The 286,397-nt window shown below is 46.9% G+C and overlaps 3 protein-coding genes across 3 annotated transcripts; 2 read left to right on the top strand and 1 right to left on the bottom strand.

Annotated features, from left to right (window-relative positions):
* Positions 1–33,773: 33,773 nt before the first annotated feature.
* On the top strand, positions 33,774–48,078 carry LOC104251852 (1-aminocyclopropane-1-carboxylate synthase-like protein 1). Its single transcript, XM_009810249.2, has 15 exons — positions 33,774–34,361; positions 35,498–36,111; positions 37,638–37,697; positions 40,099–40,169; positions 40,712–40,781; positions 41,445–41,511; positions 41,971–42,068; positions 42,652–42,729; positions 43,704–43,804; positions 44,523–44,612; positions 45,651–45,696; positions 45,846–45,987; positions 46,590–46,732; positions 47,114–47,267; positions 47,492–48,078. Exons 1-15 carry the CDS (start codon positions 33,821–33,823, stop codon positions 47,788–47,790), a joined length of 2,574 nt encoding a protein of 857 aa, XP_009808551.2. The 5' UTR covers positions 33,774–33,820; the 3' UTR covers positions 47,791–48,078.
* A 10,298-nt stretch (positions 48,079–58,376) lies between these two features.
* On the top strand, positions 58,377–138,906 carry EXT2 (exostosin glycosyltransferase 2). Its single transcript, XM_059819244.1, has 13 exons — positions 58,377–58,912; positions 59,088–59,177; positions 64,196–64,312; positions 67,508–67,703; positions 71,069–71,208; positions 72,029–72,122; positions 94,249–94,380; positions 105,978–106,167; positions 121,446–121,612; positions 128,499–128,642; positions 129,190–129,318; positions 130,531–130,613; positions 136,910–138,906. Exons 1-13 carry the CDS (start codon positions 58,377–58,379, stop codon positions 137,046–137,048), a joined length of 2,157 nt encoding a protein of 718 aa, XP_059675227.1. The 3' UTR covers positions 137,049–138,906.
* Positions 138,907–150,067: 11,161 nt separating this feature from the next.
* Positions 150,068–189,420, bottom strand: ALX4 (ALX homeobox 4). The gene is made up of 4 exons (XM_059819878.1): positions 189,024–189,420; positions 160,561–160,871; positions 152,469–152,597; positions 150,068–150,391 (listed from the first exon to the last, which is right to left on the bottom strand). Exons 1-4 carry the CDS (start codon positions 189,418–189,420, stop codon positions 150,068–150,070), a joined length of 1,161 nt encoding a protein of 386 aa, XP_059675861.1.
* Positions 189,421–286,397: the final 96,977 nt, after the last annotated feature.

Below are 286,397 nucleotides of genomic sequence, written 5' to 3'. Positions count from 1 at the left end.
ATTGCTAAAAGACACAAAATGCCTGAAATAGCTGCTCTCTGGGACTGTCCTTTGTGGCTGGGAAGGTGTGCATGGGTTTTATCCGAGGGATATAGGCTACGCTCAAACCCGTAAACACGAGCACGTGCTGACTTATTTATAAAGTCGGTCTCCTGCCAACAGTACAAATAGCATATATCTTTCCAGACTCCTAAGTGGAGGCTCGTACCTTTATTCTGCTCCCATTTACGCTTCTATTTCAGCACTGCAAAGAGTCACGTCAGTAAAAGGGCAGGCTCAAGCCCAAGGTTGCTCATCAGTTTGTTTCGTTTGGACCCAGTCAGCAGTTTGTAGGCAGGGTGCACAGGGACGACTGGGAGAGCGGAGGTCTGTCTCGTCTATGACTTTCAGGATCAGGCCTTAGCAAATCCCAGCAGCTAACAAGAGGGGAGCAGGAGAGTACGCCTCGGACTTGCACAGTTATATTGCATTAGCTTGAGCTTAAAACAGCAAAGGGTGAGGAGCAGTGGCTGGTGGTGGTTGCAGCGGTGTGTAACGTGTCCGTGTTGGCTGGAGCTGGGGGCTGGAGACAGCAGTCAGCGGGGAAAAGGGCTTTGCTGTGTTCACGAGAGAGGAGCAGGGAGAGCCTTAGCCGTGAGATGGAGAGAGCTTGGCTGAGGTGTAACTGGTCCCTACGTTTCGAAAGTCCATGTGGTGAGTTGGAATAGATACAGGCTGTGAAAAGGGAGGAGGACGGCGGGGAGCAGCAGAATATGAGGGGAGTGAAATTGGGGTGGGAAAGTAGGAAGGGAAAAGCTGGAGCGGTACGGACCCCCTGCAAAGGGAAAGGTCAGGTCAGGGAAAGATTCCCCATGTCGCATGTTGAAACTTGTGGCAACATCCAAGTTCTTCTAAATATTAGTTGTGCATTCAGACACAAGGGGACATGCGAGGAACCTCAGGTTTGAGAGTGTTTCCTTGTCCACTCTCCTTGTCTCTTCTACTTCCCCTTCCCTTGTCTGTCAGCCTCCTGCTCTGGCTGCACAAAGCTTGAGGTGTCCAAACCGCTGCACACGAGTCCCGTGTAGAGTAGAGAGCAGAGGCAGAGCCATGCTACTGGCAGCCACTTTGCCTGCTGCCTCCCCTCCTTGTTCCCGTGAAAGGACCCGTCATTGCCGTGAGGCACGTGAGAGGGCAGGCACGCTGGAGCACGCCAGGCATTCTCTGATCCAGGCAGCAGCGCATCGGTTATGTGCGGGAGAAACTCAGTGACTGAGAAAGGGTGGGAGAGTTGTGGGGAATGGTATCAGGAATAGGGGGAGGGAGGGGTGCACTGAGTGGTTCTTGGTGGCTTGAGGTAGCCATGGAAGTGCTCAGCAAGGTGCTACCTCCCCTGCCTTGCCGACATCCACAACAGATGCCAGAGTTGCCTGGGAATCGGAGGCATGGCCATTCCTCTGTCAACCTTTGGCATCCCTTACAGGACTATGTATGGGAGGGAATAAGAGCCGAAGGTGTATGTCTTCTCTTGCAGTGGATGTGAAGCCATGGATAAATGTTCTGTTGTCTCATACGAAGGTTACCTGGCAGCTGTCTGACAGCATTTTGTCCCTGTAGAGGCAGGTGTTGGGTTCAAACTCCAGAAGCAGAGTAATGCTCTGTTAAGCACCTCCCCATGGAGCTGCCTTGCATGTCCTGGAGGTCCTGGGTATGCCACGCTCTGCTGAGCCCAGGCACGGGGAGTCCAGCATGTCATGACTGGACTGAACCCTTTCACGGAAAGGGTTGTCAGGCACTGGAACAGGCTGCCCAGAGAGGTGGTGGAGTTACCATCCTTGGAGGTATTTAAAAGACATGTGGATGAGGCGCTTAGGGACATGGTTTAGTGGTGGACTTGGCAGTGTTAGGTTAACTATTGGACTTGATGATCTTAAAGGTCTTTTCCAACCTAAACGGATTCTATTCTATGTCTCGTGTCCCTCCGGAGCCTGACAGAGAGCCCAGTGTTGGGCCCTGGGTGTAGTGGCAACTATCTAGTAGGGGGTCCTTTAAAGGGTCACCCCTGCTCCCTTGGGCCCACCATCAAAGAGCACTGCCTTCCTGTAACGCCCAGGTGAATCTCTCACGGGCTTTTTTCTTTCTGTGCATGAAGAGACACCTTCCTGGTGCAGACTCACAGCCGGTTGCAGCTCGCGGCATGCATCAGCCTGTTATTGTTGTGACACTGCTCATGTATTTCCTCCGCTCACCCACCGCCTTTCCAAGGGGAAGCTGTGATAATGACAGGACTTCTCGTTCTTTGTCACAGAAATTGGGTATAATTGCTCCATTTCAGCGGCTTTAAGAAGTGCAGCAAGGGAACAGGCTGGATTCTTTCTTAAGACATCAGTCATCCGCAGCATTTGGTAGATGGCACATCAGGGCTGGGAAATGACTCAACTGTCTTTGTTAAAAGCAATCTTTGGGCTCTGGGAATAAAATTAGAGGGAGAGAGCTGAGGGGGGTGCGGGAGAGGAAAGCAGACTCGAGCAGCAAACAGAGACGCTGTGTTCTGTGCCGCTGTCGTAGCATGAGAGTTTCCTCTCTCCAGAGCTGTAGCTGAATCATCTCTTCAGTCAAGAAGCTATTCATCAGCCAGCCTCCCCGCAGCGGAAAGGCCAAGGTGTCCCCGAGGGGAGAGGTGGCTGGTGGGTGCAGCCGGGCTCAGCCCAGCCACGCTGCCGCTGTCAGCAGCACAAGGCTGCCAGGCTGCAGCTTCTCCACCCGGGGCTGCGAATGGTGTCGGTTCCGCGAGGGCGCTGGGGAGAGCGCAGAGCTCTGTCCTCGACCTCTGGGATGCCTTAGAGAGGTGTGGGGAGGTGAGCGCTCTGGCATCTAGGTCCCATAAACCTCTTGCTTTCAGCTTAGTGTTGAGATCTCAGCAGGAGAACCCAAGCTTCCCACCACCGCCTGAGCCCAAGATGGGCTGGTATTAGAGGAAAGCCTCTTGGAGGGGAGTGAGGATTGCCATGAACTTGCATGGTCTGATTAAACTACCTCCCTGTTCTCAGCTGGCACGGTGCACAGGAACCAGGGTGGCCTTCAGGTGAGCCTTCAGCCCGGGGCCGGGAACATCTCCCCGCTGGCGCGCTGCTGAGCTGCCCGGACCGGCTGCAGCCTTGCCTTCCCGTCACGTCACTGGGAACATCCAGCTCGAGGTAATCCTAACCAGGAGCCATTTCTCCTCCTGGCTGGGCTCACAGAAACCTTGTTGAGTCGGTCTTGCCTGCCTGTGAGTCTTTGCAGGTCTTGTGTGACAAACTGCTGATGGCAAAACAAGCTGCGCCTCAGTGGGTGCTGCAGGGACTGGGTTTGTTTGTTTTTCCTGCTGCCAAGGCCTTGCTTATCTAACCTCCATTTCAGTCCTGTTCTGCGTGGAAATATTCTTATTTATGCAGCTGGGGAAGAGGCCCTTTTTGTTTTAACTCTTCTAAGTTTGAACTTGTGGAAGAGAAAAATCTCTCACGGCAGCTGTCTTCCTTCTGCTGCACGATATGTGGTGCCCGGTACGGGGATTGTACCGACAAGCGCAGGTAAAGCCGGCTGGTCTCTGTTCGGTAACGAGCCACGGTAATGTCTTCAGTGCATTCACGCATCTACTCAAATGCATCTAGTAGAGCTAACCCAGGCCCTCCTGGTCCAAGAATCACCCCCACGACAGTAACATCCAGAGGCTTCAAGCCTGATATAAGCCAAGAGCAAGAAACAATCCCCGCTCCGAAGAGCGCTCAGGGGTGTAAGTGCCACCGCATCTGGAGGAGCCTTTCAAGAGCACCCCTGTGTGACCTCAGAGTGGGTCTGGAGGCCATCTCCTGGGATGTCACGTGCTTGGGCACGCTTTTTAGGCTGCTCTGCACTCAGGCTGGGGGCTGTCCGTGAGGGGGCAGGTCATCGAGCAGGCTGTGCTCGTAGTGGCTCTCATACCGTATGCGAAGATGTAGCCAGGTACCTAGGAGACCCTATCACTTTGTGCCGCCGCTTCTGCCTTTACTCTGGGTACCAGCATCCCTGGTTGCCAGCAATGACTTGGCAATGAGTACTGTGACAGTGGGGACCTGATGGTCTTCACGCACTGTTGTGACCTCTTTGATGTGGGAACCAAGGGGACTGTTTTTTCTGTTTTAAGTTAATAGAGAATTCAGTCATTTGCAGAGTATCTTATGCCTCTGAGGATGTCTACTGCAGTGTGAGAGCTCAACGGCCCCGATACCGGGCCTGTACCAAGTACTGTGCATTCCTAGCTGGTACTGTAAAAGGATGCGGAAATGAGATTTCTTTTCTGTTGCTTCCTTTTATAGTCTCTCAATGCACTGCTTCGTGTTTTTGTTTAAATACTCCAGGCTCTAGGTTTGCTTTCTTCAGCACAGTCTGTCCAACACAAAGGACAGTCAGTCATTAGCAGTTAATTGGAATGTGGTTTTCCTTCTTAGCTGCCCTGTGCTTTTCTGGACTGTCCAGGTGTCTGTTTCCAAAACAAAGTTGATCTCTGTGGCTCCCCTCGGAAAAGCATCTACCTATGCTGGGTTACGACTCCGCAGTGATAAATGAAGAGTTGCAGAGCTAGCCAATGCTGTCTATTTAGCGTGGCCCAGTGTGTTTCTAAGTACCGCGGCAAATTGGTTAAGGGAGCACGTGTGCATGATTTGCTACAGCTCATGCTACCGGTGACAGAATTAGACTGTCCATCTGCATGCTCAAAGGATCTGCATTGATAAGGTCCTAATGACAGCTCTTGTGTAGCCTCTGTGAGGAGAAATTGTAATTTTGGGAGCGAGCAGAACTGAATAGAGTTTGTTAGGAACGTTTCAACACAGACGATGTGGTTAGAAAACGTGTATGTGCTGAAGCAGAAATGTTTCACGGAAACATATGTGGTTTGACAAACTTGAATTGTCAGTCTTCCGTTGGATAACTTGCCTGTTGTAGCACACATTCGGCCTCGGCGCTGCACAGAAACAGAGCTTCCAAGGTTTGCCCCTGAATTACTGCCCTGTAGTCCCCGTCCTGGCATCCTCTGGCTGGCCAAGGTGGGACTTCTCTTGTCCCGTAGAACCTGGAAACTTGGCTCTTGAGTGAAGTTGATGTGACTCTTCAGTTTTGGTGTTGCTCACTCGCAAATAGATTTGCTGTCCCTAATCAGCGTTGAGCAGCAGTGATATTGGGGAAAAAAGACCCTATAGTAATTTTATTCAACAGCTACTGAAGTCCTGGGCTACATCTAATATTTTTGGAAACACCATGTACCAGTGGTTCTGAAATTAAATTTTCTGTTTCATAGGAAACCTGCAAACCTTTTTTATGACTATTTGAAATTACATTTCAAGCTATTGAAAATTTCTACAGAAGGGGAATCCTGTTACTCAGCTAGCCTGAGATCAGACTTCCACCTTATTGTAACTGAGATTTTGAGTGGATGTTGCTGGAGACATGACAACCACTATACTCCTAGATAGCAATTGCTTTTATTGCTGTAGAAAATACAACGTATACTGATGTTTACTTGCACACGGGCTCTGGAGGCTCGTTCAACGGAGACTAAGTGCAGAACGTGTTTGGCCATTTCTAAAACTCTTTGCAAGAACAAAAATTGTTTTACAGGCTCTGATAAGATATTGCTGTGTTCTGTCTTTACAGAATGAGTTTGAAGCTCAACAGCAACAAAAAAAATGTTAGTATTTTCTACATTCAGGAGATGTTGCTTTCTTGGGAATTTGGTCACAGGTACAAGTACTTAAAAAAACCCCACCCCAGAGAAGTTTGACTATTGCCTGAAGAGATCCTATGACCCAATTCTATGCTGTTTTATCCTATTACAGACTGAAATCAAAGACGAACTATTATGACTCTAAAGCCATGGCATGCCTACCACCTTTGTTTCCAAGTGGCTTCACAGGATATTGAGATTACACTGGCTGCGGGATGCTTAGTTTCTCTGTGCAGCTATTTTGCTGCCCATAAGTAAACAGAGACTGAGATCTTAAATGAGGTGAATTCCAAGAACTGCAATCCTGCAAGATAAATGAAAAACTCACCCACATCCATCAGTATTTACCTTCTAGATCAAATCTCAGGTCAAGCTGGGAGGAGAGTGTTAAAGTCCTGACCTAGGGACAGGCCAGCTGGGTTGGACTCAGCCGCTCTGCCACCGGTTTTATGGGCGAATTTGGGAAAACAGTTTTATTTCACCTATTATTGGCTCCTCGTTTTCAAAGCAGGGGCAGTAGTACCTTTCTGTCTCTCAGGGGTGGGAATACAGTACAGCTTGAGGCACTCGGTCATTACTGGTTTGGAAGTACAATAAATCCACCTGTTTTCCTGATTATACAGCTAGCAAAGGCAACATGGGGAGTCAGCTTTGTCTGAGGCTGAGCTAGAATTGATGGGCCAGTCGATCTCGTCTGGGAATAACACGTTCTGATGCCAGATCCCTGCTTTGGCTATCCCGTTGCTGTCTGTGCTATGGTTGGCTTTGTATCTGGGGTGCTGAGGAGTTCCACCTAGGGGCGTGACCGGAGGTAAAAACCTCTAGTTTCTCTCCTTTACCAGCCGCAGTTTCTTCTGGAAGGCTTTCAGATTAGCTCAGTCATTAGACTCTCTAATTCCTTTAAAAAAGGCTTGTTTTTGTTTTCATATACTGACAACATGCTGGCGCTTGTCACTTGACTTGGCTGCATAGCACTTCCCATGACCTCGGTAAGATATTTTGGAAAGAATATTAAAACAAGCATAAATTGGCCCTGAAGGAGAGCGTGTTCAGTAAGCGTGTGTTGCAAGCACTTACGTCAAGAAAGCTAGAAAGCTGTGTAGAACTATTCTCTCCCCGAAAACCTTGTCATGAGGTAATTTTCTGAGGTGCTGACTGCTGACACAAAAGGACCTTGATGCTGTTTATGCAAGATCTGGTTGGCCTTCCCTCTAGTATTTACAGCACCCTTGTTGATCCCACGTATCAGCGGAGCAGAGGAGGCTTTGCCATCTCTTTGGGAGCATTGCCTGCACAACTTAGGGTTCTGCCAGACAGTTAATTTGCCGTGTTCAAAGGTTACTGACAAAGTTGCATGTGGTCAACAAAATGTGTGTCCATCTTGGTCACTGACCAAAGGCAAGAATAGTTAATGCAAAGCTATGAGAGAAAGAAAAACCAGAAATATGTGCATGTTCCTTTTTTGCTTCATCTTAACAGATTTTGTTTTCTTTTTTCGCCAAAGATCGCAGTACCTGATTGCTCAAAAGGATTGTTTAGTTTAGGTAAAAATAAGCAGATTGTTTCAGCTATCTGTGGCTAAAACGTAGACCGACCTATGTTTTGATGTTTCTGTAACAGGATGGTTCAGATCGGTCAGGCTGGGGTCCTAAGTGGAACTGGCTACCAGTTACTGTCGGGGTTTCCCATCCATTCACTGGGGCAGAAGACCCTTTGGTGTGAGAGACCCAAGTCCAAGCCTTCTTCTGCAAAGACTGATCCCGAGGTTCTTCAGTCACCTGGCTGTAGTGCTATGCTCTCTCCATCACGTTTTGTTGTAGAAATGGTGGGATGGTTTCAAAAGAGAAGCCTGAAAGACGTATGTAGCATATCTGATGGTTTGGTGATTGGGACCCTCTAATGGGAAGGGTAACGGGGGCAGGTAAAGGCACACATGTGAGGTTTGAACTCGGGATTCTCTCGTACGTGACAGACAACCAGTACCGGGGCTACTCTGCCCTGCGTAATAGGGCCCTCTAACCGTCTCCGCTGAAGCTGCTCTACTTCATTTCCAGTAACTCCTGAGGTCAGAGTAAGCGTGGTTCCACGGCCAGCTGCTTAGTGCAGCCCACGCGGTACCACCTCTCTTCTGCAGCCCCGGGAACAGTCTCCGCTCCCTTGGGAATCCAGCCATTTTGTCTGATTCTTTTGGCTTTTGTAGAAGATGCCCCCCAAGGGAAACTATTTGTTTTCCACCTAATATAACACTTCACTTAATCTGAAGCCAAATGTTTTCAATTTGCCAGATATTCCAAAATATGTCAGTCTCAGGGGGACCTGCAACAACACTTCCTTTTTTTTTTTTTTTCCTGTTCCATGATAGAACAAAATTAATTAATTGATGCCTCAGCCCACCTCCTCTCATGCTAAAGGCAAGGCGGAGAAAGTATGGCAGCACCATCTCCCCTTCTTGGCGCAGAGAGCTGTGCAAAAGGCGCTCAGGCTGCGGGAAGCACCGTGTCTGGGGGGGAGCGATACAGGGGCACCCACCGACCCGAAGGCTAGCTCGTGTTTGAGAGGGTGAGTCACGCCTGCCTGTTTGCTTCTTGGTGGAAAAGAGTCGCCCTGCAAAAGGAGAGGCGAGCGGTTCATCGGTTCAGGGCTGTCCTCAGGCAAAGGGGAGAATTTCGCAGTATCGTGTGTCCTTGGGGCACCTTCCTCTTTACGCAGCGGCAGCCAAACCGCTCGGTTCACGTGCCCTGGGGCCGCTGAGGTGTTGCTTCTTGCGAGTGACCTGTCTTGCTTGAATGGTATTGCGGATCGCAGTTCCTGCTGTCATGACAGCCACCTTCCTCCAGGCACCAAAGAAAGTGTCCGAGGAAGGATGTGGTGGCACTGTGGCCTCAGTTACTTTCCTTCCCCTGCAGCCACTGCCTCCGGCTCTCTTCTTTCCCAGCAACTCAGCCTGCAGGCGTGATGCCCGTGTGTTACAGGGATACCTTCACCTCCGCTTCCAATGTCAGATTGTGCTTTTACTCATCGCTCTTTTCTCTAACGCTCCTATCCTCCTCACGAAGGCTAGACGGGGGGAAGGAGGAACAAGCTGTCTTCCAGCAACGCAGGAACATAAAGCTGCAGCCGCAACTGCAGTTACCAAGCACATAAAAGCCGTCATTTCTGTGCCAGTGCACAGTCCCCATCCAGAGACAAAAGCCTCTGCAAAACCCTGCTGGCAACCGCCCCAGCCAGAGACATCTGCGTGGCACATCCCTACAGGGGCGTAGAGCGGAGGGGATGATACAGCTCTACTCTGCAATTAAGGCTCTCATTCTGTCATTTTTATTCCCTTCTTGTGGAAACCGGCAAAGCGCTTTGCTTCTTCCCATCTCCCCCCTCCACTGCAGTGCTTTACGATGCTTGGGTGCTCCCTCCCCGCCCTGCGGAGCGGCTGCCACCGCGTCCCCCTGTCCCCAGCTGCTCTAGCAGGGCTGGGTGACCTGCCACCCTGCCTGCCCGCAGACGAATGACGCGCTTCTGGCTTTCCCAACCACTGCTGGGAGGCACCGTTCGGCGCAGGACCCTGCTGCCGGCAACCCCGTGCGTGCAGCCCTCCTCTGAGGCTTAAGTATGTTTGTTTGCTTCGTGGGTTTGGAATTTTTTTTTTTTTTGACGAATCCTCTCTTTCCATGTCTGTGATTTAAAGTACTCCACTGCAGGTCCCACACCGCATTCGCTTGCCTGCCCAGCTCTTGTCTTCCACCTCACGCCGTGCTGCCAGGGCGCTCCGAAGTGCTAAACCCTGAGCAGATGGACGGAAGCGCTCAGCTATCCGGAGACACGCACAGGCACCTTTCGGGGTGTTACTCATCTGGTGTGATTCACAGATTCCACAGAGACCGAAATCTGGACAGACCCTGGGAAGAAGTCAGATCTGCTGCGCTTCGCTCTCCCGTTACACCGCCGCGCGTTGCAGGTCTTCTCTCTTCTCATTCGAGAGACGGTGTTGTACGTCCTTCATCCTAGTGCACTCACATACAAAGATCATCTCCAAGCAGAGCTGTATTTCTCAGCGTCCTAACCGAGGAGTCACCAGGCAGAATGAGTCACTAGTGCAATTTTCCATAGTTTAATCTAAACTTTTAGGGCCTGATTTCATTATTGTTGCTTACATTGAGTGGTTTCTTCCTGCGTGCTGAAATCAGCAGGATTACTCGTGTCACTTGGGTGGAAGGTTTTTTAAAAGCAGAGGTTGTTTTAGGTCAGGATTCAATTAGGGGAGTGAAGTACAGGAGGAAGTGCTGGACAGGTAAACAGAGCTGGTGATGAAAGATGCCTTCACGCAACCTTTCCTCTGTCACATGTACTTTTATGTTACTTAAGCACTTGAGGGGTTTAATAACTCCTGTGAGCTTCAGGCTGGAGCAGGCAGGTTGGCGTGGAGTGGGGTGGAGAGGGGGGATTCAGTGGGCAACTAAGAAGTGCCATGTCTCTTGTGGAAACATGCCGTTTTTTGGAGAGCAGGCAGTTGGATGCAGTGCTGGTCTTTACATTTTCTTTCCCAATAAATCCTCACTCAAGAAACGGAACAACTTCCCCAGACCATCAGAGCTGAGTACTGCAGAAAAAGCATTTAGGTCTTTGAAATTACCCGAGAACCTGATGCCCTTACCTCACATGCAACGAAACAGATCCCTGCTATTTCCCAGAATCACGGGTCATTCCTCTTCCATCCTGTCCCTTCTTCTGCTAAAACAAACCCAGTTCCTCTGCAGGACTTCTCACTATCTTGGCCAGTCTAACTTGAAAAATACTCTTGTACTGAAGCTTTCAGACCTACTGTACTACGTGATTTTTCTTTAGTCACGTCTGTCTTTTTTTCTTTCTAGTTAAGTCCTTTTCACAAGCATTAAAAAAAAAATCTTCTGCTTATTTTTGCCATATTTGCAGACTTAGTAGCGTATCTGTTTTGTCTCTCAGCCAAATGGCAGAGACAGCTCAGTTCTGACAGCCTAGCTCGGTGTTCTCTCTCCCGTTTGTTTCTCTTCTCTGAATTCCCACTTCGACAATGTCTTACTGGTAACGTGCTACCCATAACTGAGCGAGAGTGTCCCAGAGGACATCACCCGCAGATCTTAACCAGGATTGTCCCTTCTCTCCTTCAGGACATGATGTATTTTCTCGGATCCTGTCAAAAAATTCGTTTGTAGAATAGCATCCCTTCCCCCACTACCGCAGACTTGACTTTTTCAGGAATAGCTGAGGAAGGTTTTCACCCTGCCACATCTAGGGCAAGAGACGCCCGGGGACAGCGAGTCGGGTCCTGGACCCCCGCTGCACTTGCGCCAGAGTACTGGCAAGTCAGGCTGGCTGCTGTGCTTCCCAGTGAGCTCTGTCCTACTTCCTCTCCTTCCTTTATCCCTTTTTCTCTGTTCCTTTTCTCATGGCAAAAGCAGTTCAGCCCCTTTTTCTTGAGTCAGTAACTTCTTTTTTTTTTTTTTTTTTTTTTAAATTCAGTTCAATCTTCCCACGCTGCAGAGATTTTTTTCCATGCTGGCTGTGATACCACACTGTATGGAGACCTTTCTTCTCCTGTAACCCCTGAAAGTGTGGGTGAAAAATACAGCATCTATTAAAATATATTGAGAAAGCATATAATAATAAAAAAACCTAACAAATTATTACCAGAGGCTTCAATGCTCTAATTAGGAAAGCAATTAGATAATAGAGTAGGTCAAGAATATGCCTGCCCCACTTTTTCATTTTCCGCTTGCCTGATGTCCTGCTTCTGGGGCTTTGAATCCTCATAATAGCTAATCCTTTGGGAGTAAGGATGAATCCCTTGAAACTAGTGTACTTGGAAGGCCTGGAGTAGCTTTTCCCTTTGCAAACACTAGCTTTACCGAACTGCGTAATCTGTGTGAATATTCTCTCTGGCAGCCTACGTAACTCATAGGACCTCTCAGATTGTTATTTGCAGTAGAAATTGTTGAGTTTAAAGCCTGCGTTTCAGATCGAATGAGCCCTGGTTGTTAAGCTGAGGCCCGTGGGTGATGAATAAGAATTGCTCTTGCACATTATCCCAGCTACTTCAAAGCTGACTGGTATTTTCCGTGAGGCGGTAACAACACAGAGGTGAAATCCAGAGCGGAGGAGAAGGGAAGGAGGGCAGAAGTTGAGCGGAGGACAGGCTGGGTCATGAAGAATAGGCTAGAAAGGAGAAAACTTTCCCCACCCGGTTTAGCACAAGGCGACCGGGGGATGACGAGGGGGGTGAGCACAGCCGGCCGAGCTCCTCTTCCCCGGTCCACGGGTGCTGCCTGGGGCTTTGGCAGGTCCCCTTGGCTCTCTGTAGACTCACAGCTGGAAAAGTCTCATGGGCTCCTCGGGCTCCATCTGCGCTCTGTTTATACTGCGATATGCTCCGCAGGGCCATACATGCGATGCAGCCATCGAAACGCTGCAGAACCGCTGCGGAGCAACCGTCCCCGGTGACCCGGCGTGCTGCGCTACACGGGACGGGCATAAATCTGCCGCCTCCTGCCAGAACCTCCGCTGGCTCAGACCCCCCTGGAAAATGCCAAAAGCTCCGGTCAGGGGTTTTGTTGTTGCCGTAGGTTTGAAAAACGTTTGTTCTGCTCAGTGTCTGGTGTCTTTGGGGACCTGACACAGAGCTGTGAAACTATACATGGGGCACCACCTTCTCCAATATTTACCAAGCTCTAGAAAGCTGAAAGTCTTAGAGGAAAGGTTGCCCTCACAGAGTGAGTGCCCCAGGCCAGGCAGGTCCCAGAGGTGGGGCTGAGCTTGCCAAGTTCAAACCCTCATCCAGGGCTTCGTTTGGCTTCGTTATCCCTCTGACGCAGTTGCATCTGGAAGGGGGCTTTGGGCAGGTCCCCCTTGCTCGTTCTTAGCGAGGTCAAGACTTTTCAGCTGCCTGTCCAAACTGTGACCTGAAATTCCAGGTCAGGGCCTGCCTCGCGACCCGGCCCACCCGTGGAAATGGGAGCGAAATTCCCGACACCTCTGGCTGCCTGGATATTTACTGAGTTCTCCCACACAAAGTCCTCTGAGAAAAAAATGCGGCTCCGGATCTCTCCGCTCTGCACATTTTCTTCCTCTCAAAAGATTCAGACTTGATCAAAGCATAACCCAGTTTGACAAAGCGTTTCTGAACTTGAGCAGACCTGACCTTCAGTGCAGTTTGTCATAAAACCCCAAACCAGCGGCGCTTGCCTGGTTCCAGGCTGGGTTTCGCTCAGCCGCTGGGTTCAAAGCAGCCTAAGCCAGTTGGGTTTAATTGCTACGGACGCCGTACTCCGTGCGGTGGGACGCAAAGTGGAAAACAGCCTTTCACCCCCCTCCTACTCTCAGCAGGCAAACACGAGATGGGTCCAGTCTCTCCAAAGGGTAGAGGGTTTGGATGGGAGTCTCAGGGAATTTGCAGGGGGAATTCTGGTGGAGCTGGGCTTGCACAGGGGCCAAGCGCATTCCTGGTGCAACGCTGTTGACGTCAGCGCCTCATTCAGCGTCGGATCCTCATTCGTATTTTCTCCTGAGCTCATATGGCCTGGCATCTGGTTTGTGCTTTTGTTACTGCAGCTGTTTGCTGGTCTGGCCGCTTCAATAATTCCCCCGGTCCCTGGAAAACCCACCCGCAAGCCCGTCTCTAGAGCTGTGTGATTGCTCTGTTAAACACACACTTCCCAGCTTGGCTCCCTCTCCCCAGATTAATTCATCTGACTAATTATCCCCTTCGTTGGTGCTAGTTTGTCGTGAATGCAGAAATTTGGTCATTACAATTTGTTCTATTCTTGAAAATTCCAAAGTCGTTGAATAACGATGAATAGAGAAAGCCTTTTGTTAATTCAAATTCAGCAGTGAATAGTAGCAGCCCCTCTGATGGACCTGGCATGTGAGGCTGTCTCTCCCAAAAATGTGAGGCTGCGGCAGCAGAAATTCGGCTGCTTTGGGGAGGTCGGGTTGGAGGCTGCCCCATTGTCCACTGCAGCAGCAGGTACTGCTCAACAGGCGCTTTCCTGAGCAAAATACTGATGAATTCTTGGGAGATTTTTCCAGTGGGAAGGATGAAGGAAAACCGCTGGGATCTAAAAAGGAAAAAAAGATTCCTCTTAGCGGAACTGGTGTAGAAAATGAAATGTCTACCAGGGTGTACCACACCTTCTCGGTGCAGTGTCCGTCTAGCAGGACTCAACGGCAGGAATTGCAATGCTGGCTTAGACTAAGAGCTCATCACTGAGCCCAGCCTCCATTGCTTCAGAGGACAGCATAAAATGCTATTAAAATGGACACCGGGTAGCACCATGTTAACACACATGTTTAACTACGGAGATGACTTCTGCTGCTTGCGTAAATCTCCACTGGATTTTTTGCATTCCCGCGAGCACTTTGTCTCAAGCAAGTTCTCAAGACAAGGGCCGTGTCTTTCAAATTCCTGTGGAGCCATCTGTGCAACTGTGCTCTGCACATCATAATTCAAAATACTTTGCTTCAGCCCACTAGTGAGTGGCAACTCTGTGGGTGGGTGGGTCGGTTTTGTACTTGGAGCTTCTTTAACTGGGTGCTCTCTGGGTCTGCCATTTTCAAGTGAGGTCATCAGGTATGCCTAAAGGATCTCTTCCACAGTCGTGCATGTCTGCCCTCTCATATCCCTGCTCGCCTGCTTTCTTTCTCTTCTAAAAGAACCGTTTCTTTGCATCCCTCTATGTTTTTATATAGACAATTTTCCAGTCTTCCTAGTGCCTCCTTCACCCTTTTCTGTTTTTATTTGGCTTGAAAAAGAAAACTGAACGCAGTTATTTCAGAGGACAGACTACTATCATTCCTATAATTCTATTATATTTTTGGTATTATTTTTGTGATCTTTTCAGCATGCCTTAAGACTGACTGGTTTTGCCCACTGCTGAAACTTGAGCAATATTTTTAGTGAATAATTTGTAAGTAAGTGGTTTAATTTCATTCTTAAATCACCAGTAAAGGCAGTTTGCCTAGTCTGCCGTTGCCTGGTTCTCTCTGCAGGTTAGGACCTTCTGAGACGGGTTCATGAAAGGCAGGTCCTGCTTGACCAACCTGATCTCCTTCTATGCCCAGGTGACCTGCCTGGTGAATGAGGGAAAGGCTGTGGATGTTGTCTGCCTGGACTTTAGTAAAGCCTTCGACACTGTCTCCCACAGCATTCTCCTGGAGAAGCTGGCGGCTCGTGGCTCAGACATGTGCACTCTTTGCTGGGTAGAAAACTGGCTGGATGGCCGAGCCCAGAGAGTCATGGTGAATGGAGTGAAATCCAGTTGGCGGCCGGTCACAAGCGGAGTCCCCCAGGGCTCAGTTTTGGGGCCAGTCTTGTTTACTGTATTTATCTGTGATCTGGATGAGGGGATTGAGTGCTCCCTCAGCAGGTTTGCAGATGACACCAAGTTGGGTGGGAGTGTTGAACTGCTGGAGGGCAGGAAGGCTCTGCAGAGGGATCTGGACAGGCTGGATCCATGGGCCGAGGCCAATTGTGTGAGGTTCAACAAGGCCAAGTGCTGGGTCCTGCACTTGGGTCACAACAACCCCATGCAACGCTACAGGCTTGGGGAATGGAAAGCTGCCCGGCAGAAAAGGACCTGGGGGTGTTGGTCGACAGCCGGCTGAAGATGAGCCGGCAGTGTGCCCAGGTGGCCAAGAAGGCCACCGGCATCCTGGCCTGTATCAGAAATGGTGTGGCCAGCAGGAGTAGGGAGGGGATCGTGCCCCTGTACTCGGCGCTGGTGAGGCCGCACCTCGAATGCTGTGTTCAGTTTTGGGCCCCTCACTCCAAGAAGGACATTGAGGTGCTGGAGCGTGTCCAGAGAAGGGCGACGGAGCTGGTGAGGGGTCTGGAGCACAAGTCTGATGAGGAGCGGCTGAGGGAGCTGGGGTTGTTCAGTCTGGAGAAGAGGAGGCTGAGGGGAGACCTCATCGCTCTCTACAACTACCTGAAAGGGGGTTGTGGTGAGGTGGGTGTTGGTCTCTTCTCCCAAGTGACTAGCAATAGAACGAGAGGAAATGGCCTCAAGTTGCACCAGGGGAAGTTTAGGCTGGATATTAGGAAAAATGTCTTTCCTGAGAGAGTGGTGAAGCATTGGAAGAGGCTGCCCAGGGAGGTGGTGGAGTCACCATCACTGGAGGTGCTGCAGGACATGGTTTAGTGGGCATGGTGGTGTTGGGTTGGTGGTTGGGCTTGATGATCATACAGGTCTTTTCCAACCTTAATGATTCAGTGATTCTGTGAGACTCTTACAGTTGTCTTTTCTTGATGTCAGGGGTAAGTAATGCCAACCCTACTTCCATGCCAAAAATAACTGCTTGTGCCAGATTTCCACCTGCTGCCTTTTTGCTGAAATGGGTATTTTGAATTTATCTGGATTAGCATTCCTATCCCAGTATCACTTAATTATGGGGAAACTGAAAAAAAAAAAAAAAAATCATGCATCTCTGAGAGCCACCCCTACAGCAACTCATAGACATTCCTGCTTTCTAGAAGGAATATGGCTACAATAAGGTTTTGGTTTCATGGAAAGTAAGTTAAAGGTATAATTCCCTAAAAGAACATAACGCATGGACTCCAAGTCCATGAAAGCAGTCTTATCTTAGGACATCTCTGGAATGACGGAAGTTCCTTTTGCTTCTGCTATCTCCTTGACTCTTTCTCAAAGCCACAGTGATCAAGTTCTCACGTGCTCTTTAGGGGCAGATCTTAATCATGTTCTTAGGGGGCAGTTCTGCTCCACCCAGAAACCACCACTGCAGCTGCCATATCATTGACCACATCAGAAAGAAAAATGTAATTTGAAAGAGAGGTGGAGTTAATTCCCTTCTGATTCGTAGATGAAAGGTTGCATCCTCCTCCACTTGCCTTAAACATGCTGGATTAAAAGAGATCATTTTATTATTAAAGTAAAGTTTTTCACTCTGGGGCTTCTCTTGATAGGTCTCTGTTAGGTTTCTTCTCCAATATTGTGTGAGATGCAAAGTGACTTTTGCTGAAAATATTTGCTGTGGTTGATCGTAGGCAACATCTGTGAATCCAGAATCAGCCAATGGTGGGAAAAAAGACCAGTGAGACATGGGCATGCAGAAATGAAGAGAATTCCTGCGAATGGAAGATTTCCCATAAAAGGCCGCACACGGTTACCTGCTTATTCCCATTTGTCTCCCTGGCAGGTTTGAGATTGTGCTGGAATGTACAGCTTTTTCACATTCTTTTCTGTGTATCGTTTTCTCCTCTTCCTCCGCCCCTTTCCCCCCATCTCTAATATTTGTGTTTGAGTTAAAGCTGGACACAGCGGGAGAGAGATTTGGGTTCCCCCCTCGTCTTCCCCTCTGATCTCTCATCTCTTATTTATGTCTGTAAATGTTTTGTTTTATTTGATGTACATTTGCCAGAGAAATGCTGGGCCCAGCTCCAGGCAGTCTCATTTCCCTCTTCCATCTTGAGACATTCCAGACCTGAACAGCGTGAGCTTGCACAGCTAAATATTTAGGAGAAAGCAATGAAGCTGTGTCACCAAAAAGCTCTGAATATCCCTCAGAATAAAATTAGATTATTCAGTATGTGCAGAAAAAGACATATCACACCTTTTCTACGACGTCTTGGAGCAGAATGGGAAAGGCCTATACTTAAACCATCAGCCATTGTGATCAACACAGCATCTCGCTTGAGTCTCCTATCAGAGGTAAGGTACCACCATACTCAACTCACTTCCAACCCTAGACCACTGAAAGATCACAGCGTGGTACTGATTTCTCAAGCCAGTAGCATCCCAGACCCCTCCCAGCACAGATCAACTTCTTGCACTGAAGATGAATGTGGGTGCTGGTCTCTTCTGTGGGTGTTGGTCTCTCCTCCCAAGCGACAAGGGATAGGACAAGAGGAAATGGCCTCAAGTTGCACCAGGGGAGGTTCAGGCTGGATATTAGGAAAAATTTCTTTGCTGAGAGAGTGGTGAAGCATTGGAAGAGGCTGCCCAGGGAGGTGGTGGAGTCACCATCCCTGGAGGGGTTCAACGAACGTGTGGACGTGGCACTGTGGGACATGGTTTAGTGGGCATGGTGGGGTTGGGTTGGTGGTTGGACTTGATGATCTTACAGGTCTTTTCCAACCTTAATGATTCTGTGATTCTGCGACTGTGTGATCAGCATCTTTGTGTTTCTTCAGCACGTTCTTCTCTTAATCTTTCAGTACTTTCTACGAACCTGGAGAGAAATTGTGGCAAAGCACACTTCACTTGGAGCACAGGCACTGTACAGCTCATCTTTGTTGAGACATATGTCACCTACTGCTATGAGTTCTGAATTGGGCACCAGTGACTTTATCTGCAAAGGTTTCAGAAATTTCTAAGCCTCTCTTAGAAGCTAACCCAGAAGTTTGCCAGAGGTAACCACAACCCGTAGGAGTAATGACCTTCAGCAAAGAAGACAGCTAGGACTGTCTGCCTTACACTGTTGCAGGTAATTTTGACAGAGGCTGTGAACCAGGGTACAAAGTCTGAAAAAAGTACCAGAGGTTTGGAGTAGCTTCTGGACACGAGCGCTTGTATGAATCAAGCTCCAAGCCTTCAGATGGGACATGTCCATGAAAGCAGCTCTTTCTCCTCCACTGTCACACGCCCTGGACATGATGGAAGTAGAGGAAATTGAAAGCGAGTGGGATTCTGGAGAAAGAGGTCCTATTTATTCTCAGTGATGCTGGAGTAACTCCATGTGGAGGTTCCTTCATGTCCAGATGAGCGAGACAAGACAAAGACCATCTGCTTGCATGCGCTTCCCCTGCCTCAAATAAGGACAACACTATTTGATGCCTGTCATCTGGCACAAGGTCTTGAAATGGTTTGGGAGAGGGAGGACAAACACTGCACACCTGCTTCCAGCCTCTGCCCAAGGCACATGATCGGCAACATGAAGCGCTCCCGCTCTGTTTGCTTCTGAGTTACAAGCGAGTATTAAACCAGGGCTACTAGTTACACAGACGTACAACACCTTTGCACCAGCCTAGGCGCAACATTTTACTCGTTAGCTCATCAGTCTTACGGGAAATATCTGCAGCCTGGTCATACGTGAATAAATATTCCCAGTGGATGAGAGGGAGGGAAAGGGAGAGAGGGAGAGCTAAGCCAACAGCTTGACTGAATGCAAACGGGAAAGAAAGCCAACCAGCTCTACATTGCCAAAGTCTGGATTTTTATGTCAATTTTCTGATTGTTTTTGCTTTTCTTAATGCCACAGCTCCATGGAAATCAGTGTTTATTTATTCATATTTCAATTATGCATTCCTAGCTCCTGTGTTTGTAGTATGAAGCTAGAAGTGGAGTGAGTCTAAATTCACTAACATCTCGAAAAACCACCAAATTTATTATTATTTCTCAAAAATTGGAGCTTTAAGGCAAGTCTCCTGGAAAAGGGGAAGTCAGGATAACTGTTTTTCAATGTTTGGTAACTCAATATATTGACACTAAAATCTTTGGTGAAAAACAGATGCTGGTTTTAATTTCTGGTTTTATTAATTGGAATGGAGGATACACAGACCTCAGGGGATGACATATTTTTATGTATATTCATATACACATTTTTCTTTTAACTGAGCAGCTGACGGAGAAAAATGTATGAAAGCTGTAAATAAAACTTTTCTTCCTCCCTTCTTGCAAATTGTCCTGTAAATAACTACAATTGGTTTCGGACCAGAGGCCAGACCTTGACCACTTAATCAGTGGATCACCTGTGCTTTTTCCCCAGCATCACTCGGGAGCATCTGGCGCGTTCTCCACGTGGGGCAGGCACGTGGCTCGTACCTGAGTTTGGAAGGGAGATAGTGATGATCTCTCACTCTTCCCCCAACGGTTTGGAGCACAAGAGAGAACCTGGTGAGACAACACGCCTCAGAGGTGACTCCTGCTACGGAGCAGGAGGTCTTCCACGCCAGTGCCTTCCGCTCTTGGAGACATGTAAGTGATAGATGACGCTGCATCCTGGGCGCCGAGCAACCACTGCCATTTAGCAAAGCCCCTGCCGCAAAGGTTGGTAATGCAAATGAGATGTGGAATGGTTTAGAACTAGCTACTACTATTAAAGCAGATTAATATTAGCTTAAACAGAATCTGGTGCTTTCTGAAAGAGGTATCCTTCGGTCCGCAGATGAGAGGTTCAAAGTATGCTAACAAGGAGAGCTGGTCTGGAAATCCGTGCTGTCTCTCCGAACATAACTGCGCTCTGATTTCTCTCTTTTTGTATGTTTAAGTCTAGTGAAGTTTAAGGAGTTTCGTGGAGCTAGAGTGAATGAAATCCTGTCTGTCAGACTGGAAGCAGCCCGGGCACAGGCAGACCGCACTTCCATGTATGCTGCCTCTGCCTGCCAAAATATTTCTTGCTTCCAATTGGAAAGAGGCAGGTTTCCTTGTGGGACAAACAGCCCGCTTCAGTCATGACCTCTGGGCCAGCAACAGTCTTAATGGTTTTTCTGTGAGGTATTATTCATTTCTAAATAACTGGCTTGAAATGTAACTACTTCCCTTCATAAAAGTTACTGTAATTTGGGTCACTTCTGACCCAAAGCAGTTTCAGCCAAACTGAAAAATGGGAAAGCAAAGGGAAAAGAGATGGTGATAACGCACACGTCGCAAAGGGAAGGTTTATGTGTGTCCTCCTTAATAATTACCCTGTTCAGTTGCAATGAATCCAAAACTGCAGAGGAGAAGGGGTGAGGGGACATGAACTAAATCTGGCCAGTAAGATAACTTTTGAAGGGTAGACTCAAATTTGGGTTCAATTAAAGCAAAGTCTCTTAACGGTGGGGAAGATACTCCTGGAGTGTACAGTCAGATGCTAACAGGACAGCCTGAAAGGCTGAGAAATTGGGAATGGGATATGAAGGCTTCTCTCTGTAAGTCTTTGATAGTACTGCGGGTGAGATTGTGTTTCCTCTCTCCCACCTGTCTTTGGTTTACAAAGGATGGAGGCTGCCACCACAGTCTTGGTTATAGACACCCAACTCAAGTTCAAGGCAAGCAGCTCACGTCTTTAATACTGGTGGATCTCCGTTTCCTTTCCTGTGTCAGCTAGGGTGGCGATGAGCCTGGACACGTTCCAGTAGCCTGGACGGGAGGTTTGGGTGGAAGTGGCCCCTGCTCCGTTTCTGCTGCACAACTCCCATGGCACACAAGCAGTTCCCTTTCTGAAGTCTTGCCAGATGCACTGACGACTAAAATAGAGACTGAAAAAATTTCTTTCATCTCTTGCGGTCACCCACCAGTTTCAAGCTGTGCAACGATGGCAGGGCGGCATGGGGAAAGTTTCCTTTGTCAACTGAGCATGACACGCTCCTTCTAGGATGTACTCAGGGCGTGAGTACGCTGGTTCAGCTCACTGGCACTACACTTACCTACTATTTTTAAAAATTACTTACAAAACCAGAGCAGCTTCTTTTGCTCCCACCGTGCCTCATGTTTGGAAAATGATGTCAACGTGTCAGCAGCGGAGACTGGCTTTCGGCAGGCTTGAGAGTCCCTGCAAAGGGTGCCGGGCCTCAACTTGCAGGAGAATTATTAGCATTGGAAAGAGGGGTCTCGGGTATTCCCTCCGGCTCTGGGATGGGAATTTGCTGTGACGGTCTCAGGTTAGGAGGTGATCTCTGCAGAAGCCCTCTAGCCTTTACAAATCTGAACGTAGGGGCTGGCAAACATCGTTACCATTGGCATTCTTCACGGCTCTGATCGTTATTGACATCTGGACCAGTGAGTAGCTGAACAGCCTGTCACTTGAAGATCTAGAAATATTTTCTTAAATGTTTTTAGAACCTTTTGTGAAGTTCCCTAGAATGAATCACTGTTTAACAACAGCTCAGTAAACATCATAGTTAAAATGACTGAACACAGTGCAGTTTGAACTGAGATTGAGTTCTCAAAGAAAAGATTTGCCAAAAACTGCAAAACAAACTCTGTTCTTTTCCTTAATGCAATAAAACCCCTGTCAGCCTCCGAGGAATCAGATTTTCAGAAATTTCTAGCAATAGCTGTGATTTCTGAATGTCCTCGTCCACCCCAGAAGGCTCGCGCCCGATGATTGATAACCAGCGCACATGCTGCTCTTTAAATACCGGGAGGCAGGCACGTGACCCCAGCCAAGGGCGCAAGGACACGGCCTCTGATTGGGAAAACCTTGCGAGGGGGGGTGTGATCCTCACACATGCTTTTCTGGGAGCTCCTTGATGCAATCTGAGTCTAATGAACACACCTGACAAAGTAAACAAACACAAAAGAGAGCACTTCCTCAGCCTTTTTGCCAGAGTTATAACTGCAGCTGTGCCCAGGATCGTAGGGCACAATCTGACCGACTGTCCGCCAGCCCATTTCTATTTCTGCCAGCAAAGTCCGCAGGTAAGAGCAAAATATTACTATCTCACTCCAACTGTGTTTTGCTCCAGCTGTAAGGTATGGGGAAACATTTTTGTTTGCTTTAGACAATGGGTATAGTTCATTTCTGGGGTATCCTAGTTCCGGATAAATGATGCCGCTGTCGTGGTGGGGTACTGAACTCGGAGAAGACAGCCAGCATCTCTTGTTGGCACTTCTCCGCACATGTGTTTTTTGACCTGTGACAAGTCACTGAATCGCTCTGTGCCTCTCTTTCTTACATGTAACGTGGGAGAGAGCTGTATGACTGTGTTGTAAGGTCACAGTCATAAACACACGTGAGGCATTTGCCTCTTCTACAATAGAAAACAAGATTGGGATGAGCAACAACTATATTTTTAAGAGTAATTTTTTTCCCTCTGCCAACTTTTTTGGAACTGGACCAGCGTAGTGGGATGACTGTTAGTCAACTCACCGTTATTTAGCTGGTGGGGGAGAATACACTGGATACTGTGATGGAGGAGCTGCACGTTGGACCAAACCAGCTCAGGACCAGCAGATTTAATTAGCTTTGCGGCAGCCTCCTGGGTGCGTCGGCACTACTGTAATGCAGGGAGCGAGAAGAAACAGTGGGGTCTGGCAGAGATAATGAGGTCAGACCCGGCATTGCATTGACGTGGCTGTTCTGCTTTGAGGACTGGGTTGGTTCAGGACCAGTGTCGGAGGGAACGGACCTCTGACGGACTGGAGCTGGCTTTGCGTAGCCCCGCTCGGCACCCGGCGCAATCCTAGGATTGCTCAGGCACTGCTTAGGTAGATGTCTTGATGTTCACTTGATGAAGTCCAGCGTTGAGGGAGCTGGCTGGGACAGCTGCAGAAGTGTTAGGAATTATTTCTGAGATATCACGGGAAATGGATGAAATCCTAAAATGTAGGAAAAGAGCGCATGTAATGATGGTCTTTGAAGAAAGGAGATAAAGAGGTGAAAAGAACTGGGTAGTAGTCACCCCACTTCCAATTCCTGGAAAAAGTGGAACAAATGAGCCGTGAGTAAGCATACAGAAGATAACAAGGTGATAAGTCGCAGGCACACAGGCCTGTCAAGAAGAAATCCTATCAGAGCAGTCTGTCCTCTTTTTTCTGACAGAGTAACCAACCAGGGATGAAAAAGGAGATGTCCTACATTCTGAGTTGGGTAAGGTTTTCCATGCTCCCTCGCATGATACTCGTAAGCCAGCTACAGACGTGCACCCTAGGTGAAACTCGTGGAATAGGGGTGAAGAGCCCCATGAAAAAGCCTGTTCGCTGAAAAGCCCTCGGAGCTTCGCATCGAACGGGGAGGGAGCAACGAGGGGGCTGCAGGGTGTTTCCCCGGTCGGTCAGTCTTGTCGCTACTGGCTTCGTAGGTGCAACAGAGATAACGCTTATCAAACGCGATGGGAGTGTCATGCCGGGGGGCATGCAAGCACATGGGAGAACAGGGTCAGAATTCAAAGGGATCTTCAGGCGCTGGAGGACCAAATGGAAAAATATTCGATATGGGAAGGCACAAAATAGAAACGAATAATCCACTGCACAAATACAACGTAAGCAACGGCTTGCAGGACAGCAGGGAGGGAAAGTTTTAGCTGGTTATAAGGGATCACAAAATGAATGTGTTTCAAATGCTTTGCTACTGTTAAGAGACCAACATTATCCTAGGACAAACAGACACGAGTATTGTCTCTGAAACAGTCCTTTCTCTGCTTAGCACTGGTGGGGTTTTGGCTTGAGTGTCATGCCTCATTGTGGCTGCCAGGTTTCCCCACAGCTGTAGCTCGGTTTAAGAGAGTTGAGAGAAGAAAAACAAAAATAATCAGAGTCTCGAGAAGACATTCTCTACATTTTTTGAGTTTGTTGAGAAGAGAAGGCTGTACGCTTGCTGCGAAAGAAAGAAGACAAACAGTTTTCTGTCTCAGTGGTAGATAGGACAAGAAATCTCCCTTACAACTTCTATTGTAGCAGGGGAGATAAGGGTTAGGTGTTAGGAAGCCCTTCTCACGCCAAATGTAGCGAAGCACTGAATAGGTTGCTTAGGGAGGCTGGGAGTCTTTCATGGGAGTTTTCAAAAACTTTGCATCTTCCAGGAATTATGTCACGGAAGTGCTGCCACAGGTAGAGACGGAAATAACAGCAGAGAACAACAGAGAACCCAGACGGTATAGCTGGGAAAGCCAGGCAAACCTTTGGGCAAAGAAGTTTCTTTTCCAGGCTCAAGCTATTGCTAATCGTGCTGTGGAACAGAGCGGTGTCCATGCCAGAGAAGTGGCACGGGCAGGAGAAACCGCTCAGTGAGAAAAGAAGAGAAGAGGTGCTTGGCAGCCCTTTTAGAAGCAAAGGTAGCAGCAGCACCGGCACACTTCTGTTGACTGTTTCTGCCTTATTTTATTCTCCAAATACTAATGGCAGGTCGCACAACTGTCGGAACAAGAGGATCCTCTCCCCGGCTTCAATTTTAGTGTCTGGGGGTCACTGGCTTTAAAGGGATTTTGGGTTCTGGTTCTGGGTCCATGTGGGAAATGGGAAGGATTTCCAGTCTTGGGAGAACTGACTTCCACCCTGACCACTTCCATGTTTCGTTCCCTGACCAATTTTTTTTCATCTATACGCTACTCTGAAGGGAAGATAGACTCTTAGCACTGACAAATATCTACGTACAGGTATCAGATCCGTGTGCTAGTCTAACTCCTGGCTACGCCTCCTTTCCAGACAGCAATCGATCCAATGTGGTTATTTGAATATATATATTTTAGCATAAAATTTCTGCTAGCCTTACTGAAAAACTTACTTCAGGCAGCTCAGAAACCTCCCTGTCATTCACTCCCTTGCACAGCCAGACAGCGATGATTTCCCCAGCCTGTTCTCAGGAAGTTTGCATTAAAATAGTATTTAAAAATTTCTTTTCTGGGCCACATCCAGGTCAGATAAACATAGGGTAGCTGGATGAGGCCCCAAAGCATTGTACAGCTCAGGCAGCTGGCGTTGCGCAGTTCAGCAGGACCGATGCTGTCGCACAGTGTCTCGGGCTGTTTCCTGAGCGCGCTGGTAGTTACACAAGGACAATCAATGTTCCTGGGAGCAATTACTGACTTTTTAAGGGCAACATCATCACTGAAACTCTTGCACAAGATGGGGAGAGAAAAGTCTCCGGCTCTCATGAACTGACTGCAAAGGAAAGCTTAAAAGAAAACAAAAACAACCCCAAAAACCCCTATTTATTAGCAGTTACTAAGAAAGGATAAACAGCACTGACGATACATAAGGGGAACATTCTCTTTTGAGGATTCTACGTGGTTCAGGAAAGGGGAAGCTGAGCACAGCTGAGCGGGGTGGGTACACCGATGCTGCCTTTGCAGCTCCCTGTTCAAGGCAAGCAGTGATAGGAGTTTTGTGGCCTCAGCCACAGGGCTACCCGTAAACGTTAGCATCATTTGTTATTCTCAGGCCTGGCAGAGCAGAAAAGAAGGTCAGGATGAGGACGATGATCTGCCAGCAGTGCAGCGAGGCTGGAGCAGAATAGCTGCGGGGCTCCGGCACGTCAGGATTGAGCTGCGCTGGCAGAGCCCTGTGAAAACCAAGGACACCCGTAGCGGTGGGTGCTGCAGGCCAGCACTACAGCTCTGTGGGAAAGTCTTCGTCACGTACGTGGTTTCCCACCGTACTTAATTTCTCCTGTAATTGCAAAAACTACACTGACACGCGCACCACCCCCCCCGGGTTAGAAAAGACTCAGTGTGAATGAACAGGTCTTGCTGGGGGCACGTTAGATGTATCCTGCTTGGCTTTTAGTCACGCTACAGGAAACAAGATCCCAATTTCAGCTTGTGTAATTATTTCGGGCAGAAGCGGTGTAAACTCCCTGCTATTATAAATGAAAATACAGAAGATTTCTCACGCATGGGTTTATCTAGAAAATTAATCCCGCCTGTTTTCTGTATCAGACCAAACGCGGAGGTCTCCGTGTCTATCTTTAGCATCAGGTAAGGGCCAGTTAGCCTGCTCCTTTCCTTGCCTTTGGCTTTTCTCTTTTAAGGCTAATGGTGACAGATCCGGAATACGCCTTACTTAAAGCCAGAGGGACAAAAAAACTTACGGCAACTGAAGGGCACAGTCCAGCCAGCCACGGAGTGGGAAATGGGTCGATACCCGGTTTTGTTGTGTCATTACTTGGGGAATTTTATCTCTTGTATTTACCTCAGTGATGCAGTTTTGGTGTTGGCAATTTTGGTGTCAGCGTGTCCTGATTTTATAGAGCAATATGGCAACACATGTATCCTGGAAGGTTGTTGCTGTGCTCCCAAGCATATTAGCTCCTGTCTTAATATCTCTCAGGATAAAGGGTAATACCATCAAAACACATAACTTTCTGTGATAAACCCAGTAACCTTATCTTATCAAGCTGAGATTTTTGTGATCTGCAGATGTGCGTTTGGAGGCCACAAAAGGGGCTGAGGGGTTCTTGGCTCGGTGTCTGTGGGTTCTGAAATGACCCACATTGTTTTCTGGCAGCAGAGAGGGAGAAAACATTTGCATGTCTCCTTGCAAAGAACTCACAGTACAGACCAGAGCCAGCCCAAGAAGCAGCAATGGCCAAAAAAGAAAGAAACCAGACAAATAAAAATGCATGACTGGCTAATATAAACAGCATGTCAAGAGGGAAGCAATTTCGAGTGCTCCTTTTCCAGCTACAGCCAGTACCTCTTTTCCTCTACTCTCTTCAACGCATTTTTTCCCTGCAGTCCTCTTCCAGTATCAGTGACCATGAAGAAGCTGCAGACAGAGGTCACTTTGTCAGCTGCCGCACCATGTGTCCTTCGTGGTGAAGCCTCTCAGGGTTTCTTTCTCTAGCGCAATGCAAAATCTCTGTGTTTAGAAAGGGAAAGTTTCAACCAGCCCAGCAAGGAAATTAAATGTACGTGTGAATCTGCAAGTGATGAGTGCCTTTGCTTGCCTTGGCCACGAGGCGCCTGGCAAGCCTTAGCGGAGGGATGCGCAGGACGTGAGGCACTGCAAGAACTTTCTCTACATATGGTATGACAAGTGTCGGTGTCATATGGAAAGTTTAATTTATTTGCCCTAGTAGACACGTTGGGTTTGATTTCTTGCCCAGGGCATCAGCCACTGTTACTTCACCCTGAAGAAGAAAACACAGACCCTGTCGCTCCCTAGTTAATTGTGGTGCACTCATCAGTTTAGCAGAAGTGCAATCCGCTCCTGCCCTGAAATTTGTCACCGTTTCATCTGTAGCATAGACACCTATTCAGTCACGACTTACAGAAATTGTATTATGGCAGCTGAATCTACAGGAATTTAAGTATCTTTGAAGAAGAGAATTGACCTCTCTTCATTTTAGTCCTCTCCAGGCCTGAAATTGCAGAAGTAGACTTGGTCATAGGAATCCGGGATCCATTCTCTTTGTTGAATCCCTCTAACATATCAATTTAGACACTCGGATTCACTTTATCTATGTTTGTTATTAGCCACAGGGTTAACCAGTACTTAGAACACCCTCAACCCGATCACCGCTTCCTGCTCCAGGGAATGCCATTAACTAATTGTGTGGGATGAGTAAGAAGGCCTGGCTCTTACCAAAGTAATTTGCATGGAAAGTAGGAAAAACACAGTTTCTCTGTCGTTTGTGTGGATGTGAGACTGACTGTGAGGGTGGAAAACACTCAGCGCTTCCGAGAGCTCCCTCTGCCCGCAATGGGACAGGCCCTGGGGGTCTGCCCAGAGTTTCACGGAAAACGCAACGTGCTGTTTAATCAGACACAAAATTGACACTTGGGGGGAAAAAAAAAATCGGTCCCAGAAAATCTAGGTGCTTAATAACGAAATTCTTCTTTTCTTCTGCAGTTTTCCTTCTCCAGCTCTGCTTTACAGAAGTTTTTTGAAGACTGTCCTACTGCCCTCTGTGAGCTTTACTGTAAAGTACCTTAAATAACCTTTTGGGCATGTGTTGGGAGCACGAGTCCCTCAGGAACTTTTGCTTCTCTCATGTCCATGTGCTGAAGCTGCTTATTAAAATGATGTCTTAATTTAACAAGGCCAACTGTACCCCCGCTGTGCCTGCCAATGCAGTAAGAAGCCTAAGAGAAGGCGCTGTAATGGTTGTTGGGGCTTGCTTGCTCTGAAAGCCAGTGAGATATAAACTCATCTCCAGAGAGATGGAAGAATTAGTAATGAGTTAGGAAGGACGACCCTGCCTTAGTTTTGGTTTGGGTGCTTTATTTCAGTCATCATTTTGTGGTTTTCAGGGGCTGGGCTGAGAGGTTTTGCAGGAGGATTGAGTGGATAATCAATATTACTAATAAGATTTATACATCAAAAAGTCTTTGTGAAGCAGCAAGAGTGTTGTTGAGCACTTTTCTACGACGGTCAGTTTTTAAATCACGGAAAAAATGAATGCTGCTTGATGGCTTCAGCTGCTCAGTGCCCCTTGGCAATCTGGGGAATGAGGTGCAGAACAGACAGCGCCTGGGGGTGGTCTTCCTCGCCATCGCTGGCCAGGGCATTGCCTCAGATCCGGAAGAACTAAGAGAATTAAGAGTTTTGATTTGTTGTGGTTTGTCCAATAACATGGCAAAATCTCATATTTATTTTTACTATCTACCAAAGTAGGGAGAGGTAAGAACGTTCTTGTCTCAACGGTCTATTTGGACTTTAATTTCTAAGCTGCAATTATTGCCAAGAATTTTTAGCAGTGTCATCTCTTAGGAGCCAGACCTGAGCCTGCTCAACTCCCCTGCCTCCAACTCAGTATGGAAATGGGCAGCAGATGGTTGTGGTTTCGGTCACGGTGCTGCTGGTCTTTAAGTAAAGTGCCGCCAGCAACCGCTACGCATCCCAGGGCAGTAACCATCCCCTGCGTTGTAAGAGTCAAACCAGCATCCTTTTCCATGTTGAAAAGAGTTGTGCTTTACTCAACTGCAGCAGAATCTTCCTTTTATACTGAACCGTGGAGAGCCATTCTGGAAAATAGGCCTGCTGGGCAACTGACCCTCCGGTTAAATCTCTCGCTGATGCATTCCCTGCGTTGTAAGAGTCAAACCAGCATCCTTTTCTGTGTTGAAAAGAGTTGTGCTTTACTCAACTGCAGCAGCATCTTCCCTTTATATCGAACCATGGAGAGCCATTCTGGAAAATAGGCCTGCCGGGCAACGGACCTTCCGGTTAAATCTCTTGCTGATGCATTCCCGGCCTGCCGGGGAATTGTATCTGCTTGCATCTGCTCCTTCCCACCCGTGGGTTTCCACCAAAACCCGAAGTAGGTTGCAGACCCAGCGTGGAGGAAGGTAGCCGGGGCTGGAGCACCCTCTGCAGGGACCTTCCTCCCATCACCGCCCCGGCCGGCGAGCTGCCTGCCGGGGCAGCAGACCTTCCAGAACCCCCTCCATCCTGCCAGAACCCCCTCCATCCTGCCAGAAACCCCTCCAGCCCACCACGTCTCCTCCCGCCGAGGCCGGGCGGGCGTAAGCCAAGAGGCCGGAGGGGTTTTGCTTTGGAAAGCTTCATCTCGGAGGGGTGTCAGCAGTGGGAACTGCTAAATGCCCTCTCCGCTGGGCAGGGGTGCGAATGACGCTCATCTGGAGAGGGGTAGAGAGCAGGGTGGTTGTGGAGACGCTAACCCAAAGTGCCGCTCGTTGTTAGCCACCCTCTTTGCAGCATGAAGGCCTCTCTAATTTTAAGGCTTTTCTTTTAATTATTAAAAAAAAAAAGCTGCTGTCGTTACAACAAAAGAATTTATCGTTACCATCTGACATTTAACTGAGTTGCACGCCTCCGTTCACTTTTGTGAAAGTTTTCCCTACCCAAACCGCCGTGGTGGTTGCCACATTTCCCAGCCGAAGGTCTGACGTTCGGCTTCCGCTCAGCTTGCGAACGTGCTGTAAAGAAACAGAAATTCCGGCTGCCAGGGCTTTCATTCCAGTGCCGTCTGTGACCACACCGTTAAGCGAGACTCCAAATTTAATGAATATTTTGAATATCCTTGCTTACGGGCATCGGCAGGAGAGCACAGCCCTGCTCTGATGGCTGCAATGTGTGGGGCAGACACTTTGTCTAAGATTTAGCTGATCGTTGACTACTTGCATCAATGACTTGGAGACCTAGAATAAACTTAAGGGAATAGTGAAGCTTACCACTATTTTTAAAGGGGGTATTTTCAGGATCACGTGCCACGGCTTGTTAGAAAAGGAGTTGTGGTACGCACTTCGTTCAGGGAAGGAGCGCCCCGTAACTGCGACGCTCGGCTGTCATCTGCCGAGATGAAACCGAGGCGTGAAATTCTCTGAGAATAAGGCAAGTACTCTATGACAGCATCCCGTTTGCATTCCTGAGCTTGCTGCGGGAAAAGGAAAGGTAGAGAAGGGGTTTTGCCAAACGAGCGTTAAAAGAACTAGCCTGTCTTTGTTAAAAGAATTAGCCTGCCTTATATACATCAAATTAGGTGGCACCTACACTTTTGTGACTGAAAATAGGTGTACAATCCAGTTTCAGAAAATAAAGCCAGTCTTTCCGGTTTTGCAGTTCTCAGCGGCTTGCAGTGTGCACATACCAACACCATCGCTTCTCGCACTTTGGGAACGCAGCCCCTGTTAGCCCTCTTTTCCACCCCAATTGGAAGAGCAGCTCAAAGGACTGGCAGCTCCAACAGTTATCTCAGCAACGTAACAGCACGTGGTACGATTGTTCCCAATGCCACACGAGCCTGGCGCACGATCGCAAGGGAAGCACTTAATTTCATTTAAAAAATCAAGTTGCCACTTCACGTGGCATAAAAAGGTGGAAACAACTGAACCATGAACAGTAGTTCAAGATTTATTGTTTTATCTCATGACTCTGGGTTCCATCCCTTTTAACGCTTGCATTTTGAAATACTGGCGCTTTCTGACGCGAGGGCAGATGTTGAGTCACTTTGGAGAATGCTCTGCTGCTGCCTGGCTAAGTTATGGCCCTCAGGTATAACAGGCTGCAGCCAGGCTCCCCGGTTTCTCTGAAAAGCTTTTTAAGATGACTGTTCCATGCTGCCTTTAATCTATTTATATTTACTTTTAAACTTCTGTCATCAATGGCTCTATTCATTGTTGCCCTGGTCTTTGTGTACTCCAGGACACAGCCAATGTAAATGTCCTTATATAATTGAGCCTGTATTTGTGGAACATAGAGTGCCGTTCCCGTGAAAAAACCCCAGGGAAGTAAAAGGACATCTTTCTTATGGGGGTGTGGAAGTAGAAACTTCAGTGAAGCAGAGCGCTGGAAAAAATCCAAACTACTACCTGACCATTAGGAAAAGTAGCATCATTTTTAAAGCTAAGTCTTGTTTCTTTTTTTTTTCCCCCCATACAGACAGTATTCAAAGTATTTCACAACATATAACGAAGATCCAGATTTTTATTTCCATTTTACAGGCTGAGAAATGCAATCATAGAGGCCGGGAATGATTTAAGATCCAGATAAGAGTTGGATAAAAACCCCACGGTGCCGCGATGAAGCAGGTTTTTGATCCAGCACGTGCTTCCCAACCCGTACACTAGCCGTAAGAACTGCGACGCAGGATACGGACACACTGCGTTTTCATTTTTCTCATAAATTACCCGGTTTATGTTCACAGTTGCTGCCTTACGGCTCAGTCCTTATCCCGCCAGGCTCAGGTCCGGACTGAGATTGCCAAACCGCTGGGCCATGGTGCGACACGCTCCGTCTCGCGGTGTGGCTTCAGGCTGACACATTCTGTCCCGCGGCGTGGCTTCAGGCTGACACGCTCCGTCCTGCGGTGTGGCTTCAGGCCGACACGCTCCGTCCCGTGGCGTGGCTTCAGGCTGACACGCTCCGTCCCACGGTGTGGCTTCAGGCCAACATGCTCCGTCCCGCGGTGTGGCTTCAGGCTGACACGCTCCGTCCCACGGTGTGGCTTCAGGCCAACATGCTCCGTCCCGCGGTGTGGCTTCAGGCCGACACGCTCTGTCCCACGGTGTGGCTTCAGGCTGACACGCTCCGTCCCGCGGTGTGGCTTCAGGCTGACACGCTCTGTCCTGCGGTGTGGCTTCAGGCTGACACGCTCCGTCCCGCGGCATGGCTTCAGGCCGACACGCTCTGTCCCACAGCGTGGCTTCAGGCTGACACGCTCCGTCCCGCGGCGTGGCTTCAGGCCAACATGCTCCGTCCCGCGGCGTGGCTTCAGGCCGACACGCTCCGTCCCGCGGCACGGCTTCAGGCTGACACGCTCTGTCCCGTGGCGCGGCTTCACGCCGTCCTCGCGGCCGAGGCGGCGGGACAGCTTGGTGAAGACCCAAGTTCCGCTGTTCCCTGGAGGGAATTTCACCTGGTAGAGGGAAAGCAAGGAACCCCGCACTCGCTCTCCGCAGTCTTCCGCCCCGTTCGGGGACGTGGCAGAGGACGGGGGGTACTCGGAAGGATTTGAACTGTGTGACTAACTGATGGGGGGTGGTAAATAGAGGCGTGAAGTGATGTCGTGTCTGGTCCCTCCGCACCCACTGCTCGCTACGCTGCGGGTGCAGGAGAGGAGATGGCCAAGCTGGACGCCCAAGGCCTTCGCCGGTGCCCGGGGACGGCTGGCAGCGACAGGTCCCCGTCCCTGTCCCCAAGCCCTGCCCGAGGGACGCGGGGGCAGCCGCTAAGCCGGGCTGGTGCTGCACACCCACACCACGCGGCTCCAGCCGGGCCCTGCCCGCGGACCCCCCCACGGCAGACCCCCCACGGCGGACCCCCCCCGGCTCCGCGGGAGCAGCTCTGCGGGGGCAGCGTGAGCGGGGTCGGCCTCTCCACCGGCGGCTGTGGACGCGGGGAAGGGCCCCGCCCCGCCCGCACAGCTCCCCAGCAGCCCGGGGGTGCGGGCCAGGCCGTGCCGAGCCGTGCCTGGCAGCGCCAGCGGCGCCCAGGGGCAGCGGGGCGCCTCCCCCGGGCGGGGCGGCCGCGGCGCGGCCCGGCATGGCCCGGCCCGGCGCTGCCCGAGGGCGGGGCGGGCGGAGGGAGGCAGGGACCCCGCGGCGCTGCGCGGAGCCTAGCGCGGCGAGCGCCTGGCACGGACTAAAGTTATCCCGGAATAAAGCTGCACGCATGTGCGTCACCCCGGATGTGAACATGCCGGCCCGGCTCCCCGCTAGCTCGCTCCGCCCGGCTCTAGCGGATGGGCTAAGGCGAGCCGCGCCGAGCCGAGCCGTGCCCGGCCCTGCCCAGCCCAGCCGTGCCGGCGGCCGTGCAGCCCGCTAGGGGCTGGGGGCAGGCGGGGCCGCCCGGGCGCCCTCGAGGGCCGAGGTGCGAGAGCCCCGTCCCGGCGGGGGGCCCGGCCCCCCGGGCGGGGCCGGGGCCGGGGCCGGGGCCGGGGCCGGGGCCGGGGCAGGTGCGCCGCCCGGGCGGGGCCGGGCCGGGCCGAGCGGCGGGCGGGACCCCCGGCGCAGCCCGCCCCGGGCGCCCCCGCCGTGCCGCCGCCGCCTCGCCCTCCCCGGCCCCCCTCGGCGCCCCTTCCCGCCGCTGGCCCGGCGGGGCTCGGCCCGGGGGCGGCGGGCAGCCCCGGGGCCGAGCCCCCGGCCCGCCGGCACCCCCCCGGCCCGGCCCGCCCCGCCGCCGGGGCCCGGGAGCGATGGATTTTCGGGGGAAGAAGTACGAGCGCGGCAGCAACTGGTCGGACCCCGAGGTGGTGGAGCTGCTGCAGCTCTGGGCCGACGAGTCGGTGCAGATGGAGCTGGAGAGCTGCTTGCGCAACCAGCACGTCTTCAACCGCATCGCCGAGGTGCTGCGGGAGAAGGGCATCCACCGGACGGGGGACCAGTGCCGGGAGAAGATCAAGAAGATGAAGCTGGAGTACCGGCGGATCAAGGACAACAGCAAGGCCCCGCGGGGCGGGCGGACGTGGAAGTTCTACGAGGTGATGGACCGGGTGCTGACCAGCCGGCCCGCTTTGGCCTACGGCTCGCTGAGCGGCAGCATGATGGCTCAGCAGGTGCTGCAGGGCAGCATGGTGGAGAGCTACCACCACCAGTTCGCCTCCTCCGCCCTGCCCTTCGGACACTCCCAGCACCCTGAACTGATGGAAATCAAATGTGAGGAGGTGAACTCTGACGAGCACTGCTTGACCCCAGAGCCCCCACCATCCATGTCTTACCAGCAGGGCTCCCCTGAAGAACGTGAGATGGAGAGAGCCTTCTTGGAGAGGGCCCAGAACGACTCTCCCATCTCCAGGGTGGAGATTCCCATTGAAACCAGTGTTTCACCTTCAGGTAGGGATAGCCTTTTACATTCCAGCATAAGGTTTCTGCCCCGTTTCCCAGAAAGAGAGATTTTTTTTTTTTTCTGGTGCAGAGATAGACACCTGGTTTTCGCACTGACGTTTGGATCCTTATTTTTCCACGTCCCAAAAAGCTTTAAAGTAGAAGGCTGGTATCTGCATTCATAGTCTTCTGGCCATTCCCGAAACGTATCTTGCTGCAGGTAAATAAAACCTGAAATTACTGCGCTAGGCTAAATATTGTCTATCAAATCCAGAGGGCTGGCACGTCTGCCATGAGCCAGGCTAGGCATTTGTGCTGGATTTCTGCATACAATGCTGACACTACTCACCTTATTGGCAAAAAAAAAAAAAAAATTGCATGCTTTTTGGTATCATTTGAACATCACCAGGGCTGTCTGTGGTCCTCATGCTGAATTGTATCAGGAGACCCTCTTCTGCCGTGGCTACGCTATAAACCTGCAGGTGAAACTTTGCTTGCGTTCTTTTAAAATATTTTCCGGATCTAATCTTTTAGGACACTCAGCAACGAAGAATACTTGGTAATAATCGTTGCCTGGCTTTCTAAGCTATTCGTTAGGACTTGGAGAGAAGACGTTTTTGGAAGTCGCTGGCAGAAACAGCGTATTTGTGTACAGGAGATGCGCTGCAAGTGCGGTTGGCCGTTGCTTGGCTGTCAGGAAGGGTACCGTCTGGAAACCCTGGGGATTTCAAACCCGTCTAGGACAGGCTGCTGGAAGAGCACGGCGTGATGGGGAGGAAGAGAGAGACGATAACCAGTGTGGGGTTAATGTCTGAGATCAGGAAGAAATGCAATGTCCTCTCTGCCGTGGTGGTTGCGTAGTTAGTCCAGTGGAGGGAACTGCCGATCGTTCAGGTTAATTCAGAGGCCGAGTATGGGGCTGGCAGCATCATGGGGCGCCCGATGTGCGAAGCTAAAAACAAGCTTTGAAAAAGCTCGCAAACTTCAAGACGTTCCGGACAGGTTTTACTTTGGCTTTCCTGTAAAACCCTACAGTAGATCGAAGGGTGCTTCCTAGGAAGGGCAGGGGAAGGCAGCAAAGCGTGTCCACGCCACTTTGCTTGCGGCGCGTTTAATTTCTCTTCCTTGCTTTTACGTATTCACAGGTTTCAGTGAGCCCAACATGGCAAACTCATCACGGATCCAGAACGTGGTTCCCCGGCCCGGCTTCTCCGCCTTGCATCGGCTGAGAAAAAAGCGGAAAGGCCAGCGCATGAAGGACCCGCTGGATGATCTCTTGCTGAAGACCCTGACATCTCAGCGGGCCATGGAAGAGCGCTTTTTGCAGATGGAAGAACGCCGATTTCAGCGAGATTTGGACGTGGAGGAGCGTCGGATGCAACTGGAGCAGCGCCGGTTTGAACTGGAGCGGGAGCATGAGTTCCGCATGTTCAATGTCTTCGCTCAGATGCTCAGCATCCTCAAGCAGAGCCATAGCGGCTCCTCCTCCTCCGTTGCCATGCCTCGGGGCTTGGACTTCAGCCAGGCACTCTCTGAAATTGCGGGAATGGGAGGAGGAGGGGGTGACCTGCAAGAGATGAGGGCTCGGCCGCTTAGCGAGAGGAGGGTTGACATGCACGGCTTCTGTAACCCCAGCGACTTCCAGAGAAGCCCCTACCTCTCTGCTCGCGGCAACATTGCCAACATTTTTCGCGGCTCCACCGAGGAAGGGTACAAAGCTTATCATGCTGACAAGTATGACGAAGACAAGAACCCCAACGTGAGTGAGAACCTCAAAGAGTTTTCCTGGCTTTCTTGCTAGGAAAAAAACCGCTGACAGATATGCTAGAAGTGTGGGGGGTTTTTTGAGCTCACTAATACATGGCAGGTCAAGCCGTTTGTTTGAGGAAGAGAAATTAAAAGTGGCTTTGCAGATCATCTGTATACCAAGGATGAACGCCGTGTTCAGCTCAGGTTTGCGCGCTCCGATTTCCGTGTCGGGGAAGTAATAGCAGTAGCAGACCTTGCAAGATGCAAGAAATCTGCAGGAACACACAGAGCTCTTGTTCCTCCTTTCACCTCATCCCCTCTGTTGCCCACCATCTCTGATTATACCTGATTATTGCAGGTGGTGGGTGCAGGAGAGACATCTATTATTTTTAAATTACTTTAAATAATTTTTAAATGAGACATAGTAGACATCTATTATTTTTAAATTACTTTTAACTAACACTCAGCACTTTTCCTGCCCGTTTACGCGCGGCTGCTCGGTTGTACGTAGCTCATCATACCCCCCTTGTGGCACAAAGGCTGAGTGTTACTACTTCACAGCAAATTATTACTGAGTAACAAGTATAGTATATATAAATAATGATTTGTATGTGGATTACTTTTACATAGCTCCCACATTCAGATACTGAACCACTCGTAACTTTAAAAATGTTTTATTGTTAGCCCTGATGTCCGTCACGCTGTGTTGGGAGGTGAAAACTAGATTTTTAAGATAGAAAAACTCAGTGAAGTTTTCGATACCAGGTGTGTTATAAGGCGCAAAGTGCCTCTTCTACCATCCGTTGTCTATGTAGGAGGTAGCTTTTTAAACAGATACCTAAAACTGGACTTGTACTTTAGTAACATCATAAACATACAGTTGCTTTGATTTCCTTTCGCATTTTTAGAAATTTATTTACCCAACCTCTTCCAATAATGCAAATGTGCTGGTGGATTTGAACTCTTCAAGATCTAACGTAGTGCTCAATGAGCAGGGCCAAATCCTAAACCTGGAACTGTAGGGTCATCTCTCCAGAGGGGAAAACTTAGTGGTTTAACCACTTTTCACGCCTACGTGTTTTATGTGGTTTCTGAGCACATCAGTGGAGGGGAATGGTAATGACTGATAAACAAATGCTTGTAGGTAAAGAAATGTATGCAAAACCTTCTTTAAAACTGCTGCAGAAGGGTAAACCTCGGTTTTCTCAGAATTGTTTTAGGATTTCTTTTGTAGTTAGATACATGCCAGTCAATGAATTCAAGATGCAGTTAAACATAATCTGTAAAGAAGTATAACTGTTAGTACATATTCATTTACAGAGAGTTTATTGACTAAGAAGCTGAGTGCCTGGGATATATATGTAAACACACACGCATAGATACGTGTCTCGAGTTATATATGGTGAAGTCTACGTGAACTGTGTTTTGACTTTCCCTTGGTAAGCTTTTAGGAGGCAATTTAGTGAAGTGATAGCTAAGGTGATGGATGCCCAGGTGTTTTTCTGTCTAAAAATAATAAATTATTTCTTTTTCTAGGGTATAATAAACTTCGGCACCAGTGAGAATAAACTCTGCTTTGACCTGATGTCTAAGCGGGTAAGTCCTATTCCAAAAAGAAATACTGAATTTGCTGTGTAGTTCCTCCTCAGTGCTTGCACTTTCCCAGAGTTACTGCTGTTGCTCAGGTTTCTCTGGCAGAGTTTTTCGTCGTGAATTTTTTATTTGTTGGAAGTCACTTTTGAATCCAGCTATGTGTACGTTTATTTCTGTTATTCTTCCAGGAGGATAGGAACAAGGGTGTTTTTCCGTTCCTTTTCATGACGGGTTTCCCTTTGGGGAGGTGCTTGGCTCAGAAAACCAATGAAAATAAGAAAAACCATGAAAATAAGATGCATTTTAATTTCTCAGCCTGCGAGGCGGGCAGGTGGCAGTTTCTCCTACCTGAAGTTGTCTGTGGGGAGGGAAGGCGGCTCAGGGTCGGACAGCCAACCTCTGCGGTTTGAAGTTCATGGTTGCTCCCGTTCCACCAATTCCCACCCTCAAAATGTTCCTTGTTTTATTTCTGCCTGCCACTCCACTGACTCGGGGGGGACGCTACCCCACCACTCCGCCTTCCAGCTAAAAGAAGAGGTAAGGCAGAGCTGCTGCCTGCACGAAAAAGGTGCCTTCTAGGCTGCGTAGGTGGCACCTTCCTTCCTTCGCTGTCCTTTCCCCTTACAACTAACGCCAAGCCTGCAGTAAGTAGTGCAGAGGGAGACGGTAGTCAGCGGCATCTTAATTAGCCTTATTATGAAAATGAGTTAAGACTGCGTTGGCCATAGTGAGACGAGCCATCACGCTTGTGGCAACAAGCTGACCAAAGATATCGTTGTCAGCTTCTCAGTCATCGCAGCCTGGAAGTTACAGTATGGATTCACTGAATGCAGCACCGGCTGGGATTGTAGGCAAATAATGTGTTGCTATTTGGGACAATAAATACTTACTGTTTCCCCTGAATAAAGTAATGTATCAGATTTCTGTCTTCAACTTTTGACCCTTGAATTAGAGAATATGTTGTGGCCTGAGATCTCAGATGGTCTTCCTTTCAGTTGGCCCATCTGGTTTCTTTAGCCCTTAATGCATTACCTTTAAGGGTTCTCCTCTTTATTATTGCACAGTCATTGTTGGCCAAGTCTGCTGATATGTTTTGTGTTGCGTTCTCTAGATAAGTTTAGGAGAGAGATCTAAGGAGGCACAGTTCTGTGCTACATAGGCTTCAAGAGCATCTACAGCTGAATAAAGGAACTTTAATCCTATAATATCAGGTTGTAGCTCTGCATGGGATAAGGACAGTGTCTTTAAACTCCAGAGCTTGGCACCAGTTATTAAAACACCAAGACAGAATGTTGTGGGTTTGTTATTGCATGAGAAACTTTCACACTGCATGTTGAATTTCCCTCCTCCCTTGCACTATCACCTACTTGTCGTGTCCCCCCCCCCTCACCTTTTTTAATATTAACTCATAGATTTGGTTGCCATTAAATATTTGGAAGGCACGTCGTACATAATACTTGTTTATTCCCTTTTTGTTTATGTAAAATGTCCTCTTCTCTCTGCCCCTATCACTGCTGTGCTTTCCCTTGCAACTTCATCGAACTGGATTACGTGAAACCCTGATATTTACAACCTTGAAAATATTTAGATAAAAGCAGTGTGCATACTTTATCTAAATATAAACATTAAAAAGGGCTCCACAGTTCAGTTGAATCTGTCTTTGAGATCAGAATGAACTCCTAATAAGGAACAAAGTGCCTGCCCGGGGAAGAATTATCCAGAAGATAATCTCATTTTTCTCCTGTCTTTTGAAAGCTCCTGTTACGCTTTAGCATTTACCAAAACTTATCAGAATTATAGATCTGAAGGAGCTGCAGTAACTTGGAACTGAGACATAAATGAAAGCTAGAGTTCCTTAGAAAAAAAGTATATTGGAAGTTTATTAAAGAAAATACGTATCTGACTGTGATTCAAAATCCTTTCTATCTCTTTCTGACAGTTGCGACCTGAGCTTTCGCAACTGGAACTTACTTTTCAGCTGAAAGCCGTTGTCCTCAGAGCCTGGGTGAAACACTCTTTGGGACTCTTTGGGTTGCTTCATTTGCTGAGAAAGGCTTCTGCAGGCATCTCGGTTACGGGCATCGTGCGTATTGCCCGTTCTGCGTCCTTTTTGTAGATTTCTGTGCAGCGAAGTTTTGGCTGCCATAACTTAGCAGAAGCCCGTGCTTCACATAACCTGAAGTTATCACTGATCAGTTTGCTGGTCCTTGCTTCTCCAAGCTGCATTAATTTTGATGGTCAGTGGCTTTCTCAATCCAGTTTTACAGTTGTTGAAGTTGCACCTCTCTGTGTGCGCGCGCGTGTGTGTGTGTATGCAGGTTTGTGCCTGTACACGGATCCCATTTATCTCCGTGTTTCCGATATTGGTGATTGTGCTTTTAACGGTTCTTCTCGTTGCTCCCAGCTGACACAGACCGATATGAATCTGATGGAGCCTCCGCTGCTTCAGTATCCCGACTGGAAGGGACATATGTTGTAAGTCTTCTCTTTTCTGTAGCGCTTCTCTTTTTGACTGCTTGTCTGATAAGCAGAATGGATGAATACAAACCGCTTCCACTACACTCACTAGTTAAGACTTTTCTAGGTCATTTAATCATCTTTTTCTTTGCCAAACTGTAAATTAGCTGCCCTACCAGTTCATCCAGTTAAAAATCCTTTTATGTGAGAGAAGGTGCGAGTTTTCTAAAGCAAACACATTTTTAAAAGCACTGTATACATTAACAAGTTAGGTAACTCCAAACAGTTCTTTGAAACATAGTGAACCCTTGGGGACTTCAGTCCTTCTCTTCTGTGCCTCGCTTAAAGCCCATCAGGAATGTATGCACCATTATAGACATTATCTGTGACGCCTTTGCCCTGTGTAAAAGTCATGTCTGTGGGACAGGCTCTCCTGTTTTCTAGCTGTTTTCACCAGACTTTACTGTGCCCTGGCTTTATTTTCCTGAGATGTGGACCTGGGGAAGCCCAGCCTCGTGGAGAATAAGCTGAATCAATATTTGCTTTTGTGTCTTTCTCAGTTTACGGGAGGAAGTGGCTCGATTTTTGACCTATTACTGCAAGGCCCCTGCACCTCTTAAGGCAGAAAATGTGGGTAACCCACTTTCCATTGGTGTCTATTCTAATGTATTGCCAGTTGTTGTCAAACAGTTTCATCATCTTTTTTTTAAACAAATTATTTGGTAAGATGACAGCCTTTTATCATGTAAATGAGATTGATTCGTAGCCATTTCAGTAGCTTTTGATGCACACTTCAGCCAAAACTCTTCGGGTCTACTGTATATTTGCCTCATGCTTTACTTTTGTGTGCCAGCTCCTCATGCCAGTGCTCTCAGTGGGGCTTTATGTTTTCATCTCCTTATTCAGCTCTGGGACCTCCCGTGCCTGTATCCCTCAGCCTTGACAAAGAGCGCCCATTGTTTCAGTCGAGTTTAATTTCGTTCCATTCTGCTGTGACATCTCAGGACAAAAATCTGTAATTGAGCCAAGAGTAGTTTTAGCCTGTAAAAACAGACCTTTTGGAACTCTTTTTCTAAATTGCTTATTAGAATCAAGAACGGCACTGGGACAAAGTGTCTCTGAAGCAAAGAAAAGGGTTCAAGTTATTTCTGGTAGAAGTGGGGTTTCAGCAGGAAAATTGTGCTAGAGAATTGGGGAGAAAATACATTTCAGTGATATGGTCAGAAATGATTATTTTATAGTGTTGTCTTTCTATGGACAGACTTATCACTAGCCCCTCTCTTTCTTCTGTAGGTGATTGTTTTAAATGGTTGTGGCTCTTTATTTTCTGCGTTAGCTACAGTCCTTTGTGATCCAGGGGGTAAGTGGATGGTTGGGAGATGTTTTTAATGTTTATTTTTGCTGGGAAATAATGTGTTACTCTGTTTAAATATTGTTTGACAGAAGTGAAGTAGTGGAATTGGCATTGGCCTACTGCAAAGTTCTTGTGTCCTGCAAGACTGTGCTGTGAAATTCATCATCTCCGTGGTCTGCAGATGTCATGCACCCACACTTGGTGTCTTGCCCTGTCTGCCTTCACTGTTTTCGTGGTGCCCCGTTTTAGTTTGTTAGACTAAATGTGGGCTACACTCGAGTTTACCCGAGTTCCTGCAGAAGATTAAAGAATTAATGTGAAAATGAAATGGAGGAAAAGGCAGTAACCTCACAGTGTTTCCAGAGGGCACAGCTGGAAAAAAGCTTTCATGTTTAGCCGAAGTACATTAGAAGAGAGAGAAAGACCGTGACCTGTTGATAACCAATTTTGTTTTCTCGGTTCCAGAAGCTGTTCTGATTGCTACCCCCTTTTACGGTGGTATTACCCAGAGTGTCTTCCTCTATGGTAACGTCAAGCTGGTGTATGCCTATTTAGACAGTAAGGTAAGATCTGAGGGAAGGGCATACCAACCCCTGTAGTTAAAAAATAATTGATACGGGAAGGTGCCGAGCTTTGGGAACCTCTGAAAGCAGTCCTCAGAGCAAGGATAGGCTGCAGCCCGTGGACATTTTCCCAATTTATTGCTGGGTAACTGGGCATGTAATTTGCAAGAAAGTTGTTCGAGACCACAAATCTGGATTCCAGTCTTGTCCTTTTCTTGTATCTTACTCTCAATAATGGCTCTTGAGAGCTAAAAAATGGCCATTTTGAGCCTTGGAGACAGAAGTACATACTGTCCTACTAAAGATGGTCCCAGGGGTGGAAAAGCAGATGGAGATCTTGCATTGTTTTAGTTATTCAAGGATAACTAGAGAATTCTCTGTGTGTGGCCAGCCTATGATGAACATTTCTTTGATTTTATTTATTTATTTATTCTCACTGTAGTATAAAAGGATAAGAAGATGGTTGCTACGTCATTATTGTTGGGTTTTTATTTTCTTTTGGGGAACATTTCTCAAGGGATTGGCTCGAGGCAGACTCTATTGAAATAACCTGGCCTTTTTATATGTCTGTGATGTCTTTCAGATTACTGGAACAAGCACTCGGCCTTTCCAGCTTACAGTGGAAAAACTGGAAAAAGCCTTGCAGGATGCCCGGGCAGAGGTGAGTTTAGCTGAGCTTCACATTACCAGTTAAGCTTACGATATGTTTGAGACAGCACGTCCCAGAAGTGGCCTGAAGATCAAAACATTTTCAAAAGCTAGCACCTGGCTTCCCGGTTGTCCTTGTAGACCACCTGAGATGAGGCTGTTTGCAGCCTCAGGGGCAGTCTTAGCCGGGGGGATCCTCTGGTGTCGTGTCTGTCCAATTTTGATCACGGCAGAAAGGATAAACCAGGAGTACCAGGCCATTCACAAAGCACTGGAACCCATTCGTATCACACAAAAAAATGTACTTGGGCATGCACTAAAAAGTAGGGACTACCCAGGGTTTCTCCTTTGGGAAGGCCAGCTGAGTTACCCCAAAAGTGACTGCTCTACACAGTAGTGCAGATGAATCCACTAAGAACACTGAGAGTTTCTGCAGGAGGGAGAGAGCTGCAAATGTAGAGTATAAATGCAGATGAGTATCACCTTTCTCAAGAGTTAGTCTGTAAGTTTTGACATTGTCCTAAGCCCTATATTTGTTTAGCTGCATCTTTAGATCATTACCGGCTCTGACATCTCCAGCCAAGTGTGCTCTGAATGAGAACAGTTTGCATCCATGTAGCTCAAATTCCAATCTTTCTTGCCTCATTCATGGGCAATCTTCAGTAATTTGTTACTTCCCAATTACTGATACAGCTCAGAGGAAGTTCTCTTCCACGCTGAGAACGTGTGAGAGCATCTTTCTCATGAATTGGTTGACCAGATGGCAGACTCCCTCTTCTCCTCAGTTCACTTTGCAAATGATGTAATTGTAAAAAAAGTCTTAATTTGTGGTTAAAAGGTTTCTCATACAAATCTAACCTTTGAGGTGAAAAGTCGTGGTGGAAACTTAAGGGGAATCTTGTGTCACACTCACTGCTCAAGCAGAGGGACTGAAAATTTATCCCATGATGGGCGCTCCCTTAATACTGCGTTATTTGTGTTCTGCAGGGTGTCGCTGTAAGGGCCTTAATTCTTCTGAATCCCCAAAATCCCCTTGGGGACATCTACTCCTTGTCAGAGCTACGGGATTACCTGGAATTTGCTAAAAGGTATGTCAGTTTGGAAGGCTGAGGCATCCTGAGTCAGATCCTGCTTCCAGAATCTGGTGCGCTACTCGTTGTCCCTGAATTTATCTGTGAATATCTTTTAAGTCAGGCAAACACTCCATTCGTCACACGCAGCAGTGGGCTTAAGAGAGGAGAGGGGAGTGCTGGGAACAAGGGAACATGGACCGTGCAGTCACCTGGAGTGGCAAAGCAACTTGCATCAAGGAATGCAAGTTTTATTTGTTAGTAGTCCTAGCAAACACTATGGTGCTGTGCTGCTTTGGTAGGAAGCTGAGTTCCTTTCCTCTCAGTTTCTCTGTTATGTGCAAAGACAAAGAAATCTATGAATCTGGGTTCCCAGCTTCATCATGGATCACGGATACTCTCTGAGATTCAGAATCTGTGAGATTCTGAGTGGATGATGATACAACTTACTCTAGACGAGTAGTACATACAGGAATTAATTTTCACTAGTGCGTTGCAAATGACTGAATTTTTATCTTGTTATGCGGTTGCAGTGGGTGACAGTTAAGTGGGTATATCTCAAATCACTTCAGTGTACACATAATCAACCTTCTGAGTTGTGAAAAAAATGCTTTACTTCTGCAAAATCTGGTGTCCCTCTTCTTTGTATAAAGCGAGCCTTTGCAGGCCTGAATTTATTTCTGCTTCTAAACCAGAAGCAGCCTTCTTTTGTAATCTCCATTTTGTCCTTTTGCAGACATGAATTGCATGTGATAGTAGATGAGATCTACATGCTGTCAGTTTTTGATGAATCAGCCACGTTTCACAGTGTCCTAGGCATGGACAGGTAAAATCAGCTCCTACTTCCCTGGCCATCTTCCAGTGACAGTTCAACATGATGCCTTGCTGAGAACTTGTGACTGGAAGTTAAGTCATGAGCTAGCAAATTCTGAATCTGCCTTACGCTGATTTCTTTTTTTTTGTTGTAATTTCTGAACGGCAAATGCATTTTGTCAAGTGCAATCTAGCAAGGAAAAAAAGGTAGTTAGTTTTCTGTTGTGGTACACTTTTTAATGTGTGCTTCGGTATTTGCTTGTGACAGTCCCCAAAACTGGAAACAGATGTTTCGTTTCTTGAGAGTGAGGCTTTTCTTCCTACCTAAACATTGTTACCTCTTTCCCATGTTTCTGTTGATGCCTGTAAAGACTTTCTGTTGCTGTTTACTTTCTTTTTATTTCATACAGTAGTCACGGGTCACGGATCACAGTGTTATTACAGACTGGAGAATGGGTTGTATTAGGTATTGATTTAATGAGACGAAAAACTTTTCAAATCTCACCTTTTAAAAATATGGTGTGGGTTTTTTGTTTGTTTTTTAAAAATTCCTAGTTTTCACCAGTGGTGCATCTTTCTTCTTGTGCTCAATTGCAAGGAAATAAAATACCCGTGGTTAAGTGTTAGCTCAGTGTTGCTGGGCTTGGATGTACAACTTTGCAAAAGAAGAACTTTATCTCCTTCTGCAAAATATTGGGGTTTGAAAGAAAGAAAATTACTTTTAGTTCTTGGCAAATACATTGGCACAGGCCTGATTTCTAGCATTCTATGTACAAGCTTCATATGTGCAGGAAATCTGTGCATGAAATATAGAACTTGGAAGTATCTGTATATCTGAAATATTTAAAAATCATGTCTAAAACTAGTTCCAGAGAGTTCCTAGCTTCTAAAGTTAGGTCGGATTTGAATTTTCCCTACTTGACTGATGTTCCGTGCTGCACTGTCTGTCATTGTGTAATGCTGCCTCTCTGTTTCTGCAATGCTGCACTGGTGATCCAAAAGCTTCAGCACCTATGACACTAACTGCCCATCTGCATCCTTCTACATACAGATTGCCTGATCCACAGCGGACTCATGTGATGTGGGGAATAAGCAAGGTGAGTGCTGGTTGCCATCGTGCCGTGGCTTCCCGGCTGGTAGGGTTGGTCTGGTGTCCTCAGGCTCCTCATGCTGGACAGAGTAAGGCAGTAGTAATAGGATCCCGCTCTTCCTGTGTAATAAAGTAGTCTCTCTGTGTCTTCTGCAGGATTTTGCTGTCTCTGGGATTCGTTTTGGTACTTTATATACAGAGAACCAAGATGTTGCTAACGCAGTGGCTTCTTTGTGTTATTTCCACGGGGTTTGTGGACCTGTCCAGCACAAGGTTGCACAGCTGCTTAGAGACAGAGGTGAGCCAGTAGGTCCATGCATGATCTTCCGCCGTTCTATGTGTCTTGGTACCCAGGGGATCCCCTCCCCTTACTTCCCCAAGTGGCCTCCTCTTTGTACAGCTTAATTGACAGTCTTCTGTAATCCTGAAGCTGCCTGTGTAATACACGGCTGACAGTTCTCCAGAAAAGGACCATTTCTCCAGAGCTCCTGATCAGCAGAATTAGAGGAGCACACTTTGAAGAAGTGTGAGAGCTATTTGCATAGCAATAGCCAGTGTTGTGCAGAACCAGCTGAGCAGAAACGAAGAATACAGGCTGGTGGGACAAGGGAAATGGAACTGGGTTTCTAGCTTTGCCCCAGGTGGAGTGCTAACAGTCCACAGCAACTAAGAGCTATGAATGTAGGGGAACTTCCACAGGAAGGTCAAGAAGATATTCTTCTGCACAGACATGAAACCGCTAAATAGTTCTTGCCCCTCTTTTTGCTATTTGAAAACAAAAAAAGGAGGTGAAGGTTGAAATGGAAAGAGGCTCTCTGAGGGTTTTGGAAACGTGAACAGATCTGAATTCTTTCTCGGTTTGTGATTTATTTTTTTTCTTTATCTTCTCCTTCTGGTCAGACTGGATCAACCAGGTGTACCTGAGGGCCAACCATGCCCGCCTAAAAGCTGCCCATACATATGTGACAGATGAGCTGAAGACCCTTGGGGTTCCTTTTCTCAACCGCAATGCAGGCTTCTTTGTCTGGATTGATTTCCGGAAGGTTGGTAGTCCTAGGAAGGGAGGCTTCTCCTGGGCTGAGGGCAGCACCTGGTGCAACTGCACCTAGAGAAAAGTTAAATATCGTGATAAGCATTTTGTTTTAACAAAACTGTTGTCTGATGAGCAGAGGGAAGGGCTGCCTGGTATTTCTGTCCGTTCTTTTCCTTTCGTCTGTCTGTGCATTTCCCTCCTTGCAGGAATCTTACTGCTCTCAAGCCACTTCCCTCCCCATTTCTTCCTTTATATCACAACTGCTGTACTTCAGAGGTAAAAGGTGTCTCCCCTGGCCTTTGCAGACCTCATGGGAATCACAAATTCATGAGGATCTCAGTGATTTAGCCTATATGTTACTAACCTATGGCCCTTCTGCTGATTCTCCTAGTACCTTAGGACAGGCACATTTGAGGAGGAGATGCTGCTCTGGAGGCGTTTTCTGGATAACAAGGTCCTCCTGTCCTGCGGTAAAGCCTTTGAATGCAGTGAACCCGGATGGTTCCGCATCATCTTTGCTGACAAGACCCACCGGCTGCAGTTAGGTGTGTAATGTTTTCTTTTCCTTTTCCTCCCACCAGAATTTCTGCAGCGCTGTTTCCTCCTCTCATTAATCCTAAGGTTACCCTATTATTATTGTTATCCTCTTGTCTTCTCCGGTTTTCCTCCCTTTCCTTCCATCCTCCAAATTTTCCTGGATCTGATGGATCTGGGGACACCTGTGGCTTAAACTAATCCACTAGTGTTTCTCCTCCTTATACCACTGCAGGTATGCAACGAATTCGCAAAGTTTTGGAAGAGCGGGAGCAGGAGATACTGGCTGAAGAGAAGGAGCAGCCTTGTCAGTCAGATCAGGATGGCAAAGCAGATAGCACAGATGAAGTCATTTTTGTGTCCCGCCACCAGGAGCCTGCCTGTGCCGGTAGCTCCAACCTCGGTGACCTCATTGGCCTCCTGCAGCAACAGATGCGTTCATCTGACTGGCTACAGAAAAATACAGCCGAGCAGTTTGCACAGGAAAAGCCAGAGATCTACGATGTGTTCAGCAAACTGGTGGGGAAGCAGTAGCGGTCAGTGTGCCTTCAGGGGCTTTCCTGAGCAGTGACTGACCCTGGGCCGCTAACAGCTCAGCAGTGACTTCCAGCAAATAATATATTTTCTGTATAGCAAGAAAATCACTTTGTAAAACCCCTCCTCTCCCCCCTGTTTGAGATCTCTAATTTGTATGATATAGGTGCGTTCCTTGGATTGGGGTGAGGGTTGGGAATGGTGGGGGTCTTGTTCGCCTGCTGCCCCCTGTCCTGCGGCATCGTTGTATTTTGTATTTCATTTCTAATGAATATGCTCTTAACTCTCTTACAAGGTCCTGTGGTGTCATTTTTTACGCTTCTTATTTCACTCTTTCCAGGAAGACAGAGACTTGAGATTGTTAAAATGCGTAAAGTTTCCCTGTTCCCGAATGATGATCAGATGTAACTAACTATTTCGGGGCCAGAAGACGACTGCTTTCGCAAAGAGGTGTTTTTGGGAGGTAGAACCCAGTGCCAGCCTTATAAGGGTAAAGAAGCCTGGGTACGGGTTCATCTGCATGGATGAGGCTCTTAGGACCGTGGTCATCTAGTCTGAGTTCTGTAAAGCTTTTCGTTTTGAGTTGGTTTCCAGTCTAACCTCAGATCAGACAGTGTCCCAACACCTTTCGTTGGCGAAATGCCCTTTTTTGTTTCTATCCTCCATTTTTGTATTCATGTAAATAAACAGCATCTGTTGGCCTCTTGGCACAGGGTCCACGAAAGAGCTAAGAATGGAGAGGTGTTTGAAAGTAGATGTTCTTTCTGCAGCCTTCCTATTCCTGGAAGTCCATCCCTTCTGGTTAGCAGTGAGGTATATTGGCAGGACAATACAGAGAATGCTGCTTCTGCCACCCTGCTAGGTGTACCTACTTTAAGCCCACAGGCTTCCAAGGTGGCACCTTCCACCATTACCAGGGTAATGAAGGCAATTTTTTAGCTATGTTTGTCAATTTGCAGGGTAATTTTTTGACTAAACAGTATTCTTCAGTCTCTCCTCCTTCCTCGCTTTTCCATTTTAAAAGACACTTTCCTGTATGATGGTGATAAAGTATTGCAGTTGGAAGGCTTCTTTCACAGATACAAAGCTCTTTAATTTCTAGTACTATAAAATTTTAGGTATCTTAAAAGAATGTAAGCTGGTTTTTTTCTGCATACATATTAATCCAGAGTTCAAGGAAATTGAAAATGGAATGGAAGTGTGCCTTTCTCCTCCTGTACTTTGTTCTAATAGTAACCAAGTTTCACTCTGGTGGCATTATGGAATCTGTTTATATAATGAGTTAGAGAGGTGAAAGATAAAATTTAGGCTAAATTCTGTGCTGTCAAAGCAGTTGGAATTTGCTGATCACAAGTGAAGAACCATCTTCTACTCTCCTGATCAAGCCTCCAATATGAAATGGGAAAGGCAGGGAAAAAATCCTTGGTCCCATAACATACATGCATCTTGCTTAGATTTCTTCTCTGGAGATCATTTAGGAGAAGGGTGGTATTGAGAGTTAACAGAGAATTCAGATTATTCTTTGGTTCAATCTTCAAGTAAAACAGCTTTCATTTTACAGTTACTTTCGTGAGGTGGGACGCCAGCTATGGATGGCTCACAGCGGTACTGTTGCGGCTCTGCTGGTTTTGTTCACGGGCATCGTAGATTCGGGCAGATGGGCATGTCATAGTGAGTGACAAAAGCATATGTCTGTATCATAAACCAAATTACAAAGGTATATGTAGCAAATAATTAATGCGACTGCACTTTGGTGAGGTGACGGTGGAGAATTGCCTGGACAGTGAGACAGTCTGACCAGTGGCTGAGGAGAAGATGGTGCTGCATGTGGCGGCTGGTAGAAGCAACCGGTCCCTCTCTCAGATGCCAGCGATGAGGCAAGGTTGGTGAGGTGGTTGGTAAGATGAGTATAAGGGATAGTTAGAAGCATCATATTTATCAGTTTGGCCATGTACAATAGTTTTAAGTACATTCTTTGATTATTGCAATTTATTTTCCGTTTGCTCTTGGGCGTCCACAAAGAAAGCTATAGCACAAGACAGGTCTCCGTAATGGAGTGGGAGGTGAGATGTACAGCCAAAACCCAAATGGTCTTACTGGTTTGCCCCCTCTTATTTATGTACCCCAAGGAGGGTCCGAGCAACAAAAATTGAGGGAGAAAGCTCTTTGAAATGAAGAACCAGGTAAGACTGTATAGGCATTAGTTGAAGTGGTATTCACGGGATTCCTGTAACAAACTCAACCCATTAATTACTCCTAATTTTCTTTTCTTTTGGTGTTCTGGTCGCTCCCATGGTTGGAGTATGTTAATATACAATAGTAACAATGAATATAATATGCTTCTCACCCATAGACGTTCACTGCTCAGAAAGTGGGTTTATTGTACTGTCTCTGTGCCAGTACCTAGTGAAGCACACCTCTCGTTAGGAAAGAGGGTGTAATACACTACCAAAATCCTCACCACTAATATAATATGGCCCACGGTCACTTCCATCTGAGCTTGCTGTAACTCAAAATAAGAGGACAAGAGACACACTTTGTTGCATGGACTATTTTCCACGTTTTTTTCAGGTTTAACACGCGCCTGAGGAGCTCTCCGCTGAGCAATGTTAGCTTGGTCACAGAAACTCAAAATATAACTGGGAATGAGGCTAGAGAGAAATGTGCTGTTATGAGTCTGCTGTTGGAATAAGCATTTGTTTTGACTCTACAAAGCCTATAAATTTTGAAAATGGCTTTTACTGGTTGAAAAGAATTGATCAACATTTAGAAAGTCCCATGTATGTGTGTATAGAAGTTAAATCGACTCTTATTTGCTGTAAGAATACCCTGACAGAAAAAACACAGGCTCTGCCTGTACAAATTGCTTGTTCCTTCTGCTACCTCCATGTTAGATGTTCTCTCTGCTCACTATTTCTCATCATTATTATTAATGACCTTTTTTTTTTTCCTGTGCGGCAAATCTCTACAGAAAAAAAAAAAAGATAGAGAAACAATTAAGGACTGTCTCCCCTGCATTTCTTTCTTTCACCAGTTTGTCAAGCAATAGGCAAACAGAGCAGTACCTGAAATGATGAACCCAGTCAGATCTATATTTTTAAAAATGGCTGCATTTCACCTAAAATAAGAAATGCCATCAAGGTAACACTGTGCCTTCGTTGCTTGTGTCCATCGTGATTAAATAAGATGATAAAATCCACTTTGCATACCATCTGTGTGTTCAGGTTATCATTCGAGCACAGGGAGGATCCCAGATGGTTTCATGGTCCTTGCCATGTTCCAGTCTCTCTCTCTTTTTTTTTTCCCCCTTCTCTCTCTATTTGAGAGAAATGTTCAGCGTTTTTAGGCTAGAGGTGGGAATTTCCCGTACAGCACTGCTCTCTGTCATAGAAATTTCCCTAATACACATTTCAGGTCTACCCTTGATGTATCTGTGTTTGTGAGAGGGGAGAATCTGTGAATCTCCAAATTACTAACCTGTGTTATGTTGCAGTTAAGCAAACAGCATAGGTGGGGCCTATTCTAGAGAAATATTCATGAAGGATCACGCCTGCTTAAGGAACAAAATCTGTGAAGAAAAAAAGAAGAAATTGAATAGATCCCAAGGAAAATATCTGTAAGGGAAAATATTCACTAACAACTTAATAGTTCCCTACCTTAACTAGAGAAGGGCAGCTGCTCAAATGTAGTGTATGATAGATTTTTTTTCTAAATAAATGCTAATACCTTAATTGTTGTCTTTCTCTATTAAAATGCATCCAACAGAGCGTACAGCTGGGCTGGCTTCTGTGTGCTCCCCCCGTCCCCATAACCACCCAGGCTCTTAAAACCTGCCTTGGGGTCAAATTATCATTTATATTGATGATTTCTCTGCAGTCCTCCTCCAGTTACTTGGTTACAGAATCCCTCTGTCACTCTCGTGCTGCTGGCAGAGCGGTGATTTCATTTCATCAGAGAGATGGTGGCACGCAAGGGCTGGAGAAAAAAACCTTCTCGTGGAGGAAGCTACGTGAATCACACCACACCCCCCAAAAATTTCTGCATCTAAAGTATCAGGCGTGCAAAAGGGTAAAGCTGCTTTTGCACTTTTAATGAAGTATGCAGCTATTTTTATAAGATTGGCTGACCTAGCAGGGGATCGTTTGGGTTCTTTCTGAAGCAACTGAGACCGCATCATGAAGAACAGGGCAAGGTAACCTCCAGGGATATATATACAAAAAGATGTGTATTCCACCTGAGAAAATCAGAGTGGCAAGATACACTTGTTCTTCATTCCAATTAATGCTTTATTTATTACTGACTTACATAAAACCCGGGCAACTGCCCGATGACAACATCCCAGATTATCTGCTGCTGACAAATGTATTGAAGAGTCTGAGACGGTTATAAATACTCTACTTTTTGTCCTCAGTTTGCTGGGATTGGTTATTTTTAGCAAATAGCCAGTCGACCTTATCAAAATGAAGAATCTAAAATAGTCTGGAAAAACACTGCAAGGAAAGGCTATTTTTAGCTCTCTGTCTATTCCCTGCTGCTACCCAGCAAGGTCTGATGGCACAGCTTGTGCACGAGCGCTTAGTTATTCTAGGCGAACACTTGTCATGACCTGTTCTTTCCCTGAATACCTCACTGCAGAAAGCATTCAATTGATTAAAGATTAATGCATCTGCAAGCCTTGACAGCTGAAAGCTTTAGGGAAGGGGGGACGTCCACCGAGAGAGCGTTTCTATCTGCATGATTCTGCCACATTATAGTTTCTTTGAAGGGAACACTTGCCTAACTGAATCTCCTCATGTCTCACATCCTTCAGTGGGAGCTATAGCAGCAGACCTCCAAAGCAGATTTACGTTTCTTTTTCTTTTCAATTCTGGAAGGCAGCAGAGGACGTGGAGGTACAGGCAGCAGGCAGATGGCTGCGTGGACCCGTGCCAGCAGTCACGAACCAGCAGCACTGGAGGGGTACGATGGACTGGCTCGAGAGATAAAACCATGCGATTGGGTGCTAGACACAATTTATTGATCAGACTAATTACAAACTCAACTGATATAAATTAGGGTATCATCTGGCTGTAAGACATAAACCAAAATAGTGAACTAAGGCTGTTACAATACCCCGCTTTCTCTTATACTAGAAACTCTTTCATCTAGTCCAGTGCCTTATATATCGGTAGCAGCCATTAACAAATTTTTCAGAAGAAAAAAATTGAGCTAGGATTTTTGACTTATGCTATGCCATATGTTGCAAATAAGGTGGAAAAGATGTCCCCAAGCCATTAGTTTTCCCCTTCATATTTGCCTTTTAACATCATCTCCTTTTATTATAAAGGTGTTTTCTGAATGTGCTGCTTCCAGCTCTGACTGCACAAGGTGCACCATCATTTCACATGCAGCTGCATTACGTGTGTGGAGACCCAGCAGCAGAAGGCTCTCTGAGTGTTTCTTTCTCTTCTGTATACCGATCATCCCAGCAGAAAATACACGATGCTGTATGCGACAGCAGGCAAATGTATGGTGTGATGGTAAAGCCCTGAAAAACAAATTCCCAGACGACCCCCAGAGAGTCATATAAGGCAGGACATAAAAGGGCAAAGCAAAGAGAGGTAAAATATCTGATTTCTCTTGTGCCTTTATAAAAATTGATAGCCCGTTATCCAGATGCTGATGAATATTTTTACAAGCTATAAATGGCAACCTGGAGTCTAAAAATAGACGCTGTGCTGCAGACTTGTCTAGCTTAGCTACATCACTAGAATATAAACAGGCTCCCTGATGTGGTTTCAGGGAAATCTCTATCAAAACAGACTACATCCTCCATTTTTCTTGCTATTTTGAAATAAAATAGCTGATGCCGCTTGCATTTCTTTAATTCTAGCTTTCAATAAAGCTGCACTGCTTTCCAAATGTTCCTACAGGGATGAAACGATCATCGAGCGTCCGTGAATATTTCAGCTGCAATCGATTTGATGCACTTTCTTCTCCCTGACAGAGCAGGGAGGCAGAGGCAGCGCCCGTGGGCAATGCATGGGCTGCCGCAGGCTGCCTTCGACGGCCCCCGGCCCCCCCGGCCGCACGTGGACTAGTGTCCCCGTCACACGAGGCGGCTGCAGATCCCCCCCTCCCCGGCTCAGTCACATCCAGGCACGGCTCACGCTGGTGAGTCCCACAGCTGCAGAGCTGCAGCACTCATCCCAGCAGCCCCAGCACATGAATGGTGCCCCTTCCGATTCACAAAATCAGGCACGGTCGATTCACCCTCCAAAAGGAGCGTTCCTGCCTGTGATTTATGAATGGGGCAGCTCGCAGTGATTTCAAGCTGATGGGTTAAAACCCGAAACATTGTGTGCTCTAACAGACCCTAGTAACTTGTGCTAGGGAGGAGGAAGAAGCCCATACCAGCGCTCAGAAAGGATGCTTTAAGATCTGAGTCCTTTCTGTTGTTGGCTTTGAATGTCACAGACAGGGTGAGGAAGGCAGCAGTGAGCCTGAGGAGAATGCTACATCACCTGCTATGCAACGTGTGCGAGAAGAGGTTGAGAGAAAGAAGAGAAAGCACTGCAGCGACAGCGCTTCTCCTTGCTTGTGGGAGTACCGAGCTGTCTCCGTGCGTGCATGTGGACAGCTTTGCAGAAAGCGCTTTTCCCAAGGGCAGGTGAAGTGGGAGAGAACTAACCCACTGGTGACAATCAAGATTGCTTAAGGACGCTGTACTCTGTGTGTGAGAGAGAGAGGCTCAGTTTAGAGGTTTAGAGCAGGGGACAGGTACAAACCCCCTGTCCTTTCACAACCACATATTATAGGATAGTACGCCGTCACCTTACCATTGTGCATAAGATACAAATATATAAACACGGATGCGAGAAAAATTGAAGGGGGAATAATACATTTCAGGCCAGCAAAAGCTAACACTGTGAGATACACATGATAAGAGTCTTTTAAGCAACCAAGGATTACAGGATAGGACCAGAGCTGGCCTGCCACGTAGCCCAGGGAGCAGAGAGCAGGGAGCAGACTGGCCATGCTCTGGCCCGGAAATCAGGCAACTAAAGGGGCTGCAGCAGCAGAAGTTAGCATGGCACGGCGTCGCTGAGCGCTGGTAGTTCAATGGCTGTTGCATTGTTCCCTGGAGACCTGTGGCTTTACGAAACAGAGGGCTTGCCCCTCAACCAGCCCGTATCTGTCCTCAGATTGGCAGGAGAGGAGAGCCAGTAAAGAGGTGAGAACTGTTCATGGGTGGGAGATGTAAAGTCATCCGTGTTTCCACCTCAGTGGCTCTGAACATAGTCAGGGTCTGCTGGTATCAGCCCAGAGAGCAGAGAAAGGTAAAGAACATGGGTGCCCCACGCAGGGTCCCTACGCTGCTACTGCTGAAACGTCTCCACCGCACTGTCGCAGTGTGTGTGGTTCAGCTGCAGCATCTTCCTTCCGTGTAGTTTTTTTGCAAGGGGTCAGTTTGCCTACAGACCAAGTCAGCTGCCGTTTTTGGGAATGAAACCGGTGTCTGTGATTCCTGCACAGCTGGAGTTTTGTGGAACAAATTTGTCCTGCTCTGCCTTCTATCAGGAGAGGGCTTGGTTCAAGTTATGCTTGAGAAGGGTTTGGGAAAGGTGTGGGTTTGGGGTTTTTTTCTCACTTAAGTAGCGTGATCCAGCAGGTTGGAAAGTGACACACGACCCCAAAGTCCTCGGTCAATGAGAAAGCCCAAAATAGATTTGGAAAGGCGCATAGAACTGGAAGAAAGTGAGCCAGGAATGCAAATGTATGGAAAAGCATGGCGGTGGCGGCTCATGGGTACAAATTTTGCACACCCAGGTAAAACACTAACCCGGCCCCAGCACCCTTTCTGGCCAGAGAAGCGTCTCTTCAGCGGGGAGAGGCCTTCCCAAATCCTGCGGCCAGGCTTCAGTCACCGGCCTGGGGCTAAATCCGGCGCAGTGTTGGAAGGAAAGTCACCAGCGGTCAAGAACGCTCCCCAAAACGTGAAGCAGGCTGGGGAAGGGAGCCGGGGCGAGGAGCCTGCAGGCTGTGGCGGGCTGTGCAGGCCTGTCATGGCCGCGGCTGTCGGGCAGGGCCGTGAGGCAGGGGAGGGGGAGAGGGCCCGGCCTTCGCCTGGGACTGTTTGCGGTGTGTAAATACTGGTTTTCTTCCCCCCCAAAAAAGGGCTAGCGTCACAGGTAGACTCAAAAGGGTGTTAAACCCCTGCACCCGGCGGGTCTCGGCGGGCCCGCAGCGGCTGAGCAGCGCGGCCCAGCCCCGCGCCGCGGCCTCCCCGGGCGGACACCTCCCGCCAACAGCTCCGCCCTCCCGCCGCGAGGGGGCGCCCTTCTGGGTGGCGCCGCCGGACGGCGACGCTCTTCGGCCGCGGCTGGGAGGCGGTGCCGGCGGGTCGCGCGCATGCGCACGCCGCCCCTGCCAGGTCGGGAGGCGGCGGCGGTGGGTTGCGGGGAACGGCGGCGGCTGCCGGGCGAGCCCCGCTCGGTGGGGCCCCCAGCGAGCTGGCGGCGCGGGCGGTGGGGCCCGAGCGACTGCGGGCGGAGGTGAGTCTGGGCGGAGGTGAGTCTGGGCGGCGGGGGACGCGGCCCGCCGTGGCCCGGCGCCGTGTGGGGAGGCCGGGCCGGGCCGGGTTGTCGCGGGCCGTTGCCGGCAGCCCCGGCCGTGCCGCCGCTCCGGCGGGCCGTGTCTCCTGCCGCTTGCCCGCCGCGGTTCCGTCCGCTGGGCTGCCGCGGGTGGGCGAGGGCAGCGGGAGCTGGGGGAGCCGGGGGGCCGCGGAGGGCCTGGCTCCTGCCGCTTGTGTCCCGGGCCCCGCGGCACCCGGGTCGGCCTGGGCCCTCCCGAGGCTGCTGTTACCGCGGCTCTTACCTCCCCTAAGTTTTTTGCTACTTCTTTGGCTGCCGTGTCTTATTCCCGCTACTTCTAATCCTCCAGATGCTACTAGGCCTTGTCTTGTGCCTGCAGGTCGCCCGAGTGGATTGTGTGCGGTGTGAAAGTGGTCAAACGATCCCGTGGATGGAGAGTTACATTTCCTGGAGGTTTTTCCCCCCCAGGCTTAGGTCTGGACAGCTTTGCTGAGTGACTCAAGTGCTTGCTGCGAATGCGTAATCTTTTCTCATAATGCAAGTGGTTCTGGTGCTGTGTCAGGAAGGAGGAATAACGTGGTTAACGGTCAGAAGCGTACGGGAAGTTTTTAGTTAGAAAACTGATAATATCGTAGCATTCTGGCATTTGTCCTGTTAACAGTATCATGCATGTATTGGCTTGTACAGTAGGCTTTAAAAGCTGTCTCCGGAATCAGAATGTGACCGTAAATTGATGAGAGCAGCTGTTAAAAGTGGAGTATTTATTAGCGTCTGAGATTATTTTTGTGCTGCTGTGTGTAAGTGCAGTCACTTCATGCGTTAGCCACCCCATCCTAACAGTCTTTTGTTAAGAACTGCCAAATAAACATAACCCGATTTGTTTTAAAGACCATTTAATGCCTTATTGATACTTTTATTCATATTTGTTGCCTATTGTACAGTTGACTGTCATGCTTTCTTTCTTCCTCCCAAAGCAAGAAAACATCCCATTTGTCCTAAAGAAAAACACATAATTATACCATTCACATTATTCTTCAGGAAGAACATGCTTACTACATTTAAAAAGCTCTCATTGTGGAGAGTTCAGGTTAGATTTATTTATTGTGGAAGCTTTAGTTGAAAACCTAAACAGATTTTTTCATGCCACCAGTAGCTGATTCTTCAATTTGTAGCTAATATAAATTGCCTCTTGCTGGAGCCACAATTCTGTCTGTAAAAACTTATAAGAAACATCAAAGATGACGGTAGTTGTGTGACTCTGTCCGTGATACTTTATATTACATCACGTTTTTCACTACAAGTGTTATTCAGACTACAGTGAACTATTATTTTAAATGCTTTTCTTAATGTGGCTGCCGTGGCAGCTCATAGAACACTTTTTTGTCCCAAAAGGCATATTGACAAAGATGGCAAATTAATTCCTTTTTCTTGCCAGAAGTAGTTTAGCATCATTCTAGTCGGATATGGTGGAGCTCCTGTAAAATCCAGTTTGAAAGCACCTTTACATTAGAAGCAGTATCAGGATCCTAAGTTCTGTGTGATGCCCCGTTATAACCCCTTTGTGGGGTATCCAGGTTGTTTCTCTTCACTTGTAGATGAGCGTTTTATTTTTCTGTTAGTATTCACTATGAATACACTTAGACATAGGTGGAGCAGCACCTGCGAGGACTCACTGCTCCTGTAGTGTCTGAGATTTCTTCCTCCTCTTGCTGCCCAAGCCATATCCTTTTCTGACTTGCGGTTGTTAACTGGCCAACAGCATTCCGCTACAGCCAGGTCCAGCAGATCAACCTCATGTTGTCCTTGCCAAGTGGCAGTCCCAGTTGGCATCTTATGTTCCGGTGGGACATGTGAGCATCTGAAGAAATTTTACTGTAATCTGCCGAGGCAAAGAACCTTCAAAAGGTTAACTGGACGTTTCTCTGCCTTGTGATAACTACGTATCTCTTCCAGAGTTCATCCTAAAACCTCTGGCTTTCTATTTTGTAGAGACAAGAGATAATTGATTCCATTATGTGCGCGTCAGCCAAATATAACACCCGGGGTCCAGCCCTCATTCCGAGGATGAAAACCAAGCATCGCATCTACTACATCACTCTCTTTTCCATAGTTCTGCTTGGCCTGATTGCCACAGGAATGTTCCAGTTCTGGCCTCACTCCATTGAGTCATCCAGTGACTGGACCGTTGAAAAACGCAGTGTCCATGATGTGCCGGTGGTCAAGCTTCCTGCTGATAGCCCCATTCCTGAGCGGGGAGACCTCAGCTGCCGGATGCACACCTGCTTCGATGTCTATCGATGTGGCTTCAATCCCAAAAACAAAATCAAGGTATACATCTACTCACTGAAAAAGTATGTGGATGAATACGGGACGTCGGTGAGCAACACCATTTCCAGGGAGTACAATGAGCTGCTAACTGCCATCTCTGACAGTGAGTTCTACACTGACGATGTCAACCGGGCCTGCCTCTTTGTGCCATCCATAGATGTTCTCAATCAGAACGCGCTCCGTATAAAGGAGACAGCTCAGGCTTTGGCACAGTTATCCAGGTACTTACTGAAACTTCAGTGTGTGAATTTAAAGAATGCAAAGTGGAAAAAACCGAAGGTTAATGCAGGAGGGGAGGATACAGTGAGTCAATGCCAGAGCTAGGCTTTGACAGAACTTATCATCCCTTGTAGAGAACAGCTTGCTAATTGTTGTCTGTTTCTTCTTTTGCCTTAGGTGGGATCGAGGCACAAATCACTTGCTCTTCAATATGCTGCCTGGAGGGCCACCAGATTATAACACTGCCTTAGATGTTCCTAGAGATAGGTATGTGTTTTGCTGTGTTTGAATGCACAGATCTGGGTTTAAATGCCCCTGAAGAAGCAACAGGCTCAGAAGTGCAGCTGATAGCAAAGGATGTGCTCCTTAACCTTTACAAAGCTGGAATATGACTTCCTCTCTTCTCAAAAACGGGAAGTAGAGAAGTCCCTCTCTTGTATATGACAAGTGTTTGCTCCTGAAATCTGACAGTTTAGCCCCATCCTTAATTTTGTACAGGATGTGGCTGACAGCTCTTAACTCTTGGTCTTGCTGTAAGGATGGAGAATCTTGAGGTTAGACCTGTATCTTGTGTGTTACTGAACCTGAATGTCCCATTTGATGCAAATTAGAAGTTCAAAGCTGATTGTAGCTGCAGCTTGCTGATAGAAGTCAGGTGCTTCAAGGGCATTTTAAAGCAGCTGCTCTACTTAACAAAACTATGGTGAATTTCAATAGGTTTTGTTATCTTAACAATTACACTGTATTAGTAATCAGACAAATGCTCTTAGTTATTCTCTGGCAAATGTGTTCTGAAGATACGTGCCAGAAACTTAAAAGGTGTGAATCCTGAGCTCAATTTTCACTTGCGGAATAGTTTACTTTTGGAATAGGGAAAGGAGGTTGTAAGGCAAAGAAAATTGGAATGACAGTAAGACAAACTTATTTAGATTAGATGCTGTTACTGAATATGTTTCGACTAGATTAGCCTGTATGTGCTTACTTCTGCTGAGTTAGGTCCCGTGTAACCAGTCCCTCTCTTAAAGGTCAGGGTTAACTTTCTTCTGCCAAATATCAACAAAATCTTGCCTGAGATATGGGATCTTAGCAAAGATGATTGTGTATGGAGTATATTTTGGTTTCTTTGCACCAAAGACAGTATAAAAGACATGTCCATGTTCTGGACATGTTCAAAGAGTAAGTTTACTCATTGTAATTACATCACTGACTGTGAAGTAAGGCTTTAGTTTTTTACTTCTCTGTATGAAATGTGTTATGTGCATCTGGGTTAGCCTGAAGAGGGCAGTCAAGCATCTTTCTTACTTAACCAAGCCTGTTAATCTGTTAGTAAACACTTGTATTTGTTATCTTAAATTCCCCTTAAGAAGTATAAATCTTTCATTTGACAATGCTCTGTTTAATGGGATGGACTGCTCTGGGGCTGCGTGTGTGTGTATGCATGTGTCTATCAAAGAAGTAGCTTTATTAATTGAATGCAGTAGATTTCTTACGCTGCACAACTTTTTTTTTTACTTTTTTGTGTCAAATGTCCATTTATATTTGGCCTTATGCGTCTTGGCTTAGTATGCAGGGAATGTATTATTTTGGTTGGTGTTTGTTGTAAGTGTTTGTCATGCTAACATGGAAAGCTGAGTAATTTGAATAAAAAAATCAAATCTTTTTTGGCACACAGCTGTTGTCGTAGCTTGCCAAACTGACTCACCCTGCAGCTGTACGATCACTAGCTGTAATACATAAGAGGGGCAATAATGGTGCTTGGGACGAAGAAAAGGTGGAAATGCCTTTTTGTAGGCAGCCAACAGTTAGACGGTATTCAGTGTAGTACAGAACCTGTACTACAGGTCACAGGTGTGAAGACAAAGGACCTGTAAAAAAGCCAGTCATGTGGACCTAGCCCTGGAATGGCCTGAGTGGTGCGGTATGAGGTTATGGTATGATTTTGGAGACCTCCGGAGATCTTAGTTCCTGTCTAACAAAACAAGCGGCCTGGGTGTGTTTTCTTAATTCGAGAATGTCCACATGTGTTACAGAATGGGTAGTTAACTAAGTGTGACGGACAGTTGTTCGTAGCATCACGGGGTGAGAGGCTGCAGGCCAAAATAAAGGTACGTTGGCAGAGTTCACTTGGTTTTGAATGACTCGTCTGAACTGTACCAGTACAACTCCAGAAAGACTGGATTTGTGGGATTCTGTGAAATACACAGGTAATATTTGTGAAGTTTGCACAGGGAGTGTGGCCTGCCTTCTCTATTCATCACATCTCACAGATCATACGTAGTTGAACGGTCCTGGATCATGAGGTTTGATAGAGTTGTGTTCTGCTGATTTGCTGCGCAATATTAATCTAGGTAAAACAAGACCTTATACACAAAGGGGAATTCAGTTACATGGTATTTTTAAATCTGGAAAAGTCTTTAGCTAAGTTACCTCACTAAGGGGTTGTTTGTTTATTAAATCTTTAAATCAAATTTCCAAAGACGGGGTAAAACCACTTTATTCCATAATTTCAAAGATGGAAGTCTGCTTTGTGGGTATGGAGGCTATGTTGCTGGTATTAGCTGCCATAGCATATGTAATCTCCTGCCATAAAACTTAAAAAATAAGCTCTTTATTATTTGTAAATAAGCGCTATTGAATTTGGTACAATAATGAGGATGAAAGGATTTCTTTTGCAAAGCTACTCTGTAGCTGTAGAATTGGCATATGAACTAAGATACTTTTTCATTCTGCTTCAGTTGATGAATTGGGTTTCAGTGACTTGTGAAGTTTGGCAGAAAGCTGATGATGATGGCAGCTGGGGAGAAAGATTTGGAGTACAGACCAGTTGGGGTACCTCCTGGAGAGAAACAAAGATCAATGTCTGAAAAGCGGTGAAAAGTTGCTCAGGAACAGGCTCATTCCTCACTGACCAGTGCAATTTAAAGATTATTTGTTTTGAGTACATTAGGAGTTAATATCTTTACTCCCTTACTGCACTGTACAATGAAAATCTGAGTGGAATTATTTAACTGGTGTTGGTTCCCTCTGGGTTTATTTAGGTAAAAGTCTGCATGACACACACCTGCTTTCTCAAGGCTGATGAGGTGCTGTCGTGTTTTCACCGGATCCAATTAAAACAATCTGGTTGTAGTTTCCCAATTAGGGGGGGGGGGGTTAAAAAAAAGAGGAGTGGGATGTGAAGTGCAAGAACAGCAACACCCAAGCCAATTTTTTCTCCCTGCTTGTAACTGAGTTAATATGGGTAAGACATGGGACATGCAGCTGCAAGGGTGAGACCTAGTCATGGCAGCATTGTACGTGCCACCAAAGGGGGGGGGCATTGGAAAGGAATCTAAAATAATCACTTGATTTGGAACATAAATTCTCACTCAGCACGTACTTGATTTACTGTCCTGTTCTCGAGTTGGTTTCTGCTCCTGCCGTAGTTTGTGTTCTGAGTGAAGAGTAATAAAGGGCAAGTTGTTTTGATTTTGTAATTGTCATCGAGCTGAAATGCATCTCTAATCCAGAGCCTGGGATTTGCAAAGAGCTTCTTAACTGACACTTAGGACTGCTTGTTTGACTGCTTGGGTGAAGTCGCATTTACGGCAAAGTGTGATCGTGGTGTTTGAACACTGAACAATGGTGCTGCAGGCCAGAGCAGGAGGTGAAGTATCCCGTGGGACATCTGAGGGGGGGTTAGAACAGGCAGAACATACTGGTGTTTATCTGGGGCATCATGTTCTGATGGGAAAAAATGATAGGACTTGGATGATACTTAGGTATAACAATAATCTGTTGTATAACAGCTGTGGAAAAAACGGCTTCTCCAAACACTACACTGAGGATTTCATTCAGTGATATCTGAAAACAAGAATATCAGCTAGTGGATTGTCAGCATCTCTTCCAGTCTCACCCTGACTTTTTGTTCTGATGCATCTGTTCTGATGAGACACGTGCCTGCTCCGATCTGAACTGTGACAGTATGCAAGCTTGTGATAATAAGGGTTTTGGCTGTAATCATAGCTGCTACAGTGGGTACGGCTCCTCAGGATCCTTTCTGTAGTGCTTGGTATAGTGGTGTATTTGTGTTCTGCTTCTTTCCACAGAGAAGGAGAGAAAGTGGAATTGGAGAAATATTTTTCTTCGAACTACTCTGTATGGCACCTTAAGCAGACCCAGTATCCCTGGGGCAATTTAAAATATAACACACCCTGCTGTTTGGTGACAAAAGGACTGAAAGTTTGATCAGCTGTTTGAGAAGTCTCACTAAAGAAGCTGAATCTGAGCTTCTTTTGGGAATAGGATGATGTGTTCATGCTGCCACCTGGTCACTGAAGATGAAATGGCACCTGAAAAGCTGATGTCCTCTACTAGCATATTTCAAAGAAGCCTGATTTGGGATAGGAGATAATAACAAGCCCGTTTTTTCTGCCATTGTGAACGATGCATTGCTTTCTTCTGTACACATTGCTGTCTTCTGTTTCTTAAAGCTCTTCTGTGTGGCAAAAGGTTGTCCCATCTAGGAAAAGCCACAGACAATCAGGGTCATCCTGTTGGGAGGTTGAATTACATCTTAATTTATAAATCTTTGATTCCCATGCTCTCTAGCACATAGTGTCCCAAGCAGCCTCTACTGTTGGAAGTTCGTTTCAGAACATACAGAATTCTTGTTGTCATGTTTTCTGTTTAGAGCATTTTTTCTGTGATATAAAAATGAAATAAATTTCACTGGTTTGTATGATGACTTTGAAAATACAGTTGCAAATAACTCCATTTCATTTTCTAGCCTGAGAAGTCCAGTCACTGTAAGCTGCTAAAATACTATGTTATTGTACCCGGACTTGTATCTGAAATACAGCTAGTCTCTAACACTTTGAGAGCTCTGCTATACCCTATTTTAGTGCGGGCATCGAGGAGTATGTTAACTAGTATAAATAATTAAAATGTATTTCTTTAAATGAAAATTGACTTAGGACATGTAAGCTTGCAAAAATGCAAAATTATCGTAATGACTGCAGCAGATTAAATTTCCCTATATTAATGGAAAAATGGTCCATTCCTCAGTGATCCCATAAAATCATAAGCATTCCGTTGATGACTAGATCCAATCTGGCAGTAAGCCTGGTTCACGAAAACTAAAGTGAATCGAAAAACTGCATGAAAAATGCCACTGACAAAAGTTGAGGGAAAAACTTATCTCAGAGCAAACATCTTGATGTTCTGGTGATGACAATCAGTAAATTGCGCTCTGAGTTTGAATGGTATATATACTCTGTTTAAAGTGGCTTTCTTGTATTTTTCAGAGCTTTGCTGGCTGGTGGAGGCTTCTCCACGTGGACTTACCGGCAAGGCTACGATGTCAGTATTCCTGTCTACAGCCCGTTGTCGGGGGAAGTGGATCTGCCGGAAAGAGGACCAGGGTAAAGCAATTCCCATGAGTTGGGCAAAGTATATTCAATATCATGTTTAATATTGATGCTCATAAAATACAAATATAGCTACTAACTTGTTGGTGGGCTTGGGCAGTTTTGTAAGAGTTGCTTTTAACAGCTCTTGCTATTAAAATATATGATGGTTCCAATGCCAATGGCCTTGGCTCATCTGCCAATGTGTGGTTTAGCTATGAGCTGAGGATTTTTCTGGAGTGATTCTGTTTTTCCCACTCTAGAAACTGAATTCTGAAATATGAGAGCATGACAGTGTTTCTAGTAGAGCTAGATTCGATATTTCCAGTGAACTGACAAGATATTTCAGGCATAAATAAAGTAGTTGTTAATATGTTTGGTTTCTTTAAAGTGTAAGTAAAGCAGGGCAGTAATTCAAAGTGATAGAGATTCCCTAATAAGTGGTTGCTTCAGGCAATTTATTTTAGGATACTTAAAAGCAAACTAATGGCAAAAGATCACTATTGCAATGACAAAAGAAGTGTGCTATACCTCTATTGTGACTTTAAAGAGACAGAAGGGATCATGGGGATCAACAGGTAGTATCAGCTAATGCAAACTTTGCGTCTGGCTTTGCTAGGTGAAGCTTGGAACAGGAGAATAGGAGCGAGGATGTGATCTTTACTTCTCTACGTCTTGCGGATACGTTCTTCATAAATCAGTTTAGGTGTTTTTGTGGTTCTGAAGTCCTTTCAAAATGACATTGAGAGTTTGGAACAGGAGAAGCCTGTAAATACAGCTCTGAAGGGAAGAAGTTCTTGCAGAATGAATCTTAAGGAGGTTAGTGTGGTTAGCTCATGAAAAAGAAGAATGAGAGCTGATTTTTTTTATGGCAGTAGTTACATCCAGAGCTTAGAATACTGATTATATTTTTTTCTTATTTAAAGTAATGAAGTAAGACATAAACACAAACAACCCCCCCAACCTTGTAGTTGGAAATAAAGCAAGACAAGTGGGAAATAAAGCATAAATTTTAACAGGGAATGTAATTAGCCATTAAAATGAGCTACTCTGGAAAGTGGTGGTTTCTCTAATCCATTCATATCTTCAGAACAAGAGTAGGTAGAAGTCTGGAAGACATGTTTTAATTGATTATGGAAGACTGCTCTTTTAATATTTCATGAGCCTCGTAATTGCACAGCTGAAAACATTTCACTGTAGCAAGTTTTTACCTCTGTTACTGTTTAAAAGATGGGCAGACTGAGGCAATGGGGGAAAATGACGTGTCCGCTGATTGTGAAGATCAAGTTTAGAAATGCAGAAACTTTAGGTCCTTTTTTTTGACAGCATCTTGTAGAGAATACGAATTATTAAAGTTGAAAACTGATTGAAAGGGTGCTGCCACCCAGGGTGCTGCTGTTGCTCTGGGCTGCTCCAAGTAAGACACTGCAGTCAATTACAGGACAAACTTGTGCAGCAGTGGTTTGCTTTGCTCACACCCTTTATGTTCCTGTTATGTGGGAGCTGATGCAGTGCATGAGTCTGTGTTCAGTGAAGGTGTTGGAGCTTCAGTGTTCTCAAAGTTTGGGTTTTTCTGGTGGGGAACAGATTGTAATCTCCGGAGTACCATCTAGTGGCCACTTCGCATGAATGATGGCAGCGCATTCACAGCCTCGACTGCTGTATGCAGGAGTGTGACAAGGGGACGATGCTTGGAATTCAGGCTTGCTTGGGATAAATTACTACATTCCACTACACTAGTGTGTTATTTCCTGGGAGCTGGGACGGACTTCCTTTTGCAGCAAGATTTGATAGCTAGATTTTGAGTGTCATAGGATGATGACAGTTTCGGGGCAAAATTTGGTTTTAAACATACACACAAAGAAACCTGCATAATTTTTGGCTGGCTATAGGCATTTATTATCACTCATCTGCAGCACTATTTCCTTTTTTTAACGCAAATCCTTTTTTATTCCTCTTACAGAGCTGAACTGTGGGGTTTTTTAGTTGGATTGTTTAAAATATTTTAAATCCACCTCTGCTAGAAATATATGTTCTGTAGAGCTGCTGGTAGCAAGTTGGTAGCAGCTGGCGGCTTGGGAAAAAGAATGTTTAAAAAAATTCTATGCAAGTCTCATCTGTTAATTGGAGCAACTGAAGTGACCAGCATGAAAATGAGTAGAAGAGGTGAGAAGAGCAGCAGGAGAGGTCTGACTTTACAAAGTGTGTGTTTGTATGTGTTTTCAGAGCTGTAAATTAAAGATAGCATCACGTGGAGTAGAACCGGAATCCAAAGTGCAGGCTTTGTGTTTCCTGTGTTCTTTTGGCAGCGTGAGGGCAGGCATTTGCTCTGTGTTCCTTTCAATGGGGAGCGGTGGAGCAGTCTGACTTAGCTGATCCATTTAAAAAGGAAACCAAAGTAGGTGAGGATGAGTATAACAATTGTATGACGTGCTATTTTCCAACATTACCATCACTTTTTAAAGCAGTGAGCACCTAATTTGAGACTGTATTCCTGTGTGTTTTAACTCCAATGTTAATTGGTGTCTTGAAACACTTCAGTATTAAGGCACGTTTTAAATATTCATGGTTTTGGAACATGGTAGGAGTTGAGAGTGAAGGGGATAATGGGCCTTCAACTTTGTCCAGGAAATCTTGCCTTTATGTTGCCCAAAAGGGACAGAACTGAATCACAGCTAATGAGATGAGCTTGTCCTGTTGCTGCTGTCACTACCTCAAGACTAAGTAAGCACAGGGTAGCTGAGTGGTCAGTTCAGCATCTTTTTTCAATTAAAATTGATGAGAAAATACATGGGAGGAGAAACTAGCAGCAGCATTCAGTGCCCTATCTACTTTGTTATAGTACACAAACACCAAACAAAAGAACAAACTATCCTGGCATCGGTAGCAAGCTGTTTTAGTATGTAGCTAAATAATGTTTATTTCAGTTTATAATGAGGCTATAATGCAAGTGCATATTCTAATGCAATAAGCACTCTTTCCAAGTACAGATCTACTCAAAGTTGTAAATAATGCTGAGCCACTTACTATCCAAGATTTAATTATATTGCATCATTACCCTTTCCAGCCTTGTCTAAAAATACGGTCTTGGCAGTGTGTCCACATTTAGTTAATCTTGCTCTGCTTTTGCAGGATGGAAGGAAATGTCTTCTAGAGCATCTTGGAAGTAAACTCACAGTGCGGTCAGGTAACCTTGCTGTGTTTTTTCAGTCCTCGCAGGTATTTCATTCTGTCATCTCAAATGGCTTTGCACCCAGAATACCGGTCTGAGTTGGAAGCTGTTCAAGCTGAGAATGGGGAATCAGTGTTGATCCTAGACAAATGCACCAATCTGTCAGATGGGGTCCCTGCTGTTCGCAAACGCTGTCACAAGAATCAAGTCTTTGATTATCCTCAAGTGCTTCAGGTGAGGCTGCCTCTCCTGCAAACTTCTCTTCCCCTTGGTGACTGTCTTATCTGTGGAGCTGTTCCTGTTTAGCACTGGTAGGGTACTTCCTTGTATTTAGTTAACTTACTGGCTATGTTTTGAAGCTGCGTAATTTGTTACGTTAGCTTGGATATTATATCCTAACTTTATTCTTGTTTTTAAGAGGGCCAAGAACTGTGTGCTCGAACTGGTAGGCAATTTGAAAACACTGCTTACGTATAACAACTTCATGAGATTCGTCATGGTGGTCTTCTAGTAACACGTGACAATGTCATGTAAACTTAAAAAACGATACAAAGATACTGCCAGATCCAGCAGCGGTGGGAGGAGAAACTTTTGGAGTCCAGACAAAATTGCTTGCTTTAAAATCAGGGAAGAACATTGGCATCTACAGCCTCCAGAATAACTGGCAAAATGACCTTCAGCAGGCATGAATTTGGAATTGATTTCTCGCATATGACAGTCCAGGCCTTGCTAGATGAATCTTGGAACAGAGGATGGCTTTGTCAATTGGAGGGAAGATTAAAATGAACTTTAAAGAGCTTACGCGTGGATTTATTTGGGGGCAAAAAAGAGTGCTACATTTAAGGAGAGTTGGTCAGATTATATTTTTTGTATGCAGTTTAGTAGTTAAACCCTACAAAATTATATGACAGACTGAGCTAGAAGACTTGTCAGCGTGCAGCTATGAAAACATCTAGGTGAAATGTGTTTCATGGCCTTGGCCCAACTTCCAGAGGCCTTTTGATGTGTCAGTGAGGATAAAACTAGATAGCGTTCTCAGACCCCTGTGTCTCTTGGCAGTTCACTAACAGAGAGGTGCTTTGGCATGCAGCGTGGTGAAGTGAGTTATGCCATAGGCCACTGTACTCTGTCTGTGGCCACCAGCACATAATCTGTCTTTGAACTTCAGCAAATGATGATAAAATAACAAACAAGCTGAGGAAAGGCAAAGTTTCCACCCCTCCTGTTATGTTTTGTAGGAAATATGTTTAAAATTCCTTGTGGAGGAGGGGGAGAGGGAGGAAAGGGTCACTCTGAGTCCTAAACTTTCAGCCAAAAGGGGAAAAAAAATGTTTTCTTTATTTCTTTAAATACAAACTGGATTGCTTAAGGATGGCAAGTCAGGGAATCTATATCTATATCTTGCTATATATGATTTTGTAACTCAGAAGAGAGCTGGCACATGCTGAGATTGTTAAAATACTTTCCTTTGCAGAGCCCTGCATCTCCCTTTGGAATGTCTGGCTGATAACGGTGGTGATGCGAGGAGATGTATTTATAGTAACCTTTGTCTAGACAGGAAAAATGGTTATCTGGGCAGATGAGCATGTGTGTCCACATCTGGGCTTATTTTTTTTTTCTCTCCCAGACCTTACTAGAGTCTCTTCCACCTGCTGCTGTGTGGTCTAGTGAGTCAATGGTTAAAATGTGTGTTCGTTCTCTCCGCTCCTTCCATTCCCTGCACCCTTCTTTTCCTTCTCTTCCTGTCTGAGAGTGGGGGAAGGCGGACTGATCACAGTTCATCCTTTCCAGCGCTGCCTTTACAGACTTCCTACTAGACAGGCTCTTGGGCTTCTGGGTTGCTAATGCTTCCTGTTTGCAGTCTTCTCTTGAATGAGATTTTTCAAGGCTTTTAGTACTCTGTAGGTATGAACGCAGGTCTTGCGATTGCATTAGGAAACAAGTGAAGAGCCAGCAAACCCCCTTGTATTTCCTAGTTCCATTTTGATGTTTTGCTGCCCTGCTGAGCCTCCTGGCTCCTTTTCCTCAGGCCACAGAACGCAAGCTGGAAAGATGTTTTCTTATCCGTGGGAGCCCCTGCATCAACTTCATAATTTTTCTTTCTTAGACTTAGGGATAATACTGACTTGGGCTTTTTCCTTGTTTGTGTAGCTGAACTCTACAAGCATTTATGTTGTGATCTTGAATCTGTAGCAAGATTCCTCAGTGGCAGGGACAACTAAAGTCCCTATTTACAGGGCGAGTGCAGCATAGTCAAGAAGTCTCATCTGCTGCAGTTTAAACACATGGCTTTTTGTCTTGTGCGTTGCGGACATGAGTAAGTGGATTATATTCTTCCTTTTTCCAACAACTTTTTATATCTTTGAAGCTCCCTTTAGCCATCTTCCTCCTGTCCTTACCCCTTCAGAATAAGTGGTATTGATACAGTCAATCTTTCCTTGTAGATCACACTTCCAAGGTAAGTAATCATCCTATTTTTTAGCCCTGGAAGTGCATCGCCCAAGACTGAATACACTGCTCTGTCTGAGGTCTTTTATTACTGAGAAGAGTGAGTGATTCCTTCAGGTCTCTTAGATTGTACTTCTTTTTGCATTCTGATACAACCTGTGGGTGGAGCGCTTTGTTTTTTCAACAGCACAACTTTGCTGACACGTGAATACCCTTTCTTTTCCTGTCCTTTTGTAGGAAATGTCCTCTTCTGCAAAGTGCAAAACCTAGCCAGTTGCTTTATATTTGTGTAGTTGGTTATTTTTATCCAAGTGTTGAACCCTATATGTATCTGTATTTTTTTAGTCAGTTTATCCATACGATGTCAAACTCTAATCCCGTTATCCATTAAGCTTGCTAATCCTACAAAATCATAGATATTGTCAGATCTAATAAGCATGGTCTTAATTCTGCTACTCATTTAACTAAGGGACACATTGAATACTGTTGCACCTAGGAAAGATTATTTGGTCCATCACTGTTTTACTGGTGAGCCACCGCTAAGTGCTTTATACTTAGAGTTCTGTAACTATAATTTATGTAACTGTAAAGCCTACGAGGGCTTTATCTAGCCCATGATTTCTTAATTTGCCTATGAAAATGTTATCAAAGACATCAAATGCCTTTTAAAGTTGAGATATGAAATCTTCTCTGCTGTCCATAGAGCTGGATTGCCCTATAATGGAAGAAAATTAGGTTGGCTTCATAGAGTTTGTACTCATTAAGTTCATGTTGATTGTTGCTCATCTTGTTCTGCCAAACTTTCAGAATGTTTAACTTATTTTTCCCCTTGAATTTTTTCAAGTAGAAGTCTGAAGTCTGGCCATTAAAATAAAGCATAGAACAATCCCATTAGCTGATTTCTCATCTCTCTGCTTATGATATTTTTGAGCCTCTGGAAGATAAAGTTGTGTAATTTAGTTTGAATTAGCTAATAATTCAGAATATATTGGTTTCACGGAGCAAGCCTGTTTTCCTTTGGACTTGTTTTTTTACGAGGGGGAGGGTGGGAAAGCATAATGCATATATACTTACATATACACACACATAATAAACATCTAACGTTTCCTTTCTTTTCTCTCCTCTGTGTGTTGGATACCATTTGTTGACAGGAGTCTACATTCTGTGTCGTTCTACGTGGAGCCCGCCTGGGACAGGCTGTGCTAAGCGATGTTCTTCAAGCTGGCTGTGTCCCAGTCATCATTGCTGACTCCTACATTTTACCTTTCTCTGAGGTTCTGGACTGGAAGAGGTCTGTACCCTCACTATTGTACATCAAACCACTGCATTCAGTGATTTGAATAAAATCTGTGTGAGTCAAGTGTACTGGGGGTTGCAGGGAATACAATACGGAGTAAGATACATGCATCAAAAATAGGAGAGGAAAACAAATGAGTCAGAGGTGAGAAAGCATTTGGTTATCCTGTAGCCGATGGTATTTTTTATACAACAGATTTGCTTTATTATCTTGTGCTTGAATTCAGTGAGGACTGGTCTACATTCAGGCTCTTCTAAGGAAAGTGTATGCTAAAAATTGCATCACATAAATGCTAAATTCTCTGTATTGTATCAGGATTTCTAAGTTCACCTGAGACTGAAAGATATAATTATTTTGTAGCTGAGTACACTGTGTTAAGAGCTTAGATTATTTTTCAATGCATGCAGGATGCCCAGTTACGTGATCTTGGGATAATACGTACAAAAACTACTAGTTTGTATACATAGCACTGTATATGCTATTGCTGTTTGGTCACTCCAAAAATGTCAGTGGCAATCCAGAGATGAGAATTCAGGATTTCTGGGCCTCTGTCTCTTCCATATTTATTAGGTTGTCTGTACAGATCAGTCCACAGACTTTTGTGTCATTATCTGTGGGCAGACTGGCTGGTGTTGTGAAGGAACTGCTACAGAGTAATTAATTAGACTGAGGGAAGACTGCTTTCTGCTAATATCTTCTGAATGTATCTTGTTAGAATAGGAGAAGATTCTGGGTTGAAAAAGCTACTGACATCTTTTCATGTAGAACTTCTTTCTCCTCATCTTACCATTTGTTTTCTGACTTTTGCTTATAGGGCCTCTGTTGTCATCCCTGAAGAAAAGATGCCTGAAATGTACAATATTCTGCAGAGTGTCCCCCAGCGACAGATTGAAGAGATGCAAAGACAGGTAAAATAATGTACTGTGTTTACATTATTTTCCTTTATTTACAGGTGGAGTGTAGGTTCATACACCTGCCTTATTGTGCAACCTGTTGGAATGCAGAAGCATCCGTTGTACTTTTGTTAATACTGTGATTATTCAACCCTCTTCTTTATTTATGCTAAACATACGCATAAACCATCACTTTTCAATGTTGTGTCTCCACCCGTCACTGGCGCAGGTAAACGCATTGAACAGCAGCTGTTGATCAGTACTACATTACCCGTCAGGTCGGGAAGTTAAGAATATCACATATGATTGCGATTGCAGAAGAACACTTTAGTAGGCAGGCTTCAGTTACTCAGAGTGGATTTTCTCCAACCTACTATGTTAATGTACATGCTGTTGTGAAATCTATTATAGGATCTTTACTATCCACAGTGATCAGTGCCTCGCCGTCCTGGCTTGCAGCACATCTTCTGAAATGTGAAACTGAGGTTTTGACTATCTGCTTTTTCATGTAAAGATCATGTGGTATTTGCCATGAGTGGAGACTGCCAGTTTCTGCCAATGTAGTCAAATGCCACTTTAATTTCGCTTTTTCTTGTGTCCCCTCTGCTTTCTTAATGCATCCTGGGATGGAAGCTCTCCCTGAATGCGGGTGTACTGCCTGCTCTCATATATTAACGTATTTCTGATAAAATCACAATGTATATTTGTTTCTTTTTTCTACGTGGTATTGAAATGATATTAAATAACTAGTTCAAGAGTCTGTCTTTATCTCAAGAGAAGCTTTGGTTTGTAGATAAATTTTAATCGCTCAAAATGTTTTAAATATTTTAATTAAGTTGACAGTTCCTCTGAGAGAGAAATTTTACTTACTTGGTGACTGAAGGGCTGAGATCACGAACTGTCCAAACTCATGAATGAAGTCTGTGTCGGCTGGGTATATAGTCAAAAGGACATGTCTTCTAGTTTACTCCAGTTGATGCCAGTTCCTGTTGATTAGCTTTGCTGTTATGGACACTATCATCATCAGTTGCTTTAATTCTGGAGCTTAGATGTAAAGCGCAAGCTCAACAGATGAGGACTGTTAGCCGTGTGAGGATTTTCAAAGTGTGAAGAGTTTTGTTGTCAGATTACGGGGTAGGATTCAACCACATTGTTCTTTTGATGGTTGGGATATAGAGATTACATTTTTGGGCTGACAAAGAAGTAAGATGTTAACATGTATTGTAAACTTATATCTAGGACCTTTCATCCTTGTCATCTTATTGTATCTGAGTATATATTATTATAAGGTAGGGAGATACCATTGTTTTTTCTGATGAGGAACTGAGACATAGAGAAAGTAAGAGCTAGGTATGTAGGGAAAAAGTAAACTATCTGATCTCAGGTGACTTTTAAAGATGCATGGGATTTCTGTAGCCGAATTTCTGCAAGAGTTGTGAAGACATGCTTCTGAAATTCCCTTATCCAACCTTAGTGGCAAAGTCATCTTTTGTGTGGTCCTTGTAAAAAGTGTCCCAAGGCATGGTTTTTCAGGGTGTAGCCTACAACACTCTAGATATTTCTACCTAGACAGTCCTAAAAGCTGCACAGTGTGTATTAATACTGGATATGTGTGGAGAAAATGCTCTCAAATTTAGCGGTAAATATCTTTTCACACCTGAATTCTGTTGCCAGCTTCACTTCATTCTCTGTACACAGAGTCTGCAAATATCGCAGCAGCCATCAGAGGTCTCCTTTCTCCTCACACAACTGAACCATTTCTGTGGGGCCCGCTGGCAGCACCACGTTGCGGCCAGGTATGGCAGGTGGAAAAAGTAGCTTTGCTGTTACAGCTTCTAGAAACCTGATTTTGCTTTGTTTTCTTTTTTCTCTGATATGAACATAGATATGTTAACACTAGGGAGTTTTGCCTAATAAAGCTTTAAAACTGACATCAATAGTCTGTTAAAGTGTGCATTGATTTTTCTTGTCCATTTTACTAAGATCATGAAATAATTGTTTCAGGATAGTGTTCTACAGAGAATGCACTTGACATCATGGACAGCTTAAGTGGTGATTTTAAAGTATGAAATCAGGAAACAACACTAGTTTGTAAAAAACAAAACCAAACAAACAAAAACACAAACCCACAAAAAAACACAAACAAAAAACCAAGTAACCAAAACAAAACCAAAACCAACCAAACAAAAAACCCCTTAAACATTCACAGTGAAACAAAATGATGAAAACCCCCTTAATTCAGATGATTTATAAATTATCCATATTTTCTGTAACTCCATAAAATTAAGTTAAAATAGAAGATATTTTAATACCCAGAGTGCAGTTCTAGTCTGTGTCTGGAGTGAATTTTGTTGGATTATAGATGGTTTGCAGTAGTCATTATCATTGGGTCCAAAGCACCGCTGAACATATTGGAAACTTTGGTTCTATTGATCGAATTTGGGAAGTATGTTTTTCTAAAGCTTCTTCTCACATCTCGATGCTTTTGTTGAGGATACAGTTGTGTGTTTTGGTAGTAAGAGTATCAGGATGAAATCACAAGGTCTGTCTTTCTCTTGTCTTTGTGAATTTATTTCTGTATGCATATTGAGGATACTTAAACATGCTATCCATACATTTCATGTCCTGTCAGCCTTATTTACAAGGTGTAGTCCCAGCGCAAGCATCTGTGAAATTCCCTCGCTGATACGTGGTTCTATGTTCTAGCTGTCTGATATGGTGAACAAGTACTTAGTGACTGATACTGTGTGGACTACTGGTAACCTGATTGCTTCTCCTCATTGATAAATATGCACTAATATTCCACCTGCGCTACAGATTTTTGTTTCCTTCCTCCTCGTCAGTCTCACAGTAGGGAGCAGTTGCATGCTTTACTTGCTGTCTTGCAATGTAAATGGTTTGGGAAAGTATCTTAGGACTTTTTGGCTAGACGAAATGTCTTCCCATTTTTTTTCAGTGTCTTCGCTTCAGCAGCAATGTACAGGAATTAATGAACAAAGATTCACAAAATAAGGCTAAAGTGAGGATAGGAGAAGAGAGAATTTGAAGTTGGAATGAACCTTTTGAGGAGGCTGGTGCTAAGGGTAGTTCAGAAGCAAAGTAATTTTGTCAGAAGTGCTCTATTTTGTTTCTTGGGCAAGGAGTTACTAAAATGAAACTCAACTAATACCCATTTATGGAATGAATCTGCAAATGAACTGGAGTGATTTATACAAGTTTTCAGACGTGATCTATAGCAGTTGTTTATTCTGCTTAGCCATGGAAGGGCAACAAAAGCTTCAAAATATTCTGGTTTTGCAAGTAACCCATATTTCTCAATAGTATTTAAACCGCTTTCTTTTGCTGCTTCAACTTCAAGGGCTAATGACACTTGATATACAATATTTTGATGCTTGTTTTTTGTCGAGTGGAAGAGGACTGACTGAAACTGGTCTTGTGGTACGTTTGTTTTTTTCCAGTCCATTCTAGCTTTCACTGAGCATTGAGATGGAAACAAAGATAGTTAGATCACAATGATCATCATCTTTCTTGTTTTTACATTGGGAAACACTGGGAGTTTGATATAAGTTACAAAAAGATTAGTCCACAACTGATGTTAAAATGAGGAGAAAGTGATCTTTGCAAAGAGCTTTTATTAAAATTGGTTTGAAACTTGTTTTATGACATCTCACTGTTTCCTTTGGAGTTAGGATGTTTTTAGGTTTTATTTCAAAAACTGTTTTTGTTGCACATGAAATTCCACTAAGAGAGATGATATGTTTTTGATAAAGACTTGTGAAATGTGCTTTGCCAAGTCCTTGCCAATTAACATACTTTGTCAGAAAATTAAGAAACCAGTTGACGTGTTCTGACTTGGGTCTGGTTGAGATCATACTCTTTTTAGCCAAACAGAATAAATTTCTTGCTCTAAATTTCTCCTGGTTTTTAGTAGGATGAAGCATGCATTCATCATACCCATTAGACTTTGTGGGTCTGATAACCTTTGTGGGATTGGAGCCTTGCTGTCCAACGGCTTTGGTTTCAGTGGTTGTCTTGATTATGACATAATTCTTATCCTTAGCTGGAAAATCTCATAGTTAAAAGAAATTTTATTGTAAATGTTAGCTTGCCAGTTTTCTTTGGTGATGAGGTACTCTTCTTGCAGTATTTTATTGCAGTTGATTCTCTGGAGATTGTGCATCAAGGTTAGACTATGTATACACACACACGTATATACCCACATGTACATATGTATATATAATTTTTTTCAAGTTGAAATAGATTATCTGCTTTTAATGAGTAAAATTTTCTCCATGCTTTATTTTTCGTTTGTTTCTGGAAGTACTTCTAGCTGTGCATCTGCTGGAGAAGAGAGGAAGGCTCTTAGAGAAGTCATTACATTTAAAATACATATAAGAACTGTATTTGAAAATATTTTCTTATAGTTTGTACACTGATCATGAGCATCACACAATACTGTCACGAAGAGGGTGAAATATAGGTGCTTTAGCTTTGGAGTCATCATCTGCTAGGATCTACGGCTGGTATGAAAAATAAAGCTATAATACAGCTTTATTTTGCTCTGTTGTTTTGTCAGACAGTACATGGTATAAACCGGGAAAGAGGTTTGTGGGTTTGAGGAGAGCTGGAGTGTGGGAAGTCAGAATTAATTTCTACTGTCCTGTATTATAGCTGATTGTGCTGAGATGTCTGGGGATTAGCCATATTAACTTACGCTTTTATTGTTCAAACTTGCAGAACATTTTGCCCTCCCCAATTCCTGGTTCAGTTTCCTGTCTTTCCTCATAAAAGGGAATAGTTTCTGTGCTCATAGCCTAGTCTATGCTGTTGTGAAAAATGGTTACATATTTTCAATACGACACGTACAGCCTCTGTCCGTGAAAACCGAGGCTAGCATATGATAGCTCTTACAAACTCCAACATATTGACCATCAAAAAGAGCCTCTGCTAGTTGAGCTGCTAAAATTAATAGCAGTCTGGACGAAACTTATGCATCCTTGGGACTGCTGTCTTGTCTGTTTTCTACGGTAATGTTGTCATTCTCCTTTTCTTTGAAGCTTCCTTGAACCGTCCCCCTCTCACAAATAGTTCCATATGGAGTCTGAAACACTGGCAGAAGTGCCCGGAGGCAGGTTGATAAGCAGCTCAGCTGCACAGCTACTGATCCAGCAGACTTGATGCTGCATCCTTATGCTTTCATGTTCTCTGCACCACAAACCAGCACCCAGGTAATAGCAAAGTTCTAGAAGCGGAGGGGCAAGAAATAGAATTAAATGTAATAGACCTGTATGGTGGAGAGTGAAAGTTGAAATTTTGTCTTGCTCCTGAAGAAGAGTGAAATAGGTAGAGGAAAAAAGCAAAACAAAACTTCGCCGGTATCTGCTTATCCCATGCCTTGTTATAGTTTCCCTCTCAACAGAGTTTTTCTAATGTTTTGCTTTGAAAGCCTGTTAATCTCTAGAAACATATTTCACCACTGTAGTTGATAATGTAAATGTCTTTAACTTGTGTGAAAGTCTTCCTCAACTTACATCTGAGCCTCTGTGCCTTTTTTCCCTTCTTTTTGTGAGATGAATCTGTCTATCTGAATATACAGACACTTTGTAAATGTTTTTTCTCACTAACTGTCAACATACTTGGAAGTTTTTTAACACAGGTTGGCTCGTTAAGGCATAGGCTCAGAATATGAAAGTACTATGCAATGGGAATAGAAGAGTTATTCCTCTGTTTATTTAGCCATTCTTACTCAACGGATTTTAGGTAAGGAGTTTATTTTCAAAAGGAGGCTTTGTGTGCCGGCTCCTTTTTGACTTTGTAACATTCCCCACCTCCCAAAAATAAAACTTTTGAATTAATACCTAGTCTGGAAGACTGGGTGACTTTGTGTGCTCTAATGGTACAAGAATGAAGAGCTAGTGTTCTTGAGTGTAGGAATTCTTTTCATCCTGGTTTCCTAGGGAAACGAGGATATGATCGCATACAACGTGCATGCTGATTTCTCTTCTGATTTCTGTAACTGCCCAATTTCAGTCAAACTTAGAGAGAGGCAGAGATGTTGGAGATAAAAAAATTCCATAAAATTAGGTAGCTGCGTAGAAGGTAAGCACCCCAGAACAGCACGGCTTTTTAAGGGAAAATTTGCAGCTCAAGCTAACAGTAATAGAAAAAAAACCTTGCAGTTACCTCTTATGAATGATTCTGCTTTGGGAAAGGTTTCATTTGGAACTGGCACATCTTAGGCCAAAGAAATTCAGGTACAGCATGACCGAATGTTAAAGTGACAAATGAAATTCAGTGTACAAAGAAAGGGGTATATATGCAATTTAAAACAGCCTTCTCGTAGGCAGTTACGGCCTCTCAGCTAGCTGCTGTCACTTGGAAAAGAGTTCTTAGAGCTGTAATAAATAGTTATGTGAAAATATAAATTCCATGGTCAGTTATGGTCAAAAAAAGTAATGTAAAGAATTTTTAGAAAAGAGGTGGAGAACAAAATACTATGCCACTGCATAAATCTGTTGTATGTCTGCACCCTGAATACAGTCCATAGTTACGGTTCTCCCATCTTAAAAAGGATGTAATAGAACAAGAGTGAGCAAAAGTTTCATGAGAAGAGTGATTAAATAACCTAACACTCTTCACCTTGAAAGTGAATGATTGGGGATAAGATTGAGGAGCAAGAATATAATACAGAACTATAAGATAAGAAGGTCATGAAGAAAGTGGATGGATATGACTGTCCATTGTTTGATACAAATTCATTTGATGCTTCCTAGGACTTAGATTATTGGGAATCTGGTCTAAAAAAATAAAAAAGGAGATATCTTTTCCCAGAGCTAGTAGGTAGTCTGTGGGACTCACTGCTTCAGCATTTTGTGTGAGTGAAGGCGTTTTGTTGGCATTTTGTCTCTTCATTCACAGAAGAAATGCAGAGGAGGAAAATCTGTCAGAGATGAATGCAAAGATACATCCTCTGGCTTAGAATTTCCTGAGTTGCAGACTTCCGGAAGCTGGAGAGTACTTTGGGGAAGTGGTGGCTTATGCTTGCTGTGTCTGTGGGAAGGAGTACCTGGGGTACCTGCTGCGGGCCGTTGTCAGAGGGAGAATACAGGAGCAGAAGGCCATTTGGTCAGACCTGGTGCGGTCGTGGTGATGCAACTTCAGGACTCAGGTTTGCAGGAGACCTTGGTATTACAACGCCTTGGGGAATAACCTTGTCAGATCATCACTGGTTTTTTTAAATGCATCTTAACTTCACTGGCTGCCAAACACTTCAGTGAGACAATACTGACTGTGATGTATAGTGTTTCCTCCTTTGTATGAATGGATAATTCACTTTCCTGAAGCCCCACAAGGTACTCTCTCAAACAGCAGCCACGCAACATTCTTGATTTTTATTAATTAAAGTTTCAGATAGTCTGTCTCTTCAGCCCGTGTGGACAATTAAAAGCTAAAAAGGGATGTAAATTCAGTTTAAAAGATGTGGATAGAAAACATGTAGTTTGCAACGTTTGTTCCCGCAGTCGGAATACCTGGACAAGCTATTGTGTTTTTTCTAGCACACATCCCATGTGCCTCAGCCCTGACCTGAAGAAAAGTTCAGACTCCGGGTCAAACAGAGCTGAAGACACATGCATAAATCAAGGACTTGTTTTAGTGCCACGTTAAAACAACATGAGTGGCTGGCTTTTCTGACCCCTCCTCCCTTTCATTTAATGTGCTTCTTTGGCTCTTCTTTAAAGAGGGCTCTGTAGAGTAATTCCAACTCTTATCAGCTTGCTGACAGCTATATGAGCCTTTCTGCTGGCTCCAGGCAATCGCTGCCGGCGTGTGAAACATCCCGTTCTTCCAGTGCAACGGTCCTGGATAGAGTTAAAGCAAATGGGTGGTGGAGTTTTCCTGTGGGTGGTGCAGCTCACATAAGAGATGGGATTTAGTTCTTGTTAGCCAATTAAACAGAACTTCGTTTCAATATCTGGACACTGGAAGCTCTTTGAGCATAGGTAGGTTTTTACAAGTCCTTTTAAGGAGAGTATTCAACTTCCAGCCGCAGTTCTTTGCTTGACAGGGGACAGCTTCTGTCTCGCGGTTCTTTAGACTCATCATTATCGAATTGAAACGAACTTTCATCTGTCTGCCATTTGTAGCATTTTAAGGAGTGCGATCGGAGAGGCTAACCCTGCTTTAATCCTCCCAGAGTGCTTCAGTGGAGCTCCGGGTCCCCCATAAATGTCAGGCCTGGACAATTTGCCATCTTATCAGATGCAGTGAAGTTAGTTCCAGCCCTCTCACCCCTCCCCCAGAGGAAAGATTTGTTGCTGCAAACAGCAAAGGAAAGAGAAAACTTTTTCCTGGCTTACTGCCAGGATCACCAGGGGAGTTGTAGAATCCTTGGCATTTATATATGAGACTTTCATCGCTCCCCCTTCCCCTCTTCATTTGTTGCGGGAGAGTATCCTTATCCTAGATTTTTTTTTTCCTGTTGTCTGTCCTGCCCTGTTGCTTTCCAGAATGAAGAAAACTGTTTTCATGCTTGTTGCGTTGCAGAGTGGTCTTCGTGGCATCTCTGAGAAAGCGCTCAAAAATTTGAGAGCAATCAGTACCTCAATGAATAATTTTTATTGGATGCAGTTGTGCTGCCTTTGTATCTAGGTTTGCAGCCTCTAAACAACAAAAGGTTAAACTTCAACTGTAAGAGGGAAATTATGCTATTTTAAGGCAATGTTATTTTTTGGGTTTTAAGATTAGATTTTAAGAGTCTGTATTTTAAGAGTCTGTATGTTGTTGCAAAGTGGACTTTGAGTACTTACCCTTTGCAGATTGCTATACACAGCTTGGATAGACTACAGATAAACCCACATGATCCAGAAATTGGAAAGGCATGTACTTCTTTTAGAAAGAATATTTGAAAATTTTCTGTATCATGCACATGAAGCAGTTAGCTGCAGATAAATGGATTATTAAGCATCTCTCCTGGCCAACTCATTCTTTGTTACTCTGTGCTGTCTCTCTTCTGCTGCTGCTTAGTCTGTACCACATCACATTTCTTCATCAAATTCACTTGCTCCACTTACCCCTTTATTATTGAAAGTGTTACAACTTTAGCATTTACCGATGTGGTATAAATACATTGCATTGCTGTAGTAATTTGCCTGTAAGTATATGAAATAGTAGTAGTAAATACACCTTGGTCTTGTATCCATTTTACTGATGAGTGGATAGAGGCATAAGTAACTTGTACAAGGTCAAATCATAATATTTCTAATGAAATTTAGAAGTCCTGGGTCCTGTTTTAATGACTAAATCAAATGTATCTTAAAAAACAGTAGGAACATTTGGCTTTCAAGTTACAAAGGTTTTACATGTTCTATGGAAACGATTTGCTGCCAGATAATCTTTAGATGGCTTTTCCTTTAATCTTTGTAAATTCTGCAGATATATCTAACAGTTTCTTAGATGTGTGTATATAGGAAAATTATGTATCTTTGTTACAAATGGAAAAGTGGGCTGTGCTAGGAATATACTGTAATGCCTTTTGGCATCTAATGGTATAACTTGTATCTGGGGGTTGACTCCTTCCTTTCCCCTCTGCTCCTCTTTTTTTGTTTTTCTCCTTTTTCCATTAGCTGACAATTTTGAATGCTCTTTAGAAATGAAGATGGCACCTGGCATTAGTTGTCTTTGAATACATATTCTATCCTGGTGGCTTAAATCTGTACAGATGCTCTGAAGAGGATTACAGAAGGCGTGCATATTCCAGGATGCTAATAGTGGAGTAGGGAATCCTGGATAGAAGCTGTTAGATTACAGTTAAGCTTAAGAAATAGTTTCCTGCAGCCGGACTCAGCTGGTAATGGAATTCTAGTCCCAGGGGGTCCACATACTACTTCATCTCAATTCCCCCCCACAGCACAGTCTACCATAAAATGCTTCCCAACACTGTAGCAAACAAAAGCAAAAAATATCAATGGTGCCTGTTGAGGCATTGGGAAAAACGTTCCTGATCCTGAATCCGGTGATTAGGTTAAGCCGGAGCATGAATGCAACATCCGTTAACCAACTGTCTGCAGCGCTTCAGTAAGCTAGCAGCACCAAGGCCAGGCTCTGCGCGCTTTTCCTCTCACCACTCGTTTTGGTTTTGATCTGTTGCTACCTGTGTTTAGCAGCCAGTGCTTCAGGGAATCTCCTGAGACGTGAGTTCCATCTATGGCAGAGGCCATGTTATATATGTATCGATGGGAGAGGGAAAACAACTCCTTCCTCACGTTTTTAATTGTTCAGGTGAAACAAAAGATTAATACAGAATAAATATGCGAAGGCTGGTCGGTGATGTACTTTCCATCTTTTTTGGGGTAGCAAGGACTTCTGTAATAAGGTTTAATGTTTATCTTTGAGATTACTTTTCTCTTTTTTACAAAATTTGGCTTCATGCAGTAAAGAATATGCCTCTTTAGCATGCTATTGCAGATGTTTGCCAAGAAGAAATAAATAACTCTTCTTGATGTCTATCAATTATTTTGTCCATGTAGAATTATTTTCAATCCTGTTCTCTTGCAGTGTGACCACCACATAGTATTATCACAACCAGCAATTATTAATCACCTTATCTATTTCAGCAGACAGCCATACAGCCATGCACAGCTTGAGTCATGAAGGACGAGGTATTTTTACGTAGCTTGAGCTAAGATCAGTTATTTTTAAGGTGTGGAGGAAAAAAGCAGCACCATGTCCTAAACTGAATTTTTCCTGTAGATATGGAAAAAACCCCACCCCATGACTGCCAGCCCTTCAGCTTTTATCCTTCTAGAATTCAGTAAGATACATCTGTATTCAGGCAATGCTGGCAGTAATGTCTGTGGTTAAAGTTGTCCAATGTTGAGAACTGTGTGTGTGTGCGGGTATGTGTATGTTTATGCTTATATAAAATAGAACTATATAGCTTACAGGAAACTGAGCAAAACATGTCTGCATCAAAAGGACAAGTTCTTCCTGGTATAGAGCTTAAGCTCTGAAATTGAGGTATGTGCTGATTTTTGACTGCTGTAATATGGTGGTAACCCTACCTAGATTATTTTTTTCCTTGCTTCAAAAAGCTGTCCTTTCATGTGTGTGATTGGCACTGGGCTTGCTTTGTGTTTAGCTTCTCTAATCAAGGGAATTTAAGCTTCTATTCTCCCAGCATTAGTACAGCAGTCATGGGAAATCTCAAACAAGACAGATCTTGTTGCAGCAGTTGACACAAATAAAAGCCGTTGTGCTTTTATTTATTTATTTTTGATGCTGGATGCTGATTAAAAGTTTCCAAGCATCCTTTAGCCACGTTATAAAGCCAACCAGCAGAGAGCAGGGCAGCTGCTGCGGAGGGGAGATGCTGGTGGACATAGGACAAGATCGCAGTGGGAAGCATCAGTGTGTGTAACTCAGAAAGCTGGGAAAGGTGTAAACAGATCCCCAATTTATCTGTAGAGTGGGCTCTCCAAACACTGTTTTATTGGCCAGTGGCTCCTGCTTTACTAACCTCTAACCTCTGCAATGCTCAGAGGTGCTGCCCACCAGCCAGCCTTGTCTTTGAACCCCCCTTGGCTCCTGCCACCTCAAAGGCTTGCAGTCAGATTCCTGTGTTTTGCTTGGGACCTCACCTCTCAGCAGGACGCCTGCAGCGGGGAAAACCGATCTACCCTGAGAACATAGACATATTTGAAGGCGATACCCCTGGGACTAGAAACCTATTGCTTTCAGTTTCAGGAGCTGTCCATCATTTGTCAAGAAATGTGGTTAAACAGTCCCCCCACCCCCCGACTTGTGGTCATATAGTAGTTGAATCTTCCCTGCAAATTACATACACATCCTTGTTTTCTATTATTTTCTGGACTTCTGTTGAATCAATGATAGTGTAAGTCTAGCTCACTGTAGGTCTGGTTTCATGTGGTTAACAGGGAGTGTGCAAAGGACCAACTTGTCATAAAAAAGATGATACAGATCCAAGTAATTTTGATTACTCCTCAGGTTAGGTGTGCCTGCCCCTTCACAGTAGCAGCCTGGTGAAACTGGAGTAATTAGGGAGCCCTGCAAACTCCTGGAAGCTGGAAGGAAGGAGAGTGGGGTATTTTTTGTGTCTTTCCATCATTATCAATGATGATTGTGTAGATATGACTATCTGGAAGCCAGAGCAGGATCTATATTACGCTTACAGCTGTGTTATTTCTGTGGTGTCAACACATGCCATTTGCCTGTAAATAGGAAGATAGAACTGAAAGCTCTTTGGGAGCAAAGGGAATTCAGTAAATGGGAGCCATTTTTACATTACATGTTTTTAAAGCTCTAAGTGCTTTATGAAACTACGCTTTTTTTCTCATCCTGCTCCTTTCTTTGCTGGCTCTGTCTCCGTGCTTTGCGACAGTATTCCCAGCCACAGCTGAGAATGAAGTGGTTCCTTGCTGCTCGTAGTGCTGATACCTATTTGTTGGCTCTGTAACTGAAATGTATTTTGGCAGTGGATTTGTAGGGTGCCAGGGCAGTAAGTCAGGCTTCCTGGCTGGTGCAATGTTGCCTTCTGCAACAGAGTTGTGAAGCTGACACACTCATTAATCAAAGAAGCAAGTTAGAGGTGCAGAAATATATGGAGGGAGGGGAGAATGCCAGTGCTAAGCGGTATTTTTATTTAGTCAAGTCTTGTGTTCTTGTTATTTTTAAAACTAAGTTACGATCACTAGGACGAGAAATAGTAGGAATCTGTATTTTAGGGGTCAAGATAATGCAGGATTTCAAAACCATATAAAATGTTACTGTTTCATGAGAGAGAATGACAACTGTTCTGTTAAAAATAGCTGTTTCTGTGTCATATATTTGAGCCAGATTTTAAGCAGAACAAAGCTCTTGTTCATAACAGAAGACGAAAATCTTAAAAAAAAAAAAACAAACAAAAAACACCCCAAAACAAACATAAAAATCAAAACCCCAACAAATTATCTGAACGTATGGAAGCAAGGCTCAAAGTGTTAACTTTAACAGATATGTTTCAAAGAACCGTTCTCATATATGCATAGTATGTGTTCTTGTATGTATGGGTTACTATAACGGATACAAGTGATTCTTTTCAAAGCACCAAAGAGGAGAATCTGAGGAAGACTGCAGTGCAAGAAGCTTAAGATTAATATCTGACCTTGCGCTAACATTTTCCTTTACCCTTAGCTCTTACGAGTTGGCGTTTGTCAAGTAGTTTACAGCAATAAAACTGAGAGCCAGTAGAAGTGAGTTACTCCCAAGCGGCTGGTATCTGAAGAGTAAGACTAGCATTTCGAACTCTGACCTCTGTCCCCTTATGAATCAGCGGCTTCAAAATGAAAAAGAAAAAAAAAAAAAAGAAATTTGGATAGTGGAAAGATGTAGTTTTCACTCTCAGTTGTATCTGAAGTAGGCAAATGTGCTTGTTTCATGGCTGAAGTATGCAGTGGAGAATATTGAGCCAGGTGATTAAATCTACCTACTGCTTTATTTTTGAAGAGGTATTTTTTGAGACTGAATTACAATAAAAAACAGCACTATAAAATGTCTATCTAGAATCTCTTTCTTAAAATGTAGGGTTGTAATGATACAAATTACTGTTTTGCTTGCTCATCCTGCAGAAGTGTCTTGTAATTAAGGAACATTGCTCTATAGGCCACTCATATAAGTTGTATAAGTTAAATACATGAATGTTTTCAGGGCTTTACTTGGGAATCATGCATAGCTCAGAAACAAGAGTTGAAAGATGGAATGAAAATTCAGAAACGATGTTAAAAGAACATTGTTGTGTTCCATTAGAAGCAAACCTTAGCTAAACTGGAAACACCTGCATTGTTCTACTGCTAATTCCTCCTCTTCCTTTCTGGAGAAAATTCTGGTTTGAGCTTTGGGAAAACCCAGTGTTGAATTATGGATTAGTCTTTATCTGAAGTGATCAGACACCCCCAGAAGTGCAATTCCTTGCTACGCCCATTTTTTAGCCTTAAAAGTGGCATGCTGATGTTACGAGCACTCTTTATACAATGCCTACGCTACTGCTTTTCTTGGATAGGTCCTTGTTGACAAATAGACACAACACAACCAGCTGTGGTCAAATTTGAAAGGTGCTTTTAATCTGATCTTCTATAAAACATGAAAATAACTCGGAAAGCTTTTCAATTTTAGGCAATGGATTAACTCTTAAAATTCCTACATAGTAGTCTGCGTATGGGGACAGGAATCTAATTTTTTACTTTCAGATTGCCATTTCTAAAGAGGTTACCTCCCGTTTTGGGTAGTTGAACTGGCGCCCCAAAAGCAAGTCAACTTTCCAGAGCATGGCTCTTATCTTTTTCTGTAGCCTGAAACACATGAATTATTTTTGAAAAATGTACCCTACATTCTTGTTTGTTCTCATTTTAAATCTTCGTGCCTTTCCGGGAAAATGAGAGGGCCCTCAGATCATTTCTGAAGATAGGGCTTTAAGGGAAAGAAGGATCGTAGCCCACAGCTGGTCACTTGCTCTGTCCTCTCATGCTCCCTTAATAAGAGGAGAATGGGTTGTTCGGGAGGTATTTTAAGCTACCAGAGCTCTAAATTTCTCTCTGAATGTTCCTATTTTATTTTCCTCAGTGATACAGAGAGAAGATCGAGCCAGCCAGTTTTAGGTGTGTTGAACTTGGTTGTGTGATATTGCTAAGGGTCCTAAACCAAAGAAGCACTTTGTTTTAAACCCAAATTCTTACCACTTTTGAGAAACAACAAATTACTCTCTAATGCTTAATAGCATAAAGTCTTCCGAGGGTTTCTTGTAAGCCTGTGTAAAGAAACAAAGATGGCACTGGTTTTAGCTGACCCAGCTGGTATCATCTTTGCTGAAGAACTGCGTGCTAAAAGTGGTAAGTGTGAGCAGCAAGGTAGCTGTTGGACCAGGGAACCAGCTGTAGAAACAGCAAGGCGGTCCGGAAAGAGGGGGCAGGTTACAATTCATAGGCAGAAAAATGTGCGAGTTTGGGGTTATAGGGTCCTCAGTCTGAACCTAAAATTTGCTTAGGGAAACTTTTTATAAAATACTTGTTCCTTCAAAAGAGGAACTTATGCTCTCTCTTGAGTCCCATTTTATGTTGGGGCTGGGGGGGAGTTAGGGGGTTTGAGAGCTCAAACTTGCTATCTGATTATTATATATCATCAGCTGTCTTCATATGCATCTTTAGTATGGGGCAAATACATAATAATTCAGTTTATCTTGAACCTCAGTAGCCTATCTAATCCTACTGCGCAATGGAAAGAGGTTATGGGGAGGTTGCCTGTGACCAATTATAGTAGCTTGCTTGATGGGCAATAACTTGTTAGGTCTCAGTAACTTAAAAAACATCTGATTATCTTACGGTACCACATGTAACTTAAGAGCCTGAAGGTCTTAGTGTACAAACTTCCATGCCCAGAGCTGTTTGATACCCAACGGAGCTGTAGATATTTCTCGTGATATCTTTTATACCTCTGCTGAAGGTACACATTTTAGCAAAGGGTTGCCACAGTCAGTTACTTTGGTAGTGTTGGTTAGATAAATATTAGTTTTATTATAATAAGAGGGGATAAAGTTAAATTTTTTCTGTTCTCCTCCACCCCAAAATTTGACAGGCCTAGGATGGTTAAGTCTCACAACATCTCTGTGAGGTGGGTATTAACAGATACTGCTGAGAGGCTGAAGTAGAAGCAAGAAATCGAATGAATGTCAAGTATTTGTCTGTGAATAAGTAACAGAACCAGGATTAGCAGCAAGATCACCGAGCTTCCAGGCCGGTGCTGCTGCTGCAGCTAGGCCATTGTCGTGGTTTAGTCCCAGCCGGACTAATCACCACACAGCCGCTCACTCACTCCCCTTCCTCAGCTGGACAGGAGAGAGAAAATATGAGGAAAGGCTCGTAGGTCGAGATAAGGACATAGGGAGATCACTCACCAACTACCATCATGGGCAAAATAGACTTGACTTGGGGAAATTAGTTTAATTTATTACCAATCAAAATCAGAGTAGGATAATGAGAAGTAAAACCAAATCTTAAAAAGCAACACCTTCCCCCCACCCCTCCCTTCTTCCCGGGCTCAACTTCACTCCCGATTTTCTACCTCTCCCCCCGAGCGGCGCAGGGGGACGGGGAATGGGGGTTGCGGTCAGTTCATCACACGTTGTTTCTGCCGCTCCTTCCTCCTCACACTCTTCCCCTGCTCCAGCGTGGGGTCCCTCCCACGGGACACAGTTCTCCACGAACTTCTCCAATGTGGGTCCTTCCCACGGGCTGCAGCTCTTCACGAACTGCTCCAGCATGGGTCCGTTCCACGGGGTGCAGTCCTTCAGACACAGACTGCTCCAGTGTGGGTCCCCCGTGGGGTCACAAGTCCTGCCAGCAAACCTGCTCCAGCGTGGGCTCCTCTCTCCACAGCTCCACAGGTCCTGCCAGGAGCCTGCTCCAGCATGGGCTTCCCACAGGATCACAGCATCCTTTGGGCATCCACCTGCTCCGGTGTGGGGTCCTCCATGGGCTGCAGGTGGATATCTGCTCCACCGTGGACCTCCGTGGACTGCAGGGCACAGCCTGCCTCACCATGGTCTGCACCACGGGCTGCCGGGGAACCTCTGCGCCGGTGCCTGGAGCACCTCCTCCCCTCCTTCTGCACTGACCTTGGGGTCTGCAGAGTTGTTTCTCTCAGATATTCTCCCTCCTCTCTCCTCCAGCTGCTGTTTCCCAGTTTTTCCCCTCCTTCTTAAATATGTTATCACAGAGGCGCTACCACTGTTGCTGATTAGCTCAGCCTTAGCCAGTGGCAGATCCGTCTTGGAGCCGGCTGGCATTGGCTCTATCAGACACGGGGGAAGTTTCTAGCAGCTTCTCACAGAAGCCACCCCTGTAGCCCCCCCGCTACCGAAACGCTGCCACGCAAACCCAATACAGCCATGCTCTTTTCTTCGGCCAGACTTCCCTGGTCAGGGAGTAAAACCCAGGAACACCAAGAGCCATCGAGAAGGGAAAGCCTTTAAGTAGAGTCACCCCAGCCAGTGTGAAAATGGTTATATTTTAAGGCCTCGTAAACCTTTTCAAGGCATTTTGGAAACACTGAACTCCTGCAGTGGGGCAAAATCTTACAGCATCATGGCGCCTGACCTAAAAGCTGAGAGAAGTGGTAGTTTACAGGCAGTTAACTTTTACTACTCTTCTGCGAATCTTGGTTTTTCCCCTTTTGCAAACTTTACCAACTCTCACCAAATCATGGGCTGTGAAAAGACAGGAGGCTAGAAAGTTCCTTTCATGGCCTGTTTTCCTCTTGATCTAAATGTTACAGAAAGTATTCTTTTCCTTGCCTCATGCCCAGTGTTTTTCTTTTCACAAACTAATCAAAAGATTTACATTGATCTGTCTTGCACTCTACACCGGAGCACTGTTAGTGGCATTAACACTAGAACTTATAAACATTATATGAATGGACTGTGTAACCTGATGCTATGCTGGCTTGTAAAGAGCTTATAAGGAGATGCTAGGCCCCCAAGTGTGTTTATTTCTAAGGAAAATAACACCTTACTTAAATAAATGTTACTTTCTGCGAGTAGGCTACCCTATGGCTGGGTGCTGCTGCCTGTTGTCCCCTACGAAAATAACCACAAATGCTTCTGTCCCAAGCTCTTGCCTGTACCAGCATGTGCTGAATATTGTCAGTTTAGTTTCTTCGTAGTCCACCTGAACAAAACCCCGGAACTGAAAAGAAGTGGAATTGAACTTTTGGTTTGGATGCTTGCTTACTTGGTTTAAGGAATGCAAAATTTCCCATACCATCTACAGTTGCGAGGAAGAAAACTATGCAAAGTTTCTAAACTTACTCTTCTGTCTTACAGATGTTGCTAGCGTTCCTCAAAGTGTGCATACGTGTTTTTAGAGGTAAATTAATACCGCTACATTATATTAGGCAATTTTAGCCTTTACAGAAAGTGGTGGGGTTTCATGGCTGATCTAATAAGGATGCAGCAGTTGAAACTGGAGTGTGGAGGAAGGAGGAGAAATGACTTGGAGCTACCTCCTGGCATGCCCATGTTTGTGACCTTAGTCTGCAGAGCTCGTCTCTTGAAGAGAGGGGAGAGTTTGGTCTCAGATTCCTTCAGTCTTTGGCTTTCATGGTGAGGCTGTCTTGGATTTGTAAAATTTTCTGCAGAAATTGAATTCAGGCGAATTAATTTCATGGGGAATCTATTGTATTTTAAGAGATTCAAGTCACTGCCAACCTATTGGGCAACCCAATAATATCATGTATTTCTCATTCTCACTGAAGGCATTCAGTACTCTACGTTTGACTCGTCCACACGTTGGTAAAACTGTTATAGAAGGTAATGCATTTCTGTCTTTCATCTTGGATCCATCCTAGATTTTCTGTTTACCTAGAAATTTAGAAGGGGTAGAGAAGCTGTGTTTCTTAAATACCGGTTTGCAGCTCCTGGTAAGCTGTACACCCAGAACAAGATCCCATAGGTTAACATACATTCGTCTGTGTCGTTTTGGCAGTTGTACAAAGTACACGTTTGATCTCTATTTAGAATTTAGATGGCCCGTGACCTAGGCAATATTTAGGTGTATACAAAGTTAGAATTCCCTATAAGTCTGTGGTCCACATAGTGTGTTTCCTTAGAAAATTCTGAAACCTCATCAAGCAGACTACTTGAGTACTAGAAGTTAATTTCAGTTCAAGTTGAAAGGAATGGTAGCTTGACCCATTTCATAGTTGTAGACTGTGTATAATCAATGCTATGTGGAGGACGAGATTTGTAATTATGGATCATTCATTTCAAGATCCTGAAAGGCTTTCCGGTAGCTCTAATTAGTATGTTACAGTTGCAATACCTTACAAACATTACCCAGTGTACTAAAGCTACTCTCAAGTATATAACTGTTAGTCTTCTGAATTCATAGATATGGAAAAGAGAAATGGACAGCTCTGAAAACTATGTAAGAATACTAAGGAAGTTGGCACAGGAGTCAGGAACAGATCTCTCCTTTTTTTCTTTTTTCTTTTTTTTTCTTGTTGTTTCTCTCTCCTGTATCCCAAACGTGTTCATGGGATTTTTATCCCTCCTAGGTATTTGTTACATGCCAACACAAGCTTTTCAGCCACACCAAGTAGAGCAGAAAATAGATTTCAAATGGAATCGACATACATCTTCCCAATAGAAAACTTTCCCAAAATGTTCAGTAACTTTGCATGCTGAGCAGCAGACACTAGCAAGCCATGTTAATCAGTTCTGCTTTATAAAAGCAAACAAGGTGGGGAGGAAGTAATAAGACCCTGAAACATCTGTTTGGAGACTTCGAATCCCCTTAGAAGGTTTTGAGTTCTGCCTTAAAGAAACACAACTCCAAAAAATTACAACCAACTGTGGGAACATTTTCTAACTCTTTACCAAAAATTAATTACATAAATATTAGTCTATAAAAAGTAAATTCCCTCTGCCCTCTTCTCCAGTTTTGCTTCTGGTATAAAGGTGTGATCTCGCCCGACATTGCAAACATTCTTTCGGCAAAGAGAAGCTAGCTCAGATCCATCCTAGTTTTGCCGAAGGCAGAAAACCGGCTTTGATTGTTACGAGGCTAGATAATCATAGATATTACATATTAATAAACAATCTTAGAGTTAGAACAGTATGGGAATGCTGTCATTTAATAACAATGTTATTTAATATTAATGTTATTGAATAGATGGTCCTGTGTGTATTTCACAAAATTAACAGCTACTTAATTGCTTTATAAAGTTACATGTTAAAAGGCAACACAAAATAATTCCTTCTTCCTACTTAGTGCTGCTTATAGCAGTGGTTCTGAACTGTTTTCTAATGTGAAAATGAAATTTGAAATCTGTGTTCTTACTCTTGTTTATTTAGGATACTTTGATAGAGAGGTTCACTGTTCTGGTCAATTTTAATTCTTAATCTACTTCTGGTTTTCTTTTTAAATCAGTTGCTGCTGAGTTCTGGATAATACATTTTTCTTAAGAAATGGGACATAGGGAAAGGAACACTTAAGTCTTTGTTTAGCCTGTGGTGTTTGCTTTATTTAGTGTCTTTTTGGTACTTTAGGAAGGCAGACGTTATTTGTTCTTACCCATTTATATAATTCTTTTGCTTTTACAGTTGGACGTAATAGTTGTTTTCTTCTGTGTTCTTGGTAGTCGGCCTGTTAGCCAGCTGTTAAGTCCTACCAGGGAGAGAAATAAGGAGAGGGAAGTGATTCTGTTCCAGAGTGAAATTGCTTTGCACTCTCTCTGGGTGACAAGCTCCAGAGAAGTGGGATTTTTGGACATATTCATCAGTCTTAATAAAATTTTGAAGTACTGTGAAGTAGTAAGGCTTATGGTTGTTAATGTTTTCTCACAGTAAAAGTAGCACTTGTCTCTTTCCTAGTTTGTTTTTTTGAATTGCAGCATGGATTTTTTTCATCTCAAATATTTAACAGAACTCTTCTGAAGAACCTGTTTTACAAACTACCCACAGAGTCGAGTTTTAGGGCCAGTGTTTCGGCAACAGGTCTTTAGTTCGGAATCCCACAGCTTACGCTCACTGTAAAGTACAGGGTAGCATATGTGTGAATATGTGCAAGTTTGCTTGTGAATTTGCATTTTCCCTACTTGTCATCTTTCCTGTATGCTGTTGTTTAGCCGAGGAATGCTCCAGCACAAAGTGTACATGTAGGAATCCCTCTGTCTTCTACTGAAAAGTAATGACCTGCGGAGAGAGACACACTGGCAACACGTTAACAACAGCTAAACGAGAGTTATTTTTGGTTCATCTTAAAGCCTGTAGCTCCAAAAACTTGGTATTCCTTTAGTAACTTAATATTCTAAATAATATTATTTAATATTCTCATAGCACATGATTAAAAACGGCCTATCTGTAGAGCCTTTTTGCTGTTTAAGGAATCCATAGCAAGAGTAAAATAGCACTTGTCCAAATTCGTGTGTTGTCTTCAGTTGTATTCTGGCTCTGAAAGCTTTCTTTAGCTTCCAATTATCAAAAAAAAAGTCTTCTGTTTTAATTGTTCTACAGCCTGGTTGCAAATGCATACTCTTATAGTTGATACTGAACCATAGGGAGGCTGCAAATAAAATTACCTGCTGGACACTTCGAGGTGCTGGAGTTGCGTGAAGAAAAACTAGGTTGAAAAAATACACGTCTCTTGGGCCAAAACACTTGAACTGCATTTATTGGCAAAGCATGTTTCCTTCTGGGTTGGATGGAGTCCTACAGGATCATTTGGTGGTTCTAGGCATTTAAAAAGTATGTTTATGTCTCTGACAGAGAATCAGATAAGTCAACGTTTTCATTTCCAAAACCCTGCTTTTCTTCCAGCATTTTTGTCTTACATAGAAACTGGGGCAAGATTCAAACTTGCCATACTGGACCTTAGCTTGAAAACGACGCGTCTGTGAAATTCATGCGCCTGTGTACAAGAAAATCACATGCTTCATTTCAGCAGTTTTACACTGACCATGTTGTAAATTAGCCTAGATTAATGATTGTAACAAGTTGGCATATGCACGTACTTCTATGTAAAAATCTTAATATTTACTTGTATAAATAATACTTGTTTTTTGGAAGGCTTGGGATGGTATTAGTTTGGTAGGGTTCATGAGTACTGAAATTCTCTAGCTGATCAGCTGTCTCTAATATTGTTGTTAAAAGGTGACTTTTAAGTTCCACCTCTTAGGCTGCATGCTTTTATTTGGCTATTTAGCTGCACCGTGGATTCCTCTGCCTTGGAAAAACTGAGTATAACAGCAATTTCTTCTGTTCCACGATCAAACTGCTTTTAACATTTTTCAAGAGGAAAATGTATGATAAAAGTGTGAAAGTAACTGATCCCTTCAAGTATTCTTGTTCTATTTAATCACTTGCAAAGAAGCTGCTGCTTCTTTTTATTGGCTGTAAATCCTGCTTTTTTGAGGGGGTGGGGTTGAGTTTGAAGCCTTCAGGCTCTATGGAAATATTCTAGCTACAATAAACATGCCTCCTAATTTAATTCCCACCTGACTTGTAGACTGCATGGAACAGATTGTGCATGGCAAGCCAAAATTGATTATTAAGCACTGGATCTGTGCAGTGTGAAAGTGAACTTTATTCTCTTTACAGGCAAGGTGGTTCTGGGAAGCATATTTCCGATCGATGAAAGCAATTGCTCTTGCTACTCTTCAGATTATCAATGATAGAATTTACCCATATGCTGCCATTTCTTATGAAGAATGGAATGATCCTCCAGCTGTGGTAAGTAAATTCGTTTGTTTCCCTCATAAAACAAATTGTGGGTTTGTTTTTGTTTCTCATATAAAAGGTATGTGCTATGAAACTTGGTAATAATTCTGTGTATGTGTGTTTGTGTGTGTGTATGTGTTGTGTTGGTAACTTGCACAGATGAAGCTAATATATTTTATGACAACTGGCAAAATAACTAGCAGTTCATTTTATGTCCTGGCAGTGAAATGCAAACTTTTAACTTTTGCTGTTGCACAAGCTAAATTGCTTGCTTGTTTATATATTTATTTATTTTTCATGCATGCGTACGCACGCATGCTTCTTTATTTCAGTTGAATTTAGTGTGAGTTTAGTGCTTTTAAAAATGCGTAGCTGCAGTGGAAGTAGTTGGTGGAAATATTGAAGATCTTAATCTGGAAGGCTCTTCCATGTAATTCTGATGAAATAGCTAATTATTCCTATGCCTACAATTTTCTCCATGTTATTTCTATGTAATTTCTCTTATACAGAAACTGGTGATCAAAGTTTTGCTGTGGTTTTTTTCTTCTTTAAAAAAAAAAAGTTTCACTGGTTGAACCCACCTCTGTTAAGAAGAAACACTGGAGTATTAATTAACCTTCTGCACCAAGCAGCTGGTTCTGATTTTTTACTATATAAAAGCCTGCGGATGATTTTCACTCATAAGCAGTTCATTTTCTCTGTGTCAAAATATAAAAAATAGTTTTGTTTTACTAATAAAACCAAACTTGTTAACTGTCTTGCTTTATGATGGTTTAGAGAGAGTTTCTCTGAAAGCTGGGTAGGAGTGCTCCGGCATAGAGTGTGTTTTACTTTAAACTCTTCAGGTCGATAGAGCGAGAGCAGTTGCTGACTAAGAGTTAGAAGCTCGTTGCTGGGTTTCAGAAGATGATTTGCCATTGCCTAGCTGAAGGCATTAGTCATCTACTGTTGTCATTGCCTCGAGAGCAAATGTGGCACTTGTCAATATTAAGGAAGAAAGTAAGCTGCACAAGTAAGTACGTACTCCTCAAGAGGGGGATCAGAACATCTTAACACGTTCGGATTATGCTAGCAAAACAAGCACCTTGAAACACCTAGTAAAATGGAGAAAATGGCTGTAGGATTACTCAGTCTTTTAAGGGGGCACAAAACCATCTTCTCCTGGGTTCTCTCCTATACTGGAAACCCATCCACTTCTGGGGAAGCTAATCTTACTCTGAGCAACAAGCAGGCTCTTTCTTTTATTTTCTTTTTTTTTTTAATAAGTACTTGGAAAAATATTTGTATTGGTCATTCAACGTAGAGGTTCTTAAGCAGAAGGTTTATGACCACAGACACGGCAACATACAGAACAGAACTCTGAAACTGTGGAGGAACACGTAACAGCAATACCATGCTAGGGCAGTACAAGGAGTAGGCAGGAATATTGTACCAATGTGCAACTGCAAAGAAAAGCTAGAAGGCTGACTGCAGTTAGACAGGCTGGAATTTGTCCAGGACGTTGGAGTTAACACCTCGTATCGTGCCTCTCTCATGCCACGAATGGTCAGTTCCTTGGTGGTTTTATGTCTCGGTTGAAAGAATTCGATGTTTATCCTAGTCTATGAAAATTGCTTAATAAGTGCATGAATTCATTTCGTGCTTCAATATGGAACAGAAATATCATTAAAAGTTCCTTTATGGGCTGTGTAAGCTCTACGTTAGCCAGCAACACAGAGTGCTTGTGACCCTTTCTCAGAGGGTCAGTTAAAGAAAATAGAATTCAGATCGGGAATTGTTCAAGAGCAGTTATGTTTGTAGAACAGCAGCACACAATCCTGTGATGTCTTTAACTGGGGATTTTGATAGGTACTCTGAGCATTCCTTCCATGAGGCTCTTTTTTCTTTTTTCCCCTTTGTTTTTTAAGCCAGCTAATACTGTTTGGTTTTGACCCTTGTTCTTTCATTTGATGCAAATAACTGCAGCCTTCTCCAATTTATCTTTGAGATTTTTATTTTTTTTCTGTGATATATTCTGTCTCTTTGAGGTGAGAGCATATTCCATTTGCAGTCTATAGGGGAGCATATTTTTCAGGACTCGGCTAATTTCTAACTTAAGACAATTTAGTAAGTCAATAAATTTTAATAATAGCTATTTTAATGTTATTTAAAAAAAAAAAAAATTGCGCTAGTTGGAATTCCACAGTTGGTGTCTGCTTGTCGGGGGAATAATGATCCACTTGAGCCTGGGTATGTCTCTCATCTAAGCTCATGGCTGATGTCCGCTCATAGCACTGTTACAATTTCTAGTAAGCCTGTATGAAAGCTTATAGTTGGAAAGCAGGTACATCCGTACGTTTGAGGTAGTGGAAGATGGCAACTGTATCCTCTAACTCTGATAAGAAGACAAAACAACTAATGATGACTTGAATGTGTTCCTCATTTACAAGAAAATTGCCATATTCTTCTCTAAATAAACTCCAAGACTGAAGCACTTAAAACAAGTTATTTCAGGTTGGCCCCAGCCCCAGGATATAGGTAACTGTTAAAACGAAGCACCTGCGAGTTAGAGTTAATACCACAGTGAAATGTGTGCGTAACCGGGTGTCATAAATTCTGAGGTTACTGGCCAGCGCCGTACCTCCAGAACTTGCTATGTGTGTTCTGCCCTCAAACTCTGCTGGCGCAGCATCCAGTTCCTCTAGCTCTGCTTGTCATTCCTTGTGACGTTGTGGTCAGTAAGGGTTAAATACAGTGCTCTTCTACACTCTCTTGTTCCCGTTATGCAGTTTAGATACGAATGTGGAGTTGCAGAAAGAGTATGTAGAAGCCGTAAGCAGGTTAACAGAAGGTGCAGAGGTGCAATCACCGTTTTAAGACAAGGGGCTTACTGCAATTAGCCAGCAATTTCTTTAATCAGCACAAGGCTGTTAATAGAGCTCATATCCCTGCGCTCTGAAGAGTGAGGTTTTGAGAACGAGAGCATGGATTTGCCTGTGGAATATTTATACAGAAAAGGACAGCTTTAATGGGTTTATGAGCTTACTTGCTAGGACAAATACACCTTTCTAACAGAGAGAAGAGCTTGCTGTCTGTGCGAGCTCATCATGCAGAGGAGAATCCTTAGCTAGAGAGAATCCTTGGCCATGGTTGCTTACCTGCCTGTCTCCTTGGTTTAGGGTTTCTTTTTCTTTGTGTGCTTATAGGGGTTAATTTTGCTTAATAGGTCACTAGGATCCTGAGAAGTAACAGAGAAATAGAGCTCTGTAAAATGTCCTGGTTGTTAATTGTTTTGCTGCTCAATTTTTACAACTGTGTCAGGTGTAAAATAAAGCAGTAAAAACATTATTTCTACTTGGACAATTAGGGTGGCTCATAACTCTCTAAGGTGCGCATTTTGCTCTGCTTTTTGTTGAGCTGTTGCAGCCTCATGAGTTTGCTTCCAGTTTTAAGATTCATCATCTAATTTCAGTCTATTTCCTATGATTTTGTGTAGTACTGCCTTTTATTATTTTGATTATAATACAGTAGTATTGAATGAATTGTGAGTTAACAAACATTTAACAGATTACAGCCTGTAAGTATGCTAGATAAAAGAGGTTTTTTTAGGACCCTCAAATATTTGATTAAGTAAATTTGTAACAACACCACCTATGAAGAGAAAGCTGCATCTTTCGTAAAAGGCTGCCTCAAGTTTGATGTCACTTGCAAAGTAGGACCAGTAGGGACTTACGGCTATTTTCTGAAGATTTTTGCTTTGCTTTATTTTGAACTCTGATACTTCAAATTAGGAATTACGGCATATCTGCAAACATCATAATGACGATTCTCTTTTCAGCAAAATTACATTGATGTTTGTATCTGAGGGGATGGCTATTATCTTGGACAGTCAGCCTGAAAGTGATATTCACGGATTTAAAATCAGTGAGGCATGCTCACGGCTAGATCTGCGTATAGATAAGCTTTATTCCTGTTCCCCAGATATTCCTCAAGTCTCAACACAAAGAAACACCTTCTGTTGAGTCTGTAATTTCCCAGACATTTTAAACTACAAGCAAGTACTGCTGCCAAAAGAAGCAGTTCTCCAGTCTTCTTTAGTTGGATGAGGATTTCTCTACGTGCTACTTTCTTTTTAATTTTCTAATTCACTTGTGCTGAATTAACTGAAATAATTTTTCTCACGCAAAACTTGCCCAGCAAAAGAAAAAAAAAAAGGGGGGGAGGAAGGGGGAACAAGGGTGGGACTGGGTGGCTGGAAGGCTGCTTTTTTTGGCATTAGTTTGGCTTATATAGGCTCAAAATACTAGTGAGACAGTTGCCTGAGTATCTTCACCACACCGTGGGTACAGCAGCAATGCAGGAGGGTGTTTTTCCAGCAGGAGGGAGCATAAGATACACACAAGATAAATGCATATGCAGTTAATTCCATACTTGGTCCATTACATTGAGGAAGTGATCCAAGAGTTTTATGTGTTTGTATGGGTTGACTGAAGACTGTTGGCCTTTTCTAAAGGAAAAAAAATACTTTATGAAGTGGATTGTTTTCCTACTCATCCACTATCTTGTTGAGGAAGTGGAAGACTAGTAGCATATAACCTGCTAATATGTTATGGCATAGTACTTTCAATAAAAATGCACTGCAAGGTTTTTTCTTCTTTTAATGAAGAGGGGCAAATGATGTTTTTGGGGCCTGAAATTCATTCCTGGACCACTTGAGTCCTTTATGCCTCAGACAGTCTTTTGCTGCAAGCATGAGAGTTGAATGCCTATTGTATTTCTTGGCCCAGCCATTATCCATTAGGCAGGGGCAATCAGTTACGTTCAAGTAAGCCAGAAAATGACCGCTTCTGCAGTGTGCGTTCTGATGGTTACCAGTTTGGGCTCGATTAGAACTAATGACCTGGGTTTGAGATGTGATCCGTTATCTTCAATTAAGTTCTTTGTTATGCTCTAACAGAGGTAAATTACTTTCTCACTTGTGCTGCTTTGTAGGTTATATAAATTCGCCTCTTACTTTGCCTCATCCCTTGCTAACATACATGGGTTTCTGAAAAATGAGTAAGACGGGGTTTTTCCAGATTTCTTTAGTTGCTTTTGTTGAAATTCTTTCAAGCCTGTTTATAATGTAGACCTATAAAACATTAGAGGGTTTTTTTTTTTGTCAGGGGCTGCTTTTGAGCTTTGACCTTGGATGATACAGACCATAGTTTAATAATCACTTGAGAATATCACTATGCCAAACAATAAACATACCAGATTTCATTTTTCCCAGTGAGGCAGAAAACAGCACCATCACTTGGTTTAAACTAAAATAGCCAAATTAACTTCATGCAAAAAGTGCCATTCATTTAGCAAAGCCGAAATAGGATGTTCATTTACAGAATACTTTGTAGACTTCTGCCAATTACCAGGCAGTTGATACTTGTTAAACCATTAGACTGTTCTAAGCTCTTTGACTAGTATTTTACAGCCCTCAGTCTCCAGATAATACCACTGTTATAACTGGACTTCCATCCTAGTACCATTCCTCATCTTCAAAGCATTAAGCAAACATTAACATACGCTTTTTTATTTACCTGTAAATGAGACCAAGCTAGCACTTTTCTGGGCAATGCACATCTGGTATTTTTTCCATTGAACAATATTAGTTTCTGTTCCTGCTGTATTTCCAGCTACCTTGTGTGATGCTTTGAATCAGCTGGGTGAAATTGTGCTTTATTTACCATCTTAGAAGATAGATACTCTGTCTTATACTAAATAAATTTCAGTTTAGCGATATGTTTTTATAGTGTTGATATTATGGACAAGTTGTGTGTACCACATGTATTCAGCTATAAATATTGTTATTTTTGTGTGTGTGTGTGAAACATGATTTAACAGTTGGTTATTTAACTTACCTACCCAGCCATTAGGATTCTTCTCTTATACAGTGATGGATAACCTCACAGTTATCCTATGTTGTGTAGCTAGTATCCGGTACGTAGGTTTATTTCCATTGTAAGTGATATCCTTTGAGGCATGAACAACAAATATTTGGATTTGGTTGACAGAATCAGAAACTGGATTTCATATATTTCACTTGAATGACATTTTAGTTCTTAAGACTGCACCTACCCATTTAGTAGTGTTGGGTTTTATTTTCCCTAAGAGCTTTTTGCTTTGTCTTTTAGCTTAGAAGTAGACACCTAAACGTACAGGTGAGAGACATGTTTTTAATCTTAGCAAAGCTGGTTTGAGATCCACCCAAAGAAACCGTACAATTTTGCTGGCCAAAGGCGAGGGTCTCATCGTTGTTGTTCTCACCTTGTTTGTTGCGCTGCCTGGTGCCTCCTGGGGCTTCATAACTGTGCAGCTTTATTTTATGTAATGGGAGTCATTAACTTTTAAAAAATAATAAAAATAATGGGACTTTGTTGCTTTGGATGCCACAAGTCATCTTTTCAGTACTCCCTGACTTTTCTGGCTTTGGGAGCATGAAAGATATGTTAAGCTCCATTTTCCCAATTCAGAATATGTCATACCCTGGAATTTTTGGGTCAGGAGCTGTTATGTTGACCTACATCGGGGGAAAAAACAAGAACAAAACAACCCAAAGAAAAACATGAATCCTTTTCCTGATTCTCTTTCCAATTGTTTGAATATTCTTATTAAGGTCACAATGTTATAATAGTCTTATTATTCTTATTTTACAAAAGCATGGCAATGAAATTGATGGAGAGATTCCAAAAAGCATTAGTAGTATGGCAACTGTAAATATGAACTCAGTTCTTGATAATTCTCCCCTTCTCACTGCAAATCTATTCCTTTGACACAGTATTGAAATTAAGGAGTTGAAGAAATGAGCCTGAAGCTGAGGTTTTATGTCAAAGGATGTGTTCAGCCGATAGATTCTGTCAGAAGGGCTCAGACAGCTGATCAGATTTAAGTGGCTAAACAAAAAAAAGATGCTGAATAACTTAGTGTTACAGTTACGTGATGTATTTTGGCAATCAAAATTCATGATTCGTGACGGTATCAGATTTCATCACTCAAGAAGGAATAGGTAGAAACTCCTTTGTGTCTTGCGGCTAAAATGTTTTTGAGGAGGGTTTATCATCTTCATCAAAACATGAAATGGTGGCCACTGCAATGTGGCTTGTGATTCTGCAGAGTGTAAGCACTGTGGTTGGCTCAGGAGAGGTAGAGAGGGTTAATTCCTTTGCTTTTGCCCTATGACCACTTGAGGATGGGAAGCATGATGAAATACTTTCTCCAAGTATTCAATAGAAACTTATCATGAATAATTGGAGCAAAATAGAATAAATCAAGGCTTTTTCTGGTCTGGTAATTCGTAATTGAAACCACATTGAAGTTAGATTGATATTCAGAATAACCCAGCTGAAAAAGCCTTACCCACAGAGGCGGGGGATATATATCCCTGCTTTGCTTAGATGTGTAGAACTGCTTAGCTACTGTTTAAGTTCAACACACTGTTGTCCTTACCTCTGTGCTTCTAAAAGTCAGTGAGTTGTTGTTCACACCGTGTGGTTTCACTAGTATGTTGGTTACAACAAGCACTGAGTCTAGTTGTTGAAAATAAAATACATAGGGAGGAAAGCCCCACTGCCTTGTTCACGGGAGCAGTGAAATTTTATTCTTCTAAAGTGCTGTTGCTGAGTTTTCCCACTAAATGATAGCTGGGAGGTTCTTGACTCTGTTCTATAATAGGGGACATCTTACACAGCCTTGTTTTCCTAGAGGCCGTTCTGTGTTGCAGTTTGTAATGTGTCTGCTGTGTCTTTCTTCAAGTCTCTTTCAATGGTACTCGGCATACACCCAAATAGGAAGTTTTGGGGTAGGACCCTGTCTTAGTTACATCTGATATTGTGCCAATACCTTTGAGACTCTAGCATTTATAACAATTGGCCAGATCTCAGTCCAGTTGTGTTCGCTGATATCCTGAAGCTCCCATCTATCTCACTTCTGTATCCTGCTAAGAACGGTCTGTTTACAACTTCTCTGCTAACTTGAACCTGAAGACTCCACGTGGAGTCCAACCTTAAGCATCCCACATAATGAGAAGTCGATTCCCTGGATACTTTCTCCTTAATGTATTAACTTCTCCTAAAATAAAATCAAGTTGTTTTTATTAACCAAGAGGGAGAGCAATATTTGATGTATCTATAGTAAAGGAAGGTGCCTTATTTCTAAAGCATTATTACACATGCACACTTGTGGAAAGCATGCACAGGACAGCTGCAGCAGTCTGAATCCTTCCCTGTGTACATACCCACTCCTGAATTCTCCTCTCTCCTCAGCTTCAGGCTATCCCAAAGTTCTCGCTGTCATTCAGGTCCCACTACTTTGGCTTTTCACGTGAACCGCAAAGAGCTGTCAGACAACCGAGACTGCGAGACTTAAGTGACATGAGATTACTCTTAGGAAACCGGCATTTGAACTTGATCCTTTTTGCCCATAAAACCAATTCACAGCAAACAACCTCTTAATCTTAGATTAATTATCCTGGTTTCTCTAATGATATTAGCTGGGAGGGCAAGAGTGAAGGGTTGTCTTATCCATAGCTGAGTGTCAGCACTTTGTCAAAAAAAAGGTGATGGATGATCAATCCACTGTTGCTGTTTGCACTTCTCTCTGAGAGTGAAAGTTCCTGTGAATTTCCGTCAAGAATGTTAATAAAGATGGGACTGAAGCAAATGTTCCTTCACCACTTGGTTTCTTGAGCAGTGACTGGGAGAACCCATCCCTGTGTCATTATCCATTTCATGCTTTGCTGCCATAATGGAGATTTAATTAGGTTGCTGTTGAATTAATTGCCTGTATGGTTTGCTTTTCCCAAGCAGAAATCTGGAAGACTTTAGCAAATTATGGAGGCTTGAATTTGCCCGATTTCCTGCAGAAAGTGGGGTCAATAGGTCTCAGACTGTAGACACACTCTTCAGGCAGGCAGCAGGGGGTTGGCTTTTAATGGCACTTGGGAGATGCTTAATTGCCTTTTTGAAATGTTTTTCTCAAATGAGAGGCTTGGTTCTCCCATCCATTAGCGAGTGTCTACAGGCTTTTCCCTCCCTCCATCGTCCTTTAGTAGATGCATGAGCAAAAACACCTCAAAAGTTGCCTTATTTTTCCTAAGTTATAACCAATGGGGGAGAATTTTCATGTCTTTCTGAAAGTAGTGAGAGTTGGAATTTAAGTCATGTACCTAAAACTTAGGTTTTTAAGAGAAGGCATGATAATCTTTTAGGCACATATGCATGTGCTCACACACATACAACTGTATTTTTTCTGTAAGTAGCTAAAATACCCTCAGATAATAGAATAGGAATAATTCTTTACCAAGGATATTATAGCAAGTAATTTGTTAGGAAATGCTGTAGCCAGAGAGAAAAAGTTGCTAGATAAACTTCAAGTGGGAGCCGGTAATTTAGGCGGCGATACTTATAGGTGAGCAGTAAATACAGCATTGTCCGTAGATTACCCGTTACTACTTCTTGTAGGGCAGGACAGTAAGATTTTCTTGGCACTCTGCTGAGTACAATGTTAAACCTCTGCTTCAAGCATTAATGAAAAGAGGCTTCTGAAAGTTGTTTTAAGAAGCTGCTCGACATTACAAGGGTCATTTGGGTAATAACAGTCTTGGGGTGGGGGTTGTGTGGAAATGAGTCTGTAAAGCTTTAATGAGATGGATTATGCTCTGGTAACATTTAGATTGTGATTTGCTGTAGGAATTATTGAAGCTGGAGCAAAATCAGAGGGCTGTGCCCATCTGCCACCAGTCTTCTTGTAAAATTAGCAAAAGTATGTATAAAAACTTTGATTTTGGAAAATGTAATAATATGAAAGCAGGTTTGTCTCCGCACATATCGGTTGCTAAAGTAATGGATGTATATTTTCTGAATTACTGAGTGTAGTCCTCTGCCATGTCCCTTTTATGAACCAAAGTTCCATATTATGCTGTTGTTATTTCTACATTATCCTATTACTCCTGATGGGTGAAAACTAGAACTTTATGCTTTCCATTAGGAACCTCACAAACAGTTATGTTGAATGCTGCTTGTACCAGACTTGATAAAGTATGTGTAGTTGAAGACTAGTCCGTCTTTCCAACTATTTCAGGAAGTCTACTACAGGGTATTACTCGTACTGACAGATCCCTGCCTGGAACATACCCTTAGACCATGCTGGATAAAACAGTGTGCCAGTGCTGTGCTTAACTTGAAGTGTCTCTTTTTTTACCTCCCGTATTTATCCCCCCTTCAGTGCTGATGTGTTCGTAGAAGGAAGTCATGTTCACATCATATTTTTTCTCCTTTGCCAGAATGGTCAAAATGTTACGATCTCTTTTAGCATGTAGGCTCTCTATTCTCTGCATCCTTGAAGTTACTCTAATCAGAGGTGTCTAACCACTGATTGTTGCGTGTATAAAGTAACCCAAAGACTAAATAAGGAAATGGAAAATTGCAACGTTTATTTCCTGCAAATATGAGGTGATAACTTTGAGTCTGTAAAACGTGCTTTCCTCCTGATCCAAGCAGGCTTACGGTACGAGTTTAGCCAGAGATTCTCGCAGTATTTCTGTAAACTGCTGGCAGTTACTAACCTCTTATGGGTGTTCATAGTTTTTACAGGCTAGGATTCAAGACTTTCCTGCAAAACAGCATCACTCGGTTTCTGCCTTCCCAACTCCCCTTTTCCCCTCGTCCCAAAAGGTCTTGTTTTTCCCTTTGCTTCTCTGTCTGACCCCTGCTTGGAACATCAGCTGGAATGGAAAAGTTGAGACTGAAATGCCGGTGCTTTCATTCCTGTCGAGTGGTCCATTCACTGCTTCCTTCCCCACGCTGTCGGCTCTGAAGGAGGTTGGCACATTCAGTGAGAATTTAGTTGTCTGTCTTGTCTTTTGCCAGCTGAGCTGGCTTCCTTATGCTGGCAGTGTATTGAAGTAAGACCTTTAAAGTCTTGAAAGGGATGCCCTAGTTAAAATTCACAAGTAGGTAACTCTCTGAAATGAATCTTTGCATCTTGTGCCTCTTTTTTTAAATGCAATAGGTGGGTTTTTTCACCATTGAACAAACGCAGTTTTGAGGAAGGTAGTACATTATTCCTCTTAGTGTCTGCTTTTGTCTTTTTTTTCTTGAATATACATTTTATGCCAGGCTTATGTTTTTGCTGCTTTGGATTTGTTGTTGTTAACTCTCTTCTTTGCTTTGGAAATTGTAGCACTGATGAGGTTTCTCTTTGTTTATTGAGTCCTGACTGTAAATGTAAATGTCTTGAAATACTGATTAGTAAATGAGAATAGAGTCATGCTAGCTGAGTTCAAAATTCACCTTGGTTTTCCTTCTCCACAAATCTATCTGCCTCTTCCACTTTATTTTTTACCTAAAACCCCTCTTGTTTGCAACATTACAGCTAGGCAAAAATGAACATTGAATTAAGAAATAGATTGGAATAAAAGTTTTGAGAAATTGCCGAAGTCCTCTGTTGCCAGAATTGGGGAGTTAACCTGCCTGATCTGAACAAATTCCAAATCTGACGGTTAGGTCCTGGCTACGTGAATTAGTCCCTACTGTAATAATTACTCCCTACTGTGATAAGTCACTTTAATCAAATTGTTTTCCTGTTTTCCTGCACAGAAATGGAGCAGTGTGAGCAACCCACTCTTCCTTCCACTGATCCCACCTCAGTCCCAAGGTTTCACAGCCATCGTTCTGACCTATGACCGGGTGGAGAGCCTTTTCCGAGTCATCACGGAGGTGTCCAAAGTGCCTAGTCTATCCAAATTGCTAGTTGTCTGGAACAACCAGAATAAGAATCCCCCAGAAGGTAAGACCCCATGGTACGTGTGGTGGAGGAGGGTGAAACTTGGTAGGGGTGTACCTACTTACACCTGTTACAGAATAACCTCTCCTCTACTTCTTAATATGTCTTTCAAATTAAAGTATTTCATGGTTACTTTCCAAATAATAAATTTGGAAATTTTTTATGGCAATATTTTTGAAAGTGAAATGAGAAAAGCCAAAGTAGATGAAAAGAAAAAAGCATACCAGTGGTTGTGCTGTTAACTTCTGAATCAAAGGTTAACATGCGATAGTTAGAGAAACATTTCCCTTTAACTTTCTTTTGGGGAGTGGTAAGGAGAGACCCGTCTTTGATTTGTTGATGCTTGGTTTTATTTCTCTGTAGCCACTCTCTCATCTCAGTGAATACTACTTCTGCTAGACTGTTTTCTAGGGCAGCTGTGGTTCAAAGCAGCAAAGTAGTTTGAATGCTTGGAGATATAAAATAAGTGAATATTTTGATGGATGAAATGGGAACTTGGGACATTTTGGGTGTCTGAAAAGAAGTTCCCACACCACCAGAATATCTTGTGAAAATGCTACAGCTAGCCCAGTAAGACAAGACATATGTGCCTTTTTTGACTGTCCAGCACATGTGATACTGTGTTGCTCTTTATAGTCCTTATGAATGAGTCTGGTGAAGTGTGCGTGTTATTTTAAATTTTTTGAATTCATGGTGATTGTAAAATGAGGGCACATTCACAGAGCTTTTCCCAAATGATTTAAATGTGTAGATTTTTGGAAGATGATTTGGTTTCAAAAGTGTATTAATGACTCCAGTGTGAACTCAGTGCTGTAAATCTCTGAATTAAACAGATTAATTTTCAGTAGCTGTGGTGTGCTTTGCTGGCATGGGTATCTGCTGGCCTGGCATGCTGTACCCCTTCGTGCCAGGACCTCAGTCTCAGGCTGCCCAGTCCTCACATCTTGCTGCCTACGTCTTCAAACCCGAGATCCTAATCCCATGTTTCTCTGTCTCCTTCCATATAACACCACTGCACGTGCCACGGCTGCTCTGTCTCCCACCAGCTCCCTTTTTTCCCAGCCCCAGGCTGTCTACCTCACGAGACTATGCTGCTCTTGCTCTTTTCCCAGGTCCTCAGCTGGAAGTATAGGTCCTGACATTGGTAAATTCCTTTACGAAATCACCATGGAGCAAATGGAAGAGCCAGGAGGCATTGCCACCTGTAAAGGAAGGTAGCTAGGCTTGGCCTGTGGTAATCCCCTCCAGTGCCAGACAGCCGTTCCAACGCTGCTCATTTTATTTCCATGCTTATTGCTTCCTAGGATGAGCTTCTACCAGGTTCCGAACACCAATACTAAAATCCTGAGCATTGTTCTGGGCGCTTAAAGCCTCCTCTTCTGGTTCTTGATTAAACACTGTAGATATAGCAGCTGTAAATGAGTTTGTTTCTCGTATGCTGTACATACGAATCTGACATTCTCATCTGAAAGTGGGGTGATTTTATGGGAGAAGAAATACTGCCTTCCCGGAATAAGTGTTCAAAAAAATGCTATATTTGGTGGTACAGAACCTTGTGGGTTCTTCTGTAGTGAATGAAGTGTGTCGTTAGGACTCCTTGATTTGTAATTCTCTTTTCAGAGGCTTCAGCTGCTGCTGTTTTCCACTCTTCGTAGTTAGCTGTTCTGCATAGTGGCAAGATACAATTTAAAAATTAATCCCTGGCTGCTTGTCTCAATTTACCATCTTCTAACAGCTTCTCAGAGCCAAGTTATTGCTACCATTCACTTGGCTCATTTGCCATTTTGGCAACTTGCTCCAGTTTAAAGCAGAGTAGCTTTATTGTTTGCTTTAAAAAGTGTTCTGTAATACTGCTGTGCTAAACACCTCAAGTTTAGTGGTTTATTAAATGTTTTGCAATCCTTTAGAGTGAGAAGTGTTGCGTATAAATTGATGATAGCTGGAATTTTTGCAGTAAAAAGTTTTTTTCTAAAAGCAAAACCGCTTAGTGTTATGTTCAGTTATGTGAGCACTGAATGCAGGTGGATTTAACCCAAATGGATTGTTTCCGCATTTCCCTTGAGTGAGTCTGAGATACAGGAGAGTTGAAGCAAATAAATCATTAAATGATCTTTTTTGTTAAATCGTTCTATTAATCTTGCATTTAGAAATTCTTGAAAATTAAAGTGTTTTGGTTTTTTTTCTGCCTTGATTACCACTAAATCATAAACTAGTTTCAACAACCACAACAAAAAAAAGCCTTTGCCTGTAGAGCTTAAAATTGTGGATTTGAGAGCGCAGTTGAAAGCATAGGCAGTTTTGCCCTTACGTTAGCCTAAGCATTGCATTGAAGCAAATAACTATTTGTTTCTAGTGTCCCTTGTCCCTTTATTGCTGTAATAACCATTGTAATCTCTTGGCCTGTGGCTAGAGAGAGGTCAGTTTGATTAAATTAACTTGTTTTATTCCAGATCCATGCAGGGCATTCCACTTGGCTCTTCAGCCAGTCTCTCGTTCAGTCTGTCTATTAGTGATCCTAATCCTTGGACTTCAAAGCTTCTGCTGTTTATAGCCTGTTAAAGCCAGGAAGTTTCTGATGGATTAGAGCAAGGAATGAGTTTGAAGTTTGTAATGTGCACCACTGTCACTGATAAAGTCTGGTTTATTACCCTACAGTAGTATCTGCACTTTTATGGCTATTCGCTTTTAATTGGTTATAGTAAAGCTGAGGCGCTTAACCTCCTAGAGCATCAAGTGCTGTATTCCCTGCTCCTTCCCATGTAAGGGACACGCTTGGGTACGGGAGCAAATCTCGGCTTTCATCGTTGCAACCCTTTGTGTTTGTTTTGTTTTGCATCTGTAAGTGGGAGGGCTGGGTGAAGGACATCCGAGTTGTCGTCTTTAGTGATCGAGTGTGGTAAATAGAGAATTGGATTTAGGTCTCCTGAGATGTACTTGGCATAGTGCCACACAAATATGACAGGCGACTGCTCCTTTCATTCCTCTGTCAACACCAGAAAAATACTACGATTGAAAATGGCATTGTTACCAACGCGGTATGTATTGGAAATAGAGGGAATCTGTCCCTAGGAAAGTTTTGAAGTATGTGCAAATTCTAAAATTAATGTTCGTTTTTAGTTTTGGGGTTTTTTTAAATGAATGCTTACGTACTTCTAATAATGCCTTTATGTAATGAAACTCAGCAAACTCAGGACTTAAGAGGAAAACAGAATAAAAATGAAATATTCTATTCTGAATATTGTACAAAATTGAAGATGTTGCACCCCTCAACAAATGCGACATTCCATAAGATAAAAATCCTCTTTTGCTTGTCCTCAGCATTTAGTAAAGTTTGAGTGAAGAGGTATATTTGTCAGCATGACCTGAAAATGAACTAACGGTGATTTTTGTCAGACGAATGAGGAGACTGAATTGTGGTCACTCTGCCATCAGTACTGCGGAGCATCCCTCAGTGCGGGTGAGAGGCTGGAGCTGATCTCGCCTACTGCGCTGTGGAACGGTAACAGGCGTGGGGAGTGTGCAAGGTGTACGGAAAACACACTCCTTGTAAATCTAGGCCTGTCGAGGCAGATGCAGCTCTGATACGACTGACTTTTTTGTCATGTCGGCTGATAATAAATAAACTAAACAGCTAAGGGGGCAACTGATGAAATGAAGACCTGACTGGAAAGTTTTTACCCAAATAACGTAACTTGGAGGAAAAAGTAGCTACGTGTATATGGGCTAGAAATCAGTAGCAATTTAAAGACTGTTTTTTCCCTTTGTCTTAACCAGTTTGCGAGGACCACTCTCGTAACTTAAAATGTTTGAGAGCTACTTGTGCAAGTCTGAGCTTATCACTCTGTGTTTCCTTTAGAATCAGTGAAAAGAAAGCAGCACCTCCATCTAGCCTACGTTAGGTATTTTAGGGTGAACTAAGTCATCCCTCCAGAAGTACCCTTTTTTTCCTCCACTGAGTATGAAGGAAACACAAGGTGACTAGTACAAGGTTAAATAACTGATCTTTAATCACCTACGTGTCTGCTCTGAGTTCCTACTTGTTTTGCCATACCGGTACCTGAACACAGTGAAGGACACGTAGGCTATCTCACGAGGTTCTTCAGAAATAAATAAAAATGAATGAGCACTAAAAAAAACAATGTTTCAATTATTTTTCTTGGGCGGATAGTTCTTGTGGCTGGGGCACTGACCAGTCGCAACTTCTGCCTGCTGAATGGGAGCAACTCATTTCTAACTGTGCCGCAGTTTCCATGTCTGTAAGATTAATACAACAATATTGTCTTAGATAAAATGCTTGCAGACCTATAGTTTAAAACTGCTAGGTAAGTAGCATTATTCATGGCATTATTATTAGGTAGTTGCTGAGATTTTCTGATTAGAAAGTTAATGTCTACTTTGAAATCAAAGTAAAATATAAATATATTAAAATACAAATAATAAAGGAAACTGCTTTTTATAGGTTTAACTTAATCTGTGTACCTTCAAAACATTTACAAATATGTATGTATACTGGATATACAACCAGTAGCTTAACTGGTTATTCCCGTTTTACAGCTTTAGAAACTGGGGTACACAGAAGTGAAGTCTTCACCATCACTAAGTAATTGAGCTTCAGGGCAAGGAGCTGATTCAAGAAGGTCCTGTGTTTTGGCCTTTATATTGATTCGTTCAACATGCTGCCTTCCCATACTTTATAGTTGAGAGATATCATAGACGTAGGTATGTGTAAAGGGGTGGAAGCTTTACTGTGTTATTTTGAGGTCATCGCTGAATCTGTGCGCCAAAGTAGGGACACTGTGCTTTGGGTGAGACTGGAAACCGAGGGTCTAATCTTTTGGTTTTGAACTCAAAATACGAGCAGTGTCTTAAGAAGAAAAATACAACTGCAACAGATGAATCTATGAGCAACACAGCTGTCTTGCGCAAACACTTTGAAGTTTTCAGAGTGCTTATGATGGTAAAAATGTTGGCTCTTTATATGTGCAATAGAGAGAAGATACCACATATGATGATGGTCTTAATCTGGAACCTTAAAGCTTTATAGAATAATCTTGCTGATCTTAAGTGCTCTTATCTCTGCTCTGTGTCTTTGGCTGAGTTTTGCATATATTCTCAGCCATACAGGGTATGCAAGAAGCCTGTTAACCCAACAGTAATGTCAGCAGGCCCATGACTGCATGTATACTATTAATAAAACAATTAGAAGCTTTGAGATATTATAGGAAAAATCCGTTTTTTTTCTCACTCACTCTGCATCCATTAAAATAAACATTGTGGTCCAAGTGTCTGCCACTGGGAATATTTGCGTAGACAGGATGTTTTTTCATTTTCTCCATCAGCCAAATACTTTTTGCCCTTTCATTTCTATTTGTCTAAATTGCTAGTTCTGAAATTCAAGAAAATAGTTTGTGATAGAAATTTCCACTGACATTTCATCACGTTTGTTTCAGACGATTGAAGAAACCTTTTTATCTACCACAGAAATGGTATGAAAACGTACAGATGCATTACTGTTAGTAAATACACAACAAGCTACAAATCACGTGTGGTAGTAGCTTGATTCCTTTTTGGGTTCAGTTTTACAAAAACGAAAAGTGCATTTTGAAGAACGTGTACTTTCTGTGTAGTTGTATTGGCAGTGGTTCCTGGAGCTAAGTTGCTGATAAACTTGGAATCAGATACAGACTATAAGGCTTATGGGTATTACTGCAATAATCATCTTTGTATTTCAGTTTGATACTATTAATGGACAACATTGATATAAACCACTGGGGATAAGGAACCGGTATATCCTGTGGATTACTGTATCTTAAGAAAGTGTTAACTTTAAAAAAAACCACTAAAAAAAATCTTCAGTGGCAGTTTTTTTTTGCATATTGTGCCTTTAATAGTCAGCACTGGTAGGAATGGTTTTTTGAACTTCTCTTTAGGTTTTGAATTAATTTGCCTTCTTGACAATGGACTTAATGCCATTTTCCTTGATTAGCTAGAGAACTAATTCATGGTGGTTTTAGTCTTCCATAAATCATCTTACAAACATTTTGCAATGTTATTTCCCAAGGAAGTCTAGAAATTTAGCTTAACAAAACTGGGCTCTAAATAATGCCCCAGAAACCAATGTTCTATTTTGTTATATATAAGAGGAATTCTGTGCATTACTATAGACCAATAGAATCATGGAATCATTTAGGTTGGAAAAGACCTTTTAAGATCATCAAATCCAACCATAAACCTAATCCTGCTAAGTCCACCACTAAACCATGTCCCTAAGCGCCTCATCCACATGTCTTTTAAAAACCTCCAGGGATGGTGACTCCACCACCTCCCTGGGCAGCCTCTTCCAATGCTTGACCAGTTTTCTTTTCAGTAAATAAATTTTTCCTAATATCCAGCCTAAACCTCCCCTGGCACAACTTGAGACCATTTCCTCTTGTTCTGTTGCTAGTTACATGGGAGAAGAGACCAACACCCACCTCACCACAACCCCCTTTCAGGTAGTTGTAGAGAGCGATGAGGTCTCCCCTCAGCCTCCTCTTCTCCAGACCGAACAACCCCAGCTCCCTCAGCCGCTCCTCATCAGACTTGCGCTCCAGACCCCTCAGCAGCTCCGTTGCCCTTCTCTGGACACGCTCCAGCACCTCAATGTCCTTCTTGGAGTGAGGGGCCCAACACTGAACACAGCATTCGAGGTGCGGCCTCACCAGCGCCGACCGAGTACAGGAGCACGATCCCCTCCCTACTCCTGCTGCCCACACCATTTCTGATCCAGGCCAGGATGCCGTTGGCCTTCTTGGCCACCTGGGCACACTGCTGGCTCATCTTCAGCCGGCTGTTGACCAACACCCCCAGGTCCTTTTCCGCCGGGCAGCTTTCCATTCCCCAAGCCTGTAGCGTTGCATGGGGTTGTTGTGACCCAAGTGCAGGACCCGGCACTTGGCCTTGTTGAACCTCATACAATTGGCCTGGGCCCATGGATCCAGCCTGTCCAGATCCCTCTGCAGAGCCTTCCTGCCCTCCAGCAGACCAACACTCCCACCCAACTTGGTGTTGTCTGCAAACTTGCTGAGGGAGCACTCAATCCCCTCATCCAGATCACGGATAAAGATGTTAGACAAGACTGGCCCCAAGACTGAGCCCAATATGAACATTCTAACGTAAGTAGAAAGCACCTGTTTTGAAAGATGGTTCTAAATTGAAGCGGTTGAACTGCCTGGACAGACTTTTTCAGTCAGCCATTATTGAAGGAGTTCTGGTAATAAGCAGATATAACATGCTTGGTGGTGGTGTTTCTGACAGTTTTTTGAAACTTCAGATCCCAGCTAAGTTCTGCCATTTAGTCTTCGAGACTGAAAAAGTTCTTGTTAGGCTTCCATCATCCATGTTCGATTAGTTGAATTCATACAGACCACTATAGACCAATTAGGATGAGCATTAAACAAAGGATTTTATGAAAGATCAGGCATGAGAGTTGAACCATGTTGTATGGGATTCTGTGCAACTGCAGGTACATACAGAGGAGCATGTTTAGAGATGTTTTCTGCCAGTTTTTAATTGATCTTAGTCTACCTTGCACAACTTCTGGAAAGGTTTTTCCTTTTTACAGTTCCAAGTGGGCTCGATGGAAGTCGTGGGAAGTCTGAGCTTAATATGAATTAATACTCTGGTGCCAGGTTATCAGCAGTCATGAGATATTCCTAGCTGTTGTTGCTGAGGAATTAAAACAGGAAAAGCATGTTTGTATGAGCTTCTTTGTATGAGTTATCAAAATGCTGTTATTTTAGCCAATAAGTGGATCTTTTTTTAATTTTGTCATATTGCTCTTAATACTGGCAAGCATTCAGTTCTTGCCATCAAGAGTGCACACCGTATTTCCAGCTCCTCCTCATTATCCTTACCTGCTGCTTCCAATTGCAAATGCAACAAACCATCTGCGTTCAAGTATCACTTGCTATTTTTGAACTCGATACTACTTAGGATGGGTGTCCCAAGAATATTGGTTAGCTCTGTATAGCAGCTGTATTGAGTCTCACTTTCCCTAGGTTGAGTGTTGAAACTGGAAGCGGATGATTACTAATTAGAGCAAGTAATTTCCTGGATAAATACACTTCTGTCTGCTGACTAGATGGATAATAGTCCATCTGCTGCTAAAGGACCCCTTCAGATGCTGTTAACTTCTCAGTTTCTCAGAAGCAAGGATACAGAGAATGACGCTATTTAACAACATGACAGTACCGTTTCTCTTTGAAAAGAGATAATACGCTCCATAGAAATATGGAGTCTATTATTTAATCTATTATTAATCTATTATTTTTAATGATCCCTCTTTTTATGTATGATGTAGCAGTTCATTTAGAGCGGAGAAACAGGGCTGGATTTCAGACTAAGACTCCATTTTTACATATAAGCATTTTGCAGGCTTATATTACTTAGATTTTTGTTACAAACATCTGATGGCAAGCCTAGGGAGCTGCGGAAAGTGAAAAGGTTTGTTGGTGCGAGAGGGTATTCCTTTAGGTTATAATGAAGTTGCCTCTTTCTCATGGTTGTCCTCCCTTCTCTTCCTTACGTCTTCCATGTAATTCACTGGGAGTTGTAGCTGAGAAACGGGTATTTAGAGGACGGGGTTTTTTGCTGCTCTTCTGTATATGAGTGTTTTAAATGGGAATGTAATTGTGGCACTTTTTTTGATCCTGCAGTTTGTGGAAATCATGTTGAAATCATGTTGAAATCATGCTTGAAAAATTTGCTGTGAGACGCGGACTTGCAGGACGTTAATGGTGGGATTGTGGGCTGGCCAGAAATACAGCCACGTATGTGGTCGTTAAGGATTTTAAGCCCTTTAAAAGTGGAACCTGCATTTGGAAAAGTTGGGAAACTGCTGACTTTGTGTTTAGAAGACCACATGCTGTTTTCTGTGGGCAGCTCCTGCAATCAGTGCATCAGTAGTCCTAAATAGCACAAAGTGCCAAGAATGCCCTGAGTCTTGTTGCCAAAGAGCAAGTGTAAGTGTTATTCAAACACTCTTCTCGTAATTATTTCAGTACAAAGTGCAATAGGAGGTGCCTGTCATTCTCTTCAGAGTCCGTATATACAGAGTCTTTTTATTTTCATATTTTACCTCTGAATAATTTGAAATAATTTTACCTCTGAAAAAATATTTCATATTTTCAGAGCTTTATTTTCATAATTTACCTCTGTTTTCTGCTGCATTGCAGAAAGTCCTCACTGGTTTTAAAAGAAGTAAGAATAATTCCTAGTCCAAACATGCATTTTTACTTTTGTATGCTTAAAGGTTCTCATGCCGTCTTGTAAGACTTCATCTGCTTTTTTGTCTTGGGCTTCTTTTATCTTTGTCATACTCTGTTAAAGGATGCAGTGCCCTCTTACTGTGAGATTAAAGCATGTGCTTTTACCTTGGCTGTAATAAGGTCTACTAAACTGAGAATTTCCCCCTTATATGTTTTGCTACTCCTGAGGTTTCTCATAGCTTTGCAAGCAGTATCTGAAAATTCGGAGCGTGCTGTTACAGAAGTGGCAGACCCTCTCTCTGACTTCTCTTTAAGCCACAGTCCTCCTATGTGTAAAAAAGAGAAGTACAAATACTCTTCTTTTGTGGTCTCTTAAAATAAATATAGACAGTTTTAACCTTCCTGATGGATTCCAAAACTTTGACTTCTGAAGTAGCTGTTGTCTTTTTTTTAATTGACTATATATTTTTTTGGAGTTCCTGCTGCAGGGCTAATTTTGAATACTTGGATCTCTGAGTGGAGCCTGCTGTTCTTTGTGATAGTCATTTTTGCCCAGGTTGCCAAAGTGGCTGCCAGGTGTCATTGCGTCATGACATCTCCCATGCACTTCCATCTCTGTAGGTACAGCAACCTTCAATATCGGCTCAGCTTCTAGGCAGCAAGTAATCTTGTGCTTGCTTTCATTTTGCGTGCTGCAGAGTAACTGGTACTCTAATGTCTTATTCAAAGTTTCTCCAAAATGGTAATATTTTCCGTTCATTAATTTAAGTCCAAATTCAGAAACTTTGTATTGTTTCTCAAAGCACAAATATTTTACAATAACATACCTCTTTTTGACAATTGGTTGTTTTGAGAGGCTTTCCAAGACCTTAGTAAATCACGCGGATTTAACAGGATTTAATGATGCCTGAGATGCACGCTGATTATAATTAGATTACACCTTCATTTTTCATACGCTTTTCGTTACTTTTTCTTCTGTTACCATATTTTTATGCAAGTAGCATGTGTAGTGGCCGAAGACGGACGACCCCTTCCCCCTTTCCTCTTTTCGCAGAAACGTGTGAACGTTGCTGGTACAAACCACAATTACTCCTAAGTACCCAGTGCACAAGGTGCCCGATCGGAAGAAATACCTAGTGGTGAAGTTTGCAGAAAAGGCAGTCTGCCTGTGGTTTTTTGTGGTTTGGTTTCGGATCACAGCTACAAGTGATTGCACGTAGGTAAAGCAACCTCAACCTCTCTTATAAAACCTGAACTTAGGGTAGAACTAGCTGAGAATCTCGCTAGCGTGGTGAGATGCTCCCAGCCAGGGACTCTTGACCGTGCGATACTGCCAGTTGCTGTAATTGCAATTGTAAGTTTGATTTGTATTGCTATCATTCTAATTTCGATAAGGTAGTTGTATATTTTTATCAGTGAGTATCTGGGTAGAGTTACATCTCGCATAGTTCCTATTCGTGAATATATAGATGCTGAATAAACCATAAGTTGGCAATCCCAATGTTTGATTGGATTACTTCTCTTTCTCTGGGGGCCCAGTGGACACTTTTCTTTCATCTCTTATTCTCGAACATCGTTTTGTGGACGCTGGTTTGGTATTGCACATACACCCATTTTAGAGAGTTGGGCAGAGAGTAGGGCAGCCGAGGAGGAGTCCGGGTATGGGGCCAGGGTTGTAGGCGATAACCCCAATCTGTCTCCGCAGCAGCCTGAACCGTAACCAACACGTAACCCCTCAGAATAGTTGGGTTATGACAGCATGTCTGTTATTAAGCTGTCAAGCAGTTGATTTTCCAAAGAGCTAGAAGTTTAAAGCATCCATGATTGCTTGCTTTTCTGAATTACTATTTTTCTATCCTAGTGACTTTTCAGTTTCAATTTTTCTTTCAGTGTATTCCTGCGCTGAAATAAGGTCTTTGTTGCAAGTTGGTTGTCTTCTTTTTTTGTGTAGCAGATGTGAAAGGAGAAAAAGCCTGAATAAAAGAGTACTTAGCATGTATAAAATGTAAACTTTGATGCTTATAAATACAAATTTACAAATGCATACATACCTATGGCAATTCTCATTGCTGCTGAAACACTTGCGACAGTGGAGTCTTTCGGGGATTTAGCAGGCTGTTTAAAATTATTTGATACTGATATTGGGATTATAATTGGATAATTACAGACAATTAGCCTAAGGTCTTTAAGTTGCTTGCAAATGTTCAACAGTCTACAGTCTTTATGAGGCCATGATATGTGTCTTTGTGAGGTACCTGTAACTGTCTTATAAATATGCATACTTGCATGTTTTATGGTAAAGCAGTAAGAAGGCAGTGAGTTGACTTTAGAGTACTAATTTGCAGTAAACGGTTCCAGTCGTTCAATGTTACTGCCTCCTGAGGTTAGGATGACTAGTAAGATGAATAATTCGGAATTTCAGTGGTGCCCTACTGGAATCATTGCTTCAGATTATGGTTCAAGCAGGGGATTTCAAAGACCTTAGAATGCTGAGAATAAAATGAGCTCGTTGCACTGTAATTGGAATCCATGGCTCTTGAACATTTTTGTTGTGGTCCCAAGGCACTTGCTGTATCTCCCCAGCTGCTGGCTGACTGACTTCCATTGGAGCCCATCAGCAGTGTGGTTGAATCCTTCTGACTGGCTACTAGTGAATATTACAAGCCACTGAATTGTGCATCGGTGTTTGGGGTGGTGCCTCTTGCCTTCTACTAGAAGGAAAAGAGGTGAGTAAAACTGGACAAGAACCCGCATACATGTCAAATACAGGCCATGGTCTACAAGACCACGCAGATAAAGGTAGATTTTACAGTCATTTTTTCAGTCTCCCAGGAAAAAACCTCAGGGTAGGAAACTGAATACAAATTTTGCCAGTAAATATCACTCTGTATTTCTTCCTCTTTCTTTTGGCCACCCATGCATACCAATCCTTCTTTCTAAAATACAGCTCCAAGAAAAACTGCCTTTTGAAGACTCTTGGTGTGGTTTGGAAAGACAGCTTTGTTTTCCCAGTGAAGTAGTGTTTGGACTCTGGTGTCTTTAAGCAGTGCGTAGCTCTGTTTTATTTAAGAGTGTTGTGCAAGCTGTTAAATCTGAGAGGCCCAGTGGCAATGAGGACGCGGACACTTGTTCCTTTAAGCAAGTTTTACTTGTAAGTGCTCATAGGTTCATAGGGTTTGAGGCAGAAGGGACGGTAAGATCATGTGGGGTGACCTGTAAGTCATGAGTCACTATATCACCTTTCTTTTCAATCTAGTGACTACTATCTAACCTGAGCACATCTTCTATAACAATACCCAGTCTTGTTTAAAGACAAGATGTACAGAATCAGCTGCCATCCTTGTTTACTTCCTCCAGAGGTTAACCATTGTTACTATTAAAAATGTCTGCCTTATTTATACTTTGAGTTTTCCTGGCCTCAGATTCTAGGCATTGGTTTTTTTGTTGTATCTTTCTCTAGTAGGTTGAAGGTATGTGGCATTTTTCTTCCTGTGTGGATACTTGGACGTGTTAATCAAATCTACATTTTCTTCCTTCTTTTAATAAGCTAAACAGATTGATCTCCAAGTTCCACCGTAAGGCATTTTCTCCTGCCCTCAAATAACTTAGGTGGTTCTCTCCTGCACCATTTCCAGGGTTTTAACATGCTTTGAAAAATACACCAGAGTCAGACAGTATTTTAGCATCTATTTGACTATGTCTGCAGACAGGGAAAATTGCCCTCCACTCCCCTTGCCCCATTTCTTACTACTTACCCATCTACATACACAAGAATTACGTTAATTCATTTTGCCCCAGCAGCATACTGAGAACTAAGGTCCACTCTGACCCCTTAATCCTTTTCAGCAGCTGCTTTTAAGGAAAAAGTTGCCTGGGTCCTAATGTTTAACTGTGTGTTGAGTTGTGTCAGGCTGGTTTTTTGTTCAAATGCACCTAGTTTACTAAGCAGTCCAGAGTGCTCTGTATGACCTTATTGTCCTCGCTGTTTTTCATGTCTCCAGGCTTTGTGTCGCTTCCAAATTGCACTGACAATTTATATGTATTTCAGATCACTGATGAAAATTTCAGTGGCTTCACGCCCAGCGTCAGTTCTTATCGATTCCACTTACCACAGAGTCACAGAATGGCTGAGTTTGGAAGGGATCTATGGAGATCATCCTCTCCAAACCCCCCTGCTCAAGCAGGGTCACCTACAGCAGGTTGCACAGAACCATCTCTGGACGGCTTTTGAATATCTCCAAGGATGGAGACTCTACCACCTCTCTGGGCAACCTGTGCCAGTGCTCTGTCATCCTCACCATGAAAAAGTGTTTCCTCATGTTCAAAGGGAACCTCCTGTGTTTCAGCTTGCGCCCGTTGCGTCTGGTTCTGTCACTGGGCACCAGTGAAAAGAGCCTGGCTCCGTCTTCTTTACACCTTCCCTTCAGGTATTTGTACATATTGAGAGATGAGACCCTCCCTGTGCCTTCTCTTCTCCAGGCTAAACAGTCCCAGCTCTCTCTGCCTTTCCTCATAGGAGAGATGCTCCAGTCCCTTCATCATCTTCATGGCTTTTTGCATGGACTCTCTCCAGTATGTCCACGTCTCTCTTGTACCGGGGAGCCCAGAACTGGTCCCAGTACTCCAGGTGTGGCCTCACCAGTGCTGAGCGGAGGGGAAGGATCACCTCCCTCGAGGTGTATCCTTATACAGGTTTTCATCTGACGCAGGGAACAACTTATAAATTCTCTGAGCAGTCACTTTGTAGTTGATATAAAGTATTTTCACTTATTTTTCTTATCATATACCATTGTCATCCCATCCATTTCACCAGTGTAAGAAACTCAAGTGTTGATCTGTCTACTGTTCACAAGGTACTTAGACTCATCTTACAATGCTCTCTTTTTCCCCTCAAATTTTCATTAAAAAGTTATGTTTATTGTGAAAGCTGGAAGAAAACAACAAATCACACTTGTTTAGCTATTTGTTTAGCTATTAATTAAACTACTTTTTGATGAATTGGTGCTTTCGGGATGCATCGTACTGTAATAGTGACTACTGTTAAGCTTTGTGCTAGAAAATGGTTAAATATGTGCATTTAGAATTAATGTTTAATATTTGGTCCTTAGTTGTGTTTCTTTTAGCTTGGTGCTCTATACTTATGCCTGCAGTTATACTTTTGTAGGAATAGAATAGGATTTTGAAAGTTTTTGAATATATGCAAAAGCCTGCAGAAACTGTTAGTGTGACACTTAACGGTGCTACATTTTAAACACACAGCAAGAAATGGAAATCCAATCTCATTGTAGAGTGAGCTGGATCTGGTTTTGTATCTACAGGATTTTTGTTGCTACTTAAAGCATCATTTGACTTGTGAGTTTTCATGATTCTGTACTCCAGTGCTCTGTTCTACTTGTAAGGATGCTGTAGGGCAGAAGTAGAATCCTTTTGCATTTATCTAGCTTGATTTATCAGTGTCACTTAGGACTTTGAAGATGAAAGAAATTACTGGTACACAGAATCTACTCCTTAAGTGTCAATAGTGATTCACATTTTAGGTGTATCTAGATTTTTTTTAATTGATATAATAAAATTTACTTTTCTCAGCACTTGCTAGAACTAACATTCTTTTTCAAATTCTTTATGACCTAGACTTGCAGTCAGAGATTGTATAGTGCTGCTTCAAATTCTTTTAAACAGTTGCAGTTAAATAAAATACCTTTTCTTGCTGTGTGTCCGAAACCAATACATAGTATCACTGACTCTTGTTATGTGGTTATTGCAGGCCGCTGTTCTGGGCAAGCTGTCCCCGGCATAGCTGTCTGTGAAGCTCTCTGCAGAGAGCAAAAGAGGGAGATGTAGCTGAATTTCTGTCTTTTGCCTCCATATGCTCACGTTTGCCTAACTGCAAGTCAGGTGTAAATTGGCCATTAAGAAGCTTTTGTTTAAGATATGAAGAAAAAAAAGACTAAAGAGAAGCTAAGACAGATGTGCAGACTTGTTCAGAAGTGAAGTATAATACTGAATTGCGTTTCGTCTAATTTTTCTCTCTAGAGTCCCTCTGGCCAAAGATTCGTGTTCCCCTGAAAGTTGTTAGGACTGCAGAAAACAAACTTAGTAACCGCTTCTTCCCCTATGATGAGATTGAAACAGAAGCAGTGTTGGCTATTGATGATGATATCATTATGCTAACCTCAGATGAACTCCAGTTTGGCTATGAGGTAAGAGAACTGTTTTTTTTCTGTCTCTTAGGCTTTCCACTTCAACATTGCATGTGTATGTAAAGTGGAGGAATCACCGCACAGTCTGCTGATTCAAATTGTTGTATCTCTCTTTACCGTAACAGTTCAATGCTGGCTGAAATACTTTTACAGATAGTCATTACTTTATGGAAAAAACTGCTAGCTAACAGAAAAATTTTTGGGAACTGGCACAGTAACGCCAAGAGACTCCAGAAAATGTTGTGTAATTGGTGTAATGGAAGCAGTCTGCTGCAGTCAGACTGCGAATTGCATTCTTCTTAACAGCGTCAAACAGTTTTCAGACAAATCAGAAGTGCTATCTGAGTTAATGTGTCTTGATGGACAAGACAAGTTTCAGAGATTAAGTGTTGGGAACAGAGGAGGCCTCCTGAGGACATGCCGAAGTAAGGTGGAGTGCAATGAAAAGAGGAACTGAAGAATGTCAAGGAGGGGACGCATGTATCATATGCTTGAAATGGCAAAGCTTCAACAGCTGCTGTTATCATGAGGGTATCAACAAAAAGAAAGTTTGTCCAAATCAGTTACCCCTGGCAGTACAAAGAGGTGAAAGTCTTCATAGGCATTTGAGTTGTTTGTTTAAAAGTGCGCTTACGTAAAGCAACACTGGTGTCTTCCTTCCAAAACTTTGGTTTCAATGAGTTAATGTCTGTCTTCTGTTTGTATTTGAGTATATGACACAGTCCATAATCTGACATCACTGGTATATGTGTGTATTTAAGACAAACACGCTATATTTGTAAATAAATCAGAAACCTCAGAAAATGTAGTATCATATTTTAAGAAAGGTTTGAATCATTTAGTCACACCTGTACCTGCAATATCAAGAGCAAAACAACACCGGGCTTCATACATGGGAGCTAGAACACGAAACTATTACCTAAATTGAGTGAAATAATGAAAACCGCTTTTCTAAAGGGTAGAAAGCAAACTAAATGTGATAGTTGTCTCATTTTTCACTATCTTAAGTGTAGCTGTTAACACAAGAAGGTACTTTTTAAGAGATATTGGAAGTATTTCTTTAATGTGAATACATACGTGGTAAAATATGGCTCTTGCTCCCTCTCAAGTGAAAGAGGCTGTTAGCAAGTAATGAGCTTTTGGGCTCAAGAAATGACTTGTGGTAATGTAGGTATGCTGATGTAATAACAAAGATGTTAAGTAGTGGAGACAGAGGTTTAATCTATCATGTGTGTCTCCAGAAAGGAAATAACTTCCCTTGCCAGGTTAAGAGTAACGGGTTAGTACATGAAGTGTGAAAGATGGAATGAAGAGAAGACAACCAAAGGGGGTTTTTTGGCCACATACGCCTTCTCTATACTCCGTTTTGTCTACACTGAAGGTTTTAAGCGCTGCGCTGCAACAGCAGAGCAATCAAGAGTTGGCAGTTCTGCAAGCTGACTTCTGTCTGTGTTGGTGCTGTAACTACTAGTTTTGAGGGTGAACTGATAGGATGAAAGGTAGCAAATCCATAACGTGCATGCTGTGTAAATCCTGGCTCTGTTGGCAGTTTGATTTTCATTTTCATCGAGCTGTCTCAAAGTAAATAAAAATAAGTTTTATAAAAACTTAAGTGACTGTGTAAGTAGTTCCAAATGAATCTCTGCTACTGGCAAAGCAGGCTTAGAGGGCTTCAAAGCAGAGATTCAAACTGCAGCTGAGTTTCAGCTGTGTCAGCCAGAAGTCGTGAGAAGTAGAACTGTGGCACTCATGCGTCCGAGGTGTTAATTTAAACATCCTTAACGGAGGGTATCTGTAACTTCACATATCTTGAGTCTGGTCACTTAGGCAGGAAAGGGTTATCCTCCTGAAAAAAAAAAAAAAATGAGGCAAAGCAAAGTTGATGTGAATTCCCCTGTAGTCCGTGTGATTAGGTGGCAGTCGGGGCTTACAACCCTTCAGCCCCAGGTCGAGCTGTTGGACTCTGGATAATTTATTGGCCTTCTGTGGACCATATGCGTTGGTTGCAGGGCCTATCTGAGTAACAGTCCTTATAGTCAGTGTGTGAATGTAACTGGACATGTAATTGTTTAGTCTGGCAGACTAAAAACTATTGCTTTTGCAGTTTTTTGCGTTTTATTAGAACTCCTGTTCCTTTTTTGATTCTGGGAATTCAGCTTACTATACAACCGCGTGGATGGAAAGTTAAAATGCCGTATTGAACAGATAGTTGAGACAAACCCATGGGTAGTTTGAATCCTTATGTTCCAAGATTGCCTTTTTTTCCCCCGCTGTAAAATAAATGTATAGAAATGTATTTGAATACAGAGGCACAGCGGATTGTTTTATAAATACACAATTTTCCTCATATAGAGGGTGGGTGATGAGTTCCTACTCTCTGGCACAGAAATCAGGGGCTGAAGATTGATCTTTCCTGTCCCTGAGTGTCTGTGACTTGCTTGACAGGCCTGGGCTGGCTCCCAGATGTTTAAATTGTCCTCAGCCTGTGATAATTTATTTATCTGTTTATGTGTGTTACCAGAAAAGTATCTCTCAAGCTCTCGACTCATTTGCAGGGGAATCCAGAGGGAACAGTAGCAGCATATAATGTTACTAGAAAGTTTTCTTTTAGAAGTATGTCTGCTTCTGCTTTGGTCATAAGAAGGGCTGGAAACGTGACGTTCAGTAATTTTCTTTTCTCCTCCTGACATCCTTGAGATTTTACATTTAAACATGTGGCAAAACCCCCTCTGTCACAGACTTGTCTGAATGTATAGAGCAAGCCTAAGAAAACCAGAAACCTTTGATCTCTGTACACTTTCAGCCATAAAAAATTATAGTAACACTCAAAGTGTCAGACATTTTTTACTTGTTAAAAGTGAACTATTATGGTACAGTGATTTATGACATTGCGTAAATCTATTGGAGCAAGCAGAAAAATAGTCCCTGTGTGCTGCAGTATTAAGGTAGCAGAAGAATACTCATGACATTCTGACTTTGAAAAAAGTATTTCTGTTAAGTTACGTGATGAAATCACAGGCATGACTTGGGGCACTGGAAAAAAAACTGCTAGGGCTGGACAACTTTTTCCCCACTTACCGATCTTTGTTGTTCACAGAGGGAGTATCAGAGACCCCCAAGAAAAGGAGCGAGTATTTAGATTATCATAACCTTTAAAAAATTAAAGCAGATGCATTGGCTGCTCCTGAAGTGTTCAGTGTTTGAATGCGGGACTGAAAGCACGCGTTGTAGCGTTCCCACCTCTGCGGCTCAGCTGGCCTCGGGACTGATGGCTTAGCATTTCTGTCACCCTGAAAAGTGGGGAGAACAGTTTCCAAGTATGAGGTTCACGGAGATTTCTTACGAGGTACTTACGCAGCACTTTGTCCTTAAAAAGACAAAAGTATTTTTATTATAGCAATAATAGAAATAATCTAAATTGGGATTATTGCTCTGAGCGCATGGGTTTTGTTCGTAGAAAATAGTTTGGTGCGTTGCTAAGTTTGTGTTTTTTCTGTTGGAAGCTTTTTGCCTATTGCTAGTAGATGATCTGATTCTGTCTCAGAGCTGTTTTTCAGTGCTTCATGTCTCTGGCATTCTTTAAAAAAAAAAAATCAACTCTCTGATGAATTGCATATTTCACTAGGCTAAAATCATCATAAAGTTTGAATGCCTTCATTAGAAGAATTCTTCCATACCCATTTTGACTGTTAAAACTTTGTTTTTCAGCATTCTTTTATAGAAGGAATAATATAACTCTGCTTACCAAAAGACCTCCCCGGGGGTAACTGCTGGCCCCATTGAAAGATTTTCTTCAAATTGAAGTTATTTTACAAATTGTGTGCATGTGAAGCATTGCTTATCTTTTAACGGGCTATGTGTTTACATTTTGCTTTGGTTTTTAATAATCGCACAAGGCGTCTCTTTGAGGAACCGGGGGAGAATTAAGAGCGGGTGGGGCTCTGGGAGGAGAGAAGGAATACTGACTGACTGGGTGCTCTTTCATTTGTAGAGGATAGTCAGTGTTTCATTCTTACAGCATTGCCATGGTAGCTTTGGAAATGCTGATTATTTTTCTGTTTATTAAATTTTAAAATTTTCTAGTTGTAAGCAGCCAGTTCCTGAAGTTGCATGTGACTTAATACAGTCTAATAAATTTAATGCATAAATGTTGGACTATATCTGGAAAAGGAGGTGCTTCTCTGTTCGCTGGCTACGTGGAGAGTGAGCTGTGGCAGCAGTTCTCATGGTACAGCGGAAGAGCACAGAATAGTTGAGGCTAGGAGGCAGAGATGGGGAGAGGTGAGGCTGGAGGGTGTTTTAGCTAGGCTAAAACATTTATGTCACCTGGGGAACTCGACTTGGAAACACAATTACTATCATATTTCTCTTGGTGTCTTTTACAAGATTTTTAGTAAAACTACCAAGTCAGAACTTCTATTTGGCTTTTCATCTGGGAGATGCTTCGTCCAAAAATACATATCTTCAGGGTTGTCTAGCAGAGTCATTGGAGTAGTGTTGTCCGCAAAGAAGCATACCTCCTCTTCACTTGGCAGTATGTTTTTCCTTGGATGTGTCCCTTACCAGTATTAAATCAGGCTCTTGTTCTTTCGTCTGAGAAAGCTAATAAGATCACTGGCTAAAATGGAATGTATTCCTAACAGACTAATAAATTATAGGCAACCATCAAACAAGAAAATGGACGGTAGTACAAACCAGAGAGTAGTATAAGAATCATTACCGCTATTTTTATACAGCAGTAGCTGTATATATTAATTTTGGCACAAAACATATGTATGGATTTGGGCAATGAGCTGGATGCAGCTATTTGGAGCCTTTCCAGGAATGACCATTGAATGAGCTAGTGATGAACATTAAGAAAAAGCCAAGCTTTTCCACTGACTTTGATAGCATTACTTTTAAAAGGAATCTTTGTTTAAAGCAACCAAGTTATTTTTTAGATGCATCAAACTGACAGTTTTCAGGGGCCAGAGTCAGGGTAGGGTTGAGCTTTACAGCGATACAGAGAAATCTGTATGCGTAACATGCGTTATCGTTGGCTTTTATTTTATGTCATTTGGACTCTCGAAGATGACACCGAGGGCAAAACCTAGAAGGGACATGAATCTACGGTTCTGTGTTGTGAAGGCACTGAAGTCCCTTGGGAAGCAGTAGCTGAGTTCAGTCTTTCTTTCAGCTGCCTTTAACACGCATGCCATTCCCTCTGCAAGAATTCTCAGCCCAGTACGGTGCAGATCTGTAGTATTCTGCCAAATCCTTTGCTGAGCCTTGTAACAATGTCCTACGAATTCTCTTCCTTGAGTTCCAAATCATCTCTGCTTTCAAGAGCCCTCTGTTAGAGCGTTGTCCTATCTAAATACTTATCCCAGTACTTGTGCCCTAGAACTGTCTAGAAAGATTGATTTCTGGATAAAGTACAAGTCGGGGAGTCAGAAGATCTGGTTCCCATTCTTGTTTCCTGTATGATTTTTGGCAGGTTTCCTCATCTGTACGTTTGAAATAATAACCGCTCTCATCATGGGATTCTGAAGCTATATTAAGTGACAGCAATAAAATGTGTTGAGATGTATAGATGAAAAGGTATATAGTAATGCAGAATCACAGAAATGTAGATACAGAAGCAGTAACTTAAAGCTGATTGTTTTATCATATTTACTGTGACAAAATACTTGCATAGAGTCCTTATAGCCCAGGCCTCCCAACTGCAACATACTGGCATGTAAAAAGTGCCCAAAGTGAACTGCTGACGAGGTGAGGTTTTGGTGGAATTCCAGATAACGCTTTCTTTACTGCAGATTCAACTGTAGGCTTCCCTTGCCTTTTGTACAAAGAAAAGAGGCTTGCTAGTGAAGTTACCATTGGGGATTTATGAGGTATTTTATTGTTGTTGTTGCTCTTGCATATACATAATGAAATTTGGGTATGTGTTTGTTTGTTTATACACTGCTGAGCTGAAACAGAAACTCTTGTGACCTAACACTGTGTGTCCGAGAGTCAAGACTCGTGTTCTTCCAACAAACCCAGCCGTTATTTGGCTTAAAGGACAAATTTTGAGTAATTTGTCCGCAAATAATGCGGATAAATACTAACTTCGTTATTGATCAGCAAAAAGACAAACTGTGTATTTAGCAAGCAAATAGTGTTCAGACCCTTCTAAATAATGATAATCCTTTCTCCCTTTTTTCCTAATGCAAAAATTGTCCATTATTTAATGTGGCCAGCCGTGTGGAGAACTGGGGTTGCGTTAATGATGCCCTTCTCCTTGTTCTTGTCTACCGTGTTTGATCCTGTAGTCAGCTACAAAATAATGTATGGGGTGACAAGGATGGTATCTTGATTGTATCCAGCTGTCTGGAACAAGTCAAGGGCAAAGAGGCCTTCCATGTAGCAGTAGATCCATCCAAGCACCCACTAAAGAATACCAGAAATATTAAAATATAAGCCTGTTTTAAGCCTGTTCCTATCAAAGGAAGCAGGTTGGTCAGATCCAAAGCCAGCTGTGAAAGTAGTTAGGCTGTAAGCCGTATCTACTGAAGTTAACATCAAAAGTTCCATTTTAATCATGCTTGGTTTTAGTTAGCGTTAAAATCTCTTTGAATAGTTGGTTGTATTTTTCTACGACAAGGAAGTTAATATTGCTTTAGCGGCCTTTTGCTCTGGGGGCATGGCTTCCCTGAGTTGTAGGGTCCTTCCAAAGCAAGCTTTGGGCTTTTCTGTACTTCCTCCAGGCAGCTTCCTATTCCAAGAATTGGGACTTAGAGGAATTGAAGTAGTCTTTGCGCCACGGTAACTCTGCCCTCCCCAAGCAGATGTGTTGCATCCACGCGTTTGCGTTTGCTTGCTGTGCAGGCCTGATTAGCAGCGTGTCACCTCTTTTTCTCTTCAGGTGTGGCGTGAGTTCCCTGACAGGTTGGTTGGATATCCAGGCCGCCTGCATCTTTGGGACCATGAGATGAACAAATGGAAATATGAATCAGAATGGACCAATGAAGTCTCAATGGTGCTCACTGGGGCAGCGTTTTATCACAAGGTAATATGCAACTTGTAGTATACGAATGTACAACATGAACCTTTTTGAAAGAGCCGTATGTGTTTCTGTCATTGTTCTGTGAGTGTTTTGTGGTGCCATGATTATGTTTACTACAACAGTCAGACAACCAATTGCAAACCTTTCCCTAAGCCTCTTTCAGTTGCTGTGAAAACAACTGATTTGTCTCTGCCTTGTAAAATAAAACCGTTACCTTCATGAACTTGCAGAAGAGCTCTTGCCAGTTTGCGTGACCTGTAACTACATGGCAAGTTTTGCAGTGAATGTAGCTTTGTAGCTAGCAGTTTAAGAGAAGAAAACCGTAAAGAAATTTGTGTGCTGGTCAGGAAAGGAGTAATTATGCAATTAAGCAATCAGAAATTATTTTCTATCTGCTAAAGTAAGTCCTTGGCCAAAGGCAGTATCACAGTTTGCTCATAATCCATCCTTAGCTGCCTGCTGTTCAGTGACTGAAATATTTATAGAGTCTTATAGTTACTGCATCTGTATTTAAAATCATGTTCTCTCTCTCTTTCCCTCTATCCTGCAGTATTTCAACTATCTTTACACCTACAAAATGCCTGGAGACATCAAGAATTGGGTAGATGCTCATATGAATTGTGAAGATATCGCCATGAATTTTCTAGTGGCAAATGTCACTGGCAAATCAGTCATTAAGGTGGGACTTTTCGGCAGTTTAGCTTTACGAAGTTTAAAAACATGATGTACATACTCACCTAAACGTATTTAGTAGGCTTCAACATGTTAGATAATCTTCCTTTCTCTCTCATTTACTCCTGGTATGGTGTCTTGTTCTCCTTCCATGGTAGAAAAGCCCTTTCAGTAAAACATTTATGCTAACCGGGAACAGAGAATTGTTTCTTACCAGTTGTTTCTGGTGGTTATTTTAGACATCTAGATGACGTAAGAAAAAGGTAATTTAAATGATAGCTATATATATGTGTGTGTGTGTATATACACGTCCACATACATATATTTTAACTATTTGAGATCACTAGAGGAAAGAAATTGCCAACTGTCCACAGCTTGCTCTGTCATGGCCTGGCAACAGCTGATTTATAGGAATGTTAATTGCAAGAATGTTAATTGCAAGATCAGCTTTAAATGAACTTTTTATCCCTGAATTAATTTCCTGACATGTTTCGACACGTTTTCAGCTCTGGACATTCACTCTGTACATTCATTTCAAAGCGTGTCAACTTGGAATGAGATTTAGAGGCCACCAGGCGTTACTTCAATTAGCAGGGTCCATTTTTCCATCTGTCCATCATCATTTACTGGGACTGGTGGCTGCGTTTCCTAGAAAAGTCTTCAGAAGATAAAGTGTGTGTTTTTGCTGAAAAAGTTTTTGAGCTGTATGAGGGCACAGCAGAGTAATTTGGCACCTCTGTGTGATTCAGAGAGTTTTGCAGAGTTTGCCAGTCAGCTGTTAACTGGAGTGAGCAAAAGAGCGTCTGTTGGATTAACGTTACGGTGAAGTATGGGAAGCTATATTTCATCGCTGTTATGGCTGCAAGAACAAATGGTGTTTATACAGGGACCTTGGCAGTGAGAAAACAGTCATTAAACAGGAATTAAGGAGCTTGTCATCGCCACTTCTTTTCAGTTACAGAAGGAAAAACCCCTCCAAGCCGTTTTTATTGGGCCCCTGTGAATTTTGCAGTCAGCCGGGCCAGATGGAGCTGAATGGAGGAATGGAGTGGCTTTTTTTTCTTCTTTTTTTAACAGCCTCCCCCCCCCCGCTTTTTTTTTTTTGAGACAGCTCAGCTTACACTGCAGGCATGTTCAGAGGTATAGCGCTGCTCTCTGTGCAAGGAGATTAATGTCCCTTCTGTTGATATTTGATGATATCTGGCGTGCCTTTTTGCAGGTGACCCCACGGAAGAAGTTCAAATGTCCAGAATGCACGGCAATTGATGGGTTATCACTGGACCAAACACACATGGTGGAAAGGTGAGTGACCACCCTTTTATTCCTCTGATTGCCTTGTTCTGATCCCTAGAATCCTTATCCTGTGTCTCATTAAATTAGGATCAAAAATGCTCACTGATTGTATTTCTGTAAATTACTGATTTTGAAAGAATGTCGCATGGATTTGATCAGCATAAGTCATTCCTACAGTGGATGATGTGACACTGAAAAGTGGACTACTACAAGAAAGGACTTTAGAAGGGCACAATTTTTAGCAGCTTTGCTGTAAAAAGTATAGGACATGTATACGAAATTCAGGTTGTTGGCAGTACTTTCAGTAATACCACATTTGGTATTTTTTACCGTGGAACATCAACTGTAATGAGTATGAGATTTATTTTTTTTTTAAACCAGACAGTTGCTAGCTTACCAAAGAGTCACAAGCATAGAAATTATTAATAATGTTATTTGAATAGATGTTTGTACATTGTCTTTCCTCCAAAGATTGTGACGCACGTTGCTTCCACTAATAAAGGGCATTTGCCTGCACAATTGCATGTCGCTTTTTTTAACAACGGCAGCATTATTATATTTTTGTGAGAATTTAATTTTGAAATGAAGTATGTATTTGGAAAAGCAGTGAAAGTTTAGAGTGAAATACTGAAAGTTGGTAAGTTATAGGAGTTGCATTCGCTGCTTTACAATAAAATGGCTTCCCAGCCTTGACCAAGACACTAAACTTCCCTCTGCCTTGGCTTCTGAATGTGTAAAATAAGGGAAAGTTTCTTCACTTTTACAAAGCTGTTCGACACCCATGTTTGAAAAGGGCTATCTGACAATAAGTGTACATACTAGCTATTAGGTGGAATTAACCTGAGATGTAGGACTGACAAAGGCATTTCACTTTAGGCTTCTTGGGCTGTTGCATCTCTCCTGCAAACTTTGGGAAAAATAATTTAACAGCCATAGAATTGGTGGGGCTGGTAAGCAGGGGTAGCCGTAGTGCTGGAAGAGACCACCAGAAAAGGTGACAAAATAAAAAAGATCTGACCTGCATTTAAAATAGGCCATTTCAAATTTGGACCGAGAGACATAGCGTGGTTATCTTACCAGTTACCATGGTTGTCATCTTAACAGTGAGCTTTTTTCTGTCCTTCTCTGCAGTACTCAGCAAATTTAAAGTGTTGTATCCATTTACTGGCCATTAGCAATGTAAATGATATTTATGTATTGTAATATATGCAGTGAACTAATGCAAAACTGGTTAGTAGGTTGGGGGCTTATTTACAAGAAGAGTGCATACATACGTCTGTGTAAACTCACATTACACAACACGCACAAACACATAAATAGTTTGGCTGATTGATTATTAACCAAGCATCATGCCAGGTATTAGAGAGCATAACCGCCAAGGTTAGAGACAAAGTATTTAGACTGGATGTATAATAAGGCTGGATTAAAAAAAGGATTTGTAAGCCAGAAGTAAAACGTACCCCATGAAGATGGTAAAAATTACTCTCTGCAGAAAACTTCTTAGGGAAGGGGCTGGAAGCTTTGTAGATCTTAAACATTAGCTCAAGGGGAAGCACAAGAGGTTGTCCTGTGTCTAGCAATTCTGCCCTGGCTTACAGGATGGACTACCTGAAGCCAGTTGAGCTTTCCTGTGATCATACTAGTAGCATTACAACAGCACATAGGAATTTTGGTCATGAACTGGCTTCTCATTAAGGTAAACACTATAAAAACAGAAGACAAAAAAGTGCTTTTTGCTCCAAAGTGCATTATGATGCAGGGTCAAGGTCACGTTTCCATGTCTATAGCAATTCTTGTATCCTCAAAGTGAAGTGTCATTGACAGTTTATTGAGAACATGTTTAAACTGTTGCTTTGCTTCTCTGTTGTTTCCAACAGTGGAGGTAACTGGTTGTGGGAAACGTTAGATTGACTGCAAATCCACATGCTTTTATTTGCCCAGCCAAAGGAGTATGTGCTGGGATAGAGTCTGGGTGCAGGAGAAAATCTGGGGGGATATACAGTTTGAGTGTATTCAGGCTTCATTTTGAAGATCATTAATACCATACTGAAACTAGATGCTACACCTAATACCTTCTTGCCCTGTGTTGTTGTTATCTACCTTCAATATAAGGGAGTTATTTAAAAATCTGAAAGGGTTTCTTTTTCTTTTTTGAATCTTCTAAGCTAGCTATTCATTTTAAGTGGATAATAAATGATAGCAACTCCTAGAGCAAATTTTCATAACTTAGCAGCGAGTAAGGCTTTTACGGCTTTTTTGTATCGATGTAAATACACACACTAGCTATTTCCAGGGTCAGGAGAGAAGCTGAATGGAAGAAGTTTATGCATCACGGAATCCTTGTCATATTAGAAAAGAATAACTTTGTACAGATAACTTTACAGTGTCGGGTACCGACAACAATACCTGGGGTACCAGGCAAAGAGCCCTTATCAGCTTCACTTGCAGCTTCCCAGAGCGCCTGACTCCTTGGTTTTTAGTGTTCAGAAATAGTGAGCAGGTAGTCTGAGCTGACTGCTTGCGTGGATATCCAGGGATCGACCTACTGTTTGTGAAACAAACAGTTTATCGGGGTTGTCATGGGCATGCACAACACTTAGTGTTAGGTTTCTGGTTCAGAAATAGCAGAGGGATGCCCAGCAACTGCCTGATGATTGTTTTGTGAGTGTAAAAGGTTTGAGAAGTCAGTTGTGGCGATGTGTCCAGGAGAGACGTGTAACTCACCAGTTCTGATGGGCCTTTTGACACTCTCAGCAGAGACAAAGGAAAGATGGTATAGTTGGACTCTGTCTCTTCTTAAGAAAGGGGGTTTTGACCAATACCGAAGGATATTTACAGCGAATCATGGGAAAACCAACACTGCTCTTCCTCCTGCTGTGTAATTTCTCTGAGAGAAATAAGACTTCAGTGCCCAGGGTTATCGAGCTCCATCATTAAAATACATTAACTAAAGAAAGCTTTGAACCAAGAATCCCCTTCTTGCCCTAGGTTAGCCTTTACATCATGTCACAGAAGAAGCTGTAGGAAGATCTATAATCCCTGTATTTACAGAAGCTGTTTTAAGTAGCAACAAGTTTTCTGCCTTTAGCGTCTTTGCGTCTGGCTCTCAAAAATGGAGAACTCTGTAAAATGCAGCCTAGAGGGCAACTGCCGGTACAGTAAATACAACAAAGGGTTGAGCAGCTCCTGCAGGAACATGAACAGCAGTGTCTTATTTAGGACATGTAAGTGTTTGTTAGGGTCAAAGTAGGAAGCCATTCCCTTAAGAGGCAAACTGACCCCAGGTACCAGTTGGCCAAAGGCTGCAGGTGGGGACTTACCCTGCCAAAAAATATTTGGGTTATAAGGGAGAGGAAACTGAGTAAGAGAGACCTTAACAGACATGAAGTTCACCCAATCTGCCAGGGGCAACAGGGCTCACAATTTCTGAGTTCACACAATCTTAATTCCTTGTTGAGCACAACTGCATGGTGTCAACAGAGCGAGGAGAAAAAAGCATAGTTCTTGGAAGCAAGCGTGCCTCTGTTGGTATGAATTTGCAAAACTATCGATACCGCCGAGAAAAGCACCTTCCCTCTATATTAAGATGACATGTTACATTCTTTTGGCTACCTAGCTTTGAATGTTTAATGTTCTAGATACCCTTTCTGGTTTATGTTGTCCAAAAGTGGCAACGGCTTTGGGATTCTGGTGATTTAGCTCAGTGCAGGAGATGAAATTTTTGGAAAGAGGCGACTTTCCTTCGAACACATTTTGTGGCTTGTGTACAACATTTCTTTCACTTAAAAAATCCTGTTTCTGATCTTTGAATTTGATATTCCCTGAGGACTAACTCTTCTGATTTCAGCCAGAGTGATTAGAACATACTGATTTTTCCATTTTTCATTTCTTTAACGATGAAGTGGTTTCTTGGCGGTTAAAGATACTGTAGTGGTACGCTTGAATGGTCTTGCCACCAGAATAAGTTTGGCTGTAGAAGGATTCCATCCTGATATTTTCTCATGAGACCTCGTCTTTGATTTGGGAGTATAACCTCTGGAGGGAAGAGGTCAATTTTGCCTCCGCTGTCTGTTTAGTTTTGTCTTTTGCTCTGAGGGTGCCGCTTCGCTCCGGTTGTGACAATGGCTGATCTGATGTGGACGCCCACCTACCAGGCAGCAGGCTGAGATAACGAATTCATTTCACACCGCCCACCAAGCAGCTGTTCCATTACAATGTCTTTCAGTCATTCCTGGCAGAGGCAGGATTTGAACCGGTAGACTAGAAGTATTCTTGCGTCCCAGAAACCAGTGAGGGCCCGCAGCTGTGCAAACCTCTCACATGCACATCTCCCAGTGCATCTACCTCCTCGCCCGTGAAGCTTGTGCTTTTCCTGCCATGAGACTTCTCCAATACGTGCAACTTGGATTACAGTTAGGCACGTTTCTCAGAAGTAACAAATGATTTGAAAGTCTGACCTTATCTGAAAATCAGATGGCTTTAAAGTAGCTCATGTTGGGCATCTCGTGGAGGCAACTGCTTAGTGTTCCTGGAGAAAACCCTCAGTTCCTGGTCTCCGTGTTACTGTAACCTTTCTGTGCCCAGGGCCCAGAGCTCACCCTCCCGATGGGTCACCTTGTTATTGCAGATGTTGAGCAGCTACTTGGGTCTCTGCTGCAGTCCTGACTGATGGCTCCTTTGCTGTTTCGGATCTGTGCTACGCTGGAGCAGACTGTGCTTGTGCCAGGTCTAGAGGTTGCTTTCCACTGCACATGGTTTCCTCTTACACTCTGAATTCCTTTTCATTTGTTTCCTAGTCCGAAGATTTGAATCTGGAGGTAGGAAGAAATATGAGGGGATGAGAAGGTAGCAGAAAGTGAAATATCTGCATTTGCCTGTATAAATATTTTATTGAAGTATCATCCATATGGAGTAGTTTTCTGAAATATGACCATTATAGCTTGAAACAGCTGTGTAAAGATGTAGCACTTGAACAACCTGGGCTTTGTGTTTTCTAGTCATTTACTCTAGCTAAGGAGGGAGCCATGGGATGGCTCAGAGGCTGAGGAATTAATTTTGAAAACCAGTCTTGCTGTCCCATCTGCTTCAAAAGAGTGTTTGGGGCAGCGTTGAGCAGTCCCCATCACAAAACTGTCACACTCAGTTGGTGTGATTGACTGGGTCTGTTGAGGAAAATTATCCTGGAGCCATAGGGACTCCCTAACGCTTCGAAGGGGTCGGGAGAGGGTGCGGTGGTTGGAGAGGGAGAGACCTGCTCTGGGACCGCCTGCAGCACGTCAGCCTCTGTAGCTGAGTGCAAGTACTCATTTCTGATTTGTTTTCTTTTTTGAATGGCAAAAGAAACGTGACCTGTTTTCTTGTAGCTGTCTCTTGTTACGTTACGTGTTGGGGACTGTTGTCACGATTCTTGGTGTCTGAAGTTCTTTAGCTGCGTACTTTATAAAACAGCTTTTATGTTAGCTGAGTGCTGGCTGAGGTGAGATGAGCCAAGTTTTCCCTGCCTTGCTTCCACAGGTACAGTGCCTTTCAGTGAAAGAGTTAAAGGCGTGATGTAAGGTTAAACATCTGTTTGCTTGTTTTCTGAAGCACATGGCTGTTCCCTTCCACAGCATTACTGACACCTGAGATTATTAAAACTGAAAGAGTCATCAATGGTCCGATCTTTTTTGTGCTAATGTGATGCCTTACTGCTCAATATCTCTTTATTTAGACAAGGAAAATAAACTAGTTGGTTTCATTTTATAGGGTTTTTTTCAGCTTCACTTTCAAATTGCAGTACAATCAGTGCTGCCTATACACTGAGGCATGTTTATTTTTGCGGGAAAAGATAGAGCTTCTGAAGAAGCCTGAAAAATCCCAGATTTTTTTTTTTTTTTTTCAGAACTCCATTTTCACAAAGGCTTGGTTTTTGCAAAACCTTCGCTATGAGCCAAATTGACCCAACAGTGGCCCTTTAAGAGACATGTTGGCAGTTAATCTGTTCTGGTTTACAGCATGTACATTGCTTTAAGAATGACTGGAATTCTAGGGGGAGGGAGAAGGGAAGCTTTGACCTCCATGTGCACATGTGCTGCTGCCAGCATCCCCTTGCTCTCGTCTCTGTGATTAAATGGATAAATCAAAGAACACCAGCTTCTTTTCAGTTCTCTCTCCGGTGAGGCTCTCTTTTTATTTACTGGTAGCCAGCATGACTGAAGTACTTCCAAGCACAGGAGGGAAGGTTTCTACCAGTTAATGTTGGTGTGGGAGCTGGTAGCCAGCTGAGTTGTTGGGGTTCTTAATTACGCTGCTTTCCCTTCCACCAGATCCGAATGCATCAATAAGTTTGCCTCCGTCTTTGGGACCATGCCTCTGAAAGTGGTGGAGCACCGTGCTGACCCTGTCCTGTACAAAGATGACTTTCCTGAGAAACTGAAGAGCTTTCCCAATATCGGCAGCTTGTAAAGACAGCTGTGAGCAAACCTGAGTGACGGAAACGACGGCCGAAAAGGTGCTATGAATAACATAGGGCCCTGAAGAACAAAATCGCTAGAGAGTGGGTTACATCTGAGGGACATGGGAATTCGCGTTGTGTTCTGGTATGTTGTCTTCCCTTTACATTGCACAAAGATGTAATGGAAGGCTTGAACAACTGCTCCGTTGCTCACAGAGGATTGAATCTATTCACGGGTCCTCCCAGAAATGTCAAATATGCACTTTTCTCCAAAGGAGGCTATGCACCTGGAAGAATAAAACAGAATCTCGCTCTCTGCGGTCTGACTGTCACGACTGACCTCTTCTATCGAATGTGCTGCAGTTCTCTGGTTTGTAAGCATCCATCCATCCAAAGCAACTGTTTGCAACGTATAGCTGCTCTTTTGGGAGGAGCTTATTGCCTGTGCCCCCTGGTTGGGGGGCCTCTGTCTTTTGAGCTTAATTGTTGGCCTAACTAACTGTGTAACAAACATCGTTTTTTCTGCCTAGTGAGACAAATGTTTATTTTTGTACATCATCAGCAACAAAAATCTGTGTGTTGTCACATGGTTTAAAGGGCAAAGCATTTTGTTTTACTTAAATTATTTTGATGTGAATTGAGACACACAGCAGCTGGGAGGATGGTCTCCTTCAAAGCAGAGACCTGCAGGACAGAACTCCAATTGCTGCACTTCCTGCGTAAATCTCAGGTTTTGTGCTGAGTCTGTGCAAGAGACTGTGACTCTGTGTCAAAATTAAGTTGTATTGTGCAAAAAAAAAAAGTACCTTTCAGTCTTACTTTATTTTTGCTTTTCATTATCAAAACAGAGCAGTCAGGTTACAGTTTTACATCGTAGCCATGCATTGGAACAACAGCTATGAAATAAGGTTTTCACATCTGAATCGTCTTCAGCAAGCAGTGTGTTGTAGTACTGATTTGCAAAGCACTTCAGTTTGCAGAAATTCCCAGTTACAGCTTCGATGTGCAGGGATATGTGTATGTGCGAGACCCTATTAACGCACACTTACAAACTCCTATAATTTACCATTGGAAAAACTGCTGGGTCTTTGCTTGTAATTTAACTAAGGAACCCGTTGCCACAGGCTGCCACTGAAACACAGCTTAGGAGGGCTTTTGGAGAAGCTTTACATTTCCCACAAGCATTGGAATTGTTTCCCAATACTGAAATTAACCTGAATTAGAAGATTAAATGCAGCAAAATTAGAAATAAAATTGCCTGGACTGTTACCTCTTGCCCTTCGATATTAAAGATGATCCCTGGTTAGGCTGAGAAAGGAATCTCTGTTCCAGCTCCACTGATAAAATGTTTGTTACCGGATTTGGTAATTGATTGATGTCACTGTGGGTGATTTGACTGTCTTTTGAAACCTCCACCGCTGCCAGTTACAGAGACGCCCTACTCGATGGGCTCTTTTTTTGTTACACTGCGAGCAACCTTATTCCTCGATTTTGCCAAACCTCAAACAATAGGACAAGTGTTAGGCATCACGGTTCACCCCCTCTCCTAAGCTGGATAGGCAGCAATGACAGAAACCAAATGAAAGTCAGGCTAGGAACAGGAAACATCTGCTCCTATTTGTCTCACCCCCACTAAGACTTATCTTATTGCCCAATGCAGTGGATGTGCTGTGAATGAAAATCATATTGGAACAATAGCTCTGAGGGGATGCTTCACTTCATAACTCCCCTGGGATGTGCCTGTAAACTGTATCGTCCGATTCTCTGGGAACGTTTAATTACTGGTAAATGTTTTTCGCTGCAGTCTTTGTTTCGTTCCTGAGTTGCTGTGGGAGGGGTGTATTGGGGGGCTAGAGGGACGGCTGGTGCAGTGACAACAACTGCTGTCTGCGCAGCGGGTATCACAAGATAGAGGAAGGTTTGTCGCTCGCTATTTCTCCTTTGCAGCCTCTCAGGTTCATTCACGTGAACTTTCTTTCTGAGTCTTCCTGTTGATTTATGTCCTGGTGCTTGAGCATCAGGAAATAGCAGCATATTTCCCTGGAAAAGTTTGCTTTAGAAGGGCAGCTGTGACAGCGTAGTAGTTGCTTCAGTTTTGGCCGTTCTTTTGGGGCTGATCTCAGCCTGGTGGGCCTTAGCAGTGTAATTGAGTTTGTAACATCTTCCTTGCACAGAGTTGTGAAGCTGCTGTGATTTCTTAGTTCTTTCTCAGTAAGCCAGGATTTTTGCACAGAGTCTTAAAAGACGTGGAGGATTTCATATAGTTGATGGAATATTTTTAGGTGAAGACAGCCTAACCAGCCCTCCTAAACTGATCTATAGTCCCAGGTCACTAAAAGGCAACAGGTCCTTGTGCCTGCATCCCAAAGTATCGGAGTGGATTCCCCTTCCACAAAATGCCCGGTGACCCGTATCAGTTGTGTTTTGTCCTTTGGTGTTTTACAGTTGCTCTTACAGAGCCATCTCGTTTAGATGGTAATCTGTCTCCGGTTTGTGCCATGGAGAAAATTGGGCTGTAAAAAAAAAAAATAATATGTAAACTGGTCTACTTCCCCTCCACGTTTATAATTGTGATGTTCCTGGGATGTAAGATGTACCTGTATGTCTGATTTGGAATGGGTTTGTTGTCAATCTTTCAGATCATTGTTAACTTTTCATTGTATATATGTTATCAAAAAAGGTTACTATTGGGACATTAAAAAGCAAATCCAAGGAGCGTTTGTTGTATTTCACTTCTGGAGCGGCACAAGGAAACATGGATGCATTTAGAAGGGAGAATTGCAGTGACAGGCTGTTCTGCTACATAAATCTGTGTTAAACTTGAATATCCACAGTGTACATTAGAAAGATCTGTCAGTATTTTGTCTTTCCCATAAGCGGAGTGGGATGGTTGTCTTTGAAGTAGAAGTTTGCTCTGCACAAATTCATCCCAGTCACCTTTTTGGAGAGAGTAGTTGTGACTCTAATTTTCTGCCAAGATTTGACAGTAGCATTTATCTTGGAGGAACAGGGAACAGATCGTTTCTCTTTCTGTGAAGAGAGACAGCAAATGTTGAAAATCGTGCTTTTGAGAAAAGAGCTTTGGCCGAGTCCTTGAGATGGTGGGATTCAGCGTGGTGGCAGCTCTTTGGTTCCAGAAGCGCTGCAGCGCGGAGCGTGCTGCACGAGGGCAGCGTGTGCACGTGGCGCACCTTGCTGCTTGTGCGTAGCAAGGGGTGCGCTGTGCCACCGTGCTCGCCCTGCCAGTCGTGGTGAGTCTTAAGGATACATTTTTAGCATCACCAACTCTCCCTACAATGTGTTGACTCTTTCCTCCCTCACAGCTCCGCTATCTCATTACAGGACATGCCAATTCAAGCCATCTCCAGCTCCTGCTCTTGACCGTCCTGCCACCCATCGTTCTTCCGCTGCTGTGGTTCAAATATGCTTTGCTGCAGCAACTAGTTTATCCCTGCCAATTATCAGTTTGCAGGCCTTGTAAACTCAAGGGCCTTGGAGATACAGGTATCAAAATAATTGCGAGGTGGGATTTAAGACATGCTCAGCACTTCTGACTCGTTTTGCTTTTAGGTTGTGTTGGTGAGTGTTGAGCGCCCTGCAAAAACGCTGTGCTGAGAGACATGAAAATGGATTTAGGTGGGCAATTTTAATGTTAAAAATACCTTGAAGATTTGGCATGAATGCCCTCCATAATCGGTGTCTGGTACCCTGGTTACTTCTCACAGGTAGAGCACTTTTTGATCAGGAAAGATCTCAAACTGCTTGATTAGTACTACATAAATCTTCTGTCCAGCCCTTTTGCGTGGAAGCTGCTGTTGTAACAGGACTGGAGCGCAACAGAGGAAAGAAAAACTAAAATTGATGATGCTGATGAGAAAATGGATTTTAAATGTCCTAGCCAGAGATCAGACGGTGAGTATGAATTTTTTCATCATTCTTAAAGACTTGTATGTTTAAATTTTACTAGGGCTGCTGCAAAGGATGTTCTCTTGTAAACTAAAATGTAAACTACAGGTAGTTCTTACAATCATGGATAGTCTCCTCCATGTACTTAAAGCAAGAAAAAAAAACATTCTGCAAAGTTGTGTTAGATGAAGTATATGCTAGAAAGTGAGCTGGTCCAATTGCTAACTTCAGTTTGGTCCTGAGGAGTTGGGAAGAGCAGGGCAAATACTAGGCAAATGTTCCACCTATATTGTCTTGTCTTTTCCATTTTTATTCTGAAAGAAATAATTTCTGTCAAAAATTGCCAGAAAACTCCAAACACTGTGTTCTTTGCATCTTTCTGTAGGATCTGAGAGTTATCCCATAAGCAGGTGATCACCTCACACCTCTTGCTAACATTGGTATGGAGAGAGAGATGGGATTTGCTTAAGAGAGAAATCAGCTAGAACACTTTTGCTTTACTGTTGAGTCGTGGATCTTTCAGTTGTATCTCATGCTGTTGGGAGTGCGTGTAAGTTCTTTCTGTGTTTGCCACTGCTGTATCTGAGCACAATAAATTGAGCTTCACAGTTCTCCTGCTTGAGTAAGATCAGCCTCTTAGCTGTTACTGCAGATAAGCAAGCGGAGGGAAGCTGTGACATAGCCAAGGCCTGAGGAGTTGTGTGGCTAAAACCAGGGTTGAACACCAGTATCCCAAGCCTGTGTTTTAGCAGAACGGCCACACTTTGAACTGTTGGTTGCTTGGGGTTTGGGGCAGCTCAATACCAAGGTAGAGGACCGTTAGCCTTGACCTTCAGTGTCAGCATGCTTCAGCCTGCCCTGGCTTGAAGCCATTTAGAGACATTCCTGGTGCACTCTGTGTAATTTCAGCCTGATGGAAATGGCTGTAAGGCAGTCCCACCTCTGCTGATCTTCAGGATTCCCCTGTCTGCAGCTTCTTGTGGTTGCTTTGAAAGCGAGTTATGTTTCCCATTAAAGGATAACAGCAACAATTGAGGCAATTAAGTGGAGTGGCGTGGAGCTTGCAGCACACAGGGAGTTTTCCGACTGAAAACGGTACAGCTCAAAGGTTCTCCCTGCAAGGTTGCCTGTTTGCTGTCTTCATTTGTCTGGAAAAGGATCCAGTAATAATTCTTCAAATTTCCTTTACTCATTCTAAATGCCTGTTTACTTGCATAAATAGGAAGTGCTCCTGCTCCAGACAAGCGTGACAACTCTGCAGTAACTGTGGACTGAGATCAATGCAGCTTGGTCACTGTTTCAGTAGGTCTCTGAACTTGAATCAGTGCTCAGTACCAGACTCTATGCAGGGGGGAAGGCAACAGTTAAGATGGGCAAGGGGAGAACCAGGTGTCTAGCGAGAGAAATAATCCATGTTGGGACTATTTCTGCAGAGTCGTAAGAAAAAGAAAATACCAGTTTAGTCACATCTATTGGGTTTTTAACCTAAATTTTAGTTGGCAGGGGACTGCAAAAAGGTCAAAGTCGGACCATTTGGTCAGCAAAGGTGTGAAGAACTTGGGATATACAGACCCACATGAGGTTTTCCGCGTGTGATTATGAGATGTGGTTGCTGTTGCACCCTGTGCTTTTAAGGAAGAAGCTTAGCTCTTCCGACCCCGCTCCCGTCAATGGGAACCTGTAAAACGAAAAGCCAAAGCTTGGGACTGACTGAAAAGCACCACTTACAGATACCCACCTGCCCGGCGTGAACATCTTGTGCTCGTCTGGTAGATAAGCCCATAGTCCCTTGGAAAGATACCTGAGGTTTTGAGGCCAAAGGCTCTGTGTTCCCTTCGGCATGGCCGTACAGCCATACGCTCAAGAAAAACGCCGTTTCTCACCTGCGGGTCTGGCCGTTGGCAAACTCACAGGTCCTTCTTTTGTGAAACCCTGCTTTCGCAGGGAGGGCAGGTCTCAGCTGGGTGCTAGGCACAGTGCTGGGTGCCAGGCACAGTGCTGGGTGCCTTCAGCTGAAAACAGAGGGGAACAATAGCCCCTTTGCCACACTTCATACAAACAGGCAGGGGAAAAGGTTCGAAGCCGAAAGGACCGTAAAATGAGATCCAGGAATCCAGCAAGGCTGCAGCGAAGGAGCAGATTGCTAACTCAGAGCATCTGTCTTTGCCCTGTGAGTAAGTTACGAACTGAAAAGCAAGAGAAAGTGGAAGATCCTTTCACAAATAATAAACACTTGTTTGTCTCAGATTAAATGCAACACCTTTACATGTGGGCTCCAGCTGGCCGTAAGTAGATGCACCTTGCATGGCTGTTGCCTTCCTTGCCAATGAGAAGATTATTGTGTATCCATCTGCTTAAAGGTTAATAACCTGCTTTTAAAAAGAGGAAGAAAAAAAGGCAAATCTCTTTAGTTTACAGGAAGAAAAAAAAATGTTTTTCATTAAAACTACCCGAACTTTGCCCTGCCTCAAAGTCGCATTCTCCAGCGGAGAAGGAACGCGTTAACCTAGGTGCTGCAGCCGCATCTCCTAGAGAGAAATTTTTCTGTGTGTTTTAAACAACTCCTGTAATACCAGTAGGAAAGTGCAGCTTCGAGAAAAGGATGCGCATTTCTAATCTGGGTCCTGCCGCTATCTAGGGTTTGTAGAGAGACTTTTTAGCTCTTTGGCAGCGTTCAGGCCAGGAGCAATTTCTGATGTAAACCCATACAACTAGGATGTTACTGGAACGGGCTTTAGGCTCTCAACAGCCTGAGCTTTGCCAACATCTGGAGAATCTGGCTTTGAGCGCTTGGGGAGGGAAGGAATTTTTTCCTACAAGTGAGAGGAATGGATAAGCTTGCAACAGCACCTGCATTATCCCTTTCTTTGTGAGATGGAAAACAGCCATGCTCTATCTGAACCGAGCCGATGCTCCCAGGCAACTGCTGGAAAGGCCGGAGGGGCTCTGCGGGTCTCGGTGGGTTGTTGGCAGCTGTTGGGCACCTCCTCAGCTCTGCCTGTACACACAGGGCACTTTCTGGTGCACCCCACGTCTGGGTGCAGCGGCTTGGGCTCTTACTGGTGCTGCTGGTTCTGTGGAGTCTGAGGGAAAGGCCGTCGCAGCTGAGTTTACTCACGGAGCGAAAGGGGCAGAAAGGGCTCTCCCGGAACCCAGTTTTCCCCACGTTGGGATGGGGCAAGAGATGTGCCCTGGGAACCCGTGGGGCCGAGACAAGCCCTCCCCTCGGTGCGGGGAGAAGCGAAGCCCAGAGGGCTCGGTCCGCCCCGCAGCCCGGCTGCCGGCAGGCGCCTCTGGGGAACCCGGCGGAGCCGTGGCGGAGGAGCGGGTGGGTGAGGCTGGGAGGCCTCTGCCAAAGCGGAGCTGGGAGGGGAGGGAGTGCGACCGGACCAGCGGGAAGATGGGAGCAAGGAGCCCTTTTGGGGGGGACGGTCCCCCCGCTGCCAGCCCCGGCTGTCTTCTCTTTGGACTTCAGGAGACGCCGCGCCGCGAGCGTGGCTGTGCTGTGTAAAAGCGGCGGTGCCGCGGCACGGGGAGCTGGGTGGCTCCCCGGCTCCTCGGCATCTTGTTGCCAAGCCACTTCTCCCTGCGTCGGCCGCGATGGATTACCTGCTGCCTCGTTACCGACTGCTTGGGAAGGGCCGGGAGACCCGCAGGAGCCCTGCAAGGCTTAAGCTCTGCCAGAAGCCGCAGCTCCGGAGCGGTAAGCAAGGGAGACCAGGCTCCTCTCTTCCCTCTGGCCACAGCGGCTTCTGGCCTGGCTAGCGGAGATGCTCTCAGAGGCGGAGAGGCCCCGGTTAGCCGGGAGCTGGCTGGCAGGATGTTCCTGCGCCTGGCTGCTGGCTGTGAAGCATCTCTTTGTACGGGGAGCGGCAGCGGCCCGTGAGCTGCCACCTGTTGTTAATCTACCCCCGGCTAATCCATTCTGCACTGTGTCAGCAGTTCAAAAGGGCACTGTTAGTATTTTTTGCCAACTTCAATTAACGTGAGATTTTGGAGGCCCCTCTGATCGCATTTCAGCTGTCATGAGTCAGGAACAAACCAGCCAGATTGCAGTTGAGAGGAGAGAAGAGAAGGAGTTTATTGCAAACCAAAACAACAACAACAGTGTTTGAGCCTCCTCGGCACTTCCCAGCACTTCCCAGCGATGCAGCTCCTTTCAAAAACTGGGAAAATCAAAACTAGAGCCCAGAAATGCCAGTCCCTACCACCTCCCCCCAAAAAAAAGAGAAAAAAGCTGCAAGTGCAATAACTTACTTCAGAAAAAAGGAAAAACAAAAAGGTAAAAAGAACCAAGCTGCAAGACTGTTTCTTCTTTTTTAATATTCCGCTGTAATGAACTGGTAATACATGGCTGCATAGGCAATAACATTGCGTGGCACAAACCTCACATGGCAACTTTTTTAATGATTTTTTTATTCTTTTTTTTTTTCCTGAACTATTTTAAAACTTTTTTATTTTTTTTAATATGTTCTACCCCAGGCCGTTAAGCTAAAGGAAAAAAAAAAAAAGTTTGCGTTTATACAAGGTTACAATATTTTACAACAAAAAAACAATAATATTGATTGAGGTTTGTTTTCTTTCTTTCTCCCAGTCTCTCTTTCAAACACTGCACACCTAAACCGATATATTATTATACATTGAAAACTGTCCTTCAAAATCAGTAGTATAAAAGTCCTAGCTCTACCTACCTACCTAGCTATGTGGGGGGAGTGGGGAACCGTGTTACCAGCAAAGAGCTAAGGGAGTGCAGGGCCGCTCGTCGCCTCCTCCCAGCTCCCTTCGGGAAGCTGCAACGGGCTGAATGACTTTCCATCCGATTCCGCCCCCCCCCTTCCCATTTGGGTTTAATTTCTCCTTCGGTCTGTTTGCTTTTCGCTGTGTCAGTCAGAGCAGCAAAATAAACACGGGGTTCTGCCTCTGCTTGATTATTTTTCAAACCTTTTCCAGGAAACTACCTTTATGCCTTTGTTTGGAGAGTGGTTTACAACGTGCTGCCCAGTCTGGGTGTACTCTGGGAAACAGGGAAACGCGCCTCCCCGCCCCGAAACATCCCCGCCGCCGGAGAAACCCAGCCGGCAGCCCTACTGGGGCGGCACACCAGGTACGCCCGGCACGGCTTGGCGCCGCGTCCCCGCCGCTGATGGGGCAGGTAAAGCCACGCGCGCTGCAGCTCTGCGGCCTCGCGTGTGCCGCCCTGTCCGTACGCGTGGCCTTCCCCTAACGCCCTGCCCACGGCTCAGGCCAGGCGCGCTCCGGCAGGGATGCGCGCTCGCTCACACGCTGCCGCGGGCTCTAGGCGAGAGGGAAGTGGGGTCCCCTTCACCTTGCTGGCTTGGTCCTCTTTCCCCGCGGGCTCTACCCGGGTAGGTGCTGGGACAGGGAGACTTGAACTGAGTAGCTTGTTGAAGAGGAGGCAGCCGGAGCCCGGCCGCTGCCTGGAGAGCCTGCTAGGAGCGCGGACGGGCGGCAGCGCTGGCGGCGGGCGATGCGCCGGGGGGCTGACCTGGCCCCCCGTCTTGCTCCTCGCCCCGTGAGCTTGCTGAGGCACAGCAGCCCTTAGAGCTTGGAGACGCCAGGGTCTGGCAAACCCCAAGCCTGGGTCACTGCTGGTTTGCAGTTGCTACCGAAGCACTAACTACTACTGCTCGTAGGCAAGAAGTGCCTCCGAGTACTTGGCGGCGAGTGGCACCCAACCACCGCTAAGCCAGTGCTGGGAACCCGTGCTGCTCTCGCCATCCACCTCCTCTCAAAGCTCTGGGACACCCCTCCGCTGTTTCTAACCACAGGCAGCGTAAGGCAGCACCCTTGCAGGGTCCTTGCTGCAGGGCCAGGGCCAGGACTGCTCGGGAGGAGCGATTTGCTCTCTCCGTGAAGCCGGAGAGGGGGGCTGAGAGAGCCCAGCTAGCCGGGTGCTGCACCCACAGAGGATGCCAGCGTGGGCACTAGCGTGGTGGGTGTCAGGGCAGCCAGGGCTTGCGAGACATTTTGGCGGTGGCTGGGGATGAAGCTTGCAGCTTCGAAGGCAAGTCCAAGCCAGGGAATCGCAACTCAATGTGTGGACAGGAGGAAAATACTAAATAAGAAATAAATAGAGAAGAAAGTCATAAATAGAGTTGAAAGGTATTAAAATAATAATAATAACAATAATAATTAAAAAAGGCATCATCGTGGTAACTTGAGATTGCAAGAACAGCACTGACCCTGTGACCCTTAAGAAACACAGTAGCCGCAAGTTGGCTAGATTAAGATACATATATATATATAAAAAAGTATATATATATATTTTTATACAGTTTTTCTTGTTAATTTAACAGCTACTTTAAAAAAAAAAACCTTTTAAATTAATTAAAAAATGTGTGTAAATACAGATGCGCGTAACGTAAAAAATGCCTGAACAGCTGCATTCGGAGGCTTTGGAGGGGAGCGCCTTCCAGCGTCACCCCCGGCTGCGGGCGCGAGGGGCCGTGCTGGTGTGGCGGCAGCACCCGGAGAAGCGAGGCAGAGCCCGAAGCCCGGCGGCAGCGGACTCCGGGGAGCAACATCCCCCCTCGCCTCGTGATGCTTTCAGGCAGGCTCAGGGCCGGGCGTGCGCGGTGGCGTTTAAAATAGATTGAGCGAGTCCAACATGTGCTTTGCACGGGGAGTTTAAGGTGAGAGAAGGCGTGGGCCAAGCCTCTGTAAATGCCAGGTCTGCTGCCGCGAGACTCCCTTCTCTCTCTAACAAGACAAGGGCCACAGCACCTAATCCTCTGGGCTGTCAAACGGCTCGGGTGACGTCCTGGCCCCGTGGAAGTCCACGAGGAAAAGCTGCTCCTTAACTTCAGCAGGGAATGCAGCTAAGCTCTTGGACGGCTACGGCTCTCCTGCCTTCGGTACCTGTCCCCATGTGCCCACCCGCCCTCCTCACCGCCATTCCTCAGCTCTGCCTGGTGCTCGTTTGCTTTGTCGGTAACGGTACCGGGCTGCTCGGGCAGCGGCCCCGCGCGGGATCGCCTTCTGACCTGGGCGTACCTGGGAAAATGCTCTCGGCGCCGCGCTCAGCTGCCTGCACAAAATCTGCTGGAGACAGCGTCTCCTGCCAGCGCTCCCTGGGTGGCCCGGGACCCTCAGGGGCTTCCGGGGTGGCCGGTGGGGGTGACGTACACCTCCGACCGGTCAGCGTAATCCCGTCGGGTTCGGTGGTCAGCATCACTTTTAGCACCTAAGCCATCGTGCCCGATGGCTCGGCTGAATGGTTAGGCTGGGACGTAAGTCCTGGCTGCTTGTGATGGGAGAGGTCGTACACGTGGTGTGGTTAAATGCGTGCGGGTTCCCTGTGAGTACCGAGGAAGGCGTCTCTTATTCCAATAAATAGATATGACACTTGATCTAGCAATGGTGTATCATCTATGTAGCGTATGGCAGTCTAGGCGCTATAGAAATACTTGTATACCTCGTTAACCTGAAACCTGACTTTTGGTTGTAGCTTATTTGGAGCCTTTTCCAAGACCGCTAAATATTCCTGGACCTTGAACTGCAAGATCCCCTAACACTGAGCGTGAGGAGGGAGGGCAGGGTGATGCACAAATCTTTATGGGAGTAAAATCCTGTAGTTCCCTTGCGAATCTCGGAGACGGCTGCCCCGGCTCAAGCTGAGCCTCCATAGCCACGCTGTGTGGGTGATGATAGCGCTCAGCCCACCTGCAGCTTCTCCGTGGTGATAATTCAGTGGGGTAAAAGGATGTTCCAAAATTATTCCTAGCACTACGAGGTCATTGAAAAGCTTGGAAAAGATTTAGCCTTGTGAAGACCTTGTGCAGGTAAGAGCGCTGGGAGGGAAAACCGGAGGACGCATCTTGGTTGAGACAAAACCAGGCAAGTTCTGGTGTCTCCGTCTTCCTCTGCGAGGTGAGGAGGACCTGAGGTGGCTGGAGATGAGGCAGCATCACCTCATCCAGCCTTGGGTCCCTTCCCAGCCTGCTCCCTGCGCCGTCCCCCCACGCGGAGATGCCCGCAGCGGCTGTGTGCAGCGGGGCCCTGGTCAAGGGCTGCAGGGAGGGGCTGTCGTCGCAGGTATCTGACCCCAGGACAAGGTGTAGGAGAAATTCGATGGCCTCACACAACCGTGGCTGTGCGCTTGCGCTTGGGCTGTTTCTCAGAGCGGTCTCTTTGGGGAGCTGTGGATTTACACCGCAACTGTGCTCCCCTCCCGTAGCTGCTCTCTCTAAATTGAGGATAGTAATTCCCGACCCAGTGAAAGCCAGAGGAAACATATTGCCCACCCGCCGTACACATGAGCCTCAAACATTGCCGCCGCGACGGCGGCAAAGCAAACCCCAGCCGTGCTGGGAAGCTATCCGGGGTACACCTCCAGCCAGGTCACCAGAGAGCTGGCAAAGATTCCCAGCGTGGTGGCACCGTGCCGCGTTGGGAGGAGAGGCATCCCCTTCACAGGCCACTACGGCTCTGTGCTTCACCTCAGACTGCAAGGTGGAGAGGAAGCAGGGTAGAAGGAGAAGGGATAACGTTGCTTTCTCTCTATCCTCGGGTATCTTCCCAGCCCTGTTCCCCGTTCAGCTGTGGGAAGTTGTGACTCCTCCTAAAAAGATGGGAGCAGCCTGAGAGGTGTCTCTTTGCTGGTGCCAGAGTCCCCATCCAGTCCCCTGCCCAGGGCAGAACAGATCTGAGCAACACTGTCGGCAAATTAGGAGGGGAAGTTGTGTGTGTGTGTGTGTGTGTATGGGGGGTGACGGGATGGGGGGAGCCGCTGAAATGCCAGCGGGCTCTTGCTCTTTGGAAAGGCAGAGCTGGTGTCAGAAAAGGGAGCAGGGAGAAAAAATGCCCAGGTTATCGGGGAGGTGGCGGTGAGAGGGGATGCGTTCCAACCCAGATCTCACGGGAAGAGGTGCTGCTCCACAGCCTCCCTCTCCCTGCCTGATCCCAAGAAGCTGGGAGCTGCCGCGTTCATGCTGGAAACACTCCACTTACGTTAACATATGTACTTTATATACCTAGGGTAGCTAAAAGTGCTGCATTCAGATCCCCGAGGAGGCAACTGCTGTCTGGAGTCCGAGCGGATGGATTTATTGGGCTGTCCCCGTGTGCTCTCTCCGTGTCTCGCGGGCGCTGGGCTGCAGCCCTGTCATGTCGCCCAGGAGATAGCGGCGCTGTGCTCCTTCGCTTTCATCCTCAGGGCAGCGATGCTGGAGGTCTTGCGGTCCGGCTCGCTGTTCAGCTCATAGCCGTTGAGGCCGGGGCTCATCCCGGCCGTGCCAAAGAGGCCACCCATGTGAGTCTGTCCCACGTGGCTGCCGGGGCCGGAGACGCCGAGGAACTCGGACACGCCGCCGGCTGCGTGGGGGTGAGCATGGGGGGACATGCAGGAGGGCACTGTCTCGCAGGGGACGACGCAGGCGGGCACAGGGGAGGCAGCGCCGTTGTTGCCGATCCAGGAAGGGTTCTGGATCTGGGGATGGGAAAGGAAGCGTCAGGGCTGCCCCGTGCGGGACGCGGCCGGCGGCAGGCCTGAGGGGAGAAAGCGTGTCCGATCCCGGCCCCACCATCACCCCGCGGGGCAGCCGGTGCGGTGGGATGCGGTACGCTGGCCCCCGCCAGCAGCAGCAGCCCCCCCAGAGCCAGTGGGTCCCCTCCAAAATCCATATGCCAGCCCCAGAAGGGGCAGGGAGTGCTGGAGACTAACTCACAGGGGAGGGGGACTGTGCCCCCGCTCTGCCGTGTTGTCTCTCTGTTTGTCCGTTCCCCCCCTCCCAGCTATTTCTCTTTTTTTTTTTTGCACCGCGAGCACTTTCTGGAGCTCTCAGCACGGGAAACCCGGTGTCATCCACAGTGTTAGACACTATAGAGGGAACAGGCAGAAAGGGACGCTGCGAGAGCACCGATCCATCCTCCTGCCCCAGCTCAGGGCGGCTTTCCCTAGGCAAGAGCCTTCTTGCACCAGACGGACGTGCCTGTCGGAGCTGAGCTGCCCGCAGCCCCCAGCACAGGCGGTTCCCCTGCCCCTCTCCGCAGCCGTGCTCGTTGCCGCTCGAGGAAGCATCACCCGCCCCACTGCAGAGCAGAGCCCTGCGGAGCCGACTCACGCGGCCGTCTGGGCTCCTGCCGCGTCACTCTTTAAACGATATTGCAGAAGAAGAGAGGGGGGCTCAGGGTTTGCCAGCGGGAGTAGGTGTGCTGCGGGGGCACGGGCATGCGGGATGAAAGCAGGGAGGAGTGAGCAGCTGGCTGGAGCAAGAGAGCAAAGGGCCCTTCATCCCACCGCCCCGCTGCACCGCTCGCCCTTGGGCCCTCTCTGATCTCTTCCCTCCTCCAAATTGCTTTTCATTTTTTTGATCTCTAGGGCTGGGAGAGGAGGGCAGTATGGAGGGAGGGAGCGGTATAAGTTACAAAGGCAAGAGAACGAGCGCTGAAAAGGCTGCCGAGAGTGTCCTCTGCTTGCAAAGCTGCTTTGGCATCTCTCAGCTGTTTCATAAGGGCTTCTTGTTGGGTTCGGGGGAAGACGCCAAGCAGGAGAGAGGTCAAACGCTCTTGGCGGGGCTGTGGGGGAGCTTTGCTGCGGCGCTGGCTGGGGAGGTAGCCGACAGCCGGGGTGTCGGGGGGGTGGAAGGACTCCCAGTAGTTCTGTGAGGACAAGTCGGGTTCAGAGCATCACGCCTGCGAAACTCTGCCCTGGAGCAAATTCTGGGTGGTGGGAAGAGGAGGCGGCAGGATGGAGGGAGCGCTTTGTGGGGGCACAGCCTGGCCCTCCAGCTAACGAACGCCCGTCCGCCCTGGCAGCGTCTGAAGGCAGCGTTATGAAACGGGGGGGGGCTCGCCCGCCGCTTAGGAGGCTACTGTGGTGACCGGTTTCCCAGGATGGGAGGTCACCTGCCTCCTGGGCCAGGGCAGGAACGGTCTTGACAGTCCCCGGGAGCAGCCCCAGATACCCCAAAAAGGCTGCTCCCACCCTTCCTTTGGAGCACAAACCCACAAGACCCTTGGGAAGCATCCCCAGACGTCACCCAGCGCGCGGTGGGTACCACAGCCCATCGCTGGGAGCTGGCTGTGGGAATTCGCCAAGGGAAAAATGCTTTTGTCCAACCTCCTAAAGAAGGGGCATGGAAACCTAGGCGTGGCAACAGGAAGCCTTCCTGGGAACTGCTGGTTTTAAGGCCTTAAATAGCCTTCAGGACCTTTCCCAAATCAGTGGCAGCAGCACACGTGATGGAGAAGGACAGCGTCACGGGATGCGCTGAGCAGGGTGACCTGCGGCTGCACTACGCCACGCAGGGCTGGGCTTGGTGCCTGCTTTAGAGATGGCCGCACCGGGCCAGGGCATGAGGGAGGTGGGCAGGACACCCAGCTAAATAATTCCTGGCCCTTCAGTGTTTGGTGATACAACCCCAGCCCCAGCGCTCTTGCAGCCTTGCCGGAGGGCAGGCGGATGAACCCCAGAAGCGAAGCATCGCTGCGGGGGGACTGGGAGCAGAGGCCGTGTGTCCAGCAGGCATGGGGACAGACGGACCAGGGCGGGGGGATGCGCTCACCTGGGCGTAGTTCTCCGCACGGGTGAGCAGGGGCAGCTCGTAGGCGGTGGAGAAGTGGGTCCGGACCTGCTGCATCTGACCGAACCGCTCCCTCTTGCGCCATTTCGCTCGCCGATTCTGAAACCACACCTGGGGGAAGAGGGTGAGAGGGGGGCTGTGAAGGGGGCGGGGGGAGCGGCGGTGGCTGGGAGCCCGGCAGTCCCGGGGGGCCCACTGGCACGCAGGGCTTTGGCGGGTGGGTGGCATAAGGACAGGGCGCTGCCCCACGCACAAGCCCCCGCGGGAGCAGCAATCCTGCCCCGCATCCCCAGTGGGGCTGGGGCCAGCCCGCACCCCCAGACTGGGAGCACCCCGGGCAAAAGGCGATGCCCAGCTTCTGGTCTCCTGCCTCTTCACAGCTCTTGCCTCCCGCAGCCCGCTTTGCCCTGGGATAACCCGTCTTCCTCGTGTTCCTAAAGCAGCGTTACTCAGGCGCTGCCCGCACCTCTCGTGCCGTCAGCCGGTCTCAGGTGAGAAGTGCGAATACATCCGAGTGTGCTGCTACCGGACGGACACCAGCAGCGCCGGGGCTTTCCCCACGCCTAATCCTGGCTAGGATAATGGTGCCATTGGCTGAGAGCTTGCATTTCTCACTGAACTCCCAGTCTTGTTTTTCTCAACTGTTAAAAAAAAAAGGCGCAACACCCCTTCCCTTCTTAGCTGTGGGAAAGGACAAGTGCCCTCTACAGAGTTACGCATTCTTTGCTTTACACCGAGTTTTCTTTGCAGGGTTTGCAGCTCTCTGCTTCACAGTCCTGCTCAGATCCCTTCAAGGCAGAGGAAAGACCAAAACACTGTTTCTGCTATTATTTTTACTGGCTTGACATCAGTGTGGATTATTGCACTGTTGTCAGCGCCATTGCTCCTGATTTGCATCAGCATAAGAGAGATCAGAGCCTGGCCCAGTGTCTTCAAAGCCTCTTGAAGCTTGTGAGTCAGGGAAACACATCAATCAAGAGCCGCTTTGAAGACACTGAGAGATGCGGGCGATCACCAGGGGCTGGGTTGTGCAGGTCACGCCAGCGCATGAAAGGAGCAGTCCGAGAGCCGCTCCGTTCTGCTTCGAGTTTTACACGGTGACTCGCGGAGGGAGCGGGGGGGGGACACCCCTAACCAACAGCTTGGCCCTGCCTGCGTCCGGCCGCGGGGCAGCTCCGCTGCTTCGCAGGCGGCTGGGGAAACCAGGCGCCCGTTTCGGTTTCGCCAGCTCGCATCTTCAGAGGACAGCAGGGCAAGCCGGGTGCTCGGCACGGGGTGGGGCGGCCGGCTTTGGGGGGGCAGGAGAGTGGTGGCATTTGCAGCCTGCATCAGCGCAGCTAGAAGCTGCTACAGGGAGAGACAGACCCGAGGGTCTGTAGTTTTTAGTCTGAGCTGGTACTTGTGCTGGAAGAATGGTTTCAGGCTCTCCCGCTTCAGTTTCCCCCTCCCCACCACGTAGGCAGCCTCACGCTGGTCTCTCGCAGCTCCCCATGGCCAGCCCCATGGTACGAGGGGGCAGCTGAGGGTCTGGCCATGGGCTGTGGTCTGCTTGGTGCGGGGAGCGGATGGTGCAGCGCCCGGGCATTTCCTCCCCATGTGGGCTGCGGATGGTGTAGGATATAGTACCCTGCACCGCTGTCACGGCAATGCCACTGGCGTGGGCCGTCCACAAGCCAGCCGGACTAACCATACCCAAAGCAGAAATGTATTATTAATGCCCCACCCCGAATCAAGACCCTTACGAGGATTTTCAGCGGGTGCAAAAAGCACAGGCAGAAAGGTCCTAACGTTATCCCAGCTGAGCACACGCTGCGCATGAAGAGCGTCCTACTGGAGCAGGTTTGATGCCCGAGGCATCTGTCTGCTTTTCTTCTACCTCTTCTTGGCACGGCCGCTCCAGCCCAGCTGCAGGCCAGTCCCAGGGCTGGCCCAGATCACGCCGCTTTGATCTGCAGATTCAAAGTTAGCGGTGGTGACCCGCTTCCTCCTCGGGCAGAGGAGGCCCCGCTGTGCACAGAGGGGTGGAGAGCAGGTAGGGAGCAGAGCGCTGGCTGTGCGCGAGGCCGGGGCGAACATATGCCAGGCATATGCGGCCATTCCCCCGCCTGGCAAAGGCACCGGCTGGCCCGCCCGCCAGCGCGGCCGCGCACCTGCGCTGCGGTGCAGGGGAGCCCGCCTGAGCATCCCACCCAGGGCGCCAGCCTGGGAGCGGGGCGGCTGAGCGCAGGCTCCCACGGCGGTCCCCGGCTCTGCGGCGCGACCTCCGAAGCGGTCAGCGTGGGATTTGTGTGCTTGGCTTCCCCGGGCCTGCCGGAGCCGCGGGGAGGTTTCCCGGGGTCAGCCAAGGCAGAGCGGGGGTCTCCGGCGGAGGCTTTTCCTCTGCTGCTCCTCATTTACCCATTGAATTGAACTGGCGCTGGCAGAGGAAAATGGTTTAAACTGGCAGTTCCCAAATTGCAATCCCCACGCGGCTGGTGGGCTGGGAAGTTGTGGCAAACCATGGCATTAGGCTGAGAGGAAGAGTGTCTTCAGTCCAAGCGCTGGTGCCGGGGGCACTGGAGATGCTCTGAGGGCTGGCAGCGAGCCGCTGCTCCAAAATGCTTGCAACAAGGTTTGGACCACTTCTTAAAGTTCTCCTTTCTCCTCTGGTCCAAGTGCTTTTAGGCTGCTTGGTATCTTGCAGTCGGGTTTCTCCAGGCCTCCACAGTGCTCCGGGGAAAACAGGGCAGGCAGGGCAATGTATAGTGTGAAGATGTCAGCAAAAAACCGACTAACCCTAAGTATTTCCTGGCTTCCTCAATCTTAGAATCACAGAATCACTAAGGTTGGAAAAGACCTGTAAGATCATCAAGTCCAACCACCAACCCAACCCCACCATGCCCATTAAACCATGTCCCGCAGTGCAAAGACACCTGCTTTTAAACAGCAAATCTAAAACCCAACAAAAGTCCATTTTCCTTTCATTGTCTGTCACTTTTAGTCAAGAGGAGCTGCTGTGGGATGGGGATGTGACAGTGGAGGCTGCAGCAGTGGGTGCAGCGTGTCCTCTGGGGTCAGGATGGGGTACTTTGTGCGGGGATAAGCAGTCATTGTGGGCTGCATCTCAGTGTTAACAATTAGAGTGGGAGGGAAGGGTAATGTCATGTATCTGACTCCTGCAGACAACGCTTTGATAAGCCCTGATGTACCAAATCAGCCCTATAAAAATCTACAGAACAGAAAATGTTTCATGTCTCCATAAACATTCAGCCATATGCTGGTACCTAAATCCATATGCATACACAGCTGACGTGCTGGGGGGGGTGGAGAGGCCGGGAATGGCTTGAGACAAAGACAGCAGGAGGATCCTGCTCGCTGTCTCGCTGCCGCTGCACCCGGCAGTCTGCCCCTGCCACCAAACCCCACATGCCCCATGCAGGGCGCGGGTGGATGGGCTGAGCCGGGACCTCACCCAGGCCCCTCTGGCCGTGGCTGGGTGGTTGGGAGCATCCCTGCGCTTGTCCCTCCTCCGAGTTAAAGAAAAAGGTGATTTCCCCGCTCTCCTACCCGCCCCAGTGCAGCGGTGGAGGGTGAGGCTGGCCTCTGCACGGGTGATGGTGGGCTGGTGGCGGCCGCGGGGCCGGATCCAGCCCGGTGCCCCACACCCTGTGCTCAAGCCCCCCTGGCTGCATCGCTGCCCGGCAGCGGGCCAGAGCTGCCCGCCGCGTTCAAGCCTCACGTGCTCCCGCTCTCTCCTGGCAGGCTCGCAGCATCCGTTCTGCCCCACTGTCCTCCTCCATCTGTGTGTCTGTCTGTCTGTCTGTCTGTCTCCAGGACCCCATCCCTCTGCTACCGTCTCCCATCTTCCCGGAGATGGCCACTAGCCCTTTGCTTTCCAGCCTGCAAGAACAGAGCCAGAATTCATCCTTGAGCGCTGAAACTGGACACCATTTTATCAGTGGCCTGGAATGGGAAATCGGAGCCTGGGATGAGAGAATTGAATAACTTGAGCTTGTTTTCATTTCATGTTTAATTTCCTGCAGGCTTAGCTCAGTCTTTCCGCTCCTTCCACCAGCCTCCCAGGGTTTTATGGGGGAAAAGGGATCAAGATATATTACTTCTTGCTTTGCTTTGCTTTTTTTCTTTTCTTTTTTTTTTTTTTTTTTTTCTCCAAGGTGGTGATTTTGCTACAGTGGAGTTTGACATTTCCCTCTCACTTTCATGCCCCCGCCGCATCACAGGGTCACCGCCAAAAACATTTCATTAACAGTCCCAGCAATCACAAGGCTGGCTCTCAGGGGGGCTGGCTGAGGGGTTATGTTCCCTGGCCGTGACGCCTCCTTCCAGCCCCATCTCTTTCTCCTCTGCCACAGGGCAGGCCAGGAGGCAGAGATACTCACAGCCCGGGAGAGATAAGCAGCCGGGGCGGCGTGGGCTTGGGGACACCTATACATGTGTCTGCACGCAAGGTGACGGAGCCGTGCGTGAATACACGTGTCTACCATGTTTCTCTAGTGCCACCGCCCCAGACATCTGCTGCAGCCCTGGATGGGCTGGAAGAAGCTCAGGCTGGCAGCGAGCAGGGGCTCCTTCTGGGGCTCTGCAGCCCCAGACGTGGAAGAGGAGGAGAAAGGAATGGGATATGCACGCTGCGTAGGACCTACATGAAAGCAGCGCCCGCTGCGCACCCTTGCAGGTGTGTTTCTGAGCCCTAGCAGCCTCTCCCTGGCTGGGCGGCTCTGCCTCTGCGCAGGGCTTACGGCTCCCGCTTCGGAAAACAGGGATGCGCAGTAGTTTAATAGTACTTGGCAACAAGGGGCCAGATCGTGGGGGGCAGGCAGGGAAAAGGTTGCATTGCATCGCAGGGAGAACTAACTTTGACGTTGTCGGACACCATCGCTGATGGCTGGAAACCAAGGCAGGCAGAGAAACGGAGCAGGAGAGGAGCCAGGCTGCGGGATGCCACCGCTCCGCAGACAGCATGGCCCGCCCCGTGCCCGCTGCTGGCATGGGCTCTTCTCCAGGCACCGAGATCTCCGGCAGCTATTTCACTAATGAAGCGTGAGCTTGGGAAAGGGATGGAAAGAAAACAGAGCTGCCACTTGCCTGTCTGGGCTCCGCATCTGCTCCTGCCTGCAGCGGGGTGGTTGCGCTCCCCAGGGAGCCGAGCCTGGCCGGAGGGAGCGACCTCCAGCCAAAAGCTGGCTCAGCCGTGGGATGGAGCATCACACCTCAAACCTGCTGGGCTCCTCGCCTTCCTGCCGCGCCGCTTTGCTTAGTTCAGCCTTGCAGGCAGCTGAAGCTGGCCTCCGTGAAATTATCCCAGGACACTCGCCGTCCCTTAGGGGACCGTACCTTCCTTGGGAGAGGGACTGTTGAGCTCCTCTTAAAGCCCATGGGGCTGCAGCGGGTGTGTGCCCAGACACCCCACAGCATCCAAGCCCCTGCCAGCTCGGCGGAGGGCATCTGAGTACTTAGCAGCTATTTGGCTTGCAGGAGGGAAGAAGGAAGGGGCTCGTGGCTTATTTGTGATTTCTGCCCTCCGCCTTGACGCTGGTTGGGCCCTTGGTCCTTGCAGCAGGCGTTTGCTTCGCCATCGGTCTCCTGGGCTGCTGCCCCGTGCCCGCACCCGCTCGTCGGCTGTGAGCTGGTGGTCCGCGGTGCTGCCGCGCTGGCGCGGGGAGGCCCCTGCAGAGCAGAGCTCCCCAGAAGTGCGGGATGCCAAAGCCAAGCCTAAACAAGCTATAACACAACCCAGAGCTGGAGACAGGCACTAGGGTGATTCACGAAGGCCCCGGCCCCGAAAGCCTCCCTCGTGGGAAGCGCACCAGCAGAAGAGCCCTGTGCCACCCCGGGCTGTGTCCCCATGCCTCCTGGGGCTGCCGCTGCTGTGCCAAGGCTGAGCAGCTCGCTAGCCGGCAGCCCCAGCCCCCTGGGAACCCATGTGAAACGCCTGGCACCTGGGGTGCCCCTGAGCGTGCCCAGCCAGCACCCCCAGCGCTCGGCACCAACCTGCTGGGTCTCGCTCTCCAGTGATAAGGAGCCTGAATGTCTACCGAGGGCACGGCAGCCCTTCATCACGAGGCGGTGGCCGGGTGCCAGCCCCCAGCCCGAGGGACGGGGTCCTTCCCGGCGGGGCTGGGGGAATGAGTGAAATGCGAGTGCTTACCCCTTTCACCCCGGGGTAAGTGCGTGAGCGGCCAGACCACTTAGAGAAGTCCTTCAGCCATTCCGTTACATGAGCCCTGTCATCGCCATCCCAAGTGAGAGGTGCGAGCTGTGGTCGCAAGAGGAGGGAGGCTGTTCTCGGCTGCCCATGGCAGCGGGCTGCTGGGTGAAACTATCTCAGGGCAGGGTGAAAGCCCGAGGCTGCACCCTCCCTCTGCCAGATTTCCTCCTGGCTGCCTGGGGAGGTGCTTCTGCCCTCCGCCGCAGTGTTATCCAGTGGTAAAGTGGGCGGAAAAACCTCCAACCCTGACATCGTGGGTCGTAAGTAATGAACTTGTGGATTGCATCTGCCTCGCCTGCCCTGGCTCTGCTAGCCAGCCCTGCACGCTAGCTGGGACGCGCCAGCCGCGCAGCCTGGCTCGGAGGCGAGCGGGAGGGGCTCGCCACCCTCCAGCACCTCGTTCTCATTCCTGAGCGCAAGGAATTTCATGCCCTGTGCAGTCGGTAACCCAACGCTGCGCCTGGCCTCCCAGGAGACCCCATCAGCGCTTGTGATGTCTCCCTGGGAAATCAAGGGCTGCGTCCAGCCGCAGAAGTAGCGCTGCCTTCCTCTGCCCATCCCGCAGCGCTCGGCACGCTAGGCACGGGACCAACGGGAATCGCGCTGCTTTCTGCTGAAACGCAGCCGTGTCCGGCCTGAAGAGAAACAGCTGTGGGGAAGAAGAGCACACCAGCCCTGCAAACCGATTCGGGCAAGCAGACAAGAAAAATCCTGCAGCTGGTTGAAACTGGAAGTAAACATACAGAGAAAAATGGACTTATGCAAGGATGCTGGCCTGACTGCGTCGACTGTTTGCAAGAACGGCTTGTAAAGGTTAGAGCAGAGGGCAAGCCAGGCTGCCTGGGCCCTGGGAGTCTTCCCGGAATAAGGGGATAATCAGATGCCTCCACACGCCAGCTATTCTCGACGCTGGGGATGGTGAGCTGGTAAATGCCTGCAGACAGAAGTCATGGGATTAGCTAGACTGGAGAATGAGAGCCCAAGCTTCAGCGGCACCTTTGACGGCCATCAAGGCTGCGGATGTCCCTTCCAAGTGATGGTTCTCCTTTTGGCAAATGCTTCTGAGCTCTGCCAGGCCTTCGGTTTAACCTTGGCTCAGAGGAAAGAGCAGCATTCGGAGAATTATTCACTCCTTCAGTGTGGAGTTTGGCTCTGCTGGACCCCCAGGTTAGTTCAGGGGAGCTGGTTCATGGGAGCGGGCACCTGCGCGGGTGGAGGCGGTGAGACCGCAGCACGGCTGTTTGACTCTCCTGCTCGTCTCAAGATGTGGGGGGGAACCTTTTTGCTCCAGATCACCAGGCTTCATGCAGTCTCAACTCCTGCTTAGCCAAGCAGGCAGCAAGAGCTGCCTCTCCCGTATCACCTCGTGCTCTCTGGTACTGAATGTCCCGGTCCCCTCTGCACCCCCATCAGCATCCACCATCTGCATCTACCAGAAAGAGCCCATATGGTGGGAAAGCTTGCTCCCACGCAGACTAATGGACCCGTGTCCCCTGCCGAGTCTCCGGAAGAAAGCAGGTTTTGTAATAGCTTTCTTTAGGGTGATGGAGAGGCTTACCTGCCTGCTGCCCCGCTGGCGCAAGGACAAGAGACCTCTCTGTGAACGCTGCAGCTCCGGACACCAGCCCAAATAAAGGAGCTGACGCTAGTGTCAGACATGGGCGTACCTCCCCGTCCCGTCCCTGTGCCTCAGCGTGCTGGCGAGGCGTGCCAGCCTGCGGCACGGGCTCTGCGTAGGCTGTGGTGGGGCTGCAGGTGACCTCAAGCACAGCAAATTTGCAAGGCTTACGTTTTTATTCCCCAGAGAGCAGGGGCTTGTTTGCAGCTCGCCCACCCCTCGCCCAGCCCCAGGGCATCCCCCGTTACCTGTACGCGAGCCTCGGTGAGGTCTGTCCTCATGGCTAGCTGCTCCCTGGCATAGACGTCTGGGTAGTGGGTCTTCTGGAAGACCTTCTCCAGCTCCTCCAGCTGGTAGCTAGTGAAGGTGGTGCGGTTCCTCCGCTTTTTGCCCTTGTTGCTCTCCGAGTCAGCCTTGTCCATGGGGCTGGGGAGGTCCGTGCTGGCCCTGTCCTGGGGCACTTTCACCCCGGCCTCCTTCACGCTGAGGTAGCTGCTGTCCATTCCCGAAGGGTCGGAGCTCGGCTGCAAGTCAGCCTCTCCCAAACTGCTCTCCTTACCTATATGGGTGGGAGGGTGGGGAAGGGAGAGGAGGGCAGGTTTGAGCAGGGTGGGGAGGGGAAGAGAGAGAGAGAGAAGGAAACGGATATAAATCTTTCAACCAATTAATTGGTTCAACCAACTAAAGCGAGCTGTGGCAGTTGGGCAGCAGTCCCCAAAGGCAGAGAGGATGAGACCGTCCCGGGCAGCGGCGGAGGAGGGATGAGAGGCAGAGGGCTGCCCTGGGTGGGCACAGGAAAGCTGCCGGCCTCCGCCTCAGAGGGTGCTGGAGCCCAGCTCGGTGGCTGTTATGCCAGGGGGGCTGATCGCAGCCCACGGATGCCTGCAGAGCCGCGGAAGGGGAGGTTGGGGCGAGCTCTGCCAGCTCCTCCCGGTCCCCTTCCACGAGCCCAGCACGCTCACGTGCACGCACCCCAGCGAGATCCTCCTCCGCCCTCCCACCACCCACAGTGGGACTGAACCCCACGGAGCACTACGTGCCTCGGTCCTGGCCACAGGAGAGGTCTCTGAGGACAGAGGGACCCAAACCCAGGCGTCGGAGGATGATCCCAGTCACCAGCCCACCTGTGCTCCCCTACCAAATAACACAGGGTGGAAAACCAGGGGCACGCAGCAGCCACGCGTGGCACTCGGTGGGATCTGCTTTCTGCTCGTGCATCCCCAGGCAAGGGTGGCATGTCAGCAGAGGGGTTCCTGACCATCACCCCACAGCCCCCCCACAGCCTTCTGCGAGGACTTGCACTGCTTTTGGCGAAGAGGCGATGAACGGCGCGTAGTGCCGCAAAAAAGGCTGATGTGAGATGCCTACGGAAACGCCCCAGCCTGCGTGCAGGGCAGAGAGAAATGAGAGGAGTCTGACAGCAGCCTTGGAGGCTGTTCCTGCCTGGCTGCCCTGAGCGATTAACGGGCCGTGAGGTACAAGAGCAGTATGGCGAAGCAGGAGGTGGACGTTTCAACCACTGCAGCGAGCTGGTTCCTCTCTAAGGTTTAGCAGCTACGAGTGAAGCCATGTGTACGTGCCCTCAGGCGCAGGCCAAGGGTGCGGTGATGGGGCATCCTCTCCTGCCCACCTCCCGCCTCCAGCACCAGTGGTGTCCCCTTCATTAGCAAGAAGCCCACTGCCGTGCCAGCAGGATCCTGCCCGCCTGCGGCTCTGCGTGGCGGGCTGTCCCCAGACCACAGAATCACTGAAACATTAAGGTTGGAAAAGACCTATAAGATCATCAAGTCCAACCATCAACCCAACACCACCATGCCCACTAGACCACGTCCCCAAAAAGAGGGATTTGGGTGAGCGGCTGGCCTGCCCGGTGTGTGCTGCGCAGCCCAGTGTCACACCTGCCCACGTTTCTGGCTGGGATCTTTGGACAAAAACCATGGTAGCCCTAATGTAGGTTAAACCTTGAGCTGCTACACTCAGCTCCTAAAAGTCTGGGAAGGAAAGGGTGCAGCGGTCCTTCCTATCCGTGCTCTCCTTACCAAGCCAAGGTCATGCCAACTGGCTAATCTTTTTTTTTTTTTTTAAATTTCGCATTAGCCTATTTTTAAATGTTCTCGGTCCTGGATCAGTCTTTCTGGGAAACAGCTCCACCATTTAGTGATGTCCCCACCAGGAGATTTCCCTCAGCAGTGTCATTATCCAGGGTCATTAACGCCAGCTCAGGCATCTTACCCCATGTCTCTGGAAATCCCCATTTTTTCCAGCATTTGTCCCTCATTACAACATCCTACCACCTAATTCACAATATATATTTACTGTTTAGCCCTTCTGTGAACAGCTCTGTCACGCCTTCACAGCCAAAAGCCCACCAGCGGGCTTGTGAGGAGGTGTACGTATCCTCGCACTTTTCTCCCTCTCGCAGCTGAAAGGCTGCATTGAGGTGGCTGGGATGAAACCAGGAGGATGAAATGTAGCTGTCACCCTCGGGCACGAGGGCAAGGAAGGCCCAAGTTTAAGCTTGGGAGGATGAGCTGTGAAAGGGATTTGAGAAAAAAATATTGCCCAGTTAGTCCAGAGGAGTCGAGGGCAGGACTGGGATGAAAGCACCGGAGACGCGGGAGCTATCTACCACTACCACCCTACTGTATTTTCAGATTTATTGCTTTCTCTAATACTGTTCCCTCAGGCTTTTGAGGAGCTCCATGTAAAGCTCAGCAAAGCCTAATGCCGCCAATCTCAACTCTCTTCGCTTTGATCCCTAGGAACTGCCACCCTGCCTCCTCTTTGCGGCACTCTCCGATGGGCTGAGCTGCTCCGCCGCTCTTCGGATGCGCTTGGGCAGTGCCCTGCCCCACAGCCTGGGTAAATCGTGTGCTACGGCCATGGTATTTATTATTTTCAAAACTGATGATAATAAAACAGTTTCAGAAAGTCTGCAGTAACTGACTACCACCTATGAGAGTCAGTGGAGGTGGAGTAACAAATAAATAGTATTATAGTAAATAGTAATAGTTAGAGTAAATAGTAATAGTAAATAGTAATAAATAAAAAGTATTCCAGGAAATTTTTATCTCCCTTCTTTCTCTTTTTATTATTTATGATGTCAGGAAGCTCAGTACGCTTTCCCCCGTGCCTTTGTGCTGGCTGCCTCCCTAACTCCCAGGTCCCCTGCGACTCCAGCAGCAGCAAACGCAAGACCTGAGGCCATTCCTTGGGAACTCCTCTGCCGTCTCTTATCTGCTCGAGCAGCTCAGCTAGCTGGGGAAGGGTCTGCACAAACACACGCACACAGAGAAAAGCTCTGGGTCTGGTGTAATTTCATTGACTGCATAGCTCAAACTGTAGCTGGGAGCCGGTCCTGGGGCTTTCAGCAGGGACGGGGATGGCGGTGTAGGGAGGGGATGGCGTGCATCCGCCCTCGGCTGAGCATCCAGAGGAGGAACTCTCATTCCCTAGGAACAGGCTCCCTGACCTCAAAACAGTCATGCTAACTGCTGAAGTGAAACAAATTGCATACATCTGCATATGGATATGCCCAGACTTCCTGTAACTGGAGATGGCCTCAAAGTTTCAGTGCAAAGTTTGGGGTGTCTGTTTCTAATCAAACCTAGGGAGACCTTGAGTTACATATTGTGAAGATCTCCATGACAGGGAGGTAATGTGAGTATCATTGCACCCTTACAAGCCCGACAGGACCGCTTGATGCCTCCTTCACTGCTTGCGACTCCATCCTTGCCCTCATAGCAGTAGGAAGAGGATGTTTTCTGGCTTCCCACGCTGATACCCTGCTCTCCCAGTGCCTTGGCCGCCTGCAAGACCATCGGCACTTCCCTGTGTCACCCTGTGTCAGCTGCCAATGGGTAGGGACAGCCCAGGACAGTTGGGCACGTGAGCCCCCATCCTTCGGGCAGGAGAGCTGCCTGCATCCCCGATTCACCTGGAGGGGAAATACCTTTCCGATCTCACCACATCTCTCCTGGGAACCCCACCGAGGAGGAGTGGGGTGCAGGAAACACAGACCACGCTGCACGCGTGGCCACGCAGTGAGCCCCAGGGATGTCCAGGCAGCACACCGCTCTGCAGACACCCTTGCTAGAGGGAAGGGCATTTTAACCACGCCATCACAACATTTGGATTCCCAACTCATATCTTTTTTTTTTTCCCTGAAGCGTGCTATTTTTGGAGGGTGATGAAGTAAAATCTTCTCTATGTACAATCTTAACCATGAAATTTAATTTAGTGCCATGTCAGCTTGGTGCAACCACATGGCAAGGGAGAGTGGGATGTTTCAAATACACAGCTTCGGGCTCAGCTTGAAATGATAGGTCTCCTTTGCACAGCACACAGATGACAAGCCGCGACTCCTTTGCGATAGACCCTGTGACTGGTGATTGCAGCCCCGCAGCCTAAGAAGAGGTTGGAAGACAGTTACACAGCCAGCAAAACCCAGGGTCGCAGGTAGCACAGGGCTGTTTGCTGCAAGCAAAGAAGCCTGCAGGGTCTTGGCGTTGCTAATGAACTGCTCTGGCAGCATCTCATCCGAGCCGTTACGGTCTCAGCGAGGAGCCCCACGCTATCCTGGCCCCAGGGGGTGGTTCTGAGAGTATCCCGGGACACCTGGACACCTACCAGCACACAGCAGCGGACAACCCACTTCCAAAGCGCGCGGCGCTGGCGGCGTGTGGCTGCGCCAGACGGCCTCTCTGCTCCCGCGCTAAGTGGCGTAGGGGCCTTCTGCCTTCCGACCCAGGCGTGGGCACAGGGCTTTCCCCCCCTGCCCATCCCTACATCCCTATGGCCTCCTACGCTGGCCGTTTCCTGGTGCCTCTCCCTGCCTGCACAGCCATGGTCTGAATTCTACTTTTCATAGCAATATGAGGCTTTTTAAAAAAAAAAAAAAATCCAAAACCTCTAGTGCAGATGTTTAAGAAGGCTTTTTAAATCCAATTCTGGCTCTTAATGTCATTCTCTCAACTGTTGCTGAAATACCAGGGCTAAAATAATACCAGCTAAAATTTTGCCTAGATAGGGTTTGGGCAGTGTATTCTACACTTCTTACCATGGAAGATTTTCACCACAGCCCAGCCAGCACACGTCCAGGACTTGGCCGGCCACAGTAACCTTATCCAGCCCTTGTGATCTTGCCTTAACACATGCTGAAGCCATTATACTTGTTCCCAAGTTGTCTGTTGCAGCCTTCTGCCTCCTGTCTGTCATTGCAGCCTAGAAGTCAGCACAGGGCTAGCATTTAAAAAATATCCACATTTTGGGTTGTATAGGATAAAACGGAGCAGCTGGATTTTAGACATACAAAGGTCCAAATCTTTAGGTTTATTCCCAGTCAGGGTGTGAGCTCTCTTGCAGTCTGCAGACGGAGAGAAGAGTTTAAAGATGGAGAGAAGACCCAGAATTCTGTGACTGAATCTGGCATCACTGGTTGTATTAGCAACGATCAGCTACTTAATCATACCCTCACTCTTGGGCCCAACTGAAGTGTAAAACTGGGCAGCATCCATCTCAGTTGCAGGTGGTAGAAGTCTACAAGCCATTGGCATTGTTCTGGAAGCTGCTAAACAGAAGCTGGTTGGAGCATCTCCATTTCAACTCCGGATGAGGATGAACACATCTCCTTGTGTTTGCAGCTCCCTTGAATTTGCATAAAGCAGAGCTGGGTCCTGTATGAAAGCACGTCTGTCCATTTATCCCAGCCAGGGACCTGCAGAACCTGAAGGAAAGCTGGAATATACTCCACACAGCTCCTCTGCTCACAGCATGGCACGCACCGACTTCCCACTGTGTGTGTGTGTGAGGAAGACCACTGCATGAATGTGCTCAGCTGCATGGACATCGTCCATCTCTGCTGAGCCCAACCAAAGCTGCTGGTGCTGCTGCCTGCAGCCTCCTGAGGCTCTACAGCGAAGCAGGGACATCACAGTGAAACCCTCAGACTAAAAATAGCTGTGAAATACCTGGCCACCTCGGGGAGCTAATTACAGACACAGCAAATTCCCGCAGAAAAGCCTATTCATAGAAAGATGAAAGGGAGAGAGGAGTGTTTCTTTCTACTGTGCTCCTCCTGACTATACCTAGAGCCACTTTCTTCAAGAAGAGGCTTATTTTTCCGAGCAGAGCATATGGCAGGAGCAACACTAAGGCCTGGAGCAGAAAAATTCTCAAAAAAACCCCTCTGTTCCTGAAAGGCAGTCTGGGGACAATGCCAAAGGTGCCACACAGCACCCATGGGTGCACAGGCTCTTAGTGGCCCTGCAGCCAGCGTATCTAACATAAGTCACCGGCTCTATCTGCACCCTGCGCGCCTCGGAGATGCTTCTCTGGGAGTCAGAACCACCTCAGCCCTGGCTGCACATAGACCCTCACGTGCCTGGCTGGTTACGTTCCCCTCGAATAAATCACTGGGTGAGTTTGGGGACAGAAGCTTGATAAACATTAACTCCAGCGCTGCTGAGAAGCTAACGTCACAGCAAGCCTGGAGAACGTGTGCGTGTGTGTTATTTGTTTGTGGAAGTTGCTGTTCCTCTTGTTTTTTTTCTGCACTAGTTTTTTTTTTTTTTTCCCCATATGCACATCTGCTTTCGAGGGCACGTATTGCTTTATTGTCTGATTAGCTGAATTCACGCACCCTGTGGCTACTTGGGGAGAGCTCAGCACCATCTGGACAAATGCAACATGCGCTGCTTGCTCCTCTTTCATGTTATTTAAAGGACGCTAACAAAACTGACTTTTATGTAAACAAATCAATTCTGAAAACTCTGCATAGAAGCTGTGGCTAGAGCAAAAAGGCACAGTTTACGCCCCGAGTCCTTCCTCATGTGGCACGTTCATTTGAAGAGCAGGAAAGAGCTGACTAGCAAATTTTGAAGGCACAAAAATGCTTCTAGCAACCTGTTGTAATTTCTGGCTCCCAGAATGTGATATAGGAAAAGAAAAAGAGCCAGAAAATGTACTGCCGTTGCCTCCACGGGGAGAAAATAAAACTGCTCTGTTGGCTTCCTCACTACCGCACGTGAAAAGAGATTATTGTTTATGCCCAATATTCTGAGGCTGGGGATCTTGGCTCTCTCTGGGGAACCCATGAATTCCTTAGTGACCTGGCTCTCTCCTCTCTGACACCTGAAGATCTTCAGTGCCTTGGGGATGTGCTCTGCCATGCCAGGACCAGCCACAAGATGGCTTTTAAGTGACAGTGGAGGGAGGTGACAGTCACCTCTGTGCAGCTCAGTGGCAGCCAGACCCTCAGTAGATCCCACACAGGCAGCCCCAGGCTTAGGGCTGAGCGGGGTCAGCTACGGGTTTTCAGCACGCCAGGCTACGTGCAAAGTCCTGCTTGAAAGTATGACAGTCAAGATGGGGCAGCTACTGCGTTTTAAAATGTCTCTTTTATTTCCCACTGTAGGCATGTCACAAACAGACGGGAAATAATTGTGGGTTATGTCCTACTCGCGTCTCCGCCTAAAACAGTGCATGTGCACCAAAAGCCACCTACTGCCCCTGAACTGATGTATCACCAGTGCTTGTCTGCCAAAGAAGATGGACGAGGCAGGCAAGGATTGGAAGGGGGCTTGAAAGGGCTTCCAGTTTCCCTTTAGCTCTGAATTTGATGCCTTTTGGATAAGTAGTCTACTCCTTCCAAAGCAATCCTGCATTGCCCTGCCATGGCCATGGTCAGCTGAGGGTCTTGGCTTTGCTCAAGTCCCTCAGAGCCAGATGTGAGCACCTAACTGCTCTCAAGACTTGGCTCAATGCTGAATAAGACAAAGTATGGGAGCTGATAAAGGAAAAAAAGAAATCAGCATCACTAATACAGGACACAATATTGAATGGGATCATCTCAGTCGTAGACTCATACCTACCCATAGGCCAGTAGCTGTTTATTGGGAGTTAAGTCCAAAAGGGTCCACAGACCCTTGGGTAAATGAAAGGCAGAATAGGCAGCTGTTTGCTGAAGACTTTCATTCTCGGCAGACAAGCACTATCGCCAGCTTGGGGTTTCGCATGCCCCGATGCACTGACCCAACATGGGGCCTCTGTCCCGCTCCCGTCTGAGCTGAGCGTCACTAACGGGTCACCAGCATCTGGGGCAACATCTGCCCCGTCTGCCTTATCTTAGGATCATCACGTTCTCTCAGGACTGTGTTTCCTTCAGAAAATCTAGCTATAACAAGGTTGCTCCTCCCCATTTGGAAATTAGGTCCAGCAGAGCTACGTGACGATGGTGTTTAAGGTGGCCAGGATTCAACCCCCTCCCTGCTCCGAGGCCTTATAAAGCCGGGCCCCGTACCTGCAGCAGGGAAAGGTACGTGCTGGGGGCTCCGGGGCTGGCGGCAGGCAGTGCCGGTGGAAACACTGAGGGTTGTTCTGTTGTGAGTGACAGACGAGGGCGATGCAGGGCTTAGGGCTAAGCTCTCACTCTGAAAGGAAGAGTGTAAGCCTCCCCATCGGATGTGGATTTATAAATTCATCTTAACCTCATCCCTGCCCTTCGGCCACCGCAAGGATCTGAAAAGATCCCTTGCCTGAGCACTGCAAGACAAAAGGGAGCTCTTCACTGCAAGTTGTCATCTCCTCCAGAGCTTTCCCCCGCAACCGCTCAGTGCCTCCCTCTTCCCCACAACACGCCCCGGACATTTCCCCTAGGATTTCCGTCCAAGGCTGGGTGCTGGGTCAGCAGGGCATCCGCTCCATCGGGGCGAGAGGGAGGCAAGAGACACCCGTCCAACCTTCAACATGTGTCACCTTCCACGTTAACCGCACACCAAGCGAGGCACCACCAGCCGTCGCGTAGGACAGCAGATATAAATCAGCCGTCAAGTTAGAGGAGAGCGGGGGACGCTCCTTCCAGCTGCTGGGGAGGGCTGGGGAGGCAAAACCACCTGGAGGGAGTTGAGCCTTGCTCTAACATCTGGCTATGGCACAGTTTAATTCCCCGCTGCCAGCTTGGAGAGTGATTCACCCCATCCTATGCGTCTGTGCCTGCCCGGACAGCGTTCACGCCGTCGGCCGGTCAGTCCGTCCGTCAGTCTGTCTCTCTCTCTGCATTCTTCTGTCTGTCTGGTTTGCAAAAGCAACCTCTTCACAGCAGAGGCAGCGATGCATTGCTGAAGTTCAGCTGCCTCCCAGAGGTGACTTCCAGTTGCCTGTTTTGAGCTGCTGGTAACAGGGCTGGAGCCGCAACCTGAAATAACCGGCGGAGCAGGGGGGCAGGAGGAGGGAGATTCAAGCCATTTTGTCACGAGCTGAGCAAGAGCTCAGCTGCCTCTGCATTATGGAGTCCTGTTTTAAATTAGTGACAGAGGAACTTCAAAAGGCTTGCAGGCACTGGCCAGAGAGGCATCTGAGCGGGCTCTGCCTAGCTGAAGCAGGCAGCCTGCGGCCCTAATCCGGCAAAGCGCTGCCGCATATGTGTGTCCCTGGACTACCCTTATGCTTAAAGTGAAGCGTTACGTACTTCAGACGGGCAGTCAGACAAGCCCCAACAAATCTGCCCAGCACAGCTCCTGCGCTGCTTCTCCTGCATCCCGATTTGGACCCCCAGGTGCCCCCGCGGAGAAGAGCTGGGGACGCCGAGGTGGGAGGAGATGCTGCGGCAGCCCCTTTGCTACCCAAGTATGGCGCATCTCAGGGGGATTTGGGTGCTATCGTTTTCGCTTGGAAATTGGAAAGCAGAAGCGATGGGAAAGCTGAAGCAAAAACAGAAAACACCCAAAGTTGGCTGAACGTCACTGAACCACAGAAAGGGTCGAGTTTAAACGTTGGGCCGAAGTTTGGGCCAGGTTCTTTAAGAAAATAGTTCTGCTGTTCTTCAGTTTTATACAGCTGATTAGTAAAGAAAGGCCCAGACGAGGGAAGGAAAACATTCAGCCTTTCCCAAACCTGCCCGTTCTTGGAAGCACAGCTAAAACTTATTTCCATTCTGGCTACACATTGCAAAACTCAAGGCCAGCCAGGTCTGGAAATTGCTAATGATGTTCCTACGAGCGCTAGGCTTTTAGAAGTATTCCAGAAAGAAATTAGGTTTCTGGCTACCAAGCCCACCAATTCACAGGCACTGGGGCTGGGCGGCGGGCTGGCATCAGCTTTTACTGGCGGAGAGAAAATGGGCAGCAAAATCACAAACTGAAGCAAGAAGCAGTGCAAGCAAACTGGGAACTTGCCAACCAAAAACAAAGACACGATAACCAACAGCAAACCTGACAGGGGCAGGTTGTTTCCCCCAACCTCTACGCTCCTCCTCGTCCCATTGCTCAGGTCACCCGCTGCAAAAAATCTCCGTGCCGTGGGGTCAGGAGATGGGGATGGTGCTGCTGTCCCGCAGGGTTTTCCTGCCGAGGGGAGATGCTGGTGCCCAGGGAGAGGGGGAAGCCCGGAGTCACGGCAGGGTCTGAGGACACCGGCCACCCCTGCTAGCCAGGGGCTGTTGTCCTCAGTCCCTGTGAGGCCCCCCCATGCAGTACAGGGGGTGCATGGTGGCCTCAAGGTCTCACTGACCAGGAGAACCGTGAACCGCAGCATGTCTACGCTATAGGGCAAAGAAAGAAAAATCCATCCAAAACTGACCTGCCTGGAAACTCCAATTGCCCCTTACACAGTCTAAACAAATATTTATTTGAATTACTCAGAACGCTCCAGTCTTCTTATACGTATCCCCAAAGAGTGTCATAAAACCTCTACAAAAAGGACTCCGTTAACCTCCGCTGCCCTGCGTTAGAGGAATGCATTTCAGCTCCAGTTAAACTGAAGTTGGATAAACTCTTGGCCTCTGTAGGATCCCTCCAGCCTCTGCAGCAGCCAGTCCTCCCTTGCCCTAACCTGGCTCCGGGTCTACGTCCACCGCTGGCATTTGCCGCGAAGAGCAACCGCCAAGGTGGGGAACCGTCAGCACTGCTCCAGTCTCCGACGGGAACCCACCATCAATCGCAGGTGCTACCATCTCACGCCTTGCATTTCCTTCTGTTGGGGCCATGGGGAGGAGGGAAAGGATGTTTGAAACTCTCCCCCATATCTCCTTGGCCCTGAAATCTAACCCCCAACTTAGTGCACTTTTCTCTCTGAAGGGTTAGCTCCACGTCCTTTGTATCACAGCAGAGAGAAGGTGCGTGTTCCCCATGGGAGCCAGGGAGCTAAGTCTTTTGAATTATATCAACCACTGATGCAAGCTGCTGTGCTCGGGAAAATACTGGGAAACCCTGCTTGCTTCATGGTTTAAGTGCAATGCTTTCTTCATCCAAAAAATATATATACGTGCAGTTCAATAATCTCCTCTTAATGAAGTTTTGCCAGCTTACCAAGGAGTGAAAACGATACTACATGACATGGCCCATTACTCTCACGAGACATTTGTGCAAGAGCCCAAGCACACGGTTCGCAAAGGAAAAGGATGAAAATGATTTACAGAAGCAGCGAGGCAAAGGTTTATTGATAATGAGGCATGAAAAGGAAATGGGATGAATGTGCCTAAGATTCCTCTGGTAAATGAAGAGTGAATAGTATTCACAGCCAGCAACTTACGTTTTTCATTCTGAGTTGAGAATAGCAAGATGCAGGGCAAAAGACAGTTATTAAGAAAAGAAAAATCCAGTAGGTAGCACTGAACAAGGAAAACATCCACAGAAGTGTGCTCTTACTTGCGAAAGGGGAGTCGTGAATTGCTGAAAGGGTAAACGGCGCTTGTCCAGTAATTCAGGGCGCTACGCGCTCCGAGGCCTGAGAAGGGGGATTTCATTTCACTTGAGGACTACTTCACCTTGCAACACATTTAACTGTCACCGGGGAACAGAAAGAAAGAAAGAAGTAGGTTTGCATGAGCCAAAAGAATTTGACCCTTACTTCCTTCTCCACCTCTCCACCCGACCCACGCCCGGTGAGCCGCACTCCCACAGCGCCCGTCCATCCTGCGTGGGCTCTCCAGCCGCTCGACCCTGACCACTGATGTTACCAGCGTCTGGCCACGGCATTTGGTGGTGACCGAACCAGGCCAAGATACGGATCTCTCACCAGCACCTGCAGCACTGAATCCCTTTATAAAGCCACTCTGGGACCAATTTTTTCTGGGGACAAACCGGACCGGAGAGGACTTTTGCCTCTCATGCTGTTGCAGCTGCGGATAGTGCCCGGAGCGGTGCGGCTCCACCGGCGCTGATGGGCTGCAGCCGCCTCTGCCAGCCTGGGGTGGCCCCTGGCTGCTTGACACCACGATTACACCCAATGCAGGGACCAAACACGTCTACGGGATGCAGGGGGATAAACAGTGAGAGCACCGTGAAAATGGCTTTTGAGCCTTTCCTCTTATTTCTTTTCTAAAATATTTCTTGCTTCTTGGGTCTTCAGGGCATATATACTGCATCTCTACTGCTGGTGAACAGTTCTCTCTTTTCTTCTCATCATCCAGCGTGTGAAGGCAATCCTTACGTACCGCATGGCATCCACACGCTGGTCAGCAGTGGGTTTCCCGCAGCATTCACGGAGCCCTCTCGGAGGGTCACACAGAGATGCCTGAGCCACAACCAGCCCGGTGAGACGAAGCACCGCTATTGCTCATGTTGTACGGATGGCAAACCGAGACGGAGAGCCACCAAGCATAGAACAACTGCTCTGAGATACCTAAACCTGGGTTTTAAAAAGTACTTAGCACTGTCTAATATTTTTGCACCTTGGAGATGAAGGTCCTGTTGGCCTCAGTACGCTCCTCAGATGCACCGAATAACACACTACCTTTGTACCTTTGCCAGTACCTGTACCAGTCCTAAGCCCCCGTTCAGTCCGACACACGACACACTCCCCAGTCTTCCGACTATTCTGCCACATCCAGATTCCTTATCCCAGCCTTCAGCTGCTTCCCCAGGTACAGCTTTTCTTCTGTCTGTAGTTACATCAAACAATGTGCTCCCCTGCTTTGCCTGGGTCCAAGGAAGGTTGGACCTTCTCCTGGGGTAAATGGCCACTGCAAGAAGAGAGAGTACAGACCTGGCTGGAAACAAGCCCAGAACATGGGAAATCTGCAGCATATTTAGGTGTGAAGATCAAAGCTGTTGCTATGGAGGGAGTGAGAACCACAGCTCCTTAAGGCTTGTTCTTGGACAATTTTTCAGAAGAAAGGCATGAAGCACATTTGCTACCCAAAGCCCAGCTCCACTGCAAGCCTGATGTTCTGGCTGCACAGCACAGTGCACCAGAACTTTTGAAAAAAGCCATCGTCGTTTTTTTTCGGACATGGAGAAAACAAAAACGTGCTTAGTTTTAGCTGCGTTCTTGGAAACAGCTTAATTGATTCAGATGAACTTTAAAACAAATAGTATTATAAAACCAGCCAGAGGCAAACAACTGCTGTGAGAGCTTTTAGGCCAAATCGTTAAGTTTTGATTAAGTTAGAAGCAACTGGAGGCAGGGTTTTGGTAGGAAGTGTCTGACAGTAGACACAAACAACAGTGACTCTGGTAACACACTTCCTAACAGAGAACAAAAAAATCATGAATCTTGGAAAGAGTGAAGCTCCTGGAGCACCACTGATTCTCAGCAGAACTGGATGATAATGTGAAAGATGATGACCATGAAAATCAGCCTAAATTAAAGACTGTATCCACATCAGCTGAGCTCATGCCCACTTTGATGTTTGTTTCCAGTTAACATTCCAAGATGGGATCATGTTGGCATGAGGGACTGCAAATGTCAAATAAGTATTAGCAAATATTTACAGAAATTATCTTTAAGAACTCGTGAAAAGGAGTATTTGCCCCAGAAACCTACTTCTGCCAGTGCTGCTCATCCAACCAGGGAACAGAAAAGACTCTTACTGCATGTGTCCACCGTGCACCTACCTTCCACTCACCAGCACAGGTCACCTTTCTGCTCCCTACTTCTTGCACCGGTTGACACACACGCACAATCTGCTGACCAAAGATTACTCACAAACGCCATCCCAACAACAATCCTGGGTTCCAGACAGGACCTCAAAAAATCATACCTTCCTCACAGACAATTTGCAAACATAACGCAAGGGGCGTTCGCTCCTCCTCCCCCCCATCTCCCAAAATACTCCCTTAGGGGAGCCTTTGTTTCGGGAGATTTCTGATCTACACGTGAGCATCCATGTGCTGGCACAGCCCCCAGCTCAGAAGGGCTCTGCCTAAAGAAGACGCCATCCCCACACCGGTGCCACAACCAGAGCTTTGGTGTTTAAAAGTTGCCTTTTCTAGCAAGGCGGGAAGCGATGGGAAGCCGTAACAGCACGTGGAAAGAGCGACGGCAGGCAGGATGACCTAGAGCGGAGAATAAAATAGACAGTCATAAAACGTGAGCTGGAAGCAATACATGTCGAAAGCGCCAGTCTGAAAGGTACGTACTGTTTCAGAGCTTCCTAGCTGAGCGTAAGCAAGACCCCTTTTCACCCGCTCCGCCTTCCTCCACTCCTTAGCAATAAGCCTATCTGCAAGGGTCTGGAAAGAGTGAAATTTGGAAAGAACAGATAAACACTTCCGTTTCCTGAGGACTCCCGGCATCAGCGGGGCCACCAGGCATTGGCTGGCCTCCCGCTTCCCAAAGCATCCCCAGCTCTTGGGCTCAGAGCGCCTGCAAGGAAAGCTGCTGGGAGCTGCAGCGGGTTGCTTTCTCCTCCCTTCTCATCTCAGACTAGGCTTCCCGCACGCTGTCCTCTTGGATTTACTATCTCACTGTACATTTGGGTCATGATTTTGCAGACTTCACAAGAGGCAAACGTGCCTGTACGGGAATATGTGATTTCTGCTGCAATTCATTTTGTTCGTAAGGCTCTCAGGAGAAGACATACAGTCAGATGTAAATAACAGGGCTCCAAACTACAAAACACCTTCAGTGAACGCAGTTACGAGGCTGTAGCTTCCAACAAGCCAGGGCTTTAGAGCCAAGGTTTTAGTGCTAAAGGAAAGTGTGAAGCTCTCCATCCCGAAGAAGGGGTCAGAGAGCCCCTGTGCTGCCCCTGCCCGTACCGAGAGGCTTGCCTGGAATTAGGGACTCTCTGAGTATTTGCAGCTCACATCCTCTGTTTTCCAAAGCAAAGATGCAGCTCCCCGAATCGGCTTAAATCACACCATTCTTCCCCATCGACACCTCCTACAGCTGAGGAACTTGAGGTTTATAAACAGGGACAGCACGACTGCTATACAGTCCGATTTGCTTCAAACTGTAGTACCTACTGGATGAAATAACCTTCCCCTGCAAGTAACTCCTTTGTAAAATAACTCCCAGCTGAGAGGGATGGGGGATGTTCGTAACTTTGTCAAGAACGCGATCTGACATAAACAGAAAAGAAAACTTTGGTGCTCTATCTCCTGTCAGTAGACAGGCTGTGACCTTCAGATGCTACAGTAAGAAGCTCTACAGATTATTCCCAGCCCGGGACAGTCTGGAAGCCAGTGTGTCATCTCTTTACTTAATGGGTCTTGCCCCCAGGAGAAAGCTCTGCCAGGAGAGCTGGGGGCTGTGGAGCAGAGCTGCCCTCCCGGGGAAAGGGCGGCCTGGCGCAACGTCCCTTTGTGCAGGACACGACAGGGCGAGGAGCGGGCAGGGACAGCCCCGCTGGGCTCAACCGTGGTGCTACTCTGCTATCACCGCCACGCTGCCGGGTCCCCTGCTTCCCCCTGGCCCCTGCTCCGGGTGTACCTAGCCTGCTCTGGGGTGTGCTGTGAGCAGTCTTTGGTGCCTTCATCTGCTGGTTTCATCGGCTCGCCCCTGCTCATATCGCCGCGTCAGTACTTCTGGCAGGGGGCTGAGCAAAAGGGACCTGCTTCGCTCACCGCTGCCAGGCACCCCTGCAAAACCACCCCCTGCTCAGCCTCCTGCCAGCACAACCCAGACCCATGGATCTGCTTCATCTCAGACATATGGGGAGGAAGAGCGTCAGAGCAACCAATTCAGCTATTTTCATACTCGTATCGCCTTTTCCCGTCGGGCCATTTTCATAGAGCCAGCTCGGACTGACTCTGCTCCCGCTGGGGTACCACGGCAGGCTTTCAGCTGCTGCTCCCTCTCCTTTTGACCCCCTCAGGAGGAGTACTCAGCAAAGTTTTTGGTTTTAATGAAATCTGTGGGCTAAACCAAGCCATTCCCTATTTTTCCCCAGCAGGGAACTAATTTCTGTCAGACTCAACATCCACAGCTGTATTCTTGGCTTTCGGGACCCACTCAGTTCCCCTCATAACTCCTCCTGGGCCAGGACCCACTGGCCTCTTACGTGTTAATGCACGTGCGTGGTCATTGCTACACACCATGGTTTGTCTGCTTTGGGCTCCTAATCTCTCCATCTCCACGGGACATGGAATCAGCCAGGTTTCCACACATAAGCCTACATCGGAGAAGGTGCATGTTGCCTGAGGCAATACTCGCTTTTGTATTTCTCTAGAAAAGCGGAGCCGTTCCACTCGATTTTTGCAGAGTCCAGATAGGCCAGACCAGTGCGTACCAAATGGCCCAAATTTACGAACTTCTTGCAAGGAGTGTGCTATGTTTCCTGGCTAATGTCTGAAAAGGAAAACTGCACTTTCCCCTTCTACTTCTCTGAAAGTCAGTAAAATGGGCTGGATTGGTCCTGGTCCTTTTGTCGTTCTCTTGTAAAGCATCTGGAGGGTGATTCAGTTGCCCGCTCATAGGTTTCTGGTGCTGTGCAAGACACACTAAGGTCTCTCAGCTGCTGATGTGGGGCAGGCAGATACCAAGACCCTGAGGAGCAGCACTGGGAGACCAGGCAGCGTTAACGGGGGCATCCAGGCCGAGTGTCGTGCAGTTGGCTCAATGGCTCCTCCTAGCACCAGCCAAGCTTCCCCTCTCCACCATCCGTAGGACGCTGCGTACCTCCTATTGCATTTACCAGCATCTGACAAACCTGCCGAAATAAAATACTTTGGCCTCAAAGCCTCTGCCTCGTTGCATGCTCTCCGTGTCTAGGTCCCCAAATATGGTGAAAAATTCATCCCTTAGAAGCTTGGTTACAATCACAGCCTCTTGGTTCCTTTTTGGGTAAACTTCAGGTCATTTTCTAAAGAAATCCATAGCTACCAACAAATATTGTCTGGCAGATTCCGTCTCAGGCAAAGGCCCAACAACATCAACGACAATGAATCGCAGTAAGGTCCCCAGGAGACACTGCTCAGTAGGGTTTCTCCCCATCTTTGGGGACCCACTTTTGAAATACAACACATGCAAGAAATGCGTCACATTTCCTGTCGTAATTTTCCATCATCTGTCTGCATTTTCCTCAAAACCAGTTCTCTCTTGGCTTGACTAAGGATTTTGCAACCTCAAGATGTTCAATGGTTTTGACATCGTAACGAAACCTCAGAACCTCCTTTTTGAGTGTTTCGGGTATAACGAGCTCTCATGAATACTCATCACCCATTGTTTTATTTCCCCATCTCCTGTACAACATTTCATCTTTAAATTCCAAGCTTTCTCACCGTGACCAGAGAGCTTCTGCCCTGCTACTCTGAGGACAGTCTATACTCAAAAGCAGACACGGTTGCCAAATGAGGTTTGGGGTTTTTTCCAATCAATCCCACCTTGTTTTGATACCAGCAGCCTTTCTGAGGGACGCTTTTAGTTCCTTGAACTCTGCTTTTGCAAACCTACATCTGCTGGATGAAGCAGAAGCGTTTTCATTCCTGCAGACTGTGAAAGAAAGGAGAAAAAAGGAAAAAAAGATGCAGTCTCAATCTTTTCTTGCTGTCCTGCTGAGGGAGGTGTCTGCCCCAAAAAAGGCATTCGAACAAGGCGTCGGCAGAACTACCCTTTGGTGACTATGGTCTCGTGTCAGCGCTGTCCCCACCCCACGGGCACCCCCGGCTGCGTTCAACGGAAACCGCTTCAGCTCTGAAGGTAGCCACCGAGGTAGCTTTCCCTTCTCACAGGGAGCACGTGGAGCTTTTGTAACCCTGGCAAGCCTGCAGCTGAGCCTGCAGCAGCAGGATCAGTGCCCTGCAAGGCCAGGCAGTCTGACAGTGCCGCGCTCCCTTCCCTCGCATCGGGGAAGCGCTGCCCCATCGCCCCTGGCTGAGCGTTTGCCCAGGGTGCGTGTCACGCCTCTTTTCAACAGTTCACCTCGGGTTCAATTTCAGATTGGCAGCCTCCAGCTCATGGCAGCCTGTTTATAAAACATTATCAGTTCCTATTAAAGGGTCCACCGTACGCCAGGATACCCTCAGCGATCGGGCAGCGAGGGCTGCCTTGCACGGGTGATGGGAGACCCACGCTACAGTTTGCTATGGACTTGTGCTGACGTGAAAGCCATTTTCACCTCCAGATATCCACTGTGGAAACCAAAATGAACCTAGTAAGGCACATCCTAGACGCTATCTATTAATGGTAAGGCACAAGCACCTTGTGATTAATATACTACACAGCAAAGCTCTTGCTGGCCTCTTTTTCTAACCAGGACAATAGATGAGGTCCAAGAACTGGCTACAAGCTCAAAGAGACAGCTCAGGGGCCTGCCCACGGAGGCAGGCGCCGCAAACAGATTGCCCAAACCTCTTTCTTTCACATGAGCCGTGTCTTTAAAGGAAAACACCGCGGGCTGAAAGCCCTGGTTCTCACTGACCGGGTCCCAACCACAGTTATGTACATGCTGAGTGTTAGTTCATCTCCACCTTGGCTATGCGGAGCATTTTCCCGGATCCCGGTGGTCCGGTCTCCTGCATGCATTTCTCCCCAGCAAGGACGTTTTCCCCAGTCCCTGTCCTCCTACCCATGGGGTGGCTCCATCTGGGATTGTCCCATCACCTCCCTCTCTGTCTAGTTTCAATTACCAGCTGCAGTACCTGAACGAGCATCTGCGATGCCTACAAATTACACAGGCGATAAACCCCTCCCTTGCTGCTTGGCTTCCCCTGTAGCCCTCCCTCTAAAGTGGACCGCTGCCAAATGGAGGCAAATAGATTGTTCAACGAAGAACTCCAATTTTTGCCACCAAGGCCAAGGAAAAGTGGATTTCCAGTACAACCAGCCACAAAAGTACCCTTCCCAAAAGCAAACTAATTAAAGGCTGCAATGGAAGAGCTGGGTTGTCTGAACACCAACTTAATATCCAGCCCTGGGCACCACAAAGCCTTGCTACAGCCTTAAGTCTAACTTAAAACCAGCATCTCCCAGCTTTGCATGCGCAGTTTCAGGTCTCCCTGTTTTCTGAATTGAGTTTGGACCTTTCAGTAGATTTTTATGAGGCTCTGTCCTGACTAGCCATATATTTATAACAACCTTCTCTGGGGATGCTTCCCCTTCCCATCAGAGCTGCACTTAACCGAGCCACTGCACTCATGTTTGATGTTGTAGCCAACCTCCCATTGCTTTCTATCCTGCATGAGTCCCTTTTTCTAGTAGCTTGAAGTGGTATGAACTGGATGGAAATAATCTTCTTTCTAGCACAGGACCGTACACCTATTTTATTTTATTTTTTTTTCTTTACTAAGGTTGGAAAAGACCTGTAAGATCATCAAATCCAAACATCAACCAAAAAAAAACAACCAGCCACCACCAATAAAAAGCAACCAGCTTCCCTCTCTTCCAGTAACAGCTCTCCGACTTCTGTTCAAGGGCTGAAATGCTGTATTTAAGCTCCGCCATAAATCCCACAGCTTCATCGAGTGTTTCTGGCCTCCTGCACAATCTGCCTAAGTGTCTAGCAATTGGTCCATCGGCTATTTATCTTGGAAGTCCTCACTGGCATCCGGAGACGTGAGGAACACAAAATGTCTGCAGGTCCTCTGCCAATTTAGGTGGGTCTCTTCTTCCTCTTGCCTTCTAGCATTTGGCTCTGTCCTGTCTAGCTCAGACTGATATCTGGCTCCAATCTGCTTACGACGGTTCAGACCAAATCTTGATAAGCAAGGTTATGTCTATAACGCAGTGCTTCTCAGCTCTCAGGTATGGGTCCTTGCCACAGCTGTGCTCCTGACTCCGCTCCAGGATGAGGTCTGGGCATGCACCATCCCAGGGAAGGCTGGAAAAGAACCACACAGTGCTCCAGGAGGTCTCACCGCCTCCTGAACCGAAGACCAGCACCGCGGTCCAGGCTGCAGAGCGTGCCCCTGCCCCAGCGATTGGCCTCAGGCTCTTCTCTGTGAAGAAGCACTGCAGAGCGAGGCTCCGTCCGGCTCCTCTTTCCAACCAGCCACGCGGTGGGACCGGACGTGCGTCAGCCTCCCATGGGGTCCTTTCTCAAGTGGCATCGCTGGGGCTGGAAAAACCTGATGCTGTGGGCCTCCCTGTGCCCTCCCAAGAGCACACACACTGGAAATGGCCAGTCCTACGGGTGACCCAAGGACAGCCAGGCCCCAACGGACCCAATGGCCTGAGATCAACTCCACGCCCAGCAGGCTGGTACCCTGGAGAGCCTTTGGTTTCCTTTTTGAGATGGTTTTCTACTCTTTCAGAAACCTTGCTGTGGCTCAGGCCTCCTATTAAGTTTCAGGTTGAATAACATTTTCCCGTTTCCCCTGTTCTGTGGCCTGCATCACGCACTTTCGCCAGCACCTCGCAGAGTCGAGGTCTTGCAGATGGGCCTTCGGACCTCTCTGGGCACACTCCCAGCACAGAGTCATTCTCAGGTTGTTTTCTCAGAATCACAGAATCACTAAGGTTGGAAAAGATCTGCAAGATCATCAAGTCCAACCATCAACCCAACACCACCATGCCCACTAAAGCATGACCCGCAGTGCCACGTCCACACGTCTTTTAAAAACCTCCAGTGATGGTGACTCCACCACCTCCCTGGGCAGCCTCTTCCAATGTTTCGACCCTTTCTGGGAAAATTCCGCATATTGCCCTCTCTCCCTAAGCACAGTTTACAACTTCGTTTCGGTTTGATTTGGTCCTGGTGTGAATTCCTTTCACTTTCCACTGCTCCTGAACAGGTTAGATGTCTGCAAGCACCTTGGTTATCTGATCCCTCCTGCATCAAAAGAATGAATACAGTTCCCCGTTTCCCTCTTTGGAAACTGCATCCTACCCCGACACCAGTGTTACTGCTCCCGACTGAAGCGGTCAGCCAATATCCGAAGTCCTGAGGAGGCAGTTTCCGCTCCAGGGAGGAACTGATGAGACCCAAGGTATTTCTTTCACGCAGCGGTGCTTGCGCGCAAAGCCCTGTCTCCCTGAACACAACAGCAATCAGATAGGAGTTATTTTGAGACATGACAAGTTTCTTTTATTTCCCGCAGGCAGAAGCCTGCCCCAAATGTGTGTTCTGTCTCTTCCTCAGGTTCCTCATTTCCCATTGATAGCACTTCTCTGATGGGCCTTGACTTTCTGTTGGTTCCCCCTCCTTGGTTTTGTTGTGTTTTCAGGCTTTTACTGGATAAAGGTTGTTGCTATCTTCACAAGCCCCACAGAGTTTTCACCCAACCTCAGCGTACAGCACGTCTATCAGTGACTAAACCACCTTACCTTTCAGGCTCCATCACCAGCTGAAAACCCACTTGCCTTACAGCTAATGAACACAGCTCTTGCTAATAAAGAATACATTTAGAAATAATACGGATTCAACCATCTGTTTCCAGCAAGTAGGTTAACTGCAACAGGCTAAACCCTTATACCGCATCTTGACTAAAAAAAAAATAATGTATCAGACGTAAACAGGCATTTAATGCTGAGTTAGGCGATGCAATGGTCTTCGACTGGTGCAGACAAGGAGAGACCATAGCTCATGACATACCAGCTTGTCATGGCTAAATCCTGCTGGGACCTGAAGATAGCAGCTACTAAATGTTGAATCACAGCTATTCTCAACAGGAAGAATTTGATGCTGGTGGATTCATACTTATATAGTCCATAAAAATTAGTTACAGACCACCTTCCATAATAGTGCTGAGTCTGCCACTGCTTGTCACCCGTCCAAGATACCTCCTCTTCTTCTTCCCCTGCCTCTTCTCATTCATCTCCTTTCCTTCCTCCCTTCATCCCTCTCCCCTATTCCTCACTGACCCGTCTCTCCCTTATCAAAAAATGGCCCTAGAAGTATCGTGGTGATCACAATTGCTCTTTCACATCACGTCTTCTTATGTGACAGTCAAAATAGGAAGACGATTTGCAAGCATGAATGAAAACACGGCCAAGCAGATTCACCACTATGTATAATAACATTGATTCATCTGAACTTACACAGAAAATAAAGTGGAGGTCATTTATTTAATATGTGTAAGTAGCTTTCCTCCTTCACTTATGAACTTTCATTTACAAGTTGAGGCAGCTGAGAGACATGTAACTATGGTAAATTACTTTAACACTTCACTCATATGAAATGTTCCCATCCATCTCTTAATAAACGTTTCTCAAGTCACAGGGGTCCTATATTCGCTGGGTTACTGCTCAGGTTTCTCCTAATCCAGAAGCATTTCTCTTTTCCTTTTGAAAATCTATCTACATGAAGATATTAGACCGATGCTTTCCAAGCTGATTAACAATTCAGATGGGATTTTTTTTTTTTTTTTTTTTTTCAAATCTGTAGGAGGAATACCTCAGAAACATAAGATTTTTGGGGCAGGGATTTCTCAGCATTTTCTGAAAAGCAGTGACCAACCCATATCTTGTGTTGGCCAGTATAGGTTGCCCACTCTGATGAGTTGCTTTTTAAAGGTGAGACCATTCATGTGGATTGGCAGGTTGAGCCTATTTTATGTACTGAGAGACCTGAGCATATGAGAACACACCGATTGCTACCGCTTCTTGCAGCGAGTAAGGACCTGGCTGTCAGGAAACCTAAGTTCAGTCCCTTCCAAAATCAAAGACAGGACCTCTACTCCGTGGGTTTTCTGACTCCGGCAGTGGGCTGAGAGCCCACTGAGAGCCCACTGAGAGTGGGCTCCTTCTGCCGGAGCCACGGCCCTGGGAAAGGTCACACCGATGCTACTGAGTGTCAACGGCTTCACCTTGCACAAGCAGCTCGCAGGTTCCGAGTCTCATTTTTTCCGACTGCAAAATGGGAAGGAAAGTCTCTTACTGCCACAGGATGCATCACACTTTTTACCTGAGCATTGCTACAGCTACCCAAACCAGACTTAGGGACTGCAGGGAGCAAAACTGGCTAAAGAGCCGGGAACTAGGGCGAGCGAAGGGACAGGGCTGTGGCTGGAGATGTCCTTCAGCAGCAGACCTTGGCTCCGAGCCTCCCAGACACCACCTCCCTCTTACAAGGGAAACTCATCACGGCTTTGAACGCAGGGCTTGGAAAAGGAATAAATCAAGATCTGAGGGATTGAAGTCTGCACATTAGCTCCCCTTAAACCCTGAGTGCATTTAACTTGGGAGGTTAGAAACCACAGCCAAAGAAATCTCTTTTGATTCACAACTTGTTTTGAGCAGTCACCCATAAAGCAGCCAGTGAATCACTCCAGCCAGTTAGTCATGCAACCACACTGAATGTACACTCCAAAGGCAGCACAAAATAAACAGCCTGCAGCTCCAGATAACACGCACACAACTCATTTGCGCTATCTGGCATCAGCGTATATTGTTAATAGGACTCCTACACCGAACCCTTAGGAAAAGACGCGCTCAGTGAGCACCTCCAAATCTCTCTCCCCATCGGTATTTTTCCCGTCTGCTTCGCCCTGTGTTGCTCTCAAAACAATTCAGACCAGTACAAGTTTTAAGACTCTTTTCTCTCTCTTTCCTCTCTCTTTCCACACCCTTCTTGTGGCTGGTACCGTCCTGCTGGGCTTACAAGGGTGCGCGGCAGGAGTGTAGGGCTAAAGCGGAGTTAATCCCAATCAGCAGCGGAGGAGTCGAAAATAAACAGCTCTAGTGCGAAAAGAAATCTTCCTGCAAGGAGGGAGCGGCAGGAATACCGGGGCGGGGGGGGGGGAGGCTCCCGCTCCTTTGACACATGAGTGTTATAAACAGCTCGGGTCAGGAATCCTGGAAAAGCCTCCAAGCCAGATCTACCGTCCAAGTCAAGAGAAGCGCAAAACATCTTTGGAAAGAGCCGCGAGGAAATCAATCTTCCTGCGCAGCCGGGGTAAGGAGCGTGAGCCCTACCTTCGCCTCCTGCTCCCTGAGGAAATCCCGCAGGTTTCCGCGGAGGAGATCCCGCACCTCCGAGCGTCTGTTCAAACAGAGCCTTAGCCAAACTCCCGGCGAGAGCTCCCTCCCCTCCCTGGGAGGGTGCCGGAGCCCTTGAATGGCAGATCTGGTGGCCCTATTGTGGAAAAGAGAGGGCGATTGCCAGGGCGGCGTCAGCACCGCGCCGGGAGCCGGGAGCCGGGAGCCGGGAGCCGGGAGCCGGGAGCCGGGAGCCGGGGGCCGGGAGCCGGGAGCCGGGGGCCGGGGGCCTGGCGGGGCAACCGGCCCTGCAGCAGCCGGGAAGAGGCCGGCCCCGCCGCCCGGCTCCCCTCCAGCTCTCCCGGCCGGCTCCGTTGGCTGCTCCCTCTCCCCGCCGCCTTCCAGGGTCCGGGTCCCGGCCCCGCTCCCCACTCGCGCCGCCCTCCCGCCTACTTCTCCCCTTTATACTCTCCTCTTGCCCCCCGCGGGGATCAGGGCAGCAGCAGCTCCCCACCCCCGGCCCCCCCCGCACCTCTCCCCGCCGGGGTGCGGGGGGAGAGCCCGCGCACCCCCCGCCTCCCTCCCCACCGGGGCTTTTATCCGCGGGAAGGAGCCCGGGCAGGAGCCGCGGGCCCAGATCAAAGCTGGGGGGGGGGGGGGAGAAGGGGGGACAGGACCGGGGCCACCGCCGCAGCCCGGGATCCCCCGCCCCCTCTGCACCCCGCGGCCGGGAGAGGGGCAGCGCCCCCCCCCCCCCCCGGGCCGCTGGCGGAGCGGTTCCCGCGGGGATGCGCACCGGAGGCGGCCGTAACAGTCCCAGACCCCGGAGGGGGGGGGGGGGGGCACGGCATCACCCGGTGCGGTGGAGCCCCGCAAGAGTCCCGGGGAGAGCGCACGGCCCCGGCTGCCCCCTCCCGCCCCGGGCTCGGGGCTGCGGCTGGAGCCGGGGCAAGGCGCGGGGGGGGGGGGGGAGATGCCGCCGGTACTGCCCGGCGCACGGCGAGCCCCGCAAAGCCCTTAAACATCGGCGGGGGCTCTGCGGGGAGCCCCGAGCGCCTGGCAGCGAGCGGGCTGTCGGGGGAGGCGGGGGGGGGACAGCCAGCGAGCCCGTTCCTGCAGTTTACATTACATTAGGGGGAGGAGGAGAAACGCATTAAAAGTGTCAATTGAAAAAAGCACGCAGCGAGCCCCTGATTCCTACGGCAGTTGCTTTCTGCACTTCTATTAATAACGCACTTTAGGCTGCACTTTGTATTTGCTCGCTAAATAGAAGAAATGATCGCTATTTGCATAACTCGGCTCTTACAGAATTGGCTCTGTTAGAGAAAGCCCGTTTCCTTTCTCCTGTCTTCTTCGAGCAAACAGCCCCATCACATTCGCCTTCGCTCCCCAAAGGATTTTTTCTCTTCCAGCCCGTATTTCTAGACAGCAATGCACGCATACATCCGTGCGTGTATATGGGTGTATGCATACATGTGTTTCAAGACGTATCACTTAACTTCGGCTCCGCGCAGTAGAAATAGCAAGTCAGATTACTACAGCACATAAATCATTCGAAAGCTTTTTCCCCTCCTAAGCCGAGATCTATAACCTGTTCTGAGGGCTTTTATTTAAGATTTCGGCTTTAATCGCCGGTGCGACTCTGCGGGATAACCCGTGCCGCCCCCCCCGCCCCGTTTACGGCAGGGAAAGCGGGGGGACGCCGTGCGGGGCCGCCGGCAGCGAGCAGGCGGGGGGGAGGCGGGGACCCCCGTTGGGACCCCCCCCGGGGGGCCGCGGGGAGCCCGGTGCCACCGGCCCTGCCAGCAGCCGGGCTGGAAGTGCTCCGGTGACCGCCGCTCGTGTCCTCCCTGTGTTTACGGCCGCAGCTCTCCCGGCCTATATTTATCCGTACAATGCAGTGGAAGGGCTTAGATCTAGAAATAGAAGCCGAGAGCAATAGATGGCAGGCACGGGCTTTTTATAACTGGAAAGGACTTGTTTATTAAAGAATTAAAATAAAATTAAACAAAAAAAAAAAGGGGGGGGGGAGGGACACGACACAGCCCCGCCGTGCCCCCCGCCGCACCGCTCCGGGCTCTCCCGGGGCTCCCCGCGCGCGGAGCGGGCAGGCGGAGGCGAGGGCCGGGCGCGGGGAGCGGCGTCCCCCGGGCAGCGCCGGGCGCGGCCCGCCGGGGGACCGGCAGCAGCCCCGGGCGCGGGGGCCAAGCCGGCGGCCTGAGCACCGCCCGGCGGGAGAGCTGTCGGCCTCGCCTTGGGGGGGGTTCTCTGTTGTTTTTTGGGGGGTGGTGGTGGGTTTTTGTACCGAGGGATGACGGGCACGGCCTCCCACCACCCCAGCATCCTCCTCAGCCCCGGGCAACCGCAGTCCCCGCCGCCGCGCTCTTTCCCCTCCCGCACAAGGCGCACGGCGGTACCGGCACCGGAGCGGCGGCGGGGGCTCGGCGGGAGGCAGCGGGGCAGCTCCCCGGCTTCCCCCGCCAAACCCGCCCGTCCTTCTCCCCACCCGCCGCGCTGCCGGGAAGGGGACCGGCCCCGTCTCCGCCCGCTCTCACCCACGCCGAGGGGCGCTTACCCGGGCCCGGTGATGTCCCGGGCCCGGTAGAATGTCCCGGGCCCGGCGATGTCCCGGGCCCGGTGGGTTTAGGCATCTGGGAGAAGGCAGAGAGGCGCCCAGGGGTGCTGCAACCGCTGGGCGAACCCCCGATCTGCCTATTATTAACGAGTCTCTCTCTTCGATCATTAACCATTATTATTATTGCTACTAATTATCCCCGCGGATCCATGTGTCTCTTATTCCAGCCCATCCTCCCTAGCCACATCACAAGGGGCTCGCTACGGGCGCGGGCCTGGGATGGGCCACCCGACGTGGGGGTCCCACAGAAGTCAAGCTTGAAAATAAACCGAGGGGGGGGGGGCGGCCCGGCGGCGTTAAGGAAGGTGATAAACTCGTGTGGGTCTACCGGGGCTTGTAACGTGTCACCGCAGGCTAAACCGGCGCCCTGGGCTTTGCAACCTACAAAAACAAGAGAGCCGGTTAGCGGGGAGGGGGTGGCTGGGAAGAAAGCGGGGGGTCCCCTGCGCTCCCCCTTCCCCCGGGGGGGCGCGGAGAGCGGGTCCCTCCCGGCCGGGGCCGCGCGTCCCCGCGGGGCTCCCCCGGCCCCACCGTGCCCTTCCCCCGTGGGTCCCGGCCCGGCTCCAGAAGGCCTCCGCGGGTGCGGAGCGGGCTTCGGCGGCGTGGGGTTATCCGTCCACGGGGAAGGGGCAGGGGGAGAGGGGGAGAAGGAGAACACCCGGCCAGGAGAAGAGCGAAAGCAGCCCCCACCCCCCCAGCCAGAGCCCTCCTGCCGCTCCGCGGGGAAACACCCGCGGGTGGGGGGGTTGTGTCACCCGTGGACCTGGACCCAGGGACGGGGAGGGGTGCGGGGACACCTTGGTTGCACGGAGGGGGTGATGGACGGCGCCTGAACGCGGGGCCGGGGAGATGGGCAGGGGGAAGGCGCCTCCTTCGAAGCCTAGAGATGGGGGAAAGGGAAAGCGAAGGGGGCAGAGAGTACCCAAAATGACGGCGAGAGCCTAGAGATGGGATCGCCGGCCCGAGCCGGGCCTCTCCCGGCTTCCCCGCGCCTCCACCCCGCAGTCACCCCCCGTCTTAGGGGCTCCCTGGAGCCCCCGGCACGGCCCTGCGGCTCTCCCCGCCCGGCGGGGTGACGGTGGACCGGCCGCCCCCCGACAGCGGCGACGCGCTGAATCCAGGCCGGGCCCGCAGCGGGATCACCGGGAGGGAGCGGGAGGGATTTCATTTCCCCTTTCTCTTCCTCGCAAAAATAATCGCGCGGGGATTATTTATTTGGGTTTTTTTTTGGGGGGGGGGGGGGGTGTTTTGTTTTCTTTTGTTGTTTTGTTTTGTTTTGTTTTTTTCCAAACGGCCTCGATGCAGCGGGAACCTCCCGAAGGAGCCTTTTAAACCCGCGCTCGGAAAGGACGGGAGAAGCCGCCCCGTTCCAGGCTGTCCCGCCGAGCGCCAGCGCCAGGGAGTCTCTTAATTACCGCTAATGACCCGCGGAGAGGATGCGAGCGGGTTATCAGCAGCCGGGCAGAAATCAATTAGGGGAGTGGCAATTAGGGGAGAAAGTGAGAGACAGGCAAGCGGGAGAGGCTGTTGCAGCGAAGACTTGGGTGAATTTTTCCAGGAATTCTCCCTCTGGAAGAGGGTTCCCGCAGAGAGTATTTTGCCCAGCCCAGCGGCCCGCTCTTTCTTTCTTTCTTTCTCTTTCTGTTTCTCTCCCCGTTCCCCGCGGATTCCCCCGCGTTGCTCAAGAGCGAACGCTTTCCGGGAGCGCACCGGCCCCGCTCGGGGATGACCAGTAAACTCCCCGCAAAGCGGGACCGGGGGAACGCGGGCTCCAGACCTGGCTGGGAATAAAGATACTGGGGGCGGGGGGGGGTACAGCGGCCCCCCCCCAGCCCCGCACCAGTCCCTGCTGCTGCGGGCTGGGGCTGCCCGCGGGCGCGCTGCTCTCCGCGGCCGGCCGCGCTGCTGGGACGCGCAGGAGCCGGGCAAGGTCTCCTTGACCCCGGGAGGACTTTGTCCTGCTCGGGCACCCCCCCACCCCTTTCCAGCCCTGGGCGTCTCTCTCCGGTTTCGCCCCCGGTGCTTCCCCCCCCCCCCCCCCGGCGCACGCCAAGGACTCACCGTAACAGGAGACCTGCAGAGCTCCGTTGTGGCCGCTGCTCTCTTGCAGCTTGAGGTTGCTCTCCGGGGGGGTTTTGCAGGGGCCTCGCTGCATGTAGAGATGCGGCTGCTGCTGCTGCTGCGGGTATTTGTTAAAGGAGGCCGGAGCCCCGGCGGAGCCCGGAGCCTGCACGCTGCCATCCAGGGACTGACATTCCTGCTGGCTGTAGCGGCTCCGGCACTTAGTGCTGCTGTCACCAAAGCCTTGTCCTTTGCTGGCCAGGAAAGTAGGGCTGAACTTGTCACTTGCTTGAAATGCCCTAAAAGGCGAGGAGCCTTCTGTGCCCTGGGAGGCTGCGTTGTAGTAGGAATCCATGGCAGCCGGATCACAATAAGAAACACAAGTATCAGCATTCATTCCTAAAATTAAAAGGCCCGAGTGTCCTTAATGCGCTTGGAGGGGCACCAGGAACCTCTCTTTCTCTCTCCCTCTCGCATACACACACACTCACAGCTGGGCCAGGGAGCTCTAAGAGGATTCAGATGTTCTTGAAAGCTGACCAGATCTCCAAACCCCCTTAAGATCTCGCACAGTAAAAGGGGTCTTTTTCTTTCCCTCCCTCTCCCTCGCTCTCCCACACACACACACTTGCCCTCCGTCTCTCCCTCCAAACTATCTACACTCTAAAGAGGCTCTTCTCCGCACTTCCCCCCCCATAGGAAAAAAAAAAAAATAGAAAAAAAAAAAGAGAGACCTCTCCCCCAATTAATATGTAGATGATGACAGTGGAGGGGAGGGGGCCCAGGAAGGGGGGGGTGTGTATGTGTATGGGGGTGTGTGGAAGCGGAGAGGGGTGGAGGTCATATCTTTGCGTTAAAAACAAAAAAAAAACCAACAAAACAAAAAAAACCCCAACCCCAAAAGTTTTTTATACTTAAAAACCAGAAAATCGAACAGCTGACGTGCCCGCCAGGAAGGGATGTTTGGGGGATCCGCGCGGGCGGAGGCACCGGGGCCGGTGTAACGACCGGGATGCGCCCGGGTGGCTCCGGCCCTCTGCCCCCCACCGCCGGGACCCCCCGCCGCCCCCTCCTCGCTGCTAAAGGCAATACGGGTTTCCCCCCCCCAGGCTCTGTGCCTTTAACTCTCCCCCCCCCCCCCCCCCCCATTAACCCCTTCGGGCCTGGCAGCTCTCCCAGCGCAGCCCCGAGCCCCTTTGCGACCCCCCCGGGCGAGCTCCCCGCCGCACCCTGATGCTGCTCGGTATTTATTTACCTCCAAGCCCCTGCTCGCTCCAGGTGTGAAACCAGCGGAGCAAAAGCGGGAGGGGTTTTAACGGGGTCGCCAAGCGCACAAAATTAGCCCCGGCTTCTGGGATTGCCGGAGGTGAGCTTGCAAAGGGGACAGAGGCTGGCAGGAGCCCTTTTTGGTTGGAGGGGTCAATTGCAATCCCAAAAGGGCTTAAAAATAAATCAATACTCACCTTCCGTCGTGTCCCCCCCACCCCGTCATTCAACCTGATTCCCCTCCTCCCCCGGTTAACTCCTGCTACTCCTTACGCTTACTCTTACCCTGCCTTCCTCCCATCCCCACATCTGGTTTCTATTGCTCGCTTACCTTGAAGTTTTCGGTAATAAAGATATTACGCAAACTACATCCACAGTTCTTCAGTCAAAAAAAAAAAAAAAAGAAGAAGAAGAAAAGAAAAAAGAAAGAAAAGGAAAATAGACGAAAAGAAAGGAAAGGGAAGAAAAAAAGGCCCTTAACCCCTTCGGGAGTGGGGGGGCCGGCTCTGGGCTGCCAGCGGGTTCCCCCCATGTGTCCTCCCTTCTCCCCCCCGGCTTCCTCCCCGCCGTGCAGCGAAGGGGGAGACTCGTGGTTTTCATCGTGTGCGGGGGGGGGGGGGGGTGCGGGGATGCGGGATGCGGGAGCGGAGCGGTAGGGCGGGGGGGCCGCCCCCGGGGCGTCGGAGCGTCGGAGGGGGGGGGGTGTGTGCCGTGGCCGCCCCCCAGGGCTTTGCTCCGGGGGCAAAACCAGCACCGCCGTTTTCATTAGCTCGCGTCTGACAAGAACTGTGTCCCCCCCCCCGCCCCTCGCCCCCCAGATGCAGAAGCGATTTCTAGCGAAGCCGTCGTTCAAAGAGCCAGAGACGGATTCATTTACTAGATTTCAACCCATTTTTTGCCAGTCTCCTTCAGAGCAGCGCTGAGCTCGCTCGGCTTTCTGGTCCAGAAAAGCTTTCAGCGGATTTACCTTCTTTATTCTCTTTATTATCTCGCTTCGTTCTTCCCTCCTCGTTTCTCTCTCCCCTCCCAAACTCCCCCCACTCCAACCTCCTCTCTCTCCCTTCTCCACCGCTTGAATAAAAAGCAAAGCGACTCAATGCATGGGGAAAAAAAAAAAAATATATATATATATAAAAATAAATTAAAAAAACCACTTCGGGGCGGTCAGGGGAGCCGGGGCGATGCCGGTACCCGCAGACTGCGAGCGGCTCCGCCGCGGGGCATCAGCCCCGCGGCGGAGCCGCTCGCAGTCTGCGGGTACCGGCATCGCCCGAGCTCCCGCATCTCCCGCAGCGGACTCGCAACCACACGGATGGAGGAGAATATTTAGATGTGCGAGGGCGTTAAAGACGATTTTTCCAGCCGGTTAACTATCCCGAGCGATGCTTTTCGGCGGAGGAAAGCAGTAGGCTGAAAGAAATGATGGGAGGGCAGCTCTGCATCGTTTACGGCCTCGGGAATTTCTGCTCGGCGAAGTTAAATAACAGCAACGACGACAACAAAAACTAAAGGGAGAGAGTCCGGGATGGGGCAGGAGATGATTTAATTTTTTTTTTTTAATTTTTTTTAAATTTTTTTTTTTTTTTTCGGCTTAGCCGAACCGAGGGAGGGCTGCCCGGGCTCTGCCTCGGCCGGAGCGCTCCGCCAGCCCTTCCTCGCATTAAAGTATAACGAAAAATCCCCGAGTTCCCCATCAGGGCTAATCCGCAGCCCCGCGGAAAGGAGCGCAATAAACCCCTCTCTCTAAGGGCCCATTTGTGTCCCTGGAAGCGGGAGGTGATTTGGGGAATCGTTACGGAGGGAATGGGTGCTGGCAAATACCTGGGGTGTAGAGGGGGAGAACCGGGGAATCGCTTTTCTGGACGGTTTTCCTTTGGCTGCGTTGGGTTTTGCTTCAAGTCCCCGCAGCAAGTTTGACGGGGGACTCCCCCAGCCCCCGTTAGCCGGGAGAGGAGCCCGGTGAACATAAAAGCCCAGAGGGAGCCTGCAGCCGCCCTCCCCGTTAGAGGAGGCGATGGGGCCGCGGGTCCCTCGCCATGGGGCCGCGGGTCCCTCCGGTGGGTGCGGCGGTGGGGCTCTGCGGGACACCCCCCCCACCCCTCCTGCGGGAGCGAGGATCGGCAGGGCAGGGGCAGAAGGGGACACGCACCGCTTGAACCCCCACCTCACCGCTTCTCCCTCCCAACCAGCCCAAAGCCGCCCCTGTCTCCGCACCGAACGCGCCCCGACGGGAGGGGCGGCAGAGGGGCCGAGGGGGCCGCCAGTCCCGTATGTATATGTGCTTTACATCGAGAGCCTTTCCAGGCGCTGTCGCCGCGGGTTTTGGAAGGGGTCGGTCCCGAGGGTCCCTTCCCAGGCGGGGCTGGGGAGCTCAGCTGGGAGCCAACGGCTCCCCCCGAGCAAGTCACTGCTGGGAGAACCGCCCGGGCCTCCAGCTCCGGGCCATCCAGGTGTCCTCTCCCGGCGACACCCCCGGGAGAAGGGAGCAGCCCGGGGCAGCCCTGCCCGGCTCGTTTTCCAGGAGCCGGTTCCTTTCCACCGGGCCGGGAGCGGGCATCCCTCCCCGGTGAGGAGCCGGTGCGAAGGGCAGGCGGCAGCCGGAGGACCCTACATCTCTGGAAGGAAAAAAAAAATATCTTTATTCCCGTGCCATTTAGACACTCGGGCTTGTGTCACGCCCAGGGAAGAGGCAGAGGTGCCCGCTGGTCCCTGCGCACCGGAGGGGAGCCGGGAGGGCGGCGGGGACGAGCCCGGCTCTGGCGGGGGGCCGGGGGGAGGAGGCAGGAATGCGCCTCTCCGCTTTCCCAGCCACCGCCGGGAGAAACCCGCCGTGTGTGTGTCCCCCCCCCGCCCCAAGCCTCCGCCGTCCTGCCGGGGCCGGCCCGGGGTGCCGGTGGCTGCAGCCGGCGGGGCGGCTGGGGAGAGGCACGGCGGGGCTCGGGGTGCGGGGTGCAGCACGCCAGGACCCCCCCCGCCCCGCTCCGGGGGGGGGTGGGAGAGCAAACACCTCGGTTGGGGGAGTGGGCTCATTTCACTGGGGAGGGGGCTGGGGAGAGAGGGGGGTCTTGCACCCCGTTCCCACCCGGCTCTTTGGCAGGGTCCTGCTCGTGGAATCTGCCTCCGGGTTGTTTCCCGCGTGGGTTGGTTTGTGTGCTCACTGCGGGCTCCTTTTGCACCGGGCCGAGGTCTGAAGGCGATTTATTTATAACACCGCTGCCGGGGGGGGGCGGGCGGGGGGGGGGGAAGAGGGGAAAAAATATTCTTGCTAATCTCCCAAACTTTTTTTTTTTTTTTTTTTTCCTTTTTCCTTTCCAGCGGGAGGAAGGTCGCACCTTTATTTGGGGAGCGGAGCTCGCCCCGCCGGTACCTGCCGCCTCCGCCCCGGCTGCGGCCGCTCCGCGGGGGGGGGCTGCGCTCCCCTGCCCCCGGCTGCGCCTTTCCTCGGCCATCAGCCTACGTGGATTTATACGCCCGTTATTAAAAACCCCTTCTCCGTGTCGCGAAGGAGCTTACAGGGAGCTGGAGCTGCTCCGCTCCTCTCCCTCCCGGGGAAAGCGAAGGAGGGGGCTCTGAGCCGGGCCAGGCTGGCCCCTGCCCCTGCGGGCTTCCGCGGGCGCGGCTCTTCTCCCCGCGTCCTCCGAGGCCCCCCGCTGCCTCCCACCGCCGCTTCCCCGAGCCCTCACAGCCTCTTCCCGGGCCCCGCTCCCCGCCGGCCCTCGCCCCGCGGCCCCGCTCCGCAGCCCGGCCCGCCCTGCTGCCCTGCGGACGGCTGAGCCCCCGCGGAGCCCCCGCTGCGCGCAGCCGGGGGTGCGCGCCTGCCCGTACGGCTGTGTGCTTGCACCAGGACCGGGCACCTGCTTGGTCCCTCGGGCGCCGGAGAAGCCTCTCCGGGGAGAGGAGGGGGCGAGGCGGGGGGCCCTGGGCCCGCTCCCGCGGGGGGCAGCAGGAGGGGGCCAGAGCTGCCGCCAACCGCTCCGCTGGCACGGCCCGGGGGGAGTCCCGGCCACCCAAAGCCGCTCGGGCTCGGCGGCCCGCTGCGGGCCGCAGGGGCTCGGTTCAGGCTTCCTAGCCAAGCTTTTTATTATTTTATTTTATTTTATTTTATTTTATTTTATTTTATTTTATTTTGTTTTGTTTTGTTTTGTTTTATTTTGTTTTATTTTGTTTTATTTTGTTTTATTTTAATATTTTATTATTTTATTTTATTTTATTTTATTTTCTATAATTTCATTTCATTTCATTTCATTTCATTTCATTTCATTTCATTTTGCTTTATTTTATTTTGTTTTATTTTGTTTCTTTTTTTCTTTTCCTTTAATTTTGTTTTCTTTTCCAGGAAACGCCGCGCTCGCTTCACGCTGCAGGCGGCGGAGGGCGTTTATTCACCCGCTTCTGCACGCAGCGGAGCCCGGGGTCCCCGGAGCAGCCCGAACCCCTCGGTCCCGTCCTCTCCCCCCCCCCAATCCCCAGAAAACCATGGAACCGAAAATCACTGCGGGGCCCCCGATGACGCCACTACGTGAGAGCCAATGGGAAGGCGGAGCAGGGGCGGCCCCGGCGCCCCCCGCTCCGCACCCCGCGCCCCGCTCCGCGCCCCGCCGGGCCCGGGCTGAGCCGGGGGGGGGGGGGGCTCGGGCCGGGGGCCTCCCTCGGCCCTGGCCTGGGCTTAGACGGGCGGGTCGCAGCACTGTCGCGCACTTCGTCCCGCTTCCAAGAGCCCGAACCCGGTCGGGGGGGGGGGGGGGGGGGGGGCTGTGTTTAATGTGCCGCCCCGGGACTGACATTTTCGGTGGCTCTCGGTAAATCCCTTCCTGCGGGGAAAACCCCACTTGCAATTCATCTCCTCGATACTCTCCGTTTGCGTGGGACCTTGCCAGCCCCGGCTCGGAAGTCAGGGGCTACCGTTTGCCTGAATCCGGAGCCCCGGCGCCGGGGGGGCAGAGTGGCCAGCGGGCTCTCCCGGCGGGCTAGCGGCCGGGGTGCGGGCTAGCGGCTGGGATGCGGGCTAGCGGCCGGGATGCGGGCTAGCGGCTGGGGTTGCCCGGCGGCTCCCGCCCGGGGGGGGGTCCCCAGGGGGGTGCACGGCAGAGCCCGGGGGAGCGGAGGGCGGCAGCGGAGCCCGAGGGATGCGGCTCTGGGTACCACCCCGGCTGTCCGCGGAGGGGGGGGCCCGCTGCGGGACCGGGAGGACCCACCGCCCCCCGAGCTCCCAGCGCCGGGCTCCGCTCCCGGGGACGGGCCAAGGGCAGCGCTGGGCGCCGGCGACCTTTCGAGGCCCGGGCCCGCCGTGCTCGGCGGGGGAGGCATTTCCCGGTGGGGTGCGCCGGCCTGGGAATGTCCTCTTCGCCCTGCGGACGGAACAAAGGGGCCGGGGGGGGAGAAGGGGGCCCCGAGCCGAAGGCACCCGGCGGCAGCTGGTGCACCTGTCAGCGCGGCGAGAGCGGCTCCCCCTGACCTTTGCGAGCAGGGCAGAGCCGGGACAGCCCGCGGCGGCGGGGGGGGGGCAGGCTGGGCCGGGGGGGGGGCGAGCGAAACCGGGGGGGGGGGGCTGTAAAGGGAGGTCGCCCCCGGGCACGCCGGGTGCTGAGAGCCGGGACAGCCCTCGGCGGCGGGGGGGGGGGGGGGGGGGGGCAGGCTGGAGCTGGGGGGGGCGAGAGAAGCCGGGGGGGGTGTCTGTAAAGGGAGGTCGCCCCCGGGCCGGGCACGCCGGGTGCTGAGAGCCGGCCCCGCCGCCCGGACCCCGGCGACCCACCTCCCGCATCCCCCGGTGAAGAAGAGCAGCTGGTGCCTGCTGCCGAGAGCGGATGAAAAGCGCTCCCAGGGACGCGTGGGTATTTTTCATTACAAGTACGAGGCTCTCAGGACAAAGGCGACCGCGGGCCTCGGAGAGGCGGCGGCAGATCCGCGCCCGTTTCCGCGCTCCGCGGTGCCCGGCTCGGCCCCCCCCGCCCCTTCCGAGCCCCCGGGCCGCCGCGATGGAGGGGTCGGCTCAGCCCCGTCCCCGTTACCGCCCGGCCGTCGCATTTCGTTTGTTCCTCTCCTTACGCTCTGCCAGCTATTTCCACCCCGGGTCGTTTGTAGAAACCCCACTTTTCTCGTTGTAACCTCCAAGCAGCTCCCCACAACCACCCCTAACCCAGACACGAACAGATCTCCTCAAATAAAGCAACTCCTGCCCCACTGCTAAGCGTAATAACCGTTAGGATTCTTTTTTTTTCTCCCCTGATTACAATCGCGGCCCAATTACGGCAATCACAGCAACGCCTTAGGCGGTCAGAGCACACTCACAACCTCCTTTTCTTTATGATTTGCGCCCAAATCCACCGACCCACCCCGGTGAAGGCGCTCACGGCAACGCCTGCAGCGCACCTCGGGGCTCCTGGCCCGGGCGGGGGGCACCCACGCTGCGCTCCCACGCGTGCCCCGGGGCCACGGCAGCGGCTTTGCCCCCATCCCGCTGCTCGGAGGGCCGGTTTCCAGGGCGGTGGAGCCGGAGGAACCCCCCCCTTTCTTCAGCAGGTTCATTCGGGGAGGGGTACAGGGAGGGTTTGGTTTTTTTTTGGGGGGGGGAGAGTTCAGGCAAGTCGTGGAAAAGCCCCTTCCAGAAATGTCCCAAAAAGGGAGAGGAGCAGGATGGGGTGTGGGGGGGATTTGCAAATAACATGTTCGGCTCCTTCGCAGGGCTGCTTCTCTCGGGGCCCCCACGGGCTCAGTTCTCCAGCGCTGTCGGGTCTCGCAGCCGCTGCGGCGGGATCCCTGAGCAGAAGGGATTCCTAGCAGGGGCTTAACGCTGCTCTTCGGGTCTCCCGGACCATAGCCGTGACCTTTTCTTTTCTTTTCGTGGCTTGTTTGTTTTTTTAAGACTTCTAGGAACGCTGCTTTTCCCTATTTTGGGGGGGGGTTCGAGCTCCCACAAAAAATCCGATCAAGGCTGATTGTGTCAGAGACATGCCTAACGAAGCGGGAATCGCTTCGCAGGGTTCGCAGAGTCCCTCCACAGGATGGCCCGGGGTTGCTCTTTCTTACAGAAAGCATCCAAGAAATTTTGCAAGCAGTGGAGCAGGCTGAGGGGTTGCCTGGATGTCTATCCCACGAGGATGCCGCTTATTTATTGTGAAGTCTCACACTGAGGGAAGCAACCTTGTTTTAAGGCAGAGAAACTGAGTCTCAAACAAGTGATTGCCTGAACTCACGCTAAGCCACAAAATCTGCTGTCTCCTGGGAGCCGGGAAAGAGCCCAGGAGTCCCATGGGTCTCTGTCCCTCTCTCCAGCGAGCAGCTCGGCAGCACCAGCCGCCCTCCCAGGCGAGCGGCTCGGCCAGCCCCCAGACTTTCAGGCAGAAGTACATTATCTACTGACCCAGGGACGCAAGCGCCTGGGATTTCCCCAGGTCCTGAGCTTCTTCAGCTTCCCCTGGAGCCAGCGAAAGCTGCAGCAGCTCAGACAGAAATCAGGCCGCTGTGGTTTTAAACTACCGAGTCAGAAACCCTGGCGATGCGCACCCAAACTCCAAATTGCATGGCCAACAACCTTGCCCAGCCACAGCGAGAGACCTCAGCTTTTAGGGGTCATCCACCCATGAAACCTTCTCATCAGGATGCAACCGCAGCCAGGACACAAGAGAAAGTCCCTGAGAAGGTTCAGAAAGGAGAAGTGGCTGAACGACACCATTAGGAAACTCACGCTCAAGGCAGGAGCAACGAACGACTCAGTGTGACTTGTTATCTTTGGTGGTTTACAGATGGGAAGGACAAAAAAGAGGGAGTAAACCCAACAGCAGCAACAATAACAGCAACGAAACAAATGCAGAGCCTCCACAGCCATCGCGGTCCGGGACGGAGACAGCCCGTGGCTGCGCTGACGCTGGGACGGGGCGGGAGGACAGGCAGACGGACCTTCCCCAAGTTGGAAATGACAGTCCGGTCAGCTGAGCCCCAGGGCCACCTGTGTCCTCCCTGCTGCTCAGATTTATAGAGTGTAACATTTTAATAAAAAACACACACACCTCTCCACTTTGGTGCATTAAGAGATTTCTAGCAAAACACAGTAATGTTGCTATAAATTTCCCTCCCAGCACCCTCACAAGTAATAACTCAAGCCCCCAGCATTTTGTATTTAATGTTTATTTTGATGGCTGCATTCCAGAAAGAAAAGGGAAAAAGCGGCGAAATCTACTCAACCGCTCTCCCCATTGCTATTAGCCTGATGTTTTCAATAAAATTTAGTGCAAACTGGGAAACAAACACTTGGAAAAAGAAAGGAGGAAAACAAGCACACTTGGGCAAAATTCTCCTCGACATCTGCCAAAGCCTGGGTTCAAATCCTGGCTTAAATTACCAATGTCCTGCCATGGGTTCTCATTATGTCCTCCTCCCTTGGCATGTTTGAACAGCACCCCAGGGAGCCGTACCTGTGTTAAGCAAGGCTCAGCGGTGGGATGCTCCGAAGGATTGAGACATATGGAGGCTGGAGGTTGAAGTAATGAAGTCTGGAAGTTAAAGACTGAGGCTTCTTGGCCAAATAATGCAGGGCAGAATACCAGGGGTGCTGCCAGTCAGGTTTGGAGTATGTGGCGGAGCTATTTAAAGCTTTCAGAGCACCTGCTTCGCTGTGAAGCCACCGGTCCGTCACTCGCACCAGCACTAAGCCCACGCTTGCCACCAAAAAAGGATGAAACCATGCGGAGAGATGGTGGTGCACCCAGACAAGCCACGGGCATTTCCTAACCAGCGTGCACGCTCCCAGAGATGACTCTCGGCTCCGGTGAGAGTAGCTTAAACCCTCATACAATGGTGAATGTTTACCCAGATGCGATTTAAACTTCTGATTGCTTACCCAGAAGTAGCAACCCGTGAATTCGACTTGATTCAGATGTGGTTAACAAAAATGTGCTGAGAGCAGCAGCACTACGTAACCAGGTTGTTCATTAGTGAGAGATGTGTCCCAGGCTCGCAGCGAGCGCGGGTGTGTGAAGTCTGCACGGGCTAAGCCTGGAGAACGTGTGAAACTCATCTTTGTGCATCAGACCAGAAGAAGCCAACGGGCTTAAGGAGTAACCAGATTTAAATGTTGCAGAAGCTTTTGGGTTGCCCTTTCTGCAAGGCACACTTTGCCTCGCATTCCCTGTCCCGTAGCCCGGGCACATCCCGGAACGGCTGTGTCTCTGCCTTTGTGTCTATTAATCCAGGTACCGCTAGATCTGGATTTTCCAGATTTCCTCCTCTTCCCAGATCACCCTAGAACCCCAAGCAGATTCCGAGACTGACCATATCGCTCCTGTGATGTTTCCCTGAACCATCAGTGCCTGCACACACTCACTTAGGCCGGACTCCACCGGTCCATTAAAGCTTACCAGCTCAACCAACGCTCTCCTTTCCACCTGGTTTCTCTGGTCTCCGAGCACCTATGTACGGTATTCACTTCTCCCCACTTTTCAGGAGGGAAATCGGAAAGATTCACCACCCTGGGTCGAGGGCACTGAATCGTCACCAACCAGTTCTGCTATGGTGGCACAGGGGTGATTTCAATCCCTGCTTGTGGTCAGGCCAACCTCGCTCTTGAGTTCACATCCGACACTGAGGTCTCTGTGGACAAAATTAACCTCCGCTGTGACGCTTGGCTTGCCTTATGACATTAGGTTCATCGGGAAAGTGTTACCTAAAAAATTAGGTATTATGGTCATGACTTCCAGAAGCGGAGGGATCTATCAACTCATATTAATTCTTATATTTTGACGTAAATGGTACATTTTTGAATAAGTGTTCACAGCATCCTGCTAGAAATAGGGCTTGCTTTTCCTAAAAGGGACTTTGTGCTGTCCCTGACTCTCCAAAATTTCCATGCCACCTGAGTGGACTTCTGCCTTGCATCTCGTCATATCAAGCAATCAAAGGCAAAAAAAAACCCCAACCCAAATCACAGAGGGCCAAAATATATTACTCATGCCCGTGGTGCCTTCCAGCGGGCCACCGTTTTTTTCAGTGGGGTGAAACAAGCACCAAGACTTGGTCCTGAACACACTGATGAGAGCGAAGGTGTCGCTGCCTGTAAGGGTCAATAACGCCTTCTCATCTCCCTTTTTGAGCTAATGCGATTATTTCCATTTGAATTAATCCTAGTCACACAGGTGTCACAGGAGGCATGCGTAAGGTGCGTGTGAGCTCACGCCTGCTTTACGGGAAGCAGTAGGCTCCTGGGGATGGTGAGCTGCCCACCAGCGAGCTCTGTGCTAGCAGGAATGGAAACAGCTCTTAGCTCCTTGCCAATGATTGTCAAAACCGTATTTGCAGCCAGAAGAGGGCTAGAAAACGTCAGACTTTTCCTTACTTCGAGTTATTTGCTCTATTGACTTCAGCGCTGATGAGTGGTTTCAATGAGGCTAACACTAGTTTTACACCTAGGAGCTGGTCCTTGGCTTCCTTTTCACTCTTCAATAGAAATTTGGTTGAGCAGCCTACAACTCTGTAGGGCGAGGCTGTTAAATATGCCGGCGAAACAGTATTAATCAAACATGTCTTTGCTATTAACTGGAGAACGTCTGCTCTGTGAATAGGATTTGGGACTTTTTGACTCATTTTAAGACACGCATCAGTCTGTGACCCCGCGGGTCTGAAATACGAACCTGCTGTTTCTAGAGGGGTTAAGACGGATCTTTTTACCTGTTCTGTATTTTCCCACCTTCCTTCCCAGCAGATGTCTCTACAGCAGGCTTACTGCATTGAATACCCAGGCTGGTTTTTCTGCCTCGTAGAAATTGGCATGGCCCTGATGACATCACGGTGATTTACACAAGGCGTTTGATTCCTCAGTATTTGTCTCAATTCAGAAAAGGGGAAATCTAATGATGCTTAAAATGGACAATGCTGCTCAGAAGGAGGGCTGCCTGGGTTTGGGTTGATTGCGTTCCAATAGTCAGAATCAGCAAGACTCCCAGCTAGGCTGGATGAGAGGAAAGAGTCCAGGGATGTGTCCATCTGATTTCTTTTTTTATACAGCACACGGCACTGCAAAATGTTGGAAGAGGTATAGTAGTTCCTCTTCAAGGCCTCAAGAGCACGAAGGAAATATATTCACTAAAAACCTTAAATTGACCCAGTGGACTGATAGCCAGTTCCAAGAAACTCAGCATTTTATTCTGTATTATTATTATTTTTTTTTACTAGGTTAATATTCTTTTTATAAGGAGAATGGGAATAACAGTTCACTCTGGATGACCGGCGTGATTTACTTCAACTGCATCAGCACTCTTCCAGCCCATATTCGAGGCAGCTCTTGGGTGATATTTCCGGGAGGGCAATGGAGTTGTGTGATGCCATTTAAACAAAAGAAAAAGCTGAAATACGTTTTTTTCAGATTTCTTGAGGGACGAGAAGAGATTTGTTTTAAAAACCTTCCATTGCCTTAAATCCATAAATTTATTTTACCTCGGGACAAGCAGTGAGGATGAGATCACTGAACTGCACGGATGAACAGAGACCTCACCGATACCACGGAAACAAGAGTCTGGTTACTTCCACGGTCGAGGATGAAACGCAACTCCATCCATTGCCTCGTGTCCGGCTCCCCCTCCCCGGGGACACCATTTCTGTGTTACCCTGGGTGCAAGCCTGGCAGGCTGAGTCGGTGCCCTGGCTTTGGGAACTGCCCAGGAAACATGCTGCCAGAAGCAGCGGGGACAATTTGGTGGTGTCCTCTTGGACGCTTGGCCCGGATCTCCATTTCACACCTGCACGTGAGAGACTGCCAGGCTCTCTCTTGGTTTGCTGACAGAAGCTAGCCTGAGTAGAGTGGCCTCCTTTGAAATCCCTAAATAACTAGAGCAGCAAAAGAAAAATGGTGTGGTTTGGACCGGGGCTGCGAGGTTGTGTCCCTGTCCTTTGAGTTGCAAATATGGTCATGGGGAACTGAATTTATCTGGAAATTAAATTAATCCGCTGAAGAAAAATACCTCCGGTAAAGCTAAATGCAGTGATGTTGCTATTCAGGTCTGCTGAGGATACACCTCTTGTGTTGTCTCCTTACAGAACCAGAGGTCAATTCAAGGTCTTTGTACTGATTTTTAAAACTCTTGAGAGATTCCTCTGGTAAGAGTATGAAGCAGTGCGGCCTCCCTACAGCAGCGGCTGCTCATAGTATTAAACTGGTGACCTGTAAAAAGAGACCTGAACTGAAGGGTGCAAGAACACGCAACAGTTCTGACAAGCGTTCAAAAAACTCCTTTCTCCAGCCCATCTTTCCAGCAAAAGTACACATGCACATATATGCAACTAGTACGGGCACGTGGGCTTTAAAGTTTGTTTTCCTACCTGCAAAAAAGAGAAATATATATATTTTTTGGAGCTGTCCAGGAAATGTACGTCCAGGTCTGTGAGGGAAGTTGAATTTTGGGAACTGCCTCCTTCCCTCAGTCATACGAAAGTCAGGCGTTTCAAACGTTTGAGCAGACGTGTTTCCAAAAGGGAAATCTTCTCCCTGGCCTCCGAGACTGCATTACGTTGGCTCATACAGTCTAGATAGTGACTTGTCCTAATTTCTGTGTGCCTGGGCCCAATCTGGCCTGCGCTAAAGTCAATAAAAGTTTTGCTGTTCAGCTCCTTGGCAGCAGGATTAGGCTTTCTGTTTGTATTACTTTTTTATCCGTGATTTAGTTTTTCTGCCAAGGCCTTTAACCATTGCTGTCAACTGATGATAGGGAAGGCAAGAGGAGAGATGATATTTTTTTTACTTGAAATACTATATATTGAGCATTTAAGCATCTTACCAGTTGTGTACAAAACTTACAGTTCTTTATGCAAATGCCTACCTTCCCCGATTTGAATAACTCGTCAAAGTTGCGCTGTGCTTCACCTTTGTACAATAGCTCTTAAAGGTATTTGTACATCTTAAGCCCTTTGAGTATTATGCAAATCACTTAACAGCCAAGAGCAGGAATATGCCAATGAGTTGTTCTTCAAAAATTGGGTAAAGAAGGGTCTGAAGTTAAAGTTAACTTTCTTTCCTCTCTCTTTCTCTCTCTCTGTGCCTCATATGGGCCATAAACCAACATCCTCTATTCTCCAGAAGCAGCAGGAGCAGTGGCTAGTAGCATAAACACGCAGATATTAAAATTTGAGCTCATTCAACCATAATTGACCAAAAAGAAAATGAAGTGAAAACAAAAAGCTTAGTAACACAGCTAAGAAACAAACAATGTCTTTCCCAAACACATAAGGGTACCTTTCTCTATCTCTGATTAGAAATCCTCAGGAGATCCGGGTTGGAAGGGGGGTTGAAAGCTTTATCATTTGTTTAGCCAACGCATGTAAACCTGCAGGCTATTTTTGACCGGGAGCATATCCTTGGCGCAGGGAACGTTTGCAAACAGACAGTGACACTGTCCCCTCTGTGCCGCTGCCCAGCTGGTACGTGAACATCCTTTCTGTGCCGCGCTGGGAGGCAGCGGCTGGAAAAGCAGCTTGGGAATGGCGATCGTGGGAGCGGGGTTTCTGCACAGCACGGGCGAAGACCAGGACGGCCAAGGGCTTCAGCAGTCACTGCGAGGACACCGTGCCCTGGCCGGGGCAGGGAAAGGACGACCAAGTGCCTGAGGGTCGTCCCTGGCTCCCAGTCCTTCCTCCCTCCCCAGTGGGAAAACCTCATGGCCGGTACTGGGCTGGAGCCTTGATGCAGCCCAGCTCCCCAGCCCCTTGACAGACAGATGCTCTTATAAAAAAAAAAAATCGAAGGACAAACCCAATTTTCTCTAACAAAGTAATAGACTTACAGGCACAAGGAATTTCTTGTGGGTTTGGATCATTGCTGCAAAATATTACTGCAAAAGTATCCTCGCTATGTCCCTTCTCCAGCACGTACGGTTAGACAGAACTGCTCCCGGTTGCCCAGACTGGGCTCTCAGTTACACAGAGGTAAATCGAGGGCAAATCCACAAGACTCCAAGAACAAACAATACAAAGTCTAGGACTGAAAGAGAAGATTCAGGGAGCTATAGACGAAGTAGTCTGATATCGGTCCTGGATTAAATAGTGCAACGGCTATGGTAAACAACACGGACAAAAGTCTTTTGCCAATACGTGGCTTCGCAGGAACGGGTCTTGTAAGAGGAACTGCTTGTCTTTTTCAAACAGGAATACAGCCTGCTTGGTAAAGTCAACTTACATTAAATCTGCCTACTCATATTTCTTGACGATGCCTGTCTTAATACTGCCAGATTAAAAACTTGTAGTGTGTGGAATTAAGATGGAACTTTTTAAAGTAAAAGCAAATTTGTTCATGGATTTTAATGGAAATACTACCAGTGGTAGTATTTCCATTATTATATATTTCCATTATATATATTATATAATGGAAATACACCAGTAGTAACACTGCATATTTCTGGGAGCAGAGGTTGTACAACGCTCAGTAAGGCTGCTACTCAAATGTTGCACCCAGTTCTGCGCTCCTCTGGCTGCACAAGCGCTGGAGGAAGTTGAAAAGACTTTTGGCAAGGCAAGCAAATAAATCTCATAGCGGGAGGCTGCGTAGAGCACGATCTGGTCACCTTATTGGAGAGAAAAGGTTGGGAGATCGCCGGCTGCGCACACTTGCGAAGAGAAATGTCTACGCACATGGGGCTTTTCCATCCTGCAAGCGAAAATGCATCATAAGATGCAATGGCTGGATGCTGGAGTCAAGCGAGTTAATCCTTGGAGCAAGGCATCATTTCATTGCCACCGAAGGCATCTCTGCCTGTCCCGGGGGCTTCCTGGCGCTTGGAGGCTTTAAGCTTGGGCAGCCTTCGGAAAGACATGTTTTAACCCAGCTTCTGAGAAAAACCTATTGCCTGTGTAATACAGGAAGCAAACAAGATGATCACAGCGGTCCCCTCTGGTCTGGAAGCCTGGGAATAAAGGAGCGGAGGCGCTTTGCTTTCGCAGCGGCATGTGGTGATACGAAAGCTCCTTGGTCATTTAAGCATTTTGGGGTCTTTATTTTATAGGCAGGGATAATGTCTAAATACACATTATTTTTTTAACACCGCCACCCCCTCTTGTGCTTTGTAGAGTCCCAAGCTACAGTCGCAGAGCTGTGGTCAGGATAAAAGTCGACAGACCAACCATAAATCAGCCAGAACCGAGTTCCTTAACCTTTCATATTAACCTCTCGCATTGACTTGAGTTAGGTGCTACGCTCTGCTGCTATAAATCATCCTGCAGTGAATTTATGAGCTTCAGCACAATAAAGGGGTTTTTCTTTACCCCCCCCTTCTCTTAGTGCATTTTAGAAATTACGCAGGAAAGGCCTAATGACTGGGATCTGTGAATATTGCTAACTCTCCTTCCCTACCAAAGGGATCTGGCAGGAAGATGTGGGGGTTGGGAGCGGGGGGAGAGAGAGACTCTTAATTTCACTTACTGGTGACACGATCAGGAAAGCCTGTTCTAAAAAACCCAAGAAACCATTAGCTGCCCCTTGGAATAGGGGGGAAAAAAAAAAAAGCTAGTAATGAAACCCATTTCGGGGGTTAAAATAGCAATCTGTTCACTCGGATGCAGTCATCACCCCGCTTCCCCCCCTCCCCAAAGCGCTCGGTGCATAAGGAGGGTGGGTTGCTTCGCCCCGCGGACCCTGAGCGCTCTGCTCTGGGCACCCCTGCGCGCTCCCCGGGGCAGAAACGCTTTGCTGGGTGCAGCCCGCTCCGTGCTCCCCAATGGCGCGTGCAGGAGGAGCAAGCCTGCGGCAACGCAAGGAGAACCCTTAGGAAATCACCTTCCTCTCTGCATTTGTTCAGGGAGGCTGTGGCACTGAAATGGAAGCCAGCGAGGTCCCGTGGCCCCCGGGGATGCAGGCGTGCCTCGCTGCTCCCAGGGTGGCACTCGGGGAGAGGACCCGGGGCTGGCACCGCTGACGGAGGGCACGCAGATGGGGATCGCTCTGCAGTTTCTTGGTGCTACTGGGAGGGAGGAGGGAGATTTGCACGGACACCAAAAGCCAGCGATGCCTTTTGGTGCGAGTGGGAGCCTGCCAAATCCTTCCTTCCTGCCGTTACTCTGTAATGCTGTCTGCTGCCCTCCGTCCCAGAGCCGGCTGCGTTTCTGTGTTATTCAGAGGTTTGCAAGTATTTTGAGATATTTATACAGTGATAAAGTATGTGACTCACATCTGCGTCCTGGCATCTTTTGGCCTGTCTATCTGCAGTATTTCCATGGTGTCGGCGACCGCAGCATCTGACCCGAGAGCTAAGGAGTTCGGTGTCGCTACCACCGAGTTTGCTCCTACCTGTAGCTCTAACACTGCGAGGCAATTAATTTCGATGAACATCACACCCAGGGATGCCCAAGACATGCTTCGCCTTGTAAAACCAGGCTCTCATGGCCAAAGGCAACACATTGTTCCCCCTGAAACTTTTGGGGGCTTCTGCACGCCAATATTTTGATGCCTGCTGCTCTCCCATGCAGGAATACTGTGGGGCTGGGAGGGCTGGAGGCATCCAAACCAGCACCCTTGGGCCCCACATCACGAGGTGGTGGGGATCACAGACACCTCAGCTAACTCTGACACAGCTACCTCGGGAGCAAAGTGTTGGCATCAGCGTGGGCCTTCCTGATGTATCCCCTTTTCTGTGGTCCTGTCAAAAATGAGCATTGTGTCCTACCCGTGGGACACTGTTTCGGTGGCTCTTTCAAAGACAAAATGGCCACTTCGGTGAAACATAACCACTGAGGTCCGGAAAGCCTTCTCTTTTTCCCGGGGAGGGGATTTTATCCCGTTATGTGTATTTATCAGTACAGTTGGCGCTCCCTAAAACCAGAGTGAGCTTGCTGAGGTGCAAGGAGCCGGCCGGGCTCTCCTGCCCGGGGGATGGCGGGGAGCACTGGCTGCTCCCCAGAGCCAGGGACGGTTTGGGGGACAGGCACGGCATTCCCTACGGAGAGGCACAATCCCGAGGGCTCTGTTTCCTGCCTGGGAGAGCAGCGCAGCTGTTCCACATCTAACCGAGCAAGTGAGGCAGCGTTAGGGAGCAAAGCAAATACCCTGCAAGGAAAAAATGGAAAAGAGCAGGTTTCCTGGTTACCTGCAAGGTGGGGGCGAGGATCTGCGTATTTTTGTGTTGGCTTTTTTTTTTTTTTTTACGATGCGCAAAGAAAACTGAAGAGCGTTTGGCTGAAAGTTTTGCTTGTGCTTTCTGTTTCTCCTTCCCTCAGCCCTGCTCCCGTGTCCCCGGGTCTGCCCGTGAGCTTGCTGCTTCCCACCTACCCCGGATTTCCCTGGAGCACCCCCAGCGTGCGCCCTCTTGTCTCTCACCGGGACGCGCAGCACGGCCAAGCTGTGCCCCGGCCCCTCGGCCCGTCTGGGCTCCTACTCCTGCGTGGGGCTTCACAAGCATCCGTGGGCCCCGTTGAAGCCGGTGGGTAGGGGAGAGACCACAGCTTGCAAGGGTGAAGAAATACTCCCATTCCCTCTTTATACGCGGTCTCAGTTTGTATCATCCTCCTTGGAGCGCTAAGGAGCATCTTGCATCTAAAAAGTTGGGGTGCTCCCGCGGCTATCTGCGTGTCACCCTGGGCTGCTCGACGCTGGTGCGTCAGCCTGCCCCGGCCGCCGTCCCCGAGGCGCGAGGGAGGGGAAGCGGGCGCCCGTGCCGCCTGGCCGGGCTGGGGCCGGTGGGACGAGGCTGGGCTGCCCTCCCCCAGCCCGCGCAGCCGGGCCGCCTCTGCCCGGGTCCCCCCGGACCCCAGCGTGGGGGGCACCCCCGCCTCCCTTCCCCGGCAAGGAGGGAGACAGCACCAAAAAAGAAAGGGAAAACAAGAAAAGGCCGGACCCCGCCGGCCGGATCATTCACGGCGATATTTCTAGTTCCCTGTTTGTTTACCTTATAGAAAAGTTAATTGGCCGCTTTTGATCTTACAGTGAAAACCACAAAGGAAATTTTCTTAGAGTAGGAGCAAACCAAAGCCTGTGAGTTCCTCTGCTAGCTCTAGATATTCATTAAAACAATTCTGTTTGAGTCTTAATTTAAAGAAAACATTAATTTGTTTCCCCCTCGCTTATTATTAAGAGCCCACTACGTCCCTAGGCTAAAGCGCTCGCTCCACAAATAACCCTCCTGACAGCTGCCAACTTGGTGCAGTTTATAAACCGCCTTTAGAATATATATATATGTGCATGTGTACACAGAAAGAACTGCGTTTATAGTGGTGTCGTCTTTAAAAATTGCCAAATAGGCAATTCAAGATTATTAGAAAGCTTAACGGGCTAAAGGAAAATCGTGATAAGTTTAGAGAATGCTACTTTATTTTTTAAAATATGCGTTTTCCCAGTGTGCTGAAATGAAAACAATTTTTAATTCCAAGTTTGAGGCAATCAAGCTGAAGATGTGACAGGAAAATATTTCTTTTTTGAGGTTGATTTAATTAGCAGAGCTATATTAGGAAAGCAAGTAATGCAATCTATTTATGGACAGATGTATCTCTATATAATAATAGACAATAAAAATAAATGAAAGAGAATCACAAGGCAAAAATAGCTGATGCTTTTTCTCAAGTCTCTTCTAGTAATTTCTTGGGGGCATTAGGCAGATCTCTGCTGCTTGCATTATTTTTGTTTCAAACAAAATGATTCCCTCCTCCTTTTTATGAAATCTCTGTCTATTTTTATGAAGATAGTTGAGGGCAAAACCAAGTCACCGGCAGCCACCACCCCCCCTACACACATTTAAAATTGTATTGTAGAGCAGCAAAACGGGTTTAGTGAAAATATGGCTTGTGACAAATGACGACACAAAACAAACAAACAAATAAGATCTGACCCCACGCTTGGAGGGAAAAGAAAAAAAACCACGCTTAAACCAGATATAAAAATCTGAAGGGACAAACTCGGAGGAAGTGCCGAACGCACAAGCCCGGATGGTAAAACAGCACGGCTCAAAGGCAGGGAACTAATGGAGTGGGTTCCTGAAGGATTTTCCTCTTCTCGTTGTAAAACTTAGCTATACCTGCTGCCCATCGATCTTTCTATGTATATACGTAGGTGGGGACAGAGCGACGCGTATTTGTAGCCCTTTGTCTGTACGTACGCTTCCGTATAAACGCAAACGCTTGTTAGAGGAGAAAGACTCTGAAGACAAAAAATAAATTACCGCGCAGCAAAGCCATCGCTGTGTGATTATCAGAGCAGAATAAAGCAGGGAGTCATTCTGGAACGGGAACGAACGCGCTGCGCGTAATTACAACATCATGGTCAAGACATTTTGTTTTCATTTTAAAAGGCTACATAATTATTAGCCCAAATGTGACAAGTAAGCACAGCATAAATATGTGACATATTAAAGAGAGTTTTATAGCTTTCTTGTTATGTTTTTCAGTGGTAATTTTTGAATCAACAAATGGGACATATCAGCCATTCAAAAATAAATTGCAGTATTTCTCTCCCTTGTTTTCACACGCATGTGTAAGAAATATGATGATGTCAAAATATAATTTTAAATAATTGAAACAATAAAAGTGGGGCTAAGTTTGATATTCTTTGTAGCAGAAACGGACTCTTTAGAAAACATCCTGGAAGATGTTACAATTCTTATAAATTTTTTTGTGCTGCGTTTGGCATTTCTAGTTGCCTTTTCCCAACCATGAATATTTCCCTTTTTCAGTCAGTATAAAGATACTCACAAACTATTATGTCAAGTAAAATAAAGACAATGAAATATTTTTGACTGGCAAAACAGGAAGGTATTGTTCCATTCTTTTTAGCAAAGAAACCATAATAAGAATGCATAAATGTGAACGCTGTCTAATAAGAAACAAAGCCTACTTGACTCTTGATCTGTTTAAAATGAAAGGCAAATAAAACCAGTTGGAGCTCTTCAGATTTATCCTCTCCAGAATACTATTCTAAACAGCATAATTTTTCCCATTTTCCCCAGCAGAAACAAGTTTGTAGAATTATTGAGAAAGAACATATTTTTTTTTTGTAACAGCAGAAGAAACAAGGAAAATAAAAATTCCTGCAGGTTGGTGACTAAAATGAGATAATTCTTAAGAGGGAGAGAGGGAATGAGAGAGTGTTGAAAAGCACAGACAGGCAGCAAAACGCAAGTGTCTCTCTCTTGCCAAATCCAGCTCAGCGTTAAAGCAAATAAGTTACTCCGCAAAGAAAGAAAAGTTCGGACCCTACCTTTGTCAGCTGAAAAGTAATGGGGAACGTCTTCCAAAAGTGGGAATGACCTGCACTGCCTATACGGTACGCCTTACCTTAAAATCTATACATTTCTAACCAAAACAGCTTGGAGCAATTCACATAAAACAGACCCAAATGTTGCCCATTCCATGTAAAAGATCAGGTTTCTGTCTCAGCTCAGCCTGTGATATCAGACTGGGCCTTTTTTTTTTTTTTTTTTTTTTTTTTAAAATATGTATTCTTATGTTTCCAATCCTCCGACACACTTTTTTCATCTCGGTAAAGTTCTCTTTTTTGGAAAGGGTGTGTGGGAAGGATTTCCAACTTGTCAGGGCTCTCTCTTTTCAGTACAATTAAGCTTTCACTTGATCATTTTGAAGGCCGGAATGATTTGCTGTGGTCACCGGCTCTTTATTATTAATATTGTTGCAGATACATAAAGTTTACTGCAAGCTGTAAATATGTCAGGTTTTGCCATGGGGTTTACTAATAAAGAACTCTTAGAGGGGGATTATTGATGGGAAAGATAATCTTTTCAATAAGGGTTCCTGCTTTTTTTGTTTCCCCGGGCGAGCGCGGTGAGGGGGCATTCCCCGCCGGGGGACGCGCCGAATCTCCGCGTGCTTCGCCGCAGGCAGCCTGGGGGATACCGGGCAGGGCGCTTCTGCTCCTGCCTTCCTCCCGGCCTGACGCGGTTCTGTCTTTCAGCAGGATTTTAAATGCCCTATTAGTTTTATTAATACCTTTGGTGCTACAATTTTTAAGAACGGTTTGTGACCATGAGGAATTGATCGATTGTCAAGTGACACTTCCAAGTTATTTCTGTAGGTGTCACCTTGGGTTAGCACAGCAGTAGTAAACGTAGTGAATACTTTCGTTTCTTTCAAATTCTGGCCACATAATTCGGCTAGTTAGTTCTTTTTTTAAACAAACAAAAAAAAAGAGGCAAACATATTTGAATGTCTCTTCTGCCAGCATTTCTCTTTCTTCTTCTAAAACAACCTATTATTAATTACATATATATTTGTCAAGTCACAATAAGCGTCCAATCAATCATTCTTAATTCACTTTGGTATTCACTGTAATAACAATAAACAATTTTGGGCTCATCTGGTGTTAATGTGGCTTTCATAACGGCTGCCCAGAAAACTTCTATGTACATTTACTATTAATTAATGCATCATTATGAATTGTGAAAAGAGGAGACAAGAGGAGATGAAGAGAAGAGAAGAGAAGAGAAGAGAAGAGAAGAGAAGAGAAGAGAAGAGAAGAGAGAAGAGAGGAGAAGAGAAGAGAAGAGAAGAGAAGAGAAGAGAAGAGAAGAGAAGAGAAGAGAAGAGAAGAGAAGAGAAGAGAAGAGAAGAGAAGAGAAGAGAAGAGAAGAGAAGAGAAGAGAGAAGGACACACGTGGAGCCCTGTCTGGTCAGAAGTGCTTTCCTAGTTGTCTTACGCAGTATTGGGAAGGAGGGGAAATTAATGGTGAAATAAGGCTGTAGTGCTTCAGCAGTTGCTTCAAATCCAAACCTTGAATTTTACTGTCATCTAAATAAAATCTAACCAGCACAAGGACCTCTAGATTCTGCAAGTCTATGTTTGAAGAACTTCTTTATACTCGCATAAAATAACGTCAGAGACTACAAGACAAGGACAGGAGTGCTTTTCTTTGCCACACTTCCCCTGGTTGCATCCAGTTGATTTGTTGAGAGGTGGGGAAAATTTTAAAACTCACCAGGCAGGTGGAAATCAGTCGTCTTTTCCCAAGAATGAGGGACAGGCTAGAAAATCCGCTTCTTTAGGACAGCAAGGGTTTTGGGTCCTGGATGGGTACGTACAGGGCCCTGTGCTTGGCGAGCGAGGAGGACTGGGGAGGCAGTGGGAGCCCTGGTTCTCTGCAGGTGGGACAGGAGGGGACAGGAGGTGTCGGGGTGTCGCAGGGGACCCTGGTGCACCTGCACCCCGCGGTGCCTTCTGCGGCCTCTCTCCCCCAGCAGTTGGTGCCTTCTCCTTCACAGGGGACTCGTGGTGTTGGTGAGTGCACCGCTGTAACGGGGAGAGGCTGCAGCCGATCGCTGGGTAGGTGGCGGGGATGAAGAGAGCTGCTCGGGGGCCGGGCAGCGTGCCCCGGCGGGCTGGGGCCGGGCAGGGAGCATGGGATGGCAGACAGCCGCAGGACTCTCGTCACCCCAATATGCATCCAGGCAAAGGACAGGAGAGCCCCTGGGACATTTCTGCTTATCTAAATAATTCTACGTGTAACTCTGTACATGTTCATCGCCCTCCAAACTATTGCTAAACACATAGAGACCCCCTTGCTCCCGTCTGCAGCTCCTCGCCCCAACACTGCCCATGGCCAGGAGATGCAGAGGAGGGGATGCATCCCTAGCCAGGTGTTTGGGGTGGGGGCTTTAGCTGCAGGCCAGCGGCCGTTCACCCCCCCAGCTGTTCCCACCGGAGCAGAGGCGGCCGAGCAGCCGGTGTGGCGGGAGGAGTGGGGTCAGCGCGGCCGCGGGAGCGGGAGACGTGCCGGAGTTCACCGAGCGGGATGAATCGGCAGAGGCAGGCGTGCAGGGGGGACGGCACGGCTGAGCTTGCCGTGACAGAGAGGGGAGCGGGGGGATTGGGAATGCAAGGCAGGAGGGAGCTCTGCAGGAAAAAAACCCCAAACCTCAGCTGTCATCGGGATAAAATAATGAACGGCTGAGACCTAGGCTCGGTAAAGCAAGCGTGTTCAGGAAAGCCTGTAACCTCATGCTTGCTTTTAAGCCCCACTGGTGTCAAATCAGTGCTGTCCTGAGGAGCGGTAGATTTAAGCATATGCTTAAGAGTTTCCTGGATTCGTGGCCCAGGACGGAGGCGGCCGGCCAGAGCGGTTGCAAGCTGCGGGCATGGGTTTTCTCCACATGGCCACAGCCGCAGTCGAGCAGAGCTGAGCCTGCTCAGAGTCAGCTCTGAGTTTTGAAGTATAATTGCAAGCAATTCCCATCTAGGCTCAGGAAAGCTGAACAGGGGCCTTGTTTACTTTACCCTTCTTATTTTTTCCCCTGAAGGCAAGCAGCCAGGGTTAGGTTTCAGCCTGGTGGCTGCTTGGGCCAATGACGCAAAGGAACAAGGGCTCGTTTGCGCCAGTCCCGCTCAGCCCCTGATAGTCTCTGGGTACTACAGCCTGACTCGTAATGTTAATGAAGTCCCTTAACATAAACACTGCTTTCCTAACACACTCCTTGGGGACATGGAAAAATCCCTCGGCTTCAGCTCAGGAAAAGGCTGGGGCAAACAGAGACACATAGTGGGTATAATCCACCGGAGGAAAAAAACCTGATTATTTCCAACAGGTCTAGGTAGTTGTTTAAACATGATCTTTGTCTTGCCCCCTCTCTTCCCAGCTGCCTTGTGCCCATCCTTGCAGGCAGCAACGAATTAAACTGATGCAACAGGTTGGCTTCTTTGCATCGCCTGCTTACTCCTGATGGGGTTGCCGGTTGCTTTGATGCTTTCCTGGCACAATGATCTCCTGGAGGTATCAGGTCAGCTATGCCTTACACCAGAAGGGCATCCTTCTCTTCTAAACCAGCCTCGGAAAGTCTCTGTTGCCAGACAGAAGCTGTTTGACAGACAGAGATTGTCTGTTGTTGCCTCAGACAAAATGGCACCCCTTGTTTTTAGCGGAGTGAAGCTAGACCGTCTCTTCAAATGGTAAATTATAGAGAAAAGGGAGCTCTGTAAGGACCAAAATTGTTTCAGCTGAAAAAGCTGAATGGAAAAACTCGCAAAATATCAAAGTAGGACTTTTTTTTAAAAAAAACTTTTTTTTTTGCAATGATATGACTCATTTTAGAAGTGTAAAACTGTAATGCAGTTTAACAAAAAGACACAAGTTAAAAAATGAAAGTGGGAGAAAAAGAAATTAAATAGCTCCCAATCGCTTTGAGTTGGAGGAAGCATTTAGAGCTGGAACAAAACAAAAGACAGGCAGCTTTTCTGTTGCTCCCTCAAAACTTAAAAATTTTTAGCTTGACACCAAGTCATCAATTTTAACTTAGCCCAAATTTTACTTTGCAATCTGAACTAAAAACCCCCTCACTTGTGCAGTGCTAGTTCTGAGCTAAATGCTCTGTCCAGACCTAGTCTGACCTCGGATTCATTCCTCTAAACAAAACTTTTCCTGAGGTTTTACTGTATCATCACACTTATTCCTCGTGATGGTGAATAACAGCCCTTCCCTGGACCAGCTATTGGCATCTGTCAAAGCAGAAAATACCTCTTCTTCTGCACATTGGCCACAGTGGGGCGAGGCTGAAGGTCCTTGTTCCATGGGTGGAAAAGGGGCACGGGGGTGTGGCTGGAGTGCCCTGGCGTGATGGAAAGCATTAATATTTCCCAACAGAGAAGACAAACTTTCATCTGTGAAAGTCACATTATTTCCCTGGTCTTGTACACATCCACGTGGCCTTCCTAGAGACCTGGGAGAAGTAGATAGGCTAGACTCTTCAGTGCAATGTGATGGTCTTTTACTGCTTTGCTGACTGCTCTAGCTGTAGTCCAGCTGGCAAAATTAGGAACAGCCCAGGGCAAAATAAGGGCTGTTGTCTGGGGGTGAAGAGCAGAATAAAACACGGTGGGGGCTACTACCAGTTTGAGCCCTCAGGTCTGAGAAACGTAAAGTCTTTGCTTAACTGCATCCCCATCTCCATCTCACCTACCTATAATGATACTCGCTGGTGATCCAGGAGCCTGACCAGAGCTACGCGTGTTCAATGCAGAGACCAGCACCCCCAGCAGCAACCCACCCCCTCCTGAGGAACGTGCCCCATGGGGACAGGGGGACGCAGGGAAAGGGTGACTGCTCTCCCCATGGAGGTGCTGGCTCCTCTCCATTGACTGGACAGGGAGCGTGCAGGGGGCTCTCAAGCTTTTGACCCCTTATGTTGGGTGAGGTGACTCCCTGCTGACATGACGGAAGAGAAGGGATGCAAAGACATACCTGTGCAAGTAAGAGGAGGTTGAACTCTTGAATACAAAAGGACTGCTCAGCAGAGGGTAAATTTGTTTGTCCAGTTGGTACTTTGACCTGTAGAGGCTGCAGTTTGCGTCCTGTATGTTTGGGTGTAGTTTCCAACCTGAACAAACTGCCTCTTCCGAGGGCGTCTCCAGTGTGGCAGTGACAGGGCTCTGTTTTTCATGACTGATGGGTTTCATGCCTCTTGGGAAGAAGAGTTGTGAAATTTATCTTCTCACCAGAATCCGCATGAAATTGGTGCATTTTCCCCTTGAGAAGGCCCCTGCAACTGATAGCCGTTGCCCAAAGAGGCCATGAAATTCTCAAGCTTGCTGTAGCGTACCGGTCCTTCCCCTCCGAGCAAGTGATCTGAGGGAGCACACAGCGCAGCCCCCCACGCTTTGCAGCCTGCCTGACAGAGGTGGCAGGCAGGGGCCAAGGTGGGCCATCCCCAAAGTGGGCCATCCGAGCCGTGCGCGACGCTGTCGGAGGGGAGCAGCTGCTCTCCACGCCGCGCTCGCCGGGGGAAAATGAGGATTGTCATTGGCAGAGCATCTCTGCTGCGGCAGCATTAGGTCAATTCAAGGTAGCCAGGTATATGAAATCCATTTTTAATAACCTTATTTGGAAAAATTCTGATTAGATTTCCTTTTGAATTTTTTTTTTAATTTCAAAATAAGAATTTTGAAAAGAACCTGATTAAGTAGCTGAAGTAGGCAGTTAAAATTAAACCCCAGAGCTAAGGGAAAAATAACCATCATCAGGGTCTTGCTTTAACTTCTGATGTTCCAAGAGACTCACTGATATTTTAGGTGGTCCCTTTCCTGTCATACATTAAAGGGACACCAAGGAAAACCACTATCATGATAATTAATAATGATCTTTTTGTGGCCGAGACACTAGACTCTGTGCTTTGGAATCTGGGACATTTTTTTTATCTGAAGATCTGAGGATTATATCTGACATGACACTTACCACACCTTCTTCTGAAGTACCTGTCATTTCTGGAGCCAGGACAAGAGGGTGCTGGGACTTCAGACTGCTCTGAGATGGCTATTCCTACATTCCTATGAAAATAGAAAAAATGTAGAATTGTGACATATTTTAATGAAAAAATATATTTTTTCTTGCAACAGCCAACTTCCTTCATTAAAACCAAATAAAATAGATATATTCTGACCAGCTTGAGCTATGCGCTTCTAGTACATTTGGCAAATGAATTATAAATTACCTATTTTTGAAATAATAAGATCAGGCAGATAGCTACTGAAGGAAGCTAATGGACAAAGATGCAGTCTATTACTGCAAAGCTCAATGGATCTACAATCAGTCACCTTCTGTTCAAATCCCCTCCACTGAAGAAGGAATTAAAGGTGTCATGGGAAGCAGCCAGGTGTGGGGACACCGCGTGGGGCCACCTCTGCTTCTCCACGGCTGGCAACGCACTGCCGACCTTCGGAAGCCACACCAGCACCTCCTGCGCGCGGTGCAGATCCCGGGCAATACTGTCACCCGCAGAAACGAGGGCTCTGAGATGTCGGTGCTCAGCACGGGGTGTGAGAGCAGAGGTACAGGGAAGGTGACGCAGAAAGAGCAGGGGATTGAGGGGGTGGGAAGAGGGGCCAGCAGACCATCCCCGGAGGGGGTATGTAGGGTGGAAAGCAAAGATGATAAGTGTAATGAAGAAGGTGAACGGGAGCAGTAAGGAAGGCTGGGGGATGAGGTACAGAGCAGGAAGGGGAAAGGTTTGACTGCAATTCAGGTGCAGTTTTGATTTCTGTGCCTTTTGTCCTCGTGAACATTTCTGAATAAATTCAGGGCACCTTAATTATCCTTCCTGCACTGTTCCAAAGATTTGATCTTGAATTCCTTGTGCAGTGAGAGTCCTCCAGCTGACTCCCGGTGCCTCCCGGAGGCAACCATAAGCATCAGCGTGAGCTGGGGTGCCAGCCTTTGGTTTTTCCCTGCGTCCTGAGGTGCTTCTACCTGTTTGCCTGGTTTCGGACCGTAGAAATCCTTGTGCTACATCTGATGAACTAGCTGGATGAACAAACTGGGTGGTGGCCAATGCCCACTGCTTCATAAGAAACTGGGAAAAAATAATTTATGGACAATTTTTGGGCTAACTTTCTAAAGAGGTTTCTTTTTTCTCCAGACCTCAGGCAACTGGAATTTGGCCTGTCTTGAAGCATGCTGTCCCTTATTGTTAATTACCTTAGTGCCATCTGGATATTCTTATTATGAATATTGAATCTCCCCTTTAGAAGGGCGTAGACAATACCAGGCATTGGTATGGGTGGGAAGCATCCCACCAAAGTGTCCACCAAATCATACTTATCTGCAGAGAAGACCTAATAAGAAGTGAAAATAGGAGCCATAATAAATTAAAATAAGAGCTGATTAATATAGTTACAGGGTACTTGAAGTTCAAGCCTTGTACTGTTCCAAATGGGGGGCATTGCTTAATGTTGGCATTTCATAAATTCCCTCCCTTTCAGCTGGAGAAACCACCTCTTCACCCTTTGGTGGGAGAACACAGACGTACTTTTTACAGCCTCGCTTGACTAAAGAAAGCCACAAAGTCAGATTGTGGCACTAGGGATCACAAGCCAAACACACTGGAACATTTTGTTCTCAAAACACCGCGTTTGTTTCCACGGTCATGTTTTCTGCCCTGCAGTGGTGGCTGCGACGCATTCCCGCACATGGGCAGAAGCCAGCACTTGAAAAATGAGTAACCTTCACTATTCCTCTCCACTCTGACCATGGATATCTCTGACCCGCAGCAAAACTTCTTGTTTCAGTTATGGGCTCTGTACCCGCAGCACTGCCAGCAGTCACTGGTCCGGCTCTGCAGCTCCTGGTCTAGCGCAGCTACTTCCCTGCACGTACCTAGGAAATAAACAGGTATGCCACTATATCGAAGGATGCAGTGGATGCATAAGCATGTACACAGATAGGTAACCTTGAACAGCAGAACGCAAGCCAGCTGAGGATGAGTAAAGTAGTGCTGAAACTCCCAAATCTGGCAAAGGGAAGCTCTTTGCACCAGCACCCAACCAATACGCCGCTGACATGGGGTGACCCTCCCTTCTGCAGGTCTTTGGAGAAGATGCCAGGGAAAAAGGTGGAAGCTGCTGGTATTTGAGACAGTTACACTTTTCTCTGCACTTGAGCCTGACTCCCACACTGACGTCTCTGCAGACCTTAGCCCAGCATCTTTGGGCAGACCTTCTATCATCTGCTGGATTTTCAGCTGTTTGAGCTTCCTTATGATGTGGGTGATTGTTTTTCAGATAAGACACATCGTGTAGGATGGGTATATTATTACTGTGTCATTTTACCTCTGATCATTTCATTAAAAAGCTTTTACAGCTCCATCACAAGCTTTTAGGTCATGGGTTAAAACAGGAGAAAAAATATGCCCTGGCTTGTGGAAGATAATTTGTTTACAGGGTAAGGGGAAAGGCAGGTGCACAATGGGGAGGCAGCAGCCAGATGAAGGGGAACATCTGGAAGCTGTGCAACTCCGGCTTGTAGATGGCGTACGGAAATAACTTTGTTGGTCTTGTCAGAGCTTTCATATGTTTAGAGGTGCTTTGTTACCATTTTGCTTTTAGAAGAAACGTTACTGCTCTGTGTCTGGAGGTGGGAGCAGTGGCATAATTTTCAGTCCCAACAGCCTTCATTAATTAATTTCTGTCCTGGATGGTGGAAGGTTTTGCACATTTTGAATCGCACCTGTGTTTTCCTGAGGGATGAGATGAGACTTCAGTACTGCACTGGTCTTGTGCTGACTTTCACCTCGCTTCATGTGACATTGGCCATGTTGCTTAAGATATCCAAACTAGATGAACAGGACAGCTTTGTGACCCGTCTTTAAGATGAGTTGTGACTCTTGAGATGACAGAGGGAAAGGCACAGTGGGAAGGAAAGAAATGGAAGATGACACAGGTACTGGGGCGTTGCTTGTATGTCTTCTGCTGTGGAATTCAGCCTCCAGTATCGATCAAAACCTACCACCTGATCTTTTCATGCTTTATTTTTTTTCCCCAGCTCCTCAACCCCGTCTTTTAAAATCTTGGATGTGGATGAATCACTTGCCTCTTTATTTGGGCCGTGCCATAAATGTTCTGCTTCATAGTAGGCAATTGGCCATAAAAGATGAACTGTTACCAGACAGACAGCCATGGGCTGTGTTTCAGGCAGTCCTCAAGCTACTTAGAGCTGTTTAACACACCGTAGCATGAACTGTGAATCGACATATTTGTTCTGCCACTTAACCACCAGCTCCCCCCAAACTGCTTTCGGCCCCTCCTAACCCAATGGCTTAGAAAACCAGACGACGGTCAATGCTCCTATGTTCAGCAGAAATAAACACAGGGGATTATTTTCTCTTCTTACAAGATACCTATCTCCTTCTTCCTGCCCTCCGCTAGCCTCCGTCTACAGAATCTAATAGCGGTAACCTTTTCTCCCAAATGTCATAGGAAGACACACAGTCTCTGTGTGACTGATCTTCTCCCCTCTCTTCCAAGGGCCCTGGACCTTCTGAAAATGAGACAGATGCCTGTGAACACTAGCAGTTCATGCCAGAGAGAATAGTTTTTTTAATGGCACTGCTCACTTCGTGTCTAAGTAGTTTTTGCATTTTGTCTTTTTATTCCAGTGAATTTGAGGTTTCATGAAGAAATTTCACAGGCAGATTCCTCCCCGTTAACCCACCCTTACGGTTAGTGTGATACTGCTCGTCTGCCTTGCCTGCTTCCTTCCTTCCTTTCCTCCTCCCTTCTTTCCTTCCTCCCTTCTTTCCTTCCTACCTTCCATCCCTCCTCGTGCATCTGCAGGACGAGCAGGACTGCAGCCTCACAGCCAGCCCCACCAGTCCCTCCTCCTCCACCTCCCGCCTTCCTGGGGCAGAACCTTTGTTATCCCTCCGCAGCAGAGAAGAGAGGTAGAAAAGAAGCTTACTGCATAGTTTAACTATGTTGACTTTTTCTGTTAACTAATACAACATGTTCAAACCTTTGACTTTGTATAAGCAGACTCATCCAGAGGAAAAGAGATGTTAGGAAAAAACAATTGTGAAAGATAAAGGAGTCACTTGAAAGTGATCCGGCCACGCTGTGCCGTGGCTGTCTCCAAGCAAAGGAGAGTCTTTCCGGGTCTGGAGAAAGTTAGCGAAGTGTAGCACTGCGTTGCGGGAGGCAGATGCAGAACCACATATGTTAATATCTGCTCTTGACAGAGTGTTGACCTGAACGGCAAAATTCACATGTGGATCAGAATCATCACTAAGACATGGTGCTTTAAGAGACCCCAGTTTGATTTAAGAGTGCCTCTGATGAAAGAACTCACATTTAAACTTTAGCTGTAAACCCAGAAGCTTTGTTAAATATATCTGGGATTATGTTTTAGTGACCATCCACAAATTCAGCAGAAGTTGTTCAAAAGGCTCCCAGAGGCTCACAAGCCTTTTCGTTGAAGCTGGCTGGGTGAAACCTGGAGAATTGGAAAAATTGACACAACTTCATCTTTGAATGTGGTGGTTCAGCCAAATCCCTTCACCAAGTGAAATGGTGAAGCCTGCAAAGTTGCACAGCTTGGTTACATACGCAGTAAAGATGCCATCTCTGCCCCGGGGAGCTTATGGTCTAGGCTGACATTTGGGGGCCCTCAGCTGTCTGCATTTCAGAGTACTTACTCACGGATAAATATGAATGACAACATTAATTTACCACCCAGGGGCTGGGAAGACAGATCTGATAGTGCTTGTGGGGGGTGGCCCTCTGCATTACAGAAAGCATAATGTCAAATAAGGGAAACAAGCTCATCACATCAACACCTACCACAGAGTCTCTATTTACCGGAACTCCAGAGAGGTGGGGGGCTCATTAGGGACAATTAATGCTAGCGGGACTATGACGTAGTATTGATCAGCCTGTCAAATTTTGGTGGTGTCTGTAGAAATGCTAAGGGGAATTAAAGAATCACAGAATCGCAGAATCACTAAGGTTGGAAAAGACCTGTAAGATCATCAAGTCCAACCTTCTGCGAAGGAAGAAAGCACAATGATAAGAGGGAATTTTATGCATCCCCATGTTGACGGGACAAATGCTTTAAGAGAGCGTCATGGGGACATTACGTTGTCAACCCCATAAATGACTGCTTCTCGGTGCAGCAGGACCCACGTGTTTAGTTGTGGGCAGTTCTCATGCCAGACCCAGCTCTTATGCTGCGTAAAGCGGAGATGCTTGCTCAAGTGGGAGTATCGGGAGAAGAGGAGCCAGAAGTGGGGAGGATGATGCAGAGGAGCTGGCATTCACCCCACAGTCTGAGATGAACTCAAATGGGGGTGCTGATCTGAGGGGTACCCCAACACTTTGATATCAAAGTCCCTGAATGTGGCAAACGTGACACCAGCCTTTAGGAAAGGTTCCAGGTAGATTTCATAAAGTTCCATAAAAATAAAAGGAAATTAATATGCATAAGAACAAGAATAATATAATGAGCCACGTGGCTTTTGTAGAGGGAAAGCAAGTCCTGTGCATCTAATGGAGTTCTTTAAAGAGTCAGGAAGCACATGGCAGAAGGTAATCTATCTGACCTAAACCACTTGAATTTCCAAAAGAACTTTTACAAAGGCTAACTAATGAAAATAAACTCTTGGGGCAATAGGGAAGCTCCTCTCATAGATTAATAGCAAGTTAAAGGAAACAGGGAAAAAGAATAGGCTCAAATATTCGTCTTTCACAATAGAAGGAGGTTACCCGCAGGGTCCTCCAAGAATCCTTCTGGGACCGTGGTTCAGGGTATTCAGAAATGATCCTCCAGAAAAAGGCATGAACAGCGAGGTGATAAAATACAGATGATACAGTACTGATCTGGGTAGTCAAACCAAAAACTAAATGGAAAGGGTTGCAACATGACTACAAATGACTAGCTATAAAATAGGAAATTAAATGTTGCAAAAGTAATATATAAGGAAAAGGCCAGCCCTGACCAGACAGACCCAATGGCAGGCTTTAACTGGCTTATGACCATACCAGACAGTCAGATACGATAGCTACCTGAAAACAACAGCGGCAGTCAGGAAAAAAAAGCAACTGTTGTATGGATCGCTCTGTAGGGGATCTGCAGGCTATGGCTTCGAGGGAAACAGCCAGACAGCTCGGCTGGAGAGAGGGGACGGAGTGGAAGGAGATGCTCTGCAAAATGGACGAATGTTGCCTTTTCAGAGGAAAACAGTCTTATTTACTGGATTTGGGGCTCACTACTACTGCTGGGTCCGATTCAGCTGAGCACAAGCAGCAGGGCTGTAGAAATAGTTATTACTGACCACCTACCTCCCCTTACCGAGTGAGCATTACTCTCCTGGCCTTATAGCAAGAGAACTGAGGAAAATGAAGCGACTTGACCAAGACCTTGGAGGGAGGAGGGGATGCAGTGGAGTGGGAACGCTGCAGTCTACGTCTCCCAGTTCTGGGCCCCAAGCACTGGATTTCTTTACCCTCATTGCTCTTCAGCTCTTCCTCTTCATGACCAGAGACCGTGGGAATTGCTTGACAGGAGAATTAACTCAGCTGCGAGATGCCAACTGGGAAGGAGCCTCGGTATCATCAGTGGTTTCCAATCCTGCAAACTGCTGCAGAGTTCTGAGGGATTTGGAGCTACAGATGGATTTTCTGCTCTGTGTACACAAGTCGCATGAGCTGTGCCCAGGCTGTGTGGCTGCAGATATGAAAGAGGAGAAATTGGCCTTTTTAATATATATGAATAAACCCCACTGGTTTCCACTGCTGTGACATCTGCTGTCATCAGGTCAGAAGTGTCATCTTCTGGGACTTTCTTCCCTCTGACCTAGAGTCCTAGCCACGTTTAGTGCTAGTAGCGTGTGGGAGAGTTGTGCGCAGGGAGGACTCTGGTCTTGGGCAAAGCTGGCAGCTGCCTGCAGCAACACACTCCGGCTGTCACCTCCTTTGCCCGTTCCACAGCTTTGGAGAGCCAGAGATACCATTGCTTTCACTTACCAAAGGAGTGATGTTGATCCTAGCACCAGCCGTTTGTGCCTAACCCCTCACTTCTCCCTTTCCTGTGGCAGCAGCAGAAGCCAGCCCTGCCCTCCAAGGCATATCCACCCCAGCTCCACTCTTTCCACTGGCAGAAAAGCTACGTTTAGCTTCAGCCCCAGCTCCATAGGGCAGGAACATGCACTTTGGTCTATTCCACCACAAAGCCTTGAGCTCCTCTGTTACAGCTGGGAGGACCACCATTGTTAATTGGATAAGCTGCAGCGTTGTGGAGCTCAGTGCGGGCTACCCACCACCAACCATGCTCCTTCCCAAGCTTCCTTTGCATCCCAGACAAGCTCCAGAGTGTTGCAGCTACACAGCCACCAGTATTTGAGCTAAGTAGTTTAACTCCACGTTGGAGAGTTATACATGAGCTGCAGTCTCAGCAGCAGTGCAACCTAGATGGGGAACAAGGAGGTAACAGCTGATTCAAATGGAAGGACCCCTGGTCGGTGAGCCAGGAGCTCACGAGCCGCTCTAGGCAGTGGCAATACCTCCTGGGTACTAGGTCCCTACCTAGAGAAGGTGTAGCTCACATAACCAGAAGTCATGTTGACAAAAGTGCTCAGCGTCCAAGACCTCCCATTTACGTCATCGTGCATCATAGGGGAATGCTGTGAGGTGTCTGAGGTGTCTGGAAATCAGGCCACTTCTTGAAGGGCTGTAATTGTACCTCTGGACAGCTGAGCTGCTGCTGTTGTTGTTTTCTCAAAAATTGAGCCTCCTGTGTCCAACTCACCTACCTGAAGTGAAGTAGAGCAGTGGGAAGAGGCACACCTCTCCCAAAACTTGTCTAGGCAACATGAGACAGGCATTTTTCTCATGATGTCATTGTCCTGGAAACTTTTGAAAGCACATTGCAAAGGAGGAAGCCTTGTGGGTCTGAACTCCCCATGAGCCTCTCCAAATGGGCCAAGCTTTGATGAAACCAACTCATTATCAAAAGCGGGGAAAAACATGTTGGACGTTGTTTACCACTGAGATCACCCTGGTGGTTCTTCCAGCTGCCTGAGGATATTGGTGAAGACAGAAGGAGGGAGAGATGGAAAGAGAGAAAATGCCTGTTTTGAAGTTTCCATCCTTAAGGTGACATGTTTTTTTTCAACTTATTTGCTCTAAAAAACCTCTTGAGAACACATCTACCCATGGTCTCTGCATCTCGGTTTCTGGGTGAGATCCAGAGTCTAAAGATGCTTCTGAGGGAACTTCATTTACCTTTGAATCTTCTTTATGACTCTGCTTTCCCTGTTTGTCTTGGCATTGGAGTGGATAACACTGACTATAAGAAAATGGATATAATGATTCCTATACAATTAGGGGCAACTCCAAGTTTCAGCTTTCTTCACATTATGGTTCAGGCCCAAGAGTCGGAGCTCTGTACTGCTAGCAGTTGCCACATTCTCATGTTGAAACTCTGGAGGATTTCACAATCTATGGAGCCCGTCACAACAGGGGATGAGAGGTTGTTTCCTATTATATACACTAGAAATTATGAGAAATGCAAGCAAAATCCTGCTAGAGGTCTCTAATCATCATCTAGTTAACATCTTTTGTTCTCTCCAAGTTGGTTAGAAAACAAGAACATGACGAGGCTTTTCCAATTCTTTTGTCAATGGTTATCTGAACCAGAAGGCAACTCAGAAAGGGCCAGGCCATGGCCCTGTACTCTAAGCAAATCCACTGACACCAGTGGATTTACTGAGCACATTCTATGCCTGAAATCATAATCTGTATCCAAACCTTCTTTGGGGGTGGGGGGGCTTTCAGACTGACCTGTACTCCACCAAAGTTTGAACTTTTTCCAACAGGGACCTGAGGGGTGAGCACTTGAAGGAGAGTCAGAGGATGGAAAAATCTGATGAGGGCTCAAAACGCAATCCTTGACAAATTATGTGAAAAGCAAAAGGTTTCTTTGGGAGTGGTCATACAAAAGCCTACATGATAAAGGGGCAGTGAAAGCCAGGGGTTGGCTTATGATTTTTGATTCTGGTTTCCCTCCTCTGGTCAGGATCAACAACAGACAAGCTTGGTTCTAGTTATTCCTCGTCAGCCTGAAAAGGGTTGAGCACCAAACTTCCAGTTCCCAGGATATGTCCCCACTACTCCATCAGGACACCAAGTGACAAGACCCAGGGGTGAAATTTTAAAACTTCTGGGGACATAGGGTGGATGAATACATTGCTTGCATTAAGGAAGGTGCTTGCCCAAGTGACTAAGTGACTGCCAACCCCAACTTCAACTGATGGGCTGACATCTGGCCAGCCGGGGCTGCTGAAATGGGAGGCACCAAACTGTTACCCTTTTTCTGGCCTCACGAGGATCTCACAACAGCTCTGATAAGAGGGATCTGGTGACAGGTGGACTTTGCTGCTTTGGATGTTCATTTTACGCATGCTGTATGACCAGAGAAGATCATTGAAGAACATTTAGTTTAAAAATAAGCCAAGAAATGTTACAATGGCTTAGCTATGTACCTTTTTTTGATCAATGTGTTCCTTACGCTTCAGGATACACCAATAATGCCACACAAACAGCCTTTCTCCTGGGATCTAAGCAGAACAGCATGTCCTCTTTCCACTGGGGGCTGGCTAGGCGATCTGCAGACTTTTGCCACTATCTCTCCTTCTGTATACTTATTTTTCACCTCTAGCTTTTAGGACCCCTGAACTCCCTTTTAGAACTGTGTGTAGTTAATATTTATTGTACCTCAGTTTGCATTAGTTATTACTCAATAATTTTGCGACTGCAATCCGTGGCACGGCAAGATTTGGAGTCCTTTTGTGCTAAGCTCTGTACAGACACATGGGAAGAAGACATAAAGAACTCATGGCCTAAGTGGGTAACGTTCAAAAAAAGTACTGAATTACTGCTGACTAAGAAACCTAATCATTAGGAAGAGAGATTTTTCAAAATTCTGATCCATGGATGGACAAAAGAATACGGAGAGATATGAAAAAAACTCCAAGAGTTGCTTGATGCACCAAAAAGATGTCTGAATTATTTTACTTTGGTTTCTTAAGACAAAAAAAAGTCGAGGGAGAAATCTTTTTACCTTTTGTGCTTTGCAATAACTACAGTGTGTTTGCTTATAGGGCAGAATGTGGCTTGATAGACAATATGGTTCTTATATGCATCAATAAAACCTGCAAGGGATTTTTCCTTCACTTTCCCTTTCTCTTTTTTTTTCCCTTTTCCTTTCTTTTCCAACCTCCCTGCATTTTTACAAAAGGATTTAACTTAATTTCAAGAGCTTGTGTGGTTTTCATTAGGATCGCAGTCTTTTGAAATGTCAGAAGTACGCCCAGCAGAAACTGAAATTGATATAAAAGGGGTTGACTCAGATCACCCTCTGCACCCTGCTATCTTGCTTCAGCTTGACTGCTTTTGGGTTGGAAAGTGGGGGAGTGACATTTTGGGGGAAGAAGTAGAGAAAGGAAGATGAATGAAAGAGAGATGTAAACCAGTTTTCTCCAATCTTCATTTGCTGACTCAGTATGATTAGGATTTAGTGCTGTGAAGAGTATACCACCACTTGGCTGACCCTTGAGGAAGAGCGTTCTGGGTGAGGACTCTCCAGGTAACAGGGATACAGCATGCAGGACAAGAAATGGGGTTTTACAGCCTAGGGCGTGCAGCAAGGACATCATCTGACAGTACGAATCTTGATGGAATGAGACTTCCCTGAGCAAAGCCTTTCACCAAGTCCTTTAAGCTAACTAGAATCTCCTTCCCCAATTTGGCTGGGAATTGGGTGCACAGTGTGATGAGTGTGACTGCTCTGGTGGTGGTGATTCTGTGAGCATATATGTTCATACACACACATGGATGCCCACATACCTATTCTCTTCAACTGTTGTCTGAGCTGTCATGGAGCTGTTTCTTTTGGAAAAGAAGGGGCTTGTTCTTGGGCATGCCTTTTTTCCTGCTTTCCGCAGTTACCCAGTGGCAGGCACACCCCCACTCTGGCTGGGGAAATGGGGGTGCCTATCCAAGGGGCTGCAAGCGCCTCCTGAAACATAGAGCATATGGTGCATGTGAATGGGGGTGGATGGGCTTCAAGCCTATTTCTCTCTCCTTTTCACCCTAGGAAACTACAGAGGTCCTTCCCAAAAACTAGTGAGGGTGAGGTGCTATTCTGCTGATACTCTTTAACAACATTTCTTTTCTTACTTGATTTTGTAACCCAGAGACCACGCAGAAACCCACCCTTGTCTTGGCTGCAAAAGCTGCTGAGAATTTGCTTCCAAAGAGTGTCCTTTTACAAAAGAATATCCAGCAGGAGATTTAGCAGCCTCCCTAATAGCACTTAAAGAAAGATTTTGGTGCATGAAGACAGAATTTGTTACCTCCCATGTTCACTCTTAATGTCTCATTTGCAGCTTTTTCCATGTCCCTGATCTGTATCGTGCACCCTTATTAGGCAGTGCTCAACCCTCAGTACCAGACATGGAGTAACATCATCTGATGCATTATGGGCCCTGTACTGCTGGCTGGTCAATGCTGTCTGCTGGAAATTAAGGATGTTCAGCTCCTTCAAAACTGGGCCTGAGCTGAGTTCAATCCACCTGCAGTGGAAGACGCTACTTTGTCTTCAGCCTCCCTCCATACACATGAACATATAGCTTTGGCTTGGTGGCAGCTGGGAAATCTCTTTGCTCAAGGGTGGAGAGAAACAAGACTGATGGTTGGGGCCCAGGATTATAGAAGAAGCTTCCTGCCTCTCTCCACTCACTGCATTTTTGGAATATCTTGGAAGTCAACATGTAAGAAAAATCCTCATTTGGGTAAATATCAGCAGTTCTGCCTATGGCCATCTTATATAACTCAGTCTTATGGGTCTCCCCAGCACCATCACCTAAGGTAGAGCAGTCAGAGCTAACATGGGAGTACAAAAGCCAAGAAAGATCTGCCAACAAAGAAGCTTAGTGCTATTGGCCATTGCTGCAGTACAAGTATCTTTTTTGGAAAATACTTCCTTCAGCTTCTTTTTTCTCTTTCTTTATCTACCTTCATGGTTTTGCCTTGTCTTTGCCTTTTAAAACCTGAAATTTTAATCTTGCAGAGTTTGAGCAGATAGTTGATTTGTTCATTATTTAAGTGTCGGCCAAAGGTTCAGCTCTGATGTCCCCAGAAGCCAAATTCCCATCCACAGAGCAAATGCAAACCCAACAGGGTAAGATCACACCCACCTTTATACTGTGCCCTCACCTCTGGGCGCATTCTCCAAGACCTCTTCAGAGTTGACGGCTTGAGACTGATGGTTATGATGACAGTATCTGTGAAACTGAGACCTAGTCCCCAGGTACCACAATCAGAAGACAATGCCTTGCTATTTCCATTTGTGCCTTGGGACCTAGTTTTGATACATCATTTCTATTCTTAGCCCTAGAGCCATCTCCCTGCAGTTACAAGGAGCAATAGGGGGACAGCGTTCCTTCATAAGCAGGAGAAACTAGAAAGACAGACCTTCGGGAATGTACTCCCAAGAAGGGGTGACATCGTAGAGGCAACTCTTGCCTCCACTGAAGACAGTGAGAAACTTTGATGGGCCCAAGCTTTCACACATATGACCAAGGAAGATCAGTCTCCAGCTGGGCGGGTATGCTGGGGATAGGTTAGAGAAATACAGGGTTTATTTGTTTTTATTCCCAAGGCTGATGGTCACTAGTGTGATTTTATCACCCTTGTGAATGGTGTTTGGGTAACAGGACCAGGAGCGTGTGTCAGCACACATACAGGCAGAAGCTGGCTCTGCACAGATGAGTGCTGGATGTGGAAGTAGCATAGCCATGTTGGCCTGGGGGTAACACTGCAGAGACAAGGCTCTGCTTCTTCAGAAACCATGCTTTGTCCCGGCTCCATGCAGTGTTGTGCACGTGTGCACAATGCCAGGGACTGGGGCAGGTTGGGGGTCTCTCTGTCACGCTCCATTGCGCACAAAAGCCACAGCCTTGGATGCCTCTTTTCTCAACTGGCTGAATTTCAGAGAGAAATTTGCACCCTTCACAAAAACTTGCTTCACTGAACGCTGGGTCTGGCCTTAGAAGGATACTCAAGCTGCCTGTTTTCGTGTTCCAGGGCTACAGATCTAGTCATTTCCACTGTGGAAAAAGTCATTTGAGATGGCGTGTTGTTCCTTCCAAACTGTGTTAGTCATGGGGAGCAGGCGGCATGCTAACCCAGAGATCCCAGGGCCTGTTAAGGCAGAGAAAGAACAAAGTAGTCCTTCTCTGCAGAATATGCAAAGAAACATTTACTCAACATTTGCCTCTAATGCAGCAAAGGCACTCAAAAAAGAGAGAGGTGAAGGGAGGACATAAAATATAGGGAAGAGACCAAACGAGAAGACAAGGAAGGGGAAACGAGATTCCTAAAACCAGCCTCCATCTTCTGTCCAAAGCTTTTAGGCTTAAGGCCTCTCTGACATGGTGTTCTCCTCTTCTGGGGTGGTCATGGTCCCTCAGCTCTTCAGACCTCCAAATAGCAACTCAGGTGGTCTTTCCAATTACAGCTTGTGTAATTCCAGTCGTGTGCCACAGTGTCGCATACCTTTTCTTTGCAGTCTCCCGATGGACCCAGGCTTGTAAATCCTCAGGCTGAGTGAACAATAAGCACCTCAGGAAAGAGGATTTAGGAATCTGAGATAGAGGGCAAGACACAGTTCGCTGCAGAAGAGTCTTTCTTTTGGTAGAAACTGGAGAAGCCCATGCTGACAGTGAGATGCTGCGATATAAAGCCCTACACCCTGCAGTGTGGTTGTGTGGGTCTATGCGAAAGACATGCAGGAGAGAGGATTTGAAAAGCCAGTTAACACTGGGGGCCTGCGTCTAGCCAGCAGCGGAGGATGGATGGACTATAACAGGGCCAAGAAGGTTGCTATCTGTCATGAGACTTAGAGCTTAAACAGAAGCATCACATAGCATTTGCCATTCATTTGTCCATACTCATTCCTTGCAAACCGCAGCAGGGCTAATAACCTCTCCACCGGCTGCAGGCATCTCCGGGCCACCACAAAGGGGACCCTGGTCAGTGCCGTGACACCAGCCAGGTTCATGCCTGTGAGGCCAGGAGCAACCCCATTCAGCCAACAGCTGTGGCCCGGGGAGTTCGGGATGCGCCAGTGGTTTTGATTATGTTTGAACTTCCTCTTCTACAACCGACAATTGCCGTAGTCTGGAAATGTTTCTTCCTAGCAGTGCACTAGGCAAAAAAAGATAAATAAACTATTTTTGTGGTTTGTTTTAGTTGCTGCTGGCATCTTAGGGGTCCTGAAGCGGGGGGCACAGGACACAATAGGGAAGAGAACAGACCAGCTTTCAGGGACTGGCTGACCTTTCAGACCTCTTGAGCCTTCACAAAAACCTTGCCAGTTACAAACCAGCTGTGGAATCAGGAACTCCTTTTGACGTCACTGCTGAAAAGTCCTAATTAGATAATTTCCCAAACCATGCGGGTCTGAAGTGCCTCAGCTTCACCTTTAGCCCTGGACCAACTCACCCAATTTAGTGGTTAAAGGTTCAGTCCTGTGTCAGGTCAAAGGCGTTCTTGAGAAGACACCTATTGTTTCCAAATGGATTTTGCCATCTGATACTATTTCAGGATACCTCTTTCCCTGTGTGCTTCCAGTGCCTCAGCATTCAGCCCGGCTGCTTTAAGGAGAACGACAGCGGTCCTGAACTGTCTCTCACCTTAACCATCCAAGCAGTCATGAATACAATCCAGCTCCCCAAAAGGCATTTGGAAATGCTACGGTATATTTATATGTATATGCCATTGCAAGGAAGCTGATAATAGCAAATAATAAAAGTAATAAGCCTGTCTCTTGGCACAAAGTCTAGCACTGTGCTATAGAAACAGTACCTGTTTAACTATAAACTTCCGGATGCGTTTAACACATCGCTAGCAGCACGGCGAGCCTCTCACGCGCCTCTGAAACGGAGCTATGACTGAGGTGGGAAATGTAGTTATGCCTCCGGAGACACAGAAGTTTATGGCATGAAGGGAAGAAGGATACCAATATTAATGAGAGCACAAGGACTGTGCTTCTTGTGAAACAAACATGTAATAGCATAAAAAAGAAATGAGGATGTTCCCTTCCTTCCGCTCTATTTTTAACATTTCCCTTTTTATCACCTGGTAGATTAAGTCCAACCTTATCAATTTAATTTTAATTCATTACTTCACTCTAATTTAATATTAATTCCATGAAATCACTAATTTTACTTTCCCCCCAAAACAACACAGAATAAGGCCCCTGTTTTTAATACATTGCCTTGGTTGCAGTAGTGGTACGAGAGGTGCAGCATATGCCTGCTGTAACACTAAATTCATTTAAACCTCAACCCCCAGTAAGCCACAAGACAAAGAGGAAAGGTAAAACCATTGTGATCACAAAGAAAGCCCTGGGCCTTCAAGGGGCACAGGAGTAAAAAGGGAGCTATGTGATGGCACCATCGCCGTGTTTATTTGGGGTTTTTCTTTTTAGTGAAAATGTGAAGGGCCTGCCAGACCTCTGTGCTTCAGGTTAAACATATTTCTGATGTTTATTCTTGTCTGCATTCCATTCATTTTTTCTGTACGCCCTAAAATATCATTTGAAGTTTTTTACAGCCACTCTAAGAAAGGTCGTGTGGTAGGTTTGGCCTGATGTCTGATTTTTTTCCTGTTCCCCCAAACTACAGTATTTTGTGGTTGACCTGCCTCCTGTGAACCTTTGCTTCATGTCACCTGGCTCAGTTCTTGCAGATAGGCAATATGCTTTTTTTTTAATACAACACTTATTCCCCTTGTCCAGGAATGGACAAAGGGCACAAGGCACTCTTACATTGCTCTAAAATAACAACTCCCTGCTTAATGATTTTCCTCTGGATACTAACTATAAAATCTGAGTCCACATGTATATTTTAGCAGATTTTGAGATTTTTAACTATGGAATGAGTAACATTGCTTTTAAAGTGAAGCCTCTACCAGGGTCCCTCAGTCATGCAGGCAGACCCCCCCTAATTTCAAAGAGCCTACAAAGAAAATCTCAAAATCACTGGGTGGAGAGATACCTGAATTTGTTCCCCAGGGCATGGTACTTCAGAACAGACTTTCTCTGCCACCTGAGACTCTGCAAACATGCTGAAGAGCAGGAAAGTCCCAGGCTCTGGCAGATGCACTGCAGACCTGCTTGGGCTCACTGGTTTGACACAGGACCCCCAGACTCACCTCAGCATGGGCAAACCTGAGTTTTGCTGCCCAGGAGCGATGGCCTGAATCTCTCCTGCCATGGGAAAGGGAAGACAGAGCACTGTGGAAAGCCTGCGATGGTGAGTTCTACAGGTTCCTGGGAAGCAGCAGCCACTCCGTATAAGCCAGCCCCAACCCAGCATCGCTAGCAGCCTGACCCAGCTGTGAAAGACAACCTCCCCCTTTCACCTGGCCTTACAGACCACCCCTGGTCTGGTGGTTCAATTTATACCTCGAAGAGCTCTTCAAATACAGCTTTAAAAAAAAAAAAAGGGTAATGGAGAAGATCAGCACCACCTGAGTCCTAAATGAATGAGGTGGTGGGCAGGACCAAAGAGGAGGTACGAGCCGCAGCTGTGTAGAAACCTCGGTGAGAAGGCTGCGACGCTGTTGCTGCATTGTCTGGGGGGTGTCTGCTTATTCAGACAGGGGAGGCTGCACTGCAGCTCTTCCCCAGGAGCCCTCGAGGCAAGCAATTTTCAAGAAAGTCTGAGCAAGCGCGTGGCTTTTTGAAGCACTTAGAAAAACTGGCTATAAAACAGTGAATCTCGATCTTTAATTACGGTGGTGCTATTCCCTCGTTATAGCTAGCGGGGTGTGCGTGGGAGGAAAACGCTCCAGTTGTGTCTTTCTGCCTGAACCTTAAAATAGAGAAATACAGGAGTAAACTGAAGCAGACATAACTACACAGAAATGCAAAAAACAGTGTTTGTATGTGTGTGTATACATATACACACACGCATACATATTCTGATTTGCATTACTACCACTTTTCATTTTTCTCCCAAGGAGACAGTTTTCTCTTCCAGGCCCCAACTGTAAATTTCCTAAGGCATTGACTTAATCTTCCCTCGATCTGTCCTCATCGCTGGGATCACTGGGACGGAGGCCTGGAAGCGAAGCATCCAGGACCTCACAGCCAAAGCAAAACAATGGCTCCTTTCCCCAGCCTCCTAATAAGTTCAAGAAGTTATGCGAAAACAAACAAAGCGGTGGCCTGGTCACATAGCTGAGCGCTCCAGCTCCTGCGCCGTGCCGCGCTGTGCCGCGCCGCGCTACCGGCGAGCCCTCGCCAACCTGCGGGACGCGACGGCTATGGTGGCACACGTGGGGTCTGGCAGCGAAAACCCACGCTCCCGCGGGCGGGCGTGCTGCCCGGCGGGCTGGGCTTGCTGTGGGAGACCCCGGGGGACATCAGCCCCCACGTTGTCCCTGCTCGGTGCCGCTCCTGGGGTCAAGGCTGGGGGTGGCATCACTGCCCACCCGCGTGATGGCACACGGGGTGTGGAGGAGCGGTGGCACAGCCCTCATGCCATGCACTGCTGGGCCACCAAGGTCTTCAGAAGTGCAGAAACACATCCTTGAGGAAGGCTGGTGGTGTCTGGTGACATAACGAGCTTTCCGGAACAATTCTTTGCTTTATTTTTCCATAAAGTTTGCCTGATTTACAGCGCTCTGAGGTTATTTAGTCATAAGGCCTGAAATGAGTTGCTTGTACATGGCAAACCAGCAGAGCAGCATTACTGCACTGGATGGTTTTTGGAGCCTGCAGATGTTTTTTTACAGTTGTGTAAGCCATCACAACACAGTGAAGTTAGAGTTACTTCAGCTGGTGTTCCCATCAGTATTATATGCCCTGGTTTGCGCTGTGTGGTTTGGAGGAGAACTCGTATCTATGTGAAGAAAATCCTTTCAAGCAGGCTTTGTGTGGTTCTTCCAGACCCTGAAGATCACAAATCTCACAGGAGGAATTTGTTGCACTCTGCTGTGTCACCCGCGTGAGCGACACACCCGAGGAGTCGGCGGGGACAGAGCCATCGCCTCAGACTTGAACGTCTCTGCAGGGTTACAAATGCGGCTCCCAAGGCGAGTTAACAAGTCGAGGACACGGCACTGCTGACGGCAGTGGGAATTTTGCTCTTTTTAGAAGAATTACGATCGAAGAGTCTTTGGGTTTTTTTAAACATTCATTTGGAAAAAACCTCACAATTTTAAGACGCTGTCTTTCCCTGAAACAATCTCACTGATGTTCAAGGCTTTGCCCTGGGTGCTCTGACCTGCTGATGGGTCAAAGCTTCAGTTTTAGCACAGTGCAGCTACCCCTGAGTAAGTCATAGAAGAGACAAAGCAGGGAGGGACCATGCCTAGTGACTGCAGAGCAGATCCTGTGGCACGCTGCTGGCCATGAGACAGCCCCCGGCACGCTGGGCTGCCCTGGGAATGCGTGGATTCGGTGTCTGTGTGGAAACCAAGAGCCTCTCCAAAATTTCCCCTTATTTCGGAGTGCTGAGCATGCTTTAAAAAAGCATGTCCTAATACGGCTGATCGGTCTACCCGTGTTCAGATGAGGAATTTGCTGGGCGGCCAGGCTGCTGGCCGTGCCGTGACTTTGCGAGCGGCAGCAGCCCCTTGCCCTCCCCTGGGGCGGCTGGGCTGGCAGGACCTGGGGAGCTGGCAGTGGCACTGTCACCGTCACCCCGCGGGGCTCCCGTCCTCCCCACCTCCCCGAGCATCCCCGTGCTCAGCCAGGCACACCCTCGCGCGGGGCTCTGCTCCCGCCTGCGTGAGAGCAGCTTTGCCGCAGCAAACGCTGACTTGTGAGGCCGAGTTTACGTTAAAAAAAGTCATTTGTGCCTGAAGGAACGAGTCCCACATTGTTTTTTCACTTTCCTGCTGCGCTGCTGTTTTTTCATCTAGTCCCTCGTTAAGCGTCTCACTGCCGCAGCGCGGGCAGCCCTTTACTCCCCAGTTTCCAGCTACGCGGTGTGCTTTATAGTTTTTCTCAACTACTGCATGAGGACTTCCAGATGAATTCTCGGAGTGAACACTGCCTTCAAAAGCGCCTGCGAGATTAATTAATCTTTCCAGTAACCTCAGTAGGTGGGTCAACACCGCTGCTCCTGTTGTGCAGAGGGCAAGAGCAAGTAGTCAGGAGTCGGAGCAGCTTGCCCAAAGCCGTGGAAGAAGTTGCAAAGCTCGGTTACCAGGCCCTAGGTCTCACTTTCTCCTTTGGTCTGGAAGATATGGTTTTCTCCAACCTGGTTTTCCTTCAGCATCTCTTCTGATGTGCCTCCAGACTGGCCCGAGGAGTGTCTGAAACAGGGAGGGATGTTTTCCTGGGGGTCTTCATACTCAAACCTTATTTTCTTTTTGATACTTGCCTATCACGCAACCTCAGCTCGCTGGGGACAATAGTAGTTTTTTTATTCGTTAAAGGACTTAATGTAACTGAAAAAGAAATTCAGGCTCTTCCTTAAGAAGCTTATAATTTAATAGGTGAAATGTCAGGGAAAATCAATGCACGTCTGTTTCCTCTCTGCTTCATTATGTACTCCATTAAACAGCTTTTATGTTCTGTTTATAGGTTAGTTGTGTGTTCCTTCTTTTTTAAATTTTTTTTATTTTTATAAAAGAAACATTTTTACATTTATGATGTAAAGCAAGCTGGGCTGAGAACCAGCACTGCAAGAAACGCGTTTGGCTTGAGCAAGGAATCTGCGAGACCACAAACGTCAAGATGTCCCTAGCAAGAGGCTCTGTGGTGGGACACCGCGGAGGGGAGGAGAGTGGGGAAATCAAACACGTTCCAGGCAATTTGCTGATTGCAAATCTTCAGAGGTATAAAATGTCCCTAAATTGCTACGTCCCTCCCTGAGGTGTTAAGAGAGGTCCGATCGCCCAACCTGGAAAGAGAAAACCACAAGCGACTTGTTAACGTTTCTGTCTCACCCCTACGGTGAGGAGCGAGAGAACGCCTTTTCCAGTTCGTAAACACCGCCTGGTTGACTGGAGGGATGTTCTCGCCCGGATGTGGCAAATTTTATAGCTGTGCGAATAAGAAACAGAGCACGCAAAGGAAAGTATTACGGTTTAGGGGGTGATAAAACTTAATGCCACCCTGCTCCATTCCCTCCCCCCCCTCCTTGCTTTCTGAAAATGTCCATTGGTAATCTTTGGCTTTGGTGAAGCTTAGGAGGCAAAGAGGCAAAGTAAAACAAAGTTTGGAGACCAGTAGAGATGTCATCCAGGATAATGCCTTTATTTTCCTTGAGCAATGGAAGATAATAGCTCATGGCTGGATCATGAGGTTGAGAGTGAAGGTTTTCATATTTTTTTTCCCTTTAATTTACCACAGGATTGCTCGGCAAAGTTATTTTGTTGCTGGATGTCTCAGTTTTTCCAAATGTACTGTAGGGACAAATCTTGCCCAGCTTGGACCAAGGCTATGAAGGCTAATTTACCATTATTTGTAAAGTGCTTTGTGTCACCAAGGACAAAGCCCTGCAGAAGCGTCCAAGGGGAGGACTGACACTGATAACAGTGCTGCTGTTGTGCTGCTAAGCCACCTCCCACACTGCAGGACCAACCTCTGCATTTTCATGGCTCTTCCCTTCATTTTCACACATTGCCAAGAGCATCTTAAAGTAGTGGCAAAGCCTCCAAAGCTTTCTACCTTAGGAGGGCAGGCCAAGGGAAAACAATGTTCAGACAGCTCTAGTTGGGGGGAACCGGATGGTCAGCACTCCCCAACAAACAGATTTCTAAGCAGAAGAAAAGACACTGGAAATTAGAGTGCCACGGTAATTCTTGCAAGGGAAGTACTTCATTTGGATAAGTCGGTCTCTATTTAAGCTTAGAGAATTCACCAGCAGGAGCAAAGGTCTCCGCTCAGGATTCGCAGGGAAGAGTCTCGTGTCGAAGTACAGGGGACTTCTGCCATGACCCAGGTTACTCTCCCAACTGCAGATCCCAGCAAGAAGGGGCTGTCGGTCTGTGATAGGGAGTGAAGGCTAAGGACAGCATTGCTGGAGTAGCCAAGCAGAGAGGCAAGTTAGTGAGAGATAGAAGGGTAAAAAATGGTGGTTGATGGTGATGATGATGACATTATTAGAAAAGTTTCAACAGCAATAACTAGGAACATTATGGCGTGACATGCCTTAAGGAATAAGTCAACAAGGTACCAGGGCAAAATTCAGCAGAGGCACCACTGGGGAAAGAGGGTGAAAAGGCAAGGAAGCTACAGAGAGTTTTGGGAAGACCTCTGCTGATGTAGAGAGGGTTGGGAAGACTGCATTGTTGGGCCAATTGCTGTCATGTCACAGCATCAGGACGTTTTGTGCTATGACAAGCAGCACTACTGGGGAATGCACTGTCTATAGCTTTCCCCCCGAAATCTGTGCTTGCTGATAGCCCTCTGCTACTGGAGGGTAGAAAAGTTTGGGACAAACTTGCAAATTACATCTAAACTCAGCTTAGCTCAGCGAGCTCCAGCCAGATCCCTAACTAAGAGATCTGCAGACATGGAGAGCAAGGCAATCTCTTGTTTCCCAGGAGCATTTACAGCCTGAAAAGAAAAAGCAAAGAATGGAAGAAAAGAATTCACACATTTAAAGTCCAGAAGTAGAAATGCACAAAATAAGGCTCTTGTGCGTAATTGAGTCACAGCAAACGTTTTTTGTGAATTTTTATCAGTTTTATTGAATTGATAACTCATTCAGAAAACCTGTAAAACGAGTAAGAAGATGTTCTCTGAGAAGAATCTCATTTTGCTGCCTGCTGACAGAGGTCCTGGGAAGGTGCACCTAGTCTCCTTGCCACTAGCAAGTGGTGCTGGAAAAAGCCATGGTTTTGAAACTGCCAGCAGTCAGACAACTATGCTTTTTTTCAAGAAGTTTGGATCATCAGGGAGCACTGAACATCCTTCTGAAAGATAGGAAGGTAGAAAAAAATATACAAACCCCACGGATTAGACTATATTGTATAAAGTATATATTAATGGAGAGTTACACAGATTTTCTAGGAATGGCCACCAAAATGTTGAGGCATGTCGCATAAGTGTGATTTATCTGTTTGGCTTTCATCACATTTTTGTTTTTTATTTTCTGTTAGGGAAAAGGTTCAGGTATGTTGATGAATGGCAGAAACATCAGAAAACTGCTCAGGATTAATTAAGCAAATGCAATGGAAATAGGTCATTCTCTGACTCCTGTCTCCTGGACCATACCCAGAGAAGTTCGTCTCTGCCAAGGAAGAGATGGTTAAATTGGTGATCACATAAAATATTCACTAGGAATTCATGCCCTTGGTCAGCTAGGTAATTGGATGCAAAGTAATGTTCTTCTTCAAGACCATTTACCAGAAACATTTAGTTCACTTTTTTTGTTTCTTAAAAAAAAAAAAAGAGAAAGACTACAAAACGAATCGTTTTTATTTTGTTGCAAATTGCAACTAGAACTTTGATTCAAATCATAATATAATAGCTCTGTTTCAAAACTACTTTATTTGATTTGACTCTAATTTTTTAAAACTAAAAGACCTTCCAAATGAAACAAAAAAAATTAAACTACATATTTTTATTTTAAAGCATTCTTTTGTCCTTGTTGACTCTTCCTCTTCCTTCCCCTTGAACGGGGAGCTTAAGAGTAGCTACGCCTTCTGATATTAAAAAACAAAAAACCCCACCCCAAACCCCTTGAAGGGCAACCTTGCCTAGAGACTAAGGGAGAAAAGCTCATTTTCCATAAGATCCATTCATTTTCCGCAGTTCTTTTCTATTTTTAAGCTGCAAAACCCGAGTCCATACCTCCTTGCTGCTGTGTTTTCTTAAATACCTACTAACGACTTCAGGCTGCAGCACCTTCCCACGCGTGTTAGCCGTGGCAATGCTACGAAACCATCCCTGCAGCTGGGGCTCCCATGGGCATTGCTCAGGACCAGTGGAGTGCAGGAACCATCCTTCCTACTGGATAAGGTCCAAAAATCCAAAAGCCCGGTTACGTGATCTGACAGCCAAGGTACAGTCCAAATCTAAACAACTTCTCTAATGCCTGAAATGGCCTTGCTCATACACCCGAGAAATATGGAAACACTGGAAGGAAAGTTAATTGAATTTTCCCTCCTCCTTCCTTCGTCCTCAAACCCCACTACATTTAAAAAAAAAAAAATTCCTTTTTAAAAATAACTATCAGAGCTGGAAATTAAGTTCACATGAAGTGAGTTAGGGATGAGAGCAAACTCCTGATTAAATTTACTTGGGGAAAAAAAAAAAAGAAAGAACAGCTGAAGATGGGAGGCCAGACTTGTGTAAGGCAGTTTGGGGAGAGCACGGGCTGAGCAGCCGGTGGGTGCTGAGCATCGGGGCAGCCGAGCATCACGCTGCCATCACCCGTAGCTCTCCCTGAATACCGGGGTGAGTCCTTATCTCTTCTTGCAGCATCTAAGCCTAAATGGAGGCCTGGCTTTCTGTGGGAAACAGGTTTCTCCCTGCCACAGGCTGCCTGCTTTTGCTGGCGTGAGAACCGGCTTCCTGCCTTTTGATAACCCACACTAGCTAAAGAAAAATTTCTGCCTAGTGTGCATGTCTTAGCGCTTTGTCGCTATGATTGAAGCAATATTCTTTCCACTGCTTCTCCTGAGAGACTTTCCAGTGCTTGATACATCTGACTGTTGAAGTGTTGCCTTCAGCATCCTCTAATTATAGTTTGAAATTAAGCTATTTTTTTTCCACCCTGGCTTCTGCCGGCCTGCTGCTGGGATGATTTTTTTTGGAATAATTCATAGCAAATGAGTTTCAGAAGGGCAATGACTAGATAGAGGAGGGTGGCAGAACCAGCTTCTGCTCTGACCAGACACTTTCCAGTTCGGGATTTCTCTGTGTTCCCTTCCAATTGCAAGTAGTGCCTCTGCTACAGAGTCTCACGGGCATCGTACTCTTCTCCTGGGTTATGAACAAGTATGAGGACTGGAGCTCTGCGTCTACATGTGTCTTGGACCGCAATCGTATCTTTCTGACACCCCTGAAGGGCCCATCTTTTCTGGCTGCCCTATTCCCCGCTCCGTACACACACTGCCCAGACGTAATCCCTGCCTCTACGCAGAGCTCAGTCTCAACCTCCTGAAATCATTACATCCGCTTTCCCCACAGTGTTTGAGAAGGGGCCCAAGACCAATCAATGAGTATTTTTTTAAGACTGAAGACAGGCACCCATGTTTGGGATGTATGTCCCATAACGGGACCACATGGCTGTAGTCTCCAGTTTCCCCAGGGCAGCTGGTGCATGCAGTTTTCACAGAATCACAAAGGTTGGGTTTGCACAGGGATATCCAGGGACTGAATACCGGCCCGGAACAATCTCCCTAAGGTGCTGTTGGTGAGAAGTAGGCAGGAAACAAAACTTGTAAACTGAGAGCATTTCCTGAAACCAAAACATTTCAGGGCTTTAAAAATGTTCTTTGCTGTTGCACAGCCAAATGGAAAGTAGGGCACGCAAATATTTTTTCCAAACCCCTTGTCTACCTTTTCCCTCTTGCTCTCCCCCTTAGAAACAGAGAAAAACAGCCAAACATTTTCAGTAAGCCTGGTGGCGAAGTGCCCACCTGCTGTGGATTTAAATCCTTGCTTAACCATGGGGCCGCGGCTCCAACTCTTTCACTTTTCCAGCGAATATTTCTTCGATGTCTAACACCTTTGGCTGGAGAACCTGCCGGCAGGCTGGAGACAGGGCCAGTAGCCACGTGCCTCAGGTGTATGGAGAGGGGCCACATCCCACTCTGTCCAAAGGAGGCCAAAGAAGGACTGAAGGTTTGTCACCGTTGGGATTATGGGGTTGTCCTCCCTTGAAATTCTCTCTGTCGCTTCCCAAATGCCATCCCATGTGTGAGAAATGCTCTTCGTAAATCAGCCGCTTCTGATGAAAACCTATTTTGCCCCCCAGATTTCCAGCCAAGCCTCCCGTGGCCACGTATGATACCACATTGCCAACTCTGGTGTTGGCTTCTCATTCTCTCTGCAACCGGACAAAAAGATTTTATTTGAGTAACAATCTGAATGGCTTAAAAAAAGAACAAAAATCTAATTTTAAAGGGATTATGGTGAACCTCTTGTAAACTGTGTTCAATAAGAAGAGGACTTAGAACAGGGCCTGTAATGGGTCTGAGTGACTGTGCTGGGGAAACAGGTCATTTCCTGACGGTTAACAGCTAATTTTTCTAACAATCGAAATGCAGGGATCATGCATATAGGTTTCTAATGGACACTCGTGAAATGGCAAGAGGACTGATGAATACCAGGTGGCCAAACTTCACTTTCCTATTATCGAAGACTCCATTTAACAGCAGGCAGCGGGATCTCTGACCACCTGAATCTGTACGGTAGTGTACGGGCAGTTCGTAGCCATATACAGTTTATACCCACCCTCCTGGGAAATAAAAACCATTGATAAATGGCGTCATTGCAATATCTCCATTAGAAACAGCACCATCAAAACTATTCAGTCCTGGAACTCATTCCCTTAAGAATCCTGAAGTCCCTGGAGACACCACCGTCTGTTAACTCTGGAATTGCTGGCCCACCACATTGCTTTGCTGTGATGGTCCCCCCTGGAAAAAATAAGCCAGTAATGCACACTCCATGGAATCACCAGTGCTTGGAGGGGTGGCCTGCAAAACTCACCACTGTAGGACCCATAAGGCAAATAAACGTATTAGTACAGCTTTTTGTCAAACTCTCTTATCATTCTGTGTGCTGTTGATAGTCCTGTTTTACAGGACAAATGTTGTTTGTGAGTTCTATGTGTGCTATCTGCTATGGTATAGTTTACTATAATTAGCATTGCTTGTAATGAGATTAAGTTGGAGTTTTTTTCCTGACAAAATCTGGTTGTTTCTTGTAAAGAGAAACTTTTTTCCTACAACTTTGAAAAGTCCCATTTGCGCAAATTTTCCTAATGCTTTGTATCAAAATTTTGTTTGAAAAAAAGTTTGGTAGATTCAGCATAGTATTTTTCACTCAGAATATGGTATACAGACCCATTCTGAGCCTTCTGCTTACTAGTTCTGGCAGTAGTGCCTAGCTCGGAAAGGATTTTTATTCCGAAGTTCAGAGTTCACTCAAGGCTGTAGAGGTCTGGTCATTCAGATTTACAGTTTGTAACTATTTTTCACTTTTACTGGCCATCTCTCTAGCGTTCAAATTTCGCTTGCTTAGTGGCAGTTTGGCTTTGAGTCCTGGAAATGGATCTAGGAGACTTCTCTTGAAAAGCCTGTAAAATGTGTCCTTCTCCTGGTGCCAAATCATACAGGTTTCTCCCCTTTGCCATATGGCTCCCTGTGAATTTCCAGAAGCTTGTAAATACACAACGATATGTAGCTTCTGAAAATCTTCCTGAGATTTCTGCAGAGAGGAAAAACTGGTGACACTGCCTAGATTTCTTTGGACTAGGAATCTAAAGAGAAATGAATTTCTGATGCAAATTCTCTGTACAAAGCAGCTGACAAAGGTACAAGATACTGTACAGTTTTATTATACTGTGCTACCCGATAAATTCAATGGGGACACATGCTGGGATTTAAATCCACAGTGGTTAAGAGCTTGGCTTCCCGGGGACTGTGACCTTTCCGGATGAGCTGTGTTGCCCTGAGCAGCTGGAGAGCCACAGGCATTTTAGGGGTCTTCCCCAAAACTCTGGGTTACAAGAAGTAGTAACAGTAAAAGACAAGTTTCCTTCTTTAAAGATGCGAAAAGACGGAAGTCTGGGGAGGTTGTGGGAAGACAAGGGGAGACAGGAAAACTGGAAAAGAGAGAGAAGATCAGTGAGATCCAGGGCAGATGTAGGAATGGGAGACACACTCTGCTGCCCACGAGCAGTAAGGCAGCAATCACCGCAGAGCCTGTGCTGACTGGGACTTTGCTCCTCTGCCTCTCCCATATCCCTCCAGCGGAATTAATTCCTCATGTTATGTAGCTGCCTCTTGGTCCTTCCTGCTCTTTCTGATATTGTACAGATCATAGTCTAGTGGTTAACACTTAAGATTGGGAGCTGGGCTCCTTGGACTCCTTTTGCAGCTCTGTGACTGATATATCGTGTGGCTGTGGGCAAGTTACTTCATCTTTCTGCACCTTGGGTCCCTCATCTTCAGAGGATAACAGTACCAACCGGCCTGCCGGAGAGATTATGGGGCTTAACTAAAGCGTCTTTGAAAAGCTACGTCTGACGTCTTGGATGAAGAGCAAATTGGTACTAATGCATATTGCTCCTCATGATGTAATGCAATTATTAAGAAAAGATGTTTGCAGGCTCTTAGAAGGGTTGTGGAAGTCCCAAGGAAAATTATCTAAAGAAGGGTCACTCACAGGCGTACCAAAGGCAAGCTTTTCTTCAGTTTGCCAGATCTTACGAAGGGAGAGACATCTGGACAACGGATTCCAAACAGAGCCAGGGCCCAAGCCAAATAATTCAGCATAGTGTCTCTGGGAATGCAGTGGGCATTTCCTGTCTTACACAAAGGGAGCTCAACCAAGAAACAGTTTTTGTGTTTTTATGCAGGAAGACACGAATTCAATCCAAGAACAGCTGTTAAGACCCTCATGTGCTTGAACTAAGGATACATGTCCTAGTCCTCATATGCCACCAGTGCTGGAAGTCTCTGTTTCTCAAAGCTGGAAGCTGGGGTTCAGGGAAATAGAGCTGGACTTTGAGAGAGTCTAATAACAAAATTTTCTCCATATGCAAGTGATGAAAGGAGCCAAGTACAGCTGCCTCACACCAGCTCTGCAATAACAGCCTCAGCTCTTCTAAACTGTCAGCAATAAAACTACATTTGCTTTGAGCAACACCTTGGAGAATGGAGGCAAATGATTTTTTAAGGAAATAAAACCTATTTTGCAATAGGTATTTATTATACACACTACCTTCTACTAAGTGGTATGGAGTAATAGCAGTATCAGAGCACTTTCCACTGGAGGATCTCTGCGTGCCTTGGTAAGCTTGCCTCCATAGCCCCGCAGCCCCTACTCCTGCCCTCACTTTGCGGATGGGAGATCACACTCATGGCTTGGCCAGGGGCTTTCTCATCCTTCCCTAATGCAGATCAATCCACGAGCACGCACAAGCCATGCAGATCACCTGGGATGACTGCTGATTTACCAATGAAAGGCTAGGAAGGAAACATTTGAAACATTTTTTCCCCCTCTTGCAGGGATGTGCCCAAACCTGCAGCCCCCGAGTATGCCCAGACCCTGGGACTGCTGCCTCCATGGGTAGCGATTGCAAGCTTGGGCACATTTGTATCACTGTTCTCTTTCCAGAGGTGCATAACCTTAACAGACAGGAGATGATAATGCAAGGAGCACATGCTGATGCTGATTTCTGTTGTGTGATCAACACCTTCCTCAGCACCTCATTACAGGAGTATGAAAAAGGTGGAAAACAAGCTGGTAAATGGCCGCATTTACATTAGTTTTGTACCTGCCTCCCTTTCCCTTTGTTCCATGCACACACAGAGATGAGACACCTTGAGCTTTGCTGATCTGGGATCTTGCAAATCTCCTGTACTGTGTGGCGGATTCACTAAACCCAACAGAAACATGTTTTTCTTTTACAGAAAACCGCAGGGTCGGATGTCTATGTGCATATCTGTACAGATAGGAGATTCTGGATATCACAGAGGGTGCAGAGCATCCCCGGGGTATATGATTGTGCTTATCCACTTTGCAAATGTTAACAAGATAAACATGGGCTTAAAGTACAGTCAGAAGTGCAAAGAGGACATATAGACAGATCTTGCAGGTTCTAGCACAGCAAGCTTAGATTTAACGAGGTATATGTGCTTTGCTGAGTGGAATGTAAGCTAGTACGTCTCCGTACTAGTTGGCTGTTTCCTGCACAGGTGTGTACTTTGTGAGCTGTGGCAGTTTGCTTTCTATCTCCTTCACAGAACAGGAATGTCCCATACCCAGATCCCCCTATGGACATATTTCTGATAATTAGGGGCCCATACTCTGTGATATATTGGCTTGAGAAACATACTAAGTCTTAATTTTGTATAGGGGGTTTCAGATAAACAAACCTGAAATAGAATTCTGTCTTGAATATGGTAACTGGTCTGGTGGGTACAGATAAAACCCGTGTCTATAGAACACCTTGGCTTCAAGAAAGCTTTCAGATATCCTTCCATGTGAACAAAAAAGTATGACCACGTTGAAGACAGCACACAACTGGTTAAAAAACCTCAGGATCATGAGTCAACAACATGATGCAGTTGCACAACAAAAAAATCCCCCACCAAACAGATTTTGCAATGCAGCAAAATGAATGTTTTATGCAAGGTAATTGCCCTGTTGTACTCTGCTTTTGTGGCCAGAGTACTAGGGAAGTCTTGGTAAGGCTTATAGATGTGAGGTCTCACCTTATTCTGGATCTTCTTAAATGCTGGGCTATATTAACTTAGCTATAAATTAGGCTCCTGGCTCCGTTTGAATTGGGGTTCCTCGACAGAAGTCATGCAGTTTCTTTCCACACCATTAGCTGAGAGACACTGATGCGCTGTAAGCAGATGGGCTGCTTAGATATGGCTCTTGATTTGCATCCATTTGGAAGACTCTCTAGTTTTAAGTATTGCACTTCAGAAAAGACGTAGTGAAGAGAACCCAGAATAACAAGAGTTAGAAAACACAGCTGCTGGGAAAGAGTAAAGGGATTCCACATGTGTCCTCCAGAAGAGAGAGAAAAAGTGAGGGAGATGTGAAAGTCCTCTGATATGTAAAGCTTCTTCGGAAAAGGACAATGATCTTTCATACTCCCTGATACTCTGGGCAGAGGCAGAAATAATGTGTTCAGTTTGCAGCGAATAAGCTGTTTGAAATTGAATAAAGCTATCTAAGCACTTCCAGTTAAGCACTGGGAGAGGCTGGGGGGACTGGGGATCCCCTTCTTGGAGTGTTATATGAAAAAGTTAGATGGTGATTGGTCAGGAATAGGTCAGTTTAATCCTGGCTTAGATAGGAGGGTTGGGCTAGATGAATTCCTTGCTTTCAGCCTTGCATTTCCATGTTCTGCTTGACCCCTTAGCCTAAGGAGCTGGAGAGCCCCGGAGGCTGGGCTGGCAGAAGAAGAGAGCCCCTCCAAGCTATATAGACTGTGCTGATTGATTTGTTGCCACTACAGTGTATTTTGCCTCCTCTCCCTGTCCCCTTTCCAATATTCTTTTCTAAGTAGCAGAGTAAGCAGCCAGTGTGGGTCCTTTTCCCAGGGCAAGACTCCCGGAGCGGCTTTCAAAGTCAGCCTGATGTATCAGCCCATATTGAGTATGTGCAAATGCACACATACAGCAACACACAGAGCTGGGAAACTGCTTATTAGTAAGTTTAACTAACATTTTCTGTTATAGGCTCCTTCTTTCACTTGTTTATAACTTTGACAGCTTCAACTGTTTGGGCTTAAATTTTACGTACAGGCTGTTTGCCTTAAACTGAATTATTTACGGACATTTCAGCCAAAATGACATAGTGTTTCTGAGAAGAAGCCTGGAAAAATACATTGTTTGCCTTGTTGCTTTTTTCTTTTTTTTTTACAACCTTTTATTTGGAAAGCTCTAGAACCCCTGTGCTTTGGAAGTGCAATTGGACACTTGGCAGAAGAGGTGGCTTTTGTGTTGGGGATGGGCCTTGTCTGTCCCTGTGAAAAACTACCCACATTTGGCCAAGTTATAAGGCTTAGAAAAGCCACGTGGATATGATCTGTTACTTTTGTCGGCTTAACTCCTGGCACAGCGGCATGCAGTAGAAAGTTGCCATCTTGATGGCAAACCCTGTAGATGTCTATGGTGTGACCACATTGGCATGTCTATGCTACCACCTAGCTTACTTTAAAACAGGAAATCCGGCATCCCCTGTGTTCAGCGAACATTACTAAGATTTTCAAGTTGATCACTCAAAAGTCAGGAAATACCTGGATTAGGTCTTCCTGTGCAATATTAATTCCACCCTTTTGTGCAGAACATGTGCTACATGTTCGAACCCTCTTTCCCACAGGTCTCCTGCTGTGCTCCACCAAAGAGGGGAGGCTACCAGCCCCTGGACTCCTGCTGCATTTGTTGCAGGTGACGGCAAGTGGGAGGTGGGTGAAGCAGGATGAGCAACGGGAGGGCTGGGGCTGTACCTGACCGAGCTGAGCAGTGCTGTGAGAAGCGGCGGTCTTGCCCTTGCAGATGCTAAGCCATGCAGTAAACTTTTCACAGAGGGCTCCTAATTGTAGATTCTCATTTTCTGGGGACCCAACCTGGGACCCTGCAGTCTCAGCTGGGCCTGAGGTTGGCAGGAGCTCTGCTCTGAACATCTGCAGTGCTGGCTAATGAGAAGCAAGAAGAAAAATCAAGACCTAGGCATCTCAATGACAGGATTCAAAATTAATGCCTACCATGGATCTTGTAGACACACTGTTGACCATATGGCTATGTCTATACTGTCAAGGGCCCCGAGGCTGCCTTCAAGACTAGATTGAATTTAGCAAGCTTGCAAGCATGGCCGGGGGTCAGGCAGTGCACACGCTGAAGCCAGATGTAGCCTGACGGACCATGCAGGCACTGCTTGAAGCAGCCGTGGGGCTGCAGAGGACACCACGGCTTTAGCTGCTCCGTAAACTGCATCCATGATTGTATAGACAGGGCTTATGCTTTCAGTTCAAATGAGAATGAAGAAAATACCAACTTGCCTCCTGGGGCTATAGCAAAAATAGATGAATTAATCTTTATGAGGCACTTTGATACTATTGTCATGAGTGCTATAGAAAAGCCCATGAGAAAACAAAATGATGGTTTTTTCAGAGCAGGGTTTGAATAGTGCGCAGTCAGTAAGGCTTGAGGTCACAAACTGAACAATGAAGAAAAAACAAAATCTTGAATAGCTGTTCCTGTAGTGAACAGTATCCGTCCTGAGCAGAGAGTGAGGCAGCCATCCCATGGAAAAAAGCTGTGTCCTCATGCCACCGAGGGCCGTGTCATGAATAATGCAAACACATGAGGGAGCCCTCCTAAAGGTGCACAGGTAACTGAAGTGGAGCACGTAGCTTCCACCTACATGGTTTTGCAACCTTGATTTCACAGGTTTTCGCACACACGCAGCCCCCCACCCGCCCCCCGCCCCGACATGTGCATGTATACATTCCTCACGCATCAAAGGTCAACGGCAATGTGGTTACTAGGCAAATTTTCCCTATTAAAACGTTACCAAAGGCAGATGTTTAGGGGCCTACAGGATTTACAGATTTGCTCTCCAAAGAGCATATTAGGGAAGATGACTGTTCTCCTGTTGGGTCGTATGCTGTGTTTTTGAAAGCCTCAGTGCCCACCCCAGATTAAAGCAGCATGTTGCTGGAATACTGGGCCTCCAATGAAGATGCCTTTCAACAACGCAAAACCACTAATGAGAAAACATAGACAGAAGGAGAGCCAGCCCCTGATGGCCCTGTTTCTCAGCTTTGAGTAGCTTCCAGGGCCATCGGTGGCACTGGCCTGATGGAAGAACAGGTCGGAGGAAGATGAAGTCTATGTTCTCAGTGACTCTGACGTTTGTCTGTAGTCGGGACACAAAAGGAAAGAAGGAAAGAGAGCAAGTGAGAGAAAGAGAGAGAGAGGGAGAGATCCTGCTTGGCCACATACCATACATGCAGATAGTGTATTGCATTTTTCCAGCCTAGGGAGATCTCCTCTTCCAAGTGTTCCAGTAATTAACCTCACTTTCTTGGCTGGTGTTAATTTGTTCCAAGTATTTGGGCTTTAGATCTAACCATGGGAATCTCATTCCCTGCAGAAGTCTTGCCAACTATTACTAGACATTTTACCACACACATGCAAGCCAAAAAAAGCAAGGCTAATTACACTGCTTTTTTGCGAAGTGAAGTGTATTTGTTATAAGTTTAATGTCTCCTAATAAAGGAGAGGAGGGGGAGAAGGCAAGGCAGCATCTTTTTGTGTCTGCCCGTGGGAGGAGGGGGCAGAGAGGAACAGGGAGCCTTTCGCTGTGCAGTACCCATGACGTAAATCCTCTGTGAGGCTTTAGGAGCCTAGGTGTGATGGTCCACCACATGAAACTAGAGAGGAATGGTGCTACCAGGATTTTTAGCTGTGAATAACTGAGTTCAATTATTTGGTACCAATGGGAGTTCTCTAAGTAAAAATTTAAATAGGAGGAATTATTCGAACCAGATGTTGATTTCCCAATACTTTCTTTTTTCTCCCCCTTTTGTGCTGTATGTGCTACCTGTTAAGGAAAGACTGTGTATGGGAGGAAAAGCGTGTGTGTGAGAGTGTGTCTAGGGGCTCTCTCTGACAGCGTGACAAGCAACAAAGTCATACGTGACAACACCTACAGCAGAGGAAATAGGTTATGAAAATTCCTATGAATTTTCAAGTCCAAGTGCCTGCAGTTTTTGGACCTATTCCACGCTGAAGAGGTTTAAAAAGAGCCAGTAAGGTAAGAAGGGCTGGAGAGGCAGTCATAATGCCAGAGTGTTAACATTTGGGATCTTTTATCAGGTTAAGTCCTTAATTTTACTGAAAGACTTTTTTTTTTTTTGCTGCTTGTTATTCATTTTCTAGCTTTTGAAATTAACAATAAAATGTAATAATACCTAGTACTAACATAAACCCTTTTATCCCTAGACCTCAAAGCAGTTCATAATGGTGAGTCAGTATTATTATCCACAGTTTAAGCCCATCTGCAAATAAGTTTCTTCAGGGTCTATCTCTAAATCTGATTTTGTAATCCTTTGCTTAGTGCATTTGAATTTATTTATTTTTAAGTGGGTAAGTGTAAGTTGCTCGGACAAGTTTCTTTGTAGCTTCTCTGGGACTGAGGTCGTCGAGTCTCAGACAAAAACTAAAGCAGACATCTTTAGTGTTTGGGAAGGCTAGAAAGCAGTGAGCAAGTAGCAGGCAGCGTTCACCTTTTTCCTACAAGAAATCCAAGCTTTGTGACTAATAGGTCAGTGGAGGGGATGAAATGCTTGCTCCATGAAAAAGTTCAAAATTTGGGAATTTGGTTCTGCTCTAAATCTGAGCAACCCTCCCCAGGTTAAGCTCTCTATGAAAGAAAATTCTGCAGAAAAATATATTTGGGATTCATTGAAATACTCGCTATTGATTTTGGATTTCTCATTTTTTAACTGTTTTCTAATGCAAACTATAGCATGAATTAGAAAAAAAATCTCAGCAAAACTTGGTTTCAAAAAGGAAAGTGTTTTTTTTCTCTTCCAAACTGTTAAAATATCTTGTGTTTTTTATTGGCATTGTGGAAATTCTTTCCCTTCCTCCAGGTTTCTTCTTCATATAACAACAGCAGTATTGGCTTTATCGTGGTGGAAGGGCATATTCTTGCAGAGTGCAATTCCATCAGCTTTCTCTGACCAGTGTCAGTTGCCAACTTTGCTCTTCTGTGATTTATATTAAAAGAAAGGCTGAGGTTAGTCCCCTATGATCCTCATTCTTTTCACATTGAATTGCTCCCCAGAAGAAGGTCAGACACAAGACTACTGTAAATTAACACAGCTCCACTGAAAACACAGTGTCACACCAGCTGAGGGTTTGGCTCAATAGCTGCAGTTAACGGAGTGTATTTTTGCCGCCATAAAGGCTGAGACTGGCCCAGTCAATCTGGTGAAGCAAGGCCTAAGGAGGGGTCAGAGACTTTTTTTTTCGTCTTGGTAACCTTTTAAAATCAAGTGTGGTCTGAGCTTTCCAGCTTATTTGGAGCCAATGGTGAATTGATGATGAGCCAACGGTGAATCGATGATGAGCCAACGGTGGTGGAGGTTGTGGGCCGGCGGTCACACCAACCTCCACGTGAGAGTCTGGCGAATGTGCCAGGTCTCAGTGCAAGAGCAACCGCGGGAGCAGCCGTCCCAGCTCTCGCACATGGCCTGGGTAAGCCCTGATCAGCCTCTGTGCTGTTGAGGAAGAGACACCTTTGAGCAGGCACAGGATAACCTCCACCTTTCCTTGGTGCTCTCCTACTTATTGGTAGTAAATGGTATGTTTAAGCCCTGAAGTAAATCGATAAGTGGGAATCAGTCATGACCACTGCTTCCACACATCCAATTGTGTAGTCAGACGTCCTCACCCACGCGTGTTTTGCCGGAGGAGTTTCCAGTCTCTCAGCTGATGTCTGGCCACACAAACAGTTGATTCAGTGTTGTCCCACTGGAAAGGGCAAAAGATACTTCTATGAAAGGCTAGGAGGAAAGTGGTAAACCTCTTGGATCACATATGTTGCCTGGAGAATTTCTTCATCAACAGTACATCCACAGCATGACGTTCCCCAGTCCTTCCTCGTCGCCTCTTCCCTTCATCCCAAAATTTTCATTCCTTCACTAGCACCAGATAACTTCTTATCTGGATGAACTTTAACAATAAGGTAGAAATGTTAAGCGTTTTTCCCCAGAACACAAGCTGACTGTGAATGCCAGGCTAAACAAGCCCTCTCCTAAAGCAGGGAGCTGAACAACCTTCCTGTAGTGCATTCACATTAGGTACTATATTTTGAGTAATTCTGCTGTCTCTGAAAATATCCAGCCTCTTTTGAATCTTGTCGTACATGGACAGCCAAGAGGGACACGTGTTGATTGCAAAGATGTCCCTTTTTGTGCAAAAGATTACAAGGGAATATCTCCCGTAAAGCACGTGTCTCCAAACACCAATGCCTGGGAAAGGCAAAAGTCCAGAGCCTGTGGGATGCTCAGGTGAGCAGCTGCTCACCGCTGCGATGTCCCACCTGGCAGGAGAAGGCCAGGAGAGTATATTGGGGAGAAACAGAAACCCTGTGCACAGACAGCAGAGGAATGGTTTGAATGAGAGAGCCCTGGGACGACTGCACAAGTTTTTGGCTTCCCCCAGGGCCGTCAAATGGCGAGCGCAAGCCTCTGGAGCCTCGTATGGCTGAGCTGAGATGAGAGGAATTTTTCAACACCCAAAGCTGGATCAAACCCTCCTTCCTGCCTCTAGTTCATAAAGCTTTTTAACTTTTGAAGGGGAGAAAAAGTGATCCCAGATGTACAGCCCTAATTACATACTTAGATGAAATTGGATTAAGGTGGCTGCTGCCTGTCCTTTTCCTCTGAAGATGGCTGGGACTGGCGAGGGACTGTGGGTCACTAATGCTGGGGCACAGACAAGGGGGATCGGACCCAGCACTGCGCTCAATGAAAGCTACAGCAAAAGTTCCCTTCTGACTTAAGACTTGGCTTCTAATTGTTAGGGTCATTATCTTGACCGTGGAGTAGATTTGTACTATTTTTCTAAAATCTGCCCTTCTCCCCCATGAAGCTACATGTGGGCATGGAGGGAGGATCTGCCACAAATTGGTCTTCCTAGTAACACAGACATCTTCCTAAAAAAAAAAAAAAAAGATAATTACCCAGTAACAGTAAGCAGGGGCACAGTATTTATCAGTACTTTTAATGTGCTTAACATATGTCTAGTTATTTTCATTTCCACTAAAAGCAGTCCAATGTTATATATCTCTATCCTGCCTGCCTCACGCCCATGTGCAACACATTTCAGTCAGCATACGTGAAACGCATGGGAACTGTGTTTTCTTGCTGTAAGCTGAATGGCAAGTCACCGTCGAGCTGCTTGGTGCAAGCCCACAGCTCCCCGGGGGACTGCGAGATTGCTGACAGCAGGAGGACGTCAAGCCAGCCACATGGATCTGATATGGGTCTGACGAACACGCAGTATTGGGGTCCCCCTGCCCACTCGCAGCCGGATGGCATTAGCAGGATACAAATCAGTCTGCTCTATGCTCCCTGTCTGAGCAGGATTTTCTCAAAATGAATATTTATGGTGTTTTCATATTTCAGATAAACCCCTCGAGTCTCATAATGTTGTTTGAATCCAAATGAGGCTGATGGCCGCGGCACAGTGCCCTACCACAAAAACCAACTCTTGCAAATCTGACCCAGTTCATAGATGTTTAAAGCTAAACCAGTGCAGAGGCTTGAACGATCCTGTGGTCACTGCCAGACCAGTGTTGATGGGCCCCTGTGAAAACACAGGCTGGGGTCCACAGCTTCAGGTAGGTGACCTCAAGGCTATGGTTGTCAGTTCCTTGAACATAGAAATAACTCCTCCTCTCGCCTCCTAGTCGCTTGTTCTGATAGATATTTATATATTATACACTGAAGAAAGGTGAGACTTTGGCTCAGAGAAGCTGCTAGTAGAAGCAGGTGGGTTGTGACGGCTTCTTAATATTGCTTCAGTGTCTGTTTTGATGCTGTTTGAAGTACACAACTGTCAAAAATGCTGCATTGGAGAAAATCGTTGAAGTAGAGTAAAGATAAAGAGGGGTGAATAGCTTTATTGAAACACAATCTAAAGTTCATAGGAACAGGGTTTGAGGTGTTTTTTTTTGAGAGGGGGGAGATCTGGTCTTGCATCCTGCACAAGTTCTTGGAACTTGTAACCTGGAAACAGCTTTGAGTGAGAAAAATCCAAGTGTCTTTGAAGGTTGCAGTGCCATCACACTCATCCCTGTGGCAGCGGTGGCTTCAAATAACCTCTTGTGGCAGGAACAATAATTCACTTCATGGACAAATATTCTGTTTTACTGCAACTATCTGGCTAGCATAATAGGGGACAAAAGATAGTCCTGAAAGCCTGAAGACATGTAGCTGGTGGCAGTGGAATAGTGACAGAAATTCCAGAGGTTCTGAGTTTCTAGAATTAAAGAAAATAGTGCTGGAAGGGGTCTTTGGAGATCACTTAGGACAGTGTTTCTCAGCTTAGGGTCAGGGGAACAACTGCTGATCTGAAAGGCATTACAAGGCATTTCACGAAACCATTGGGGGAAATAAACCTTCCTCCCTCCTGATATTCTCTGGCATCTGAGAAAGCAAGCAAATGCAATGGGCAGCACTACAAATCGCTAGGCAAACTCTTAAAGGTCAGCCTAATTTGTATTCGGTTAGAAATGGGAACCACTGTGGCTCATGAACTTTTTTCTGGAAGCTTCATTGAGCTAAAAGCCACCAATCTAGCCCAATCTCCTGCCAGCCTGTAACCCCAGCTCGGCCAGTCATTGCTTTTTGACCTTCCCAAGTAACTGCTGTAGCTGCCCTCTGTAAACTCCCTCCAGGTTGAGCTGCCCGTGTACCAAGGAGCAAAGCCCTGCTCTGATATGACACAGCTGCATAACCTTGACTGAGACTGCTGAGGAAGAGCTGTGAGAAGGTCTGTAGAGAAGTAAGAGAAGTCAAATTACTGGCAGAGGTAGTGCTGTTGAGATGGGATCATACGTAGCTCAAGGATTCAATAGGGAAAGCACCACCATGAAACGTATAAAACCCTAAAGCAAAAAAACCAGCAAACAAGCAAAAACCCAGGGAGGCTTGTGAGGAATGGTAGGGTCCCTGTGTGGAGAAGTCAGCATTGTCGGTGCCAGCGGAGCTGGTGGAAGATGACAACTGAGCAGCGCAGAGGAGGTAGGTCCCAGGAGCTGCAGAGGCCAACCCAGTCCCTGCCTGGTCAGCCCAGACTCTGGTCAGGGTGGTGGGCACACCCATGCTTAGCCTAACGGCTTATTAAATCCCAGCTATCTTCTCTGTGAGCCAATAAATTATTGTGTCACACTCCTAAGCTGTGTATACTCTGCTGTGCCCAAAAAGCTGACCCCAAGGAGGCTGTCACCAGGTATCTCCATTCGGTAGGTGGAGAAGAGGAAGCGACCGGGGCGAGACAGGTCTGGTGGGCTGAGCTCCCGGCGGGTGCCGAGGTTCAGCGTCAGCCCCAGCACCCGGACCGTGAGCTTTGGGAACGGGGGAGCGCGGTGCCAGCGCTCTGCTCTCCATATGGCTCCCAGCCTCTGCGCGCAGAGCACAGGATAACTGTGAACACCCAGTGGATTTGTCAGAACTTCCCCACCTCAGAGGGGTGCATTGTGAAAATTAATCAGTTTGTGTTTGACTTTTTGATTTGGCGCTCCCTCAATAACTTCTTCACACACAAACCCACAATAAACTAATTAGGCCTATTTCTCTGACAGGCTGTTAAAGAAGAAAGAGGAGAAGGATGTGTCTAAACTGCTTGAAAGACAATATCGGATATATATGCCAAGTAGCAAAAGGCATCAGTAGCTCTTTAAATTCCTTCACTCTGAAGCTCTGATGAACAGAAATAGCAAATGAATGGCTTCCAGAAATGATGGGAAATAGTTCTTGTTGCTGTTTGGCTTGTGTTTCTCTTTAGGGGGTAGGGAGAGCTGGAAGGGGGGGAGAGTTATGAAAGAATTAGTTTCAAAGAAATAAAGTATGTTAAACATATTTTGAAATAACTTACTCGATTTGCAAAATAGGGTAATAGAGGCCATGCTCACAGCTCAATTTATGTATATAAATATATATACATGTATATTGTGCAGAACACAAAACAATTCCATCTGGAGAGTTGGGTATTGTCTTGCACAAAAGGCTTCTACTTGAGTCATTAATAGTATATTTTATTAAAGGAAAATTGGCTTCAAAAGTGGTTGGGAATTGTGGGAATAAAATTGGGATGAAAGTAATTATCCCCCTGCCCTGTCTCTTCCCTTGTGTTCATTTTTCTGTTCCAGACACAGACGGCAACAGCAGCTCCTCTGTCTTCTGTTCCTTCCATGTTTGATCTTCTGCCTGCCCTTTCTTCTGCTGGGTCCTGGAGCCCCTAGGAATGAGGGTATTGTGTCCATATTGCATGTGATGACATGCGTTTGAACCAGCACCAGGGCAGCCTGGCAAGAAGAGCTTGAAATCCAGCGGGGCTGAACAACAGGCCAGGTCGCTGCTGGTGAACAGCTCAGCCACTTCTTTAAAACCCTTTGGGGATAAAAGACGTAGGAAGACAAACTTGAACCTGCTGTGGCACCTGCTTTTTCCTTCTGCCTGGAGGCTTGAGGACGTCAGGGACGAAACCGGGGTTGAGCATGTCAGCCCGGTCAGGGGCTGCAGCACATCAGTATAAAATAGGATACAGAAGCGTTTCCCAATATGGGGAAGCAACCCGGGAAACCCCACATCAGGATGGATGTGCTGAGTACTGGAGAATGGTGGATCACCCCGAATGCCTTTCCAAAGACGTGGGAAGCAACAGGTGGCACTGAAGGTCCTCCTGGGCTGCAGCTGGGCAAGGCATTCTGTGCCGAGCTTTTGTAGTTCATCTTGGCCGCCCCGGCCCAGGGGACAGCCAACGCAAAGGGACTGAAAAGCCGTTTCCTTTAGAATTCAAGAAGAAAGTGAGTGCAGTTCCTGGGTGGTAAAACGTCTCTGTGGTTGAATAATTAACTTGGAAAGGCTACAGAATGTTTTGTCTTTAATACAGCTAACCCCCTTTTGCTTTTAATCAATACAATGACTTATGGAGTGAAGTATCTTTCCAAAATGTCTACCCCATAGATTACTGTTCCTTACTGAGAGGGCTGGTCATGAATTCTGGACGATGGTGGCTTTCATTTCACCCAAAAAAACATTGTGTGTCATAATTGAGGCAATAATTAATGCTTACTGGGAATGCTGGATACTGGTTTTAAACAATAAAACTGTAAACCAACGGAGCATAATGTCACGTGGAAAAGACTATTTGGCTCAGCAAAAAGCAGGGAGGAGAAAAAGAGAGAGACAGAAAGAGGAAGAGTTCAACAGAGAGACAGTGACTCTTACACAAGGCTCAAACTGAGAGGGAAGTGGGAAAAAAATCACTTTTCCTCTTGTTAAAATAAAGTAATCCATTCAGTTAATATTAGGCCAGGACAAAAGGTCAGGGATCTTCCTGTTGTTAAACATTGCAGTTGGAGCACAGTATCATAGCTAGCGGGAATATACAGCAAGTATTCCAAGAAAAAAATAATCCACTCACAAAATTAAGTAACAAACAAATAAACAGAGTGTGTTAACTGAAGTGTCAGCATGGACGTCACTGTCTCTGCGCTAAGGGGTATTTTTATTCATAGCACAGTAGTACCCAGAAAATCAAATGAGATCAAGACCCAATTTCTCTCACTGCTGTACAGATGCACAGTCAGAAGTAGCTTTTGCTTGAAAGAAATGCTCCAGCCACAGCGTACAAAGAGACACTCAATTATCTCCCTTTTACAGGTGGATAAAGTGAGGCAGAAAGGCACCGTGGCCCTCATTACAGAAGAAATCAATAAACGTTTAGGAATCAAATACCTCGGTACCTTACAGATCTGGCCTTGCATGATTTGCCTAGGGTTAAACAGGAAGCCTACGGCAAAGCTGAGAATTGAATCCAGATCCCCAGGATACTCAGCCAGAGCCTTTTCCAAAACCCAGCTTTATATGTGTATGTGTAAGCCACTGGAAACTCTAAGTGAACTCTCATTATGTCAATTAATTTTTGCTTAATTAAACAAATCTTTCGCAAACATATGTGGGATGTTAGCTCCCTTTCTGTATAAAAAAGAAGACAGACAGCTATATGCACAGAGGGACGGGCTGGTAATTAACTTTAGTAGCATCATTATTGATCTAAAACACAGCAGCCCACTTTGCAAGGGCAATCTGCACAGCTAGAACTGCCTTCAGTTTTGACCCTCTACGCATGGAACAGCTGGATAATCTAATGCAGCCAGGGTAGCTCTATGAGGTCCTTATTATTGAGCAATATGAACTTGTTTCTCCACAACATAAAGTAGAAGCTGGCAAAATATAGCAAGCAACCACTTGCAACCATGTGCCACTTGCAAACCATATAGCCTTTATGTGTTGTCCGCAAAGGAATTTTGCAATTGTCACCAGGCCTGGCAGAATCAGCTGGTTGCTCTGGGGCCAGAGCTGTCAGCCAAACATGAAGCTGGTAGCTAGACTGGGAAAGCCCCACAGCTGTAATCTTGCTCCAGACCATCCCTTGAATGGGGAAGCCATTGCAGGGGTCTATTCCAGGGTCGTCTTGTTGTGGAAGTGAACGAGGGTCTGTTTTAGAGGGTGGTGGGAGAGACCAAGAACTTGAATTTGCTGTCTGGCCTCCACTTGATGTCCCGCTCCTTTAGCTGCTCTCCCTGAACAAAACTTGGATACCACTTGTTACAAATGATGAGAGTTATGGAGATGCAGGTTGTGTTAAAGGTCTACTTAAATTATTTACGGGTTATACCTAATAAAAAAAAAATGGATGACAACTGTAATCTCTGGTCTGAGCATCTACACTCTGCCTTAGGATTGAGCTGAAGACCTAAATCTTCACAGATTTTGTGGGCTGGAGCAAATTATTCTGCCCAGTCTCCTCTGAACTGATTCAGAGAGAGTAAATCAGCCCACAGGAAGCATGAAGCCCTATGCCATGATGGCAAGACTGCTCCTGGTACCTAAAGAAGAAAGTCCACATTCATTTTGGGAACTGCTAAATTTAATGAAGTGAAGGCTTGTTTTCACTGTAATTTACACTCAACAAATGCAACTGAAGTTAATACCATCATACCAGGACTTGAGTCATGAGCAAAACCACATGAGCATCTCATGATCTATGTAGCTTTGCACATACACTTTGCTACAGCTATGAAAAGCCTGCATGGCCCTGTACTCAGCTCACGTGTGCAGCTCATGTACAGTAACAAGCACACAAAAACCTCCAGAGAATAATTTTCCTAAGCAAAGTGTAGGAATGGTCTTCATGCTGGGACATACAATTAGAGTACTTGTAGGTGCCAAACTGGTGTTTTTTATAAATGCGAAGGCTAGACCCCTTCACATGTGGCAGTAACCGTGTTCATCAGCTGTGTGAAGGTAAAGCTGCAGACTGATGATTTGAGTTTTTCCCTTGTGTTAGGTACTAGAGAGGGGAGAAAAAAATTTTCAAACCTCAAATTTTCAAACCTTGTGTTAAGTACTAGAGAGGGGAGAAAAAAATTTTCAAACTTCACAAAAATTTCATATTGGATCCTGGAATATTTGTTTGCCTTAAAATAGTTGTTAAAGGCTGATATCTTCATTAACAAATGACTATAAATGCAAGAAATTGAGAGAAGCTGTTTCCAAAATCTCCATCTGGCTGATTCCATCCTTCTCCCTCCCTTTCTGACCTTTCTCATACTATGTTAAATGAACCTTCCCATTTCTTGGTTTGGAAATATCTTCCCACATGTGTCGCTTTTTTTAAACTCCAAAATAAAAATGAAGAGCTATCGCACTCACTAAAACTTCAGTGTAACTCCTCTTCTCAACTGATTTCAAAGGAAAATATTCTGTGCAGATCTCCTTAAATGAACTGTCAACAAAATATGCTCTGGGCGGCCAGAATTCAGAAAAGTCACCCAGCGTGCTGACTGGGGAGTAGAAAAACAAACCAGGGAGCCGTTCCCCCAAAACAAGAGGAGACGAATCTCGTCCCACTGGAGCAGCTCTGAACGCTGAAGGTTTCCCTTCGTGCCTAGCTGAGGAATCCAACCCCTCACCTCGCTAACTTCACCCTCCGAAAGGTTATCTTGCAATCAGAAATGTTGCGTTGCGTGACTTGGATCCATTGTTTATAGAATCGTCTAACTGACTTCATATGTATCTGGTCCAGGGAAACTGATGTTATTAAAACACAACACTGAGACATTGAGCTCCGATAGCAGTTCAACATGAACAAATAAAGCAAGTTTTCCCCAAAGTAAAGCAAAGCAAGGATCCCGGCCTTCGTGTGAACTGCAGGGATGAAAGGAGGATGTGATACCATCATCTGAACGTTGACCTTTTCACTGTTGTTTCTTTTTCCAGCTCTGAGCCCCAGTCCTGGGTCTCTCCCACTCTCTTTTATCCCCTCAATCCAACTCTAGCAAACCCCTGGAGCAGGTAAGCTATGAGCTGAAAAGTTTTTTCTCATGTTTTGACTCTATTTATTGCTTTTGCAGCCTGGTCAGAGAAGTGCCTGGATTGTTAGTTGTGACCTTTAACCCCCAGTATCAACTCTGCTTGCAGAAAGTTCACCAGCTATGGCTGAAATGGGCACATACACTGAAAGGTAAAAACACCCACTCCTTGGCTGTATTTGTGAAGTGTTGGTATCTCATCAGAAACATCCGAGTATGCTTTTTTCCCATACATTCTGCTCAATATTAGTATCAGAATTTCTGGAATAAAATCTCTGTTATGCCTGATCAATATGGAATAATCTCGCTGAAGTCTCTGATAGCCCTGCCTTTGGTTGCAGAGACTTCTAATATTAGGCATTGCAAATATCAGAGAAAACCCACAGTAAATCCTTAAAATGCTGCCTGCTCTTATTCTAGAGTAATACTGCCCATGGAGGTGTACTGGAAAATGGAGAAAGTTTGATGTTCCACAGAGAGGTGCCACAACTGTTGAGTGACAGCTTTTGGATGACTGAAGAATTTGGCTTGATAAGAATAATTAACTGACATATATCTAGGAGCTTTCATCCAGAGATCACAGAGCTCTTAGAAACGGAGGCAAGGGAAATGCTTTGGGTATATCAGACATCAGTGGAAAGCAGCCAATTTCGGGGTGCAGTATTTTTTTCTAACCGCACACAGCAGGAGTAAATAATAGCCTATGCTTTGCCTGCACTGCAGCAGAAATTTCTACAGCAGCAATGTGCATCAGCCCCGATGAAATCTGACCTATGTATTTAATAGTGCTAATACTCTCATTCCCATGAAGAAAGCCCACCATATCTGTAACGAGCACAGGTTTTGCCCACGAGTCAATATATTGTCACGAGATTGTCTGTAGAGGACGTTAGCAAACAGTTGGGGCTACCAAAGGGAACGGCAGCACTGTGCTTGCCTTGGGGCAATTGAACTTTGGTACTCAGGACTGCTCTTTATCCCCATACCACTTTAAAACAAACCAAGCACAAACCCAGTCAAGACTGAAGATAAAATGGAAACTTGCCATGTCAGAGTCCCTTGGACTGAAGAATGGAGGGAAGAAGAGCCATCCTTCTGCATTTCCAAGTCCAAGCTGCAGTATGGGTTAGACAGAGGGCAAGGATAAACCCCATTTTTGAAATAATTTTGTGCGCAAGAGAGAAGAAGAGTAGGCTAGGTGAAGACACTAATTTTCTCTTAGGAACAGAAGCTACTCTGAAAAACTCATCTTGCTTCTGTGCTTAAAACCAGATGGATTGTAATAGTAATAAATGAATTAAATCTTTATCATCTGGCTGCAAAGCCAAGAGGAGAAGGAAAACTAAGCTCAAAGGGTTAGAAAAGGACTCCACATTCCCCATGGAGGAAACAGATGTAAATCTGGCAAGCTGTCATTTGGAGATCCAAGAACTGTGGGTTGAAATGAGGTCTGGGTTATTCAGCCAAGTTTATTGTCAAGCTCGATGGTAATCCTCATTTTAGTGTACAAAAGATTGCAGTCCTGAAATGTCTGGAGGTCTTTCTGCACCATCGAGAGGTTATCAGAGCCCATAGAGTGACTACTTTGCAAACTTGTTTGTGTTGTGGTATGACTTTTTAAAGTTCCTTGTTGCTGGCTGATGCACTTGCAAAAGACAGATGTCAAGATTTCATATTAGTGGAGCTGCAAATGGCTTGATGCTTTTCCAACATTACTTGAGAAGTCCCACTATCCTATGGAAAAAAAAAAAAAGTCCATGATTTTAGTAAATGAAAAGGCATGCTGAGAAATGCGTAGGATGTGGAAAACCAGTAGGTCAAATCAGTATTTCTCTTGAACTCACTGCACCAAGTCTAGCAACACCTTATTAAGCAAACCTTCTTAGCTTCTTAAAATGTACTGCCATAATTACTTGTGCTCACGGAAACATGCATCTTGGTCTCCAGCCTTCCCTCAAATATTTTGCCTCAATGTTGTTGCACCTTTGTACTACACCAATAAAGTAGTTAGGAGAATAATTCTTGCCGCCCTTGCAGGAGAGAATTAGGAATCCCAAAGGATGCTGAGTTAGTTGACCAGTTTAGTGGGATTGAGACACAGAGATTTCTTCGGGTGCTTACAAAATGTCAGTCTTTCACCATACCATTAATATTTATAACCATTTCTGTAGGTTTCCTTGTTCTTGTATTGCTGTCTATACATTGACAGGATGCTGGGCTGGTGGACCTTTGGGCTGGGCTTGCTTGGCCACTCTGTTATTTTTATTGCAAGTGCTTGGAAATCGCTAGATGAGAGGTGCTGGTTATCCACTGCTGCAAGATGCCTTATGCAGTCCTGTGGGGCTGTGGCAACTTAGAGACTGAAAACAATTAATCCAGCTCTCGTTCACCCCCTGCCTCTGACTGAGAAGCCTCCCAGGAAGAGTGTGTATATATATATATACACACACACATATACACACATAGCCAAGTACCCATGCCATATTCCAGTGATGAACAACCTGCCTGTAAGGTAAAACTTAGGGAAAACAAAAGCATCATTTAAGTCCTATTTCAACCCTCTGAACAGAGCAGCAGCCTGGCCTTCTACTGCCTGAAGGTAGTAGTATCACCCTTCTTTCCTCGACCTGTGATTCTGCAGCGGCTCCTTGTATATACGTGCAGGAATTCAAAGGAAAACTGATGAAGGGCTCACAGCAAAGGCTAAAGCATTCTCAGTGGTAAAATAATACAAGGCCTCCAGTTTGGCAATAGCTTTGGCTTCATATGCTGGTGTCAGGAAAACTATGGTTCCGTAAAAGCTCTTGAAAAGGTGGCACTGGGAATGCTGCAGCGATAAGGATTGCTACTGCACTGGGAATGCGCCAGAGATAAGGATTGCTACTGCCAAGGTTTGCTGGGCCTCTGGGGAGGGATGGCTGGGCAGTGGCCGTGGACAGGCTCTGCCCTTCTGTACTGAGGTGAGGAAGCTCACTAACATCTCTGCACATCCATGATCCACAGGAAAATCAAACACAGATTTGGTTGATCAAAATGTTTGGATCTTCACTTTGGTTTTATATCAATTAACTGTGGGAGAATCCCTACTTTTTCCTGCCAGAGATGTAGAAAGAGGATAGGATGACCATTGTTTCTCCTCAAAGTTCTGGTCTTCAGACCAGAAATCTTTGAAATTAGCCTTTTCCTGCAACTGAAATTGTTCAGACAAAAATGGAGCTTTCCAAGGGGGGTGTGTGTGAGTTTCTTCAGAAAATACTCCCTGAACTCTTCCCCAGGAAAGCAGCTGTTAGCTAAAGCTGCCCAAAGGGGACTCTGTCCCCAAATGGTCCTTGTTTGTCTTCACAAGTGCATCCCGTCTCCCCTGAGCTGAACCTGGCTGTCACTCAGAGCCCAACACATCTCAAACACTATTTGCCTTTGGCTCCACTGCCCCTGTCACGGCCCTGGAGGCAAGCAGGGCAGGAGGGGGCAGGAAGGCTGAGGAAGATACAGGAGGAAGAGTGAGCTGTTGCCCTTCCTTCGGCTCATGGGGCAAAACAGTCCTCTCATGGCACCAGCTCCTGTAGCTTGCACGCCGGGTGGCGATGGGGAATCTCAGCAGCAGGCAGATGTCTGCTCCCATCAGCGTTAGGCACAGAGCTCTCCAATGACTATAAGTATTAAATACCCTCTCCAGGCTATTCCATCTGGGCAAAACAGTGGGTGGTGAAGCAAAACCAACATTTACAATGTTTTAAGTTGTATAACAGACCTTTTAGTGTAAACCAGGGCTCTCCTCCTCACTTCCCCTTACCCTGCACTCCTCTTCAAAATTGCTTTTGTCAGTCAAACATTGTTTTTTTTAATATTCATGCTCTTCCCTCTTTGACCTGGTTATCTTGGCACTCAAGGCACAATTGCTTGCCAAGGTAACTAAGTTTAATCCATGTATCAATGCACCATTCCCATGTGTCAAGCTTCAGAGAAAAAAAGAGGTGTGAGAGAAATTTACTGAATATGCATTTTAAAATATGTATGTTTGAAAATGCTATTTCATTAAACAAAATGATATCTAGGAAGAGTTTGTGAGAGGAAAGGCAGTTTTTTACCAACAGGTGAAGATGCTACCGAAGTATCTGGGGATCTGCTACTATAGCCTCAGGAAGATGTTGGCACACTCTTGGCCCAGCAGATAATCCTACATCAGCGCTGCCATCCATCCCAGCACCCATGGAGCTTGACCTGACTTATATCCCAGAAGTTGAGGCTGCGGAGGAGGCTGTATGCTAAAATTGGGGAGAGTCATACTGCAACAACATTGCATGACAGTGCTGCTTAGCAGGACAAACGAATCACCAGGTTACCTGGCATCTCAGTTGTGGTGCTGAGGCATCACGTTGTAAAGACCCAGCACGATACAAGCTGTAGTGGCGTTACAGCTACCACAGAGCAGGACCGCGGTGACGATTTTGAGTCAGACGCTGGAATTCAGCCTTTCCAGTAGCGAGGGTAGCAAAGCGCAGCCACAGACTGCCTGGGGAGGCTGTAGAACTTCTACTGCCACAGTTTTTATGGAAAAAGTTGGACAACTGTCTGTGAGGAATGCCACAGAAATAGCCTGCCTTCCTCTGGCGCAGGTGGTTGGGCTGGATAATCCTTCAAAGCCTCCGCCAGACTACTTTTTTATGGCTTACACTTCTGGGCAGTCTCTTTTTTCTCTTCCAGTCTCATGTGATGGCACTGAATCCAGGAGTGTTTTGCCTTAAGACTGACAGGATGCACGTGAAAAAACCCCAGTGTTTATCTGGCAGGAGTACATTACAACATTTTCCTGACTGGCGCAATGCCAGTAAACCATCTATTGTAAGATGCAGCCATTATACACCCATCTTATCAAACCCACAATCTCCAGGTCACCATTAGCCCTTCATAAAGACCCGCACATGGCATATTAATCATGTGGATGACAAAGTTGGCCTTCGAGTGTTTTTCAAAGCCACCACCATCTCTGCCTTTTCCTGAGTTTCAGGGCTAATCCCATCACATAAACAAGGTCTTCTCACTTGGCCTTAGCAAAGGACTCCAGCCCAGCTCGTTCTAAGTATATTCTCAGGAGACTGAGTGTTGCTCTGAAGGAATCTGCTGTATTTCAAACACCAGGATCAATAATTGCGGCAAATATACATTTACCATGTAGCCCAATACAGATTTCCTGCCTTCTTAGCCATTCATCTGTGACAACACAAATAAAACAGCCAAAAAAGCATAACCTGAAGAAGTTTGTAAAAATTATCCTGGTTTTCTGGGTTTAAAGGCATGGACAATGAAAAGAGTCCAGCTTGGTTTAGAAACTACGAGTTCTTCACATGCACTTGTATATATGAATGTAGGTATAGGTGTGCATATAAAATAAAGCAGTGCTGAGAGGTGGTACATATGTGTAAATGTAAGAAAGAAGAAGGGAAGAGGGAGACAGAGCATGTGTTTCATGTCCATGCATTTGAACATACGTGCATTCGTTCATATTCACTCCAGAGAGAGCAAGTTAAAAAGAAAATACAGAAGTCAAGTTTACAAAGGAAAAAAAATCGCACCTTTGGGGAAATGAACGTGTTTATATGAGTGAAACATTAAATGCCAAACAGTCAGGCAGTCCATCAAGAAGGGAGTGGTCATCAAGCAAGTGTTTCAGAAAAGGAACCCAACAGAAAAGTGATGTGTAAATGGAAAATAAATAAATTTAACATAAGGCATTCCTGCTTCCAAACCCATGTTAATAAAGCAGCTATTAGGTGGAGACACTGTGGTGATGCCTGAGTTGACGTGGCTGTTGGGTTTTTTTTCATTTCTTGCAAGACGTTAATCAGTGTTACTTGAAATGATTATGTGGGTTTTAAAATAGCAAGAAGCAGTAAATTTTAATGGCACGTCTGAATGCTGTTCCATTTAATTTCTATATGGAGCAATATTAAACCTCTAATAAATAACCTGTATCTAAAACAGTCTCCCTCTCTCCCTTTTACACACACACACACACCAGCTCCAACAAATACCTTCTTTGATGTTTTGCCACAGACTGGGGGAGAGATGGCAGAAGGAAGGGCTAAGGTAGGGTATGGATCAGACAAGGACAACGTTTTAGAGGTTTCTAGAGTATGTTTCCTCATTTTTCCCTTCCCTGTCTTTATTTTTTTTCTATAGGAAAATACAGTTTAGGGAATATTGAATGAAAACCACACCTCTGCCATGGGCCAGCACAAATTTCATTTTATGCTAATCCCTGCTTAGGTTTTAGCAACTAAAAGCCAAGATAAGATGCTTGAGTTATTGTCAACTTGGGGTGCAAGGTCCAGAGAGTGCACGCTGGGACATGAATAAACAAGGGATATCACTTCAGGCAGACATGCAAGCTGAGAGGTTTCCATTCCTGTCGGGCCCAGGCGTACCTGGACGATTTCCTTTAATAAATGGCACAGAGACAACGTGCACAAAGACACGAAAGGCGTCATCATAATACAATCCCCTGTGACATCTTTCATATCTCTGTCCCAGCTCCCACCTCTGACTAACTTCTCGAGGATAATCCTCCCTTGAAGCCCCTTCCTTGTGATATTTCCTTTTCCAAATGCTGGCAACCCATCTTGCTCCCTGTGTACCAACCCCTGGATAAGAGGGGACTGTCCCTTCCCAACACAGGCTGTAGAAGGAGCAGTGCCTACCCCAGCCCCAGGCACTCCTCCTCCTGCTTCACTTGCCCCTCTTGTTTTGGCCTCCACCATCCCAGTCAGTCCTGTCTCTGCCGTTTTCTGATGGCAAGCTCCTTGGAGCAGGGAGCGGGGCAGTTCAGCCCTGGGCTAGGCACTGTGCTGTGCCATGTGCAGTTTTGCAGCCCTGCAAATTATTATTCTTCATGAACAGTGGCAGTCCGTCCGCAAGAGATGTGAATTAAAACCATCTACTTTAAACACGGCAAAAAGAGCTTGTAGGCTCACCCCTCCAAATATTGTAATCAATCAACACAAGCTGGAAAACTGTAGGAAGCAAGAGGGGAAAAAGGAATTGGAGGAGAAATTTGGAGGACAGAAGCAAGGATGCTGCCTGCTTGGCCTGCTCGAGTGGGTGGCTATTTGAAAGCCGAAGGCTGTAAGTGGGAAATCCTAGATAAACACGCGGGTGTATTTATACCTTCCTCCAAGCTGGCTGACACAGGTGCTCGCCAGACACGGGTTACCTGGGTGGCCTGAGCGCGGGGCCGCGCTGCTGCGGGGGAGGCAGACCGCCGCGGGGAGCTTCGCCAGGACCGTACGCTTCGCGCGCCATCTGCAAGGTGCGTATTTGAAACGCGCTGCCAGCCCGTCGGGTGCAAACTGCAAGAGCTCATTTGAACCTCAGTAGCTCACTTGGGGAAATAATTCAGCTTTTTTTTTTTTTTTACCCCTAACAGTGATACTATTCCCCCATGCCCACAGCCTGATTCCTCACCTGGCCCTTCCACATCTGTAAGGCTGTTGTTATTGATGCCATAAATCATGGTTAGTCATGAACAGGAGAGAAGCTCTGAGAAGTGGGAGGCCGATTTCTCCACTGATGGTGGAAGCCCCAAAGTTTTGGGTCCTTCTCCTGCCCCGGTGGCAGTTGCCTCCAGCTCCAGCTGCGCAGGGGCTTTGCGCGTGTGGCAGCATCTCCCAGCTCCCACGCTTCCCCGCCAGGCCCGGCTGTCACTGGGGAATGAAGCTGTCACTGCAGGAAAAGCCTTCGACTGTTCATGTTGCCACCCTGGGGGTGCTCCATGCTTACCAGCCTCCCATCACACTATGGCGGGCCGGGCCTTTTTTTAGCTCTGTGTGTGTTCAGCACAGAGAAAAATGTTTCCACTTACTTTTCCCCCTCCTCTCTTTGGAATATGAGGCACACACTTGTCACGCTTAAAGGAGTGGATTTATGGTTGACTCTGTCTCTTATCTCCCCACAGAGCTCACTGGAGCTGCTCTCCAGATGGGACAGTATTACAAGCTTCATCATATAAAGCCCAGTTCAGCCTACAGCCCAGATGTTCTTTGTTCCCAGAAATATTCCTTCCCAACAGTAAGTAAAAGGGAGCTGGTGCTGGTATGCAGTCTCCGCTCCTTCTGTTTGCATCGCTTGTTTATGGGTTACGCACCCCGGCCCCAGACAGCACAGTAACCTCTCCAAAAGCCGCCGATCAAGCCTGATGCCGGGAGTCTGGGCCCTGGGCAGTGGAATGCTGGGGTGTGTGGGGGAGATGACGGAAAGGATCCAGCAAGTCCCGCACGGGCTCAGCTACCTTTGCAGACTACGCCTAACGTGAAGAGTGCCTTCCCCTTTCAAACAGCAGATATGGGTTTCTCTTGACCCAAGGCCAAACGGAGGGTGCAAAACAAAGCTCACTTCACCCAATTTTCAGAGAGGAAAATGTAGGATCTTGCCAACGGGAGGTTTTGGGGAGGAAAACCACAGCTCTCAAACGAGTCCACTGACGGCAGCAGCGTGAAAGCAATCCTGCTGGCAGGACAGCAATAACCACCCATATGCATTTGCCACAGCGTCTCTCGGATGTGCTCTGCACAGGCTTGGGGGACGTACTGATAAAAACGTCAATGCCTCCTCTGAGTGAAGCCTCCTGCTCGCGGAAGCCCATTTCCCCGCTGGTGACCCTCTGGCTGGACCTGGGGAGCTCGCTGCAGGGGACATGGAGCGGTGGTGCTGCTGCCTGGGCGGGCGGGCAGGCTGCCGGGAGCCTGCAGGATGGCCTGGCTTGGCCACCAGCACTGTCCCTGCTCAGGCATGGCCCTGCAGCTGCCCCTGCATGGCTGCCGGCGGCACAGTGGGGCCAGGCTGCCCCGAGCCCGGCTTGGTGCCGGCATCCTCGGGGAGCTCGCCTTGCCTCGTCACGCTGCGCCCAGAGCAGCCAGGCACATCCTGCGGCAGCGGGACCAGCCCCCCGATAAAGGCTTCATATTTATGCAGCTTTCCCCATGCCCTGAACTTTGCCTGTGTCTCTGGCAAAAGGGCAGCTACCCTAGGTCAGAGCACTGCCTCCAGCCAGCGCGGGGAATCGGCTTTCAATTTCAGCAGCGACTTTCCTTCCCTTTTTTCTCTTATCCCTCCAGCCATCACAGAATAATTCCCATCCCTATTAGCTTATCCCCCTCCCCCTTCCTTTCCCTTCCCCTTTGAAATCCTCCCGCCTGTCCCCGGGACGGGGCAGGAGGAGGCGGGGGGCGGCGGGAGAATTCCTCCAGATATTACACAAAAGCCTCATGTATCCCCAGTGTCAACCCCAGAGGGCGGCTGAGTAATTTAATTAAGGCGAAGGGGCTTTTGTTTTACTTGCTTTCTTTTTTGATTTTCTCAAGTTTAAGACACGAAAGAAAAGAAAGACGGAGAGAAATGTTAGCCCTCAGAGGAGGCGCAGCTATGCAAGATTTCCCGTCTCTGCTCAGTCTCTTGCTGAGGAAAGACCACGGGCCTGTCACCCGGAGCGCGCGGGGCTCCCCAGCCTTGGATGGCTCCCCGCCCGCGGTGGTGATTTAAGGGACTGGCATATTCCAAGAATTAGCGTGTATTCTTCTGCAGACAAACACATTCATGCTGTTCCCTCCATCCACCCCACCCCGCTCTTTGTCCTCCTCGGTATCCGTCCCTTCGCGCCTGTGTCTCACCCTCTCCCTCTGCCCCTTCCCGCCTCTTTCTTCTCCCATTCCCATCGCCTGTCCCCTCTCTCCCTCCTTTCCTCCTCTCCCTTTTCCTGCGCCCTCGGCGTACTCACTTCCTCCCCTCTCCCCCCTCAGCCTCCGCCTTCCTTCTTCCCCCTGCTCTTGATGAGGGGGGAGCTTAATTTTTTTGCCAATAAATAACGTCTTCATTCCTCAGCCCGATGTTTATTAATTGCAGATTTATCACATGTCTGGCGGAGGGCATCCATGGCAGGGTAGGCTCAAATGTGGGAGAAAGTGGTGTCTCCTTTCAAGCATCGCGGCGGGCAAAGCATCAGCCCACCCGTGTGCCAGCAGTGGCCGAGCTCTTCTCTTTGTTTCTCGCCCGGGGAAAAAGAAATGGCGGCACTGAGGGGGCTGTGGGCTGTGCCAGATTCAGCTTCTCATCACATTGCGGCACCAGGACACGGGGACATCATGTCAACCCCACGTGGTGGCAGAGCCCGCTGGCAAGCCCCGTCCGGCGCTCTGTGGCCCTGAGGCCACTTCTAGCACTGGGCCCTCGGCTTTGGCCCAGGTCCACAGGGTGCTGGAGGTGGGGAGGGAGTCTAAAGGGGAATGAAGCCCTGAGGAAGCCAAAATTACCCCCCGTGCCAATTTAACGTTCACCTCCTGGGCCATGGCGCTGCCGGAGCCAGAGCCTGGGCCCAGCGCCCCACCAGGGAACCCCCCTGCAGCCGAAGCGCATGCCCTGTTTCTCTCATCAGCGTGCCTTGAGGGGAAGGCTGAAGGTGTCACGGGGCATGATCCTGCTGGAGGAGAAGGCCTCTCCTCTCTGGAGCCGGGATGGCCACAGGATCTTCCACAAGGCTCTCGTTTCTGACACCGAACCCCGTTCGGGTTATGAGCTGAACAGGCCAGTTTATTCTTGCGAACCGCCTGCCCTGCCGCCCCGGCCTAACGCTCTTAGGCCCATACCTCAGCCCGGGCACAGGGATCAGCCCAAATGCATGGCTCTGGGGGACATGTCCTGTGCCACCGGGGCCAGCTGCAGGCTCCTCACCGCTGCCTCCCCACCGCTGCCGCTTGAGGGGATGCTTCCCCCCACCGAGGTGGCAAAGATGTTTTCAGCTCTATCCCTGTGTAAGCAGAGGCACCAATCGCTCATCCTCAGAGTGGCAGCGATTCCCTCTGCGGGAGTGATGGCAAAAGCCCTCGGGTTGGGTTTGGGTGGCTACAAGCCCCTCTCCTCCGCTCCCACATCTCGGCAGCCCTCGCGGCTCCTGCTGCAGGGCTGCGGCTACGAGGCCGCTTCCAGCCCTACCTGCCCTCGCTCGGGACCCCCAACACGCCATCCCAACACGCACAGCTAAACCTTCACCGTCCTCAAAGCTTGGGGTGGGGTGGTGGTGTTTATTTATCTTTTGGTTCATAATCTCTCTGAACTGTTCACCCCCCCGCTTCCCCCCGCTCCCCTTCCCGAGGAGCCGCGCGCACACCCCGGGAGGGGCTCCCCTCCGGCCCCCGCCCGCAGAGGTTAACACAACACGGCGGGGCTGCGCTTAATCCCCCCTCGTGTCGCAGCTCCCCTGAGTCAGGCGTCTCGCCCGGTCTCGGCGAGCCCGCGGCTGCAGCAGCCTTCCCTTACTGAAGGGGACGTATAGGCCAATTAGTTGTTATACAATAGCTCTGGATGGCCAGGCAATGGGACCAAGGGCACTTTCTCAAATTAATAGAGTCTGGAATTGATTTAACTCCAGGCAAAAAAAAGCTAATTCGCGCTTTAATATCCCTCTGGTATCTCCTCAGACAAAACAGGCCAGGGTTTTTAGTGCCCGTGTTGAATGAAGCCGTATACATCAACACACACTGGTAAAAGCCCTTGTTCCTAAATAGAAAACTGTGACTCTGAAATGACAAAAATGTATCTTTTCCCTTGTGTTTAGCCCATCCGTACAATAAAAGGCCCTCGCTTTCAGAAAAAAAACGTGCTCAGCATAGGAGGCCCTTTTCCATGAATAAGGGGTTTATTAATGTAAGGAGAAGGCCCAGGAGCGAGGGATAGCACAGAAGAAGTTCGATTTCTGGGGAAGCAGAGGCTGAAGAGCGTGTGAGCACATCTGTGGCCACTGAAATACGTAGCCCAAAGAGGTCGGGGCGGTCACACGCCCTAGGAAGGGCAGAGCCAGACAGAACAAATCTCAGCTGCAGAGGAGGAGAAAGCTACCTGCCTGGAAAAGGAGCGAAGGGCCGCGGGGAGCCACTGGCTGGGCCACCTTCACTGGGGTGGCATCAGCTCACGTCTCTCTGGAGCCATCTGCCTCCCCCCCGAATATGTTCTGCAGACGTTGCGCTCCTTTAATCTATTAATGAGCTCTTCGTATGGATCTTGACACAATTAGGAAATACAGACAAGAGGGAAGCTGGAATTTTCTCGGGTGGCTAATTTCTTGTAAAAGAAACCAGGGCTGGAAGATGGTAGAGACACGTTTTCTACAGTACATGATGTTCATATAAAATGTGTTCTTGGCTCCTCTCACACGTCGTTTATCCCGTCTATGAAGCAGGAGGCAGAGAAACGGCACATAAAACTGTCCACACAAGCTGGCAGCACTGGGAGCCTTATATCCTGCTCGCTTGGCTCTTGCGGCTACCACGCTGCGCGTCTGTAACCCTTGCTGTTCGCTGCTTGTGTTCACGAGGAGTCAGAGCTCCTCCGTAGTGCCATCGATGGGCTGTATGAAAAAACAAACCGCTTAACTTTTGTCTTGAGTAGAAATAGCATTAGTATTCATGCTGGGTTGTTTCTTTAATTAACGAAGCTGGTAACAAATACTAGAACTGTTTTGCAAATTATTTTTGCAAATTAAAGTAATTTTGCAAATTAAAGCGCTGATTTGCTCTGTTATGATTCATGTCATATTGCTCACTTGTTGGGAAAGTTCAGATTAGGATGAGATACACAAAGAAGCATGCAAGTCTCCAGCATTTCACGGATTTTAACAGCATACACAGAACACTGAAAAATTAGTACCAGAAGTCGCTTCATTTTTTGGCTAGTGATTACCCTCTTGCTACAAAGGGAAGGTCTCCAGCCAGGGAACAGCAGCTCTGCCCCCGGTCTTGATCTGTCTCTCAGTGCAGAGGATGATAGTACACGTTATGCTTCCTGTAGATAGAAAACTATTCCTCACTATTTGGAGAGATACCCTGCTGAGCAGCTCTTACTGCATCAGTCAGTGAACATGACATCATCCAAGAAGGGGCAAAATGCTAATTATCGCAATTTCACATATCGCAAATGTTTAAAGAGCTTCTGGTGGGAAGTGTGAGAAGATCTGGAGGCTATTGACGGATTCATTGTTATGGAAGGCTTTGGCAGGGCTATAAATTGACAGCATTAAAAAAGAAAAGCTTTTTTAAAAAAGAAAATAAATCAAAACAAGAATTACGTTATTCAAGTATGTGACCCAAGTAAGAGAATGATGGGAGGGAGGTTTGTCTTCAGTAACCCATGTTCCCCTTAGACAAGACTGCTTGGGGAAGTAGTTCACTAGGAGAGTAAAAATAACCCACCTTCTGCTGCTTGCTCCCTTCACCGTACCGCTCTCATCCCAAACCCACTTTGCCTTTTTAAAGGGGAGAAGTAACATTGGGCTTTTGCTGGCCCCGAGCCCCAGCCAAACCCCAGAGAGGAGCAGTGGGATGTAGCTCTCACGTGGCCCTTTTTCATCTCGTCGGCTTGGTACCTCTAACACAACGTGGAAAAGAAAGCACGTCCTTTCTGGGTTCCCTCTCTCTTGGCGCTGCAGCCAGTAGGCACGTGCCCAGAGGCACACATACAGCTTTCTGTGAAGTGAAGCCATAAGAAATACGTCAAACCAAATAAAGTTACACTGTTTGATTTGCTGCCTCTATTCAAATAATTCCATGATCTGCTCCTCCGATGCTGGAGTCAGTCAGTCATCTATCTCTGACCGTTCCCATTAATCACAAGGGTGTGTTTGGTGGGCTGTGGGGCAGATGGGGGGCTGGGAAGGAGGCAGTTCAGCTTGCTGGAAAGCGGGATGGAAACACTCGGCTCCCCAGTCTTACCGCTGCTGGTGCCACTGCTACACCACAGCCCTCAGACTGGGCTGGAGGATTAGGAGACTGGGGAGAAGGGTTTGGGGAGAGCGCTGCCTGTGGGAAAGCAGAGAGCTGGCAGTCAACGCTAGCACATGCACTGCAAAATGTCATCCTAGCTCTTCTCCCTCCCTCTTCCACATACCAGCTTCCCAGAGCACTTCATAAGGGGCTGGGACCAAGCCAAAGGAGCCAAACCAGAATGAAAACAGGGCATCTGGCACCCACTACCTCTGCTAAAGGCTGCCTTGTCCTTTGTCTCTGAAGAAGAGCCATCACACCTGCAGGAGCCAAGCATGAGACTGGACTGCATTTAAGACTCTTAAATATCTAATTTTACGAGGCATCATTTTTTTCTGCGTGCAAAGTGACGTGCAGCGGTTCAGCCAGGCTCTCTCAGGGTGGTCAGCCCGCAAGCTGAGGTCCTGCAGGATGCCTTGCTACTGCCAGGCGAGAAGCACGGACCAGACCCACGCATTCCCGTTGCTGCAGCACCTCCAAAAGGTCCCAGTCCCTCCTGCAAATCCCCCACCGGCTGCCCCGCTCTGGTTCCTTCACTCAGTGTATCTGCTCTGGAGGACAGGTTCTCCTTCTGCGGACAGTGAGTTTCGGAGGGTTCCCGTACTCTGGATCTCAAAGAGCTTCCCAAATCTCAGATGCTGAGCGAAGTCCCTTCATAGGGCCAGTTTTTCAAACAACCGGCATCTGTAAGCACATGTATAAATCCCTGCATATAGTTCCTGAAATTAGGCACCTTGAGCAAACAGCTTCTCAAGGCAGTGGACAACAATAAAAAAAAAACCCTACCTAAAAAATAGAGAAGGGGAAATGACAATTGATTAAAAAAAATCCCTTCAAACCAGTGAAATGGAAAGGAAAGAGTAACTTTACCAAAGTGCCTTGACTACAGTGGTATTTTCATCCTGGTTTGCACACAAGCCTACTATTGATACGCCAGGTCAGAAGTCATGTGTTTCTCTCACTTTGTAGTGCTGAACTCTGAATGAATTTGATATTAGAATCGAGGGTTTTTTTTTTTTTTTTTTGGCAAATGGTAAATTTGCTTAGACACCTTTAGGAGAATGAAAGGACTGACAAATATGAGTCAAGTTTTGAGTGTACACTCCAGCTTAAGAGCTGGAAGCTAAAATACTGACTTTTCATAAAAGAAATTCTGAGTTTTCTCTTTGAAATATTTTTTTTTTATTTCTTTTAATGGTAAATTTTTGAAGTTTGAAAAAAAGAAGGGAGGTAAAAAGAGAAGGCTGCATTTCAGTTTGTCCGAAGCAGACACAGATATCTCCCAATTGCAGGCACACCCACACGTGGAGATGAATTTTGAGGGTCCCTCCTGGAAGATCAGAGGAAAGAAACTCCTCCAAGGGGGAGTCGGTACCTGAGCAGGACGTGCAGTGAAGGTACAGGGTGCAGTCGCTTCACCAGCTGCTCTCTATTAAATGCCACGGGTACACAGATTTTTTTTAGATTTTGTCTAATGTTGCTAAGACAGAAAACACGGAGAAGCAGGACCTTCTGAAAAACAGCACAAAGATAGATTGTGGGAACAGCCCGTATGGGATTCGCAGGGTTGACATCCATATGTAAGATGGGATTGGGATCAGGAAGGGGTTTAGGGCAATGAAGTGGATTGTACGTTGATGTCATTTCTGAGACCCTAACTTGGAAACAAGCTTCTCCATTGACATCCCTGGGGCATGAGCTAGCTACATGCTTAAGAAGGTGAATTTATATGGCAAGAAAATGAACCACATGAACAGGATGGGTTGACGGGGCAGTCCGTTACAGATATGTTTTAACTTGGGCAAATCCAAAGCGACACAACCCTGCAGGAGACTAAATCTGGTGGCAGGCACACCAAGATGTTGGGAAGGCAGTGGACAGCAAGCATTCAAAGCGGGTCTCCCACGAACTGCTCACGTCATACACGTTGGACATGGCTGGGCTGCCATCAGTCATTTCCAGCCCGGCTGTCCTCCCGGACCTGCAGGACCCTTCCCTGGCAAAGACCTGATTAACCCTGAGCTTCTGGGGAAAGTTCTGGCCTGATTGCTGGCCGTTTTTCCGTGGAGAGGAGTCCCACAGGCCAGGTCCCAGCACGTTCATCCTCCAAGCAATCACTCCCCCCGGAGCAAAGCCCACCGCTGCGGCCCATGGAGGCAACTGCCGGCGCAAGCTGAGCTCCGGGGTCCCTGCGGAGGTTTCACTCCAGCTGTGGGACCAGCCTTATCGCAGCCGTGCTTTCCCACGTTGTGTTTACCCTCTCGGGTTTCGTGTGTTTTCCTTGGGCTCCCTTTGGTAAACCTTTGGCTTCAGCGTATTATTAGGGAAACAAGAGCTTGGTATTAAGTGATGATTATGCAATTTATTCTGACAGCGAAAAACGTGAAAAGGGGAAATTGACATTTGTGATTTTAGTTATGCGCTGACAACTATAATTAATCTTAATTCCAGCAAGAAGCAGATAAGTGAATGTGATGGGAAAGCTTGCGTTTTCATTGCTGCCGCCTAGGGACAGCTACTTAATCATGGCAATAAAATGGCACAAGTTAAGGAATTAAAGAGGGCAGAAACTTTAAACTAGTTTGAACACAAACAGAAAAGGCAGACATGAAAACGCAATGAAATTAAGATACATAAAAGGCACAAATTAACTATATAGAAAAATACCACTGTACAAGGGTAAAATAGCAAGAGATGAGTTTATAAAAGAAAAAGAAAAATCTTTCCAAAAACCCAGCTAGGGGCAACTGTAAACAGAAACAGGAAAGGGCCTAGCGTAGATCTAATATACAGAAAAAGGCAGAGTAACTATTTTTCACTTTATTGGTTAAAAACTTCTCTTGAAAGTGAATGAAGATCGATCTTTTTAATTTGACTTTTGAGGGTGAAAAATTGTGTTTTTTATATGCCATTATTTTAAAATGAAAATGACTGGTGATTTTGATCAACAAAATACATTAACCATTTGAAATGAAGAAGCCTAAGTCAGTTTTAAACCACATGAAGTGAAAACTGACATTTTTTTGCTAAGTTCTGGTGGGGAAAAAAAATCTTTCTGCCCATTTCACTTCTGTTCATTATGTATCAAATTAAGAGATGGTACCCACTGCCTTGGGGCAGGAGGACAGACTAGATGGCTTCTTAAGGTCTTATTTCCCTCTGCTTTCTCCTGGCTGTACTCGAATGGAATAGGATACATAGTGTTCCCTTTCCCTCTTCCCACAGAGCTTTTTTTCAGCCGTATTTAAAGAATTTGCTGAGTGCAGGGAAAGCGCTTGCTTCACAAATACAGTGTTGACTGGGGTCTCTTGCTCTGCCATAATTGAGATAAGAAGAGGAGGAAACCAACTGCTGAGGAACATCTGAGTGGTGTTAGGATCACTCTGTAATTACGCCCAAGGCCATGGGCTCTTCCACCGATGCAGATCTACCTATAGTTTTGGGTACCCTCTAGGGTCTCTTGAAGGAATGAGATCACTTCTCCCACCGACCGAATATGCCTTAATTTTGCAGAATTTAGTTTGTTGCAAGATAGAGTGAGGCTGTATTGTTCCTAGCAGGTCCTGGTTGTGTGTATCCTTGTTCTCAGCCTGCGGCTCCTGCAGCTGGTGGAGAGGAACCCATGGGGCCGGTGCTTTTGGATGTGTCTCTCACAGAACATGCACCACTGAATGGAGCACTGCTGGCTCAGATGGGAGCCCAAGGTTGGCCCCATGCTTCCTCCAGATTTGAGATTTGCAAAAATTTCCCTCTATCCCCTTTTAAAACAAGTAAATCCACATACGTACGTGCACAGACTCTACAACCTATTGGACTTCTAAATGTCTAATATTAACTCTGACAACTTAGGCACACAGAAATGTAGAGGTTGTTTGAAGTCAGCTTGAAATTGTAGACCAGGGTCTGAAACCCTGCCATTCCGATTACACTTTGTAAATGCATTACACGTCTTTTGTTCACAACAACTCTCTCCTCTCTGATGAACTGCAGTCAGAGGGAAAACAAGCTTGCCTTCTGTGAACATGGGCTGACCCTGATGGTCACCTCACCTGTCTGGCACTTGCCCTGTACCAGTTACTGGCATGTCCTGATTCTTCTCCTGGAAAATCTGACCATCCATGGTGCTGTGAAGAGAATGAGGGTGAGCTACGGCACATCTGAGGTGAAGTTGAACAAGTTATTCAATGCAAAATCATCCTGCTAGTGTTTTGCAACTGCTTTTTGCTTGGGCAGGGGCAAATTTTCAGGGGAGGGAAAGGGAGATGGGGAAGGGAGATAGGGAAGGGAGATGGGGAAGGCAACTAAGGAAGGTTCAGCTCACACCTACCCTGACCCACCTCCTGTTCCCCCTTCTAGAGTGCTATCAAGCATTCCCAGCATAGCAGCATCATGGTTTCTTTGTGGGCCAAAAAGCCATGTGCTAGTCACAGCCGGTCAGCTTGCCCATCGGCTACAGGCACATGGCTTCTGCTGCCACACGATGCTGCATGCGGCTTGCAGCTGGCCAGATCACAAGCTTCTCCAGTCCATCATGTGCAGTGGTGCACAGACTTCTTCAGCAAATATGGCCCAGACTAATGATGCTCTGCTGATATTACAATTCTTTTTGTGGTTTTGTTTTTTTTTTTTTAAGAGAAAACTGTTATTTTTTAGCCAAAATGTAACTTGGTTCTTTGAGCCAACTCACTTAAAGAAATGTTCAGACAAGTATTCATATGGAGTATCTTGATAAAAGTTTCTCTTACATTCAGCATTTTTCTTTACTTTCTACTGCCGAACATGGTTCCTCATCTCAAATCATCTTCAGTTGATAAATTCTATATCCAAACTGAGGTTTACAAAAACCTCCATTTACAGCCAGACTGTGGAAAGCCCAACCATAGAAAGTTGCAAGTCAAACACAGTAAATGTTTTTTTTTAAAAAATGCTAAATAAATATATAACTAGCATTTGGTTATATTTAGGATAAGCAAATCTGATGCTCCATGGCATAAAGCCAACCATGTGAGGGTCAGGAAGAAATTTCCACCACAGATCATTCCTGTATGTTACTGCACAATTAGACAGGTGCTTTGTGTGATGTTTAAGCTTCCTTTGGAAGGAAAAGGTAGTGGTTGTCACTGAATCTGATAATGAACACCAGTGGTCTAGTCTGGCATTTCATTCATTCCTTCTCTCCTGCAACTGTCTGCTAAGAAAGGCCAGTGAAAGAACTGCTGTTTTTTTTTCTTGGGAGTTTCTCTCTGTAAGGCAAAAGACATAAAAAGGATGTGAATAAGAAACAGAATCCCCCCCGCCTTGCATCCATCCACTGTGCCACGTGTGTCACCATTAATGAAAAACGACGGCCATGTGTTAGTCCATTCAAAGAGATGGGAATGGTCATCTCAGAGCAGTAAAATAGACTTTACAGCTGTTCTTCTTAAAGAAGACTAATTTTTAGAAGGTCACCTCTTCCATCCTGCAAGCCAACCTGGTGGATAAATCAGAATACAAGAAGGCATATAAGTGTTTTGATCAAAAACTCTGGTCTCTGTGACATGGCTGGAAGTGAAGCTGCCAGCACCTCTTTGTACAGATCAACAAGGATATTTTTGCAGGGTTGGAGCTGACAGCCTAGAGATCACGGTATCCCATCTAAGCTGTGGCACAAAAAGCCTTTTGTGTCATTCACTTCTACCTCCAGTACAACACAAATCTTCACCAGAAAGAATTTAAAAATTGCAACAGAGATAATTGCATAGCAACACTGACATTCAGTGAGATGCTTTAATAACAAGTACCAGAATAACAGCTTGACTGAGAAATCTGACATTTTGAGACAGATTTAGTTGGAGATACAATGTGATGCGTTAGATCATAGTTAACCAGGTTCATTAGTTCATTTAGGACTACGAACTCTGCATTTTCTAGCCAATTACACGCCCACAAGAAGACACATTAACTTACAGTAACTTGACCATTATGGTGTCTCAGCAACCCACTGAAGGAGACTGTGTGGTGAGGGAAGGAAAGTCCTTGCTGTATCTCAGCAAATAGCTACAAGATGGATCATGTTGCCCAACCCCTTAGGACTGATGGGCTGTCAGACAATTTGCCTTCTTCACAGTGGGAACCACTGAGTAGACAAAGAGAAACCATGTCACCGATTTTGCAAATAGTTGTGAATTCATTGACATGAATTGATTTTAGCAGTTGTATACTGTGGCTGAACTTGGCTTATGCCTTAAAGGGAAGGGCTGCAGTAGGTATGAAGGAAAGCTATTGACAAGAACATTTTCCATGTGAATTAAAGCCTGTTTTGTTTTTAGATCTGCCAAGACTGACAGCATCCATTTCTTCTGCAACAACCTTGCCTAAGGATGGCATTAGAAGGCAGCATTCAAGTCTACTGGAGCGGCTTATGATTCCACCAGTGGATCCAGGAGAAAAGTTAAAAACTCCAAAGCTTGAGTTAGAGCTTGACAGGTAACTGAAAACAGAACTATTTCTCACTGCAGCACAATCTTAAATAACTGTTCATATTGCCAAGAACAAAATAGAAAAATCCACCCAACCACATGACTTTGGAGCAATTTCTAGACTGTACAAAGAGCGTGGTGAGTGCATTAACTTTAAGGCCATGTCTTAGTCTTGTAAGTCACAAACAGGTCTGAAAATGAGAACATTGCAGTTTTGTTCTGGGCTTTGTCATGTACTAATCATCAGGCCTTGGGATGGTCTGATAAGGTATCGGTAAGATAGAGGTAATGATGCTGATCTGCCTGGTAAGGGACAGAGCACTTAAAATACTGACATTCGTAACAGTGTGATTAAGGAGCTGTGTACAGTCTTCAAGTCAAGATAACCGTCACTACCCCCGCATCACCATTCTCAAAAAAAAAAAAAAAAAAGTAGCAACTTTAATGCTGTAAGAACTGGCTGGGATTCCCTGGTAATTACTTCTGTTCAGGTTATGCAAAACTTGCAATATTTGGCAATGTTACCTTGCAAAGGTTTCAATGTTCTTTGACAACTGGAGACCTTATCTGGTCCAAGATATTTCTTGATCTCAGAAAACATTTCTTTCTCAACCCAAGTTTTATTTCAGAAGAAGCTTCTTTAGGGAAAGGCTGGCTGTCAGCCCTGGACATGGTGTATCCTCGCTGATGAACAGACATTTGGATCTGCAATTTCAGCAAGCCTTGGAGAAAACACTCCAAGCTAAATGGGTTAAATGTTTCCATCAACATACATAGCACAGACACATGCAGTTAAAAGACAGTCTGAGCTGATTCAGAGGCCGTGTATATTTCCAAATAAATTCAATTTACTAAGACTGACTCCTAAATGGAGTCTAGTGTCAGTAAGCCCTCTAATGGAAAACTTGCAGCCTTTGTATTTTCCGCACTGAGTAAGTACCAAACCAGATGGCACTGGCTCTGGGATGCAACAACCAAGTCTTCTTTCCCTGCAGGGACAAATGTGCTGACACTACATAATGCTTACAGGTGTTATTCAATATTACAAACACTAATAATAGACTTTCATCTACAGGAGTCTCTTGCCCAAAGGCCTCCAGGCTCCTGAACACAAATAAACTCCAAACATAATTTACATTAAACAGGCAATATGCCTGTTCCTTAGCAGGAACAAAGTCTGGGAGAAAACTTGGCATGCTGTGGTCACCTATCCGCAATGCTTAGCGGCAACATCAAGAGCGAGGAAGATGCAGCAGCCTTGTCTCCTATTCCCTCTGCTCGTGGTGGGTAGGGATTCTCCTGGCAGGGAGGACTTGGACAGCAAGGAGCATGGTGCAAGCAGGCTCTTCGCTATGTGGGCAATGCCTTAGAGAGGGTCTTGGCCTGTTACTCATTCCCTCTAAGATATATGCTGGCTCCAAGGATTTTTCAGGTTTGGGTGTGATCCCAGCCCCATAAAATGTCTGGGAAGAAGGCTCTGCAAAGGAGATCTGGCAATCCCTGAGCCTTGGTCTTTGGGTTTCCCTCTGGAGGTGAGAGCTGACTGGTGCATTTCAAGCAGAATTGACCCTCTTCCCAGCCCGAGTAGTTTCCTCCCTCCTTGCAGACATCTGTGGTGAGCCTGTAACTACAGGCGTTGATGCTGCCCACTGTGAGCAGCAGCTGAGATTTGTTACTGTGGGGTTATACAGGAACCCTTTTTATCCATGGACTCAACCATGGCTCCTTACTGGTGGCAGAAAAGACGTCAGGACACAGCCCGAGAAAGAAAAGGTCTTAATGATGAGAAAAGGTAAAGGCTGTTGTATAACCAGTTAAATCACCTCTTAGAGGAGTAGGTTAGCTCTCAATATTCATACAGGGCTAATGCCCATCTTGGAGAGGATACAAAGAGCTGGATCAGAACTACTAATGACCCCTGTCTATTCCAGATGGGTGAGTTTGCAAGTAGTTTGCTGGCATAAACCCAGAGACACATAAAGCATCAAGTCTTCAGTCTTTACTGGAGGAAATGAATTACAAAGAAGATATTAAAGCAATGTGTCTGCACTCATTTTGCATCAGAAAGATGGAAGGAGTTCATTCCAATCCTCCCTCCCCCCTGTCATCAAGTGTCCTAACACCAGTGAAATCCCTTTCACATCAGGTCAGGCAGATCGCCTTTCAGCGGCTGCTTCCCGCAGCCAAGGAGGAGAGCAGGGCTGGCCAGGCGGCAGCTGGGAGCCGGGGCAGGCAGCAGGTGCCGAACACTTGTGGACCCCCGGAGTTCCCCGGGATTGGGCAGGCGGCAGTGGGGAGAGGGCTTTTCTCAGCTCCTGCTCTGGATGAGGCTGGAGGAACGCTGCCTCGGATTGGCATGTGTGCCCCGGGGATGTGAGGATGTTGAGGGGCTGCTGGGGCACCTGGGGCAGAAGGTACTGCCACTGCCAAGCCATTTGGGGCTGCAGGAGAATGAGTAACTCTTGCTTGCATGAGCAAGTCTGGGCTAGACAGGGTGAAAGTTGCAGAGTCTGCCCCTCTGCACTGTCACCTCGTGTTAGGTCTGGCTGTTGCATACCCTCTGCAGTGCAGGGTACGTGGGGCAGCACGGGAAACACGCAGCAGAGGTTGCGGCCGATGGGAAAGGGGAGGAATAGCAGTGTGCTGAGTGTGGTCGACATGGGGTGGTGAACCCATGAGTGGGCAAAGTGCCCACCATGTGTCCAACTGCACATTCCTTGCAGTGGTTGTTAGGACGTGTTTCTGCTCTGTGCATCTAACTAAACACATGTTCACAAACTTACAGAATCACAGAATCACTAAGGTTGGAAAAGACCTGTAAGATCATCAAGTCCAACCATTAACCCAACACCACCATGCCCACTAAAAAGTGCCACATCCACACGTTCCTTGAACACCCCCAGTGATGGTGACTCCACCACCTCCCTGGGCAGCCTCTTCCAATGCTTCACCACTCTCTCAGGAAAGAAATTCTTCCTAATATCCAGTCTAAACCTCCGCTGGCACTTGCCTGTTGTCAGCCTGTTTAAACCACGTCATGGGGACCAAAAGGCTTCTTTCGTGTGCCAGGGAACCACTGGCACGGAGCAATACGAGGTGTAAGAGACTGTGAAAGACAGACTGGGGGAGCTGGACCCCACTGCACCTGTGGCAGTGCAAGGAGCCATGGCCTTGCAGCCTACAGGCAGCTCCTCTGGAAACCTGCAGGAAAAGGTGCCCAATATCCTTGTCACGGAAAAGGTTACAGCAAGATGAAGGTGCAGCAAGATGAAGTGGCTGCCAGATAATATGAATCCCAAGCACATTTTGCCATTGGTGATAAAGATTAACGCCTTGTAAAACACAGCAGACCAAACATTTTGGGGAAGATTGGGGTGTGTTCCCGACATGAAACGTTCAGCAGAGATTTGGGAAGATAGCAGGCTTTCATGCGCTTGGGATGGGAAAGGCGGATGGACAAGAGAGGAGGTGCAGCCAGGCGCAGGAATCTGGTGCCCGCAGATGCTCTCATGTGATCACACCTTGGTTATTGCAATGTCCATGTGTCTCACAGTACTTAGGCAGCCTAGTCTCCAGCAAGTTTAAAAAAAAAAAAGTGTCCCTGAGCAAATTAAAAAGAGAGCTCCTCTGCCTTGGGCAGTCCTTGCTGGAGAGTGCCCTCCTGCAGTACTGCTGTGGGTTTGTCCTTGCTCTACATGCGGTTTGGGGCACTGTCAGATATCAGATATTGGCTAGACCATGAAGGACTGTTTTAATGTTCATTGAAGCTGGGTGAATTCCATTTCTGACATAGGCCATCCGCCCATAATAGAGCAGAGGAAGCCATGCCACTGAGCAGGTTTCCAATGAGTGTTAACTAACAATTATTTTTTGAGTGTAAGAAGTATTTTTTTAATTTTTAATCCAAGTCTCAATCCTCACCAACACTGAGAACTTGGAATAAAAAAATGTAATTGAAACTCTAAAGGTGGATAGGTATTACTGTCTCAGTTGTTACTTACTAAGACTGGGGTAGAGAGAGTCCTAAATTGGTCCAGAAGGAGCTACGCTTTCCTTGCGTGAGCTGCCCATCCAACAGTAGCCATAGGACTTCCCTGATTTAATTCTCAGTAGAACATACTTGGATGTTAAGAGCCAGGATTAAGAGGGACAGTAGATCTTTGGTCTTGGTTTATGTCTCATTGGGTCATGGGACTGTGGTACAATGCATATTGTCCCATGATCTCTTTCTTGGGTGACACTGACTTCTTAACTCAGATGTTCCTTGGACCCAGCATTTTTTCCCTTCATTTTCCCCACCTTAAATTTGCAATGACCGCAACTATTTGCACTGCTGCAGATTCACATTCTCCTTGGCCTGATTTCTCAGCTTGCCAACTCTTAAGGTTGTGAGTCTCAGGGCCAGAGGCAATGAAGTCAGGGCAGCGGAGCAGCAATGAGGAACTACGAACGCTTTTGTTCAGATGGGCTCCACTGTATCCAAACCCCAAAATTTCTGGCAGGGATGGAGGATATTAAATAGCAGAGTCTTACTAAATGTAAAAGTCCAAATGGGACATAATATTTAAAAACAGCAATGCTATGCGTGGAGAGAAAAACAAGAATCGTTGGCACTTAGGCTCCAATTCAAGTTGTCCTTTAGCGCAATAATTCAATTAGAATAACACGAATTGTTTGTTCACTCTGGAAAAAATGAGATTTCTTTTAATTCCTCTTGTTCTTATACCAAGGGTATCACTTATGCATCCAGACAGTCCCCTCGTTACCTGAGAGGAATATTCCTAATTTAACCCTCATCCTTTGGCCTTACCTGGCATATATAGTAAAGCGAAGAGAATGTGCTTGGCATATTACAAAGCCTAGCAACCAGTATTGCTCATCTTACTAAACACAAGCAAAAGATTAAACTTTCAACCTTGGATTTTCCAGGTTCTGAAGCAGGATTTCCCAGTGCTCTGCAGCTGATCATCTCCAAGGGCTTAACAAGAACGTCTCTGGTTTGGAGCCTACGAGGAAATATCCCTCGATATCACATATCAAACTAGACTCCTTTTACCCATGCCAGAGAAGTGGAGCTATCGCTGGTCTGTTCTCCTTTTTTTTAATGGTGATACAAACCAGGCTCAAGAATTCCCTCACTACCTAATTTTTCCGTTGCAGAGGACAAAAGTTCCTACCAGTCATTTTCCACAGGAGTTTACTTTCAAAGCACAGCTACTTCTCAGTTACACATGGAAAGCCATGAAAGCTGTTGCTGAAAAAAAGGAAGTGACTTGGACTTCTGGTCTTACATTTTCTCATTTGTGGTGGGAACTCATGTTCCTTTAGAGCCCTGTTTAGATTGATCAGCCTGAAAGTGAGGAAAAGAGAGAAAACGCTAATGTTTACCACATACACTCACTCCCAGATTCTTCCGTTTGTATGTGTAGAAGTGTCACCAGGAGTCACTGGTCTGGGGAGCTTCTGCTCTGCTTCTGTCAGGTAGCTACAAGGATACCTTGTCACCACAAATGGAAAGCTGTAACCTTGCTCTTATGGCAGAGCAAGGCACAGGCACTGAAGAGCTGACAACTCTCATCAAGCTACCTTGCTCAAAAAGCCATGGCAATACTACTCAGAATCACAGAATCACAGAATCACTAAGGTTGGAAAAGACCTGTAAGACCATCAAGTCCAACCATCAACCCAACACCACCATGCCCACTAAACCATGTCCCACAGTGCCATGTCTACATGTTTTTTGGACACCTCCAGGCATGGTGACTCCACCACCTCCCTGGGCGG

This window comes from Gavia stellata, chromosome 7 (assembly GCF_030936135.1).
Source record: "Gavia stellata isolate bGavSte3 chromosome 7, bGavSte3.hap2, whole genome shotgun sequence".
In the NCBI taxonomy this organism is placed as follows: domain Eukaryota; kingdom Metazoa; phylum Chordata; class Aves; order Gaviiformes; family Gaviidae; genus Gavia; species Gavia stellata.
Note: the sequence above shows the minus strand (reverse complement) of the source record. Positions and strands in the feature narration are given on the sequence as shown.

Excerpts from the sequence above, each read along its gene's own strand:
- LOC104251852 (XM_009810249.2), top strand. The coding sequence starts at position 33,821 with ATGGAGCTGGAGAGCTGCTTGCGCAACCAGCACGTCTTCAACCGCATC. Across the intron at positions 42,730-43,703 it reads TGCAGGATGCCCGGGCAGAG|GGTGTCGCTGTAAGGGCCTT; the intron begins GTGAGTTTAGCT and ends TGTGTTCTGCAG. Across the intron at positions 47,268-47,491 it reads GACCCACCGGCTGCAGTTAG|GTATGCAACGAATTCGCAAA; the intron begins GTGTGTAATGTT and ends ATACCACTGCAG.
- EXT2 (XM_059819244.1), top strand. The coding sequence starts at position 58,377 with ATGTGCGCGTCAGCCAAATATAACACCCGGGGTCCAGCCCTCATTCCG. Across the intron at positions 59,178-64,195 it reads TTAGATGTTCCTAGAGATAG|AGCTTTGCTGGCTGGTGGAG; the intron begins GTATGTGTTTTG and ends TGTATTTTTCAG. Across the intron at positions 94,381-105,977 it reads GGAATGATCCTCCAGCTGTG|AAATGGAGCAGTGTGAGCAA; the intron begins GTAAGTAAATTC and ends TTTCCTGCACAG.
- ALX4 (XM_059819878.1), bottom strand. The coding sequence starts at position 189,420 with ATGAATGCTGATACTTGTGTTTCTTATTGTGATCCGGCTGCCATGGAT. Across the intron at positions 152,598-160,560 it reads TCACCGAGGCTCGCGTACAG|GTGTGGTTTCAGAATCGGCG; the intron begins GTAACGGGGGAT and ends CTCTTCCCCCAG. Across the intron at positions 150,392-152,468 it reads GTGCGGAGAACTACGCCCAG|ATCCAGAACCCTTCCTGGAT; the intron begins GTGAGCGCATCC and ends TCCCATCCCCAG.